General features: G+C 35.7%; 3 protein-coding genes across 9 annotated transcripts in view; 1 reads left to right on the top strand and 2 right to left on the bottom strand.

Annotated features, from left to right (window-relative positions):
- Window positions 1-29,126, top strand: part of ADNP2 (ADNP homeobox 2) — a 40,116-nt gene extending 10,990 nt beyond the window's left edge. For 3 of the 6 annotated variants that reach the window (XM_074273105.1, XM_074273087.1, XM_074273096.1), the window contains exons 2-4: window positions 656-773; window positions 21,548-21,637; window positions 24,300-29,126. In XM_074273105.1, the coding sequence (XP_074129206.1) occupies window positions 666-773; window positions 21,548-21,637; window positions 24,300-27,527 (3,426 nt within the window). In that variant the 5' untranslated portion in view covers window positions 656-665 and the 3' untranslated portion in view covers window positions 27,528-29,126. Of the gene's footprint in view, window positions 1-655; window positions 774-5,075; window positions 5,151-5,791; window positions 8,029-21,547; window positions 21,638-24,299 lie in introns of those variants that run through there. The other 3 variants (XM_074273121.1, XM_074273113.1, XM_074273127.1) reach the window with 3 other exon arrangements.
- Window positions 29,127-38,566: 9,440 nt separating this feature from the next.
- BLOC1S4 (biogenesis of lysosomal organelles complex 1 subunit 4) lies at window positions 38,567-45,881 on the bottom strand. Its single transcript, XM_074273157.1, has 5 exons — window positions 45,414-45,881; window positions 41,719-41,790; window positions 40,966-41,067; window positions 39,664-39,798; window positions 38,567-39,326 (listed from the first exon to the last, which is right to left on the bottom strand). Exons 1-5 carry the CDS (start codon window positions 45,732-45,734, stop codon window positions 39,225-39,227), a joined length of 732 nt encoding a protein of 243 aa, XP_074129258.1. The 5' UTR covers window positions 45,735-45,881; the 3' UTR covers window positions 38,567-39,224.
- Window positions 45,882-71,707: 25,826 nt separating this feature from the next.
- Window positions 71,708-217,378, bottom strand: PARD6G (par-6 family cell polarity regulator gamma). 2 transcript variants are annotated; one of them, XM_074273139.1, is made up of 4 exons: window positions 216,979-217,358; window positions 172,102-172,324; window positions 105,278-105,319; window positions 71,708-73,028 (listed from the first exon to the last, which is right to left on the bottom strand). In XM_074273139.1, exons 1-4 carry the CDS (start codon window positions 217,048-217,050, stop codon window positions 72,172-72,174), a joined length of 1,194 nt encoding a protein of 397 aa, XP_074129240.1. In that variant the 5' UTR covers window positions 217,051-217,358; the 3' UTR covers window positions 71,708-72,171. The 2 variants fall into 2 exon arrangements, with proteins under 2 accessions (XP_074129240.1, XP_074129251.1); XM_074273150.1 differs by lacking the exon at window positions 105,278-105,319 and having other exon boundaries at window positions 216,979-217,378.
- Between the last annotated feature and the right edge of the window lie 70,980 nt (window positions 217,379-288,358).

The raw sequence follows: 288,358 nt of genomic DNA, 5'->3' as shown, positions 1-288,358 counted from the left end.
TCACAGTTTATACTCATTTCCCAGTGTTCCTTTTCTGGATGTAGCTGATTCTGTCCATCATTGATCAATTGGAATTGGATTAGCTTTTTCTCTATGTTGAAGAAGAATATGGACATTTTAAATATATATGATTCTAAATTGCCTGGTTTGGTTGGACTACTTCATAATTCAACAGTGTAGTTATATGCCCATAATCTGACAATTTTTAAAATAAAACTTAAATATAGAAGTCATTTAAAAAACCTTTTAAATATAGTTTTTCTGTTTCAGAATAGACAAAGTACAGCTATTATAACAAAATGTTTATTATGCTATTTATCCAGAGTTCATCCATATTGGAGAATGATTGTAAAAAGCATTACACTTATTACATAAGAATAGTGTAATATATTGTAATTATTTTAAAGTTATTGGGAGTACAAGTAGCAGTTTCTTTATTACTCCTTTCATGTACTTTGTTAATTATTTAACGCATCTTTCTACTCATAACTTTAGATATTATGGCTACAAAGAGAAGTTTTTCTTATTTATCTTTTAAGAAGTTCAGATCACAATAAGCATGTTTTAAAATAATTGCAGAGAAATAAAACCTCTTAGTGATAATGTACTTATCATATTCTTGTTTGTTTGTTTGTTTGTTTTTCTTTTGCTTTAGGAAAGTCACAATGTTTCAAATTCCTGTTGAAAATCTTGATAATATTAGGAAGGTTCGAAAAAAAGTGAAAGGCATTCTTGTGGATATTGGCCTTGACAGCTGCAAGGAATTATTGAAGGTAAGAGGGAACTAGTAATAACTACAGGTTGTTAAATCAAAATAACTTAAATCTTGTCACACTAAATTAAGTTTCGAAGTCAGGGAATCTAATTTTATTGATATTATTTTCCTTAAGAGGAAAAAAACTAAATTTTGTTTTTCAAGATTCAAAATAACTCAGGCATGTTTAGGGAATTTATGGCTTTTGATATGTGTATTACACATCTTCATATAAGAATTTGAAAAGATGTGAAATAAACTGATATCTTAAATTTAGTATAAAGTATAAAGTCTTACTATATATGTAGTCTTATTTCTTTACATATAGTCAACTAAGGAAAGTTTGACTTAGCCTGCTACTTGTCTTGGTTATTGCAGTGAGTTCTTTGTGAAGTAGCCTTGCATATTTGTAGCCATAAATGATATTAAAAATATTATTTCTTAAATAATTTTTTTTTAAGTGATATGAACTTAACTTTATGAAGATAAGGACTTTTGAATGCAGGGAAGTAAATATAGTTCTTTAGTATCCAATTAATAGTAATTATTTACATTAAGTCATTAGCACTTTAAGGATTTGTGATTTCATAAGTGTGATTACTTCACATAAATTATATTTAAATTTTCTCTGATAACTAATTTCCTATAGTCTAATTTTTCAAGCATAGTTGATAAGAATATAAAAACAATAAGTAGTTGATATCTTTAAACCAGCTTGGCTGCTTACATTTCCTAATCTTCATTCCATTTCTGTCTGTTATGTTTTGGAGCTCAATTTTTATTATTGAATGCTGTTGATATTGCTTATACTTTTGGATATTGTAAACTAACACAATTCCCCTGTACCCACATATCAAATTCATATCTCTAATCTAAGGAATGAAGGATCAGTTTCTAGGTTTCTGTTAACAAGGAGAAAAACCTTTGTAAAGATAGTACTATGTTGATTGTTAGAGATGTCATCTATCTAGTAACTCCTATTTAGAAGTAGTAGTGAAATGGGTCATTATTGAATTTCTTTAATGATGTTTCTAAGCCTTTTTTAAAAACTCACTTGTGAGTTTTTTATATTTTATTCATGAATAGCATTATGACAGTTGCTTATTTGATCTTCAGATATAGATAAATGAAATGTTTCTTGTCAAGTAAGGTAGAGAAGTAGCCCATGTAAAGGTAACCACTAACAGAAGATTGATGTTTTTATGGATACTTATGCATATATGTTCATATTTATACATGTATGCATGTTGTATAGTGTTTTCAGGGGCAATACAACTGAATTGTTGTAAACTAAAGACTTGAAATAATTTTTCCCTTACCTGATTTCAATTGTTGGATGAATTTGTAATCTCATTGTAATCTCTTATCAGTACAGATTATAGTCTATCCATAATTTTTTATTCTGTGAGACTTTATTTTTAGTATATCTTTTCATGCATTCTTTATCATAAGCCATTTTGGGGGAGAAAGGGAACCTTCCAAATATATTGATATTTCTTTGCTTCCAATTGAAAGCAAGTGACTGGTTTTCCATCAATTATTGCTACATGTTTTTGCCATATGATGGGCCAATTTTATTGTCCAATTTTTTCTCATCATAGTCTTTATGCTGTTTTTCTTTCATTTTTTGTTGATGATATATTTCAGTCAAATACAGGACTTGAAGTTAGGAGACACCTTAATGCTTATCATATAATGATTGCATTATCATGATGATGGTGTCACCAAGAAGATACTTATCCTTTCTGGATTCTTATTTCCTCAAAGGCAGGAAACTCTTGACTATTTAATTTATGACAGTGGAGAACTGCCATGTTCATGCTCTCCCCTGATAAAAAAGCAAAACCCCAAAAAGAAGAGACCTATGTTTGAATTCTGGCATTGTGATTATGGACAAATCATTAAAGTTTTTGTATTAACTTATAAAAATTACCTCGTAGATTTTGCTATTATTTGGAGGATCAAATGAGATAAATCTGCAAAATAATTTACAAATCTTAAAATGTTACAGAAATATCAGTTAGTTTTTCTTATTGATTTTTGGCCATTTCAGCATTCAAATAACATGACTTCCAAGTAGTATCACTCCCTGAAGAATAAGAAAAGAAATTCAGTAGCTTGTATAAAAATATTTTTTTTCAAAAGTATAGTTTTGTTTTGTTTTTTTTAATATATAGAATGCTTAATGAATTTGTGGGTCATCTTTGCAAAGGGGCCATGCTAATCTTTGGCTAATCTGTCGAAACGAGAGCACTACCATTATAATTTTTAAATTTAAATTACTTTTGTAGTTTTTTGTTGTAGTTTGGAACTGATCCTGTGTTTTTGCAAACTTCACTAAACCCATACATATAAGCTCTAAAAAGAATTACCAAGCTTGAAATGCTTTGAGTATGGATTTAGCAATAAATTATGTATATTTATCATCCAAAAATCATAACATTTAAAGCTAGAAAGGAGCTTAGGCTTCATTTAGCTTAAACCTTGTTTTTACAGATGAGGAAACTGAGGCTTAGAGGTCATAGTGGTCCAAGATCTTGTAAGCAATAAGTAGCAAAGGCATGATTTACAGTCATATTTTTAAGATTTCCAGTCCATTGTTCCTTTAACTATTGTCCTTTAACTTGGAGAGGGTTATCACTAGAAGTTGGTCCTCAAATCTTTCTTTTTGTTTTTGAGTTTCTCTCCTGAGGTGTAGAAAGGCTATTATGATCTTGATCTTGATTGGTGAACCAATTCAACTCTATATTGTCCATTATTCTTGAATCCCTTGCCTCATTGACTTATCTATAGCCACCACACCTTTTTTAAATCCTAAATTCCAGCTTCTTTAGTCCTATTCTTGGAGAAAATCATGAAATGATTTGATTGGTTGATGTAGCATCTGATAGGAACTTGGCCCTTGATGTAGTAAGACGATCCTTCTAGGACCAGTGATGAAGCATGCTGCTCATATCCTAATAGAGAGTGAAATAAGAAACTGATTTTTTGCCACTGCCAGAGCGTGAATTTGCTTTGCTTGACTAGTATTGGTTACATTGGTTTTGTTTTTCTTTTTATCAATTGAGGATGATATTTGGGAGGAAATACAAGACTAGTGATAGTGTTGCCAAAGAAAAGGAAGCATCTGAAGCATTTTTTAAAATGCATAGGGATTAAGAGAAGAAAATTAAGAAGAAAACATCAATAAGCAGAAGACAGCTTTGAAAGTAATACTGATTTTTAAAAGGAGAATATAATAGAAATTTATGGTTTCACATAAGCTTTTTTATGTTCTACTTTTTTTTTTAATAGATTGGAACAATGTCAATTGTATTTAATGTGATTTTTGTTATCCTTAGCATTTTGTGCATGATTTTGTTGTGGACATGATGTTTATATTTCTTTTGGGTCTGCTTTTTCACTCTAAGTTTAAATAAATCTCCCCCAATTTTTTTTTTTTTTTTTTTTTGTAATTCTTCATATTTGCCATTCCTCGTGGTACAGTTAGCTCAGAATATCAAAATGTCATAGTTGGAAGGAATCCTGGAAATCAATTAAACCAACCCATACTTGACTTTAGAAATAACATCTATAGAAAAATGAAGAAGTGACTATTCAACCTTTGCTTAAAGATCTTTAGTGAATGAGAACTTATTACCTCTTGAGGCAGGCAATTTCAGTTTTTAATAGCTAAACATTTGGAAGTTTTAACAAATCTGAATGTATTTCTCTGTAACCTTAATCTAGTTCTACCTTATGAAGAATGTGAAGTGTGGGGCAAACAAAACAAATCTAAACCCTTTGTGTGTGAGGGCCTTTTAGATACTTGAAAACAACTATCATATCTTCTCTCCCCACCCCACCCCTTTAGTCTGCTATTTCCTTTAATGGGAACTTCGTGGACTATTTTCTGTTCTTTGATCTTCTACCTTCTGTTTAAGGAGGGCATCATTACCCATGTCTGGATTGGACATCATGCATCTCTGCTTGTTGAAATTGTTTTACTCCTTCAAGACTGAGTGCTAGTGCCATCTCTCCTATGAAGCTTTTCTTCCTTCAGTTTCTTTTCTCTGTTGAACTGCTTCCATGCACTGAATACATTCTACCACCATTTGCTTATTGCTCTGTATTGACTTGATTTACCTTATTGCATATTCTTTTCTTAGTTCCCTGCTTCCTTGTTTGGTATCACTTTGCTCAAATCTTTCTGTGTTACTTTGAACTATTCATATTTGTTTTTTTCCCTAATACATAGTAATATTCCACTATGGTGATATACCACAGTTCACTCAGTTATTCTCCAATTATTGGGCATGTATTTTGTTTGCACATCTTTCAGGAATACATTTTGTTTTGATACATCATTTCCCAATGAACAACTCCTCCCTCCATAGTGTCTTCTCATAAAAAGCAGGTAAGCATAAAACTTTAACTTAGATTATGATTTATAGTACATGTAACATTTGACTTTTAAATTTAGCATTTCTTAACACAGGAAGTATACTTTAACCATACTCATTTAGAATGAAGATTGGCCAATATATTTGACCTGAATTCATTTGTTTTTTAGAGATATCTTCATTGTTGTTACTGTGCGTTGTGATATTCTTTATCAGTTTATAAAATATTACTATACTTCTGTAATTCTTATTAGTAATTCCTATTAATAATGTTCCATTATATTGATATAGCACTTTTTAAAAGCCATTTTCTAGTTAAAGGTTATTAAAATTACTAATAATCTAGTATGAATATTTTGTGGTTTTTTTTGTTTGTTTGTTTGTTTGTTTTTAATTTTTTGTTTTTGTTTTTGTTATTAACTTTCTTGGGTTAAAACCCAGTAGTAAAGATTACCATTTGAACAGGTATGATAAACTTCATAATTTTTTTTCATTTTTACCTTTACAACATCTCCTAAGTTCTATGCCTCCTCTCTGACATTGATTTATAATTTTGAATAATTTTTTTTATATGTTGACCACTTATTTATTAGGGTTCTTGCTGTGAATTTGTTTCAATTCTTTATTGTATTAGAATTTTGCTGCAAAGATTCCTTTCCAATCCAGAGCTTTTGATTTTAATTGCATTGATTTTGTTCATGCAGAAGATTTAAAATATCACTAAAATTACAATTTTGATCCTCTATTTAGGCACTAGTTTCTTCTCTATCCAAAGGTATAAAAGGTTTCACCTTGTATTCTCTTGTAATTTTTAAATTCATTTAATTTAAAATTTTTTGTAATTATCCTGGCTAAAACTTTTTTCTATCAAATTGCTCTAAAGTTTTCTGAAGGATTTTTATTGAATGAAAAATCTCTCCTGGTAGATTCTGTTAGTTTAGGTAGATATAACATTTTGTAATATTTTTCCTAATTCTATTCAAATTTTTCTTTTATGATATGATTTGGAGTTAAATCTGTATCTCAGTTAAAGTAGTATCATATTGGCATAATTACATCAGGAAAATCTTACTGATTCTTTTCTTTTTTTTTTTTTTTTAACTGATGTTTTGTAATGGAGTTTAAGTCCTGTGCAGGTAAAGTTTCAGACTTTAAATGTTTTTATTTTGGTAATTTCATTGAAATAAAATTTTTATCTTTCTGGTTTATTTTTTAGAAAGAAACAAATGCTAGTAATTTTTGTGAAGCTGTTTTATATCCTGCTACTTGACTGCCTCTATTAATTTTTAATAATTGTCCTCTTTTCCTAAGTTATACTATCTATTAAGGGAATAAAGCTTGGCACAAGAGAAGTGCTACTTAATTTCTTTTTTCTTGTCTTATTGTAGCTAGAATTGAGTATGATGTCAAATATTATTAAAGACATTTGATTGTAAAATCTGAAATTGATGGATAAGTATCCAGCACTCCTCCATTGAAAATGTCAACTCTTAATTTTAGTTAAATATTTTTTATCCATATTCTGGAAAAGTTTTTTCATATTATTCTCTTCAATATTTTTCATGTAAGTGAATGATGTATTTTGTTTATCATTTATCATGATGAATATTTTCCTAATGTTGAAGCAATCTTACATATCTGTAGTATAAATCCAACTTGTTTTAATGAGTATTTTTCTGTGTTGCTACTTTTTGTTGTTTTGATAGTTTTGTAGAAATAATTAATAATCTTCATCTAGCTGTTTTTTTTAAATTCTTCCTTACTTTTGGTTTTAGATTCATCTGCCTCATCAATGGAAATTGAAAGGGTGCTTGCATTATTTTGTAATTAATTAGTGTATTTAAATATTTGATAGACTTTACATGTAAATTTTTCTGCTTGAAGAATTAGTTGGTACTTGATATATGCTTGCTTGGTTTCTCTTTCTGAGTGTTATTTCGAGTCAATATCTTTATTTGTGTTGAGAGCAGTTTTGGTATTGACTACTTATGAAATACTGGCATGTGCCATATTTTTAAAAAAAACACCTGATAACATAATAAAAAAAAATTGTCATTGAAATAATATAGACATTTTGTATGCCACATTTATATCCTTGAGATGTCAAGAAATGTTCCAAGAATCATTTTTATAGTACTTTGGGGTAAATTTACTCTCTTTACTCAAAATTAGGGGACTTGACAAATTTCATAGGTTTAATTATCATCTTCATGCAGATACTATTAAACATACAACCCTAGTTTCTCCTGAGTTCTATATCAACTGACTGTTGGACGTTTGAAACTGTATATTCCATAGACATCTGAAACTTAACATGTCTGAAACAGAACTCACTATCTTCCTTCCCTCAACCTAACTTAACTTCCCTATTTCTGTCAAGTATACTAACATCCTTCTAGTTTACCTCAGTCCACAACCTCTCTGTTACCTTGAATTCCCTGCTCTAATACACTCTGCATTTAATTATTTTCCAGATTTTACTTAAAGCTTTTCATGAAGAATATTAAAGACCATACTTCATCTACCTTTAGATTTCCGGATGCTCTTTCTGTTCCTGTTCCTTTCACAATATCTACCTATTCAAATTCTCTTTTGCCTTAGCACTCTCTAAGCTTTTTTGCTCCATGATTCTGTTGGAAACCCTTGTTTTCTCATCCCTTATTTTTCTCACACCACCTGTGTATTTGTTTCTTACTGAATGAAAATATAATCATTTATTAAGAAGTCTTGAGAGATGTAGGTTTGGGCTAGTCTAAAAATAAAACCTTTGTCTACTTTTAGATGTTGGTGAAGGATTTTAATGGGAAAAGATAAAAGATTGAGGGCACAAAATGATCCCAGAAACCATTTAGTATTGCTGAATCCCTTTGTTCAAACAAAAAACATAAACAGGTATGTAAATAGAGACTTAGGGCATTTTGGTGAATTTCCCAGGATCATAGAGGAGGATTGTTCCTGAATCAATAGTCTGTACCTTCATATGTCATTGTCGGTGATCTTATTGATGTGTTATGGGTGCTCCCTCCAGTGGTGAATATCCCAAGTCATCCACTTTTAATACTGTATCATGTTTTGTTCATATTTCCCTGTAAATCCTCTGGAGAAGATTATTAACTGGGGAATTACTTCCAGATCTTTACGTGGTAACCAATGAGGCACATTGATAGCATTTGTTACTTATCCTTTCCTCTGAAAACATGATTGACCTGTACCCTCACCCACTCTTAATTCTTGATAATTTTATTTACTCAGTAGCTTTGCAGAAATTTGTCTTTTATACTATCCCTTGAATCATTTTAGTATTTCTCTAATAAACACTGTCAGTGATATAGCACTTTATTTCATTAACTTGTTACTTTTTTTAAAAAAAAGTTATTTTGAACTTAAATATAAAAAGACCAAAAAAATATTATTTCCATATATACAACACAACATAAGATTCAATAATTTAAGATCATAAATGTTCATTTCACAGTTTACTTTAAAAAAAAAACCTCAAAACTATGTAATAAATACTTATATCACATACATACATAATACATAGTTTTCTTTATTATTATTATTATTATTATTATTATTATTATTATAACTTTTTATTGACAACATATACCTGGGTAATTTTTTACAACAATATCCCTCGCACTCACTTCTGTTCCGACTTTTCCCCTCTCTCCCTTTGCCCCCTCCTCTAGATAGCAAGCAGTCTTATATATGTTAACTATGTTATAGTATATCCTAGATACAATATATGTGTGCAGAACCGTACACTCTCTTGTTGCACAGGAAGAATTAGATTCAGATGGTAAAAATAGCCTGGGAACAAAAATAAAAATGCAAACAGTTTACACTCATTTCCCAGTGTTCCTTCTCTGGGTGTAGCTGCTTCTGTCTATCATTGATCATATGGAACTGAATTAGATCTTCTCTTTGTCAAAGATATCCATTTCCATCAGAATACATCCTCATACAGTATTGTTCTTGAATTGTATAGTGATCTCTTGGTTCTGCTCATTTCACTCAGCATCAGTTCATGTAAGTCTTTCCATGTCTTTCTGCGTAATATATAGTTTCATCATTTTTAAAAACTTTGTGTTCCAAATTTTTCTCCCTTCATCCCATATCTTCCCCCCTCCCCAAGACAGGAAGCAGCCTAATATATGCAGTTAAGTATGTGCAGTCATTTAAAACATTTTCATATTTGTCACATTGTGCAAGAGAAATCAGACTAAAAGGGGGGGGGGAGGAAGCAATGGAAAGAAGGAAACAAAGAAACGAGGTGAAAATACTATGCTTCAATCCACATTCAGTCTCCATAGTTCTTTCTCTAGATATGGATGGCAATATCCATCCCAAGTCTACTCTTCCATCCTATTCTTGTTTACTGATTATTTGTCTTAAGTATTATATACTAGCAAGTTCCTATGTGCACACTGGGGATGCAGAGTGAGAGGTGGCCTAGATAATCTGGCCTTTCCAGCTCTGAATCCTTTGATCCTATTTTGATTGTTCCCTTTGTCCTTGAGTTGTTATTTTGAGCTGTAAATTATGAGCCTTTTGAGGATGTTCAGGATAGAAGGGTGGCATGCCAGTTAGAACTCTCAATTGACCTAAGTTGATTTTCATCTTTATTTATTTCCACTGTATATTTTGTGAAGCTCACTGAACTAGTATTTTAAGAAATGTGTTGAAAGGTTCTGAAGACCTACAGGTCAAGGAATTTCAAAGAGAAGACAGTACTTAAGCAATGATTGTTGGAATAGGACTTGCTAATTCTATTTCTTCAAAATTGAAGCTAGTCTAAATATTAAAAATATTCAGAGGAACATTTTTCAATTGCCTGACCCCATTGGGACTGGGGATATATTTTGTGATGCCTTGATTGACAGAGCAACCTAGCTCCTCTTTCAATCTATCCATATATTTAATAATACTTTAGCCTCTAATAATTTTTTCCTGTTTTGCTTCTGTTATCTTCCTCCCTTTCTCCTGATTGAGGTCATTTTCATTCTTTGTGGAGTCCTGTGAAAGAATTTGGCTATTATGCTTTTCTCATTTCATCTTGAGGAAGTATAACAGTATTTAATTTCTTTCTAAAATGTTGTCATGATCTACTGGGCTTATTTATCTACAACTATACTTTTTTCCCATTCTTGTGCCTTTTACTCTACTGTATTTGACGGGGTCTACAAATTTAGCAAATGTTCAAAGGCTTAGTATGTACAAGGCACTATGCTAATAAAAACAAAGGATGAGAAAGAAAATAAAAAGGAATCCCTATCTGAGATCTTTATTCCAGTTGATCTCTATCTCTATTTTAAATTTGGCCCTCATAATTAGATCCACAAATTTTCATTGTGAAAACTTTCCATCTCTGGTTCACTGTACTTCTTATAAGCGTCTTGTATCCTAAACGGTGCTCTATATGTACAAATCCTGTTCACGAATGCTTTTTAGTTATTGATCTGCACTTTATTCTGAAGCCCCTATTTACATATCTTCTTAGTGACTGAAAAACATTAATTAAGCTCTTGAGTTTCCAAGTTCAAAATTTTTTAATCTCCAGTAAGGTTTTCTTGTGGTATTGGGAGATGCTCTCTCTCTTTTATATATATATATATATATATATATATGTAATGTGAACTAAGAAAAAAGTATAACTTCATATCTATCATAGGTGATAGACTTGTGGCAAGCTTGCAAGTTACCAAAAAAAATCAGGACTCATCTGTTTTTTCCTTTGGAGAATGTTAGATGTCCTGCCTATAAACAGAAGCTATTAAAAGGCTTTTCTGATTTTTCCCCCAATTGTTACTACTTGCCCCTCCCCACCAAGTCTGTGTAATCTGTAATTAATAGTTTCCTGTCAAATGCTCTGAAGAAAACTTATTTTTTCATCACAGATCATAAAAGAATTTGTTTACCTCAAAAAGATCCTCAAAAAAAAAATCTATATTATAATGTTTTTGAGGGCATAGTCCTGTCTTTCTTATCTTTAGAGCTTTCATAGAGTTTTACTTGCTTATAGTAATAGAATAAACTTTTGTTGAGTGAATGGGATACTTTTGTATATGATACAGGCATTTTGAATGCTTGGTGATGCCATATGAGTTTTGCAGTGTTTCAGCATTTAGAATAAATATTCAATTGAGATTTTCAGTTTATAGGCATCTCTTTATCACATTTAATTTTTCTCTGACAAACCCTATAGAACTTTAACATATTTAATCTGGCTAATTCTTAAGCATTGTGACAAACATTTATATTTCAATTCTATCCAGTTTAGCAAACACTTTATGACATTCCTACTAAGTATCATACATTAGTAAACATTGGATGTTCATAGACAAAGCAAAACATTACCTCTTTTCAAATTTACATTATGTTAAAGGGAGGAAAAACATGTAAATGAACTGTGGTAAGATCACAAATGATTGGAATTATCAAGCTTAACAAAACATTGTGGATTCTCCAGGATGTCTACTTGTGCTTTACATAGTTCTACTTCTGGACCAATTTTAAGAAAGTATGTGATTTTTTGTTTTTATTAGAATATGTCTATGATAGAAGTGTTTATTATAGTATTAAAAGTCTGATGTCCTTGACAACTAGATTAGTTAAATTTACCTTGTATAAAGGTCTCAGAATAAAGATAATTTTGGGCATCTTAAAATTCTCTTAACTGTATATGTAATCATATACATACACATGTCTCTTTATTCTGTATATTCTAGTTATCTGTATGTTCTGTTTCCATAAAGGAGGAGAAGGCAAAACTGTGTTTTCTCTTTTTTATACTTAGCAAAGTGCCTGGCTATACTTAGTATAGTAAATGCTTGTTAGGAGAGTGTCCTAATTTTAAAGATGGGAGGATTGAGGATTTAAAAAAGTAAAGTGACTTGCCCTTTAAATATATTGATAGCGAGATGGAGGAAACTATGTAAAAACAGCAGATTGGTTTTCATTTTATGGTGTTAATTTTATGAACAAGATAATGACAATGGGAAATAATAGAAAAAAAATGACATAATCATTAGTAATGGGTTATATTAGTTTTATATATGGGGTGAAAAGGGTACATTAAAAAGCATTTTGATACATCTTTGATCTCACGAAGATTCCAATCTGTCCAAACCATCTTATTCTGTGAGACCATATTTTATCTTGCCATAAATCCTCTGTAGATCTTTATCAAGATCTCTTGACACTAGGGATACTGTTTTTGAGTTGTATATCAGATATCCTTTGCTTTTGCTTCATGTTCTATCTTTTCTAATCACATTTCTCTGACAATCTCCTTTATATCATTTCTTTCACATTTTTTATTGTTGATGTGGTATGTATTAAAAAAGATAGGTTTTAGAGTTCAGTAGATATTTGGGTTTTGATATTGTCTCTGACACTGATTATTATGGGAATGTGACTGAACTTTTCTAAGGATTTATTTCTTCTTTTGACAGAATTCATATGTAATAACAATTCTGTCACCTCGTCGTGAGGATCAAGCAATAAGAAATAGGGAAGAAATAGGGTTTGGCCATCCTATTTTTTTCTCTACATCTTTCATCTTGTTCAGTAGAGTTTATATAGAAATCATCTTATGACACAATGCTGACTTACCTGCTTTTCTTTTATATTGGATGTTTTGCAGGCTATTGTACAAATGAATGAAGGAAGTAACTGCTTGCTCTAGTTGAATTAACCTATTACAGCCTTAGTATACCTTTCATTAGCAGATGAGATGTCAAGATATATATCTCTTCTTTCCCCCATGCTTTTGGTTTTCCTGCTGATTTCTGTTTTTGGGGGGTGAGGAGGAAATTGTTGCTTGAGTCTTGATGATTTGGTATAATCTGTTAAAAATGTTTTTCATGAGTTTTTCCTCAATTGGGTAATTGTGAGCAATCATTCAATTCCTGTATATTTTATTGGTTGCCTTTTTTATTTTTTTTTTTTTAAATTGGTCACTTCTTATGGGTGGGGGAGGGGATTGTATTTGTAATACAGGAATTTGTTATGTATCCATCCATAAAAGATAATGACCGTGTGATGCATTATTCTGGACATCAGTTTTAAGTTTTCTCTTTTCTTCCACCTACTAAGAGGTAAGAAATATGACAATCATGATACATAAAAAGTCATGCAAAATATATCCACAAGAAAAAATTTAAAAAATATGCTTCAATTTGTTTTGAGTCCAGTTCTCGTTTTAGAGGGAGACAACATTTTTCTCTGAGTTCTTTGGGATTATCATGGATCATTGTATTGATCAAAATAGTTAATGATTTCACATTTGATTATCTTTACTGTATATAGTGTTTCCTAGTTCTGCTTACTTTAGTTTGAGTTCATTAAGTCTTCCTCAGTCTTTCTGAAACCATCCCCTTCACTTATATAACATATAGCACAATAGAATTTCATCAGTCACATACCACTACTTGTTCAACCACACCCCAGTTGATGGGCATCACTCCAACTTCCAATTCTTTTTTTTTTAAATAGCTTTTTATTTTCAAAGTACATGTAAACATACAATATTTAACATTACCCCTTGCAAAACCCTTTTGTTCCAAATTTTTCTCCTTCCCCATTTCCTCACCTCTTACCTTCCTAGACATCAAGTAATCCAATACAGGTTAAACATGCAGTTCAACAGCTATTTACAAAACATTTTTCAACATTGACCCTTGCAAAACCTTATGTTCCAAATTTTTCCCTTCCTCCCCAAACCCCCTCCCCTAGATGTCAGGTAGTCCAATACATGTTAATATATGTCGGTTCTAACATATGCATACATATTTATACAGTTATCTTGCTGCACAAGAAAAATCAGATCTAGAAAGAAAAAACAAGAATGTAAGCAAACAATAATAGAAAGAGTGAAAATGCTGCATTGTGATCCACACTCAGTTCCCATAGTCCTCTCTCTGGGTGTAGATGGCTCTCTTCATTACTGAACAATTGGAACTGGTTTGAGTCATCTCTCTGTTGAAGAGAGCCACATCTATCAGAATTGATCATTGTATAGTCTTGTTGCCATGTATAATGATCTGGTTCTGCTCATTTCACTTAACATCAGTTCATGTAAGTCTATCCATAACACTCTAAAATCATCCTGCTGGTCGTTTCTTACAGAACAATAATATTCCATAACATTCATATGCCATAACTTATTCAGCCATTCTCCATTTGATGGGCATCCACTCAGTTTCCAGTTTCTTGCCACCACAAAAAGCACTGCCACAAACATTTTTGCATTTTGGGGTGCCTTTCCCTCCTTTAAGATCTCTTTGGGATAAGTCCTGTATAAACAGTGCTGGGTCAAAGGGTATGCACAATTTGATAGCTTTTTGAACATAATTTCAAATTGCTCTCCAGAATGGTTGGATCCATTCATAGTTTCACCAACAATGTATCAGTGTCCCGGTTTTCCCATATTCCCTTTAACATTCGTCATCTTTTCCTGTTATCTTAGCCAATCTGAGAAGTGTGTAGTGGTATCTCAGAGTTGTCTTAATTTGTATTTCTCTGATCAATAGTGATTTGGAACACCTTTTCATATGACTAGAAATAGTTTCAATTTCTTCATCAGAAAATTGTTAATATCCTTTGACCATTTATGAATTGGAAAATGGCTTGATTTTTTTTTTTTTTTTTAAATAAATTTGATCATCACATAATCTTGGTGCTGTGTACAGTGTTCTCTTGGTTCTGTTCACTTTACTCATCATCAGTTCATGTAAAGCTCTCCAGGCTTTTCTGAAATCATACTGCTTATAATTTTTTTTTTTTTTTTTTTTTTTTTTTTTTTTTTTTTACAAAACAATAATATTCTGTAATATTCATAAACCATAACTTATTCAGCCATTCTCCTACTGATGGAGCCATCCACTCAGTTTCTATTTTCTTGCCACTACAAAAAAGGACTACCGCAAACATTTTTGCACATGTGGGTCCCTTTCCCTCCTTTAGGAGGGAAGCCCAATAGAAATATTGCTAGATCAAAGGGTATACAGTTTTATAGTCCTTTGGGCAAAGTTCTAAATTGCTCTACAAAATAGTTGGATCAGTTCACACCTCCACTGAGAACAATGTATTATCAACTTGTAGTTCTTTGTTATTACAAACAGAAATATAGGAAATATTTTTACATTCTGCTTTATAGTTCATTCTGGTATTCCTTTCAGTTTTATGCTTGTGGTATATTAGAATATTAGTAGCATTTCCCCTTGATTATTTTAAAGGTTTTACTTTTTGCCTGGCTTTCCATCCATTGCAAAGAAAAAAGCAGGGCCAATTGATCACCTCCCCTTGCTCTGTCATGCTGAATCAGTCTTTTATTTCAGGTGCCCTCATACCTGCCTGCACTGGCCTTCACCTTGTTTTCTTGGGTATACTTTTGAAAAAGTCCTCTGGTTTCGGTCTAGATATCTGGAGGGGCTTTGAGTAGAAATTATGAGCCTGAAATCTTTTATATTAATAGTAGTAGGTACTTTTTTTTTTTTTTTTTTTTTTTTTTTTAATATGATGCTTTGATGGTTCTATTTAAAGAGACTAGGAGGCCATTCTCTTAATTGTTTGGAATGGAAAATTAAGAATATTAAAAAGTTCAGCCTTTATGTGGCTTAGCATTTTTTTACATTCCAAAGATTTTCTACTTTCCTTAAGGGATACTTTTCTTATTTACTTTGGTAAATGAAGTGGGTAAAAGGGAGCAGCATTTACTTTTAATAATTATGTATTTTTTATTGAATTATATGGTTCACAAATGTTTCAATTGATTTTAATCCTGATTAAACTGTTTTTCTAGTTATTCACATTTAAAACATAAAACACAGTTATATCAAATCCTCAATTATAAGAGTTTGTAGTGCTTAGAAACTTAAAAAAAATTTTTTTTTTTAAATTCTTGTATGTTAACTACCTATATGGATGCTCTACTGTGAATGCCTTTCACTTGTGATTTCTTTAATCACATTTGCCTAGGCATTGAGCAGTCCTTTTTTCTTAAGTGATACCTAGTTATGAGGGGGTATATTGAGTGATGGTAGATGATGGGTGGCTGTCAAGATTTACTTGTTAGAAACTATTGATCCTTCACTTATATACAATTATTAAGCAAACTAGCCTAGTAGGTTGTGCACACTGAATTTGATTCCTATATCAATGATTCTTACTTTTCAATGGCTTTGAGGTTTTCTTAGTTACTAAGGTATCTTAGCATTGTTCTTTATTAGAAGCCTTCAAACAAAGATTAAGTAAACAGAGGTACATATTTATTTAGTTTGTTCAACATAACATCCCAGTGAAATCAATGAAATGACTAAGAACTAAAATCATCTAAGACCCTTCATAAATCAAAGAACCTCTCAGTTAACAATATGTCAAGGAATAAACAAATATCCAAGTGCTGAAGCTTATTTATGGAAATGGGAATGGGAGGAAAAAGGGTGTTATGATGTCAGTCCAGGACTAGGTCATTGCCACTACTACCATAATCACAGAAGGATTATTACTAAGAGCCATGAAATTAGAGATGCATGTAGATATGAAAAAAAAAAATTATAGAAGCTATATCACACACTGATGGGTATAAAATTTTAGCACTCCTAAGTACATATCAAAATATGTCCTGATCTTTTTCAGAAAAAGAATTCAAACCTATTAAGTTATTTGGAAGAAAAAAAAAAAAAACAGTTCTAAATTGTAAATGTAAACAGTTATATGGATAGAGCACTGTTTCTGTTGGTGTGAAGAGTACCTGAATTTGAATACTTTTCAGGTTTTTATGTGACTATGTGCCGTTCATCTGTAGAAAGATTAATAAAGGGTTATTATGACGATCAGATGGGATATGTAAAAGTAATATTGAAAACATTAAAGTGCTATGTAAACATTAGCTTTTCTTCATGTATGTGTTAGACAAAATTCTACCAAGAGTGTTGGTTTCTTGATTTTCATTCTAATATTCCTATTAGCCAGTACAGTGCTTATAACAATGCATTTATTTTCTTTTCTGTGGTAAAATATGAAGTTCTAAAATATCCCAGGATGATGGAATGGAATCTTAGAAAAATCTCTGTATCACTCATATTGCTTTGGCTGGATATGTCTGTCATCACAAACTTACCTTCCTAATGAGAATGACACCTTCTGGTCCACGAATAGTCCAATACTATTGAGTATTGTGAGGGGACTATTTAGATATTATCTTCATGGATTATATTGTACTGACACAGCAAATATACACATAAGAGCAGGCCCTACGATACCCAACACAGAAAGGTTATTATTATTTGCTGAATTATGGCCAGTTGTATTCACTGACACTAATAGAGAGGGTGCCTATTTTCAATTTTCAAACAAGATTTACGCCTGCAAATAGTTGGCAGTCTGTCTTCCATCTGTATGTCTTTACATAAACTGTCCACACCTGGAAAGAGCTTTTTCACATAAACCACTTAAAATACTTAGCTTAATTCAGTTGCCATCATATCTTATGTAGCCTTTTTTAAATTTTTACAAATTCCATCCTCTCAAACTGTTACGTGTTCCTAATCAGATATTTAGCAGGGAATGGGAATGGAAATGGATATGGATTATATCTCTTTTGACAAATTCCCCTAGTAAAATATAAGGGGACTGTGTGTGTGTGTGTGTGTGTGTGTGTGTGTGTGTGTGTGTGTGTGTGTGTGACAGATACACAGAGTACAATGGCTTGTATATGTTAGACCCTCAAATTTTAGACCATATCTAATAATGATTGACATTTATATGAACTTTAGGGTTTATGAAACACTATTACCTCATTTGAATTTCATAATCAAATCCTTTGGGTCATTATTTTCAGTTTTATAGATGAAGCATTCAAAAGTGTTGTAGGCAGAGTTCAAATCCAGTTCAAACTGATTTTATATCAACTACTCACTCTACTTTAAATGTCTACTTGCTTTATCTGAAGAACATAACTATTTCTCTTAGTCATAGTGTAGTCAGAACAAAATATATGAGAAAATCTAAATAATTTGTTGTATTCTGCTATATTGTACATTTCAAGGTGTTTATTCATGTTATCTCAAAATAAAAAGGTGTGAATAAAAATACCCACAGTATAATAAGCATACAAATATCTGATTTTTGTTCTCATCCTTCTATAATACCTGGAAATATTTCTTGCAACTTTTGAAGTGATTTGATTTAGTACTATAGTTTTAATAAAAGATATATCCAGATTTTATCACCTTTAATAATTAAATCTTGTATATTGTATAAAGAGACATGAGCTTTGGTATTATTTGTTTAGTCCTTGTTGTCTTACTCAGTTATGAATTGGAGAACAGATAACTGACTATCAAAATTTCTGTATAGGTTGGGGGTTTTCCCCCATGTTAATCTGTTCTTTGGCTTAAACAGTTCTAATTCTTTTGGGTTTAATTCATAAACTTTTTTGGGGGGGGAAGAAGGTTAAGTAACTTGCCAGGTCACACAACTAGGAAGTATTAAGTGTCTGAGGTCAGATTTGAACTAAGTCCTCCTGTCTTCAGCGCTAATACTCTATCCACCGAACCACCTAGCTGCCCCCATAAACTTATTTTTTTAGAAGTATTTATAGTTATCATGACATAACTAATTTCTAAGTCGTAAAGTACAGGATTTTGCAATATTTTAGGAAGTTACTGAAAAGTGAGTGTATTGTGGATAATACCTCTTAGCTGCCTATATATTTTATTTTATTTAGAATTTTTTTTTTCACAGTATATATGTATGAGTAATTTTTTTTCTTATAATATTATCCCTTGTATTCATTTTTCCAAATTATCCCCCCTTCTTTCCATTCCCTCCCCCCGCTGGCAGGCAATCCCATACATTTTACATGTGTTACAATATAACCTAGATACAATATATGTGTGTAAATACCATTTTCTTGTTGCACATTAAGTATTAGATTCCGAAGGTATAAGTAACCTGGGTAGATAGACAGTAGTGCTAACGATTTACATTCACTTCCCAGTATTCCTTCTCTGGGTGTAGCTACCTCTGTCCATCATTGGAAGTGAGTTGGATCTTCTTTATGTTGAAGATTTCCACTTCCATCAGAATACATCCTCATACAGTATTGTTGTTGAAGTGTATAGTGATCTTCTGGTTCTATTCATTTCACTCAGCATCAGTTGATGTAAGTCTCTCCAAGCCTCTCTGTATTTCTCCTGCTGGTCGTTTCTTACAGAACAATAGTATTCCATAACCTTCATATACCATAATTTACCCAACCATTCTCCAATTGATGGGCATCCATTCAACTTCCAGTTTCTAGCTACAACAAAAAGAGCTGCCACAAGCATTTGGGCACATACAGGTCCCTTTCCCTTCTTTAGTATTTCTTTGGGATATAAGCCCAGTAGTAGTACGGCTGGGTCAAAGGGTATGCACAGTTTGATAACTTTTTGGGCATAGTTCCAAATTGCTCTCCAGAATCTGTCTATATATTTTAAAGGTAAAATATGCCATTGTGCCTTCTTTTAGTTGTTTATAAATGTTTGGACTTTTTAAAATCAGAGTTGTAATCTTCATTAGTCCCTATTCCATGGCAAGGGTTATGCTAAGATTGAATAATGTTAATAGTCTACAGATATCTACCTTTAACTTTCTCTAAAATATAGGGTTCAGATTAGATTTTCATGTTGTTGCCTCAGTATTTGTTAGAATACTATAGATAATAAAGCTTGTATAGTATAGAAATGGATCATTTTTAACCTAGTGTTGACTAACCAAAAGTAATAAAAACAGTAAGAAATTTGTGAAAAGTTAGAATCTTAAAATAAAAAATATTGTAAGCCAAGGGATGAGGAAAAGTAGACTAAGTATTTTGAGGGAATCATAAGTTTTACTTATATCAATTAAAGGGAAGCTACAAAATCAGAATACTATTTCATGTGGTATCATTTTTATGAGTCATTTACCTTTTTGCTTATGGTTGTTATACCTTGAATATAAATATTTTAATGTGTTATTTGAAGTTATGGTGACTAAAATTGTTATTAATAGTCTATAAAACCAATTATTTTTGAGATATATCTAGTTTTATACATCCTAGCCAAAGATAAAATTTTGTTCTGGAGGAATCTCCTTCAGGAACAAACTTGAGAAGTCTAGAATAGTGGTTTTTTATTTTAACTTTGCATCTGAGGACTAAAATGAAATAATTCTGATAACTGTATTTCACTGTAATTGGTTTTCTTTATAATCACATACGAATTATCTTATATGTTGAAAAAATTTTCAAAAGGATCTATTGATTTCAGCAGACTGTCTAAAAGATCCATTAAACAAAAAAGATTAAGAACAGCTGGTCTAGAAAAAACATTTAATGTGCTCCTTTGTTTTATAAAAACATAACCTATATCTCATTTTACAACTTCCCCAGGTAGGGGAAGTGACATGCCCAGAATCATACTATTAGTATTCTTAGTAGAGCATGATGTCCTCTTATTTCAGATCCAACATTCTTTCTACTGCACCTCATTTTCAATACAACAAATAATACTTAATTTATATTGTGTTATCTAGGAATGTGATAACACATATAATTGTACTAATGCCTCAAAACATTCTTATTTAGGTTATCTAGAATCATGGTACTAATCAGTTTTCAAGTCTTTAAATATTCATTTTTACAATGAAAATTGTTTTCCTGCTCTGCTCCTATTCATTTCACTCTGCATGAGTTCATACAAATCTATGTAAAACAATCTGGTTCCCCATTTCTTACAATATTGTAGTATTCCATTACATTAATATGCTATACTTTAGTCATTCCCTAGTTGATGACTGTCCTTTTAGTTTTAACATACACATTTCAGCCCTTTTGTTAGAAATAGTTTTATGGTGTTTTATCAATTTTTAAGTAACATGTTGCATGTTCTTTAACATTTTTCTTCATGACTACGGGTCATCATTTTCAATATAAATTTGTGTGATATTCTGAAAGGCTCTTGAGTTAAGTAGAACTGTTCTTCAGTGAAGTCCTAAATACATGTGCTTTTTCAGTTATTCACCTTAATTTTTAATAACTACCTCCTTTCCTACTCATAGAAAGTCAGTTTTATGTTGTCATTTTACCCATTTCTAGAATCTTCTCTCCACTCTTCATACCTCCTTCTTCCCATTTCCAATTATCTGATTTGATGTGGTTTGATGAACCAGATGTTGAGGCTTTTAAAAATTGTGTGTGAATTAGTCTGAGTTGAAGACCTCTATAGGAATACAATATTGCTTTATATTATGAACTTAGAGTTAAGGTCTTTAAAAAAAAAATTTTTTAAAGGTAATCACAACAGAGACAACTAGATAACTGTTGTTATTTTTTTCAGTTTTTGAATTTAGTTAACCTTTTTTTTTCCCCCCCTTTTTAAAGGACCTTAAAGATTATGATCCTGGAGAGAAATATTTTTACAATACATCTTGGGGAGATGTTTCCCCTTGGGAATCTTCAGGAAAAAGAAAGGTATGTATTAGATAGTTGAGTTTAAAACTTTTAAAAGAGAAAGTTAAGTATACACTTATAAGCATAGTTCTGAAGGGTACTTGATATATTCAGAATGTATTTTTGATGAATGAAGAGGTAATAAGGTTTTCCCAGAAAAGAAAAACAATCCGTTTTTGGTATTTGATAATATAGTCTACTCCCACAAAAGTGTCCCAAAAGTTTTAATGCAATTCTAAGCTATTAATCTTTTATTTTTAATATTAAGCTGTTAAGATTTAGAATTGCACCAAGATTTTTAGGACACTAGCTAGTTCTACATAAATTTTGATTACTGATCAAGGGAAAACAATCTTCTGTAAGTAAAATTTTGCAACATGATAATGCCCTGATGCTTTTGCCCTTTATTTTGTGTGTAGCATTAATATTTTAATTTTGGTTGACTTTAATTTCATAGTTTTATTATGCATGTTTTTGGTTCTTCTTTTCTTTATAGTGTTTCATATAAATATATTTTTTTAAATACTTTATAGTTACAAATTTTTATTGTATATTCTCTTTTATTAACATGCCATGCTTTGGTCAGCTATTCCTCAATTCACCAACTGCTCATATTCCACAAAGAACTTAATAAACTCTTCCAAATCAAATCAACATAGCATCTCTGATAGTGGTGACTTGAGTTTGGAGATAGAAAATGGTAAATATAGAGAATTAGGGAAATCCGGTTTGAGGAAGGAAGGAAAGTAAGATAATATGACAGTAGATAGAATGACTAGACTTGAAGGTAGAAAGACCTGGGCTACTTGATAATTTTTAGATGTGTAATTCTGGGAAATTCATTTAATCGTTTGTAATAGGTTTTGATAAAAAGCTAAATCTAAGGTCCTGTAGACCAAGACCACTTATGGATTATATAGAAAATTCATCCTTCTGTATCCTATATAATTTTGTTGAGAAAAGGTTAGAGCAAAGGTTCATATAACATATCCCGGAATTATCTTGATTTTTATCTTGCCATAGAACTTTGATGACTCTGCAAGAGAGTGAGGCCAAAGACTTTAAGCCTACATAACTCTGCATGGCTCAAATCCAGTTGATGCACAAGTCAATGACATTACTCTTATGATGTCATTGACTTCTCCAAGAATGAAAGATTCATGAACAACAGATATGGCAAGCACCAAATAACATAAAGAATAAATGGATAAAAATTCATTTTTAAAGCACATACTTACTATCTGGGAATACCGATATAAGTAGCAAAATAGTACCTGCTCTGTCTTGCTTACAACACAGAGGGGAGACGTGGCAAAGGTTATGGGGAAAAGATCTTGAGTTCTAGAAGTAAAATGGAGACTGGTAAACAGAAGAGGGTGGAGTTGAATAATAGGAATGAATTTTAAAAGTCAGGAAGATCTGAATTCAAATATGGCCTCAGATACTTAAATAGATGGTATCACTATGAACTGTTTCTTGATTCAACTCACAAGTGTTTGTTTATTAATTGCTTGTTATGTTCTAGGTCACTTACTGAAGATTCTGAGGAAAAAAACCTCAAAACTTCTCAGTTTCTACTTATTGCTATTCAACTCTTCCATGTAACAGAATTTATCATGTTCCAGTATATCATATACTGGATATATACTGGAATACTTTTTCACTCTTTCCCTTCCACCGCCCCCCCCAGTTCCCTTACCATTCTCTACTCACCATTCTCTTAGAATTCCAGTGTGTTCTTTCTAAAATGTTTGGGGATTTATTTTGTTGTTGTTGTTGTTGTTTTTGCCAAAAGAGAGTGAAATAGGATTATAATCTGTTTTGGTCACCAATGGTTTTATTAATACAAATTAAAATTGCAGGATCTTTTGGTTTTGTATCAAAAACTGATTAAATTATTTTTTAAAAAAAGTAGTTTTCGTGTACTCTTGCTATGTGAATGGATTTTTTCTGATGATATATTTCTTTGATTTTGATTTTATTAATCAGTGAGGATGTCATGATTGATATAATTCAATCTATCTCTCTCCTATTGCTCATTGGACTAAGATTTTACATTTATAGTACAGAAAAAGTTAATTTTTATATATGGTTTAGACATTGTAATTATTTTTCCTTCCTTCTTTTCTACCACACTTTCACAAATCACTAGAAGAAAAAGAAATATATTACACAAAAGAAATGAGTCATTTTAAAATTTTTTCATGAATTGCCATGACCAAAGAAAAGGCACCCATTAAGTTTCTCTGTCCTAAGGTAATCCTAGGAAAGAAGACCATCTTTTACTGTTGAGCATGGTAGAATCTGTCAGAGATTGTGTTTTGCTGACATGGACTTTGAAAACTCAAGAGTTATCTCTGCCACAATGAGGTTTTGGAGTAGGAGCTTGGTGGAGTAACATTGTAATTAAAATAGAATTTAAAAGGATGTAAAACTTGTAATTATTTGATTTCAATAGTAGTTAATGGTTTAGGTGTTAGATGCAGGTTAAACACAATTTATTTGAAAAGAAAAAAACTATCTTGTCCAATTTGAGTGAGGCCTTTCAAAACTACTTCTAAAAATCTTAAAACTAGAAAATTGGGTTTTTTGGAGGGATTTTGCATTTATGGTATTAAGAGTTAGCTCTAGTCATTTAACATTCTGATTGTTAACACTAAGAGTATTTTTACTTTTTCTACAGAGATATCGAACAAAGCCGTACTGTTGCAGCCTGTGCAAATATTCAACAAAACTACTTTCTTCATTGAAAAATCATTTACATCGTTACCATGAAGATGAAATTGACCAAGAGTTGGTGGTTCCTTGTTCAAAGTGTGTTTTTGCTTCTCAGCCCAAAGTTGTGGAAAAACACTTTCGGATGTTTCATTCTTCTCACCGGAAAATTCAGAATTACCCCATGAATATTTTGGGTGAATCTAAATTATCCAGGAGTGATGTGATAAACTTCACATGCTTAAAATGCCATTTTACAAACACTTTGTACTACAGCATGAAGAAACATGTACTCATAGCACATTTTAATTACTTGATTACCTCCTACTTTGGCATGAGAACTGATGAAATGCCTGAGCAAGTGAAAAATGACAGCACTTCACTTGCCAATATGATTCCATCTTCTGACAAGTACTATTGTAAAAAATGTAACATAGGTGCCAGCAGCCTGGATGCTTTAATGTATCATATTTTGACATCAGATACTCATAGAGATTTGGAAAATAGGCTCAGATCTGTAATTTCAGAGCATATTAAAAAAACAGGACTTCTTAAGCAAATGCACATTGCTCCTAAACTTTCTGCAAATATGGCCATGTCTCCTTTAACTAGCAGCAATGCTCCAGCACTAACAGCTGCTGCTTCCACTTGCATTCAGCTTGCCTTGCCACAAAATAATCAAAACCAAACTCTGGTACAGTCACAGGCGGTAACTGTGGCCTCAAGTGCCTCTGGGACTCTTACCCATAGTGCCCCTGTTGCTTCCCAATCACACGTAACTCTTGTGTCTAGCCCTTTGCCAGTGGGCCAGAACAATATTGCACTTCAGGCATCTGTTCCTCAACCTGTTTTTGTTTCTCATGGCCTCCCACTTAATCAACCTGTGAGTCCTACAGTCCTTCCCTTAAACCAAGCAGTTGGACCTGTCAATAAGTCTGTTGGAGCAGGGGTTCTCCCTATAAACCAAACCATTCACCCAGGACTTTTGCCCCTCAATCAGTCTGTTGGACCTATAAATAGACCTGTTGGACCTGGAGTTCTTCCCATAAATAGACCCATTGCACCTAATGTGCTTCCTGTTAACCAACCTGTTGCATCAGGTGTCATCCAAGGAGTTCCACCAAGGATGATTTCTATGGGTAAGACAGTCTCATCAGGGGTACTCCCTGTAAGTCAGGCAGTCACATCAGGAGTACTCCCTGTGAGCCAGTCAGTCACATCAGGGGTGCTCCCTGTGAGCCAGACAGTCACATCAGGGGTGCTCCCTGTGAGCCAGACAGTCACATCAGGTGTTCTGCCTGTGGGCCAGACGGTAGCATCAGGGGTTCTGCCCATGGGCCAGAAGGTATCGGGGGTACTCCCTGTGAGCCAGGCAGTCCCATCAGGAGTACTCCCTGTGGGCCAGGCAGTCCCATCAGGGGTTCTTCAACTCAATCAGTCTGTTATGCCAGGAGTTCTTCCAGTTAGCCAGGCAGTGCGTCCTGGAGTACTCCATCTCAATCAACCAGTTACACCAGGTGTTCTACCTGTAAATCAGCCAGTCAGACCTAATGTCTCCCAAAATGCCGCTTTCCTAACTGCAGGCTCTATTCTTAGACAGCTAATACCAACAGGGAAACAAGTTAACGGGATACCTACATACACCTTAGCACCAGTTTCAGTTACGTTGCCTGTACCACCTGGTGGTGTAGCAAATGTTACACCACCACAAATGCCAATTCAGCTCATGCAATCTAATGCAGCTACCCAGATATCTCATTCCCCAGCTGGTGCACCTTCTCCTCCCATAGTGGTAAGCACTTCCCAAAATATGATTGTCCAGGCATCTTCATCTACTCCAGAAACAAGCCAACCTGTCAATCTCAAACAAGCTAAACAATGGAAAACTTGCCCAGTTTGCAATGAACTCTTTCCATCTAATGTCTATCAGGTGCACATGGAAGTGGCTCATAAACATAATGGATCAAGATCCAGTGAAAAACTTGAGCCTGAAAAACTTGCAGCATGTGCACCATTTTTAAGATGGATGAAAGAAAAAAGTCTGCGCTGTATCTCTTGTAAATGCTTAATATCAGAGGAAGAACTGATGCATCATTTATTGATGCATGGTTTAGGGTGCTTATTCTGTAAATATACTTTCCATAACATTAGAAGTCTTTCAGATCATAATAGGACTGTGCACCTTGGAAAGAAGAGATTATCTGTGGATTATAGCAACAGAGGTTTCCAGGTAGATAATGATGCTAATGGTGACTTAATATTTCCTCATATTGATTTCATTACCATGTTGCCAAAGGAAGAACTTGGAGAAAGGGAAGTCTATTTGGCAATACTAGCTGGAATGTACTCCAAGACAGTTGTACCGATCTACATTAAAGTGAGACCACAGACTCTTGAGGAACATAGCAATCCTGGAAAACAAGTCAGTACCTGTCCATTTTGCCTTGGTACCTTTGTGACCACAGAAAAATATGAAATACATTTAAAGGAAAGACATCATGTCATGCCAACTGTACATACATTTTTAAAGACTCCTGCTTTCAAGTGCATCCATTGCTGTGGGGTATATACTGGAAAAATGACATTAACTGCAATCACTGTCCATTTGTTACGATGCAGGAGTGCTCCCAAAGTTAGTAGTTCAGATCTTCAGATCCAGCCTGATCTTAGTGAAAAAGAACTGCCATTAGTGAACGGCGAAATACATGATTCTGTTTTTCCTGTCAAGAGAAAACTTCCCGATCTCTGTTCTGGGGCAGAGGACCAAAGGGATAAAGAAGAACCTCTTATCATAGATAATGACATCACTTCTGTTTCTGAAAAAGCAGTGAATGTGCCTTCTAAAAAACAAAAGAATGAAAGCAGGACTGAAGGTCCACTAATAAATGATGATGCTCTTCATATTCTAGCACTAAATCCCCAGAAGTATGAAGACCGTTCATATGAGGAGAAAAAACAGTTCCTTAAAGATTATTTTCATAAGAGGCCATATCCTAGCAAAAAAGAGATAGAACTGTTATCATCCCTTCTCTGGGTGTGGAAAATTGATGTTGCATCCTTTTTTGGGAAAAGAAGATATACCTGCCTAAGAGCAATAAAAAATTACAAACCTTCTGTGCTTTTGGGCTTTGATATGTCAGAACTGAAAAATGTTAAGCACAGATTACACTTTGAGTGTGAAACACAAACCTTATAAAAAAGCTATTTAAGAAATCACAAATAAGCAATCAAACTAGTTTTTAGTGAGGTTTTTTTTTGGGGGGGGAAAGGGTGGAGGGCACTTAGATTTTCTGTTACAGTGTAATGACCTGATGAATTACAGTGGTCTTACCCTGCTTCTCTAGATATTTTGGGGCACACAGTACGAATAGTTCTTATTTTGGTTTTGTGGAGGTCATTCTATTAGTTTTTTCAGTTAAATGTAACTTATGTTTTATATCTGCTTGTTTACCCAGTGGTGTTGAGATAATTAGAAACCAAAACCACATTTTGTTTTGTTCTGGGATTTTTTGTTTTTATTTTTATTTTTTCCATTTTTGCATTCATCCCAGTAGGTAGTTTATCTTTTAGTGGTGAATGGTACAGCAAACTTTTTCTTAGACACAGGAGTACGCGTTAAATAAAAATCCAGTAATGCATATGGCACAGTAATGGTGTGCTATATTAACTTTTGCTAATTTCTCCTTTGTAAAATACTTGCTTGTACTGTTACCTATTTATAATTTTTCAAATGTGCTTACTTTTACATTTTATAGAAATCAAAAAATTTTATTTATGAAGTATGTGCCCAAATCCAAAATTTGGTGTGTAGTATAAGTTGATAAAAGCATCATTATTACCAAAAATGAAGTACTTTTCTCTAGAGAACAGAAACACATTTCAGTATAAGTTTAACTATTTTGACATGTATTACTTTCCATGAAGAGAGATAAGGCAGTACCTTCTTAGTGCCTTTTACTCAGTGAGAAATTTGGACTACCTGAAGAATTTTCCCTGTCCCTTTTAATTTGCTCAGAAACTGTCCAGAAGGGGACAGGGAGTAGTTTGTTTTGTTTTGTTTTTGTTTTCAAGAAAAGGAAATAGGAATCTAGAAGTTTTACCACTTGGTGGTTACTAATTAATATCCAGGTCAGTGTAATAGTGACATGCTGATTCAGTGGATCTAATAGAATTAAACTAAGCCTAATGGCCATCTGTCAGCAATTAGTATGTTAAAATTTAACAGTGAGAACATTTTCTTAACATTGGTAAATGGGAAGGATACAACTGTTTGGGTTAGTATGTCATTGTACTGATGTTTAGTTATGTGATCTTTCTTCTAGTATACTTTGGCTATCATCTAGAATCTTTTACAAAATCTAAAATCATTTAAGTGAACACAGTCCAGTAACAGAGTAGCCAGTCTAGTCATTACGTCTGTTGTGTTGTTTAAATTCTGGGTTGGGGTTAGGGGGGCGGTGAGGGAGAAAACAAACATCTTATATCTTGTTGCTCTTTATTAAAGGGATATAGGGTTTTAAACCCATATGATGGAAAAGTTGGAATGCTCAATGGAAAGCTTGGGTCCTATTATTCAATGGAACTTTTTACATAATATTTTTGGGATAATACTGCATGCAACTGTTACAATGCGTCTTTTGAAGCAATTGTATAATTGGATTGTGATTGTCAATGTACTCTCCTATTGTAAACTTCAAAGAAAAAGCTTGCTGAACTTTTCCCATTTAAAATTTTTTTATAAATTGTTTTCAAAATGTCTATTTTGAATTAAAGCTACGTATTTTCCTATTGAAAATGTTTTTCATTCTTTACATTGTAAACTACCATCCTGACCTTGATGTTATTTCATATGAAGTTTTTATATAGTACTAAATAGCCATTGTGAAAAAGAAGCAAAATCTAAAGGCAGTTGTATAACCCATCAAGCTAATTAGAATTATAGGGAAAAGCTGACAGTTTGCTGATAGCCTAAAAACTAGGTATTATAATGTAGAAAAAATTCATCAAATAGCAAAGAAGAGATGCATTTGTTATTGGGAACAAAAGTGGTCCCTTCTTGAACCAGTATGGAACAATTATATAGTCGGTCCTTTAGAGAATTGAGGGCCCTTGATAACATCTCCCATTTCAGAGCCAAACTCAATTGTCTTGACAAAACAATGTTATTTGCTATGACCTATGATGTTTGCGTCTTGTGCAGTTTTCATTGCTGGTTAGTAGAAATCACTTTTTGACTAATAAGATCTTAAACTATTAGAGCATCTTAATTAAATTTCTATAGTTAATTTTGTATTCTTATATTAAAATTTAACATGTGTGAATTTAAAATTAAGTTTATAATGTATATATGTGATCAATGCTGGTGAACTTGATCTATAAGAAATTAGAAAGCGAGGTTCATGAAGTGGCTTTTACTTTATGCCAAAATAGACCAAAAGAAAAACCCAAATTTGTTATTTCAAAGCAGTGACCAGTGTATCTAGCATCAAGGATAGCCATTTTCAGTTTTTATATATTAAAAAGCATGGTCAGCTAACTTGTCATAAATTAAAACCATATTCAGAACAGGTTATCTAGAATTAAGAGGAAAAAACTCAAGTACTTTGAAAGAAGTGTACTTAAATTTTTATTTAGTGGAAATGGCTGTGTTGAGTATTAGTAAATATAGACCCTTCTAAACAATTTTCCATAAATAGATGTTACAATTTCTTTGGACCTCAGTTTATTTTCCTATAAAACAGCCTACACAGTAGCAGTAATCAACTGTGAATGACATTCTTAGCAATACAAAAGATGTGAGAATCAATCCTTAAGGCTTTATGATGAAAAAAATGCTACTTCTCCCTTATATAAGCTAGAGATGAAATGTTTTAGGCTATTGTTTACCCAATGTTTTGTACAATGCTCTAGTATAATGATCCTAGGTTTTGTATGGTAGAATGTATAATTACTTGAAGAAAGGTATAGATGGTCTATCAAATTTGCAAGTCACAAAATGGGTTAAATAAGGGTTAGCTAGTATTTTGGAGGACAGGATCCAAGAATGTATTGACAGTCATAATAAATATTAGAATATGAGATTTATTTTTTTAAACATTAAGCACTTTCATATATACATGTGTGTATATGTACATATGGCATTGTACAAAACATTGGGTAAACAATAGCCTAAAACATTTCATCTCTAGCTTATATAAGGGAGAAGTAGCATTTTTTTCATCATAAAGCCTTAAGGATTGATTCTCACATCTTTTGTATTGCTAAGAATGTCATTCACAGTTGATTACTGCTACTGTGTAGGCTGTTTTCCCCCAGTTCTGCTCATTTCCATTTTGTATCAGTTCATGTCTGTTCAGTTTTTTCTGAAAGAATCCTGCCCATTTCTTACAGCACAGTAATATTCCATTCCACTCAAATATCACTATCTGTTTAGCCATTCTTCAATTGATGAGTATCTCTTTGCCTACCACAAAAATTGTTATAATCTTGTATAAACAGGTTCTTTTCCCTTAAAAAAAAAAAATTCTTTGGGATACTAACCTAGTTGTGCATTGTTGCATCAGAGTTTGATTGCCCTTTGGGCAGAGTTCCAAATTGTTCCCAGAATGATTGGATCAGTTCAAATGTCCCAATAATGCATTAATGTCCCATTTCTCCCACATCCCATCCAACATAATTTTCCCTTTCTGTCATTAGACAATCTGTAAGTGAGTTGGTTTAGAGCATTTCTTATGCTTAATTTTTTTTTATCTGAAAACTTTATATTCTCTATCATTTGAGGAATGACTTGTATCAAATTTGACCCAATTCTCTACATATTTGAGAAATTAGGCCTTTATAAATCTGATGTTTAAAAAATTTTAGTTATATTTCCCTCCATTCAATTGCCCATTTATCCTTTTTTTCTCTTTCACCCTGACCCTTGTTTTGCTTCTGACAATCACTATCAGCTCTCATTTAGCATTCCTCTCCCCTTACCTAGATTTATTTATCCAAGTATGTCAATGTGTTAATCCCTTTTTGAGCCAATAGTAAGGTGTAGATTCAAGCATTATCTTCTAGTCTCCATTGTAAAAGTTCTTTTATGCTCTTATAGCAATAATTTACCCCATTTTAATCCTCTTCCTCCGGGCACATTCTTGTCTCAATTTGAATATCCTAGTTAAACACATCCATGTTCTTTGTATATAATGCTTCTGTTCTAATGAGAAAATTCTTGGGACTTACAAGTATTCTCTTCCCATTTATTACATGTAATAAATGCAAACACTTTAACCTTATTGAAGCCTTCATTTCTCCTCTTTACCTTTTTATGCTTTCCTTTGACTTGTATTTTTGATCTTTTTATAAGGATTGGTTGAAAGTCTTCCATTAAATATCTTTTTCTTTTCCTTGAAGGACTGTACTCAGTTTTGCTGTATAGGTGATTTTTGATTATCTTGAGTTATAATTCTTTTGTCTTTTAGAATGTCATATTCCAAGTCCTCTAATCCTTTAATGTAGAAGCTGCTAAATCCTATGTAATTCTAATTGGCTCCACAATGTTTGAATTGTTTTATTTGGGGGTGGAGAGGAAGGAGCTGCTTGCAGGATTTTCTTCTTGACTTGGAATTTAGCTATAATATTCCTGGGAGTTTCCATTTTGGGAGTCTCTTTCAGGAAGTGATTGGTGAATTCTTTACATTTTATTTTATACTGTTTCTATAATAATAGGCCAATTTTCCTTGGTAATTTCTTGAAAAGTGGCTTTCAGATAGTCCAAGAATTCTTTCCCTGATCTATTTTCCAGGTGAGTTTTTTTTTTTTTTTCCAATGATCTCTTGTGGAGTTTTTAGTTGTTATTTGCCTAATTCTTTTTTCTAGGAAACAATTTTCTTCAGTAAGCTTTTGTACCTTCTTAATTCTTTTTAAGTAGTTCTTCAATGGATTTTTGTACATCTTTGTCCATGTAGGCAATTGCTTTTTAAGATATTTTCTTCATTACCTCCTTTACCAAGCTATTGACTCTTTTTGTGGTTGAGAATTTTGTTTTTTGGGGTTTGGGTTTCTTTTCATCATTCTCCTTTAACCAATTTTTCATCTACCTCTCTGATTAAAAATTGGGTTTGCATTCATTGTCTTGACTTTTTAAACTTGATGTTAAAGTTGGATTCTGCTCCCTGTTAAAGTTGGAGGAGGCATAGTCCCAAGCTAAGGTGATATGATCTAAGGGAGAGATGTTTACTATTCTTCTGGTTTATGAGCAGCCACAGGCATCTTTTTCTGCCTTAAAACTAAGACCAGGCCCTTGTTCCCCTAAAACTGGATAGTATGCTAGTGTTTCTTCTTGCTCTGGGATGATGACTAGAAACTGCAACCCAGTGCCAGCAAAGGATCCTCTATAATCTTCTGGCTAGCTTTATAATTTCCTTATTCTTTATGGGCAGATAACTCTGGAAGATACTGATTCAGTCACTCCCTACTGCTGGCTTGTGGGATACAACCTGTGCTGGTGTGGCCTGTGCCCTGGACTTTTCCTGCTGACCTGTTATCTTGTTTTGGAAAACTTTGATGTTTAATCCCTTTTGTCATACCTGATATACCTGTTCCTGAGTTAAGAATTACTAATTAATGGTTTGATCATACTTCTTCCTTATAAATCAGTCATTTGATAGTTTGTTACTATTTTGACTTTAAATATTTTATAGTATTATTTCAAATTTAGGAACACATTTTGAGGGAAGATAGATAAAAACTAGTAAATAGCAAGGATAAGTTTTTAAGGTTTGCAAAGCATTTCACAGCATTTCATTTGAATGGGAGAAAAAAAGTTCTGATCTAATTATGATCTATTTTTGTGCAATAAAATACTTTCTTTAACCACTGTGATAAAAGGCACTATACCAAGCTGAACTTCAGATATTTTGATCATAAAACTCATTGATCACCTTCAATTCAAAATGACCAAATCACTTTTTATTCTCTTTTTAGAGAGGTTAAACATAAAAAGTTGTAGAAACTTGAAGGAAAGGGATACTTAACACTTTTGGCCACTATTTAATCAAATGAAAACATGACTGGACTTGGATGAATTAATTCTAGTCTGAACTATGCCAATAATTGAGGCCATAAGAAATTGCTTCTCTTTTTTTTGAGTGGCCGATTCCACAAAAAGTTGCAGACATGTGAAGTGTTTATTATTTGAATATTTTATTACATCTAATAAATACCATGAGCTATTTCCTAAAACAATATTTTGTGGTGCTCAGTAGTAATAGATAATGAAAGGTGGTTAATAATTTGACTTGGAAAAAAAAATCAGTCATCTAATCCCATTTATATACATAATCTTGTCTTATACAAAAATCTTGTCTACAACATCTTTAACAAATGGTCATCCAGCTTTCTTTTGAAAATCTGACAAACATACCACTGCTGAAAGATAGTTTATATACTTTTAAATAGCTCTAAATTTTACTTTCTCTGAGCTCAAATAGGTCTCTCAAAGAACTTGGTAATTTGGAGCCAGCCTTGGCAAAAATATATACTTGTCTCCCTATCCCATAAAACCCTACTTATACTTGTGACATTCTCTTGTCACCTGAACTTAGTTCCCTCAAATAATCCTCATGACAATATAGTGTAGTACGAGTTATTAGATGTAATCAAGGATTGTTGGTGTGTAAGAAAAAGCTAGACACTATAAAATGCTTACCTGGCATTTTTTAGTTCCTTGCCACCTGAAATACATCATACCGTCAGTGCTTGCTTAACATGCAGTACCTCAAACTCAACAAAATACTCCAGATTTTGACTCAGCTTGGAAAGAGTAAAATGGTGATATAATCTTGTTCTGAACCATGTGCAACTTGACAGTGTTCCTAAGGCTTTTCTTGGTATGAGTATTCCCACTGAGGGAATCAACACCCATTTTTAAAAATGCACAAAAGGAGACTAAGCAAATTCAGATGGAAGCACAGGCATGCAGACTTCTTTTTTTAAAGAAAAGGGATGAGAAATGGATATTCAGTCTCATATAAATAAAATCCTTTTTTTATGTATGGAAATATTTATAGTGTTCAAAACTTTAAAAGAAAAAAGACAAGTTCTTTAAAGGTAGCGACCACCTAACATTTTTAATTTACATCTTCAGGCCTGGCATATATGCCATAATTTACTTAGCCATTCCCTAGTTCAAGAAACAATGTTATACACAGAATGATAGTACATAAAAAAAACAGGAAAGGAAGGGAGGGAAAGAAAACATAGAAAGAAAAATCAAAATCTTAACAGTTGGGACTATCCCAAAATTCTGGAACTGTGAAGGAAGAAGGTCCTTGATGCTTCTTAGTCAATAGGAAGATGTATATTAAATTATGAAGGATTGCACTTTCTCAGTTCAACATTAAATTAAGAAGCTAATATAGATCATGGAAGATTAATTGCCAAACCTCACTTTGGGTATGTTTTTCATAGTCTGCTGTGGAAGTTAATTGTTAAAATGAAAACAAAATGTCCTAGTGTCCTTTGATTTTGTTTGCATTTGATGTTTCCTGCATTGTTACTTTGGGACCTTTGGATAAATGGATGTTGTTCTTTAAAAAAAAAAAAAATGTAAACACCTTTCTCCTTTAATTTTTTCCCTTTCAGGATCAGTAAGTTTATTTTGCTTGTATGTTCCCTCCCTGATATTACCCTCTTTCTTAACCTTCCCCTTCATCCCTACTTGTTCATTTGTTCAGCTTCATGTATATTCACACTAAATTTTATTCATCTGAACAGACTTTACCTCTTCATCTTTCCATTTACTCATGCCCTGAAATTAGAAAAGTCAAATTCTACCCTTCCTTTCCCTTCAAACCCTTAAAACAACATCCATTTTCAGGACAGGTTTTTCTTATTTAATCAATACCCTTACAAGACATAGTTTCTTTTCCTGCTGTTAGTACATCATCTTACAACTTTAATTGCTCAAATCAATTTATCTAAGTTTTTTTTTTTCTGGTTCTTGCTTTTGAAGATCAAAGTTCTTACTTAACTGGTTTATCAGGAATGTTTGAAATTTTTCTTTTTGGTTAAAGTCCATTTTCCCCTGTAGGATGTGTAAAGGAAATTAGTTTGTCTTATATTGTCTATTACCTTTTAAAATATTGATGCTTGTTATTTTTCTCTAGATACTTGAGTTTTTTCTCTATTAAAAGAGGAAAGTGTGAATTTTGGCCATGATACTTTGGGCATTTTTCCTTTAAGGGTTCCTTTTAAAAGGATTCAATAGATTTTGTCCTTCACTTTGGCCTCTGCTTATAATAGTTCTGGGCAGTTTTAATTTTAGATTTCTTGAAATGTTTTTGGTTTTCAGGGAATCCAATCTTTTTTAACTCTCTTCTTAACCTGTTTGCCAGATAAGATCACTTGTTCTTTATATAAGTTTCCATTCTTAGCCATTTGATTTTGTTCAAATATTTCTTGCTTTCATAGAATAAATCAGCAAGTTATGGATTTTGGTCTCTTGACCATGAGTTTCTGGCTAATAATTTGATGTACTCAACTAGTTTTTTGACCATTATTTATTTGGTCTGGTACTAATTTAAAAGCTTGTGAGACACCTGAGCAGTCTGCCTCCATTTTAAGCAGGTTTTTTGGCAAGTATAAACTTATATTAATATAGGGACACAACATAGAGTAGGGACCAGGGAATTATATGAATAGTTATAGGGAAGTAGATTTTAAGTATAGGGATAATAAGAGGGCAAGTGGTAAGATGTTAGTGCTAAATATGGCCTGGTTTCTTGGGGCTGAATGGTATACAAAATATGGTCCAGTGCCTGACTATATATAGTGGGTTAGGTGAGATTTTACTGACCTATAAGGGTGGAATGCCAAAGCCAAGTTGCAGTGGATAGAGCACTGGGCCTGAAGGAAGACTATCTTTCCAAGTTCAAGTCTGGCCTCAGACACTTACTAGTGTTGTGACCCCAGATAAGTGTACTTAATCCTGTTTGCTTTAGTTCCTCTGTAAAATGTGCTAAAGGAAGAGGCACATCACTTTGCTAAGAAAACCCCAAATGGTGTCACATAGGGTCTGAAATGATTTAAAACAAGCCAAAGCTGAGGATAGTTTGGGGAAGGCAGAAAAGGAGTGGTGGGAAAATCATGACGTCTAGGTCTGAAGGAAGTTTTTTCCTGCTGGGGAGGGGACTGAGCAACAAATAGCAAGGCATATGGCACAGGCCTTTGTAGGGTAGGTCTGGTTTTCTGGTAGATGCTGATGCAGCTGGAATCTTTAGTTAAGATTTCTTGAAATGCTTTGGCCAGAAAACCTGTTATAGATTAGCCAACTTGGTTACAAGCCTCTCCAAACTTAGCTGATCTTTAGATGAAACAATTCATTTTTCAGAGTGTACTTGAAGTCTTCAGTGCTCAATAGAACTATCTAAACTTGTACTCTTTCAGAACCTAAAGGGCCATAAGTAAACATGTGAGAAACTGAATTCAGACACTAGTGGGAGAACTTGGTATATTTGTTTTTCTGGCACTAGGTCAGTGCTAATTAACTGAGCTTGTAATACAATAAAACACAACATCTCTTTCATTCGGTATACCGTGAAAACCCCATCTTTCTCCATCTATATTTGTATATCTGTTTTTTTAAATCCAGTAACAGGACTTTGCAGTGATCAGAATTTGTCTAACGTGTGTGTGTATACATACTTATATATATATATATATATATATATATATATACACACAATCTCTCATACACACACATATTAGGAGTCCTACAAGGTACTTATGTACTTAGTTCACACCTTTAAAGGAGTTCACTCATTGGTCCACACATTAAATTCACACCTTTAGAGAGCACATAAAAGGACAAGCTCACTGGTAGGAGATAGAGAGCCGGGAAGGAGAGGACTTCCTGGGAGAACTTCAGGGGACTTCAGAGGAGGAGAGGACTTCAGGAGATTCAGGGCCACTAGGATCGTAGTTGTGAACTGACTTCTGGGAGCTCCCCCAAGTCCACTGTAACCCACAATCCCACTCTCAGAGGCGGAGTCTGATTCATTCCCACATCCACCTTCGTGCTGACTGGAGACATGGGGAGGAGGAGAGACTGGCTGGAGACATTCTGACAAGAGCTCAAAGAGAGAGATAGGCCTCTGTTAAAGCTAGCCAGACCCCAGGAAAAGATTCAAGACTTTGAAGGACACAATAAAGGGTTCAGACTCCTGGCTGCATTTTGGGATTATTGAACTGAACTGAAGCCAAGGCTGCCTCCAGAAGCTCTCCCAGAAACCTGCTCCCAAGAGAATGATTACAATTTAGAGAAACAGATCACACACGTATATATACATACACACATATGTATACTAAAAATATAGTATATAGTATATGTATATAGTGAAGAAAGTGTTTCACTTGGAGTTGAAGAGATAGGGATTTGAATCTAATGTTTATTTGAAGTGTGTGACTTTAGATAAGCTATTTAACCGTAGTCTATCCATTTGTAAGAAACAAAAAGAACTGCCAAAATTATTTACTGAGAACAAATGAGGACACGGTGAATAATGGTTAGAATATGAAACAGTAACAAATACTTAGCAAAGTATAAAGTCCTAGTGACTTGTCCTAGTTCTATTAACACCAGAATTATTTACAATTAAAGGAATCTAGAATGGACCCAGGCACCTATTTGTCCTCTTCATTGAAAGGTAGAACAAAGCTCTGAAATGGAAGCTGAAATCTATTATACATAAAAGACTGCATCTTTTTAGCTAATGTAAAGGAGAGCCAACTTATCACAGAATATAACTGGGGAAAAAAAATGACATAGCATAGAACTGGATTTGGGATCAGAAATTGTTACTACTTGTAAGGCCTCAGGCAAGTCACAATATTGCTGTGCCTCATTTTCCTCACCTGTAAGGGAGGTGATCTCATCCAACTCTTCAATTTTAAGAATGCAAAGCTTACTATTTAGGGTGGAGGGCACAAGTTTTTCTTCTTTTACTCATATAAATCTTCCACTTATGATTTTAATTACTTTGAAGTCCAGTGCAAATGTTTCTTGATCAGAGGGATGAGGACCAAACCTCCATAGTCCTTTCTAATGTTTCTATGAACCTTTGACTTAGAAGATTATATGATTTTGCTAAAACATTAGCTAAGAGTAAACGGTACAATTTTCCCCCCACATAAAGCTTTTATGGAAGTTCTTAAAATTTACTATATCCATTGAGAAAATGGAAATCTGTATTCAAGATAAAACAAAATTTCTATTAAAAAGTCTTCTAGGCTTTTGCCCAATAGCACTTCAAGAGAAAAATCTATGCAAATAAGTCTTTGATTTTAATTGAATTTAAATTATAACTCAAACTATGTACACAGTCATTTACAAACAAGATTATAGTGAGCACTATTTCAATATAATTGTCAAAATTAATTACAAGTTAATAGTCTTGCATAGTTTACAATTCAAAATGTATAAAGCTCAAATCATGTTAATTAACAGTTTATTAAAAAAAATAAACTATAGGAAGACTGTCAACCATTAAGAATGATAATAAATAATGCTTTGTAATACTTCAGTAGTTTTTTCTTTAAGACCTTGTGAAGGTAAATATTTAAAAAACATAATACTGTTGACACAAGGATAGTATAAATACAAAAGTAGCAATTTTGATAATTATAAGGAAATATTTACTCATACTCTTCCATTTAAACAAAATTTTAGTTGAGATTTGGAAGACATGGGAAGCTATGCAATCTGCACAAAATGAAAAATATTGTTTTAAAACTGCCTATTGAATATACACATCATGTTAAATACACTAAATATTAATAATAATGATCTTTTCAAGATAAGAACTTCTCCTTTGATATATCTTTTCTTAAGTAGTTGTATTGTACAATATCATGCCTGAGGTCCTTCTTTGCAACAAGGAAAATAGTCTTCTGTCCTGAAAAGGATAGGAGGTTCATAGACAGTTTGCTGTTGCTTTGTGGAATACGACTTCTGGAAATAATTGTAAAAAAGAAAAATTATTCATATCACATATAACAAAAGCTTTTGTCCCACTTGTTTGTTATCCTTCAAATTTCAGATTTAGGTTGCTTTAAAAAAAAAATTATGTGACAGCTTCAAAAACATGTTGCCTTTTCAGCCAGAGGAGTTAGTTACTTAATTCTAAATTTTAAAAATTTCTTCCTATCCATACCTATGATTTCATTGGTTTAAAAAACTAGCTAGTGGTCAAGGAAGCTTCCCAGGTATAAAATTAGGGCTATAATTTAATCTACTGGAGCTTTAAAAAAAAACAGATATAATAAAGACTCTAAAATTAGGAACTTACATTAAGGAAGGATGGCACATTAATTGTGTGCAAAAGTTTCTTTAATGTGTTGGGAAATGTTCCAAGCTCTGCTTCTGCTTTTGTCACCTGCTCTTCCATTCTTGTCACATAATTTCCAATCATTTTAACAAAAGCCTAGGAAAGAAGGAAAAATGTGGGGAATGGGGAGAAACAGAAGACTTTTCAGTATTATCCCTATATGTATGGTTCAAATCTATGGGTGACTACAAATGTTAAAAATGTTATTAACTAGTATAAGCCTACATTAAAGAATACAAATTATCTCCTCCCTGCCATCCTATTTACATAAATGTCTCTATTCAATTTTTCATGTTCATTTGTGTTGAATGACAAAAGAAAAAGGTAAAACAGTTTAATAAGTGGCACTAATAATATCTAATTCATATTTTAAGTTAAACATTTTTGAAAGCTAAAACCTGCTTTTTTAAGACAAAATTCCTTGTCTAATTTTACTTGTACATTTCTCTCTTACAAATATGTACAAAAAAGCCGATTAACAATAAAAATTAGCTTTAATGAAGTCCCAACAAGAACATTAAGTCGCTCAAAAAGTGAGTGAAATTAAACATTGATGACTTTAGAGTTTGTAATTTGACCTTCTATGAATAACCTGATTTTTTATCTCATATCCAATTAAGAAAATTAATCTTCAATATTTTTGAGCTGCAAACTGTTTTCTAGAATCTCTAAAAACTTAGCCACCATGTCATAAAGAACCTAATGAAAAGTAAACCCATTATTTCTCACTGATTTCTTCTGAAAGTAGAAAAGCATCTTATTTATAACTTCCCATCAAATAATCACCATATGTGATTATTCCCATCATTAACTTCTAGGATGTTGTTTTTTCGGACAATACTTATTTTTTAAAAATTATAATACGCTACCTATATTGCTAGTTTATAGGTATTGTCTTAAAGTAACTGTTCTTAGAGTATAAACAACACATATCCTTGATAGGTCTCAGGATAGTGAAGTTTCTAAACACAATGAAATGTCCCTTTGAAGTTTATTACAATTCATTTTACCTATATGTCAGAGTTTGAATATTGATTGATAATACTTATTATTACTGATTGTGTACTGATGCCATACCTTAGCTGAGAACAAGTTGGTGCCAACAAAAAGATAAATGAAAGGTAGTTTTAAAATGAAATACAGAGCTAAATAAATTTTCAATAAAATGCAAGTCTATAAATATAGCAATACACTGTTTCAAAACTTTCAAAAGTTTTTAAAAACTAATTTGTATTATATGTACTTTTAAAAGTCACTACTTACCTCCAATTTGTCAATTTTTCTATATATCTCACTCATTTCAGTGGCTTTGTTGTGAATATGAGGTACACTTTCATTGACTACTTGTGAGGAGTCACTTCGAATCTAAAACAAAATATAAGTAGGTTTTATTTTACCATAAAGAATATTAATTAGAAAAAAATATATAAATATCATTATTAGAATGCATATATATGCTGAATTTCCTTTAATTCAGTTAATCTTGTGATTTCATTAGTAGGATATGCACCACCACTGATACATATTACAATCTGTCTACCTCATACTATGACATTCAAACAGTTTTTCTTAAGGAACACACTTCCAATGTGCTTGTGGATGTATAGAGCCGATAAATTTCATTAGGTCTCCTTATTATATAGGAATCAGTTCAGCGTACACGGTTTGTTATCTATCCCTTGCCTTCTCGATATGGTTAGCCTGCATGTTACTTTCCATTTATATATTTCCTTGATGCCATTTAAAAATCTTAATTTCCCACTCTTTATATGGCACTGTACTAGGTCCTGGCAATACAAAGACAAGAGAGACAATTCTTGCTTTCAAAAGTAGTTTATGTTCCATTGGAGAGAGATCACTTATGAAAACATATAGAGTAACTTTAGTGTGAACACAGCACTTATAGCATTAAACAATGCCTTAAAAAATGGAATGGAAAATGAGTTTCATGGTCATGTAAATACAAGTGCATATTTATTTAAAAGGAACAGCAAAATGAGTTTCATCAAAACATACCATATCTAGCATCCCAACAAATTCATCAACTCTAGTTAGTAAGTCTTCAAGACTCCTGTCTAAAGCTTCTATCTGAAACACAAAAATATAAAGTTTAACCACAATGTTTCAAATTGTCATACATGAGTGTACTGAAGGATCAATAAACTTTGGGGGCAACTTTCTAATCAACAGATTACCAGGATAGAAAATACAGTGAAAATGACTTACTTTTCCATAGATTCTTTGCACTAATTTTTATGTTATCCTAGTTCAAGTGATTTTTACTTTTCATTAATGCGGAGTGCCCTCCACTGAAAGATCACAACTTCCCTATGCCTTAAGTGATTAAAAAAGGAAATTCATCATGTGGTAGCTGATCAATTCTATATTTCATATGGTCAGAAGCAAAAATAATCAGTGTATTCATTTTTTAAAATTTCTCAATTGATATGGTAATTGAGTAGACTTTCAGAATTCCAAAAATATTAAAATCCAAAACCTCACTCACTTGCTTTTTCCTCTCTTGGCTTACAAGCTATGTATCAACTCACAGATGTTGAGACATTATCAATACCACAAAGAGGCAAAAGAATAAAACACAGTTTGTATGGTAGCAAAAGGATAATTAGTTCATAGGTGTAAGAAGGGAGGGCTTAAATCTATGATGTTCACTATACAGCTATAACTAATTAATCTACCTTGGCAATTAGGCAAATTGGACCCTACTTAAGTAAGAAAACGTAAAGTTATGGCCTTTAAAAAAGGTATACTTTAGAGAATAAGAGAGTCTTTGGTAAGCATGGGAAAATTGCATGCATGTAAGATGTGGAGAACAGCTATCTGGCACAGTAGACAGAGCACTGTGTTGGTAATTAGGAAGACTGTCTTCCTGAGTTCAAATCTGGATTCAGACACTTACTGTGTGATTTTGGGCAAGTCACTTAATGCTGTTTACCTCAGTTGTTCATCTATAAAATGAGCTGGAGAAAGAAATGGCAAACCAGTTGGCAAATCTTTGCCAAAAAAAAAAACAAAAAAAAAACCTCTAGAAGTCACAAGAATTTGGACACAACTTGGGGGAAAAAAAAAAGAAACAAATAGATTGTGGCCTAAGAAACACTGAAAGAAAGTAAGACATGGCACAAAAGGAGAAAAGCAGATGAGTAATGAAGGGGACCTGTAAGACTATTTAAGCCTATCTTATAATACATGTAAGATACTCTAAAATAGCATTAACTAGAGATAGATAAGCTGAAATGTTTAAAACCATAATTCAGGATCTGAAACTTATATAGAAGAATAATCAAGAGGAACTACTGCAGGGTTTCTAATAGGCAGGGGAAAAAAAAACACCAAGTAAAAATGGAAAATTACCCTCATAACTGAAGACAGAGCAAATTTTGCTAATATCTAGGCCCAGAGTTACACACTAGAGCAGTGAAAAAAGCAAGCTTATCAAAGTAATTTTTGAAAAATTATCAACAGGGGAGAATAAACAGCTAGCAGATTCTAGAAATTATAGGCTGGTAGTTTTGATGTTGTACTCCTGGAAATTCTAAGAATATAAGTTATGGATGAATTGCTGATATGCAGTGATGAAAGGGATTTCCTCCACTCATGAAATTATGGATCCAGAACAAAAAAATCTTGACCTCAAGCTCCGCAAGTGGATTATTAAAGAGATGGTTGTGAGCATCTAGGAAAAGATGTAATTTCTAAGAAAGACTAGATTTGCTAAGAATAATTGAGTACAAAGAAGCCTGGATTTGAAGTTCAAATCCTAGCTATGTACTGCTTGTGTAATTCTGAGAAAATTGTTATCTCTCTGGGCTATATTATCTCTCTCAGTCTTATCCTTTTCCTTCCCTTTCTCCTCTATGAACATTTTTGTATGTTTGCCTTTGTATCCCTTCAGTTTAGCAATATACCTTCCATAACTGGTCCCTACTAGTTCTAAATTCTATTATCAAATATACTCCATAAGTATCAAGAGAACGTCAGACCTTAGAAAAATTATTCTGGCAGCTATGTGAAAGATGGATTAAAGATGGGGGCAGCTAGGTGGTGCAGTGAATAGAGCACCAGCCCTGAATTCAGGAGGACCGGAGTTCAAATCTGGTCTCAGACACTTAACACTTCCTAGCTGTGTGACTCTGGGCAAGTCACTTAACCCCAGCCTCAGGGGGAAAAACAAAACAAAACAAAAAAAACCAATGGATAATATTTAAAGTTTAAGTGTTAACTTTTCTTTGTAGCAAAAAGTATTAAGTCCCAAAATCACATATCTATGTGTGTGTGTATGTATATATATATATATATATATATATATATATATATATACACACACATATATACATTATATATAAATAAATGCTCAATGAATCACATTTAAAGTAAAAGCAACTTAAGTGACATCTCCTGGCTTCCTCATTTTTCACAGTAGACTGAAGCTCAGAAACTGTTCCAAGGTCAAATTTGTGGTAAAGCTACAAGAATGCAGACTCAAGCCTTACTTTTCTCCAAATCCAGTATTCCTTCCACTAGGCCAATGCTGCCTGAGTTCTCAGAGTTGAGAAATTAACTTTTTTACAAAACACTTGGTGAGGAAGCTAGCTTAACTTAAATGTTAAGGAAAACACAAAACCTTAATTGATCTGTTTGGGGGGTATATTTTATTACACACAATATCCATAACAACACAATAAAATAATACATATGCTCAAAAACAGCTTGTTAAAATACTAAGTACTAACAAAATAGTACTTTTCTAGCCCCTGTGACACCTCACACCTCAATTTTGGTTTCCCTTTTCCATCTCTCCTACTTATTTACTAAAGTTCTGTACAGAAAAATGCAGAGGACATTTAAGCGGGGGATTCAATGGCTCTACAAAACTTAGGCCCGGTCATGGGTACCATTCTTAAATACTGGGAAATGGAAAATTTTTTTATTTTGTCTTTCTTAACAGTGAATTTCCTTCCAATGAATGGGGAGGTGGGACTGGAAGTAGTTCGAAATTGCCAAGTTTATTATACATTACTTCCCATCATGCACTCTGAAGCCCAAAGAAACTGACCTGTTTGCATGTTTAGGCTTTTGCACAGGCTGCCCTCCTTGCCTGACACATACAGGCAATTTAACGCTTTAGTAGCCTAAAACCACCCCAGAACTTTGGGGACACAGGGTTCTTAATAAATGTTTATTACAATTTTTCCCACCTCACCCCTACCTCTTGGAATGCCTACTCGTCTAGAAAGCTCTGCTCAGCTCCTCGATGGGCCTTTACTGATGTGTTCGGCGGCTTGTGTCTCCCACGTCAAACTACTTTGTTTTTGGGGGGGGGGGGGCGATATATATGTATATATCTCCCTCCGCCAAAGAATATCAATGACTCAACCAGCCTTAAGAGCCCATACCCCCACAGGTACGGCTTCCTAGCACAGAGTTAGCACTCAGTAAGTGCAGGAGGCTGGCTGACTGCTTGGCTACGGTACCGGGGTCAGGGAGCGGGGCTCGCAGCTCAGCCGGGGGCGGAGAGCACACTTTATGGCGAAGACATCAGGAAGTAACAAGAAGCGGCCCGAGTCGAGTGAGAGGAGAAGCCGTCCCAGGGACGGCCAGCTAAGTCCATCCGGAGCTCGGGGCGGGAGACAGAGAGTGGGGGAAGTGGGGGAGGCCCGGAGAGGAAGACTTCTCTCCGCAGGCCCGCTCACCTCGGGGCCGCCTCCCTCTCCGGCCGCCGGCAGCAGGTAGGCGGCGTAGCCAGCGGCTGTGCGGCGGAGCAGAGGCAGGTCCGAGCCGGCAGCGTCGCCAGCGACTTCGGGGTCCCGACTGGGCCGCCGCCGCCCGCTGCGCTCGCCGTCCTCTTCGGCCGCCGCCGCCGCCTCCTCTTCCTCCTCCCAGAGCCCGGAGGCGCTACTGTGACTCTGAGAGACATTCCCGCTGTCTCCGCTCCAGGAAGCTCCCGGGGGCTCAAGCTCCTCCTCGGGCGCCAAGCCTTCGCGCGGTCCCAGACCCGCGTGACCCCTCTCCATGGCCCCGCTGCCGGCAGCTCCCGCGATGCTGCTTCTTCCCCCACCGTTCTTTCCCTTCGCCTCCGCCCGCAGTTCCAGTGCGGGCACTCGTGGACGCGCACCCCGGAATCCTCTTCCCCCGCCTCCCTTTATTGGCCACACCCACCTGGCGCTCACACGCGGATCGAGGAATTCTATTCGCCCCTCCCCCAATCGCCCCGCCCTCCATTAGCTGATGCGCATCACGTGCTGGGGAGAGGCCAAAGGGAGGCCTTCGGGAACTAACCTAGACTGGGAGTTTGGACAAATCCGAGGCTATGGATGCTGTACAACCGAGAGAATAATCCACGGAGTGGAGGAATGTTCTAACCGATAAGACACCAGAGAGCTAAAAAATGAGCCCATGTGGACGAGTCTGTAGCAAGAGGTGGAGAGGCGAAGCAGGACATCTCTGTATCCATCTTTCTTTGCCCATCAACACTGACCACAGGGGATGACTGAGAGAGAAATAACACTAATAACGTGAATAACAGCGGTCTGACCTTTTCGTTGGGTACCGCCTCTCTCTGCCGCCTCTGCCACCAGACTCTTTCCTTTATCTGCTGGCCCCCGCTGCCCGGCTCCCTTTCTTTTCTGCTTCGTGCTCCTCCGGGAAAGGCGCGGCACTCACAATCTTCGTCCCGCGGCTAATTCGCGCCCTAATGGATCCCCTCCTCACTGCTGTCCTTCGCAAAGAGAGGACTGGAGGGTAACCAATCCCACCCAATGCCTTCCCTCATACAGGACAGAAACCCGACTCCGTCAGTCCTTGCGTCCGTATTGCATTATTTTCGCTTTTCATTAATTGTATCCCCGACGCTCAGCGGAGTGCCTGGCACATAGTAGGTACTTAATGTTTATTGGACTGGATAACGTTTTAGGCTCATAAAATACTTTTTTCTTCCTAGACTTAAGAGATTATAATGCAACTATTCGTGGGTGAGAAAAGTCTTGTAAAAGGGAAGATCAGCTAGCCAGTGAATGGAAGGACTGAGATTTCCCCTTACGATAGCTGACTCTCAAATTTAGGAAACTTCTAAATTATTTTATTTGGTCCCCACGGTGAAGTTTTGGAAATTTCTATTTTCCCCGCCAAGCATGTTGAGGAGCGCTTGAGTTTAATTAAGTTTTCTGTTGAGTTGATTCAATGCTATGTGTGCAGCATTGTGTCTAGGCCCTGAGGGATTAAGTCTTGAAAAAATGGTACAATCCTTACCTTTATAGTGCTTACAGCTCTTAACAGGTGAGTTAAAATGTATGTAAAATAGTTATGACACAATAGAGAATTCAAATAAAGGTAGAGCTCCTAATAAGGATAGCTTCCCGGAATAGTGGATAGAAGTCTTCTCCTGGGTTCGCATCTTGTCTCAGATACTTAATAGCAGCGCGATCCCTGGGCAGTACTATTTGCCTCAGTACCTCGTATGTAAATGAGCTGGAGAAGAAATTAACAAACCACTGCCAAACCTCAGGCAAGGACTGAACAACATTAGAAATCCTAGTAGTGCTATATAAAAATTTGAGAAATGAGAGAGAACAATTGTATATGCTGAGGTAAAGGGATGTTGAAATATACATCGCCTCTCCAGAGTCTTCCTTCCATTAATTGTAAGATAATAATATTTCCTAACTCCTGACAAAAGCTATTTAAATATTCAATTCTCATGGCTTTCCTTTATCTTTCTCAATGCTTCTATATTTTTTTTTCTCAGATAGAGTTTTTAATATGTATCTGAGGACCTAACTGAGGTCCTTTGACAAAAATTAGAAGAGAACTGATTAACAACTTTTTAGCTATGGCTAAGGCTATTGGGGTAGACTACTATGTAGGAACTCCTTTGTGACTGGCCCAAATACTAAGGAACAGAGGGAGTGGAAAAGGACAGCAAAACACACTCCCAGGTTCAAAATCTAGATGGAGCCAGTTCTGACCTCTCAAAAGTCACTTTGAGGCTAGCACCCAAGGCTAGGAGGCTGACACACTTTGAGATCTAGCACCCAAGGAAGTCTTGATCAGAGAAGAGTTAGAGTGAACAGGGAAAAATCAGAAAGGAAAAAAAAACACCTGAAGATCTTAGGAAGAATAAAACCTCAGAAATCTTCAACATAAGCAAATAAAGCATCAAAGAAAACATTAACAGCAGAAAAAAAAAATATGACTTCCAGATTAGGTAAATTAGTTCAAGCATGTGTAAATAATGCAAAACAAAGGAAAATGATCCAACTTTTGGTTAGAAGGACTATAACACTCTGTTTCTGAATGTTTTGAAAGAAATAAGGATTATAAAAGCAGAATTTGTGGCCTTCACAACAAAAGTAATGGCAAGATAGAAAAACTGCCATCTATGATGACCAAATATCACCAAATAAACACGAGAGGATAGGTTGGGAATGCAAATTTATAAAGGTGAAGGTGAAGTTAGAAGAAAAGAAACAAAAGATACTAACATTAAATAAAATATGCTCACTATACCAGCAAAACATACTGATCCCAAACTCAAGATGTATGGAGACAATATAAGGATTATACATCTTCCAGAAGAATAGGATCAAAAGCATACCATAATGCAAGAAATAAGAGAACTGTCCAGAACTTCTTAATGTAAATGAAATAATATTTGAAAGAATTCACAGATAATCTACAGAAAAAAAAAAATCCAAAGATGCAAACTTGAAAACATGAAATAGTTAAATTTAGCAATTTAATTCAGAAGCAACAAGTTCTTCAAGTAATCAGGAGAAATTGATAAATGGTCAAAGGATATGAACAGACAATTTTCAGATGAAGAAATTAAAACCATTTCTTGTCACATGAAAATGTGCTCCAAATCACTATTGATCAGAGAAATGCAAATTAAGGCAACTCTGAGATACCACTACATACCTCTCAGATTGGCTAAAATAACAGGAAAAGATAATGATGAACGTTGGAGGGGATGTGGGAAAATTGAAACACTAATACATTGTTGATGGAACTGTGAATGGATCCAACCATTCTGGAGAGCAATTTGGAACTATGCTCAAAAATTATCACATTGTGCATACCCTTTGAACCAACAGTGTTTCTGCTGGGCTATTTGTTTTTCCAGATTAATTTTGCTGTAATTTTTTTCTTGCTCTATCAAATAGATAGTAGTTTGATTGGTATGGCACAGAATAAGTTTATACTTTTGTAAATATTCTCCATTTTTATTTACATAATTTACAATTATATTGACATATAATTGGGTAAAATAACTCCTGATAATTGTTTTGCTTTCTTCTTCAGTGGTAGTGAATTCTCCCTTTTCATTTTTTGATACTGATAATTATTTCTTAAAAAAAATAATCAGATCAATCAATGGAATATCGTATCTTATTGTTTCCCCTCTCCCACCCCATAAAACTAGCTCCTAGTTTTATTTATTAGTTCAATAGTTTTCTTTCAATTTTATTAATTTTACCTTTGGTTTTCAGGATTTTCAATTTGATGTTTAATTGCAGATTTTTAAATTGTTCTTTTTCTATTTTTCATTGATTTGCTTTCTCTTTATTTTATTAATATACGGGTTAGAGAGAAATTTTCCTTTAAGTACTACTTTGACTGCATCCTTTAAGTTTTAGTATGTTGTCTCATTATTTTGTTATTCCCTTTAAATTATTGATTGTTTCTGTGATCATTTCTTTGATCATCCCTTTCTTTAGGATTCACTTATTTAGTTTTCAATTAATTTTGTTTGATTTTGCTGAGGCAATTGGGCTTAAGTGACTTGCCCAGGGTCATACAGCTAGGAAGTGTTAAGTGTCTAAGACAAGATTTGAATTCAGGTTCTCCTGACTTCAGGGCTGGTGCTCTGTCCACTGTGCCACCTAGCTGCCCTTCCAATTAATTTTTAATCTATCTTTCCAGTGCCCTATATTGAATGTAATTTTTATTGCATTATCACCTGAAAATAATGCATTTAATATTTCTGCTTTCTTACATTTGATTGTGAAATTTTGTGCTATAATATATGGTCAGTTTTTGTGTAGGTACCATGTGCCACTGAGCAAAAGGCATATTTTTTGGTATCCCTATTCATTATCATATCTAACTTTTCTAAAACTCTATTCACTTTCTTCATTTCTTTCTTATTTTGTGGTTAGATTTATTTAGTTCTTGGAGGGGAAAGTTGAAGATCCACACTACTATAGTTTTATTTTTTGTGTCCTCCTGTAATTAACTTAATTTGTTGTTTAAAAATTTGGATGCTTATATTAGATTTAAACACATATTTCTGCCATGTTTAACATATATTAGACTACTTGACATCTAGGGGAAGGGGTGGGTGAAATGGGGGAAAGTGGAGCACAAGATTTTGCAAGGGCTAATGTTGAAGAATTGCCCGTCATGTTTTGAAAAATAAAAAAGCCTTAAGAAAAAAAAAAAAAAAAAGGAATTTGGATGCTTCACCATTTGGTACATATATGTTCAGTACTGGTATTACTTCATTGTGTATTAAACCTTTTTAGCAAGACGTAGTTTCCTTCCTTATCTTTTAAAATTAAATCTATTTTTGCTTTTGCTTTATCTGAGATGAGGATTGTTGCCCTTGCTTTTTTTTTTTTTTTTACTTTAACAGAATCATAAAAGATTCTGCTTCAGCCCTTTACCTTTACTCTTTGTGTGTCTCTGCTTCAAGCATACTTCCTGTAGATACACTTATTGTGTCTCTGTATTGTAGGATTCTGATTTTTTAATCCACTCTACCATTTGCTTCCTTTTTATAGGTAAGTTCATTCCATTCACATTCACAGGCATGGCTACTACCTATATTTCTATCCATTCTGTTTTTTCTCTTGTTTGTCTTCTCCTTTCACTCTTTCCCTTCTCAGTTTTTTTGCTTCTGACCACTGCCTTCCCCAATCTGCCCTCCCTTCTGTCAGTTCCAGGCCATCTTTATTTAATCTCCTCCACTCCTACTTCCCTACTAGGCAAGATAGATTTTTATAATGAAATAGTTGTGTGTGTGTTATTCCCTTTTTGAACCAATTCCAATGAGAGTAAGATTCAGGCAATGCCTCCTTCTCTCCCTCTTCATTTTCCCCTCCACTATAATAGATCTTTTGTGACTTTTCATATTAAATAGTTTATTCCATTTTATCCTTTCCTTCAGCTCCCAGTTGATCTTTTTAATATCATCCCACCAAAGTCACTATATATATGCATACTCCCTCTATGTATACTCCTAACTGCATTGTTCTTAAGAATTACAAATATTGGGACGATTCTGGAAAGATGGTAGAGTACATCAGTAAATTTCAAACTCTCTAGCTTTTCCACACAAACAAAACAAATTTGTGCCTCAGAACAATATACTGATGAAAAATCAAGAAGATATGGGACAGAACAGGATCCTCTTAGTATAGCCCAAGATGATCAGAAGAAAAATTCCAGGCAAGAGATGCAAACATCTCTCACCAAGGAGAAGATCTGGGGATAGCTGGGTCTGTCTGGAGCCTCATCAGGAACCACAGGAACTTTCACCTCTTGGACTACATGGGGAATGGGGGGTCTGAGTTTTGGAGGACAGAGAGAACTTGGCTAATTGGGAATACCAGGCTGAGCTGCACGACAGAGATGTGGCCTGCACACCCATGAATGCAAAAGTAGGTGGGCAGAGATCTTACTGTTTGCAGGCATTTGTAGGAGAGGAGAGTTTGGGGTTTGGAGTTCTAGGTCAGTGGGGAGAGCTGAAGTGAAGCTTTAGGCACCAGCTCCCCACTCCATAATTAGAGATGCTTACACTAATATTTCTCATTTAAAAAAAAAAAGTGAACTAGCAAAGAACTACTAACCATAGAAACAACATGGGAACAGGGAAGTCCAGGGTTCATCTTCAGAGAAGAATGTTGAAGTAAAAAAAAAAAAAAAAAAAAAAAAAGGGGCAGCTAGGTGGCGCAGTGGATAGAGCACCAGCCCTGAAGTCAGGAGGACCTGAGTTCAAATCTAGTCTCAGACACTTACACTTCCTCGCTGTGTGACCCTAGGCAAGTCACTTAACCCCAGCCTCAGTTTAAAAAAAAAAAAAAAAAAAAAAGCAATGGCTACCCAGAGAGAATTTATAGAACTCAAAAAAGAATTTAAAAATCAAATGAGAGACATTGAGGGAAAACAAAACAAAACAAAATAAGAAAAAGAAAAAAGAAAAGGAGATACAAAGTCTCAAAGATGAAAGTAATTTTTTGAAAATTAGAATTGGGCAAGGGGAAGCTAATAAAGCTATTAGAAACCAAGAAATAACAAAACAATATGAAGAATGAAAAAATAGAACAGAATATGAAGAAAAACAACTGATCTGAAGAACAGATCAAGAAGAAAAACCTAAGAATAATTAGACTATCTTAAAGGTGTAACCAAAAAAAAGAACCTTGATAAAATAATACCAGAAATAATTCAAAAAAAATTTCTTGGTGTGATAAAACACGAAGGAAAAGTAGAAATAGAAAAAAATCCACCAATCACCGCCTCAAAGAGATTCTTTGTGGAAAAAAACATAGGAATGTTATCACCAAATTTCAAAACTCCTCAAAGAGAAAATTCTGTAAGAGACAAGGAAAAAAACATTCAAAATACATTGGAGCTATAATTAGGATTGTACAATATCTATCAGCAGGCACAATAAAAGATCCCAGGTCCTGGAATCATATCTACCAACAATCAAAAAAACTAGCCCTGCAAATAAAAATGTCATATCCAGCAAAATTATCCATAATATTGAATGAAAAAAAATGGACATTCAATGTACTTGCAAACTTTCTATCAAACTCAAAGTCAATAAAAAAATTTAACATATAAGAGCCAATATCAAAGATAAATTTCAAGGAACTTAACATGGATCATATGACTTCAACAACTGGGTAACTTGAGAAAAAAGATTGGGACAGAGTTGAGTATGATAAGACTCTAAAAACCAAAACTGCCTAGAAGAAGGTAAAGTTAGTAATTATATTATACAGATTAGGTATAGAAGAATAGTCATAGAAACATTAGAGGAGGGAGGAGAGCTCATAATTCTGAAAAGCTGCTCACATCAGGAATGGGTTAAATAGGCAACACTACATAAATACCATGAATGGCATAGCACTCTCCACATATATATAAAGAAATAAGGGGGAGGGATGGGCAGTGGGGGAAGCAGAGAGTGTGGGGAAGAAGAGGGGAGCGATTTATGAGTAGGGGAAGGTTAAGTAATAACAAGGCAAATTGAGGAGTAGAATTAAATCAGAAAAGTTAGGAAGGATAAGAGATAACTCAAACTTGAAGATTAAATTAAGAGAAATCTGTATTATATGTTAGCCATACTAACACGGTTTTAGATTCATGTTTTCATGTAGGTAAATGTATATGTACATAGATGTGTATGTATGTGTGTCTTAGTATATGCATGCATGTTGCTCTATGTATGTGTATACATAGTTATGTATATGTGAGTGGGTTTGTGGGTGGGTGTAAATATTTACATATGTATATGTATATAGATTTATGTGTGTTTGAAAGAGTATGTGTGGGGGCAGGGTGTGTGTATGTACATATGTGTATGTATATATCTATATATGTATATAACATCTGTGCCTAACTATATAGTTTGTTTGGGGGAAGTGGAGGGGGGAGATAAAAGGGAAAAAAAAATAAAGAAAAAAAAGTACACAGTAGAAAACAAAAGAATAACCTACAAGGAAGCAAAGAAAAGAGATATTTATGAATATAATTTTTTCTACTATTATATAACCTTTTTAGAATTGGTAATTTATTGTTATATATTTTGAATCATCCCTGATGTTCTGCCGGACATTTGGCAATATTCTGTTTTATTTTGTTTTCCTTTTCTGCTTTTCTTTATTCTATTTTTAAAATAAAATAAATTTTAAAAAAAGAATTACAAATATCCTCTTCCCATATAAGGATATAAGTAGTTTAGCCTTATTGTCTTCCTTATGTTTTCTTTTTTTTTATGCTCCTCCACTCATATTTGTAAATCAAAATTTTTTGTTCAGTTTTAGTGTTTTCAATAAGAATATTTGAAAGTGCTCTATTTCATTGAATGACTCTTTTCCCCCTGCTCAATTCTGCCAGATAGGTGATTCCTGGTTGTAGTCTTAGCTCTTTTGCTTTCTGGAATATCATATTCTATATCCTCTAGTTTTTTAATATAGAAGCTCTTAAATTCTGTGTACTTTTCTGTGTGACTGTATATTTGAATTGTTTCTTTCTGGCTTCTTGCAGTATTTCTCTTTGATCTAGAAATTCTGAAACCTGGCTATAATGTTCTTAAGAATTTTCATTTTGAACAAACCCAAAGACCCAGCTTTTGGGATAAGAATTTACTCTTTGACAAAAACTACTGAGAAAACTGGAAACTAGTATGGCAGAAACTAGTCATTGACCCACAACTAATACCATACACCAAGATAAGGTCGAAATGGGTTCACGGTGATCTAGACATAAAGAATGTTGTTATAAACAAATCAGAAGAACATAGGATAGTTTACCTTTCAGATCTATGGAGGAGGAAGGAATTTGTGACCAAAAAACAACAAAGATCATTACTGATCACAAAATAGATAATTTTGATTATATTAAAAGGGTTTTGTACAAACAAAACTAATACAGACAAGATTAAAAGGGAAACAATAAATTGGGGAAACACTTTTACATTCAAAGGTTCTGATAAAGGCCTCATTTCTAAAATATATAGAGAATTGACTCAAATTTATAATAGTTCAAGGCATTTTCCAATTGATAAATGGCCAAAGTCTATTAGGACAATTTTTAGATGAAGAAATTGAGACTATTTCTAGTCATATGAAAAGGTGCTCCAAATCATTATTGATCAGAGAAATGCAAATTAACATAACTCTGAGATACCACTACACACCTGTCAGATTGGCTGTCAGGAAAAGATAATGACGAATGTTAGAGAGGATGTGGGAAAACTGGAACACTGATAAATTGTTGGTGGAGTTGTGAATGGATCCAACCATTCTGGAGAGCAATTTGGAACTATACTCAAAAAAATTCTCAAATTGTGCATACCCTTTGATCCAGCAGTGCTTCTACTGGGCTTATATCCCAAAGGGATATTGCAGATGCAAAATGTTTGTGGCAGCTTTTTTTATAGTGGCAAGAAACTGGAAACTGAGTGGATGCCCATCAATTGGAGAATGGCTGAATAAATTGTGGTATATGAATGTTATGTAATATTATTGTTCTGTAAGAAATGACCAACAGGATTTCAGAAAGGCCTGGAGAGACTTAAATGAACTGATGCAAAGTGAAATGAGCAGAACCAGGAGATCATTATACACAACAACAACGAGACTATACAACGATCAATTCTAATGGAGGTGGCTCTCTTCAACAATGAGATGATTCAAACCAGTTCTAGTTGTTCAGTAATGAAGAGAATCATCTATACCCAGAGACAGAACTGTGGCAACTAAGTGTGGACCAAAACATAGCATTCTCATTCTCTCTGTTATTGTTTGCTTGCATTTTGTTTTCTTTCACAGTTTTTTTCTTCCTTCTTGATCTGATTTTTATTTTGCAACAAGATAACTGTATAAATATGTATATGTATATTGTATTTAACATATACTTTAACATATTTAACATGTATTGGACTACCTGCCATCTAGGGGAGAGGGTGGGGAGAAGGAGGGGAAAATTTGGAACAGGTTTTACAAGGGTCAAAAAAAACAAAAACAAAAACAATAGTTTGAGAAATTGAGAAAATAAGTATACATGTAGATATGTAGTTATGTATTTTGCAAATGATACAGTTGACTTAAAGAATGCTAAAAATCCAACTAAAATTTAATTAAACAATAACTTTAGTAATGTAGCAGGATAGAAAATATAACTACAAAAGCTTTATTCTAGGTTTTGGGTAATATTGATGAAGATTCAATTTTTGAAATTAAAAAAATACTTTTGCATAAATAAAAATGGGGTAATCAGAATTGGGAAGGAATTGGTTAACTTTGGGAGTGAGGAGGAAACAATTTATGACAAATATAACACAATCAAGAATTTGAAAGTTAACAGGTGTGTTAGCAATCATTTCTTTTGATTCCCTACATGAATGGAATATTCCTTTTGAGATGTCTAACTGTTCATCCAGGCTCTTCTTAAAACAAAGAAGAGATAATTCAAACCCTTTTGAAGTTGCCCATTCTGTATCTTTAAGTGTAAAGAATTTGTTCCTGACTTCAAGCCATCAAACCTATATTTGTTTGCATCTTTTTTTCCCCCCCCTGAGGCTGGGGTTAAGTGACTTGCCCAGGGTCACACAGCTAGGAAGTGTTAAGTGTCTGAGATCACATTTGAACTCGGGTCCTCCTGAATTCAAGGCTGGTGCTCTATCCACTGAGCCACCTAGCTGCCCTCTTTATAATTTCTTGAAGAATGATGTCCAGGTCCTTTCAGATAGTCCAATAATTATTAAATTATCTTTCTTGTATCTATTTTTCAGATTAGTTGTTTTTTTCAGAGATTTTTTAATCTATTTTTTCATTCTTTTGATTTTGTTTCATTCTTTATGTCTCATGGAATCATCAGCTTCCACTTGAACCATCCTAATTTTAAAGAATGATTTTCTTCAGTTAGCTTTTCCCTTTCTCTTTCCATTTGGCCAATTAGGGAATTTTTTTTTTCCAGTAAATTTATGCAAATCTTTATTTATTTATTTATTTTGTATGTGCTTCCTTTATTAAGCGATTGAGTGTTTTTTCCATGATCCTTTTCCATCATTTTTATTTCTTTTCTCAATTTTTATTCTCTTACTTGATTTTTAAAAGTCCTTTTTGTACTTTTCTAGGAATTCTTTTTGGGCTCAAGACAATTTTCATTTTTCTTTGAACTTTAAATGTAAGCATTTTAATATTGTTGTCCTCTTCTGAATTTGTGTTTTTATCTTCTCTGCCACTATAATAATTTTCTATGATAGGTTCTTTGTTTTTTGCTCTTTTTTTTCCAGCCTATTTCATTACTTTTAAAGTTGAACTCATTCCTTCCAAGCTTCTTGTGCTAGGCACTGCAGACCCTGGCTTCTGGCCTGATGTTGTACCTGGGCCATAAGGGACTGGCTGTTCACCTGGTGCTATGATGGGATTGAAGGGATGGAAAGGGATTGGTTGGCCTCTTGCCTGATGCTGCATCAGGGCCCACAGTGTGTATATGTGGGAAGGTGTTATGCTGGGGCTTCAGGGAATCCTGGTACTGTGCCAGGGCCTAAGAGAATCCTGGTTGCTCACCTAGTTTGTGATGGGGCTTTAATGGGAGGGTGGGGGAGACTGGCTTGGTGGTTTGCTGGAGCCTGTGTTGGGGTGGGGTGCTGCTCTGTGCAGCCCTGGTTTGGTGCACTGGGGCTCAGGGTTTCTTGCTGGCTTGCTGAGGTAGACCCTATTTCTAGCTTTCCAGAAACTGCCTGCTGGACTGTACTCCCCTTTTATCTGAGACAAACCTTTTGTGCCAACCTTCCAAATTGTCTTACACTTGGAAATTGTTTTATCCTGTTTTTTGTTGGTTCTCCCTTTCCAGAATTTATTTTGAGGCACTATTTTGTAATGTCTGTAGTTGAATTTAGGAGAGTTTGGGCAGTTTCCTGTTTACTCTGCCATCTTGGCTCCTGGAAGTCTCAATATCCATAGTTTTTGACACTTCCTGGGCCTCTCATGAGGATCAAGTGAAAGCCCAGTCCCTCTTCCCTTGACTTTTATTATACATTTCTCTCTTGGTTCTTCTTTTCCCCATTCCTTCTCTGAGCTTTTGCCAATTCATTTTCTCCCACTGGTTAATTTTGGATATCCCCCAAGGTTTTGTCCTTGGCATCTTTTCCCTTGATTTATTTCATCAACTTTCATGGGCTTAATTATCATCTTTGCTCAGTTGACTTAAAAATCTATGACTTTAACCCTAATTTCTCACCTGAACCCCAGGATACAAATAAATACAAAGTAACTTGGTCATATTGGTGATGTGAGCCTTAACAACGGGGTGGTCCTTATTGAAGGTGGCATTTGAGCTGAACCTTGAAAAGGAGATAAGGGTTTGAAAAAGCAGAGATGAAGAACATCCCAGGCATTGCGGACAGCCTTGCAAAAGCATGTGGGCCAGTTTAACAGGAATGCCCTCTTGCTCTCCTTCTTGCCTAGTTTGTACACTCCCTCTTCATCTCTGACTCATCATAATCCTGACCTTCTTTGAAGGCTCAGCTCAGGTCTTACACTCTCCCATATTCTCCCCGATTCTCCCAATTATTAGTATTCTTTCTTTTCTCAAATGATCTTATATGTAACTATCTCATATCTTTCAGTCTAATATAAGCTCATGGAGGAAAGCAATTTATATTTTATATTTATAAATTTATATTTCTCCTGAACCTGGTTATCCTGTATTAACTCATTATATTAATGAAGTACAAGGGCCAGTTGGGCTCTTTCACATTGTGAATCTTTTTCTTGTTTATTAAGTTATGCTCCTACTTTTTTTCTAAAATTCTATTGCTTACCAGTAATTTCTTACTGTAGATATGTCGAGTTTCAGATATCTGTGGTATATCCCAAAACATCCAGTGTAAATGTAAAGGCCAAAAAAAGATAAAGACTGAGAAAAGCTTCGACAGTTAAGAGTTAATTGATGAACTTAGAGAAAGCAATTTTAATGGGGAAGAGAGGTTGGAAGCCAGTTTGCAAAGGATTGAAGTTTGAGAAATGAAGAAGGGAGGCAAGATGACTTTTTCTAAGAGTTTACCTGAGGAAGGGAAGGAAGATAGAAGATATAGCTATAGTAATTGTTTATTGATCTGTCCAGGCTCTCTATATTGAAATACAATAAAGTGAATAAGTAAAATATCAACTTTTCTACCTAAAAGAAATTGCATTTTAAATAAAGGTAGAATGTGCAGGAAGAAGAGTTTAAACCAAAGGAATATACTTCTATTATAAGAGAATTGAACATATTAGTGAGCCAGTGAGCAGTGGGACGGCTTTAGGTTTGCTTCGTTACTATTTGTGAAAACACACCACTAGGTGGCCACCTATCCCACCCATTCATAAAACAAACCTTTTTTTGTTGTTTTGTTAAATTAATGGAACAAAACTGAGTGATAGAAATTATGATTACTTCGATAATACTGCATTTGGAAGAGGGTTGCCTTTTAGTATATTTTCTTTTTTTTTTTCTTTATGTATTTTAGAAAATTAATGACCCTATTGTTAGACATTTCCTATCTCCTCTGAAATGACTTCAAAGCCTGAGGCAAACTCTATAGCATTATCTTTATAGCTAGGAAATAGTAAACCAAGATGATATTAGCAATAAGACTACTGTAAAATTATGTTTAAAAAGGCAATTTTCATTCTCTTTCTTAAAAAAAAAGTTCTCTCCTAGCCCCCAAATCATTATACAAATAATACAAACAAAATACAAACAGGTAGTAATTATTCTATTATATAGTATTCTTATTATCCAGTGAATTAAATAGGACTTAGTGACCTCAACAAACTTGCAAAATATAACAACAAATTGGATACAGAACCAAAGTCTCAGGCATATATCATAATACTGATCTCCATCTGTAAAAAGAACTTGAACAATTTTTTCCCCCTCAAAACTGTCAGAAACAAGACTAATTTTGAAGGTAATAGGAATTAAAAATAAAAACAAAGATGGATGGAGAACTGGCTTGAAGTCAGGATATCCAGATTCAAGTCCCAGCTATTACATATTAGTTGTATGGACATGGCCAAATCACCTAATTGCCTTAGGTCTCAGTTTGTTCATCTGTACAATAAGGGGCCCCATGTCCTCATCTTTTGATTGGCAGATTCTTGCTAGAACAAACATTTAAAGTAGGCTGTCTAGGTTAACCATCTCTTCATTTTGTTATTCATTGGTTTTCAGTTGTGTCTGATTCTTCATGACTCCATTTAGGATTTTTTCTTTTTTCTTTTTTCTTTCTTTTTTTTTTTTTTTTTTTTTTTTTTTTTGCTGAGGCAATTGGGGTTAAGTGACTTGCCCAGGGTCACACAGCTAGGCAGTGTTAAGTGTCAGAGACCATATTTGAACTCAGGTCCTCCTGAATTCAGGGCTGGCGCTCTATCCACTGCACCACCTAGCTGCCCCCATTTAGGATTTTCTTAGCAAATATACCAAAGTGCTTTGCCATTTCCTTCTTCAGCTCTTTTTACAGGAGAGGAAACTGAGGCAAACAGGGTTAAGTAACTTGCCCAGGTTCACACAGCTATAAAGTGTCCAAGGTCAGATTTGAACTTAGAAAACCATGTCTTCCTGACTCCAGACTCTACATTCTATCTACTTTGCCACCTATCTGCCACCTATTTTGTATTTTTGTATCTCATTTCTCCTCCCCAGCCCCCGATCTTGAATTCTAAGCCTGAGTCCCTGGGCTCTGATAAGTGAGTTTTCTACTTTATCCTGCCAAGAACAAGCTCTCCATCACACTTGCTGGGCCTCTCATGAGGATCAAATGAAAGGCTTTTTCAAATGCTTTGTTAAAATAGTGGGTGGATGGTACTTATAGTATTTTTTTTTTTTTTATCAGTTTTGTGACATTGTCAAGAAAGAAAAAAATAGTGATAGTCTTGAAAGACCTGTTCTTGATGAAATCAAGCTGAATCTTAATATTCATAACATCTGTGTTCAAATACTCATACTTCATTCCTTTAATAAAGTATGTTAGAATTTTGCAAGGAATTTTGCAGTCTTACCAGCTTGAATTTGAAGACTATTCTTTTCTCTTTTTTGATATTAGATATTTGCCCTTCTCAGTGCTAGCTTTCTAATTTTGCCAGTCTTTCACCTATCCACACCAGCAGCTAGACAATCATGTGTGCCAGTACTTTAGTACTCCTGATAGTAGTTTATCTGGGCTTAGGGACTTGATCTCAATGAAGGCAGCTAGGTATTCTCTTACCAAGCTCAGGCTTATCTTGAGGATCAGCTCCCTATTTGAACTTTATTTGTGTAAGAAGAATCCCTTGAAGTCTCCTGGCTCAGGAACCCCACGAACTTCTCAAGTTCAAATGTTAAACTCTTGAAATTACAGCTTGAGTCATAACTAGTTCAGTCCTCTTTTCATAGACCATGAACGAGGTGGGTCCCACTTCTACTTGCGCCTTACCTCTGAAATCTCCATTTTGTTCTGTTTATATCTGTGTATGTGATTGTTTGCTTATTGTCTTTTCCATGAAATTGTAAGATCTTTAATAGCAGGAACCATTTTTGCTTTTCTTTGGATCCCTAGTTCTGGGAACATGGTAGGGAGTTAATAAATTCTTGCTTGCTGATTTGATATATCAGATTGCCAAAGAGGTAGTGGTACAGTGGATAAAATAAAGACCTGGAATCAGGAAGACCTTAGGTCAGGTTGTCCCTCAGACATATATAATCTATGTAACCTAGGAAAAAAAGCATTTCACCTCTACCTGTCTCAGTGTCCTTGTCTGTAAAATGGGGAGAATAGTAGCACCTATCTCCCAGGGTTGTAATAAGGAAAAATGAGATAATATTTGTAAAGTGCTTTGAAAAATTTAAATGACTACATAAATAAGTTGTTAATATTATTATGTAATAAAAGAAACGAATACTGGGCAGAGCCATTATTAAATGTCCTTGCCTCCTCCCTAAACCAAAAGGGGAAAATCTATTATGCCTCCCAAGGTAGTAAGTGGGGGAAAATTTCCAGGGCAAACTTATTCATGAGTAGCACACCATCCCTTATATGTGTCAAACTGACTTTCTCAGAATGCACTCCATGCCTGGCACAGATATCTTCTAGCCCTTGGAGCAGATTGTCAGCTATATTTCTGGGATCCCAGCTCCCTCCTTATGGAGTTGCTCTACAGGTATTATCCCTGGAACCCAAAGAGATTGTGTCAGTAGAAAATGTACCACATCAGATAGTTAGCTGTCTGTTTAGCTTTGTACCCACAAGCAGACCAGGACTGTCTTTTTCATGTGCTTTATCATCTTCCAATGCCAAGTTCTCTCCCCGGGGGCAATTCCTACATCCAGGCACAAGTTCCATAGGATTCTGACTTCTCAGCCTTCTTCCAACAAACACTAGCTACTCCCCAACTCCCACCTTCTCATTCCTATTCCATCTTGGGTATATGGCCATGTGCTGAATCCCCCCACACTCCATAGGCTGGAAAATTTTTTTTTTTTTTTTTTTTTAGCATACCTGTGATTGGTGCTTACATGTTTCTGCCCAATTATTTTTTTGTTGCTTGTTTTTCTTGGATGCTTGTTTGATTAATGATTAAGGTTAGAAGAAAACAATAAACGAGCAGAACAAAAGAAAAGACTCTTACTTTACAGTTTTGCTTACTTACTTTGCCCCAGGTAACTACCTTGCCATGCTGAAAATCTTTCTCTTTAAACAGACAAAACAATACCATGATGATGGCAAGACACAGCCATACTAACAATTATAAGACACATTAATATAGCTTCACGATGTCTAAAACGCTTTTCCTCCTATGAGAGAAGATGTACAATATGATGTTCCCCTTCTAAGATACTCAGGAACCTTCCCGGAATCACCCAGCAGCCTCCACTTCAGGCTTGTGGCTTCCAGTGTGGGATGGCCGAGGGCCTCCCTGCTTAGTGCCCGCAGCTGCCCTGGGCATGGGGAATGACATGAAGGCAGGCCCAAGGGCTCCATTCTGATTAAAACAATTTTTCTGATTCACTAAAGTCATTTTTTTCCCTGAGGGGCTCCCATTCAAAATTCTCTTACTCCTCACATCTCCCCTATGAGGATTTCTTTGTCCTTAGCCCACATACAAACGGAGGCTTCAAGGCCTTGCTCACACACAGCCTGCTGGGGGAGGGGTGGGGAGTCTCTGCCGTCACCCTCAGCTCTCCTCCACCCCCACCCCTTGATTAGAGAAGGTGTTGGGAAGGTAGCTGAATCATCCTGAGCTCACATGTTGGTCCCCACCTCCACTCCTGAAACCCACCACTTCCTCCCAGCTACACTCAGGAACAGAGATGGGAAAGATGGGGAGGGCTCATCTCCCAGCCAGTCTTTTCTGGGAAGGGATGAGAGGTGTGGGATCACTCCTCTCCCTTGGCTAGGTCAGCCCTTCTGCACCTTGGCCATAAGGGTATCCGGACTGGTGGGGAAGGGGACATCTCTGCACCAAATCTCTTCCCTGGAGAGCCTCACCAGCTGGGGAGGGGTTAGGGAATTGAAGGGGGGAGGGAGGGTTGTTTTTTTCACCTAGCTTGACCCAAGGAGCTTTCCCTCTCCATAGCTCTTGGTTGGCTTTCTTTACAGCAGCTCCCTAGGTGGGGCAGGGTACTTTTATCCTTATTTCATAGATGGGAAAACTGGGGTCCAAACAGATGATTCATTCTCCTCCATGCCCCAGTGCTAGTTAGGTGAGGAACCTCAAGGACATCTAGGAACCTGAGGATTCCTCAAGGACAGAGAGACTTTGGAGAATTTTGTCTTTGGAGACCAGTGCTCAGCATAAACCAGGCACTTCATAAATGCTTGTCTGTGAATAGCCTCAAAGATCACCTGGTCCAAACTCTACTGAGATTTCCATTTGAAATCCTACCCTTCATTTAAAGACCACCCTCCCCCACAGTGCCGGAATACCCTAACTCCCAAAGTGATCCATCTGGGACAGCTGGTCCTGCATTCTCCTCCCAGCCTCAGTGACCTCCTGGCTCTTTCCCTGCACCATGTGCTGAATTATTTCATCACTGGCAAAGGCAACCACACCGTTAGATAATCAGAAGTCACTGCAGGATTTTTAAGAGATTTAATCATCAGATTGGACAGGGGAGAGACTCCTCAGGCAGACTCATCAGAAGGTTATTGCAATAATCCAAGTGTGAGCTGATGGGGGCCTGCCCTAGGGAAGTGACAGTGACAGAGGAAGAAGGGGATGTATTTGAGAGATGCTGCAAAGGTGAAATTGGCAAGCCTTAGCAACCGATGGGATGGTTTTGGGGTGTTAATGAGAGGAGGAGTATGAAAGGAAGTGAGGAGTGAAGGATGACACTTAGATCATAAACCTTGTGAATTGCCGATTAATTTATAGAATAATTAATTTGTGGTAATAGGTAGAGGGAAATCTCCTAGAAGGAGACAAAAGGATTAGTTATCCAACTTTGCTTTATTAACAGTGCTCTTTCAAGAGTAGGGCAGCCTTCTTCTCCCCTTCTCTCAGGGGGAGAATTTGAATAGAGGGTCCCTGTGGGTTGATTTGGGACAGGCATTCTCAGGTACTCCCCAGAAAATACCATGATGTTATCAAGGGAAGAGTAATACTTCAGTCAACTTTAATTCGGTACAGAGAATACAAAGGCAGCCCTGATGGAAGTGGAAATAAGCAAAGGTTTAGGGATGGGGTAGTGGAAGGAAGGAAGCAGTGATAGGGAAGAAAATAAAGAATGGGAAGGAAACAAAGTCATTAATATAATCTTGGGATTTTGGAGCATTCTGACAGCACGCACCTGTAGCACGGAGAGGGACAGGAGTTTGGGGTTCTATTTTTATAAAGTTTTGGTGATAGGTAACAGACTAACATATATCTATGCCATGTGCAAGTTAATTCAATAACATATTCACATTTTAAAGCTTATCAGTAACACCTTAGATTTAGTTCATGAGCATAATGCTTTGCTGGTATTTTGCTGGTCTTACTGAGAATGGTGCTTATCTGAGGTTTACAGACTAAGAGTACTAAGCAGAACTGAGGGACTATTATAAGATTTAGCTCCCTTCCCTTAATTTAGCACAGTTTCAGGATGTGGCCTTAATTTATGAGTTTCCAGTGACCTAATTTATAAGATAGATTGTAAGTGACTTATAGGTTTCCCTTTACAATCTTACTTCTTATGCTTATTACCTTATACTAGCTATTTAAAAACTTGCTACATTAATGGGGGTCTGTGGGAGGATGGTCAGAGGGACCAGAACAAGATAGTTTCAACATATTGGGGGACTGAGAGGATAGTGGTGCCTTTGACAATAATAAGGAAGTTTGGAAGTGTTTTAGGTTTAAGGGGAAAGTTGTTTTTGGACATATTGAGTTCAAGCGATCTACTGGGCATCTAGTAGAAATGTTATATCTGTAGCAATTGAGAGAATTTCACCCATTTGTGAGGTAGTAGCTCAGCAGAAAGGTTAAGGCTGGTTTGAGAATCATCAGCTTAGAGATCATAATTAAATTCACAAGATCTAATGAGGTCACCTAGTGAAGCAGTATAGACAGAGAAGAGAAAAGATAGAGCTCTGTAGGATAGCCAGGATTAATTGTTATGACTTGGATGAAGATCCAGAAAAGGAGACTGAAGAGCTGTCACTGATCGGAGCAGGGTCATGAAGACGTTATTAAGAGAGAAAGACTGATCAACAATGTTATAAGAGCTTAAGAAGGATGAAGACTAAGAAAATGTAATTGGATTTGACAATTAAGAAATTATTGTTAACTTTGAATGTTGGTTTAATGTAGAGTTAAGGAGTGAGTGAGAGGAGAGGTGGAGGCATGTTGTAGATAGTCTTTTCAAGGAGTTTAGCCACCAAGGAAGGAGAGATTTAAGTGGTGATGAGGTTAATGGAAGTATCTTGTGATAGTTTTGGGGGGAATGGGGGAGATATGGGTATGTTTATGGACAGTAGGGAAGCAGCCAGTAGACAGGGACAGATGGAAGATAAGTAGGAGTGGATGTTAAGAGAGAGAGGACAGTTGGCTGGAGGAATTGGAATGGAATGGGATCACCTGTGCAGGTAGAAGCAAGCAGTAGGGCTGCCTCTTTGTATGAGACAGGGCTGAAGAAGGAAAGTAGGGATCTGAATGATACGAAATTGAGGAATAAGGGAGAAAAAGGGAGTTCTTGGTGCAAATGTCCTCAGTTTTTTGTTTTTTAAGTAAAAATTCCCAACTGAAAAGGTGGCAGAAGGGGGACCCCTTAGGAGTTTTGAGAAGAGATGAAAAGATTTGAAAGAGTCACTTTGGACAGTGAGAAGTGAGCTAAATAGAAGGATTGTCTAACAATAGTGAAAGCCCAGTTGAGATTATATAACAAATTTCTAGTGGACTCAGTCAGAATGGTTGTGTGATTTTCTCCACCTTTGTTCAGCAGAACCTGTATAGGAGCAAAAGCAGCAGATGGCAAGAGTGACTGGAAGATAGGACCTTGTTTTTGGCACAGTCTGTGATATGTTAAGTTGAAAGATTGAAGAAGATAATGGGGACCTGAATTGGTCCATCAAGATGGTCAAGATGGGGAAAACAGGAGGATATGGCTAGTTCAGGAGCTGGGAGAGAACTAAGGGGTCAAGGGATTGGAGGTTATTGTGTGGATAAAAAGCAGGATTTGCTACTGGAAGGCACCAGGAGAAGTGGGAATCCAATAGAATACATACAGATAAGACAATTTTAGTGTTTAAGAACATGAAGACAGTACAATTGTCAGTGAGGGCAAGATCAAGGGTACAATCATCTTTGATTCAGGTAGAATGAAGGAGTAGGTAGTGGGAAATGATATTCAGGTTGAGGAACTGAGAGGCTATCTGAGGGAGTATTGGTATGTATACCGAGATCCCTTAGTATGAGGGCAGAATTTGAAGAGGAGAGGAAGAATGTAATTCAGATTCTGAACTCATGGAGAAAGGAAGGAGAGGATCCTAGAGATATGTAGTTAGCAGGATTTTGATAGAGTGATACATGTGGATCATATGGACTTCAAAGGAAGAGAGGTTGCCAAATGGTGGTTATAGGAGAACCTGGACGGGGCAATGGGCACCAAGGAGTAATCTAATTTCCCCAAGTCCAATGCTGGAAAGAGTAGCAAGGGAGGATTGCATCACTAAAGAGGAGCGATGTATCCATGAATGGGAGAAAAAGAAAGATTTAAAATAGTTTGCTGTCTACAGTGGAAGGGTTAGATAGCATTTGGATGCGACTTTGGATGGTGGCTTAGGGGAGATGGGTATAAGGAATTCAGTAATAGAGAATGGGGTTTGGATACAGGCATTCAGAATCATTGGGATGTACAGGATATGAGCAGGTGTGAATTTATTTTATTTTTTCCCTGAGGCTGGGGTTAAGTGACTTGCCCAGGGTCACACAGCTAGAAAGTGTTAAGTGTCTGAGAGTAGATTTGAATTCAGGCCCTCCTAATTTCAGGTCTGGTGCTCTATCCATTGTGTCACCTAGCTACCCCAGGAATTTAATTATTAAGCAAAAGTTATCTCTTTCCCCATTTCAGAGGAAGCTGGAGATGGTACAGGAGGTCTGTGTAGTCAGATGGAAGGCGTCCAGGTGTCCTTTTAGATCCTAAGTAAGACTTCTTCACGTATTCCTAGTTTCCAGGCCAGGTCTTTTTCGTCTATACTACAGTGCTACACATAGGCAAATAGAAACAATGGCAGCCTAACATCCATTTTGGTAATCCTGATGATTGAGGAAATTGTCAGCTCATTGCTGCCTTGAGTTTCTTCTCTCTCAGGTAAGTTGATCTAAAAGTTAAATTAGAATTTTTGAACAGATACTGAGAAAAGACAATGGGCTCAGCCTAGAGTCAGGAGTCCTGGACTTCTGCCTCAGATGCTCACTCTGATCCTGGCCAAATATACTTCCTCTTTAAGATGTCACTAATTCTATTACTAAGGCAATTACTTTATAAACATTAGAACATAATGTAAATATTTTTGTTTTGTTTTTTCTCCCTGTGGATGTGATTTCATTTAAGTAATTCTCGGTGTGGAAACTCCAACCAGTGAAAATCAACAAACTTTCTGCCACCTATAGTTTTTTAAAGCACAAATGACTTAAAGGATCATACAGCTATTGGCCACTATGTGATATAGTAGAAAGACTGCTGGCTCTGGAGTCAGAAAGACTCCTTACTGAATTCAAAACTGGCCTTGGATGTTTACTAGCTGTGTGATCCTGAGCACTTAACCCTGCCTCAAGGTTTGCTTCAATTTCCTCCTCTGTAAAATGAACTGAAGGAAATGGCAAACTACTTCAGTATTTCTGCCATGAAAACCCCAAATGAGATCACTAAGAATAGGACATGAGTAAAAATGACTGCATCATACTGTTAAGAGGCTGGACTTGAATGCAGACCTTCCTAAGTACAAGATAGTTCTTTATCTGCTAATTTATGCTGATGCTCAATTTGTTATTGTTATAAGTTATACCTAAGACAATCTGATTTTTAAGACTTCTTTGAGATTCATAAATCCTAGAATCTTAATATGTCCTATTCCAGTCTCCTAACTATATTTAGCCATCTCAGATACACACGGAAAGAAATTTAGTTGAAGGAATTTTAACTAGAGAAGGCTCATGGAAGATATAACTGTCTTTGGATATTTAAAGTCTAGATTTGAATGTGATGGCCTTGTAATATGTTCTGGTTAGACTATATTTGAGTATGAGGAAAGCTGCTGACAAGGATTTTGAGATCATGAGATTAAAAGACTTCTGGGAGAGGCATGATAGTTGTCTTCAAGCATCTGAATGGAAGTCTCATGGAAAAAGGGTTACACTTATTCTGCTTGGCATTCAGAGGGCAGAACCCAGAGAAGAACTAGTGTAGAAAGTAGTCACATTTTTGCTTGAGGGAAAAAAATAAAACTTCATGATATTTAAAATTAATGCAAACCATTATGAGTGGCCACAGAGGTTGTGGGTTTTCCTTTGAGATATTCACACAAAAAACTAGGCAGGATGGCATTCAAGTCTAGACTGAACCAAAGATCTTATAATTCCAATATTCCATGAAAGATCATTTTACCTGATAAATTATCACTTGAGAGAAAGGTACCAGCAAATTGAGGTATTAAGGACTTTCAAGGAATGAAAGGATTTTTTTTGAAAGACCAATAAAGTAATGAAGATAAAGGATTATGAAAAGTATAGATGAGGGGGAAGGCATATATTTTTCTTTAATAAATAAGGCGCTGGAAATTAAAAGAAATTAAAATTTAATTTTTGAATGCAGACTCAGAACTTTAGAGTTAACAGATGTCTTAATACCATCTTCTTCAGCTAGTCCCTTTGGAAGGGGTTGAGCTTGTAGATCACTGAGTAGATCACTATGTGCTTTCAAGTTCTACTGTTCTATAGTTCTGTGATTTTTACCAATGACAAAACTGAGACATGAAGTATCACCAGATGATAACATTGGAAACCAGTGCTGATTCCCAGTTAAATGTCATTTGTATAACATTGTGATACTTCTCATCCTTTTGGCTCTTTTGCCTCCCTTCATTCAAAATGGAGATTATTAGGCATGCAACTCTACTCTACTCTTACCGGTAAACATCAATCAATCAATCAATCAATTAATTAATCAAATTTATTTACTTATTTATTTATTTATTTTTGCTGAGGCTGGGGTTAAGTGACTTGCCCAGGGTCACACCGCTAGGAAGTATTAAGTGTCTGAGACCAAATTTGAACTCAGGTCCTCCTGAATTCAAGGCTGGTGCTCTAACCACTGCGCCACCTAGCTGCCCCCCATTTTAATCATTTAGGCATTTAACTATATTATCAATAATATACTTTAACTTGCCAATGAAAAACACATATAAACAAATTTTAATACATAGGCAAAGGAAAAAAAAAATACTGATTCTTCCACATACAAAAACCAAAACTTTAATAAGTAATACTACAAAGTTTTTTTTTTTGTTTGTTTGTTTGGTTTTTTTTTTTTAAAGAAAATGACAAGTAGCCGAAGGTAGAAAAATACACTTTGTTCTTAAAATTGAAGACATTTCCAACTGAGTTTTCTTTTCCTTTTTAATAGCAATTTTCTGAATTGGACAACAAAAGTAGGCTGATACAAAAAGCTTCTCGACTTTGGCCAAGAGAACAAATTACTAAATGAATCAAGCAAGTCAATAGTGAGCAGTATATTCAGCATGATTGTTAGGGTTCACATGATGAAAACAACAGTTTGCTCAAGTAATATTTGCATTCTGGAAGAGCTTAAAAAAAAAAAAGGGTCCATTGCATTTTTCATTATAATGTATTATATTCATCTTGTTTGAGACTTTTCCCCTAGACCTCTAAAAGTAGGATCATCTTCAGATTTCTATATATTGTGGATCAGAAAAGCTTATTAAAGCTATTTGCATCCCACAGTATAAAAACCAAACCAAAACAAAAACTAGCACAGGTGAAGAGAACCACAACTACCAAAATACACAATTTCTGTCTGACAAATATTTTCCAAAAGAAAAAGATTAATTTTTTCACATAATTCATTCAAAACTCCTCAAGTCAACTGTTTTCCTTCCAATATATAGTATATGCCATACATGAAATATATCTCAAAAACAGTACTTCCTTTGACCAGTAAGTGGTGCTGATCTAAAAGGAATCAGGAAATCAGCAACCTTAGCTTTTTGCGTCTGTTGCAATGTTAAAAAAAATATTTTACACATACATATTTATACAAAAATTTATTTTGGATGAACTTCTCAAAGAATAGATGCTGAATGTGTTCCCCCCCCAATAAAATACATTTCATATAAAATTTAACTAGAGCATTAGGAAGTCTTTAAAATTAGTTAAAATGTAAACACATTCCTGGAAAATGGCCATAAAAACTATGGAATTAGGATTTGCAAGGTAACATCGGTCTTGTTTGTTAAAAAGCAGTATGTTCTATATGACTTGCAAAAACTTATTCAAAAAACATGTATGCATACACATATGCATCCTATAAACATGTTTGCATACAAACATACAAAATGTGCACATGATCATATATGTATATATAAATGGCATCATATAGATAATACATATATTCATATACAAATATATATGAATATATGCATTGCTTCTATATATACATACAGACATATTTACAATATAACAATATATGTATAAATATATGCATATGTATACATAGGCATCTGTTTATATGTATAGATGTAGCATACATATATAATGCTATATTTATACATATATGTATATGTGCACAAACATGTTTATATAATGACATACACTTATAATATATTTACATACATTCTGAAGGCTACTTCTCAACTTTTTGTAGCTATGGAGCAATGGAAGCATTACTGGGATAAGTGCATACCCTTCTCAAAGAACACTACTTTATGACACAGTTATTTGACTATATAAATTCTGATTCATGTATGTGTATACACACATTTTTATGAATATATGTACATGTGCATAGATATATCTACAGATGTACATGCATAGGCAGAAACGTGTGTTTATGCATACACATATGCACATATATACATACACAAATATTTATGCTTCAGAACTTAAATATTGAAATGACTGTTGTCCTCCAAAATAGTCACCTTGGGAGGCCATATACTTATCCCAAGGCACTGGCAATGCTCAGGTATTTTTTAAATTGCCTTCAGACATTGGGAAAAATCAAGTCTATGGGCTCTCTAGATTCTTTCCTCTTTCTTTCTTTTCTTTTCTTCCTTTTTTTTTTCTTTAAATACTTCTTCCTGGTTTATGTGCCTAGTTGTTTTTAGATGTTTACAAAAAAATCAAATCCTTCCTTCAAAAGGGGATTCCAGAATTTTTAAAGTAATGAATAATACTATCACCTACCTTCAAATGTCTATTTTGATATTTACTGTGATGTAATTATACTGATTTATGCAAACAGGAAAGATTGCATTTTTCTTTTTTTAAAAAATAGATATAGTTGTACCTTATAAAGATTCAGATATATCTATAAAAACATTCAGCCTTATTCCTTATATGTAATGTTAATGCATAGATGTACAAACCAAATTCACTTGTAAAACATCTGCAAATAAGGACAGGGGATTTGCCCATGTGCAATGGTCATTAATGATGTTGGCAACTATATCCTTATTTAATATGAGAGGTTGTACTTAAATTCATTGTTCTTTAATACAACAATCAAACAATTTCATATTTCAGAAACTCTAAATAAGGCTTTTATTGCATTTGGATGTGATATAATTGGTTTGCAAATGGCCAGTTTTTGCATGTAAGCATTAATATAAATATAATTTATACGCATTTGCAAAGTCATTATAATTACAGAACACTTCTATTTTCCAACCTATCCCGTGGAAAGAACCGTGCAAAACAGGAAAAGAAAATTGAAGACAAACAAGAAAATATACAGTTGAATTCCTACTTATTTTTAAATGGGGATAGCTACTTTCTGTGTTATTTCTCCCTCAGTGTTTTTTGGTAATGTGACCATTATGCATATAATCAATAAGATTTCTTGCAGTTCTTTTCCTTCCATCTGGTGAGGTTTGAAAAATATAGGTCCTTTTGTCCTGGGTGTGTGTGGTTCTAGTCATCTCTGTTCTGAGTCACTTTCAGATCACAAACACACACAGAGTACACAATGGAACCACTAAAGGGTGATCACTGTCCCATCCTCCTCAATTCCTCCCCTGGGAATGACCAGACTATGACGTGGATCTGATTTTAGGGAACTCAGTAGTTTGTGGAGATTGCCATTGCTTTCTCTACTGGAGCTGTTAAGCGCGAGATCCCTCTGTAGCCTGTGGCCGAAAGTTGTGCCATTGACCCGGGAAAAGCTGCCCGAAGGCAGACTTGGCGTTTTGGAGATATGCTGGGGCTCCAGAGCTCCTTCAATGACAATGTCGGTCTCTTCATCACTCTCCATTTCATCAGGTTGGAAGTTCTGTTCAGCATGGGAAGAAGGCAAGCTATGGTGACTGGCTGTACTGTCTGTTGACTGACCTGAGCTACCAGACATCCGGCTGCTACGAATAATATTGTTCCTTTGGTTGGCTGGTTTAACAGTAATAATGAGATTATGGCTGTTGGCAATCATCATGTCTGTGACCTGGTCAAGGGTTTTGCCGGCCACTTCAATCCCATTCACTTCTAGGACTTCATCATTCACAGCCAGCAGCCCTGTACTCTCAGCAAGGCCTCCAGGGACCATGCGGGAAATGAAGATGCCCGGGACTTTCTCAAGGCCTTGGGACGTCACCCGCACACTGGTCCCATCACGGATGTAAAACCCAAGTGGCTTTTCACACCCGTGCCGGTACAGCCGGACCCTCCTGTGGGTTTCAGGAAGGATGTCCACATCAATGATAGAAGATACCGGTCGGAAGTCATGGGGCATGCTGATGTTGAGGTGAGGACGCCGGCGGAGGTTATCGTTACGAAGGGTAACCAGGACCTTCTTCTTCCTAGTTAATGTGCTGGTCCCAAAGTTACAGTAGTCTACTTCTTCTGAAACAACAAAAAATAATTAAAATCAGCAATGGTCTCCATTCACATAGATCGCATAGTAATAACCCCTGTTTCAGTAATGCTTGATGGTTTATATAGAGCACTAAAAGAAGTAATTCAAGTATTTGAAACTGGGTCTTTTGACTCTTAATCCTTAAGAACTGATACTACTTCACATTTAACAGATTGGCTAACATGACAGAAAAGGAAAATAGCAAATGTTGGAGGAGATGTGGGAAAATTGGGATATCAATTGGTGGAGCTGTGAATGGATCCAATCATTCTGGAGAGTACTTTGGAATTATGCCCAAAAGGCTTTGAAATCATACATACCCCTTTAGCCAACAATATCATTCCTAGGATTATACCCTAGAGAATTTTTTTTAAATGAAGCACTTATATCTAAAACATATTTCTAGCAACTCTTTTTGGAAATTAGTGGGATGCCCATCAATTGAGGAAATGGGCGAGCAAGTTGTGATATATGATTGTGATATGAAAAATAACAAGCAGAATGCTTTCAAAATAAAACAAAACCTGGAAAGACTTAGACAAACTGTTTCAAAATGAAATGAGCAGAATAGCACCATTGTATAACTATTAACTTAGATGACTTAGCTAGTCTCAGTAGTATAATGATCCAAGATAATTCTAAAGGACTCAAGATCAACAATGCTAACCACATCTCAAGAGAAGGAACTGATGCTATCTGAAAGCAGATTGAAGCATATTTTTTTAAAAAAAATTATTTTTCCTAGGTTTTATTTTGTCTGTGTTTTTTCACAACTAATATGTGACTAATATGGAAATGTTTTGTGTGACTGCACATGTATAACCTATAGAGGAAGAGAAGATTTGTGGGTCAAAATTTTTAAAAAGAATGCTAAAATTTTATACGATTTGGAAAATGATTTGGAAAAGATACAAAAGCTACATTGCCTCTTCTTTTTAACTTCATGGTTTTTAAAAATAATCTTGTTCTATTAGAAAATTAATTCTGGGAGCAGAAAAATAGTTTTTGGGGAAAGAAATCTGACATGGATTTGAAATTACAAGCTGGTTTGAATCCTGCTACTAACTGAATCTTGCTCATCTTTGGGACCCCTCAGTAAAATGAGGGGGTTGCACCAGATGCTCTCTTATGGCAACTTTTTTTTCTAACTTTAAGCCCTGTGATCTTGTCTTATTTAGCAACCCAATTCCAGTCACACAGAAATCCATTATATTTATACTTTATAATTATTAACTTATCATTTGCTGTACTTTACTTTTTCTTCATATCAACCAACTTCAAGGCACTGATTTTTGGGAATTTTGAAATCTCTACTCAGTTGCTGCTAAGCAGCCTGCCAGAAAGACCCACATTTAGTTAAATACTTTGCATACTTGCTTCTGTTGGGAGTTCTCTGTTGATCTCTCTCAATGGCATCTGCTTTGTTTGGGTTGGTGAAAGTGTTTTCCAACTGAAAAGCTTGGCTAATTGACAGTTTCTTCTTCTTCCTTCCATTTCCCAAATGCTGGCAATTTTTCTGACATTTCTCTTTATATATGGAACCTTCCTCCTTAGCCTCATCCTCCAAATCTCAACCTTAATGAGGTATCTTGAGAAAGAAAGCCCCTCAAATCTGTAGATACCTAAAAAAATCCTATAGGTATATAGAATCCTAGAACCTTGCCAATTGACCTTGAGGAAATTGACCTACTTTATTTACAACTGTAAAACTCAAAACAACCAATTCACTTTATTGAAAAAATAGATTAGGAGTGGGGATTGTGGCAAAGAACATGAGGGAAATTCAGAAGCTATCAATGGAATATGGTTAAGATATTATTTTTTAAATGGCTATTTATGAAAAAAAAAAAAAAAAAAATTTAAGACTGTCTCTAGGGCCTAGCTGTAGCCAAAAAAGTATACTATCTCTAAACAAGAAGTTATAAACCTTCTGAAATGGCATTAGGAGCACCAGCCACACCCACTGCTTAAACAGCTGCTTTTCATAGGACTTGCTGCCAGACAGAATGCCAAAACTCAGCCAGATAAGACTCTATAAACAAGCTGAATACCTTAGAAAAGCAGGCAACTAGGCTCCTATAGAAACCGTTTAAACTCTTACATTGTCAGTATGTGAGAGCTCTTGACTTCTTATTTCCTTTGGGAATCATGGAACATTCGTTGACAGCTTTGGAAAGTACTTCAAAGACAGAATCACTTCCACTAAGGAGAGCAGCCCTTCAGGCAGCTTGGGAAGGAAGCCAATGACTCATTAAGAGGGATGTGCATTGTCCCTCAGACTTGAAGATCACTATTATGGAATATTAAACCGAAAAGTCCTCCTACCAGTACTAAGGGACTCAACATAGGAGGAGGAGCTCTCAGAGCTAACGCTATGGCCTCCCATACCCTAGGTATAATAGAATTATTGAATTTGAGCTGGAAAGAACCTTAGTGGTTGTACTTGGGCAACTTGATGGAGTCCTTGACCTGCAGTCAGGAAAACCAGAATTCAAATGTGGTCTCACAGACTTACTAGTTGTGTGATCCTGACCAGATCACTTAACCCTTCTTTTTGTCTCAGTTCTCTCATCTATAAAATGAGCTGGAGAAGGAAATAGCAAACCACTCCAGTATATTGGCCAAGAAAACTCCAAATGAGGCCATGGAGAGTCAGACATGACTGAAACAAGTGAACAAACTCATTTCACAGAAGAAAAAACTGAGACCCAAAACAAGTATTATATTAAAAACTTATCTACTTCAGTAGATCCTCTCTCCTAACCTTTCAAAGATGGACAATATTCCCTATAATATAGCCAATTAAAAATGCATTGTTTTAATATATGTAATATATGTGGTTTATCTGGAAAAGATGATCATGCAGAACATATCCAACTCCACCTATTCTAGCCTGTTAAAATCTTGTTGATTCCTATAATCTCTTTGTTGTATATTTCCCTTATGTATTGCTATAATCATGCCATAATCTCTAGGCTTAAATACAAATGCCTTAGCCTAGAATTTAAGGCTATCCAAAATCTGCTTCAACCTACCCTTCCAACTTTACTTCCAGCCAATTGAGAATACATTTGCCTTAGGTCACCCTGTTCTTTTCTTCTTCCTTGTAATCTTATAGACTGTAGTTAATTGATTTGTCCAAGTTCACACGACTAACTAGAGTATCCTGAAGTACTTGGCAGAGGTACTTAATAAATGAATGAATGAATGAATAGATGGATAGAAGAGCTGTGTTATTTTTACATTGAGCTAACTTAGAGGAAAAAATTGGCTATAAACAGGAGCCCAGACCCATTTACATTTTCAAAATTTGAATTCCAGTGATGATTGTTATTAAAGGCTTTTAGTGTCTATGCTAAAAATTAAAAGCAAAAGTTTGACCAGAGTTTTCTTGTTTTCTCTTGAGGGTATTTTACCCATCACAATGAGATTCTGGGGATTAATGTAATTACTTATTTGATTTTGAGCCCGGATTTCCCTATTTGGAATTTCAAACCACTTTTAGAATAGTTTGCTGTATACAAATAAACAAGAATCCAAGCCAGACTACAGTCAGTCACAACATCTTGGCAGCCCATTCTTGGCAGGGCAATCACAGACAGAAGACAAGAAAAGGTTATTAACAAGAACTGTAAATATTCCCCAGAGTAGACAAGTTTTTCTAGCACTTGTGACAGTTCTTTGAATGAACTCTTCCTGGATGTGAGAATTGGGACTGGCTATGAAGGGAATTCTGTAGCTCTGATCATGAGAACAGGAATCCCATCTTTCTCCAAAACCCTGGGCTGATAAACACCTGATGATAATTACACTATGGGAAAAAAGAGCTGGAAGGCAGTTATCCAGCTGGCTTGAGCTGGACAATGGAATATCTTACACCATCTCTCACATAAGTAAGCAGTCCTTGGCAAACGGGAAAACAGAAGACTCTCATGACTTATTACCACAGAAGGCTTTTGAGTAGAGTGGTGAATGAGGCTGAAGAATGAGTTTTTTAAACAATGAAAAAAGCCCTGATCAAAACATTACCAAACCTATATTTTACTAATTTATTCTATTTATATGTATTACTTTAAAATTTACTATTTTAATCTTTCTTTCTTTCTTACCCTAGCCAGCTCCCTCCCAACTGCTCCAAAGCCTAAAAAGCCTACAACTTATAAAACTACCTAAATTGTTACCTCTACAAAAGCCCTGCTCTGATGGATAGTGCCAGTGGTGCAGAAGAGCCTAGCAGTGTATAGTAAGCTAGAAAGAAATTGAATATGATTCTTATGACAGAGAGTATGTGCTCTAGAAACACCAGCCTAGCTTGGCATTGAAAACTGTATCGGCAGTACATTGTCCAATGGTGATGAATTCTTTGGCCCAGTAATATATTGCACCAATTCCATCATATCCCCTCCTAGGGCACGATTCTACCAAAGCCAAGTGTATCAATCTGAATTCTTGTGCCTTTCTGATGTTATTGTTCGCAAAACCCATAATATTAGAAAATTAGAAAGCAGTCATCTTTGTAGAAATTTGGATTCTTGAATGGTAGTGACATCAAACCACACACTTAATTAGTGATTTTATTTTATTTGTTGTTGTTATTATTTTTCCCTCCTGAGGCTGGGGTTAAGTGACTTGCCCAGGGTCACACAGCTAGGAAGCATTAAGTGTCTGAGACCAGATTTGGTCCTCCTGAATTCAGGGCTGGTGCTCTATCCACTGCGCCACCTAGCTGCCCCAACAGACATTTATCTATATCTTCTATAATTAAAGCACTATTTTGGGCAATGAAGATGCAAAATTGATATAAGAACCAGCTCATGTTCTCACAGAGTGTACAAGTTAAGTCCATGGAAAATCCTAGGATAAATAGGAAGACATATATTTGGGTGGTGGGGAATGTGAGTGCAGGTTGGGGGGGGGGGAGGAGATTAGACTTCACAGATGACATGGTACCTGACTTGGGCCTCAAATGAATGGAAGAAGAGATGCCAAAGTAATGTTTGTTGATTGACTGATTCCAGTCATGGGAGATGAAGTAAAAAAAGGTCCAGAAATGAGAGAGAACATTAAATAGAATGTAGAAAAAGAGGGAAAGAATGAGAAAAGATATAAAAAGTGAGCCAAAGAGGGGAAATTTAGAAGAGGAGAGGAATAAGCATCTATATAGCACCTACATCTGCTAGTCATTGTAGTAAAAGCTTTTATTTTACAAATATCTCATTTAATCTCATAATAACTCTGAGAAATAAGTAGTGTTATTATTTATAATTGAGGAACCTGAGGCAAACAGAGGAGCCCTGGATCACAAACTCATTAAATGTCCAAGACTGGATCTGAACTCAGGTTTTCCTGATTTCAGACCCAAAATTCTGTCCACTATGCCAAATAGCTACATGAAGTTATTGAAGATCTTCATGTTTCTCAGAAAATGATCTTGAACATCTTAAGATAATTGAGGTTTTCTTTTGGGTTACATTTTTTTTTATGTGCCTATAAGGACAGTTCTGGAACCAAAGGAAGAATTGAGTAATTTATTTGTTTATTCATTTGTAGAGGAAGGGATTTTATTTCCCTTACTCCAGCTCACATTATGTAGTCAAGGAATCTTGCTTAACTTTTGCCAGGTATGATGGCACACACCTGTAATGACAGAAGCTGAGTCTGGCAATCTCTTGAGCTCAGGGGTCTGACCTGCAATAAGCTATGCCAATAACATTTCTCTGCAAAGTTCAGCATTGAAATGGTAAACTTCAAGAACAGGAGAGCATCAGGTTAAGTAAAGAGGGGTGAACCAGCTCATCTTGGAAACTTAGAAGTCAAAGGATCCAGACCAATCAACAGGGTTTCTTTAGCACAGATATTTTAAAACTGTTCTAACTTTAATTTCTACTTAGGTCTTCAAAAGCTGTTTTCTCTGCCACATCAGAAGTTTGGGTAGATTCTTTGTTATGAAGTATTTCTTTTTTTTTCTTTTAGCTAAGGCAATTAGGTTAAGTGACTTGCCCAAGGTCACATAGCTGGATATTATGAAGTATTTCTAACCTCCTAATATGCTTTGCTAAAAATAAGATGTGTCTTATTCTTTTAAGTACTTTCCAAACTAATTTTGTCACCATCTGGATGTGTAAACAAATGCCATCCTTTTTCATTTGTGTTTATCCTTCTGAAACCATGACATAGGGAGAGACCACAGTGTAATGACACCATATGGCCAAGTCAGCTCTAACAAAAATATACTGAATTAATCATTCGTTTCTGTTCCCATATAATGGACATGCATGCGTGCATGCCAAAACAAAACTTTCAACTTTTGTGTAATCTTTCAGAAAACCTGGATTACTGACTTCATTGCATATTGTCCCTGTCAGGTTCTTTTGGAAAGGCTAAGATGAGCCAGATTCTGAAACTTTTTCAGACTTTATTAACATGAGGAAGAACTGTTCTAAGCTCTTGAGTCACAGTTCTACAACCAGTCTTTTAGAAAGAATCATGGTTCTACTTGTAGAAGAATGGAAGAGTACAAAACAGGTTCTAACATTCCTAGGTAACATGAAGGCTTGATGTTGTGTTCCAACAGTGAAGATGGCTGAAAGGACCTTCCAATTCAGTTAATAATCATGAAGCAAATAGTGAACAGGTTTTAATATTCAAACAATTTATAACCTCATACAAACAGCACATGGAAAACTCCATGTTTTCATTGTATTTCCTCATCTTTTTTGGTAAAGAATTTAGGTTGCAAAACTTTGCTTGCATCATTAAAACTGATTTCTCCCCATTAATATTAACAAGTTATTTAAAATTATGAAGCCTAACATTTAAGTGTCCTTATTGATGAAAGTAGGAAGTAGAGTACAGGGGAAAGAATATTGATGCTGGAGTTAATGGATTAATTCCTATCTCTAACTTTGTGCAAAACTGGGCATCAGTTTCCTCACCTAGGCTAGAGAGGTAGATTGGATGGTCTCTGAGATGCCTTTAGTTCTAGTTTTGATACTCCATATTAGTATTTAAACATCTTAAGTCATCAATTTGCATAATTATATCCATGATGAACAAATTAATAAGAAGATTTTACATTGTTATTTATTGTGAAAGCAGTTCATAGAAGTACATTCTATTCAGAATTTTAAAGTTCTAAATCCTTTAAGAGATTAATCAATAACACTTCCATTTTGAATAAGATCCCTGGAAAGTAAATTTTTTTAAAACCAGTCACCATACCCCACACCAATACCAAGTACTGATCAATCAAGAAAGCTAATTGTAAATAAAAAGACACTCTATATCTGATGTTATCAGAAGTCAAAATGTAACTGGAAGAAGAACTAAATTAACTCATAATTACTGCCAATTCAGTTATAAATAACTATTAATTGAAAATGACATAACACTTTAAAGGTTTCAGAATGATTTATAATGAATGGAGATGCAAAATGCCAAATGTTAAATAATTTTGAAATCATATATTTTTGATTAATATTCATCAATGACCATGATCTCCCTAGTTTTTAAAACATACCTTATACATATAAAAGATATCTCGAGGTGGGACTGGGGATCGAATTTTCCTTAGGATGACCATTTTACCTGAATCACAACTCCCCCTTCTTCCCCCAATACTTATAAGGACAACATCGTTTGGTTAAATTAAAAAAAATTTGTCTGCAAACTGAAATGGGATCTTGTCTTAGAGAAGGAAGAAAACTTGGGTGATCATTTCCTTCCAGCCCCTAGTTTTACAGAGAAATGACTTGCCTAAGAGAGCATACAGCAAATAGCAGCGGGAGAAGGTTGAACTAACACTGAGCCCAACATGCATTCTGCAGGAGAGGTAGTGGGAATTTCAAAGTATAAAGATCAAATGCTTTGTATTTATGATTTTCACCCAACAAAGAAGGGGAGGAGGAGGAAGAGAAAAAGGAGGAGGAAGAAAGGCAATGCTATTTAAGCAGGGGTAAATTGATCCAGGTCAGAAATAGATCAGCATAAAGCTTCCATGCTGATCATCAGTAGGATTGGCCTGTAAAAGAAAGGCTACATTCAGAGTGAGATAAAGAGACCTTAGCTGCCAAAAAGACAAACAAAAAAGAGATATTTGGATGGATAAATAGATAAGTACTTGAATGAATGAATAAACACATAAGTAACTTTTAAGAAATAAAAGAGAACCAAATGGATAGAATTTATTATAGGAATGAAACCATTCCTTCTAGGTTAGGATAGTTGGTGAAGAAGGTAGGACTTGAAAAATAAATAAAATCTGGACAGACAGAAAGATAGAAGATGCTAGGAAGGGAAAAAACCTATAACCCCAAAGAGTTTTCAATCTCTCAATGCAGATGAACCCTTATAATCTTCTTTAACTTTTACCAGCCGCTGTACAATAGAAAACAATCCTTCCTTTCCAGGTAGAGAGGGAGGTACCTGGCAGGGCTCTCAAGCAAGTCCTGGGGCATATTAAGGAGTGCCATTGATAGAGCCCTAAAAGGAGGTAACATCCTGTCCTCCTCCTCAGAGACTGCCACTGTCACTGGCCTTTAATGCTGGGTCAGCTAATTCTGAGAGAAGGGAACAAGGTGAAGAGAACATGCAGGTTATTCTCAAGTAAGAAGAGGAAAGGGCCATTTCATAACTTGTTGGCCACTCAGATCTTTGTATTCTGACATGCAGGAGAGTGCTTATATGTTATAAGAGCTTAATATTTGTGGAATGAATGATGAATGATTAAATATCTCATTTGTCTACATATAGTCACCCTTCCTCTGATGAGATTTTTTTTTTAAGGGAAAATTTGTTTTGGAAGAAAAATATAGAATTATTAAAGTACACATATAGAAAGAATTAAGTTGTTGTTGTTTTTTAAAGAACTCCAGGAATTCCCAAATAAGTGTAATGGTTTTATGCTGAAAAAAAATTACTAAACAAGGAGGTATCTCAAATAATAACTCACAGCTAGTTTAAGACCAAAGTCATCATTCAAACCCAGGTATTTGTCTGTCCTAACCAATAATCAATTATAAACTGCTTTCTCCTCTCATGTAAGAGGTTAACACAAATTTTTTTTCCCCTGTATTGTGAGCTAAGAATGGTTTTTACAGTTTAAAATAAAGCTTTGTTTTATAAAATATAAAACTCACACAGGCTGCATTTGACTTATAGACCATAGTTTGCAAACCATTGTATTATGTATTCTACTTTGAAACCTAGTGATAAAAAAAGAAAGAAAGAAAGAAACCTAGTGCTAAAATGAGAGGGGGAAAATTTGTATCTTTCCAGATGAAGAAATAAGGAAATAAGATAGCATCTAATCTCATCCGGCCTTCACCCATGGAAGCTGAAATACTTGGTACTGGCCCTATTATTTATCAGCACATGATGCTGGGGTTTCTCATCCTATTTTCTTTCCATTCTCCATGAGTTATGGCAAAGTATAATGAGTGAACCAGCATTTTCCACTCTTTTTTCCGTTGTGGAAAAGTTGTTGGGGGGAAAAAAATAATGTTTCAATTTTTGAAACAACTACCTTTTTTTGTTTGTTTGTTTGTTTCTATGATTGTGATTGAATGGAGCTCTCAGGGATAAATGTCATCTATACCAACATAGATCAGTTCTTCTGCAATCTAGTCTTAGAAAGGTACCTGGGCACTTTCCTAAAGTGAAGTGATTTGTCCAGAAAAACAGAATCACTGTTACTTGGCACAGAGGTAGGCCCTAGTCTTCCTGAATCTTAGGCCTACTCTCTATTTACGAGGCCTTCCTTTTTCTTTAAACAAACTCAATTATGCCACTTAGCATATCTTATTTAACATTTTCACTAAAATAAAGACTATCTTTCTCCTTTTCCCTCCACTTCAAGATTCAACCACAAGAGATGGAGAAATAAGAGCAGGATAGAGGAAACTTTTTTTTTTTTTTGGGGGGGGGAGGGTAAATTTAAAGTTAATTTCATAACATATTATTTATTTTAAAAGATTTGGGTTAGGACAAAAGTAAATTAGAATCAGAAATTCTAATTCTTTCCACTGTTGGCTCTGGAATCAGGAAGACCCAAGTTCAAACCAGGGCTCAAATACTTACTAGCTGTGTGACTCTGGGCAATTCACTTAACCCTTATATGTAAAATGAGTTACAAGCAACTCCAGTATCTTGGCCAAGAAAATCCCAAATGCAATCACAAAGAATTTTTATCTATTATATTTCTTTTTCATGACATCCTTTTATATAATGGTATTCAATTAGCCAGGTTCTTCTAATTATAATAAAAACAAAGGGATAATCCTTTAGTTTTTAAAGATTCTAATAGGTTTTACTTCATGAAAATATACTTATTTCCTAAAGACCTTTTCACAATAGTGTCAATTGCCAAGGGTAGGGTTTTTTTTTTTTTTTTTTGGTTGTTGTTGTTTTTTTAAACCAAAGCCACATTTTTGATCTACTATATTTTTATAAGCAAAAGTCAACAGTTAAGGGAGAAGAAATGTTTTTGAAGCCAAACATGTCCACCCACCCACTAGCCACACCCTGCTTAACATTTTCACTAAAATAGAATGCATTTTTCTCCTTTTCTTTCCACATCAAGATTTCATCTATAAGACATGGAGGAACAAAAACACCAGTAGAGATAAAATGGTTAATAATATTTGTGAATCAAAAATATCTTGTTAAATAATCCCCAAAGATCATGATGGGGAGCTCATATATGTGTGTTTTAAAAAGGTTTTAAACTATTTTACCTCTTCTAACTTCGAGCAAGGGTTTTTGCCCTCTCACTGGAGTGAAAAGGGGTGTGAAACCTGTATAACCAGTCTCTTTCACATTTTCTGAGTGACATCTCCCTTGGCACAAGAACCTGAGGAACCAGACTTCTACAAATGGAGAAAACTTAAAATGAGTTAGGAAGTGTAATTCTCTGAAAGCTTCCCTCTTTCTGTCACTTCTGGGGCCTGGGAGAAGAGAGAAGCTGGAGGAAGGGGGCCGAGTACAAGGAATTTGGCTACTTGCTTTAATCCAAATCAACAGACATTTATCAAATGCCTAATATATATGATTGTGCAAGGAATTGTGCTTGAGACACTAGGGAAGTAAATACAAAACAAAACTGATCCTGTCACCTAGAAATTATTCTCACCTCAAAAAAATGCAAAAAAATATAACTGGTAGAACCCAATATCATGACTTGGATGATGATGGGACAATGCACTTACCCCTCTCCATTGGAAGTCTGTTTCTTCCTCCAGTTAGATCCTTACCACAACAAATGCCCTTGTTTCCTTTTTAAAGAGTAAGTAGTAAGTTGTTGTTCTTGGATTTTTTTTGGGGGGGTGGGGTATATACTACATTCTCCCTTTATTTTTCAGGATTCTCTAAGTCATGATTCATTGCCAAAATAGTTCCTTTTTAAAGCACCAAACACATGCTTTGCATATATGCACCAAGGTAAAATATGTTCCAATCCCTATACCTTCAAGGATCCATAATTTTTTGCTATGTTTTCCTCCCCTATGTAGAGGTAACTATTTTACATTTTAGTTTATATTAGGTGATAGCCTGCATTAGTGATATTGCTTCCTCTCCAAGTCCCACTCCCCCATAAAACATCCCCATCCAACCCCATGTTCAGATATTTAGTGATGACTTTAGTCAATAGGCAGGAATTCTGTCATTAGTAAACTTATCAGAGCTATCACTCCACTAATATGGCCCCAGTGAACCCAGTGTCATTTCCCCATTACCGTAAGCCATAAGTAGAAATTTATGAATTATGTACTTTTTATTGATTTCAGAATGCAGCGAATAGTATGAATGCATAGTGCTTTCAATAATCCACTTTACACAAATATTTTCCTAGCAAAACTATTGTGGATGATCTCAGAGGAATTGAAAGTCTAGTGGGTCAAAAAGGCAATGGGTTTTGCAGCTTATTAGCAATGATGGCTAAATATTTATTATCCAGGACACATATGACAATGAAAGAATTGAGTAAATAATGTAATAAGAATGAGAGATGATATAGAATATTTTGAGTATCATTTTGATACCCTGGAATTTTTTGGTAATAAAACTGTTTTATAAATAGTATAAAACTAGTACTTCTCACTGATCCATGCAGATATAAGAACACTTTTACAAATTATAGTTACAAACAATCTGAATGCACCTTACTTTGGAATTCTCTATAAAAAGTGCCCATGCTACATATAGTCTTTAACCAGGAATGTCCGTATCACACATCTTACCCACAGTGAGCTGTGGAGGAATGGTGGAGGTGTGAAGACATACTCCATACTGTCTTTTGGGAACCTAAAGATCATGTTTCCTTTTAGTGAGGAAACCCAAAATGAGGTTAGTCAGTTTGTCAGGGCTCTGAAATTTTCACTTGTTCAAAAAGGAAACATCTTGACAACCTCTGTATACAGGTCCCCTGAATGTCACACACACTGTGTCTATGAGTTTTTGTTTAAAAAAATCAGGAAAAATAAAAAAAGTAGAACCATCCTATGAATCATATAAATCGCCCGCTTGTCGGGGCAAGTTGCATTTAAACAATCTGGAGAGGATTGACAGGAGGAGAATTCAGTAATTTCCGGAGTAGGGTTATCACAGCTGGACACTGGATTCAAAATATGAAATAGCCAGCACCTCCTGATTCTTTTCCCAGCTAACATGGGAAATTATGGAAACTATGGACAAATAACACTATTAATATTCCCTAAACCTAATCGCTTACCTTGTGCACCCTTCCAGTAAACATGATTATTCTCAACTCTTTGTCCCCTGTTTTTTTCAAATGCCTGAGAAAACTTCAAACTTTTATCCCAGGTTGGTTCTTTTGACTATTTTAATGAAATCATAATTCCCTGTACTCCGCACCCCCCAGGAAAAGAAAAGTGACTTAACCATATAATAATGTTAGCCAAGAACTCCCTGCACATACTCATTACCAGCATGCAGCCTATGAACACGGCATTGTTAGCTCCACACATCGTGGGATGGTGTTGGAGACGAGACTGGTCACATTGTGCAAAGTCAGCCTTATTCCTTTCACAATGGGAGCTTTTTGTGATAGGGCTGATTTCTAAAAGGAAAGCTTCATAAATGATAGAACCAAGTAAGCAAGTTAACTGAACTCAGATTCAACTCTGCCAAGCTTAAATAATGAAAACAAATGGAGTGAGATTGGTAGTTTGGCTTGTAGCACATGGGCCTAGATGGTCCCATAACCTGCAGGAACTGATTCTTACCCACCACCAATGAATGACTCGTTAATATTTAGTTTTCATGCTTACTTTAAGGCCTAGGATTGTATAGGCAGGACTGATTTAAATAACTTAATGTCACCTTAGCTAACAGTTACACTTTCTGAGAAGAAGGTTGTCATATTTTCCACAGAGGATGAAAAATGATGTAGGTAACCAAGGGTCTGGAATTAATCGGATGAAAACACGTTAATAAGTTTATTTAAGTGGCAGGCAGACTTCCCCTCAAGATTTTCCCTCCTGTGGCTAAAATTACTTGAACCCATCAAGATTTTATTTTGCTCTTTCCTTGACAGAACTGAAGGATAAAAAAAAAAAAAAAAAAAAAAAAACACAACAACACATGCTTTGCCAATGTACCTATCATTATGAAGTGTTTTCTCATATTCTTACAAATTCACAACTATAACTCTCTAACTCGAGGCATATATCTTTTGGGTTCTCAGAAGACCTTAAAATTTTTTTTGACTCTCCATAACTCACTTCAGATTGGATCATTCAGATGGTCAATAAACATTAAGCACCTATAATGTGCAAGGCATTGATATCTTAGGGAGCTGAGGAAGATCACCTATTACTACTTCTAGGAGGTATTAGGGACCAACTCTCAGAGACCAAGTCATGAATATAGAAGTTAGTCAGGAGCATAGGGAACAATTATGAATGGGGTATGAATAATCATAATTAGAGTGCTGAGAATTTTTCTTTCTTCATACTTACTGTTTTACCATGGGGGCCACAGATTAGGTAGCTAGTGTGACTGGCTGTTTATGGATATTTCAGTTTACTTTGAGGTTGGACTCTGCCAAAATCCACTCCAACTCCTTGCTGGGATGTGGAGGTGATCTTGGCCTTTCAAAGGCTACAGAGGCAGAACACAAGCTCTGACAGGTCCGCAGCTGTGTATCTGTCATTAACATACTGTGGCCAAAGATAATGATCTTTGGACTGGAAAGGATGGCACAAAAAATGACTAATAGGATAGTTAAAACTCTTGATAAGGAGGGAGGTAATAAGAGATCACTCAACTGCCCCTGCTGAATTCAAATTTCTCCATGTACTTAAAGAACAGGAGATGTACCTTACACAGAAGAAAATTAAATGGTCTAATTTTCCAAAAGTGAATATATTAAGTGCATAATCTATAGGCCATTGACCTTGATTTTTATTTTCTTGAAAAAATTCTTAAACAAAGAAACAGTTTGTGATCATTTATATAAGGAAGAACATGGCTTTAACAAGAATGGATCTGTAGACTTCATTTTCCTTGTCCATAAAATAAGGGACTTAGACTAGCTCTAAAGCCATGGTTCTTTATCCAAAAGATGATTTTACCTAAAGTGTCAGGGTCTACGTTTTTGATTTGCAACCAAATGATTGATCCATTGGGACTGAGTTGCCTCTGCTAGGGAAATCTGTAGGTTGTTGGAATGTTTTAAGTATTTGAATGCTTTAAAAATAGATTAACTCAAAACTCATAGGAGTGGGGGAATATAATCTTAAAGATGAAATCCTGATCATCACTTCATGATGACCTTTTTCTTCTCTGACTAGTCCTAAGTGATGTATGTGTTATTCTTAGTTATGTTAAACTGAATCACATTGCAACATCTCTAGCCATTTTTTTCCTTGGGGCAAAATATCCAGAATCAAAATACAGTAAGGTTCAAAGACACAGGAAGTGTCTTTAAGACTTTAAGACTAGAAATTCACATATTTTCTTTAACTTGGCTTAACTGCTTTGAAAGAGAGATCTAAGCTATGGGAGATATCAAAAAAACTTAGGAAATACCAAAACTATTTGTTTTCTGGAGTTATCTTAAATTATCTTCTCTGTACCAGGAACCAAGTGGCTCATTTTGGCTTCAAAAGTTTTTTTAGCTAGAGCACAAGCATCAAAGCATATTATCTTAAATGTACAAGTGACTTCATGCTCCCATTTCTTTCCCAGGAAGTTGCTTACCTTGCTCTGGTTAGATATCAAATGAACCTAATTTACATCACCACTAATAGAAAACTACAACAGAAAAATATAGTCGCTAGTAAGGAAAATCTTGCACAAAGGCACCATGATTATATTAAGACTCTGTTACAAGTAGGAATAGTCAAAGAGTTATCAAACTGTGTACCCTTTGATCCAGCAGTATTTTTACTGGGCTTGTATCCCAGAGATCTTAAAGGAGAGAAAGGGACCCACATATGGCAGCCCTTTTTGTAGAGGCAAGAAACTGGAAACTGAGTGGATGCCCATTAGTTGAAGAATGACTGAATAAATTATGGCATATGAATGTTATGGAATATTATTGTTCTATAAGAAACGAGCAACAGAATAATTTCAGAGACTTGGAAAGACTTACATGAAGTGATGCTAAGTGATATGAGCAGAACCAAGAGATCTTTATATATACCAACAATAAGATTATACTATGATCAATTTTGATGGACATGACTCTTTCCAACAAAGAGATGATTCAGACCAGTTTTCTTGAGGCTGGGGTTAAGTGACTTGCCCAGGGTCACACAGCTAGGAAGTGTTAAGTGTCTGAGACCAGATTTGAACTCGGGTCCTCCTGAATTCAAGGCTGGTGCTCTATCCACTGCACCACCTAGCTGCCGGGATTCAGACCAGTTTCAATGCTGAAGAGAGCCATCCATATCCAGAGATAACATTTTCATTCTTTCTGTTGTTGTTTGCTTGCACTTTATTTTTTCTCATTTTTTTATTTAATTTTTCTTGTGCAGCAAAATAATTGTATAACTAAATATGTATATACTGGATTAAAAAAAAAAAACAAAAGAAACAGGAATAGTATTGGAGGAACCACAGACTAGACAACCTCTGGTCCGGGGATCTGACAATGTTTAGTCCAAAAGGTTTCATTTTTGGTTCTACCAATTTTGCTCAGGAGTACAGGATATTGCATTCCTGGCAAATGATTGCCATCCAAACAATCTGAAGGCTCTTCCAGCCATCCCATCTTGGGATGTTTAATAGAATCACTAGAGAGTAAAAAGGGGTTGGATTTTGCTATCTCATGACCTTTCCTAATTTATTTCTTTTCACTGTCCATAGTATTTTATGTAGTCATTTTAATTTTACAAACAAAAAGGTCTAACTGATTTATTATAATACTAATAGCTTCTTCTATTAAAGTTTTTGGCTATTTCTCTAAGGCTTACAATAATTAAGAAAACCTTTAAATAAAGATTGCTTTAAATCCAGCAGCTATCATTCCATTAACTTCTGTGAAATGATGAAGATTTTCATTCTTCAATAATGAAGAAATTTTGAAGCTCTTGGCGATAGGGCGATGGGAAGAGAGAGAATGTTTTCCTTCGTCATTTCAAAGACCAAAAGAAAAAAATGAAATGGGGGGAGGGGGGAATAGGAAGAAAGAGTGATATGGGCAAATTTCTAATATATTTAATATAACTTTACTTATAACCCTTTACTATTCTTAAAGTTAACTTGAAAATAATTTTCAACTTGACTTGATAATAAAAGTATTTGGTATGTAAGTATATTTCATTATAATTATTTTTATACAGTTACTTTTAAATGTCTAATTTTGTTTTACATCAAGCTACATGCTGCCAAATTTCAAGGAATCTAGTATTGGGGCAGAAATTTATGAGACTTTATATAGCTATCAAAATTATAGTATACAAAACTATATGCTGAATAATTATAATGACTAAAAAGATAAAGAAGCACTTCCTTTCTGGAGAGAGATGGAAGACCAAGATGTGTTAACATGAAAAGTTAAAGTTCTATGTCTTTTTTCTTTTCTTTTTTTAAACCAGGGAAGATTCATTTGTGGGAAGAAGGAAGGAATATTTGGGGAGATATTGTTAGGGAAGTAGCTGTAATGATTGACCTACAAAAGACATCAATAAATTTTAAAAAAAAATTAAGTTATGTCTTGTAGGTATCAAATAACTATATAAAGCACTTCTTTTTCAGAAAAGAAGCTGGGGAGGGGAGTGCCTAAGCTCACTGAATAAAACTTTTGCCATAAGAAATTTTGATCTAATCAGATATCATTTTCTGATCCAACATTTCCCAGTTTGATAAAAAACTAGCACAAGAATAATATTACAGTGATATTTTCTCCTTTAAATATTAAACCATGTATGCAACAATTTTATGTTTTACATAAGAGTGTACTGTAATAAAAAGAGACTGAAGTTCCTGTATTTTGTCCTAAAAACTATTGCCCCACTCCCAGAGGTGGGATCTATCAATGAGTATTGTGATGGATTGGGGAAACTATTCTATTTGGAATCACAGAATGAGGGTTCAAATTCCAATTTTATTATTTGCTACAGGTGTGACTCTGAGTAAATAACTTAAGTTAACCTCTATACACTTCAGTTTCTCTAGATATAACATGAGAGTATTTGATTTGCTCTGTTCTATCCTATATTATGATCACAGCAGATTGAGATTTGTTTCCATTTAACATATTCAGATGTTTATGCTGTTTCTGTAACTTTAATTTGTATCAGCTTCAAAAGGAATTCATTGCAGATGGGGTCCTCCACTTATCCTACTAGATCTTGGATGACAAGCAAACCTCATCCCATTCAGTCCTAAGCAGTGAATTTATTTCTGATCTTAAAATCCAAAGGTAACTAACAATTCTTACATTTCTGTCTCTGAATCATGGTTCTGTGAGATATACAGAAGTACAAATTGACGATTTTTTCTTTCTTCTTATTCTGCATCTGACGGAACAATGTTTAAATTGTTCTATTGATGTGGTATATAAATATTATGGAATATTATTGTTCTGTAAGAAATGACCAGCAGGATGATTTCAGAAAGGCCTCAAGAGACTTACATGAACTGATGCTGAGTGAAATGAGCAGGACCAGGAGATCATTGTACACTTCAACAATACTATATGATAATCAATTCTGATGGGCGTGGCCCTCTTCAACAATGAGATGAACCAAACCAGTTCCAATAGAGCAGTAATGAACGGAACCAGTTACACCCATAGAAAGAACTCTGGGAGATGACTATGAACCACTACATAGAATTCCCAATCCCTCTATTTTTGTCCTCCTGCATTTTTGATTTCCTTCACAGGCTAATTGTTACACTATTTCAAAGTCCAATTCTTTTTGTACAGCAAAATAACTGTATGGACATGTGTGTGTGTGTGTGTGTGTGTGTGTGTATAGTATTTCACTTATATTTTAACATATTTAACATGTATTGGTCAACCTGCTATCTGGGGGAAGGGGTGGGGGGAAGGAGGGGAACAGTTGCAACAAAAGGTTTTGCAATTGTCAATGCTGAAAAATTACCCATGCATATATCTTGTAAATAAAAAAATCACAACAAATAAATAGTTCTATTGAACCATTAAAGAATAGTTCATTTTATGTGGTCCATTTTCAGGGACTTATCATCTATATCTTTCTTTGAAAATATTTGCTTTTGCCTTAAAAAATGAGAACATATACAAGTCAACTTTTAGGCCAATGACAGAGTGAATTAATGGCTAACCTTAAGTGACTTGTTAATTCTGTGGGAATTGCCAGATTATTTGTTCGATGCTCCCAGAATATTATGGAATGAAAGGCAACAGTAAATTTACCTTATTACCTTTTTTAAGTTTATGTTTTTTGTTTATCATGGTTGCCAATTCCTTCCCCATTATGAAATATGTCAAATATGTAAACACACTTGGAGCTACAAAGATTGAGGTTGGATATTCATATCACAGAGTAGTCATACACTTGAATATGGTCCAGTAAAGACTGCTGATGGAACCTCAAATGACAAATAACCATGACGTGATATTCAATAATAGATCTGACCAAACACTGGTAGTAGACTCATTACTTTGGTATCAGGATGCTCTTTCTAGTGCTGCAGTTTTTGGTATTAAAGCAACTCCTACCCTGGGTATCACTCTCCAAGCCTCGGTCCTCTCTCTATTCTTGGTGATCTCAGTGACACCATTTAGCTGAATGAGCATTTCTGCGTATATTAATTCTAAAATTCATATAGATAGCTATGTCTTTTCCCCTAACTCCAATCCTACCCTCCCTGTTATAGACATCTGTAATTCAGTTATGTTCAAATTAAACTCATCATTTCCCTCCTAACTCTCTCTTCCTCCATCTTATTCCATATTCTCCATTACCTTTCTGGTGAGGGTACCATCTTCCTTATCCTATTGTTCATGCTTTTAACCTCAGAGACAAGTTCTTTCCGACTCACCCTAAACCCCATATCCAATTATCTATCACACTCTACTTCCACAACAACTTTCATCCATGATCCCTCAACTTATCTTCTCCTTTATTCCTATCACCACCTCCCTGACCTATTGTAATAACCCATTAAGTCAGCTAGCTTTGGTCCCTATTCTTTCCAATGCATTCTTCACAGAAGCCATTAGCAAACAATTAAATTATATATACTTACAACTGAATGCCTTATATAAAAATTTCAAAATAATCTTTCTAGGCACAGATGTAACATGTCATTTTCCTGCTCAAAAGCAACCTGTGGTTCCCCATTGCTTTAGGTATTACTAAATTCCTTAACATGATATTTAAAGGTCACCACAATCTAATTCCAGTCTAATTTTCCAAACTTATTTCATATTTCTCTTTGGACTATGCTAGGCCATCTCTGGCATTCAATCAATCCCCCTGCCTAGAATGCACTTGCTCTTCAATTCTGTCTTTCAAGGTCTACTGTTGAGCAAGATTATATACATTTAGGGAACAGGAATTAGGATGGTGAAAAGACCACAAAGAGAAGGATCAAATGAAGGAAGAGAGGTTATTTTTTTCCTGAAAATAATACCGAATTTCTAGACCTAAAAGAGAAGAGAAAGGAACAGGTAGCTTTGATCAAATGTCTGAAGTTCTCACATAGAAAAGGACAGCACTAAAAACAGAGGATGAAATTTGGCTCAACATAGAGAAAACTTTTCCTAACAATTAGAGTTGTGTAATTATAGTAGTACTACTACTAGTAATAGTAGAAGTGCATCTTCCTTCCCTGGAAGTTAAGTAGAGGAAACATGGTAGAAATATTTCTTATTCCATTGTCCTTTTTACCAGGTGACCTCTTAAGTCTAGATTATGTTTGGAGTTATTTTTAAAGTTTTTTTGTTTGTTTGTTTTTTTAATGAAACCTGTGGTATAGGGAAATTCCCATAAGAAAGCTCCCCTCCATCAATGTAGATCAGCATCTGCTCTGCAATTTATACTCTTAGTAGAGGTTGCCTAGAGCACAAAAAAGTTAAACCAACTAATTCGACCAGAGCTACATAGCAAGTATATGTTAGACACAAACAGTGGTGAACTAGACCTGACTTGTTTATACTGGCTCTACAAAAGTTGATTGTTACATTTTAATTAAATAGAATTTAAATTTTCAGGAATTTTCCAAGTTGATTGGTAAGAAGCTATTAGTAAAGAATTAAATTATATAAACCTACAATTGAATGCATTATATAAAAATTGATACTCAGTTCCTAATTATTTACTACTATCTATATGTTTGAGGTTATTTACTATTATGTAGTAATTATACTGTCTAATGTACAGCTATCTTCCTATCCCCAAGTTCAGTGTTGTTATTTATAGCTTGGACTATTCAGACCACAGAAACTGAAAAATCATATGAATCAAGGCTTGTTTTGGTGGTTTTTCGGTTTCAAAGTTGTAGAGAAAATGCTAACAATGCAGAGAAAACTTAAAATGTATCATGTCTGTTACATTGTGAATAGCACAAAAATTGTAGAAATAGTGTTCCAGTATTTGGAAACCATTTAGAAAAAAACTGATTTAGAAAAAAAGATGTTCACCTCATTGACAAATGAACCCATATCTTCCTCCAGCTCTCTATCCTGTGTCATGTTCCTTTCATTTAAGTATTAACCTTTGAATTTAAGCTTTATCAGCAGCTCTTTATCAAGTCTCTAGGTTAGAATTCATTCTTCCACTCAAGTTCTACCCATGATAATAACTAGATTAATATCAGACATAAAGACAATAAATTTAGAGGGAATAGAGTGGATTGGGATGCAACTCTATTTGAGGTGACTCTGGGTTCTGACAGGTTTTGGTGGGATGGTCCAAATCTGGACATGGAAAAGTTTGATTACAGAAAATCTTAGACCGCGGCCTAAGAGTAAGTCATTAGGAGAGCTTAACTACAAGGAGCCATCCAGGTTAGCAAGATTTTTAACCACAACAATTCTCTCTCTTTTTTTTCTTTCTGAGGCTGGGGTTAAGTGACTTGCCCAGGGTCATACAGCTAGGAAGTGTTAAGTGTCTGAGACCAGATTTGAACTTGGGTCCTCCTTTATTCAGGGCTGGTGCTCTATCCACTGCACCACCTAGCTGCCCCACCACAACAATTCTCAAACCCCTTCTCCTAAATTTCAAAATAGTTGAGATCTGTTTTGTGGGAGTTGGTCCTTATATTAATCACTTGAAGTATTAACTGAAGGTTTTCATTATTTTATTTGAATTCTACTATTTTAAACCGACATTAGATAGTAATCAGAGATTAGGACCTCTAGTGTTTAAGTAATAAAATGAGTTTTGCATGTGTAGGTGCTTATTTCTGGGAGAGCCATGAAGATGGGATTGTCTTTCTTTCTGGAGAGAAGTATCCATAAATTAAGTTGGGTAGTGGAAAATCAGTTAATGATGTAGAAGCTGTGGAGCTAGATTGAACATGGAACATAGAGTCAGGAAGACCTAAATTCAAATGTACCACTTACTAGCTGAGTGACCCAGGACAAGTTACTTAATCCTGTTTGCCTCAGTTTCCCAATTTGTAAAATGAATTAGAGAAGGAGATAGCAAACCACTCTTTGACAAGAAAATCCCAAATGGGGTCATAAAGAGCTGGACATAACTAAACAACAAAAATAAAGAACCAGTAGAGGGCAAAAGTGTCTTGATCCCAGGAAGCAAAGACTATTTGAAAACAGAGAACTTGAGATTTTGAATTAAGACCCCTTAAAAAAAATTAGATTAGTTGTAAGATAATTGTAAAACTCTGAAACTAAAAAAATAAAACAAAATGACTTTTAATTTCATTTTGGAAGAATTTTAAAAATAAATCAGATATAATATGAAAAAAGTGCTAGTCAGTGGAAAGAATGAAATCTGAACATTAGTTTCCTACTGAGTGCCAGGCAAGCAAAACAAATATGGCAAAAGTCAAAAATCTTCCCTACCCTGAACATGCAAAGGAGTTGGATCAAAGCCCAGCTTTGCTGTTTCTTCGTATATAACTTGGAGAAGTCATTTTGCCTGTTTCCTGATCTGTAAAATAGGGTTATGGGACTACATCACCTTTAATGTCCCTTCATCCTCTGTGCTAAACGCCAAAATGTTCCGGAGCAGCATCTGCCTGAAATGCTACTTAAAATTCTATTTGATCTCCATTGTCTCATAAACAGAGATTAAAAATGTCTTCCACATTTATTTTAATGAAGATTTATTCAAATACTAGGTCTTAGTAAATGCCAAATCCATTTGGAGTCAAGAGTTTTGTGAGAAAACATCTTTTCTAAAATGAGTTTCTTTTATTCTAAATAGCTTTCTTCCTTTCCCTACTATTTGCAAAATCTGAAATCTTGTACCACCAGGGAAAAGTTTTAGAAGGAACAGCTGGGGAAAGAATGCCTAGTTTGAGCCTAAATTCAGCCATCTGTGATGCTTTTCAACACCTGGTGTCTACAGACATAAAGAGGTAGTTCACTAGAGCAGGGCTATTTCAGATGTTCAAAAGAGAAAGGAATCATCCAAAAAAAGCGAGTGAATTGTGCTCATGCGTCATTATTCCATGTAAATTCTAGAAATCAGCTAATAATGGTACAAGTGAGGCTGAAAATGAGGTCTGAATGACTGCATGTAGATGTAGGTAAGGAAGGAGCATTTAAAAAGATGGCATGTGATTAGAAGGCGGCACAGTGGAAATGGAACTCAATAACAGAGTTAAGTCAGAGAAGAAGTTCTAGATCAAAATATTTTTGCTGAATTCTTGAAGGGAATGGGATTTAGCTTTAGGTTGACAACTTTCTTCCTGGAATATTCCTGTTTTAATCTTGAGGCCTTTAGCCACAACTAGAACCATAACTAGCATTCAACTGAATGGGACTTTTTGCCCCAAGATGCTGACCCTGGCAAAGTTATATCTGGAAAATCTTCTTCCCATCCCTTCGGTTCTGCTGCCTAAGCAACAGGTGCAGCTGCTACACCCAAGGCCTCTCTTTCTGGGGCTGCCTAAGCACTATCCCCACCTTGGCCTTTGCTCAAGTGTTTTTGATCCAAAATGTCTAAAATATCCTTTTAAAAAAAATCTAATTACAGTTATAGCCATGAAACAAGTGCAATTAAATTATGTGGTACAAGATAAATGGAAAAGACAATGGTAGGAGAGCAAAACAAAGCACTTTGCCCATCTACATTCTGATTAAGGATTACATATTTCTGACTCTTTTTTCCTTCTGGCTCCGACCATAAACAATTTTCATCTTTCCCTACTTGCGCATGCATAGAACATCAATCAGACCCTTAAGGGGCCTCAGAAAATGACTTATCTCAAAATTCTCAAAGCTAATAAGTGACAAGCCAGAACTTAAACCCTAGGGTTTTAAATTTTAAGTAAAATGGTGTCATTTAAGAAAAAAAATTGATACTTTTTTGGTTTTGTATCACCTTTTCACTTTTCTTCCTCCTTTTCATTATTTCTTCTAAAAGAGCCATTCATTATACCCAGAGATCCATCCATTAGAACAAAGAAGAATAGAGGGGTTAAAAGCAGCACAATAAAACCAATATATCAAGCATAATTGAGGGTATAGGTAATATTCCATGCCCCCACCTCTGCTTTGGACTTATTTAACTCTTCTTTAGGGCCAAGCTTCCATTAGTTCTTCATCTCTCCTTTATGTGTAGTAGTGGTGGTGGCAGCAGTAATAGTCTGTAACTTTTCTAACTAACTTATTTCTCTCCACCATTTGGAGTATCTTCTCCTCCTCTCTTTTAAGCTTTCTTTTATATTTTACCTTTCCATTAAATCACAAATTCCTTGAAGGCAGGGGCTGTCTGGTTTGGCTAGGTTTGTTATTTTGGCTTTTTTTGATTTGTATCTCCATCACTTAGCAGTGTCTGATATAAAGAATGTACTTAATGTATATTTGGTGATTTTGACTAATCATTGTGTTGGTTGCTTTTCTGATTCACTTCTTTTTTTTCTGTATCAGTTAATACCACTCTTCCCATGTTTTTTCTGAAATCATTGTATTTCTTTAATTGACAATAATATTGTTAAATGTTATGTTTCATAATTTAGTTAGCAGTTCCTCAATTCTACTTTGGCAGCACTATGAAATATTTTGGAAGAAATTTTTTTGGGGGAATCCTTTATATATATATATATATATATATATATATATATATATATTCTTATCAGTGGGAATCAAAGAACATGACCATTTTATTCAAATTGCATAGCAGAAGTTTTGGACCAACTGATACCCCAATCTCATCAACATTCAACTTTGTCGATTTGCTGAATATTTGGTGAAATTTCAGGGTTGATTTGATTTGTATTAGTGATATGGAACAATCTTTCACAATGTTGCAGTGTTTTTCTTTTAAGGGCTTTTCATATCTGTTGGCTACTTATCCCTTAAGGGAATCCCATATCTTTTTCAGAAAAAATGCTTTCTAACTATGCCCCCCTCATCTTAGCTCTTGGTCTTATACAGGTTGTCTCCAAAGTATCAGTGCAGTTTTAAACTTTATATCTGTATATCTTTGTTAATTCTCTACATCTGACTTGTCAGAATCAGAGTGATTTTTAAAAGAAAAAATATTCCTATACTAGCACTATTCTTTTGTTAGCTTTTCCCAACCTCTTCTGCCCATTTCCTACTTTTTTTTTTCCTTTTCCACTAAAGAGTCTTGATCAGGAAAATCATTCTTTAAGTAAAACTAAATGAAATCAAATATTAATTATGACAACCAAGGAATGTTTCAGATTCCTGGCCATCTCTACCCAGAGTTAAGGCAGCTTTGAAATAGGATTTCCTGAAAAGCTTTCTATCATAAGCCCTTATTTAAGTCAGTATTTAAGTCAATGATAACTTTGGCTTTAACTTTGGCTACTTTGCAAGTGGGTGTGGTATAATGGAAACGAGGGCTAGACAAGAAGTGAATAAAGAGATGAGAGAAAGGAATTTAGATTTTTGTACCCATTGACAGGGGAAGCAGTACTGTCTTACAACTTATAATTCTGGAAATGAATTAACTTGTTTTCTAGACATAGAAACTGACCTTCAGAAAAGTGAAGTACTTTGCTCAGTAACATGAACCTCTATGAGACATTATTGCACACTACTTTTGTACTTAAGAAAGCCCATGGGGACCTCTGCAGAAAGTCTTGGCAATGAGATGTGTGATTTAACTTTGCAATGATCATATAATGATACCAAATTCATCATGGTTTGTGGTGCCCAGCAAGAGAGAATTACAGAACTGACTCTCCTTGGATATAAATATATTATTATAACCTCCTGGTTTGAATGAACCTCTACTAGAATATCCTTCTTTGCTCCAACAAAAGCAAATAATTTTTAAACTTTAGTCACAAATTCTTTTATTTTATAGTACACACATAGGACTAGATAGGGAGGAATCCTGATGTCTCTGTGTCTATAAATATGATATACATTTCTCTTACTTTTAGCCAAAAGAACTTGTGTCCATGTGAGCTTCAGGACATTAGGGACCTCTTGGCTTGGCCATTTTAGCCCTGTCAATTATATTTTTGTATTTAGGGGGCTCTTGATATTTGTATTTGTATACACCTAGGGAATAGAAATTAATGAAAATAGAGCCAAAGCACAGTAGAAAGAGTAAATTGATTTTAAAAGCAAAGCATCTGGGTTCACATCCTGGTTCATCATTTACTTCCTGTGTGATGTTGAGTAAATCACATAAACTCTGGTCTTCAGACTCCTAAATTGTAAAATTTAAATTTCCTTCATTCCCAAATTTTAACCAACAGTCAGGAAGAGGATAGGAAGGAATAATGAAAATAAGGGAAGAATGCACTCAAATCAACCCTGTAAATAGTCACTTCTTAACAGAGTATACTAGTTCCTTACTTCCTATGGGAATTTAGAATATGTAATAATTTCCCTCCTAAAGAATATATGTAATACCCTTTGATACAACAGTGTTTCTTATATCCCAAAGAGATTTTTTTTTAAAATTAAAGCTATTTATTTACAAAGCATGGGTAATTTTTCCAACATTGACCCTTGCAAAACCTTTTGTTTCTTTACCCCCATCCCCTTCCCCTAGCTGGCAGATAGTCCAATACATGTTAAATGTTGAAATACATGTTGAATTCAATTTATGTATACATATTTATACAGTTATCTTGCTGCACAAAAAAAAAAAAATCAGATCAAGAAGGCAGGAAAAAGAAAACTGACAAATAAAACAAAATGCAAGCAAATAACAGAGTGAGTGAGAATGCTATGTTGGTTCCATACTGTTCCCACGGTTCACTCTCTAGCTGTAGATGGCTCTCTTGAATCATCTCATTGTTTAAGAGAGCCATGTTCATCAGAACTGATCATTGTTTAGTCTTGTTGTTGCCATGTATAATGATCTCCTGATTCTGCTCATTTCACTTAGCTAATGCTAAGTTCATCTAAGTTTCTCCAGGCCTCTCTGAAATCATTCTGCTGATTGTTTCTTACAGAACAATAATATTCTATAACATTCATATACTATAATTTATTCAGCCATTCTCCAATTGATGGGCATCCACTCATTTTCCAGTTTCTTCCCATATCCCCTCCAACATTCATCATTATCTTTTCCTGTCATCTTGGCTAATCCAACAAGTGTGTCTGATCAAAAGTGATTTGGAGCACATTTTCATGTGGCTTTAAATAGTTTAAATTTCTTCATCTGAAAATTATCTGTTCATATACTTTGACCATTTATCAATTAGAGAATGGCTTGAATTATTATAAATTTGAGTCAATTCTCTATATATTTTAGAAGTGAAGCCTTTATCAAATCTTTTGAATGTAAAAATGTTTTCCCAGTTTATTGCTTCCTTTCTAATCTTGTCTGCATTAATTTTGTTTGCATAAAACCTTTTTAACTTAATATATTCAAAATTATCTATTTTGTGATCAATAATGATCTCTAGTTCTTTTTTGGTCATAAATTTCTTCCTTCCCCACAGATCTATACTATGTTCTTCTACTATGTTTATAATATCATTCTTTATGTCTAGATCATGAACCCATTTCAACCTTATCTTGGTGTGGGTCTATGCCTAGTTTCTGCCATACTCGTTTCCAATTTTCCCAGCAGCTTTTGTCAAATAGTGAGTTCTCATCCCAAAAGCTGGGGTCTTTGGGTTTGTCAAGCACTAGATTACTATAGTCATTGACTATCCAAAGAAATCTTAAAGGAGGGAAAGGGACCCACATGTGCAAAAATGTTTGTGGCAGCTCTTTTTGTTGTGGCAAGAAATTGGAAACTGAGTGGATGCCCATCAATTGGATCAAATTGGAGAATGGCTGGATAAGTTATGGTATATGAATGTTATGGAATATTATTGTTCTATAAGAAATGATCAGCAGGAGGTTTTTAGAGAGGCATGAACTGATGTTAAATGAAATGAGCAAAATCAGGAGATCATTGTACATGGCAACAGCAAGATTATACAATTATCAATTCTGATGGACATATCTCTTTTCAACACTGAGATGATTTAGGCATCAGCTACACCCAGAGAAGGAACACTGGGAAATGAGTATAAACTGTTTGCATTTTTTGTTTTTCTCCCCAGGTTATTTTTACCTTTGGAATCCAATTCTTCCTTTACAACAACAACAACAGCAACAAAATTCGGTTCTGCACATATATATTGTACCTAGGATATACTATAACATATTTAATATGTATGGGAATGCCTGCCATCTAGGGGAGGGGGTGGAGGGGAAAAATTAGGAACAGAAGGGAGTACAAGGGATAATGCTGTGTTAAAAAAAATTACCTATGCATATGTACTGTGAAAAATGTTATAATTATAAAATTAATAAAAAATAAATTAAAAAAAAAGAGAGAGATGATTCAGGAAAAGAATCTTGTGATCAAGAGAGCCATCTACACCCAGAGAGAGGATTGTAAGAACTGGGTGTGGATCACAACATAGCATTTTCACTTTGTGCTATTGTTTGTTTGCATTTTCCCCCTTTTGATCTGATTTTTTTTGTGCAACATAATAAGTGTGAGTGTGTGTGTGTAGGATTTAACACATATATTTTAACATGTTTAACATATATTGGATTACTTGCTATAAAATGGATTACCATCTAAGGGAGGGGGGAACATTTGGAACAAAGTTTTGCAAAGGTGAATTTGAAAAATTATCCAAGCATATGTTTTGAAAATAAAAAGCTTTAATAAAAAAATTATATGTAAGCAATTTAAGCTGCAAAAGTGGACAAGAGGAAACATTTTAGCACCCTGAAACTCTCTTGCTCTCTCCCCCCTACTCCCTCTTCTCCTTTTCCCTCCCCCTTCACATTATTGGGTCTGACTATTCCTGATTCTGCAGACCATGCTATCCGGAGGTTTGTTTGGCAAAGATACTGAAGTGGTTTTCCATTTCCTTAAGGATTAAGGCAAACATTGGTTAAATAACTTGACAAAGGTCACACAGCTAGGATCTGACAGCAGATTTGAATTCAGGTTTTCCTGAATTCAAACCCAGTACTTTATTTAATCAACGAGCAATCTAGTTGCCTAATAATATTATCCTCATTTTCCCCCCTATGTATCCAAATTAGAGTTGTAGGAAGGGAAAAGTTATCAGTCCTTGGAATTATGACCAGTACTAACATTTAAGAGTAGGAGAGCTTATCTGTTCCTCTATTCCATTTCTCTAACAACAGCCCCATACCCTTAAAATTTCACCCTAAATGCCAAAAACCTTTCCTTCCAATCCTATCTATCCCCCTCCCAAACAAAACAAAACCCTCCAATCTGCCTCAGTCCCTTAGTCAATAACTTGATTCCCTCAGTGTTACTAGGAGGATAAATCCCTGCTTCCAAAACAATACAAGGAAAAAATTGGTATTGAATTATTCGTGTGTTCATTTCTGTATTAGAAAATCAAAACACCATTGTACACGACTGGGATGCACTGAATACAAAAAAGACGCAAGCTAGACCTGCTCAACCTCATTTACAATCCACTTTAGCCAGGCTGCTGTGAGGAAAAGCATGACATAAACTATAAAGTGCTATCGGTATAAATGGGACTTGTGATCTTTTCATAAGCATCCTTCATTTCCCCTCTGAAGATGTCACAAACACAAAAGGAAGACCAGAAATCTTCACGTAATATTACTTTAATCCTGTCAGATCAACATGCCCATGTTAAAACACCTCTTCCAGCCTCGGCTTGTTCAACAATAATTAAGACCCAATATCTTCCCTCCACGCACTTCAACAAACATGCAGAGACACATACTAAATATTTCAGTACTACAGCAATTTGGCCAAAAAAACAAGTCTAATCAAGGTTTTTTTTTTTTTTTTTAAGAGACCGGAAATGTCAACAATTTAAAAGCCTACCACTAACTAGAAAAACAAAACACATCCTATATTGGAAACAAACAAACAAACAAACAAACAAGAATACACTGGCCATTTTATTTCCCTTTCCACCAAAACCTCCAGCAAATTTCAATCTTTTCCCAAAACTTCCTTCCCCCTTTGCCCTACATCTTCTTACCCCCCCACCTCATGGCCCTACCCCTAAACACAGAATCAGTGTTTTGATAAAAATAAATTGAGACACTGAGTAATAGCTAGTGTCTGAGGCCAGATTTAAATTCAGGTCTTCCTGACTTCAGACCTGGTGCTCTATCTATATAGATATATATAACTATAGGCCTACTTGCCTACAATGTGATGATTCTAGGTGTAATAACCCAGAAATTTATTAAGATCTGTGTTTAGTAACGTTTGCATAAGCATCCTTCATCTCCCCTCTGAAGCCAGGATGTCACAAACACAAAAGGAAGATCAGAAACCTTCACATAATATTACAAAGTTATTTTGAAAACTCTGGATATTTTCAAATAAACAAATACTCGATTCCAACTAGGTAAAAAGCATAATTAAAACACATTCCCTGCCCTCAAGAAGCTAACTCTCTCATTGTAAGGAGTAAAACAAAAGCACATATACAATATTTTACTTTATTATTGTATTATATATTATTATATACTTTTATTATTTTTATTTTTAATCTATTTTACTTATGTGGTAGCTACATGGTACAGTAGATAGATCATCAGGCCTAGTGAGATGTGAAGAACTGAGTTGTAATTTGACCTCAGACTTTTAGAAGTTATATGAGTCCAGGCAAGTCACTACTTGCCTCAGTTTCCTTCTCTGTAAAATGATCTGGAGAAGGAAATGGCAAATTACTCCAGTATCTTTGCCAAGAAAACCCCAAATGGAGCTATGAAGAGTTGAACAGGACTGAAATGGTCTAAACAATAATTTTGTGATGCTTTTTGTCTTTATCATAGCCAATTCCCACCTACCTCCAAACTGAATCATGTGTTAATTATTTCAAAGGGAAAAAGAAAGAATATGTATTTGGAATTCCTTCTAGACTGACCAGGATTGTCTACGTGGCTTATTGTGAAGCAGCCCAGCTGTTTGCTGCTGGAGTTCTCACTCTGATTAAGCAGAAGGACTGTAGGAGAGAGTTACTGAATAGCTGTGTGGGGACAGCTGCATTCTGAAGGCTGGAGCCTTCATGTTCCTCCCACTTTTCTCCTTCATATCCTTCTTTGTATAATAATATAAACATGATAGTTTGAAGACGAAAATTATTTCTTAAGTGCAAAGTGTTAATCGACATCTTCTGGACTGCATGTTCAAGAAACATTGGAAGTTATTCCTCACATTTCACTTGGTGCTACATAAACCCACTTTCCTCATTCTATAAGGTTCTTGTTAGTATTTGTTATCATCATTGAGGCTTTATTTAAATACATAATGTATAAGCAGTGTAGCTTAGTAGATTTAAACTCCTAAGTTGAGTCAGGATTCTCTCTGCATGAAAATGACAGTTCATATTTATAGAAAAACTTTTTTTTTTTTTTTGGGGGGGGGGGGGAGGAGGTAATCAAGGAGTCAGAAAGTTGTTAAGTGTCTGAGGCTGAGTCCTCCTGACTCCAGTGCTGGTGTGCTATCCATCACACCTATAGAGAGCTTAAGGGATGAGTGAGTTTGTCTCAGAGTAAGAAGACCTGTGTTCAGGTCCTGATTCTGACATATACTAGCTGTGTGATCCTTCTGTTATTTAATCTCTCTATGCTCTAGGCAGTTTTCTAAGCAAATTTTTCTAAGTTTCAAAGAACATGCTAACTCACATGAAAAGACAGAGTTTCTTCAAATGAGAGTCTCTATATGACATAATGATATAATCGCAGTTCCAGGTCTGCTCCCAGAATGTTTACAAAATGCTTTCTTTACAACAAACCTTAGGGCTGATTATAATTATGACAACTCTTTTCTCACTATTGGAGAACAGTTTCCTGCCAAATGTTTCTTTTCTGAGGTTTTCTAAAAGGTAAGGGGTTCCCACCTTTGGAAAGCAACTTTTAACATGTTGCTGGTCCATGCCACGGGTAATAGAAAACCAATGAAGGTTTTTAGAGGGCCTCTGAGTTCCTTCAAAAGTCTTAGAGTTCAAGACTATTTTATAAAGAGGCTTCTAACGTGAATGTGTATGATTTCTCAAGAGTTTAAGAGGCAGTTAGGAAGCTACTACTTCCAATAATCCTGCAGTGAGAAAAAGAGTGAATTTGGTTTAAGATCATGTGAATGGAAAGAAGAGAAGAGAGTGAACCCCTACTTACCTAACCAACATGGGATAGGGGGAGGTAATGAAGAACAGCCACCTTTAAAGGAGACAAAAAGAGTTTAGAAAAATAGGAGGAAAATAATGATAATTCAATGTTAAAGAATCACAATACAGGGTAGTATTCCATGGTTTCAAATGCTGCAAATATTAAGGAAAATTTGACTGAGAAAGGGCCACTAAGTTTCCTTCATCTGGGGAAAAACAAAACAAAACAAAACAAAAAACTTGTAGATGAGAGTTCATAATTTACTGTGACAATTTCAGTATGGACCAATTTTTTTCTATTTTTGGTTTGTACACAATTCAATCAAGCAAATTAAGCAAAGACATTAAATATATGATTGCAAAATCAACTACCTCATTTAAAACACCAAATCAGGGAATAGGTCTTCAGTAGTACATTTGGGACAAAGGAATGGTTATAACAAAAGGATTCTTTGCTTAATAAGAATCTTATATTTTCTCTTAATATGAATGCTTAAAATTCCACATTCAATTAAGTTATTATATCTTACCCTCTGCTCAAAATATTCTAGACCCATGATGTATATACTACCTCTCCCTACCATATATTAAAAATCTAATATCAATTCAATAATGATTTATTGGCTAGAAGGGGAAAAGGAAACAAAGTCACCCTAATTTCTTGGTTAAACCTCAGGAAATCTGACTTCCTGAGAATTCATTTTAAAGCTACACAGACACAAGTCTTTGGAGAATGAAACTGAGGGTATATGTAGCATGTCTCAATTTCAAGGAGAAAACGATGAAGAGAAGTAGGTTAGTAAGTTACTCCTATGAACATCTTAAAGGCTGGATCAGCAGTTAGAGAATCACTGTAATTAAACTTAAAAAGTAGTGAGGTTATGTAAACTATTAGCACTACTGTCTATCTACCCAGGTTACTTATACCTTCGGAATCCAATACTTAACGTGAAACAAGAAAATTGGATTTACATACATATATTGTATCTAGGTTATACTGTAACACATGTAAAATGTATGAGATTGCCTGTCATCTAGGGGAGGGAGTAGAGGGAGAGAGGGGAAAATTTGGAAAAATGAATACAAGGGATAATGTTATAAAAAAATTACTCATGCATATATACTGTCAAAAAAAATTTATAATTATAAAATTGATAAAAAATAAAATAAAATTAAAAAAGAAAAAAAAAAGAAAAAAAAGAAAAAAGTAGTGAGGTTCTGTCTTCAGGAGGTAATAGTGAAAGTGAAATGATTATGCTGTCAGAGTTGACAAGATTTGGCAACTGAATGGATAGAAGAAGTCAAAGATGATGGCAAAAAACAGAAGAGGAAACAAAATGAGTATAAAATTTAATAGGACATTAAGATAAAAGTGATGATTTGGTAATTAGAAATACAGATCTTGGTGTGGTTGCTTTAATTTGCATTTTTCTAATTATAAGTGATTTATAATAATTTTTAGGCAGAAACTTGAAACTCTTTCTTGAGCACTGTCTTTTCATATCCTTTAGCTATTTATCAATTGGGAATGGCTTCTAATATCATATTTTCACTTGAATATCTTTCCATCAGCAAAGGCCCCACAAATTTAAAGCAATCTCCTCTTCTTGAATTCCCTATTTCTGTCAATGATATCATCATTTTCCTTATTTCTAGCCTAACTCTCTCATTTTAGAGGTAAGAAATAAGGCTTAGGAAATCCAGAGAGGAAATCCAATTCTCTTCATTTTGATGTATGAGCCATTCCACAGACAGTCTCATCAAAATCTAGGTTTATTTCTGCATACAAGCCAGCTTCTTTTCAAAGTGTTTTGTTGTTGCTTCCTGAATGAAGTTTCCAATCTCTATGATAGAAGAATGAACTAAATCTTGAGCTTTCACTAGCCAGAGTGGTAACATAGTGATCAATATTTGTGGAATCAGAATAGATGCAGGGACTCTCCAAAGAATGGAATATAAAATACAAAAACATGAATGAGCAAGCCCACTTGGGGAAGACCTACTCTTTTTTTAGGAGCAACCACATTGCCAATTAGGATGGGATGGAGACTGTATTCTGGCCTGGGGGCAATGGCACGCTAAAACTCATGGGTGAATGAGCTTAAATTCTTACTCCAAATCAGCCCAAAGAAACACAAAGCGGAACAAGGTACTTACATCCAAGACAAACCTGCAGACAAGTTTGGCAGCTCAAGTTCTTATTCCAAGAGACTAGAAGCTACTTTCCACAAGCTGGAGCAAAGACTTTCAGAAGAATCTTAACCAAACATAATCCCTTTTCCTGAGTCCCTATGATGAGAGTTGACAATCAGAAGCCTGAGTTGGGCTACCTTGAGTACATTTCCTCATCATAGTTATTTTGTTTACTGCTATATATGACTTGAGCTGAGGTGGATCATCAGAGATATTTTTCTAGCTGCAGTGGAGAATATTTCTCCTCTCCATTCCTCCCACTCCCCAATCAAAGGAAATCACTGATTTTTTTTTTTTTTAAATCCTCATGAAAGATTAGGTCAAAATAATTGACATTTATCTTGTGTGTTAAACCAGTCATCAGTTGGAAATTTCTGTATCTAAAGTAAATTCAGCCAAGGTAGGGATGTATAAATCCTACACTACATATTTACTTTGATGCTGCACATATATGTACATGTACTTGTTTCTTTCATTAGAATGTAAGCTTCTTGCATGCTATTGTTTTGTAACTTTCAGTCATGTCCGGCTCTTTGGGGTTTTCTTGAAAAAGACTCATTTCGGGGCAGCTAGGTGGTGCAATGGATAAGAATACCAGCCCTGAAGTCAGGAGGACCGGAGTTCAAATATGGCCTCAGACACTTAACACTTCCTAGTTGTGTGACTCTGGGCAAGTCACTTAACTCCAACTGCCTTCCTTCTCCGATTTACAGATGAGAAAATTTAGGCAAACAAGTTAAGTGACTTGTCCAGGGTCACACAACCAGATTTTTTTTTTTTTTTTTAATTCAGGAAGGTAAATCAGGTACAGGGCTCTATCCTACCTTACTCGGATACTAGGGATCCAAAGTCAAACCTACTCTTGAAGAGTTTACATTCTATTGCCCAAGTATCGGAGGTCAAGTCAGGAAGATGAATCTTGAGTCCAGGTCTGATACTCTATCCACAATTCACCTAGCTGCAATTCTTACATGTATGTCCCACTTATGTCTTCAGAATCTAGCATAGTGTCTAGGTACTTAATAAAAACTTATTAATTGACTGATATTTATCCAAATACCAAACTATTTAATCCCTAATCAAACACTGGGAAGAGATTTATCAGTGATAACAGGGCTACACTAAAAAACAAAATCTACAGTTAAAAGAAAGCTAGTGTAACATCTTTCAAAGAGGTAAGATAGTAAAGAGATGCTGAATACATGCTTCTTGATGGATTGAATCTGATGATTCAATTCTAATGAAATAATAAATTATGGAAGGGCATACATCTGACCTTCCACAATTTAGTGAAATGCAATCAAGGAACCATTTTTCCATAATTCCAGCTTTGCCACTAAGTGGCTATGTTAACTTAAGAAAGTATGTATGTTTTCCTTACTTTTACCAGAAAGTTCTATGAGCCTCAATTTATATAACCATAAAATGAAAGTTTTTAACCTTGTTTAATAAGGTTTCTCCCTTCCGATCTTGGGAGGGATCTAGACCATCTTATTCCTGATATTCTGCATAGAATAACATACAAGAGGCAGCTCATAAATAATAATTCACCTTCTTTACTTAGCTGTTCTTACTAGGGCCAGTAATAAGCATGAAAAGAAAGTCATGGGATTGGGGATAAGAAATAGATTATTTTTCACAAATACCATATAGAAATCCTAAATGTAGGAAAACTGGAATGTTTTATATCTTTTGAATTTGGTAGAAAGAAGGGAATGATAACTTTTATCAGCTTATCAAGAAGAAAGACATGGCTATTTAGGGAAAGTAAAGAGAACACACACATGTTTTTTCCTGGGTTTATTTTGAGAGAAAAGCTCATTAGTGGCATTACCAGTCATTGACCCTTCTCCTCCCTTTGACTTCAAAATATATTCTTTCAAAATAAACCTTCTTTTATGAGAGATTTCAGAGGGATTGGGGAGCTTAGGGTGCCTAATAATAAGCTTGCTTTCACCAGAAAAAAAGTATAAAGTAGTAGTTTGTATCTAAGTGGTGTTTTTTTGGTAATTCTTAAACAATATTTTATTTCCACTAATATAGGAGGCAAAGAATAGGGTTGCATACTTATTTTTTGGATTCTGCCTTTGGCAAAGTTGGACTAAAATGTGGCAGAACCCAAGCAATGCTTATATAAAGAATGGTGGTTTTTCTCCAGGAAGAAAAGAGATTGGCATGGAAAAGAAATAGGAGCCTTAATGCTGACACAGGAGATGGAACACAGAGTGGGAGAAGATAGTGGAGGGATCTATAAGAAGCAGAGAGAAAGATGAAGGGAAAGGGAGAGAGAGTTTCAGAAAGAGGAGAGACCATGCACAAGCAAAAGAATTAAGTGTAAAAAATTTAAATATTTAAGCAAGAAAGTCAGTCCTTGGGGCAGCTAGTAGATAAAAATTCTGGGCTAGGAGTCAGGAGCATTTGAGTTCAAATCAGAACTCATATACTTACTAGCTGTATGATCCTGAGCTTAACCTGAAAAGCACCTCTGTCCTTCAACCTACCCATCAAGAAAAATTCAGTCTTTGTTTTAATTCTGATTCTCTTGTCATGATATATCCCTATTTCATGTCTTCCTTGAGAAATCTTTTTATCTTTCAACTTTTTCCTCTTCTATCAAAAAGAATCCATCAACAAACATGTATTATGTAAGACACTGTGCTAAGAGGGATACAAAGAGAGATATTGAGATAGTCACCCTAAGCCTTGTGAACATCCTATCTTGCTATACCTCTAAGGCTTGCCTATTTGTCCAAAGCACTCCAGAACTCTTACTTGATATAAAAATACTAAGTGCACCCCCTTAAGAGATTATGAATGTTTTGATAGCCCTTCCTCTGGCCTAGCCATGGAACACAAAATCCTATTCTTTCAAAGAAAACTATATTTAAATGTATTTGTTCTCAGAGAATGAATTACTTTTCATGACTGAATTTTCCAGATAACCCATACAGATTATCTTGGATGAATCTGTCTACAAAGTAACTCACCCACTATCTAGACTATATTACTACTTGTTATAGTATCCAGATTTTTGATTTTATAATTTATGTGGAACTCCCTAGTAGGGAAACTTTGTTTACAGATGCAGGTCAGCAACCCTTTTACAACTCCTAGATTGCGAAATTTTCAGGGATTAGGTGATATGCCCAAAGTCACAGAGCCATGTTGTCCATTTTCTTCCCAAGTATAGAAGGATTTTTAATTCACTGGGACATATTATCTTACAAAATATTACTTAACCTTTTTGAGTCAGCATCTTATTAGGAACATATGCTGAGCTACAATCTAGGGAGAACACTTTACACTCCCCCTTCTCTCCCCCGCAACTGCTACAGTATGCAGCCCTCTCTGTACCATGCTTTTGCTTTTGGAATTTTGACATGGGATTTTCAGATTTGCTTGCTCTCTTGCCTCTAGTGATCTCCTCCTACTTTTGCTCCATCTAGTGCACGATGGGCTGGGAAACATGATTGCTAAACTGCCAGAATTATATACTACAAAGTTAGGTGATGTGAAATATAAATATAGATGTAGAACTGTAAATTTGTCAATTGCACAGATTTTGGGACATCTATTTGACTTATGGGTCTTTTTCCATATATTTCTCAGTTTTTTTCTATTTTCCACATTCCCAGATTAATGAGGTATGATTGCTTCCATTGCTTAACATAGAAGTTATTATCTGATATAGATTTCTGGTACTGACCTATTAATAGTTACTATTCACCCTTCAAGATCTTTTCTTCAATCTATTTACTAAGAGATAGGGGAAAAAATGAAGTAAATGCCAGAGATGTGACTATCCATTAGAGAAAGCTTTTTTGGAGAGACTCTGGGACCACAGAAAGCCACTGTGAATTTCTGCCACTCTGATTCTTCCTAAGTGGTTTTGAGCTCATAGAGAGAGACTAGAATATGTACAAAACAGTAGGTTAAAATCTCCCCAAAAGATAAGACAGGGCTTCCTGACGATTTGTGTGGAAAACTTGTAGTCCTACACATTTCTAAATTAAGAATTGAGGAACCCCTACATCCTTCTTTCTTCAGGTGTAAACAATAGTTATCGGACACACCTCAAATAAACTGATTAAAAAAAAAAAAAAGATATCAGATTGATATAAAATGAACTGAGTGACCTGCTTTTAAAAATTAGATAATACTATCTTATATGTGTGTGATATTTTATACACACACATATGGATATATACATGTACATATAAACATGTGTTCATATGTAGCTTATATAGATTTAAATGAGTGCTTGGATAACTAGAGTCTTTGATCTCTGATTAAATTTGACATATAGAATTTAAAAATAATTCACCTAATACAATGATTGAAGATAATTCCAAAAAATTCATGATGAAAAATGCTATCCATTTTCAGAGAAAGAAATGATGAAGGCTGAATGCAAAATGAAGCATAGTTTTTTTTTTTTAAACTTTTTCTTATAGTTTTTGGTATGTTTTCTTTTGCAGCATGACTAACATAGAAATATGTTTTGCGTGACTGTACATGTACAGCCTCTATCAAACTGCTTACTATAGCTGAGAGGGAGGTGTAGGAAAAGGAAGGGATAAAACTTAAAATTTTTTAAAATGGTTTTTAAAATTAATTTAAATTTTAAAAAACTGTATATGTAATTGGGGAAAACAATAATATTAAATAAATGTAAAGCAAAAAGAAGCCTTGTTAACTTGGTAATGAATGATAATAATGCCAACATAATACTAGCCACTTGCATGATCTTTCACAGTTAACCAAATATTATACCACATGACCTTCACTCACAGAAGTTCTGCAAAGTAGGTAGGGTACATTAGCTATATTTTAGAGATGAGGAAACTGAAGCTGAGAGGATAAATACTTGCAGAAGTTCATATCAGCTAGTAAATAAATGCTGAGTGGGTCTTTTATCTTAATCCCAAATCCTTTATTTATTTATTTTATTCTTAGTACTTATTTATTTTGATTGGGTCACCCCTCAATGAGAGAGTTAGCAAATAGAGATTTGTTTTAACAAGAAAAAAATCTTTAAAATTGTACTATTCTTAATCAGCCAGCAACACATATTAATTGTACATGTATATATATAGGGCAGTGTATTATTGGGGATTAATAAAATATAAACTGGAAGTTTTACTTAATGTTTATAGTTACTTTAAAGATTTTTTGGCAAGTCTATAAACTTTAAACAATGAAACCCTGCAACCAGCCGTGAAATTCTTTCCACCTTCTCCTAGATAGGACTATGTGCTGAAGTTTGGGGCAGACTATTTTGCTAATATCAAGTTGTATTTAACTTCAGCATTTTTCAAGATTCAGTAAAGTAAGTAAACCACAAATAAGTCAGTTGGAGTCAAGGTCTTCTTTACCTTGTATAGTAGGATTTATTTTTTAATCAATTACTGGATATAAGATTCAATTCTGGGTCTCAACCAAATGGTAAGACAAGAGAGAGGGGAGCCTACAAACCAGTACCCTCCCATTTTGTGCGCTACTAATCAAGGCAAAGGGAACTTGAGCAATCAAGTGGAACCCTCTATTTCCAACTTTTTCCTGTTCTCTCTCTCTCTCTCTCTCTCTCTCTCTCTCTCTCTCTCTCTCTCTCTCTCTCTCTCTCTCTCTCTCTCTCTCTCTCTCTCACACACACACACACACACACACACACAGTCAATCTGGGCCATCACCAAATGCCTTGAATTTTGTCTTGCTCTTGGACTTTGATGACTAGAAGGCCCAAAGTCTGATTCAAATCCATTCATTGGCAAGCCCAATCCTCTCCAACACCTAGTATAGTACCTAGAACATTTTGTGTGGGAGATGGAGAGAGGAAGAAAGTATACACTTTTCTCCATTGATTCAGATCTGCAATTGGCTCTATAACTTTAAAGCATAGCCTGGGGCACTGAGAAATTCAGTACCTTAGTCTCCTACTTTCAGGACTTTCAGGACATTTGGTTTTTCCTTTCCAAAACTCTCATCCACACCACACTGTTGTCTCTAGGTGTTAATGAGTGCTTAATAAATATTGGTTAGATCAAACCGAAGTACTTTTGCCTTTTAATTCATAGACTTGTTAAGTCCCAAGGAGGGCTCTTATGTGCAGATAAGCATTCTTAGGCCAAGTCTAAAAACTAAAACAATACATAATTGTATTTGATCACAAAATTTGGCTGTACATTAGTGATAGTGTCATTCCCTCCTCTCTCAAATAAAAAAAAATGCTCTAAGACTTTTGGGCACTATATCTATACATACACACTTATACAACATTTTTTAAGGGAAGGCAGTCTCATGGTATGCATAAATATACCCTTATAACTGCTTACTTATATAGCATTTTTTAAGGTTTAGAAATGCCTTCCAGCTTATATACAGTACAAATGTCATTACACATTCAACAACGCAAATGTGGTCTGTGCTAACACAGCAATTTACAATTTGAGCTTTATGGGTGGCAGACTTTAAAGCATGTGTTTCTCCTTTACTATAGTATAGGGGATAGATTATCCAGTTCTGAGGGAGGCAAATTGTCACTAGACCCTCAAAGTTGGAAGAAACGAGAGATCATCGCATCTAATCTCTCACTCTTAGTATCCATAAAGAAACATTGCCAGGAAAGTGACTTGTTCACAGTCACACAGAAGCAGTATCTATTATACCCTGGTAAATGAGGGAAGGAGTAGCATCAAAGAAGGTCTTACAGAAAAGGGCAAAGAAAGAAGAAAAGAATGAAAAAAGCCAAAGAGGAATCAGTGAAGTTCTTGCAATTTACTCAGCAGAGAAACTGACTCATTTTTAAATTTCACATATAACTAACGTTTTCACTTTGTTCTTATATCGGAAGATTTTAAAATATTTGATGGAAATATCTCAGTGGGACTCAGTATTTTAATTAATACTAATTAATCTGTCACTAACTCTGGTGTTCAAATTTGGTCCTCAGAGTAAGCAAGTGGGCTTTTCCCCCCCTTAGACTTAGCTTTAAGATATGTTCCCAACAGCTATAAAGCAAGAATCAATCAATAGCTTAATACAGGGGGGAAAAAAAAAAACAAAAAAACCCACAAGGTTGAATTCTAATTGCATGTATTGAACAACTACAGAAAAAGTAACTAAAAAAAAAAAAAAAAAAAAAAAAACTAAAAGTCAATATGACTGTGGGCTAGGAGCTCCAAAACTACAAAGTTGTATTTGATCACAAAAGGTGTATGTTAGTGGTATGTCATTTCCTCCTCTCTCAAATATAAAAAAATGCACTAAGACTTTTGGGACATATGGTATTTATACATACACACTTATATTTAAAAATGCCATCCTCACAATAGCTTGTATAAAATGCAAATGTTATTACTCCCATTTTACAAACAGGGACAATAAAATTCAAAAAAGATTCTGACACATCCAAGATCACATAACTAATTTAGTATTAGAGTCAGGATTTAACCCTAGTGTTCTTCCTATGATGTATATCATTTGAATAAAACAATTTATTGGTTTGGAATTGAAGAATTTACCATAGGGGCCTTTGGAAATTAGGTAATTAAATTTACTCCTCCCCCCTACCCCCATTTTTTTTTGTCAGACATCCATCACAGGAAACAAAGGCTAGCTATTTATTATGTGAATAGCACGCGGCTCAAACAAATCAGAACTAACTAAGCAAGGCAGAGTCATAGGTGATGAGCAATTTGCTTTTGGGGAACATGATTTTTCAGATCTCAAGGGAGGAGGGGGAAATATGGTGAGATCTGAGGAGTCAGGGGAGGAACCAGGGAGGAGTTAAAGAAGGTCAGGGAGGGATCAAGGAGGAGCCAGGTGGAAGTCACTTGCCTGACCAGATCTCAAAACTGTTTAAAGATATATTAATCAAAATCTCTCAGACAGGATGAAATGGTTTAAAAGTTACAGCCTTACATCAATAAGATCATAATATAAAACTGGACCACCAAGTCCAAAGCCCTTACTGACAGATGAATAAACTGAGACACAGAAATACTAAATGATCCAGCCTAGTGAGTATCTAAGATAGGATTTGAACTCAAGTCTTTCTGTCTTCAAGGCAAGTGTAAGCTCTAGTACTACAACCCAGCCAGATCCTCTTATTACAGGAAAATTCTGTAAGAAGCTAATTCATTTTTTCCTTCCAAATGCATAAAACTAGAAAATGCAAAGAATTTCTTCCAGTTTTAAATCCCATGAGCCTAAAATCCATTGGTAGTATCTTATACACTTATAGTACCTACACTAAAGTAACAAGGCAAAGCTCAGACAAAATCAAAATTACTATGACTTTCCATTCCAGAAAGCTTCCGTGCTACTTTTTCCAATTTGACAATTTTTATTATACTTCTCCATCTGAAATAAATGAGACAGCTGAAAGAAAAACAAGGTCATAAATGAAGGTACCAGAAGTGGAAATGTGGAGGAGAAATATAAAATAGATTTGAGAGATCATAATAGTGCAATTGATGTATATCAATCATAATCGACAAACATATCCTCCTTAGAAAACCATCAGAAGCAGAAGAAAGAGGAAGAGAACAAAGAGAAGGAAACAGAGAAGGAGAAGAGGAAGAAGAACAAGAAGGAAAAGGAAGGAGGAAGAGAAGAAGAATGAACTGAGTAAAGGAGGAGTCTTTCTTGTTTAGAAAGCATTTTATGGGGCAGTTAGGTGGCACAGTGGATAGAGCACCAGCCTTGAAGTCAGGAGGACCCAAGTTCAAATCTGATCTCAGACACTTAACACTTCTTAGCTGTGTGACCCTGGACAAGTCACTTAATCCCAGCCTCAGAAAAAAAAGAAAAAAAGCATTTTACACACTTAATGTCATTTAGCCCTCATAAAGAACACTGAGATAAGTACTATCATTTTATTCTTTATAGATGAGGAATGGAATGAACTGCTCTGCATTTCATAGCTAAGTGAACTCCAGATTAGATTCTCAACCCACTAGGCCACTTGGATAATCATAGCTCCCAAGACTTAATAAGAGGTTAAATATCTTGTCCAACAGTTAGCTAAAGGTAGCATAAGTAGTGGAACCCAGGTCTCCTGCCCAAACCAAAGGCTTTCCTATCCATCCTATCCCATGACTTGCTTAAACTACACAAAGATTGGGGGCTCCTCCTTGATAGCTTCAGGAGACCTGGGAAAAAATATTATCAAAATCTTTGGGGATTCGGTTCTGCACATATATATTGTACCTAGGATATACTATAAGATATTTAATATGTATGGGAATGCCTGCCATCTAGGGGAGGGGGTGGAGGGAAGGAGGGGAAAAACTCAGAACAGAAGGGAGTACAAGGGATAATGTTGTAAAAAAAAAAATTTTTAATTACCTATGCATATGTACTATCAAAGAAAATGTTATAATGATAAAAATTAATAAAAAAAAAAACCAAAAAACTCCATCCCCCCAAAATGACATTCCATTAAAATACCTTGAATAACCAGGAAAAAAAAAAATCTTTGGGGACATTGCAGAAGAACAAATGTGTTTTTCCTTTAGCAAAACCATCACTAAATAGCATCCATTTGTCAAATCAGACAGTTACTGCTTCTCACAACGTTAGCTGTTTCATGGGGAAAGTACAGTCAAAATGAGATTTTCCTTTAGGAATAAATGAGTACTTAATGAATACAGATTTATGATTAATGAACCAGGCTTATTTTAGAACATTATTTCTTTTCCTAGTTCACTCTCCAGATTTCAACCACTATTAACATCTTCAGATATCAACAACAGGGGAAACATTTAAGTAATTTTCTGACTTTACTAGGGAACTGTGGAGAAGAAAAGAAATGGGGAAAAAAAAAAAAAAAAAAAAAGCTTTTGACTGAAAAATATTGACTTTCTAAATTTATGGCTTCCCAACCCATTAGGAGCCTCAAGCTATAATAGCTAACCAAACCTCTCTGGGTGCTATAGAAAGTTTTTGAAAAACTCTTTTCTGTTTGTTTATTTGTTTTCACTTTTTCTGAATCAGCTTCAGACGTTGAGTTAGAAACACTTCTAAAAGGAAAAAAATCTCTACTTGAAAAACATACAACTTCACTTTTTCTATCAATTGTAATCAATTTCCCAAGATTTTGCTTCAGATTTCATGAGAGACATATTATTATTCTTGTCAAGAACCTGGACTATACTTTTTTCTCCTTTAATTCTGTCTTCCTCTTTGCCCCTTCAGATAGACTCAGCAGTTAGACATAGGTCTTGCCTAACAGATCCAGAGTTTCCCAATAAGTTTTAGTCCATTGTTCTTCGGGATATAATTAAACAGGTAAACAAGTTGTAAGAATCACTGTTAAGTCGTACCTCAAAAAACTTCTGAGTACTACTCCAAACTGGATTTGATGTTTCCCTGATGTCACTGATGTGACATCAAACAATCCAGAGAACAACTTACCTATAGAATGGCAAATCATCATTCATGTCCTTCCTGCATCTGAAAGGGGGTCATTCTAAGTCTTTCTTCCTTTCACTCCCCTGCTATAGAGTCAAGGGTTAGCCAACCATCAACTCTTGTTCTTTACTATGTCTTTCCTCTCCTTGATTTTTTTTCTAATGGTACCTCTGAATGATTGACAAGGCAGCAGAGTCCCAAGATTCAAGATTTTAAAACCCTCTGTAAACATTAGGAGTTATTACAATAAATCTTTGCCCAGTAACATGCTTCAACCACATCCCTTGTCACATCCAGGCTCCCTCTGTATCCCACACCTGAGAAAAAGTATGTTTTTATCTTTGGCTATTTCTAGTAATACTTCCACTCCCCGATCCACATTAACTTTCATGGAAAGAGCAGGTATTGGCCCTTACAATCAGCTACCTGCAAATACACAGTGGAAAACATTCTCTTTTTCTTTTTCTGTGAGCGATATACCTCTCTACTTTGCTGTCCTACCATTCATCCCCACAGACCGTAAAGTAGGAAAGGACTTATTTCCCTCCTACCTGTATGCCTCCAAACCTAAGAGAGAGAGAGAGAGAGAGAGAGAGATTTAGGCATCGGTCATATGTGTGTGTGTGTGTGTGTGTGTGTGTATGTATGTATGTGTGAAAATGGGTGTGCTAGATATACATTATGTATGTATATAATTACACATATGTACATATATTATATATCTATTGTATATATTACAATACATATTTCTGTGTGTAATACATTTAATGTCTACTCTAGACCCTTTGTGGTACCATGTAGCTAGTTAGTTCCTCTTTCAAGGAGAGAATAAAAGAGAAAACAAGTAGGGAAAGAGGGAAGGAGATCTGAACATCTTGCTCCTGGAAAGTTAAGCAAGTTTTACCGACAATAGATCAGCACAGTATCTGCCTGCCAGACTCAATAATTACCAGGCATTAGGCAGGAGCAGCTTTGAGCCTAACACTACAACCACCAGCTTCATCCATTTTGATGGTGAGGATGACTGGGCTTAAAACTTGTTTTAGATTAACCTAAATCCCGCTGCTCAAGAGAGCCAGAGTGCTTCCAACATAAGACTGTATTGGATGGTTTCTCTTTCTTCAATAGGCTAATGGTTAATCCTTCTCCAGGACACAGGAAATGCTCATTCATTAGGCTCTCTGGGCTTGCCTGTATCCAGAATTACCAGCTTCTGAGAATAGGACAAAAACCCTGGTATCAATAAGCAAATACTCTAGGAGCTTCCCGTTTCTATAGTCAGTTTCCCAAGTGATACACTGTGTCTTTAAAGGAATAAGGAAGTCTTGGAAGAAATACTGAAGCACTTTTGTTGTTGTTGTGAGCGGGTGTGCTTTTTAAATTACAATTAGAGGGGAACATTTTTCTTCAGTAATCCCCACAAACTGAAATCCCTCAGGTGTGTCTCCAGTAAAGCAAGCCTCAGACACATGGCAAGACCATGAAAGGATGAAATCATTCCCTCACAACTGAACGGCACATGCCCCAAAAGTGCAGGGACATGCTTTCCCTCCCACTCAAACCATTTCAGAGAAAACCCTGACGTGTGCAGGAGCTGCAGTTGGTGAGCACCTGTGGTGGCTGGTGAGCTCCCATAGAAGACTGATGGTTGGGGAGTGGAGTTTGAAGGGCCCCGAAAGAGAAAAACAATCCTCTTTAAGGATTCATGTTCCAAAATTCCCTCATCTTTAGTCCATATCAACTCTAAGTAAGTGTTACAATACTTGGCTTTAGTTGCATAGGAATATAAAGGAGTGTGCTGGAAAATGTTAACAACCAGCTCTCCAAAAAAAACACCAAAATTTTTAAGCTTAATATACATTATTATAATTTCTTCTTTGCATTCTCAAGTCTAGGAAATCAACAAATTAAGTTGCTTTGATTTTTAGTTTAGCAATTTCATATTTACCAAAGATTTGAACTGATAATTTAACAATTCTCTCCCTCTCTCTGGTATGAGCCAGCTCAAGCAAATCACTGAATGTATAAGATATAAAGATGAGAGAAAGGATGGTATAGTTAATAGGCCTAAATTTGAGTCCAGGCTATGATCACTGGCCTTCCTTTCCCCCTCTGCAAAATGAGGAAGTTAATACCTTAACAGGGTTATTTTAAGGAAGGACCTTTGCATAATGTATTTATGCATAATGCATAAAGATTACAGAATTGAATTATAATTATATGTATTATTATTGGGGAGCCACAATTTGGATAATTCGGAAAAACCACATAATGCAAAATCATTCATATTTGGTTTTTAACAATACGTATTGATTCAAATTCAACAAATGGACAAATGATATGGATAAGTTAGGACAGCTAGATGGTACAATGGATAAAGTGCCAAACCTGGAGTCAGGAATTCTCATCTCTCCGAGTTCAAATCTGGCATCAGACACAAACTGAATGAATCTGGGCAAGCCATTTAGCTGTTTGCCTCAGTTTCTCATCTTTAAAATAAACTGGATTAATAAATGACAAAATGCACAATCTCTGCCACTGAAACCCCAAAAGGGGTCACAAAGAATCAAGCATGATTGAAACAACAAGAAGTTTTTGTCATGAGGTAATATTTGTAAAACATTTTGCAAATCTTAAACTGCTACATAAAGGCTAACAATTATTATGGCTTCTGCACAAACAAAAACAATACATTTAAGATTAGAAAGGAAATAGTTAATTAGGAAAAAATATTTGCAGCCATACTCTCTGATAAAGTCTATTATCCAAGATGTATAAGGAACTGATTTAAATACATAAGAAAGAAAAGCATTCTCCAATAGATAAATGGTCAAAAGATATGAATAAGATATTTGTCCCAAGGAAAAAATCTAAGCTATGAACAGCCATATAAAAAATGATTCCATTAATTAACAACAACAATAATGAAAATTAAAACAACTTTGAAATCTTACTATCAGAGGAAAAAGACAATGTTTATTATAAGAGGTATGGAAGAAGAGTCATGCTAATAAACTAGGTGAGAGGGTTAATGATAAAAATGTTTCTTCCTTTCCCCTCCCAAAAAAATGAGAAAAAAGATTTTAAAAATTTTAGAATATTCAAGAAGAAAGACACAAATGGAACAGATTTGAAACTCACATATTGAATTTATGTCCTTTTAGAAAAAATTTTAAATCAATGAAAAAATACAATTAAAAATTCTTTTCAAATTCAAGCTAAACTCTTCTGTTATTCAGTATATGTAAAATGTTCATGCTTGATGATGTTATGTAGTGAAACAATTTTTTAAATCATAAAGAATCAGAGGACTTGAGCTCAAATTTTGTCTGTTGATACATAAGCCTAAATTTAGCATTTTCAAATTGAAAGGTCAGGAATAGTAAAGGATGGGAAATCAGAGAAGGCTCTTGAATTTCAGTGTTTGAAGTTATAAGAATTTGCTATCCTTAAAAAAATAAAAATTAAAACAACAACAACAACAACAACAACAACAAACTGCATTGAAGATCTAGATCCTGGATACATTAGTTAGCTATTCCCTTTCCCACTTCATGCTAAGGATGTATAGCACCACCCCTCAGAATAATGTGAAACACAAGTCTAAGCAAAGTTGTCTTTTCCCTCATCAGATGGAGTCTTTAGGGGGGACTCATTCAAGCTCCAGCTTGGCCAGAGACTCAACTGGAAGTATTGAGTAAGTAAGAGTTGGTGGTAATGTCATAAGTAAAGCAGGCAATGATAACATCAGAGTCTAGGACCTGATCCACAACAGTGTAGTGATAAATGACAGTGTGTAATTAAAAGTGGATGGGACTGCCAACTGTGACTTATCCATGCTAATAGAAGGGAGAAAAACATAAATAAATAAAATTCTTTAATAACCTAGAAGCACTAGTAAAGCTACCACCCAAGTGTATCCCCTATGGTGATGAAGATCTCCAGGAGAATTTTCTCTCCTTCCACCATAATTGTTAAGGCTCTTCTTAGGGAGGGGAGAGAGGTCATCTCCATTTTGTTTGAGGTCCAAAATTTAAACATCAACAACCATAACCCCTAAGTCTCTTGTATGATCAGAGTTTCTGTTAGATTTGCAATGATAGATCTATAAGATGAATAGGTTAGATTAAGATGATCTCAAATACCCTTGTAACTCTAACATTTTATGATTCTTGGAGCCCAGATTTTTTTTTTTCTTTTAAAGATTTTGTTGCTGTTATTCTATACTTAAGAAATATCAACCATGAAATTTACATAGGCTTAACATCTTAGGGAGGAGGGAAAGAAATATGAAGTTCAAAATCTTATAAAAAATTGTTCAAATTATCTTTACATGGAATTGGAATAAAATAAAATGCTAGTTGGAAATTAGAAAACAAACTTCCAAATGCATGGAAGATGAGAAAAGATTGTACATGAAATCACAAATCTTACATACAGGTTGAATTTTTTTTTGAAAGAACATAATAAATTCAACATGTTAGTTTCAAAGCCATCTCACTTGTTTCTTTTTTAACTTTCTTCTGTCCTGTTCTATACATTTTTGCATTCCCTTCTTTTTTCCTCTTCTTTTTTGGGGGGAGTGGGTTGTGTTGTTCTATCATTAGTCCCTACTCCTGCCTTTCTCCCAAGACACCCCCCACTCTTGTGACAAATAAACATAATGAAGCAAAATAAACACACAAATCAGCCATGGCCAATCTCAACTGACCCTCTATCAGGTGATAAATAACATGGTATAATAAGTATTAGTGGTTTAAATCTTGAAAATGTTGATATTTTACTTTAAAGAAAGATAAGAGAAACTTAGTGTAATTTGCTGCAATACCCTTCATTGACCTGCCTTGAAATTAATCAAGTACTGTAAAAAATGGTTTATTTAGCATATCTAGCATGATGGCAATCTAAAACTATAAATTACTTGAAACCCAGTTGAAATAAATATTTGCCTAAGCACCCACTATGAGGGGCTGTAGCTCAAAGGATAAAGATACTATTCCTTGCCTTTCTGGAGCTCATAACTTCAGAGGTCAATTTGCCATGTATGTGGTTAGGTATGATACAGAATAATGCACAATCAGCATAAGAAGAAATGCTATGAAAAAAATAGTTTCTTCCTCCCAGGGACAAGGCAAGGGGGAGGGGAGAGAACAAGAGACATCTTGATGGCATTTGAGGTGGGTAAGGAAAAAAGTTTATTTGAAATTTTCAATAATGATAATCCTGAGGTATTATAAAATCTTGAAGTACCTTCTAAATCATAAAGATAAGAAGAAGGAAGGAAGGAAATCTAATGGAATTTTAGTGTTGAATATTTAACTAGACTCAAATTCTTTTTAAAACTGGAGACCTATATTTTCCACAGGATGATTATGATTATTACTATTAAGATAAACAACTCACATTTTTATAGAATTTTCTGGTTTGCGCTTTTCTTACAAGAGATCTGTGAGGTTGTTATTACAATTAGTATTATTATCCTCATTTACAGCTGGAGAAAATTGAGCTTTGCAGAGATTAAGTGATTTACCCCGGTCATACATGTAATAAATGTAAGAGCTCTGATTTTAACTACAGGACTTCTTGCTTTCAAAGTCAAATGAGTATAACAATAAATCCTATTTTGAATCCTATGCCGATGTAGACGGTTTTTATCAGAACCAGTGAAGAAAGAAATGCTAAGTAGTTGCTGTGTATTCATCTTTTTCTATGCTCCCAATAAAAACAGCCTGCTTTCTAAGACTGAAAACAGGTAGGGGAGGAGGAAGTTATTCTTGCATGTTTTTTCTTAGCCTGTGGTTCATCAAGGGAACCCAAGTTCAAAATAAAATACACTTGTTCTTTGATTTATTAAGATGATTCTCTTTAAAATGTTCTAATGTATATTCAAAAAGAATAATCTGGAATCAGCATAGCTATGAGAACAAGGATTTATAGTTTGTAGAAGAGATTATTAGAAAAGGAAAATCCAAAATTAATTCAATTTAATTTCAAAAACCTTTATTAAAAGCCTATTATGGCCAAAGATTAAAATGTAACATATCTTATCCACAAAGGGGAGACAAGACAGGGGCACAAATAAGCAACAATCTAAGAGTAATTGAGGAGAAGGGGGCATTAATAACTTGGCAGAATTAAATATGGCTTCATGGAAGAGAAGGCACATGAAATAAGCCTTGAGGAAAGACAAGGATTCTGAAAAGAGATGATGCATTCTAGGTTTAGGGAAGAAGGGCCTAGGGAAATGAATGAAAGCAGGAAAGAGTATACATTTGGAGAGCAGATAGAGGTCTAGTTTGGCTGGAGTATAGAATTTGTAATCTCCGAAAAAAGACTAGAAAGGTAAGCAGGAGACAGGCTGTGAAGGGCCTTAAATACTAGGTTAAAGAGTTTTTATTTTGTGTTAGAAGCAAAGAATGAGGAGCTATTGGAGACTTGAGCTGATATGGTCAGATCTCTGCCTTTGGGTGATTATTTTGGCAGCTATTTGGAAGATAGATTTTTTTTAAATTAATTTTTATAATTATAACATTTTTGACAGTACATATGCGTAGGTAATTTTTTTTTTTTACACAACATTATCCCTTGTACTCCTTTCTGTTCCGAATTTTCCCCCTTCTTCCCTCCACCCTCTCCCCTAGATGGCAGGCATTCTCATACTGGGTACAATATATATGTGCAGAACCGAATTTTGTTGTTGTTGTTGTTGCAAAGGAAGAATTGTATTCGGATGGAAGATAGATTAAGAGGATGGAGAGTCTGAAAGTAAGGAAATGAATTGATATTAGCAAGAAATCAGGGGAGAGAAAAGAATAGTGTGGATGAAGACAAGGGAATGAATGAAAGAATTGAAACATCTTAATAAAAAGAAAGAAGACTCAAATACATGACTCTGAGATGGTGAACCTGTGTGACTAAAAAGATGATAGAAATGTAAACAGAAATAGGAAAATTTGAAAGAGAAAAAAATTTCAGTGGAGAAGCATACTAAGTTTTATTTTGGACAATTAACCCATAATCTGCAAGGTGTCTAAGTGGATAAGAACTGGGCACTCATTTTCACGAGTTCACATCTGGGACTTGGACACTTCCTAGATGTCTGACCCTAGGAAAGTTACTTTAACCTTATTTGCCTCAGTTTCCTCATCTGTAAAATGGAAATGGCAAACCATTTAAATATCTTTATCAAGAAAACTACCAAATGGGATTACTAACCTGAAACAACAACTAAATGGGAGATGCAGGTAATATCGGCATATGATTTATGATGCTTAACCAGAATTTTCACAGTATTTACTTCATGGACTAAATGTAGATCTCATCAATCAATTTCAGTTTTCAAATACAGGATGTTGAGCTGTAAAGAATCTTAGAGATCAACTCTTCTCATTTTAATATAGTCCAAGGACACTTGGGTAGAGTGAGAAATGGAACCCCCAGAAGTAGAAAGACTTCATTCTTTCTACTGCAGGGCCAGGTGTATGGAAGTAGGTGTGGGGAAGGAGGAGTTCACAATATATCATCTGATTTCCTTTTTCCTGATTTGCTCATACCCCCATCAATATGACACACTGGTAGCAACAAGCCACCTATTAAAATGGTCCTGTGTTCTGGTAATGAGTTATAGCTCACTAGTCAATATATGACCTGCAGTTACTGGTTCATATGTAATAACTTGAGGAACCAAGGATGCTCAAGGGCAAAAAGTACAATCAGCCTATGAAAGGGAATACTTTAAAGCCAAACACATGACTGAAATGGGGGGTGGGGGTGGGAAGAAGCATACATAAAACCTCCTGGTATTTTAACACTTACCTGAGGGAGAAGAAAAATTGGGGTATACCATACAGCTGGGGGTAAATAAATACAAGTAGACTGCAACACATAACTGCCTTCAAAGAAATCGACCCTGGATGTACCCTGCCTCAACTGGAGCACATTTCTGTTCAATGAAACACTTCCACTTGAAAGGTACTCTCCAAAGCTCGAGTTCCGCTGCCCCTTTTAAGGTCCTGTTTTTCAACATCATGACCACACCTCTCAAGAGTTCTGCCTTTGCTTCTGGCACTTAATGAATGTTAATTACCCATAGAACTTGTTAATACAAGGCAAGCATGGGGGTCTGTAATGAATCCTAGGAGGTAGGTTCACTGTACAACCTAGGCCACAAGCCATACAACCAACCACAATTCCAAGAGGGCATCCATCTTTCAAGCACTTTGCGTATATATCAAAAAGATCTCAGGCAAATCTGGTCAGCAGGATTCCTCTGAGACAGCCCACTATGAAAACAGGCTCATCTTGCATAATTTCTACAGAACAGCACTAGGACTTGCATCTTCAGCTTCCAAAAGAACTTAATTCAATGGTAGGATCAAAGAATAACAAAAGAAAGCTAACTTCATTATGTTGAGAAGTGGCAGGTAAAAGTGGGGGATAGTGTCAAACTCTTCAATAAAAGAAAGAAAAAAGCAAGAAAAGAGAAAGGGGGAAGATGGAAAACAGAAAAAAGAAAAGTAAAATATGAGTGAGGGAAAATAATAGAAGGAAAACGAGAACATAAGGAGGAAAGGAAAAAGTCAGGGAAAAAACGAGAGGGATAAAAGAAGAAAAGGAGAAAGGAAGAAAAAAAGGAGGAAAGGAGGGAGGGTGGGAGCAAGAGTGGGGAGGAAGGGAGAAAGATTCAAACCAGTTGTTCAATGACTCCAGCTTTACATCACTCATTTCATTTTATCAGCCTCTTCATTCCCTGCTCCCCTCAAAATCCCATATGTAAAAGTAACATTAAAGATCTGGATTAAAGCCAAAAGGGGAACAGAGATGGGAATTACTGTTTGCAGGCTATCATTACCTCTGCCCCACTGTGCCTAGGTATTTAAGTATGTGAGATCACTTCTTGGTGATACAATCTCCCACAATCCTTATGTCTGAAAAATGAGTGTGAAGAGAGTGGGCCCTTTGACTCTAGTCCTTCATGCTTTGGGGAGTTTCCCAGGAGCAAGGGCCAGGCAGCAGTGGGTGGTGACAGACAGGCACTTGGTACAAGCGGAAACTTGTAGGAGCAGGATGGGGATTCTTTGATGGGGCCACAGTATACCAGAGCTGCTGTGTGGTATGACTTTGGGGGTAGAGGGGATTGTGTTTTGTTTGATTTTTTTGAGGGGCTGAGAACAGTGGCTAGCAAAGCAGTATAAAAGTACTTCCTCAGTATCCTCATCCAGATCCTGGGTTCACTGCTGCTACAATAAACTGCCATGTGAATGCCTTAAGGGGCATTCCAAAATTGGTACCTGTTTCTAAACATCTGCTCGGCCTTGTTCACCCAAAGGGCCTGCTCACAAACAGTTGTGAATAAGACTGATAATATTTGTAAGAGTTTTATTAAAAGTAAGTATAGGCTCTATTTCAAGGGCATCCAATCAAGTTATTTAAATTTAAGGCTTGAGCCTAATTGTATGAAAGGGCACCTAGACTTCAACATCTCCATTACTCATATATTAATCAATCAACAAGTACATATTAAGTACTTGCTATATGCCAGGAATTAAATTCTGAAGGTACCAAAAAAACCAAACCAAAACAAACAAAAAGCTCATGAAGGAAAACAACCTAAATAAATCTATTACATTTAAATATATTTATTAAATTTAAATATAATGGGGGCAAATTTATACACACACACATACATTACACATAAATACATAAATAAATCAGTATGTTTTTATAGATGGAATGGAATAAATAAATGGGAGGTAATCTGACTAGTGAAGCTTTTAGCAGTTGGTAGCACCAAAAAAGACATAGTAGAGAAAATGGCATGTGAACTAAAAACCAAATACCTTTCTAGCCTCTCTTTTATTATAGTTAAGCCAAAACCTACACACCTGGACTACACTTAAAATATTTATTCTCATCTGATAACAAACTTAACCTGTTAAAAACACAAATCTAGGGGGAGAAAATTTAAATGCCCATATGCAGTCTATATTTTACAATACAAATGTCAGTGTGATATTGAAAAGTATGGTTAGGTAAACTTGAAAGAAATAATGTAATAGCAATTCTCCCGAGGATCAAAGAGTAACTTTTAGAATTGGATATCATTGAGTCAGAGAAAACATGAATTATGGGCCATTAAAAAAACAACCTACCAAACTAAAAATAATTTCTGGGCTAGGTTAAGATATAGTTGTAGTCTGTAACGGGTAAACAGTAAGGAAGCTATGCTGGATAACTCTTTCCCAAGAAGACTTTACTTTGTAATGGATAAAGATATTAAAAAGCTACACAAACTACAGAAACTGGTCTTGTTAAGAAATGCAAAAGCTACCTCAGACTGAAAGAGGAATTGAGCCTAGGATCCTTGCATTGATTGGGAATAAATCATGACCTAGAATAAGAGATACAGATATACAAAAAAGATATATACAAATAGAGATAAAGATATCTATAAATACATTTCTGATCAGACTTGGGATCAAAGTTGTAGATGTGGAAGGCCATTTTACAGGTAAGGAAACTTGAGACAGAGGATCACACAGCTACCAAGGCAGAAAGTTAGCTTTTCTAACTCCAAACCTAGCTTGTTGTTCATGATACCACTCTTCAGGCAGAGGCTGAACCTACTAGAGATACTGGGGAGATACTGCTTTATTGAGGTATGCACATAACGAGATGATTATGGTCCTTTCAAATCTGAAATTCTCTTGATCTATGATTCTTGAATTAATAAAACCAGTCAACTTTCTAATATTCTTATCTATCTGGGGACAGAGATTCCTAATCAACTAGTTAATCTGTATTTATTAAGCACTAAGTATATGACTAATTCTGGGCAGCTAGATGGTATAGTGAATAAAGTGCTGGGCCTGAAATCAGGAAGTCTTCCTGAGTTCAAATATGGCCTCAGACACTTATTAGCGGTGAAATACTAGACAAGCCACTTAACCCTGTTTGCCTCAGTTTCCTCATCTGTAAAATGGGCTTTAGAATGATATGGCAAACCACTCCAGTATTTTTGCCAAGACAACTCTAAATGGAGATATAGAAGAGAGAGATATGACTAAAACAACTCAATAACAATAATAAAATGCCTTTTGTACCATGCTAAGCTTTGGGCATAACAAAAAGGCAAGAGACAATATTTGCTATCAAAAAACTTATGAGGGAGACAAAAAACATACATACATATATATGTGTGTGTATGTATATATATATATATATATATATATATATATATATATATATATATATATATATATATATGAAGCAACCTGTATACAAGACAAATAGGAAATAATCAGAGGAAAGGAATTAGAATTAAGAAGCATTGAGGAAGACTTGCTATAGAAGAACTAAAAGAAAACTAGTGAGGTCACCAAAAAGGAGAACATACTGCTTTAGGGCATTCAATCCAAAAGGTTCTCTACAGAAATAGGCAACAGAAACTATTGTTAGACTGTTAGACATAGTCCATGAGACTTAACTACTTCCAGAGCCAGATGGCCCTAGAGGACTGGGATTTGCTGCAGTGTAGTGGAAAATTCAGCTTTGAGGATGGATGGTCTTGATCTGGACAGAATATATAAAAAGGGCATTTTTGTTAAAGATGCTGACTCTCAGTAATTTAGACCTTGTTCACCAGTATACCTTACCAACTATGGGTGCCTTTGTGACATGTTCAATCATGGACCCCTCTAGCAGTCTTGTGAAACCAGGTTTCTTAAAATATTTTTAAAACCATTAAATAAATTACATAATATTACAAAGTAAATGAGGGTGTTCAAGAACCCCCTAACTAAGAACAATTCTATCTTCCAATGTAGGGGCAAAAACAGTGACTGGGCTATACTATCAAAGATCTGAGTTTGAGCCCTAGCTTTGCTACATCTTAATTGTGTGATCTCCAGATAATCAATTACTCAGTTTCCTCATCTATTTATTAGATTGGATGAGATAGAAAATATTAATTATAATAATAAGAACTTACATTTATTACTTGAATATCCTCAAAGAAAAGTTGTAGGCAGAAAGACAGTGAGACTTGTTGATAAGAAATGCCTGGATTGACTTCTAAATCCAAAAGTGGATACCCCTGACATTTAAGGAATTAAATTTTCATACTGAAAATTTAAATAATTGAGTTAAATGAGATGACTCTAGAGTACTCCTGGTCCCAAGTGACCATTTTTACAAATTGTTTCATAATTTTAAAAAATCACAAGATGATAGAGTAGGGAAAAAAAAAAAAAAAAAAAAAAAAGAAGTTAAAAAGAATAAAGAGTGGCTGTGGGCAGATGAATACCAAGTTGTTCTTACCTTTCTTACCCCATACCTGACCCCACCCTATCTGAGTCTGGGGGATGCCATGTTAGGTATTTCATAACTCAAGGCAGAGTCATACGCAAAGAGGAGTAGGTCACCCATGCAACTTCCTGGAGTAAGCCTTCTTTCCTTGCCATATGACTTCACTTAAAAAAATATTGCATGAGTCATGGTCTTATCACAAATCCCAGAGCCAAAGGATGAAACATCAAGAACCAGAATCAATACTCAACAGTGCTCCACAGTAGCTAGGGTCCAGTGCCACAGGCCATTGACACTTTTCTAGAGAGCAACTGGTGAGGAAATTATGTCTCATGTGTTTTCTATTTGTCCTTCATTCTCAAAGAGAACCATGACATCAGGGACATGATGCTATGCCATGTATTATGTGTTATGTATAATGTATTAAACCTGTTTGTTTACATGCCATATTTCCCCATGTGACTTAAGTTCCTTGAGAGTAGAAGTTGGGTCATGGTTCTTAGTACAAATGAGATATCTAATGTCTGTCCAAAGAATATATGATTCACAACTTTAAAACCAATTCTGAAATTAAGTAAGGAAGCCCATGTAATTTCAAAATGACAGGTTGAAAAGATACTGGCTTTTTCCTTCTAGAGCATTTTAGGAAACCTGCATTTAAATTCTGATATTGTTGCATTATCTTTCTTCCTCACAACTCCTGAATAACTTAAAATTTTCTATTTTCTTTAGATAACAGAGAATAACATCACCTTTACCAACTATGAAAGCTGTCTTGATGTTTTTCTGGGTCCACTTTTCACAAAAATACCTGTTATCCCATTTGAGCAGGTAAATGGCCCCAAATCTGGAAGACTTATTTTCCTGAGTTTAAATGCACTCTCAGACAGTTACTACTTATCCAATCCTGGGCAAGTCATTTAACCCAGGTTACCTCAATTTGCTCACTGTATTATAAAGTGAGCTAGAAAATAAATGACAAGTCACCCCAGTATCTTTGCCAAGAAAATCCCAAATGGAGTCCAGAAGGGTCAAAATAACTGAACAATGAAATCCATTTAGTCCAATAAATAACCTGGCTCTTGAGAGTGATACTGGGGAGATATGATGGTTTTTCCTCAATGTCGACTTTGAAAAGACCCAAAATCCTGGCTCCTCTTCACCAACTAGGGCCTTACATTTGCAAAATGGAAATAACAATATCACTTGCTTTATAGGACTGGGGGAAATCAGTGACAAGATAATGTAAATAAAACACTTTCCTTAAAATAGTTGGTATTATAGATGGCAATGTATTATTATTATTATTTTACAACAATCTAATGTACAGTTAGCATGCAAACTCTTGCTAATTCTATGGCCTTCTACACTCCCCCAAGTTCTTTATAAAAATAGGATCATTAGCAGCATTTTCCACCCTCACCTTTCCAAGTTATGAAAGATGACTCATAATCATAGCATTTTTATAATCTGAACAGCCTGATCCCTCTGTGAATGGGTTTATGACAGAATATACAAAACAAATGATCATAAAAACACATGTCACATAATCAAAAGAGGAGGGAGTAGAATAAGCATTTATTAGGCACCTACCATAATAAGCCGGGGAGCTAGGTAATGCAGCAGATAGGGTACAGGGCCTAAAGTCATAAGGACTCATCTTCCTGAGTTCAAATGTGGCCTCAGACACTTAATCCTCTTTACCTCAGTTTCCACATATGTACTGGAGGAGGAAAGGGCAGTGTCTTTGCCAAGAGAACTCCAAATGGGAGTTGCAAAAAACTGGGCACAAATAAAAATACTACCACCATCAACAACGACACGACAGACTCTTTACTAAGATCTCTACAAGTATTATTTCATTTGAACATCACAATAACTACTGTGTTGTAGGAGATATTACATCCCCACTTTTTAGTTGAACACAAGTCAGTTAAATGAGTTGGCCAGGACCCCAAAATGGCTAAGGCTAGATTTAACTCAGATCTTTCTGATTCTAGGCCCCACACTCTATCGATTTTGCCATTTTGTTGTGGCCACAAATTGTAATTCCTGGTGACTGACTACCAATTCCAAAAAATTCTGGACAAGTTGACTAGTTCTTGTGAGTGACTCCCCCTATTCCTTTAAATAAACACTGCCTAGTCACCACCCACAAAGAAATTCAAGAGCACCACCAAATGGTTCGTGAGATTTGCTTCTAATTCTATTGCTCTGTTTCAACTTTTGTGTTCATCTCTGCTATGAATCACAAGGAATTCCTTTGTGGAGGTTGAAACCAGTCATTTGTTTCTGCAAGCATTCCTCTGAGTTTTCATAGACCTTCTACTCTCTTGGCCACTAGAGATGGTTTTATCAAGGTCAGCCTTTACAATATATATGGGGAAGAGGGCTGTAGTACCAGAGAGAGGGGAAGCAGGAGTGAGGAATCATCCACTCAATTCAGGATGCATTAAAGGCATATGGGAAGTTAGAATCTTCCAAGTCAAAATCTCTGAGGAAAATACCCTTGCCATCACAAGACAGAGTAAAAGAGCTAAGTGGCGTGGAATTCAACTATCCAAGTGCAAATCACTCCTTTTAAAAGAAATGGTTCTTCTACAATGATTTGCAGATTCTTAACTTCTAACTTATATTTATGGCTATTTAAAGTGGTCCTTTTTTTCTTTGCAAACCAAAGAAATAAAAATATTCTCCCACCCAAGCAGCCATTCTCATCTATCACAGAAGGAAGACAGCAATACTAAATCACACACAACTTTATGCAAGGCTCACATACTCTAGTGCCTCTTCCTTTAAAATCCTGCTACTTCTCAGCCCACCCCAGAAGCATTCATTCACATTCTGTCCACTACATACAAATATCATTGCTAATAATATCCCATCCCCAATCTTTGATTTTAGCATTCTTGCCTGATAGGTATTAATTTGTTTGATAAGCAACTATCAAAAATAACTCAAAATCTCCATTTGGGAGGTGGAATTCACTTTTACAAGTAGGACACTCCCTTCTTCCAAAGCCAAGTGTAGAGTTTTATCAAGTCAGAGAAACTGCAGATTTCTGATTAGAGTGGAGAATTAGCACCAGGAAGAAATTCCATTAAGTTTCTGCCAGTTATTTGGAAAGACAACTGTGGTAGCTAGAGAAACTGGGATTAGAAGTTAGTTTGTTGGGAGTTTCCCATTTCCAGACTGTTGAAATAGCTGTACCCCAGACCTGAAATGTATATATTTACTTCTGAGAAGTTTCCTTGAAGACCTAGTTCAAGGACCATTTTCTACCTTTTCTGATTTTCCAGTCTTCTAGTATCTTTTCCTTCAAATTATCTCACCTTGATTTTGTATGAATCTATGGTTTCCCTTTGCAGGTGGTGATAGGTACTCCATTCTTATAAGCTGGAATATTGGCTGCATAAGTTATGGCATATGAAAGTAATGAAATACTATTGCTCTATAAAAAATGATGAACATCATGATTTTAGAAAAACCTAGAAAGATTTACATTGAACTGATGCTGAGTGAAGCAAGCATTAACCAGGAAAACATTGTATGCAATACACAAGATTTTGCAATGATCAGCTATGATAGATTTGGTTGTCTCAGCAATTCAATGATCCAAGGCAATCTTAATAAACTTTGGGTGGAAAATATCCGCATCCAGAGTGAGCGACCTATGGAGATTGAATATGGATCAATACTTACTATTTTCACCTTTTTTGTTTCAGTTTTTTCCTTTTGTTCTGATGTTTTCTCTCCCAACATAATTCACATTAAAAAACCCCCACAATATATAATAAAGTGCTCAGTATATGTATATATGTAAAAGCTGACTGTTAAACATCTGTCTACCTACCCCTGAACATTAAGCCCCTAAAAGAAAGGAATCACTTAATTCCTGCTTTTGTATACCCTGTACTTAATACAGTGCTAAACATCAAATAGTTGCAGTTAATTAATTTTGATTGGTGTTGGTTAATTTTTGATAGCTCCAATTTTGCCTCTGATAATTTTATGTGATGGAAAAGGGATAGATCCCGTTACCTCTTTGGGCACCCTGGTTTTTGGTGCTTTAGAATTTGTAATATGTAAAGACAGTGATCACAAATAACTTACTGATTACTTTCACAAAAGCTCTCTGGTTTTATCTTAATTACAAATATTACATCATGAACAAATGTTCATGGCAAAATGTGCCATTGTAGAGAGCGTATAGAATTCATTATTCCCAGATTTTTTACTCTTCTCCAGGTAGCTCTTAGCCATTCATATTGAATCCTGCTCAGTAGAGCTCTGACAAGGTTGCCATTATCTTCCAATAAAGAAATGTTGGGATGGGGACAGAAAGAGTGAGAATTACAGGGTCAGCAGATTAAAGGAGCAACAATTAGAGAAGTTCTCTAATAAAGTTAATCCTGAAGTTAAATTCTGCTTTTTCATTTTCAATTCGAGGCAGAAGGAAAGACAGACAAAACAAACCTGTTAATTACTGTTAGTTTTAATGATACTTCATATACACATGAACTCTTTCTTCTTCCAAGCTTCTAGTAATTTGCAAACATTATCTCATTACTCCTAATAGCACCTTTTTTCAGGTAGGCAGTTGACAAGTAAAATTATCTCCATTTGTAGATGGAAGACAATGCAATACAGAGAAGTCAAAAGGATGTATATATAAATTTAGTACAATGTGTACCCCAAGATGATCTTCTCCCACTGTGTCTCTATGTCGTGTATGTTAACAGAGGGGGAAGAAGAAGGAAAAATTGAATACTAGGTCACTGTTTGGATTCTGATGGTGCAAATTGAATGTAAATAGCAATTGTTTGTTTACAGGACTAGGGAGAAATCAGTGACAAGATAATGTAAATAAAGCACTTTCCTTACTTAACACAGTAGATAATAATAAATAGATATTATAATATAATATATTATAATAATAAAGTAGATATTAGAGGTGGTAATCTATTTTTTTAAATGAAAACCTAATATACATTTAGCATGCAAACGCTGTAAATTTCTGGCCAGAATTGTCTACTCCCAGACTTTTTTTTTTTTTTTTTTTGGGGGGGGGGGGTGGAGACAGGAGGAGAAATAGGTAAAAAAGGCCATTTTTTGCCTTTTTTTCTGGCTTAGCCACTGAATGGGCATTACCTCAGACAAACTAAGACCAGGGAAAAAATCTTAAGGTCAAGGTCTCCTATTGTATCCAGTCAGTCTGCTCTATATCTTGCCACTGGACCCAGATGGCTCCAGAGGAGAAACTAAGACTGATGACTTTGCACAGCCCTCCTGCACTTCAATCCAATTCATTTGTAAGAAATGGTATCATCTAATGACAAATGTTGGAGGGGATGTGGGGAAATTGGGACACTGGTACATTGCTGGTGGAGTTGTGAAAGAATCCAGCCATTCTGGAGAGCAATCTGGAATTATGCCCAGGAGGTTGTCAAGCTGTGCATACCCTTTGACCCAGCAGCGCTACTACTGGGATTATATCCCAAAGAAATACTAAAGAGCGGAAAGAGACATATATGTGCCAAAATGTTTGTGGCAGCTCTTTTTGTTGTAGCTAGAAACTGGAAGATGAATGGATGTCCATCAGTTGGAGAATGATTGGGTAAATTGTGGTATATGAAGGTTATGGAATATTATTGCTCGGTAAGAAATGACCAGCAGGAGGAATACAGAGAGGCCTGGAGAGACTTAAATCAACTGATGCTGAGTGAAATGAGCAGAACCAGAAGATCACTGTACACTTCAACAACAATACTGTATGAGGATGTATTCTGATGGAAGTGGAAATCTTCAACATAAAGAAGAGCCAACTCACTTCCAGTTGATCAATGATGGACAGAGGTAGCTACACCCAGAGAAGAAACACAGGAAGGGGAATGTAAATTGTTAGCACTAATATCTGTCTGCCCAGGTTGCATGTACCTTCGGATTCTAATGTTTATTGTGCAACAAGAAAATGATATTCACACACATGTATTGTACCTAGACTATATTGTAACACATGTAAAATGTATGGTATTGCCTGTCGTCGGGGGGAGGGAATAGAGGGAGGGGGGGTAATTTGGAAAAATGAATACAAGGGATAATATTATAAAATATATATATATATATATATATATATATATATATATATATATATATATATATAATAAAAAAAAAAAAAAGAAATGGTATCATCTCTCTAACATCAAGGTCCACTAGGAGAAAAAGGGACAAACAAAAATGGGAATTCCCCAATTTGAAATAAAGCTAGTTCTATATAACTGCTAATGAAAATGGACACAATGATCAAAGCCAAAGTAAGATCAGATTGCAATTTCTTTGCCACAACAGAAGTGGGAGGCTTATGAACTGGGAAGAAATAAAAAAATGAAAACCTATTAGATTCAACCAGAATTTTTCTTTTTTCTTTTCCTTTTTTTTTTTTTTTTTTTTTTTTTTGGTCTTTTTCTTACATGCTAGACACAGTAGCACAACTAATTGATTCCTGCTTAGATTAGGAGTAGGGAAAGGATAAGTATCTACTAAGATATTCAATATAAACAATCCATAGTGAAGCTCCAAAAGTGCTCATAAAAACAACTAAACAATTTCATCTTCACAAAGCTAGTTACAGGTCACTTTCCAAGCTCTAATTCCTAAGATAGAATTCTTGAGGATTTTAGCCTTACGCAAAGAAGTAACAGCAATTATTTATACAGTGCTTACTACTGCTAAGCACTATCTTGGGAGGAAACTGAGACAAATAGCTTAAGTGATTTGCCCAGAGTCAAATATTTGTGACTCCATTTGAATTCAGGTCTTCCTAACTCCAGATTTAGTGATCTATCCGCTGAGCCACCTAATTTGTTTTTGATTCAATATTAGAGAAGAATATTGTGTGCTAAAAAGCTTCTGCTAATCAATATAACCTCTCATGTTGAGGATTAAGTGTACAGGTGGAAATGATGCAAAGAAGAGAAAAATGAATTTTGCTTTTATATAAAATGATTTTAATATCATTCTGGTATATATATATATATATATATATATATATATACATATATATATATATATATATATATATATATACACACAAATTTCACATTTAATACTTATGAGAGGAAAATATGCCTGACATCATAATTTCCTCAGATGACCAAACTCTAATCATATTATGAGGATCACCAGGTTTTGGCAACTTTGTCCCAAAGAAAGTAGTTTATTAGCATTTGTGGAAGCATCAAGGTGGAAGGAACTGATATTTAGAACTATAGTCAGAAATTTGGGGTTAAATCTTGCTAAGTGATAAGCAAATCACTTAAACTAAGTTTCTGAGCCTTCATCTGAAAAAAGAGACTTAACAAAAGTTAAAATTAACAAGTGGGTATGAAATGATCCACTGTAACTTGGCCTACTTTGGAGTACTATAGGGGATATCCCAAAACTCTATTAAACCACTAAAAGATTTTGGTAGCACACTTTTATTTTTCTCATTCAAATCTTATTTTTAGTAGAGTTCAGATAGAAACAGTCTCTGGATAGGTTGCTATCATTTCTTTCAAAATTACTATTCAGGGTATTATTGGACAGGTACAGTATAATTGTATTTTCTAATTGAATCCTGTTTATGCTCACTGAAAGCATCCATAACTCTAGAAGCAGACCAAATGTTGGAGATTTCAACCTGTTTACTCTTGGTTTTAGTTTTTTCATTTAGAGTTTTTTAGATTTTTAGTATTTATTAATTAATTTAATCCCTTTAAAATATGAATTCTTATTGTCTGTGATGAACAAAAGGAAAAATCAAGAACAAACACAAAAAACCTTTTTTAGATATGTTTTTTCCTGTGGAGGAGGAGTTAGGTTGGTTATTTGTCATGCATAAATCATGAATAACTCACTTTCCATCATAAACAAATTCAACCTTCCAGTGCAAGTTCACTTTGCAGATAAATAACACCCTTTGAATATACATAAAGTAGGATCAAACAAGTCCGCCATTCCAAAAGGAGTTGTTAGATAACTACAGAGGAGCCTGGGGGGGGGGGGGGGGGATTTTATTTCTAACCCATTAAGAAATGACTTCCAAATTATTTTGAATGAAAGCAATAATGTGAAAGACCATTTATCCTTTAGCTGGAGTTTACCATATATACCACTAGTGTGGGGCCTGATTATTCTTAAAAATTATTTGCCTTGAAACATATTAGAAATTCTTTTTTTTGTTGAGGCAGTTGGATTAAGTGACTTGCCCAGGATCAAACAGCTAGAAAGTAGTAAGTATCTGAGGTCATATTTGAACTCATGTCCTCCTGACTTCAGGGCTGGTGTTCTATCCACTGAGCCTGGCTGCCCTCAGAAAAATTCATAATGCATTTCAAGTGATCCTATATCTCAAAGCCATTGAATACTCCTTCCTGACTTCAACGTGGTACTCTCACATTTGCAAATAGAACAAAGGCTTAGGTTTCTTCTTTCAAATACTATGTTTCACAAGAAGCTGCGGATCTCAAATCTAGATAGTAAAAACAAAAACAAACAAAAACAACAAACAGGAAATTTCTTATTCTCTAAAAGTTATACTGATCTTCAAAGAGATAGGAAAGATGGCACAGGACAGGGACATCTTCCAATTCTCACAAACCTTCTGATCCATAGAATTACTTTAAAAAAAGGTGGAGAAAAAACTAGATGTATTTGCCATACTTAGCCTTGGTAAACTTCCCCTTATGGTTGTGAGGACAGACTCTCTGACAAATATCAAACCATTTAGGTTCCCATCATACACACACCAAAAAAAGCTCTTTGGATGTCTCTATCAGAAAAGCCCTTTGACCATGGCGACAATTTTGTTGACAGATCTCCCAGGGCCCAAGAGCATCACACTGGATTGACTATTGGCACATTGGTTTCCTCATGCTGGGACCTGCCTGAACTTCAATATGAAAATAATGTGGGGTCCTCCCCCAAACCTCAATATGTACACTAACCTGGAGGACCTGGCTGGTATGAAGACAAGTATTTAGCCAATGTGGACCTCACAGCCACTTGCCACAAATAAGTTGTCTGTCATTAGCTAACAACCCTTCCACCTGTTCCTCCCTCTACATTCTACCTCAGGAAAGGCAGTTCCCTCCCTAAGGCAAAATCGAACCACTAAAAAAATGTCCCTCTGTAATGAGTCTGGCTAAATGTCAATCATCCAGGAGTTGCCAAATCCACCTCAGGTGATTAAGGTCACAGAGGGACAAACTGAAAATGCTGAAGTAGCAGAAGAGATAAGCTATCCTTTGGGGAAACTACTATACTATCATCCATCCTTCTCTGCCCCAATACCATGCCTGGAATGTTCTCCCTCCCAAGTCAAAATCTTTGAAATCACTGGGCAAGACTCAAGTGCCATCTCCTCCAGGAGGCCATCCTCCTCCCCCAAAATGCCATCATTGCAATATTAAATACCACCTACTCTGCATTTTTATTCTATGTACTGTCTCATCAATTATTCTTTAATTTTGAGTCACTCAACAGGGTCCAAGTGTCTACTGATAATAGAAGCATAAAAAAAATGCTTCAAGGATAATTATCTAAGGCCCTGTCTCCCTTTCTGTCTCTTATGAACATCAGGATGATAATCTCACTTGTGCAACAGGAATGGCAATGAAACAAATCATCCAGGGCAATGAGCAAAGCAATGATTTGGGAGCTGACTATCCCGGGTTTCCCCATAGCAAGGAAGCTTCGGAAATGAAATGTTCTTGTGGAATCCATGAAGCAACCACAGCTCCGGACACATTTATAATTCCCAAGACACCTCCCCATCCCTGAATACCATGAAGGTTTCTAACCAATCAGGAACTGACCATCTCTGCCAGAATTTTATCACAGAAGAATGGTACTTCTTACTGATAAATCCCATTAGGACCCTTTCATTGTTCTTGTTCAATGTTAGTAACCCCCTCTGAACTACACTGATCTATTCTAACAGTTTTTTTAAACCCTCTGGTTCTAGCCAAGAAGTTGATTGACCCTGGTTTCATTGCCCCATGAGATATAAACACATCTATTTTTAGAACACTAAAAAAATACTTCCTAAATCTAAGCAATATAACAGAGACCACTCAATATCTCCTTTCCTCATAAAGTCCAAATGACTCCTTTTTGTATTAGGCTGTGCACAGCCAGTGGGGTCCTACCCCCAGCCCAATTTAGCTCCAAGTGCTTGATTGATGTGATTCACCCTGAATTTACCTAACATGACTATGATTACCCAAGAAGGTGATTGAACTGAAAGAGCAGTAACCTCAGAGTTAAAAGACTCAGGTTCAAATCTTTGAACAAGGCACAAGGTTTGCTAACTTTTTCACCATGAACGTTTCCAACCTCAATTTCCCTATCTCTAAAATGTAGATAATACTGGAGTGATTTACCTCATAAAATTATTGTATGGAAAGTGATTTGTAAAATGCTCTCAATGTAGTTTATTATGGTGATTTATCAGAAAAGTTAAGTCAACAAATATTTATTGTCAGCCTTCAACATTTAAGTTTCTATCACATTCAAATGTAAATCTTAATTAAATGAATAAAACCAGATATTTTTTTTCCCTTTAAGACAAATTTTCCTGAAGTATAATTCTGGGATTTTTTTCCTTTCTCTGTTCCTCTTTCAGAAGGCCCAGTAGAGATTTTGGTAGCTCTAGACTACAGATAAGAGGGAACTTTTCAGAAATAAAAACCTGAAATTCTGCATGATAGTTCGCAACTTCTGGCTTAGAACAATCATAACTCAGAAGATAAAGTGATTATAGGTAGGCTGGGAGCTCATAGAGATGAGAAGAATTATAAAACAATCACCCCAAACCAGTGAAACTTCAGGGTGTGGGTGTTGAGTAACCCGATTGTCCCAGGAATGAATATTGTTGACCAGAGAGTAAAATTGTTTCCATTTCTAACCTTGAAAGGACAATTTTAAATACAAAGCCTGACTTTAGGAGTATTAAGAGTAATGTTAAACCAAATATAGGTTTAATTCTGGTCAAATTAACTTTTCAGATCATCTCCTCCTCCCATTTTCCCCTCCCCCCACTTCTTTCCACAGTCTTGTTAAAATTCTATAATATGAGGAAGGGGAAAAGAACTGAAGTCACTAACCCATTACAAGATGTAGTATACTAATAGCTTATACATGTAGAGTCTCTTTAGGGTAGCATTCTAGGTAAGGGAAATTCTTTTATTTTCAAGTAATTTACTTCTTCAATAATTCCTGAATTTAGGATTTCATTAGTGTGGATGGTTAAGTAGTGTCTACACTAATGCAAACTTCTGCAACTCACTAGCTGGTTGATGGATCAATGTTATACAACTAGAGGATCTTCAAAAGCCACTTAGTTCCAAACTTTTTGTTTTAAGAGGTTAGGTATTGAGTTATAGGTGGGTTAAGTGACTTGCTCATCATTATCTAAGTAGTGAAATGACCCTTGAAAATTCCTATGGCTGAAAAATTCATCACCAACCTGTTAAAGGGCATCCTTAAACTGATCAAAGCTGGTTCTAAAAAGGTATATCCATCAAGCCTTTCTAGCTTGGTAGGACTCAGTAGAGCTTACCCTCTTCTACAAGTCTTTGGAAACCTTTCCCATGCTATGATGAGACTAAAGTTCTAAAGGAAGAACTAAGGAAGGTTTTTAAGGAAAAAATACTTAGATAGTGTTAAAGGCATCCTTTGGCTTCAGGAAGGAGCCCCTTTTAAAGCTAGCAAATACAAGGGAAAAAAAAAAAAAAAAGCTTCTCTGTAGACAAGACACCAAAAGACATCAGGGAAGAAAAAAGAATGTGATATTAGCAAACTCCTTACCTTCCTTCAATATAACAGAACATAAGGACAATTTAATTTTCAAGCTTAGCGGCTAGACCAAGATTTAAACCAATCAAGCCAGTAAGCATAGTGCAGCACAAGGCAACCTCAGCATTAGTTGTGTTCATATTTCCCCTCAGAGACAATTTTTTAAAAGTCTAACTACCACCCTGTCCCTAGGGCTGCCTCTTCCAAGTTAAACTTCCTGCTACTGCTTAGATTTAAAGCCCTCATCACTCCCATGGATCTGTGGAGAAGGAAAGAATCCCAGAATGATGGGAAATGGGAAAGGGCTGCCTCCACTCCCATCCTCTGATCCTCCCTTTCTTCCCCTATCCCAATTTGGCTCCAACAGTTTGACTGTTGTGATCCAGTCTGTATTTACATGACAGGACAGCGGTTACCCAAGAAGACAACTGTAATTGAAACAACTGAAAATAACCATTGGCAGGGAACCCCCATATTTAGAGCAGACCACCTTCAGCAATTCTCATGGACAAGATTCAACAATACAAACTTAGCCAACCCACCAGAAAGAGAGGATTATTTTTCTTCATCTCCTCCCTCAACTTTTCTTTGCAAAAAAAAAAAAAAAAACACAAAACCAAAACCCCAAAAAACAAAAAACTGAATGAAGGTACCCAATGAGAGTTTTCAACATTCACCCTCTGATAGCTGGCACTGAATTACTGTTACAGATTCATAATGATTGAGTTGCCAGCATCAAGCCTCATAACATATTCTTCCCCACAAGGCAAGTTAATTCATATTGCTTTTCTTATTAGCTGAATCTAGGAAAACTGGAGCTGAAGGGTTATTGCAAATAGCATCCAAGGAGAAAAACTAGCAGGACCAGTCATTGGATCTCACAGTTAACAACAACAACAACAACAACAAAAATATCAAAGGAAAAAATTCTTATGGAAACATTTCAATTTTTTTTCCAAGGCCATACAGAAGGCCACTAACTTTAGCCATTTTCAAGTACATTACTAACATAAGATCCTGAAAGTCATTATAATTTTTTTTATCTTTTTCCACATATTGTAGTTGGACATTTTTCAACTACGAGTAAATGATGAACAGCAGGTAAATGTTTTAGTGAATAGAGACCAGTAGTTAGGAAGATTCATTTTTCTGATTTCACTTGTGAACTCATGCACTTACTAGTTTTTATGACTCTAGGGGTGTCACTTAACCCTGTTTGCCTCAGTTTCTTCAACTGTAAAATTAGTTGCAGAAGGAATATTAAATTACTCTAGCATCTCTGCCCAGAAAATCACAAATATGATCATGAAGAATTGAACACAATTGTATCCACTAATGAATGACAGGGACAGCTAGATGTCTCAGTGGATAGAACAGAGGCCCAGATGATTGACAATGGGAAAATCATTTAAACCCTGTCCTGGCCTGGAGTTCAAATCCAACCTCAGATACTCACAAGCTGTGTGATCCTAATCAAATCACTTAACCTGTTTGCCTTAATCCACTGGAAAATGAAATAGTAAAACACTTCAGTACCTTTGGACAATGTAGTCTTATAGGTCATTGGACAACAAGAAAATGATAACACTTAAGTTGGGAACTTCACACCTTGACAAAAATTTGCAACAGGCATCCAGTTAAATCATTTGCCCATCCTATAACATGAATACTTAAGGTAGTTGTTCTTAATCTGGGTCATACACACTTCCAAAGGGTTCACAGATTTCAAAATTTTGGGAAACCTGTAAACTTGGTTATAAGAAAAAAAAATTACAACTTTATTTTCACTATCTGTTATCTGAAATTTTATCATTTCTTTTTCATTATGAATGTCCTCCACAAAATGCTATTTAGAGAAAGGACTTAGACTTCACTGGAGTCCCCAAGAAATAATCCATGATCCAAAAAAGTCAGCAAAACTCTTGAATACCTAAGCTTAATAAGCACCAAGTACTGTGCTAAGCAGTAGATATGCAAACAAAACAAAGCAAAACATATACACAGTCCCTGTTCTTGGGGGAACTCAGTACAATAAGGACATACTATGCACAAAAATGATGTACAAATAAAATATAGATAGTAGAAAATGAAGATCATCAGTAAAGAGAAAATACTAGCATTAAGGGGGATTAAGAAAGTCTTCCTGTGAGATTTTTAGCTAAAAGTTAAAAGAAGCTAAGGATGTCAGGAAACAGAGGTAAAGAGAGATTCCAGGCTAGAATCCCTATCAAAAGCAGGGAATGAGTCATTCCCAGATATAGACTAGTTTTAGATGATTAGGGACTCAGCCCAAATAAGATGTAAAATAACAGAAATTTTTTAAAGTTAATGTTTAAAAATAGGTAGTACTTAGAATAGTTCAAATTGGACCATTTCTGGGGCAAATTCTGACAAGTTTCTTACCAGAAATTTGGTTCAATTTGAAGGAAAAAAATTTCCTGGGGGCAGTATGGACGTCCTCCAATAACATCGATTTTAATCCTCTGCAATTTATTAAAGAGATTATAGGATTTTGAATCTCCCTCATTTTATAAATGAAGAAATTAAGGCGTGGGCAGGTCAAAAGATTTGCTTAAGATTCACTTAAGAAATTCATTGGTTTCCCTGCAGGATTTGCAGATTTGGTTGTCCAATCTATTTTGGGGTTCAATTTGTGATTTTATTTAAATCCGTACTTATGTATTATAGGATTGTTAAGCACACTGCAATGGATTGGAAGCTACATGAAGTTGGATTCAGGTAGTCTGGGTTCAAATCCCAATGCTACTATTTACTACTTATACAAATTGCTTTCTCTCTTGGGACCTTGGTTTTATCATCTCTAAAAATGAGGTGGTTGCATCTAATAAACTCTAATTAAAATAGCACCTGAAGTACAAAGCCACCTTGAAGATGCTGTCTCACTTTTAGTATTATACCTATAGAGTGAAGCAAGTCCCACAGATATTCTTATCTATATTTTATAGAGAAAAAAACTGAAGCTAAGAAAGGTCAAGCAACCTTCTTTCTCCTGGCTGTGATCCCAAAAAGAACTCCAATGTAAATTAGTAAGTCAGTGTAGTTTTAACTTAAGCCTTATCAATAATCAAAAGGAAGCTAATTGCTGCAGAGTTGTACTTAGGTGTTTACTTAAGCTCCCAAAGGGAATAATGTTTTCATTGAAAACTAGTGATTCATAGAAATTAATCAATTGAATAAATTTACTTCACATTTATACAAATATTACTATACAAGTAAAAAAAATTACATTAAGAATTTTTGAGAGCAAGAAACATTCAAATGAACCACTTAAAACAATAGGAAACATTTTATCAAAAAATAAAAAGAAAACATTTTAATTTAATATGATAGCTAGTTAAAGGAGAGAGGAGAATAAAAGTGGCCACAGAAACAGTTTCCCTCAGGCTCTGCCAGGCCCCAAAATACCTACAACCTCTTCCACTTCTGAACACACTAATAGTCACTAAGAACTATAAAGTTATAATCTGTAGCTCAAAATCGCAGGTGTCTGTCCCTTTCAGCTACCCAAATCCCAGATATTAGGTTTGTCAAAGAGGAATTAAAAGAGCCAGAGAAGAACAGGATGAGAAAGTGAGTCTTAAATCCCTACAGGACCTCTTTCTATTAGGTTCATCACATGCACCTATGTCCTTCCTAGCAGGCCAGAATGCCATGCATTAAGAGCCAGCATCAGTCTACCATGTCCCAATGCTTGTAAAGCACTTCCAAGTTCATGCTTCTGCTATGAATATTGCCTCAATGCCTTCTCCTTTTCTATAAACGCTATCTCAGAATGGAGCACTGACTGAGATGAGGAAAACCCTCTGTAAGGAAGGCATGGGGGTCCAGAACTTGCTGCTGGAACAACTCTCTGACATGTGGAAGATTTATTGGTCACATAGTTGGGATAAAAAGCAGGATTCAAAGACCTAGACCCAAGTAGAACCCCTGCCAAGTACATGATGAGTGTGACTATTAGCAATTCACTTATGGCTGTAAGCCTCAGCTTCCTCATCTATAAAGTGGGGATAATAACAGCAGCTTGCACTTACATAACCCTTAAGGCTTACAAACTGTTTCACAAATACATTACCTCATTTGATCCTCACAACAACCCTGGGAAAAGAACCAGAGGGATTAACATATACCCTTTAAATCAGGGTGGAGAAACTCTGACCCCCCAGGCTTAATGCCAGCTTTTTTTATTATTGTTGTTGTCATTATATTATAAAAGTGACTCCCATATTTAGCATTTATCAGACAGCACCTTAGCTATGAGGTAAGCAGTACAAATAATAATATCCCTCACTCGCAGCGCTATAGCTGAAAGCCATTATGATTATCCCAATAAAAATTATAAGTAAGAATAATTAGTATCATAATAGCTAACAGTTACATAGTGCTTTAAGACTTACAAAGCACTTTATAAATATTATCTTATTGATCCTCACAACCTCACAGATATTATTATTCCTATTTACAGATGAGGAAACTGAGGCAGAAAGTGAAGTGATTTGCTCAGGGTCACATGGTTGACAAATATCTGGATTTGAACGCAGTCTTCCTGACTCCAGACCAAGGGCTCTAGCCATCTAGATATCTCATCCCTGACCCAAAGAATACCCAGATTTTATCTAGTTCTTTTTTTCTCCCAGTGTCAGAAAAGAATCTCCAATGAAAATTCCCATGCCGGTCTTGAGTTCTGTGGCCAACAGCACCTTGCTAAATAGGATAGATTCCAGTTTCTAATGTGTCAGCCTGATATCCTGCAATGCACAGAAATACTAAGGAATAAATGGAATCATGATTTCAGAGGGAGGTATTTTATTAACAGCACACGCTAAAGTTTGGAGTGGGAGGCAACTTACTGCTTCACTTTTATTCTGTTCCACTTTGAAAACAGAAGGAAAAAACCCAGAAATAATTAGCAGAGTGGAAGTAGTCAGGATCTGAGTAGGCTATTCTTCCTTCAAGATCACCCTCCATATACCTAAAACCATCAACCAAAAGATGATCTCTGAAATTAACCTAAAGTTATCAATACCATTTATAAACAGCATGAAATCAGTCAGAGCAGCAACTACCTATCTACCAGTGGTAAGTGACTCTTCTTCAACTCTTCTTCTGATTCAACTTCTGATTAGGACTGCTAAACTTGGATTGCATGTTTTTCCAGCAAGTTCTAAATAAATAAATGAGAAATTCATCCTATCATCTTTTGCAAGAAGCATGAGGTTGTACAGTATGCTAACTTAGCCTGGATTGGTGTGAGCTTCCTCCAAGAGACTAAGGGATGTGGAAATGATAGCAGATGGCTATCCTAAAGAGTCCTAAAGAGGACTTTTGTTCCCACAAAACCATATGTTCTTTTTATGGAGTAACTCCAGTGATCCTTATAGATCTTCCTAACAAGAGATTAGCAAATGAGTTTAAAGTATTGATTTAATGCTTTAAAGTTTGTAAAATGCTTTGTACAAATTAATTTAACAATTGCAGCTGTCCCAAAGTGGAATGTGCTGCCTCACAAGTTGGCAGCCTCTTCACCCCCACTACTGAAGTCTTCAAATAAAAAGGGTATGTGGCAGAGGGAATTAATTTTAGGTACAAATTAGATTTAATGGCCAATGAGGATCTTTCCAACACTAATATTTATGCCTTCATTTATATTGGAACATTAGAAGAGCTGAAGACAGTTTCTTTTTTTTCAAAATAGCATATTATAAACTTAAAAACAGTCATCAATGTTGGGGCAGCTAGGTGGCGCAGTGGATAGAGCACCAGCCCTGAATTCAGGAGGACCTGAGTTCAAATCTGGTCTCAGACACTTAACACTTCCTAGCTGTGTGACCCTGGGCAAGTCACTTAACCCCAGCCTCAGGGGGGAGGGGGGGAAGTCATTAATACAATCAATTAAACATGATTTGCACTATTTATAAATGAATGAATTTCAGGGCACAAGCTATCATAACCATGTTTCCTATTACTCCCCTCTAAAACTCAATCAGGATTCTTTATTTATCCATTTATTTATTCATTCACTTTTTCTCTTTTATGGTCATAATTAATATGACCTCTGGCCTTCTGGTTCTGATTTTTTCATCTTGCACCATTTCATAGAAGGCCTTTCCAGAATTCTTTATATTCTTATTGCTTGTTGATGTTAATTACATTAGGACATTCTGTTAAATATTCTGCAATTTATTTAACCATTCCCCTATGGTTGTGAAGTTAGATTGATTCCAGATTTCATTTTGTTTTGTTTTGTTTTTTAATTATAAATCATGCTGCCATAAACGTCTTTGAAAGATAACTTTTGGTTTTTTTTTACTAATACTCTCAGGGTACACTAAGCAATGGAATTAATTAATCATTGGGGCAATGGGTATGATTATTTTGTGCAACTTTTACTACGTACTGACAGATTGCTAGAGATGGTTTCTTAATTCCCATGCTCCTCAGCAGAAAGGAACCACATCATTGGCAACTGTTTTCAGTCTCCTGAATAATTTCATGAAACCACCCACACTTATGAGGTGTAGCTTCAATACATACCATAATATCAATGATGTGTACAGGATATGCATGACTGGATCCCTAGCCAAGATCTGCAAAGCATACCTATAGTCATATACATATACTCCTAACCCAATCATCTCCACTCCCAGGAAATTGTCTATTGTTCTCCAGTCACCCCAGACAACTTCCATCCTGGGGCCCTTTTCACCTCACTGGTGATTCCCTTCAATTATCATTTTTAGCAGGACTCCAGTCATACCATACTCCCACCTTTACTGTGTCAGGCTTCTATTCATCAGTTGCATTGCCAGGGGGAAGTTACCTTCCTCTCCCACTTTCCACTACTCTTAATATGTATTGTCTTCCCCCCATTAAAATGTAAGCTCCTTGAAGTTTGGGGTTTGTCTTGTATTGCTTTTATATGTATCACCAGCATTTAGCAAAATGCCTAAAACATAAAAAACATTTAATAAATGTATTTGTCCATCTAGCTAGCTAGATTTGCTTCTTAGTACCTGCAGAGTATGTGTTCATCTTCCTCATATTCATTATTACCTCTGAGGTAGGAAATCTGAGTTAATAATAACAGAAGGGTGAAAAGAAAAATAGAGAAGTAACTATAAGGAATTCAATTTACTTCAACAGCAGTTGCGACTGTAGTTCTCTGAGATAATGCCAGTGTAATTAAGAGCCACGAAGGCACTGTGCAGTACTTAGGGAAACAAAACAGGAGCAAAGATGCTCCCCTGGAGACAAATTTTTGTGTAAAACTTGCCATAGTACCAGAAGCAGAACTTAGATATTCCTAGAAACTTCTAAAAATTTCCCAAAAGATATTCAAAAAGACAGAAGACAGTGCTTGCTAAAGAAAAAGGAAACTGAAGATAAGTACAAAGTGAAATTCAAGAATCCCAGGACACCAAAGCACCTTGGCTTTGCTTTCCCCACCCCCCCCACCAGGTTCTGAATACTTTCCAAAAAACAAAGGGAAATGTTCTGACCTTTCTACTAGAGATGTGACCAAAAAAAAATCAATAACAAGGACTCTCACCGAGAAAGGCTTGTTAAACTGAAGGAAAAATGTGAAAAGGATATTACTACAGAGGGAGTTCAAGGAGAGTGGGGAGAGGGAGGAGGTAGATGTCCCAGGCTAAGAAGAACAAGGTGAAGATGAGAAAGATGATGGGGACAAAAGACAAATATGTTTGTTTTTTGTTACATTCAGCTTGCTTATATTAAGTGCTTAATAAAAACTAATGGACTGATTTCTTTGCCTATAAAACAAATACTTAATGGCCAGGGGTTCTCAAACTACTGAGGGTTGGGTTATGGCAAATGGGCAGGGGCGGAGACAGAGTGTGAACTTTTGTTTTCACTATAGTCCGGCCCTCCCACAGTCTGAGGGACAGTGAACTGGCCCCTATTTTAAAAATTTGAGAACCACTAAATTTTAACCCATATCTGTAGCAAAGTTCATTTCTTTTAAAGAAAAAGTAAAATGTAAGACTAGGTTTTATTTTTCAACTATATGGAATCTTTTTAGAAGGGTATAATTAACATGTCACCCTACATTTATTATGATAACCTTGTCTTTCAATGTCATTTTCAATACTCAAAAAACTCTCCCTAATATACTGAGCTTTGTAATTTGGCTTGGATAGTCATGTCAATGCACAATATGAATTAGTTATTATGGGGATGTAAGTCATTTTCATTTTGTTCTTTGATAGTTGCTCTGTTAACTGAATGTCAGTTTGTTACTTGCAAAAAGAACCCAATTTGAGAACAGTCACACGTTGCATGCTCAAGGAAAGAACACAATTGAAATTGCATTATTTGCCATTGCCTGAGGTCCTAACTTTGTGTTCTGTCTTTATCATTACCTTACGTATGTGTATAAAATTTTATGTATATGCACGTCATATATGAATGTGTATGTGTAATGTATGTGAAAGAATGTATGTGAAAAAATTTTATTGTCTCTAATCAATCATAGAATTTGGGGCCAGAAAAGATCTTGGAGATCATCTATTCTAATCCAAACTCCTTAATTTACAGAGGAAAAAATTAAGGCAAATGATGGTGTGGGAAAATTCTAGTGAAAGCCAATGAATTAGACAAGCAATTGCTTTACATTCAGTAGACAGGCTATATAACAAGTATGGAACAAAATCATGAAGGTAGCTGGAAGCACCAACAGGTCACCACCTGGCCATTTCCCACCTGTAGCAAAACTGTGTAAGCCAACACCTCCCCCTGGGAAGTCTGTCCTACAGCAATCATTCAACCCAGCACTCACAAACAAGAGGATGGTTGACCCCTCTCTCTTTCTCAGCTAGCACAAGCAGAAAGTTTCTTTTACAAACAATGTTGGGTTTGGACAGCCAAATGGTTTTCTTTCTTCAGTATTTGCTGCTGAAAGCACTTTCACTGTGTCCCAATCCTCCAACACATGATCCCAAAACAACTGTGCAAATTGGTTTCTCTCCTCCCAGTCCTCCAAAACAACTGTTCAAATCGGTTTCCCTCCTCCCATTTCCCTCCTCCTTCTCTTCTCCCCCAAAAGCCACATTACCAAAAACTGGAAGAGGCGTGAATATTAAAATGCTGACTTCGAAAATGCCTACTTAGGAGGGCTTCTCAGGTCCTACTCCTCCCCACCCAGTTTTTTTGGATGAGCTGTAATGACCTAGAGGAAGCCTTTTTACTGACCTGGAGGCAATGGGAAAGGACTCATTGCTCAAAACACACTCAATGCCAACAACAGCAGCTTGACAGATTGAGAACCCCCATCTGTTTCCCCAGAGCATTTCGGTAAAAACACATTAATTCTATGCCACAGAACTGCAGTCCCTTACTCGGACTACTCTGAACCTATCTTCTCCACATAAATGTACTTGACACACATTTCCTTTGAAACAGGAGATTTTTCTCCTACCAATAAAAACTACAGCAGCAGTACAATTTTAAAGATTGAACTTTTAAGTTATAGCAAAACCAAGTTAATAGAAAATAAACATGTGAAGTAAAATAAATATTCATTTTAACATATTTTAGAGCAGCATATGCACTCATTTCAAATTACCTTATACAGAGATCTATGAGTTTTGTTTGTAGTGCTGACAAAAAGTCAATTCCTAAACCACACAACCTAAAAACTGGCCAAATGAACAATATCCATCCAAACTTGCTAATCATTTTAAACAATGTATAGGTAGGGTTTTCAATGTTCAAAGTCACTGTTTTATACAAATGATTTGTTGAAATTCAATCCTAACCCAAAAATGTCAACAGGGAGTTCTCAAAGACACTGAAAGAAGTCAGAAAAGCTCAATTTGAGAACCAAGAGGTTGACTCACAGTAAAGAGGGAAAGGTGCTGAATTTAGAGAAATCAGAGAATAAGAGTTCAAATCCCACTCTACCATTAAGCTTCTGCATTATCCTGTTTCCACACTAGAAGACCTCTACCATTCTTTACAATTCTAAATCTTAATAACATACTTGATCTGTAAATAAATGGTTACATCATTTCTAGATGGTCTGAGGTCCCTTTTACCTGTAATGATCCAAAGCATTGAACTAAACTTGGGCCTTTTCTCCCTGAATGTATTCCATGTCAAAGAAATCAGTTCTGTTTTGTAGTTTTGCAGTTGGACAACCACTTGTATCAATATACAGGGTTTATTTTTAATTATCCAATAATGACCAGAATAAGTGTCAACAATTCTCTTAATATTTGTGCTATTCTAGATTAGACTGTTCAGCAATGTTCCAAAGACTTGTGAACCTAAATTCATACTGAGTAGTATATTCTGCCTGAGAAGTGATTGATGAGTGAAATGTTTCCATCAATTATCTCATACTTGCCATCTCCTAGCAAGCTGTCAACAAAGTACTTTCACAGATTATTAACTATAGGGGAGGAACTGTAGGATCATGACCTTTAAGGTCCAATGAACCAAAGTGGCATAAAGATTCCCATTACTTGCCTGTTGATATTTTATTGTTGATGCTGGCACTGGTGTTGGTAGTGGTGGTTAAGGGAGGCTCAAAAATAAGACAGGGAAAAAGTATAGGACAAAGTAAGATATATATAAAATTATTTGTGGTGGTTCTTTCTATATTTCAAAAAACTGGAAACAATGTTGATGTCCATCAATTAGAGAATGATTAAATCAATAGCATATAAATGTAATAGTATTACTGTGCTATAAAAAATTGGTGAAAGGCACAAATTCAGAGGAACCTGGAAAGACTTATATGAATTAATGCAGATTGAATTGGGCAGAACCAGAACCATTTATATAACATTAATGATGTAAAGGACCTTTCAAAGAATCTAACCAGTGACCAAACATAACACCATGAAGAAACCTCTTCCCACAGTTGCAGAATGAGAGCCACATAGTCAGAAACTCAGTGTATGCATTTGTCTGGGTTGGCTATACTTCTTTGTAATAAAGAATGGCTTTTCTTTAGGGAGAGAGAGAAAGGGGAAGGAGAGTGGGTGGATAATGATAGTGATTTAAAAAAAAAAATCAATAAAACAGTTAAAAAATATACAGAAAAGAGCAAAAGTTCAGAAGAGAATAAAAAGAAGCAAAGAAAATAGCGTTCTGTGGTTTGTTTGTTTTTTTAATTAATGTGTTCAATTGAATGCACATTTAAAAATAGCATCATATACAAGTTCACAGTTCATATACATTTCTATTTTTTCCCTTTACTTCTTTGTATATTATAATGGTCATATTAAAGTTCATTTTCTTTTAGGTGTTACAAAGAAAAAAAAAAAAAAAAAAAAAAAAAAAAGTTGTGTGTAGAGGAACAAATTGTATTTTTCCAAGAGCTATTTTTAAAGCTTTTATTAACTTTTCATTTGTAGAATTATCAAACTTATATATGCAAATTTATTTGGGTTATCATTTGTAGAATTGCAAATGCTTAGCGCTTTTCATCCAGAATAAGAACCCCCACCTTCAAATGGAAAATTACCATTAAGCTTCTGCTTAAATGAATGTCCCCATATTTCATTTCAGAAAACTAACCCATTCTAAAAATCCTCTTTATGGAGCTAAGAAAAAACACCATTCTGTGAAGATTACCCGATGGTTGCTGACAACCTCCCTGAGTCACTGCTGAAAAAATGCCCTAACATGTTCTGAACGGGCACCAAGCTTCTGGGTGGTGCTTTTTTCCAAAGACATTTAACTTGAACATTCTCACCACTTGTAATCAAAATATCTGGAGGAGTGTCTCCCCAAATGCTGAAGGTAACTTTCACATTGGAGCTAAATGCCAAGGAGGATAATTGCTTAACCACGCCTCCAATTTAAGTGCCATAAGCGTGCTATTTGATTGAATTTGCCAGTGAATGATTAATTCTTATCATTTATATTGGTTTAGAGTGTGAAGTTAGAGAGGGGTATAGCCTACCATGTTCCAGGCACTTTGAATTTCATAAATACTTCATTTGAAACAACCCATGTAATATCATTTAACAATGAAACTGGGACAGAGTTTAAGTGATTTGCCCAGACCCACTCAGCCAGTAAGTATCTGTGGCTGAATTTGAATTTAGTGCTTAGATTCTGGTTCTCTGTTCACAGCCTCACCAACAGAGTATGGTAGGGGGTGGGAGTGGGGAGGGAAGCAATGTTGAGTAACACAGCATGGAACAATTGCCCAAAGATTCACCCTGTAAGTCAAGCACACCTAATTCTAATGGAGGCAAAGAGGGAAAACATAGGCACCAAAAGTAATAAGTATTTATTAGACAGTGCCTTTTAAGAACTCAAAACATCCATCGTCTTGATTTTAGATGTGCAATTTACAAATGTAGGTTTGACAATCCGCAGGTGTGTATGTTCATGGGTAAATAATTAACTGTTTTTAAATAGTTTTGACTTGAACTCACTAACAAGAGCTTGGAAATAAAATATTCAAAAATATTGAATTTAAGCTCTTCTGCCCTAATTTTCTCCCTATCTTTGGGTTAAGTGGCTATGAGTTTATGAAGACTCTTGGGATCCAGATGGAATGTGCCACAGATGAAGTCAGTTGTGCTTTACTATGACCTCCATTCTGTATCATTTTCCAACAGCAGAATGGAAATTATAGTAATGTAGATCAGACACAGGAAAAAAATCTAATAAAAAAGGGTAAATCAATATCGTGTTTATATCTATTGCAAAGAGAAAAAAAGTTCAGGGTGGAAATTTCTCCCATTTAGGATTTCTAATCAGTTCAGGCCACATCCCAGACTAACATTCTCTCTATAATCATTATTGCCTTCAACACTAAGCCAAACTTGCATCCCTTTCCTTCCTCCATGTAATTTTCTAATGTTAACGGTTCGTTCCAGAGTGGAGGAGAATTTGGTATGGACTCTACATTTCAGTCGCTTTTAACAAAGATCTGCACAAAAAGCCAGGGCATGCTTGTCAGCTCTGCTGATGAGCTGGAGTTGAGAAGGGTGGCTAATAACCATGGCTAACAGAAACAGGATCCCCAAAGATTCAGAGGAGCTGGGAAAATAGGATGACTCTAACCAAATGAAACATGAGAGTGGAAGATATTTTGCCCCTTTCATATTTGAGGGGTTTGATCGTCGAGTGTGACACACAGATAGGAATCTGTTTAAAGTTTGAAATTGAGCAGGGGAAAAATTCTCAACAAATATAAAAAAATATAAAAAAGAGGAGATAAGATTGGTCAACAAGCATTTGGTAAGAACCTACTAAGTGTGAGGCATTGCACTAAATACAAGGGATACAAAATGCGTTGGGAGGAGGGAAGGAATAACATGTAAACAAGTATGTGCAAATAAGATACAGCCCCTAGAGTTTATTGAATTGGGGGAGTGGGGTAGGGAGAGATTGGGGAAAAGAAAGAGAAGAATAAGGAGAAAGGATAACTTCTACACTAAAGAGATTATATAAATGCCGTACTTTTAATATAAATATATAACATTTATATATTTAATATTGATAAGCAGTACTTATTTCATCTTTGCTATGTTCAAACAGTTTGGATGAACCCCATGTCAAGATTTCTATAAGATTCTTTCACGCCCCACCCCATTCTCTTCCAGTCATTTTGGAATTTCCCTTGGGGGAGGTGAGGGGAAGAAGAGGGACAAGGAAAGGACTGTCCTGATTGGTGACTGGGCAGATTTGACACTATTCACCCAACCATCTTGCAATCTGCACAGCTACCATGTATGTATTCCTCCTCTACTTCCTACTACTTTCTATAGGAGCCATAACCAAATTAATACTAACACCTTTTTCTGGAAAGAGTGTGAAAACCCAGTGCCCTATGGCACCAGTCACCAGTGACCTGGGTTCTCTGGTCACCTTTTTATATCTGTTTTTCCCTAATTAGATAAGAGTCCCTTGAGGGCAGATACTGTCATTTCTGTATTTAGATCCTTTGCATAATTGATTCATCCACTGGCTAGGAGATAAACTACAATAAGCTCTCTTTGGACTTTGGAATTCTATGATTCTATAGAGCAAATGCAATATGAAATCATAACTACTGTCATTTTCCAGTTGTGTCCCATTCCCTGTGACCCCTTGGAGAGTATTCTTGGCAAGTAACTTGGAGTGGTTTGTCATTTTCTTCTCCAGCTCATTTTACAGATGAGAAAACTGAGGCAGACAGGGTTAAGTGCCCAGGCTCACGCTCCTAATAAATGTCTGAGGTCAAAAACTCAAGAAGATGAATTTTCCTGATTCTAAGCCCAGAAATCTATGTGGCATTGAGTTTGTGCCTGTGGGATTAAATTTCCAATTAAAATCTTTCTTAAGCTTATATTTCTTAATTTTAGGATTGGTGATAGAATGCTAGACATGGCTTGGATTTGATATACAGTTTACAATAAGGAGCCAAAGGAATTTTGGATGGAGAACTCATATTCTGACAGTAGAAGATAGGTTGGCCAGAAACTGAGGAGGCATCTCTTTACATAATTCAAGAGCGAATTCTGAAGGTTGGGCCTAAAGTAGAATGGTAGTCATGGAAACAAAAATGAAGTAACAAATCCAAGAGCTAGTTTAGAGGATGAACAAATACTTGAAGACTGACTAGATTTGGGGTAGAAAACTGATAAAGAAAAGAATGTTTTTTTAAAACCCTCAAGGGAGAATCAAGGATGCTCCATATCAGGCAGTGGCACACTGCCTACAAGTGACATGGTCTATGGCTTGTACATTTTTAAAAAACGAAATTTAACAAAATACAACTATATTCATATGGCTGCTTTTACACAAGGGCAGAATTGAGTAGCTGTGACATAAACCATACATGGTGCTCTTACTGCTTCATGCTGCTGTTTGACATACTACCAAATCTCAGGGAAGCAGTTATTACTCAACAGCATTGAGTGCCCCCTGTATTTTTACTCTTGGCTGGCAAAGCCTAAGTATTTATCACTCGGTCCTTTATAGAAAAGGCTTGCTGAATCATTGGAGAGGAAGGGGGAAGGGAGAAGGGAGACAGAGAGACAGAGACAGAGACAGACAGAGAAACAGAGATGGGGGAAGGCGGGGCTAGAATTTTAGTTGAGTGCTAATTGTACTATATGATGTATGGGTATAACATCTGTAGCTGAGTTTCTAAGTAACTAATTTAAAGTATAGTCATTAAAATCAGGGAGAAATAAAACATTAACTCCCTGACTATGATCAGTCCCTAGTATCTAAGCTGATCTAGTCCCTCAGGGGATAGTTTTATAGTTCAATAACAGCACATTTGCAGGTGCTTTAAGCTAAAGGTAAAACAATGATTTTGCATCATAGCCACTATCCCATTTCAAACACAAATATGGTTGCTTGTGAGTAGTTTGGTCTTCTGGGGAAAGGATGCTTCCATTTCTAATCTATATCATTTTATATTACATTTATTTAAAAAAATAAAATAAAGATGGGTAGAGGGAAAGGTGCAAAGCTGCATCAGATTCCATGAACTTTAAGGATAATGTTGAGATATTTAAAGCTTGAACTCTGCCCTTGGTCATTCATGAGGATGGAAGAATATTAGACAACCCTTTATAATTCAGACAACTAAGCTCTCCGAAGAGTCCAGGCTTTGCTTGACCTCTCATGGAACTGCATATTCAATGTCCCGTAGACACCCAAATCTGTTAGAATTGGCCTGAATCACCTCATTGTTGAAAAAAGTCAAATCCAATATAGTTGATCATCACATAGCCTTGTTACTGTGCACAATGCTCTGGGTACTACTTGTTAGCATCAGTTCAAACACATGACATTTCAGTCACCATTGCCTAGCACCATTGTCATTAGAGAATGGAGATGACCAGAGCCCAGGACTGGGAATCTTAATCCAGCCCTCACAGAGAATTAGTACACATATGAAAAGGAAGAATGAGGAAGAATGAGGAGGTGCGAGGAGAGTAGTGTTTTGCTTTGAAGAGAATCCCTATATAGTCACTTCAATGCAAAATGACTGAGCACCTCATTTTGTAAAAGGATTCCATTGATGATTACTATAAGCAAGACATCTGCCTTATTGACCTGCTCAACCACTGGAGGTTAAGTGGCTAAGATGAAGTATAGGCCCATCAATGTGAAGTATGTATTTGTGCATGTGGAAATCAATTCCACAAAGGTTAAGTGCCTCCTGTGAACTTTAAAGAAAGCATTGATAAACTGGAGAACATTCAGAAGAGAAATAAGAGGACTGTGAACGGCCTTGAGATTATTGTCATATGAAGATCAGTTGGAAGAAACTGGAGATGGATAGTCTAAGCCGAGAAGAGAGGACTAAGGGGAGAGGGAAAAGAATAGGCAAGGGCATCATAATTGTCTTTCAGTATATGAAATGGCATCTAGGCAGATAAATGAATGAATTATTGAGCAATAAATAAGAGATTTAAAATAAAATACATACTTTAAAAAATAATTTAGCTATAATTTCCCCTTTTGCAAATGTACTTTTAATACAGATCACTGTGAATGGATATCATACTTAATTTGAAAAAAATACTTTCATTTTATTTCTTAAAAATACTTGAATTCAAATGCAGTATCACACACTAGCTGTATGATGAAGTCTTTTAACCTATTTTCTTCAGTTTCCTCATGTATAAAATGGGGGTAATAGCACCTACCTCTTAGAGGCTGTTGTAAGAATCAAATGAGGCAATATTTGGGGTATTTTGAAAGTTGTTTAATTTTAATTATTTTAATATTTACAATGTCTTTTTAAATTTAATTTTAATTTTTTTGGGTTACTTTTTAAATCCCAAATTATCTCCAACTCTCCACTCAGCACTAAATAACTGTGTGTGTGTGTGTGTGTGTGTGTGTGTATAAAACCATACTATGCATACTTCTATTTATCAATTCTTTCTCTGGAGGTAGATAGCATCTTCCTCCATAGGTCCTTTGTAATTAATTTGAGTATTTTTAATATTCATCCATTAATAGTTGTTTTTTGGACAATACTGATACTAACGTATGTAATTATTGCATACAACATTTTCTTGGTTCTGCTCAATTCATTCTTCATTATTTCATCCAAGACTTTCCATGTTGTTCTAAAATCAACCTATTCACCATTTCTTACATCATAGTATTCTAGAAATAATACTTGTTAAAGCACTTTGCAAACCTGAAAGTGCCTCATAAATGTGTCTTCAAGGAAAAGTGAGAGGGGGGCAGCTAGGTGGCGCAGTGCATAGAGCACCAGCCTTGAATTCAGGAGGACCAGAGTTCAAATCTGGCCTCAGACACGTAACACTTCCTAGCTTTGTGACCCTGGGCAAGTCATGTAACCCCAGACTCAAGGAAAGGTGAGAGGGACCCATTAAAAACCTAAGAAGGGATAAAGAGCCTTTTCATCTGGGGTAATCAGAAGGAAGCAAATCCTGCAGAATCACACTGGGGGGAATGATATAGTTGGAAGCCAACACAAGGAGCATCTCCTTAGAAAGAACTTTAGAAATGAGTGTCCAAAAGCCAACCAAACTGTGATTTAGCAATGCTCCTATTAGATCTGTGTACCAGAGATCATCAAAAAAGGTAGTAGCAAAAAAATTGGAAACTGAAGGGATGCCCATCACTTTGGGAAATAGCTGCATAAATTGGGTTATATAGATGGATTTCAGAAAACCCTGGAAAGATATGAATTCATGCAAAGTGAAGTGAGCAGAACCAGAAGGACATTGTACACAGTAACAGCAACATTTTACTATGCTCAACACGAATGACTTAGCTCTACAAAGAAATACAATGTCACTCTAAAACCAAATAAAAAATGGTGAACTCTGAATGCAGATCAAAATATATTATTTTTCACTATGTGTGTGGTGTGTGGTGTGTGTGTGTGAGGGGGAGGGGGTTTTCCTTCTTTCACAACTGTGAAATATGGAAATACATTTTACATGATTATACATATATAACCTATGTCAAACTGCTTACCATTTTAGGAAAAGGGGAGAGAAGAAAGCAAGAAAAACTTGGAACTCACAATCTTGTAAAAATGAATGCTAAAAATTACTGTTACAATTAATTGGGGGGGAGAAGAAATAAAATACTATTTAAAAAGAAAAGAAATGGTTTATATCAATTCAAAGATGCAGGAGAGGACAGGAAAAGATTGGGAAGTAGTTAGTTGAGAAATGTAGTGTTTGGGAAGCAGTATATGAAATTAGAACTGAAAAGGAAGGAAAATAAGACCTTAAATGCCAAGGATGAGGAGTTTTATTCAGACAAGTGAATTATAAAGAGGAGCCTCTTTAGCTTTGCCTGAGATGGAAAAGCAGACTTGAACACTTAAGACCCTTAAATAAATGAACATTATCAAGCAAGTTGTCTACACCTTGCTTCTGTCAATCAGCAAGCATTGATAAAGTGCTCAAGTGTACAAGACACTGTGCTGAGCTGTGGGGACACACAGAAAGGCAAATACAAAAACAAAACTCTGCCCTTAAGGAGTATAAAGGAGGAGACAACATGAAATAACTTGGACCTGAAAAGTTATATACCAAGTACATGAAAGCAAAAGCAACAGTCCTTGCAGCAGCCAAATCTGCTTGCATAGCTGTCCAAGACATCAACCACATAGTCCATGAGAATCTCTCTCAAAATAAAGTCTTTAACAAAACTGGGAGGGGAAAAAAAAAAATCATTCAACAGACAATCCATGACACCTGGGCAGACCAGATAGGTCCTGCCCCTCTTCATTAGAGCATTAAAATACCAGTAATGCTCTAGTGAAGGAAGCCTGGCAGCTTGTCCCTCTGAATGCTGCACATTCCAAATGGTAAAGCCATTACCACACAGGGATGGGTGAAGTGTTTACAGAAGTAGGGCTATTCCAGATTGCTGAAGAATCTTTGGTTGGGCAGGAACCTTCTCTGTTGAAAAGAAGGCCAATTATGCTTAATCTACCACCCACCCTGGGAATTTAGAAATATAGCTCTGTCTTACTATCTGCAAAAGAAGCCTTCTTTTTGTTTAAAAAAGATTTTGTTTCAAAGACAAGTCCTCCTGCCGAGCAGAGGCTCCCTGACAAATAATCACTGCTGCTGGGGGATTATCTCCTTAAACATAAAAGGAAAAAAAAAAAAAAAAAACAAACCAGGCCACAGTGCTTGACCATCAGGTCTGGCTTTCTTTGCCATTACCTTTCAAAACCGTAAATCCAAAAGATTAGCTGACTGAAAAAAAGAATTTCAAAGTAAAACTTGGATAGTCAATTTTACATCACTGAAAATTCTCTGCTGTACAGTACTTTGGTTAGCATTTAATAAAAATTACTGGGATGGGAGAGCAATAACAGTCTGTGGTGGCCTGTAGGTAAGAGGTCAAAGTCTCAGAGGAGGAGCCTCTCACTGAATTGTATTCTTGTGATTTTTCAGTGGGCACAGAGACATTGTCAGTGAGTGTGACAAATCAGTTGGATAGGCTTGAAATTCCTGTTTAAGAAAGTAAATGCCTCTCAGGTTGACTTTGAAGTCAAAATTATTTTTTAAAATGAATTTATGTTGAGCTTTTATTTTCCATCACATACATTTCCCACTAATTTCCCTTCCTAGGGACCAATCCTACATAACAACAATAATAATAACAACAACAAAACAAGGGTGGGGGAGGAAGGGGGAAGAAAGAGTAAAACTAATCAATATATTGAAAAAGTTTATCATTTTCTGGACAGTTCCCCACTCATAATCCTTCATTTCTGCAAAAGGGAAAGATGTGTCCCCTCATGTCTTTTCTTTGGAGGAAAAACTTTTCTAATTTCATAGCATGCAGTTTTGACTGAATGTTAATTTTTTTTGTTATTTAAATTGCTGTAGTCATCGTCTATATTATTTTCCTGATTCTACCCATTTCACTTTTCAACAGTTCAAGTCTTCTCATATTTTTTTATTCATTTCTTACTGCCCACCAATATACAATTACATCAATATACAAAACTTGATTACCTTTTCCTTAGTTGATGAACTTTATTTCAGTTCTTTGCTATCACGAAAAGTACAATGATAAATATTTTTATAAATATTGGACCTTTTTTTCCTATTATCAAATAACCTCATTGGGTTCCATCCCTGGTAGTGGACTCTCCAGTTCAAAGGGTATAGACATTTATTTTAGTCAGTTCATTTGTATAATTCCAATCTGCTTTCCAGAATGGCTAAAATCCCATCAACAATCCATCTCTCTATTTGTTCATAGTGTAAGGGCATTCATTCTCTTAGGTTGGGGAGGGAGTGTTATTTTGTCTTTATTTTTACCTTGAGGTTGAATTCTTATCTTTTGGGGGCTTTAATATTAAAAGCCAGGATGGGAATTATGCTAACCTGTAGGAATTTAACTTGTATGGTTCTTGAGTTCAGAAATGTGCATCACGAGCAGGGGTGGGTCTTTTATAAGTCATCATAGAAAGAATGTTTTCCAGTTTGACTTTTCTTTGTGCAATTCTGTAAATACTTTGGGGTTTTTATTTTTCTTTTTTTTTTGAAAGTAGACAAAAATCTGTTTTGTGGGTTTGTTTTTTCCAAAACATTGCAAAATTACCTGTTTATTTACTTGCAAAATAAATTTCTTTGATAAGAAGCAAAAAAAAAAAAAAAAAAAAAAAAACAATCCATCTCTCCAAAGCCCCTCCAAAATTATTATTTCCATCTTTTGCTATCTTTACCAATTTGTTGGGTATGAAATAAAATAAAGGTTATTTTGATATGAATTTTTCTGCTAACATTCATTTGATTAAATGTTTGCAATTCTTTCAAAGAATTGTTTGCTGATACCCTGTGATCACTTACCTGTTATAGACAAAAAAATCAAAAGTATTTTCAGAACTAAGAAATGGCCGCAAAGAGCACAGTTGAAAAACATTTCCTTGTTTCTTGACTTAGGAAGAATAAAGTCAAAGTCAATTTTTTTTAACCATAATGAGACTCCTCTTCAAAAGCTATGTGTAAATATAGGGTATCCCAAAAAGTCTTAAACTGTACTAATACTTTCAAAAGTGTGTACACACGTCCACCTAAAAGAGCTCAAGCACGATTAAAAATCCTGCTTCGGAAGAGATCTATGAGAGACCTCAAAGACTACTTACTAAGGATACCATTTTATACTAATCTCCAAAAAAAAACCCAGAGAGGACCTTTGCAGGCAGCTTCTGAGGGATCTAACAGGCTGTTTCTTTGTTGTTGTTCTTATGTTCTGCTGAACTAGATCAGCATATTTTCTCTCTCCTTATCCTCCCACCACCTCCAGCTCTTGCTCCCACTGCAGGGGTGATCTCCGCTCAGAGCATTTTGTTCTACTCTCCCAGTTCCCACGGTACATAATTTAATTTTTTAATTCTAAAAAACCCATAAAAACCCCTTAGAACAAACACACACACACACAAAGAGTTTCCATACAATTTGGCAATTAAAGAAGCAATATTCTGGGATAAGGAAGACTTTCTAGCATGGTTGAAGGTGCTCAAAACATCAGACACAGAATGAGAGAGGACTTTAAAGGTAATCTAAGCCACATAGTGTTGGTCCCTACCAGAATAAATCACAACTGGGAAATATTTAACAAAATAAATATTTTTGTTCTTCGATCCTTTTCACTCTGTCTCTTCTTAATACCACTTTTCTAGTTTTCCTGGCAAAAATATTGGAATGGTCTGCCATTTCCTTCTTCAGCTTATTTTACAGATGAGGAAACTGAGGCAAATGGATTCAGTTCAAGGTCACATAATATGAAGCCATATATGAATCCAGGTATTCCTGACTACCCTGTAAGTTACCTAGGTGCCCTAATAAAAGACTTGTACTGTCTATATCACAGCATCCTGAAAGGATTTTTATACCTTAATGCTTTATAAAATGTGAGCTATTATCATTATCATCCCATAAACCTCCATCTTCTCTTAACAGACTCAAGTATGATGTCACCATGGTACAGGGTTACAGAAAAATAAACATAATAAAGGCAAAGAAAGAGGAAAAATAAAGGCAGACAGAAAAGAAGCAGGGAGTTGGAGGGAAATATATATATTTTTTCACTACATAGCTTTAAATTGGGTTACCTGTTAAGAAGCAGACTATGAATCATGTTCCTTCTTGATTCTGAGAAGAAATGATAAAACACTTCCTATTGGTAGAGAGTAACCAATGCCATTATTCACTTCCACAATTTAGTTAGCCTGCTTTCCTCAATACCAGCACTACCAGCACCACCAGTACCATCTATGTACCAATTTAATGGTTCATTTTATCAGTTTGGTTTTAACTATTTTCTTTGTTATAAGGTGGGGTTCAAAGGGGATAGAATTGGGGAATTATTGTGGCATAAAAATAAATATAAAAAATTAAAATAATAAATTTGGCATAAAAATTAAAAAGTAAAGAGACTCAAATATAGGCAGAATTTTTTCTACTAATAGTTTTTTATTTTTCAAAACACATGCAAAGATAGTTTTCAACACTTGCCCTTGCAAAACCTTGAGTTCTAATTTTTTTTCCCCTCTTCCCTTCCTTAGACAGCAATTAATTTAATATAGGTCAAATATTAGCAATTCTTCTAAACATTTCCACATTTATTATGCTGTGGGGGCACACACAAAGCAGATCAAAAGGGAAAAAACAAGCAAGCAAGCAGCAACAACAACAAAAAGATGAAAATACTATGTTGTGATCCACACTTAGTCTCCATTGTCCTCTTTCTGGATATAGATACATCTCTAACCAAGTTTATTGGAATAGGCCTAAATCACCTCATTGTTGAAAAGTCAAGTCCAACATAATTGATCATCACATAATCTTGTTACTATGTACAATGCTCTTGATTCTACTCACTTCACTTAGCATCAGTTTATGTAAGTCTCTCCAGGCCTCTCTGAAGTCATCCTGTTGATCATTTCTTACAGAACAATAATATTCCATTACATTCATATACCACAATTCATTCAGCCATTCTCCAACTGATGGACATCCACTCAGTTTCCAATTCCTTTATAAGTAGGATTTTAAACATCAAACCTAACGCATTAAAACTTCTCCTTTTAGAACAAAGTATAATCATTATATCTTGTGTGTTAGAGAATTCTGAAATCTCTTCCTTTCATCTAATAAGTCACTAAACTGAGTCAGAGGTGACTTTCTTTTAAGGTCACATGATGTGTAGAATTATAGGTTTCTCAAGGGCAGAAGCATTTTTTCCCTGGTCTTTCCAGCCTTGGGCCCAACTCTACATAAATCCTTCGAACAAGATTATTAAATGTTTAGATTAGAAAGAATGCCAAAATTCCAATAGACTTGTGATGGAAAGAACCATTTGCATCCAAACAGAGAGCTAGAGACTAAATGTAGATCAAAGCTTAGAATTTTCACCTTTCATTATTGTTGTTTGCTTGTTTGGGGTTTTTTTCTCTCATTTTTTTTCCTCATTTTTTCTTGTGCAGTATAATGAATATGGAACTAAGTTTAGAAGAATTGCACATGTTTAACATATATCAGATTATTTGCTGCCTAAGGAAAGAAGGAGGAAAGAGATGGGAAGAAAAATTTTAAAACACAAGGTTTTGCAAAGGTAAATATTGAAAACTACCTTTGCATGTGTTTGGAAAAAATAAAATACTATTTAAAAAGAAAGAATGCCAAACAGAAGGAACATAGGTTGGAATCCTTCCTCAGGGATCAGAAAAATTCTAATTTTTCTGAAGCTCAGTTTGTTTATCTAGAATGACGATAATAGTACCTATTTCATAGGGTTGTTGAGTGCATTAAATAAAAATATGTATGTACAACACTTTACAAACCTTATACACACGAAGTAGTGATGGTGATGATGATGATGTTAGACTAACTAAATTGTGGAAATGAATAGTGGCTCCTTCCAAATCCAAGTCTGAGGTTTTTTTTAACCTTCATTTTCACATTATGGAAGCCAAAGAATGTAAAAATACCAAAACAAAGCAATAGCTAAATATGTGTGAAATATTTTATGTAGCACATAAAAGAAAAAACAATAATTTAAAGTTCTTACTAAACTAAAAATTACTCAGTACAATTAAAGCCTCAAGAGAAGGATTGTATTCAATGGATAAACATAGAAAAGAAAATATCTTGAATTAAAGAGAGCTTGTTCTTCCCTCTACTTCTTAACCTGGAACTAAACAGGAGAACTAGTAGATGAAAATGCCTCACTGACACATAATTAAACTTTGTGGTCTTACATCTGTACTGTTTTTTTTGGCACATGGAGTATTTATTAGATAGAAAAAAAATAAATTTGGAGTTACTGTTTGTTCTTCCTGTTTAGTGTGCTAAAAATAGAAAGATTTAATAAATATCTTTCACAATGACCAAGTCTTGGTTCTTCTTTCTCCTGCCTGAAGCAGGGGTCATCTTCCAAAAATATTGCTCCATCATCCCAGAGAAGGAGGGGCCAAAGGAAAAGTCTGGGATTTCACAATTCAAGTGAGATACTAGTGTAGCTTCTCTCATTTGGGGAAGGATAGGGGGGACACAGAAGGGGAAATGAATGCCTCTCAGTTCTAATTTGAATTACATTTTTAAAAAGTAATGGAAATGCATAGCAAAGCATTATTTATGCCGCCTAAGAACAAGGTGATATAATGAGAACCAAAATCAAACTTCTTTTGGAGACAAGAAATGATGGGGAAAGAGAAGCAGTTTTGCTTTTATATATGTTAGATTTTTTAATGGAAATTTGAAACCAAAATGACAAATGTCTTAATGACAGCATCCTCAACCAAATTCACATATCCAAGAGTTATAAATCAGGTTCCTCAAAAATCAGGACAGAGAACTCAGCAGCTGTGAGTCAAGATGTCCTTAAATAAGGAGGTACCCCCAACTGCAACACACTACCGTAACCAAGTGGGGTCACTCCCAGATTCCACAAATTTAGGAATATGAGACCTATGCCTTGCTCATAGCCACCAGAGATTAACAGATCAAAGGAGGACTAAGGATAACAATGGGAAGGGAAAAGAGTGATGACACCATTCTGGTTTCATGTTGAAAACTGAAAGGATAAAAAGTCCTAACTCCCAAATGTATAGTTTACGGTGTTATTATGAGAGCAATAACACAATGGGAATAAGTAGGAAAAACAATAGAATTCAGGATTTTCCTGCAAATGTTTTTGAAAAAGGATGACTAAAAACAACAACATATTTCTAATCCAAAACTAATACATTCCCAATTACAAACACAGATCCAAAGCTTCCTGTATTCATCTCAGCTTTAGTAAAAATGAAAACAGTCTGCCAGGCATTTAGGTTAGGTCAGGTCTTTTTAAAGAAGCAAAAAGACAAAATAAAAGCTCCTTCTCCAGAATCTGATATACATAGTAGAGTGGAGTGTGTGTGTGTGTGTGTGTGTGTGTGTGTGTGTGTGTGTGTGTGTGTGTGTATGTGGTGTGTGTAAAATATAGTTTAGATTGATTCATCTATATAGGAACTTCTTGGTATGGTACCTACCTTGGTCTGTGTAGACAGTCATGCTACAATCTGTAATAATTTAGGGTCTTACTGTTGGCAGGCAGTTTGATAAATTAAGTGATTTTCCCAGGTCATAGAACAAAGCTTATACCTGTGGCAGTGTTTGAATCCTGGTTTTTCCTATAAGACTAACCTTCTATACACCATGGCATGATGTATATTTATAATAATGATATTTATATTCTTATATATTATATTCCATTATATCAAATATCCTATCATATTCTGATTTTCCAATTTTTCTTATTATTAAAAATGTAGTAATAGATCAAATATGACATATTCTGATATGTTAAATTTGAGGATAGCGCAAGAAAAATCCAGAGGCTCCATGAGTTATAATAAAAATTATAAAGATGAGAAATACTGATGTGTTTTGAACTTGCCATTTTCCATACATTAAACAGTTCCAGGAAAATTCAGAGAAAAAAATCATTAGTATCCTGTTTTCCATGCCTTTGGTATCTCTTTAGCAGAGCTAAAGTTTGGAATCCTATACCTGGGAATCTAGTATTCTCATCCCCACTCTCCCAGACACATTAATCCTCCAGTTGCTACTAATCAGCAGCCCATACTGAATCAGGAAGAACAGAATTCAAATCTGATTCAGTCACTTATTAGTTTTGAGGCCCTACACAAGTCATTTAACTCCTCTTAGCTTCAGCTTCCTCATCTGTTAAATGGGGACAATAACAACAACTTCTCTGGGTTATCTTGATGATGAAATGAGTTAATATATGTAAAGTGTTCTGCAAATCCACTATAGAAATGCCAGCTATTATAAACATTATCATCGTGAAGCTAACATTCCCATCTGCAACTGTTACTCACTGGGGAGATCTTAGGAGTCTGACACGAAGCCAGCGTTCTGTTATCCAGTGCTCTGGCTAATTCCTGCTTTTGACTGTTTTATTGCTCATTAACACCTGCACTACAAGGTGGGGCAGGAAGAGGAGAGGACAGACCAAATCTGCTGATTCTGTAGCTCCAGTAGCAAGGGTGGTTAAAATAATAGTTTAAAAAGAGAGCTCTGAGGATCTTTTGTAGATTCCTGTTTATCAATGCTTTTTGTTGTCCTTGAAGAACTGAGAATGAAGCTGCAAGTGTGAACAAGGATCAGAAGATCTGAACTTGAATCCCAGTTATGCCATGTGACTTTGAACAAGTTCATTTAACATCAAAGGTTTAGAATTTAGAGCCCACAGGAATCCTAGACATAATCTAGTCCAAGGCCCTCACTTTACAGTGAGGAAAGACCCAGAAAAATTGGGCTTTTTATCCCCAGTTACACAGAAAATAAGCAAAAGAGATGGAATTTGAACTCCAGATTACTGACTTCAACTTAAGCACGCCCATTTCCATTGTACCACATTGCCAGTTTCATTTGTCTGAACGTCAGTTCCCAGAGAACTAGATGCCCACTGAGATTCCTCCCAGCTTTGATGTTCTGTAATTCTTCATTCGTTAACAGAATATTTAAACTCATCATAAGCAACAGATCTGTGATATCAGAGAACCTATCTTAAATGAATTAGTCATAACCAAAGCAAGACTATGTCTTCTCCCTCTTTCCTCCACCCATCAATCGTGGGAAACATCAAAGCCTTCCTTTACAACAATCCTGTGGAGAAGACAGTACAATTACTGTTACCCCATTTTACAGACGGGGAAACTGAGGCTTCCTCCTGTGACTAGCACAGTCATACAAATAACATATCAAAACCAGAATTCCTTCATTCAGAATTATATGGGACAGGACCTCTGTGGTCATCTAGTCCCTTATCTGGAAAGAAATCGTAACCAAGTCTTTTGGAAGACCTCTGATAAGGAAGCAGTATCACTTCCCAAGGGAGCCCATTCCACTTATAAATAACTCTTTTTTTTTTTAAGAAAAGGGCAGCTAAGTGGCCCAGGAGATACCTAAAGCTGGAGTCAGGAAAAGTGCTCTGAGTTCAAATCTGGCCTCAGGCACTTATTTGCTGTGTGACTCTGGGTAAATCACTTAACCATGTGCCTCAGTTCCTTTTTTGTAAAAAGAGATGGAGAAGGAAAGGACAAATTTCATTATCTTTGCCAAGAAAACCCCAAATGCGATTACAAAGTAAAATAATTGAACAATCACATTAAAAAAAATTTAGGAAGTTTTCCCTGATATCAAGCCTAAGGTGTTCTGATTCCTGGTCCTAATGACTCCATGAAATTCTCTTGGTTGATCTGCAACTATATAAGTTCTAGTCTGGAGTCTAGAATAGTAAAGACTCATGTCAACCATTTGAATTATTCCTGGGATTTGCTTGACACCCAACACAATTCCTCACAAACTGAAAACTTCACACTCTATATGAGATAAAGAAGTCCAGGTATATTCAGAGAGGTATGGAGCATCTCAGATGTTTCACTTATTAGGAGATCATATTTTTTACCACTTTGGCTGTTTCTGGAACACAACCCAGTCAAGCAAGATGAAAAAAAGGCCTCTGAACAAGCAACACAGATGTAGCAACTATATACTTCAAAGTTGCTATATTCTACTTAGACCTCATTTAAAAGCTATTTATTACTTTATCTTCAGTTCTAATAAAATGAAGAGTATCTAACTCATAGAAAGAACAATAAAGTAAAATATAATAGAAATGCTGCTGAAAGCAGATAAACCTATAGCTGACAGGCCCAAATGAAGGAGACTAAACTCTATAACATCAGACAAAAGAACTGAAAAAAAAATAATGTTAAGTCATTTGGTAAAAAAACAAACATCTCTATAGCTCACAGGGATGTCTCTGTATTATAGGACAGTCCAGATCCAAGTCATTATAAAGGCTAAATTTTAGTAGCTTAACAGTACAGTATTTCTCAAAGTATGGTCTGGAGATCTCTGGGGGTCCATGAGATCAAAATTATTTTCAGAATACTAAGACATTTTACTTTCTAAAACAGCAAATAGAAATGGATCTAATGAGCAGAAATAAAAGCTCTTAGGGGGATGGGGCTTAATAATGTAAAAGAATAAAGGGGGCCTGGGACCAGAAAGTTTGAAAACTGCTAGCATAGTATATGGAGAATTATCACTGGAGCCAGGAAAACCTGAATTCAAGCCATATTTCTGACAAATACTGGCCATAGGACAATTAGTAATTTTTCTAACTTCTTGGTGGTCTTGACCCCATGGTATCAAAGTCAAAATGGGCAGCTAGGTAGCACAATGGATAGTGTCAAGCCTGGAATCAGGAAGGCTCATCATAGTAGCACTATGACCTTCAGCAAGTCACTTAACCCTGTTTAACCTCAGTTTCCTCATCTGTAAAATGAGTTGGAGAAGGGAGTGGTAAAGAAATCTAACATTTTTGTCAAGAAAACCCCAAAAGGGATCACAAAGAGTTGGATATGACTGAACATATCAAACTCAAAATAGAAATAGGGGGTGAATAAATTGCACACATGGATCTCTGCCAGCTACATGTTAACTTAGAAAACCACACACATTTAAGGGTTCTTTTTGTATTAATATATCAACATGTTAACATCAGATAGGAATTTCATTTTAATCTGGCACAGCCCAGACTAGGGAGTATAGTGGGCAATGTATCTGACCCCAGTGTTACAAACAACTTTCTAAGCCTTTAAGTAGCAAAGAAGGTACTGACCTACATTGGTAAACTGAATGAGCTGCTATTATGGGAGCTCCTACATCAATGTCCCTTCCTGATCCTTGACTACCTCCTATGCTTTAAGAAAGCAGGGAGGTCTATAACATACTTTAGAAATAGTTGCATCCAAAATGAATTTTTTTAAAAGGAGCAATCTTTATTTACTTAGAAATAAATTAGGAAGAACTTCATTTCTCAAAAATGCCATGTAAATAAGGTATTATCATACCTACTTCTTACCAAAATGCAAACACAGGGTTAGATCAAGTTTTTCCTCAGAGCACAGTTTTTTTTAGCAGGAATACTATTTTGCTAAAAAGAGATCATTTTCAATTCACAAAAAGGAAAAACCCAAGTATGCTACCAAGAAGGAACTAGCAAAAGGCTCCAAGATGAGTCAGTTGTAGGGCATACAGGAACATCAACCTCGTTTTAACCACGAACCTCCATTAATAATTATTTTAAGTATAATGGTATTATGTTGTTACTTATAATCACGCTAGGCTTCAATTCAAAATTAACCAAAGTTATAATTTAGAGCTAACATTTTTTTCCAACTCTGAAAAAATATGATGGAAAATATATGCTGCTGTTCTTCAGTTACATTTAAGGTGCTGACTGATGTCTTTTCTTTACTGAATTCATTTGCTTCCAATTAAGAACTAAAAAAATCATTATTACTTATCTCTCCCCAGGAACTCAGAACTCTTCTCCAAAACACAAAAATTACAACCCTATTTGAAACGGAATCCTTTTCAAATCCTCCAGCAAACTAATTAAATGCCATAGCACATGATCTTAATTTCTACAGCTTCCAGTTTTCAAAAACTTTAACAATAGAACAGAAAAGGCAACATGAAACCTTGAGAACATGGAGAAAATAGAAGACATGATAAAAGAGTGAAAATTTTATGATACCTTGTCTTTGAATGAAGACTCTGAGCAATGGATTTGCACTTGAGACAGCCTTGAAGAAATTGTCATCATTATTGATGGGCAGTAGGTCACCGTGCACATCAGCATACCCAATCATCACGTCCATGTTCGAGATGTGATGGATGTGAAGGATAAGCTTGTAGAAGTCTTCAAACTTTCCAGGTTTGTAACGGTCCAAAGAAAATCTTCGAAACTCAGCCCCAAACTACAATGGGAAAAAAAAAAAAAAAATTGAGGAAAAAAAAAAAAAAGCTAATAAGTAAATAGACATGTGAAGGCAAGGGAATAAGCATTTGTATACCATCTACTTTGGGCCAGGCACTGTGCTAAGTCTACAAATATTATCCCATTTGATCTTCACAATTCTGCAAGATGGGTAGTGTTAAAATCCCCATTTTATAGGTGGGGAAACTGAAGAAGACATAAGTTAGGTGGCTTGACCAAGATCCAGCAGCTGGTTAGTGTCTGAAGTCACATTTAACCTCAGGTTTCCTTGATTCCAGGTGTAGCACTCTATGCTCTGCACCACCCAGCTGCCATCTGGTTTGGCTTGCTATTGTCTTCTGACTTTCAGAACTACAAAAAAATCATGGAGAGAATCCATGTTCTTAGGGCACAGCTACCTATTCAAGAGACAGTACATTACTAACATGCACTTAGAAGCAAGTTAAAATGATGGTGAATTTATTGGCATATTAGTAATTTGCTACACGAAATGTTGCTCTTTCCCTTCCTAATTAGGCTGGTCTAGCACTGAAAGTCACAAGGGCTAATTGCCATACACTGACCCCAGAGCATCCTTTTGGCTGGGTGGTATTCACTGACAGATGCTGGGATTGTCTTGAATAGCATCCAATTATTGCAGCATAAGTAGTCACTTAGTGCCATACTTTAAGGATATGGAAGCTACCTACTTGTAGCTCTAGAGCCGGAGTAAGGAAGAAACAGTTTCAAACCCAACCTCAAACAATTACCTAGCCAGATAAGTGTAGGCAAGTTAGTTAACCTCCCTAAGCCTCAGTCTCCTTACCTGTAAAATGGAGATAATAATAGCATTTTCCAGGATTATTATAAGAATAAAATGAGAATTTTTAAAGGCTTTGAAAACCTTAAAGTACTATTTAAATGCTAACAATATTATTATTGTTTTTATCATTAGGGGTCTTCCATAGATGCAATACCTCTATCAACAGGCATTACAATTCCTTTAGAAGGCAAGTGATAGTTCAGAAGCACCTTTTCTGCCACTAACATGGTAATGAATTTCTTCAATCTTAACTAGCTTATCATTATTCCTTACACATAGCAAAAGTACTACATAAATGTTTGTTGACAGATTAGTCCTCAAAACATACATACAATCACAAGACCTGGCCAGGAAGACTTTCTAGATTGGCTAGTACATCTTTCTAGAAACCAGGGTCTCTTTTCTTTGCAAAGGTATGGTCGTCAAATATTGCAAATACTGTCACAATCAGATTTTGTATTGTCTTGTTTTGCTAAAATGGGTTGTTGGGATTTTTTTTTAAATAAGGACATATGGGAAGGATTTTCTTCAGAGGAAAAGGAGATGTAAAAAGGAAAGATAATTTTAAAGAAGCCAGGATGACTTCCCTACCAAGATAAGGTATTTAAGTGGAATTTCAGTCGGTTTCATAACAAACCATAAAAATAGCAATAACCTACATTTTTATAATAATGCATTGCAAAACACACTCATATATATGTAAAATATATTCATGAAATGTCAGCCAATCCCTGCTTTTAGAAATGAGGAAACTGTAAATAAAAGCAATGTATCTAATGGAGATGTATGTTAGTCTCTATGATCCATGTTGGCCAAAGGTAATTTAACTGGTTTAAAATCTTTTATTCTTAGTTCCACCAGCTAACCTAAAGGAAGCTATCCCATTTGAATGGGGCAACAGAAGGCTTCCAGCCAAACTCTAGCACTAATAAAACTCATCTTAGGTAAAGTTTTCAACACAACAGATGTTACTGTTGGCTGCCCTATGTTTAGGAAATGTCCCCAAAAGAAATCAAGGAAACAGACAGCTAAATCAGCAGGATCCAGTTTTGGAATTATTTAAGAGCAGTTCCTGGTATAGACCATCTAGAATGAGAAATATATCAGGTCACAACCAGAAGCTTCAATCCAGCTGCCCAAAGAGCTGATCAAGCTGGAAAAGCAACAAGAAACAATTGCTGGCCCAACTAACTCTTTTTTCTGATTCCTGCTAACAAGACACTTCTGGAAACTATGTACCAAATGTTCCATATGATGTGGTGATTGTTTTTCCAATTTTTTGTCAACAATAAAGTTTATAGTTTTAAAAAAATCCAACTTTCTTGAAAAATAGCACACCAAGATGTCAAAGATACCGTTGAGAAACAGTGAGAGACAGGGAGGCTTATGTGAAGGACATTATCTTCAGATTACATGGCAAGAGAGGTAGTTATTTCTACTATTAATTTCCACCAGGAAATTAAGAAAGAATCAAACCTGAGTGCTGGAATTGTTGGGGTTCAAATCTGGTCTCTGACATATACTAGCTGTGGAATCCTGGGCAAGTCACCACTCAGAGCTTCTAAATGACTTATAAGGCTATAAACTATAAAATCAGTGGAGTAAATTTCCATCCCAGGAATGTGTTCTTTTTCAGTCATTTTTGACTCTTTGTGATCTAATAGACCATACTGTTCCTGGGATTTTCTTAGCAAAAATATTGGAGTGGTTTGCTGTGTTCATATCTAGTTAAGGCAAACATAAGTTAGTGAGCTGCCCAGTGTCATACAATTAGGAAGTGTCCAAAACTGGTCACACAGCTAGGTAGCAAAGTAGATAAGAACACTGGGTTTGAAATCAGGAAGACTCAGATACTTAAAGCTGCATGACCCTGGACAAGTCACTTCATCCTGTTTGCCTCAATTTCTTCATCTATAAAATGAACCAGAAAAGGAAATGGTAAACCACTCCAGTATCTTTGCCAAGAATACCCCAAAAATGTGGTCATCTTGAATCTTTGAATCTTCAAGATTGAAAGATTCAGACATGGCTGAAAAAGGACTGAACAACATAAAGTTCTATCTCCTGAACCATCTAGCTGCCTCTAGTTATTATTATTAATAATCATTATTAATAATAATAACATTCAGAATAACTAGAACTTTACAAAGTGCTTTTCATGTTATCTCATTTGATGTCCACATAAGTAAAATCATAGGTTTATGTTAAAAATGTTATTGTGATAGCAATAACTGGAAAGCAGTGGTCAGGAATAGTAGAATTCAGAATATAAACTGGAACTATTTAGTGGTTTCTTTTTTTTTCTTGAATATAGCAATTCCAGTGCTTCATACACAGTGAGCACCTAATAAATGTTTATTCATTTGAACAATACCAAATGATATGAGCATGGAGGTGGGTAGAAGACACTCTTTTATAAAATAACTGAGGAGTTCAGCTTTCCATAAATATCCAAAATGCCATAGAAGAAGAAGGGGAAAACAGAAATCACAGAGCAGAAGCCACAGTTATTCCTCACCATACAGCAAATTGGAATAAAGAATGAAGGCTAAAAGGAAGCCATTCTCATCTAATTCCTCCAGAGAAAACACAGGATGTGACACCTCAACCAATCTAACAGGTGGAGCAAGCTTTTCTGGCCCCTGGTTTGTCCTCCAGTGTTTGTGGGATAATTGGTAAGGAGGGCAGAGGGCAGGCACTCACTGAACAGGGCAGAACTTGTACTTACCCCTCTCTATATTCTCTCAGATCCCTTCTGCTTGTCTGTTCCTCCAATCTTCCTCCTTCCACTCCCGCCCCCAATCAAACCATTTTAGCTTAAGAGACTGTTCCTTCCTCATTGCTACCCAAAATAATGTTGCTCTTTTGAATGTCAAGCACAGCAAATATTCTATTTCCTGTCTTCCACTTCAGTACACCCCCAGTTATTTATGTGAATCCAACTCTCATTTAGTAGTCACCTCATTAACCTAGAAAAAAATCTTTTCCACCAATAAGAGATTATCATTATTCCGTATTTTCATTTTAAACATTAAAAAGGATATATTTTTTGAATGCTTCCTTCTCCAAGTCCTAACTTGTTTCTCTAAAAATGGCAGGGACTCTATTTAAACTTACCATCGTCATATGAATCTGCCCTGTGGGGAATCTCAACTACTCCTATTCCAGGCCTGTGTGGTTCTAGCAACTAGAAAGTCTTTTAATAGACTCATACTATGTCAAAAATTGAAGACAAACTACTCCAAACTCTCCATTTAATAAATCAAGGTGTCACAGACTATTAATGATGGGCCTAAACTAGAATCCAGTGCCATTTCAGAGTCTTTACTATTCAATCTGCCTTTCTTCCTTTAAAAATGGGCTGTTGAAACATTTTTTAAAATGTTGAGAAGAGAAAAAAGTTCAGAAGGAGATAAGCAGGATAGGTTTAAAAGTATGTTGAATTTAGTATGTGTATTTTTAAAAGAATGATTTTTTATTTTGGAGTTGCTCAATATCAGAATAAAACAAATTTTAAAGAAAAAAAAAGAGGTGCATCTTAAGCATCCACCGTAAAATCTAAGTATTGGGACACAGGTAAGATTGTAAAAGATAAAGAGTGCTGAATTCGGGTGCAAATGTCAATTTGAATTCTTATCTGTGGGACCTTATTTGCTCCTCAGTAAAATAAGAACATTGGATTTAATGAGTTCTAAAGTACCATCTAGTTCTAAATCTATAATCCTATGATTAGGTCTCCTCTAAAGTCTCTTTCTGTAATCCTATCATCTAAAATCATCCCAGACTAAGCAAGATGTTCTGGGATCTGAATTAGTAAATCCAGCAACCACTCCCTTCCCCACCCCCAATCAATCTTAGTTGGGTACACTCCCACTAACACTTGGCCTTTTCATCTACTCCCAGAGTTTATCATCTCCACTCAGATGATTCCCACATTCTTTCTTATCTCTAATCAAGACCTGAGTCTCAAATTTTCAGATATCACCTAATAAGGAACTTGTCCTATGATTGTACTATCCACACCTCAAACTCAAAACTGAGCTCACAATCTGAGCCTCCCCATTTCTTTACTGCTCCAGTACTATTATCTTACCAAGGACCAAAGGCTCCAAACTTTAGAATATTTTTTGGCCCGTTCCTCTCTTCCCACAACCTGTCACCAAGTTATACTGTTGTCACTTCTCTATCTCCGACATCTGTTCTCTTCTGAGTTCCTACTGGCACCACTCTGGCTTAGGCCCTCATTATCACCCATCTAAATTATCATAATAACATCCTAACATCTTCCTGCTTCTACTCCAGTAGCTTTCCCCAAATCTTTTATACCATTGCTAGAATTTTTGTTATGACTTTTTTTCATGTTGTGTATGCCTTTACTATTTTTTTAATGGCTTTAAAATATATATTTAGAGTGTTCCTATTGCAAGTCAGACTTGTGTTTTTAGTGTTCAATGCTCTCTATCATCTTGTCCCACCCTATCTTAGTTCATATTGCTCCTACCCATTCAATCTGACTCTAACCAAACTGGTCTGAACAATCCCCACCCCACTCCAACATATCCTGTACTTCCCTCTACATTTTTGCTCCAGCTGTTCCTGTGCCTGGAATGTTCTTTCTTCCCTCTCTACCTACTCTATAAACTCTTATGGCTCCCTATTATTTTCAGGATCAGTCAGTCACCAAATATTTATTAAGTAGCTATATATCACAAATTGTTAAGCATTGGGGACATGAAAAAGGAAGTCCCTGTCCCAGCAGAGCTCACAATTTAATGGAAGAGACAATAAACAAATATAGTTATCCCTTCTATATCCATTTTCCCCATTGTAGTTTCAATTAATAAAGGATCAACATAAAAAAATTAAATCTGAATTTTTGATAAGTTTTTGTGGAAGCTACAAACAACATGTAAATGCTAGCAAATGACACAGAAGATTTAAAAACTCAGAAGTGCAATTTTGCAGAAATGCAATATTATACAACATAAATATATTCACATATATGTATTATTATTATTATTATTATACAATATCAACCCAAATTTTACAATAAGGTCATTTGAACCCTCCATAAAAGATGAAAAAATTCAGACTTCTTTTTTGGGAGAGAAAATTTTACATGATTTTCCAGATCATGGAACCTCCACAGTGTGGAAGGAATAACTATATTAAAAAGCTATATACAAGATAATAAGAAAATACTTATGAGATCGAGGTAACTGTTGGTGGAAGGAGAGGGAAGAGACAAAAATGTTAATAGGGAAAGGCATTGGAATTAAGATTAAGAATGAGGTATGCTCTTTTTTGGCATTTAAGGTTCTACCAACCTATTTTATTCCTTTGAACCCCTTACACCATCCTATTTGCTGTTCTTTGAATACATTGTCTCCTATCTTTAATCATTTATCCTGGCTGATCCCCCATGCCTGTAGTGCTCTCCATTCTCACATTCACATCTCAGCTTTCCTGGCTTTTTGAGACTTAACTCAAATCCCACTTTCCATAGAAGGTCTTTCTTTATCTCCATTTTAGAGATGAGGAAACCAAAGGTGGAAGAGATGGGTCTGGGTTCATCCTCCCAGGAACTTCTAGCTAACTTCCCTGCTTACACTCTCCTGCACTCATTAAAGCCCCAATAATGGCAGGATATAATATTTTCATCCATCCCCTTTTTATCTCTATGTATGAGTTCCCAAATTAGGAAAGACTTCCTCATTTCTCTTTTCCCTGGCACCCACAATTGACAAGTATTTGTTGAACTCTCACTCTTTCAATATTTCTACATATCTCCTATGTCTGCAGTCCCTCCCTAAGCTTTGAGTGAGATAGGTGAAGCTTTCAAGAAGTCTATGAGATTAAGCCTAAATTATGTGATCCTATTCCTAGAGCCCTAAGATCAGGTCTTGGGCCCAGGTTGCAGAAGGTCACATGATCCCTAGGCCTAGAGATCTTTAAAGACCAACACCCTAAGTAAGTGAGAGGAAGTGATGTGACCCAAAGGAAGAAGACAACATTGGTCAATGATAGTTACTTCCTTTTGTTTATCCAATGACAAGGCTTTTGCTATATAACCTTTTATCACTTACTGTGGGCCAGGTCAACAAGCACATGTTGGGAGTTAAGATGTCTCCCAAGTATGCTTGGATCTCTCCCTGCAGGGAATAAATAAACGCTCTCTCTTTGTACCTGAAGATGTCTCTGATTAATTAATTTCAGGAAGGGGATCTAGTACCCATTCCACACAGTTTTCTATTACCCTTAGAATAAAATGCAAACTTCTCTGGAAGCCCTTCACAATCTGCCTCCCATCTATCTTTCCATTACTTCCAAAAAATGCATTTTGCGGTCTGGTCAATATTTGCTGTATTTCAGGCAAGATATTATAATTAACTATTCCATGCTTTTGGCCAGTATTTGAAATTCATTTCTTGGTTAACTCTATTATTCCTTCTATGGCAAAGTATCATTTCTGTCCCTTTCTCCCTATCTCTAATCTTTAACCTTCCTCTTAACTTTAATCTCCAGATTTCTGCTATCAGATGAATTTCATCCCTTGGATGTTTCATTTCATCTTAAAACTTAAAACTTTACAAAATGGAACTTTTACTTCCTATACATTCGTTTCTCTTCTAAATGCCTCCAGTTCTAGTTCTAGTTGATAAAGTAATCCTTCCAGTCACTCAGGTTTGAACCAAACCCTTAATTCTTTCACATCTCTCAATCACCATATCCAACCAGTTGCCAAGTCTTGTAGAACTTAATTCCACAGCATCTTTGGAATCTTTGCCCTTCAACTCCAACAGTCACTAATTTATGCATGACCTAATCACTTCTTCCTTGTATACCCACTAATTGGTTTCCTTGACTTCAGTCTCCTCTCTCTAATCAGTGGTCCACAGAACTGCCCAGTAGATATTCCCAAAATACAGAATTGACCATTTTACCCTCCCAGACCCAAAAAACCTTTAATTGATCACTATTGCCCCTAGGATAAAATTCAAGAAAAATCTTTAATCTGGAATTTAAAGCTCTTATGGTTCCCACCTATCCTTCCAGTTTTATTTCATGATACTCCCTTCATATTCACATATACCTTCTCCCTTCTCTCTCTTCCCTTCCTTTTTAAGTCAAACTGGCCTATTAGCTGTTCCTATAAATGGCATTGTAGATATCCTACACAAGTAATCATCCAGATATGAAATGAACTCCTTCCTCACAATGTTTCTAGAATATCTTTGTTGTTCAGTCATTCAGTATCTCTTTCTGACCCTCTGGACCTTTGTATATGGTGTTTTCTTCACAAAGATACTTGAATGGTTTGTCATTTTCTTTTTCAGTGTGTTCCCATTTTACTGATGTGGAATTAAGCAACTTGCCCAGAGTCACATAGCTAGTGCCTGAGGCTGGACTTGAACTCAGATCTTTCTAGTTCAAAATCTTGTACCCTATCTTAGGCACCACTCAGTTGCTTTCGAGAATATCTAGCTTCCTTCAAATTACAGCTCTGGTACCATGTCTGTCCTGATTTTTCCAGTAATTAGTACTTTTCTTACTGAAAAGTATTCTTCGTATTGTCAATAACATTTTACAGATTAAAAAAACCCCAAAAACCAAAAACAAAAACAAAAAACAAGACTAGAGAACTGATTTAAATAGCTCTTTTCATTTTTTTAAATGCTTTTATCTCATCTCATTTGATCCTCACAACAACTTTGAAATCATTTCTATTTTAGATAAGAATGTTACAGACACAAAGAAATTAAACTAACTTGCTCAGAGCCACATGAATGAGAATTTTAGGACTTGGTAGAGAGCTTGGGTCATTTTTCACTTTTATGCCCTTATGCATAAAAGAAGTGTCTTGCACACATTTAGGACTTCTTGAATTTGTTCAAAATATTTCCACCTTACACATTTATCCCATCTCAACTCAAGTTGAAGGTTTCATGTTCATGTTCTATCTATATCAATTTTTAGTGGTACTTACATTTATGAGATGCTATTATTCTCTTCTCATGGAAAAAGTTCCTGGTTTCTACAATCCATCCAACCCTTCCTCCTTCCAAGAAAAAACCTATCAAGTTTTATCTTAAACTTATAATGATTATTAAAACTTTCAAAGCTGTATGGTTATACAGTATACTTTATATTGTTTATATGCTGAACCTGATTTATATCATTCCAGAGCTATTCTAGCAGTGCAGCAGAAATGTAAACCACTTTTGGAGACTAGTAACCATTAAAAAAAAAAAAAATAAAATAAAATAACTTCACTAATATTCATGATTTATTTGCTTTTCCCTTCCCTCACATTGTCATCAACCACTTGAGTCAATTCAATTTTCTCTTTCTCTTATCTACAAGTTAATCAATTTATTTAATGAAGGCCAAATTATTTATATATATATATATATATATATATATATATATATATATATATATATATATATATATATATATACAAAAATCTGCGTCACCTTGTTTAACCTGTGCCTTCTATTAACTAAAGAAACCATGAATGACAAAGTTTAAGTCTTGAACTTCTCTGTGTGTGTGTGTGTATGTGTGTGTGCGCGCACTCATGTGCGCGCAATTAACACCATCCCAAAAAGAGATATGAAGAATGAAAAGGTAATCATTTTATCATAATTCATAGCCAAGAAAAAATAAAAATCTTCAGGTAGAGGAATTCACCTTTGGCATTTTGAGTTGTCTTCTTTACTATTCTCAAGTCTTATTCATCTATAAAAATAGATGTGAAAACAAAATGAAGCGATCATTGTTCTTACCCCATAATCACAAAAGGGTTCCTATAGATATTTTGACAAATATCAGAATAAAAATAACTAGGACAAAAAAGAAATGCCCAGCACCACATTCTATGTCATAGAGTTGGGAATGTGGGGGGAGAGAAGGGGCCACTGGCTAAAGTATTCCCTCCATCAGATCCCTAGCTGGCTCTGAGGCTGGGTCAGAGGTATAACTCTAAGTGGAATTATCTTCCAGTTTATAGGTTAAATGACTCCTACTTGGCTGCCAGAGAATTAGGAAGGGATTTAGGGAAGGCAGCCTGGAAGAGGATGCCAAGTAATACTCTTTCCCTTGATGCCTGGCTGATGGGATGGTATATGCTAGTTTGTGGTAGGGTTCCAAAGCCAGGGCCGATGGGGTTTGGCAAGTATAGGAGTCAGCAGTAGGCAGCCTTCCACAACCAAACTCCACCCCAGCAGGAAAGTTGTTTCTAAGACCACCTGTGGTCTTTCAGTTTAACCATAAAGCTAAGATCCAGAAGAACAGAACAGAAAACTAGCACGAGGCCTCAATGCCTTTAACCAAATGTTACATGATCCTCAAAAAAAAAAAAAAATAATCTCCAATAGATTACAGATTGAGTAGGTGCAGGGAGAAGCAAGGAGAGCAAGCAGAGGTGGACAGGAAAAAAAGAGAAAAGAGGAGAGACTGAGAAAGTGGGGAGGGGGGAGAGACACTGAAAGGGAGAGACATACATAGAGATAAATACAAATAAACTGAGACATGGATCCAAGGCAAATACAATTATAAGAATAACTCCAGAAGCCACAAAGAACAATTCCTTATTTACTTATTAGCCACAGACATAAACTGGAAACAAAATGACAATCCATGTGGTGCCTCTAGATGGGTTTCACAATGAATCAGTCTCTTGCACATAGTAGGCACTCAAAGAATATTTACAAATAGGACGGTGGTTTAAAAAGTAGATGTGGCAAAGTAGTGTCTCTTACACTTCCTCTAATAAACTCATGCATCTCTCAGCTCAGAAGGGGCAAAGTCTTAGAATTTACAGGGACAAAGGCTGTATTTTTTTCAGATTACATTGTTAAATGACAATCTCTTAATTAAGAAGTCAAAGGCTGTATCTTTTGAAGATTACATTGTTAAATGACAATTCCCTAATTAAAAATAAAAAAAGACAACAAGGTTGATATGGTCTTAACCACAACCGCAAACACTGGAAGTGATGGCAACTCTAGCAGGACCTTTCCTCATTATAAACAAAAGGGATTCATTTAGACCAGTAGATTACAGTAGCAAGTGAAACAAAGTTTACCTTCTTACTCACTGATTGAATAGAGGGTGGAAAGATATCAGCATGGAATAGAGAAAATAAGAATATAAGCCCTTTTGTTCTATTGACTAAAGAATTAGTCACAAAGGTTCTTTCCAGACAAGTCAAACAATTTCTTTTTTCATTATCAACTTAAGCATTTTTTTAAAATAACAAATGATTTTAATTAAATAACATTATTTTAAAACAGAACATTTCCCCCCATAAAGTTTGAGCATTTCTATGAAGATCTACACTCATAGATTAGAGAGAGATCTTCTTAGAAAGTATGTGTGACCTATCAACACATGGGGCAGCTAAGTAGTGAAATGAATATCACACTAGGCCTTCCGGAGTTCAAATCTGGCCTCTGACACCAAGTTGTGTTTGCCTCACTGTCCTTATCTGTCAAATGAGTGGAGAAATGGCAAACCGCTCCAAAATCTTTGCCAAAAGCCCCAAATGGGTCTCGAAGAATAGGACACAACTAAAATGACTGAATAACAAATAAATGTTAATAAATCTAAACACTTTAATATACAAACAGAAAGAGGGTTGTGTTAAAAACCGGAGTTCTATTAGAGTATACATTGCTTTTTTAAAAATGTTAAACTTAACAAGATTGTAACTAAAACTGCTCTGCTTTTGAAATGCTCCATATTTTAAGTTCTGCTGATGCTCTTTTCTTTCTTTTTTTTTTTTTGGGGGGGGGATCACCCTCTTACCCCACCCCAAATAGAAGTCCACCCTTGTTAATCAAAAGTATACTCCAAGAGACTTAAAAGAGAGGTTCTTAATTTTTGGTGTGGCTTATTCCACTCTCCAATCTGCAGTTCAGCCTGGTTTCAATGACATGTCCCTCCCAGGATAAACTGATTACTTTTAATCTCAGAGATTGTGTGACCCTGGGCAAGTCATCTGTAAAGGGCTACAACTGAGCAGATGCAAGGTAACCTAGCACTTGAGGCTAATCACCAATTGGACAATTCTCTATTAACATGTTTGGAAGATGACCCTACTTAACTATTCTGTGCTGGCTGGATTGGTGGGTGTGGACAAAGAAGGGGAAGTGAGATCAGTGTGTGGAGTAGGAGGAGGAGATTCATTCTTTGGCAGTAGAGAGAGAGAGAGAGGAAGGAGGTGGTGAAATTCCTATATCTAATCCCCAGAGAAGGGACCCAAAAGACCAAGAATAAGGACTTTTGCTTATCCTGACTTCAGCTGATTCTAAGATATTCAGGTTCACAACAGTCACTGTTTGCCTCAGTTTCCTCATTTGTAAAACGAGTTGGAGAAAGAAATGGCAAGCCACTTCAATATCTTTTCCAAGAAAACCAAATGAACAACAAAAGAGGGCAGAAATCTAACTTCCAGATCACTCCACTCTTTATGGGCAGCTCTGCTTAGTGCCTGAGCCAGATACCCCAGTGTCTTCTCTTCCTCCCTTCCCCCATCTTTTTTTTTTTTTTCAGTTTCCTTTTGTGTGTAGTCTCCAGTTAGATTGTAAACTCCTTGAGGGCAAGCACATCATGCCACCCAGCCAAAACAGTAAGTATTTTATAAATATTTATTGTATATCATATACATTTTTTGCCAGGCTGATGAAGCTACCAGAATAACTTCTGTTGCCTATGTTTGTAATTCAAAGAAATACTAAGTTTCTGTTACAAGTTAGTGAAAAGAACCAAATTTGTTGCATGCAAATTGAGACTTCCTGAAATCCATATATGAGAGCTCAGGGACTTCCACACTTTTCTCTATACCAGCTTGTCCCCTTCAATAGCATCAGTAGAAAACCAATTACAATCTGGCTTTCTCCTGAAGAAGTCACATGTTCTGACCCTCTCCCAAAAGCAGCATGCTCCTCCTCTCTGCACTGGTCTTCTGGAAAACCAAAGATGGAACACCAAATTCTCCAAAACCAGGTCAAGAGTCAACCCATTTCTTACTTCCTCAAGAGGTATCCAAATCTTGTTCTCTGTCACTCACTGAATCATCAATCTTTGAAAATTCATTCCTTGAACAGAACCAAGAAATCATTATACACTTCAACAACAGATCTGTATGAAGATGTATTCTGATGGAAGTGGATATCTTCAACATAGAGAAGATTTAATTCAGTTCCAGTAGATCAATAATGGACAGAATCAGCTACACCCAGAGAAGGAACACTGGGAATTTAGTGTAAACTGTTTGCACTGTTGTCTTTCTTCCCAGGTTACTTTTACCTTCTGAATCCAATTCTTCTTGGTCAACAAGAAATTCAGTTCTGCACACATATATTGTATCTAAGATATACTATAACACATTTAACATGTATGGGATTGCCTGTCATCTAAGGGAGGGGGTGGAGGAAAGGAGGAGAAAATTTGGAAGGGAAGTGAGTACAAGGGATAATGTTGTTAAAAAATTATCCATGCATATGTACTGTAAAAAAAATTTTAATTATAAAATTAATTTTAAAAAAAGAAAGAAAAAATAAGTCATTCCTCTCTTAGGGATTGAAAGCCCAGTTGCAGCCTGTCTCTCCTAGTTGAATATACATTAATCCCCTGACAAACTTCAACTCAATTGACCCAACTTTTATCTATAAAGAATATGCCACTTCACTTCCATAGCTTTACACAGCTTGATTTCCAGGCTTCAAATAATGTTTTTCCTCCACATTTTGGAACCCCTATCTACCTCTTATAAGAACTTTTTCCTAATTCCTCCTGGGTCCTCTCCCATGGCCTCTTTACAAAAAAAAAAAAAAAAAGCTAGAGTGATTTGCCATTTTCTTTTTCAATTTTCTTTCCAGATGAGGAAACTGAGTCAAACAGAGTTAAGAGATTTGCCTAGACTCACATAGCTATTAAGTATCTGAAGCTAGATTTGCATTCGGGTCCTCCCAACTGTAGGGCTGGCACTATTCCATCTAGCTGGCATAATAAGTGCTTAATAAATTCCTTTTGACTGAATTCTCCTGTCTCTTAAGCATAGGTCACACACACACACACACACACACACACACACAATAATGTCCTTAGTTCTTTCTTTCCCTCCAATTTTGTCCTTTAATAATCTCACAATCTCTCATGATTACAAATTCCGAATTCCATGAAGAGGACTCCAAAATCTCTGAATCTAGCCCTAGTCTTTTCCTCAAGCTCCAATTCAAAACCCAATAGATAGTTTTGTTTGAATTGTTTGTTTGGATAGCTCCATCTGGTTGTCCCACCTGTACCTCAAATTAACATGAGGTGGAATTAATCATATTTCTTAACTTTTGCTTCCTCATTTTTGACAGCATCAAATGACAAACATTTGACATCAACTCAGTTATGCAGAATGCTAGTCCTCTTTGATTCCTCATCCTCATTTTCCAAGTCCAATCTACCAAGTTCTGTTACTCCTACTACTCATGTCAAACTTATTCCCTCCTCTCCATTTAGGAGAGGTAAACTCTCAGGGTAACCATGACCCTTACAGGAGTAAGAGCCCCCTCTGGCCTTCCTACTTCCAATGAGTTTCTCTTCTCTTTCTAACAGACTTCACAGATCTATCAAAGCAATCTCAGCAATCTTCCTTATATAAGGGTCTGACCATGTTATTCCAAAAACCTTCAGTGGCTCCCTGTTGCCTATAGGAAAGGCAGCATTTAATAAAATGAATTTATTAAAAACACCATGTTATCAAATATTTGTTTTCATAAAGGGAAGGGGCTTAGCAGTCTGGCATATGGCAGGCACTGTATAAATGTTCATTTCTTTTCTTCTCCTTCCTTCTCTAGGACCATTTGTAAAATGAGTAGGTTGGACCTGATCTAAAGTTTCTCCTATCTTTAAAAGCTACGATCTTATCATAAATCAGTTAGTGTTATGAAAGACAGATTTTTTTTAAGAGGGAGAAGAAAGATGACAATACTCCCCAAACTAATCTATTTATTTAGTGCTATACCAATCAAACTCCCAAGAAACTATTTCAATGACCTAGAAAAAATAACAACAAAATTCATATGGAAGAATAAAAGGTCGAGAATTGCAAGGGACCTAATGAAAAAAAACTCAGAGGAAGGTGGTCTAAGTGTACCTGATCTAAAGCTATATTATATAGCAGCAGTGACCAAAAACATTTGGTATTGGCTAAGAAATAGACCAGTCGATCAGTGGAACAGATTAGATACAAAGGACAAAAAAGGGTACATCTATAGCAATCTAATCTTTGACAAACCCAAAGATACCAAAATTAGGGATAAAAATTCAGTATTTGGAAAAAACTGTTGGGAAAACTGGAAATTAATATGGCAGAAATTAGATATGGATCCACACTTAACACCATATACCAAGATAAGATCAAAATGGGTCCATGATTTAGGCATAAAGAATGAAATCATAAACAGATTAGAGGAACAGAGGATAGTCTACCTCTCAGACCTGTGGAGGAGGAAGGAATTTATGACCAGAGGAGAACTAGAGATCATTATTGATCACAAAATAGAAGATTTTGATTATATCAAACTAAAAAGTTTCTGTACAAATAATACTAATGCAAACAAGATTAGAAGGGAAGTAACAAATTGGGAAAATATTTTTAAAAGCAAAGGTTCTGACAAAGGTCTCATTTCCAAAATATATAGAGAACTGACCCTAATTTATAAGAAACCGAACCATTCTCCAATTGATAAATGGTCAAAGGATATGAACAGACAATTCTCAGATGAAGAAATTGAAACTATATCCACTCACATGAAAGAGTGTTCCAAATCACTACTGATCAGAGAAATGCAAGTTAAGACAACTCTGAGATACCACTACACACCTGTCAGATTGGCTAAGATGACAGGAACAAATAATGATGAATGTTGGAGGGGATGTGGGAAAACTGGGACACTGATACATTGCTGGTGGAGTTGTGAAAGAATCCAGCCATTCTGGAGAGCAATTTGGAACTATGCCCAAAAAGTTATCAAACTGTGCGTACCCTTTGACCCAGCAGTGCTACTACTGGGCTTATATCCCAAAGAAATACTAAAGAGCGGAAAGAGACATATATGTGCCAAAATGTTTGTGGCAGCTCTTTTTGTTGTAGCTAGAAACTGGAAGATGAATGGATGTCCATCAATTGGAGAATGGTTGGGTAAATTGTGGTATATGAAGGTTATGGAATATTATGGCTCTGTAAGAAATGACCAGCAGGAGGAATATAGAGAGGCCTGGAGAGACTTAAATCAACTGATGCTGAGTGAAATGAGCAGAACCAGAAGATCACTATACACTTCAACAACAATACTGTATGAGGATGTATTCTGATGGAAGTGGAAATCTTCAACATAAAGAAGATCCAACTCACTTCCAGTTGATCAATGATGGACAGAGGTAGCTACACCCAGAGAAGAAACACTGGGAAGTGAATGTAAATTGTTAGCACTAATATCTGTCTGCCCAGGTTACATGTACCTTCGGAATCTAATGCTTATTGTGCAACAAGAAAATGGTATTTACACAAATGTATTGTATCTAGGTTATATTGTAACACATGTAAAATGTATGGGATTGCCTGTCATCGAGGGGAGGGAGTAGAGGGGGGGATAATTTGGAAAAATGAATACAAGGGATAATATTATAAAAAAATATATAATAAAAAATTATTTACAAAAAAAAAAAAAAAAAAGAGGGAGAAGAGAAAGGGAGAACACATTTGGTGAAACCAAATAGGAGTTCATTTTAAAACTTCAGGCATGAGATGAAGGGAGTCTAAATTAACATGGTGGCTCATAGCATAAATGCTAAGGAAATGACAGATATTTCTAAGGAAATAAGAAAACAGCCAGATTCTAGAATAGAAAGATATAGAATAGTACCATTTCTAAATGTCTCCCTGAATAGAGCATTCTCCTCTTTCAATATTTCCAAGACAAATTCTTAAATATTTACTTTTAATTTAAAGTGAAGAATTCAGAATTATAGTGCCACTTCATTGTTTAAAGTGTTTTTAAACAAATCTAATGGAGTATTTGGTAACAAATGTAATTTATTATTTCTTTTGGTTTTTAAAAAGTCAGCAGAAAAATATGTTTTTAGATCTATGCTATGTAATAGTGTGATTATGGTTGAATTCAAAAGGCACCTTTTAAAATCTCCAGGTTAAAGTATATGTTTGTGGAGTGGTTAAAATAAACTGACATAATAAGACCAGAGTGATAATCAACAGGTTTTTATATGCAACCTATAAAAACAAAAACAACCCTAAATAGCCAGCTCTCTGTTTTTTCTATATAACTCAAAGCAATGAAAACTCTAGACATATGAATTAACTTTTACTTTGGCCTATCTCCAATTCAGTCCTTGATTTTGAACCATACCATAAGAAATGCAAAGAAATCACTTTACAACCCATGTGTGTGTGTGTGTGCGCATGCGTGTGCATGTGCATGCACACATGCATACCACAAACTACCAGAAATAAGCGGTAGACACTTCATAATTAGTTTATGGAATTATAGAGAACCCAGGATACCAAGGTGAAGCATCTGATACATTTGGAGGAAATCTGGTATGGCCAAATACCAACCTAGTCACCACGTGGCAGCTTCTTCTTTGACTTAATTACTTGTGCTATTTTAATATGCTGAGTTCTATTCTTTCTATGATACTAAAATACTTCAGGTATCAACACTGCCCTCAAAATTTGATGCCTAAGAGCAAAACCCTGACTGTTCTACCTTAGTTATGGGCTCTTTCCTTAAGAGTAGTTAGTCTTCCAAGTCAATCCCAATAAAGTTTGAACAGAAAACACCATCTGCATCCAGAAAAATATTTATGGAGACTGAATATAAATCAATACATGCTATGTTCACTTCTGGGGTTTTTTTTCCTCCTCTCTCATGGTTTTTCTATTTTGTTCTGATTTTTCTTTCCCAACATGATTCATAAAGCAAAGAATAATAAAATAAAATTTAATTTTAAAAAGTTCAATCCAAGTCCTTCTTTTACACAAAAGAGTAAACAAGTTCAGATTTTAAGGGATTTGTTCATGGACACATAAACAGTAGTGATCTAATATGAAAGAATAGATTCCTCCCCTGCCCCATCCCCATTTCTTGATCAAGATTCCCTTCTCTAAATCAAAGCTTTTTAAACTGTAGGTCACATAATAATGTGGGGATCGCAAAACCTATTTATTATCAGTAAATGTTTGACTTGTACACCTTTTTTATACAGCTACATACCCAAGGTCATGTAAAAATTTCTTGGACAAAAAGATCTCCAATGGAAAGTTTAAGCTCTACTCTAAATCACAAGCATAGCACCTTAAATTGTGATTATATCTATATAGTGATAAGGCTTCAAGACTTGGGAAGTCTAATACAGTATCATTCTAGATGATACTTTAGAGATATATGGTTGCTCACTTAACTACATGTCTGCTTGGCACATTGATGGTTGTCAGAGGACCAAAATGACATCTTAAAGTTGCATTGTGTCTGACTGACTGATCAGACCAACAAGATTGGAATGCTCTACCATAGATTGAGCACAAAAACTCCACATATGGGGTGGATTTGTCCTTCTCATGTTTCTTTTGAGCCACTTCAATTTTGCACAGCACCTCTTCTGATGAAGGCACACATGCTGAGCAATTCTGGGACAGTGTCTCCTCCCAAGTCACAATATCAATTCCAAAGTTCTTCAGAGAGACGTTGAGAATGTCCTTGTATAGTTTCTTCATCTCTATGTGAGCACTTGCCTTGTGTGAATACTCTATAAAATAAAAGGTGCATGATCAAGCTAAGCTGATAAATATCTGTTGACTGATTGATCTTTCTACTTCTTAAGCAGTTTTCACACCTCCTACTTCCCTAGACAACTCTGCTTAAACTTGTAATGCTGCTGAGAAAGAGATTTAGAAGCAAAAACCATAGTAGGAGAGGCAAATGAGTAGTAAGAAGTTCCAAAGAAACTCAGAATAGGACACTTAGTGAGAGAAGCAGAGCTTTATAATTTGCTGTCCCTTTTCCTTCCCACCACTACCCTACCACACATTCGTAGAGACTGATTTTTGTCTATTTCTTGGGCATTTGAGGAGAGCCAATCAAACTCTAGCTCAAGCCAATTAACCCAAGAGTTCAGAATTGCCATGGGCCTTCTCCCAAGGATCTCCTGGCTGAAGAGCTACATGAAACATCACTGGTCAGACAAGGGCCTAGACTCCTCTGTTCTCTGGGGATTTAAGAGGAATTGAAGCTAGAAATAAAGTTTTGTTAAGTATTGCGCCACAACATAATTTTTGCTATATTTTCTCAGCTTCTATTATGCCCTTTAGCACAAAGGGCTGAAACAATTGATTTTAGATCATATAAATCTTACCTCATCAGTGGTGTGTACATGGGGGATTGATTTGAATCAAATGACTTTACAATCCAAATGAGTCCTATTTTCTTTATAGCAGCATTCTATTTATACTCTGGATGTAATTAATGCCAACTTAGGAACATCCAAGAGGCTATTGTGACCTTCTACACTAATCACTTCTAAAGCTATATTTTAAAACAATAAAAGATAAAATGGAGAAACAGAAAAGTACCAGATAAATTATTCTGACTACAACTGCCTTCCAAGCTGATTCAATTCAATTGTACAGGACTAAATCCCTTACTTAAGAGACTTAGAGCACACAGTGCCATACATTTATCCTTAAGCCTCCTAAAAAAATACTTTTCTGATATTCAAAGAAAGCAATGCTGATTTCTACTGTTCCCTGGGTTTCTCTAGATCCATTTCCACCAAGCGAATTTAATATCCCTTCCAGCTCTAGATCTTTCAAATCTCATGGAATAACCCATCCTTTAACACCCCAATAAAATTTCACCTTTTCCACAAAACCTCTAATTATCACTAATGGCAAGATCTCTCTTCTCTTAGCCCACCTTCTATAGCTCACAAAACATTTTGCTTGCACCAATCTTCTACAAATTCAGGTGACAGTTTTGGTTATAACATAATTCTCCATTATAATGTAAGCTCCAGGAGGGTAAGGGCTATCACATCCATTCAGCATCTAACATAGAACCCTATAGATAATAGTAGGTGCTTAATCAATAATGATTAAAATCACCTACCCAGTTCTTAAGTATTTAATCAGTGTTGAGCACTGTCCTTGGTACTGTGGAGATATTGTAAAAACACAACTAAAGCAAAATGTTAGTCCTTCCCACAAGAAGTTAGCTGGGAACTTTATTGGGGGAAGAATAGCACAAAAATCCCTACCAAGAGAATATCATTAGCAAGGCAAAGCATAAGCAAGTAAGTACAATCCAGTGCCTCAAATGGAACTCCCTAGAGACACTAAAGTCAAGGATATGGAGTTTAGGTTACAATGGAAAATGGTCAGGAAGCCAAAACAAAATATGACCTACACTCTCATTCATTACTCCTTCTCCTCTTGTACATTTTTTTAAAATGAAAGAATGTACTCTCTTCTTCAAACCCACAAAAGTCCTTATGCTAAAGCACCCAGATGTAAAAGGAATGAAAAGAGACAAATATCCAAAAGGATGCTTGCTGCCAGCTTGGACTGAGGAGACAGAGGAAGCCACAGATCAAGGATTTAGAGGTGGAAAGAGCCTTAGTGGTCATGTGGTCCAACTCCTTCATTTCTGAAATGTGGAAACTGAGACTCAGGCAGGTTAAAGGGTTTGCCTTCCCATGTAGTGAATGGCAGAGCCAGTTTCTCTGATTCTAGCTTGAGAGATGGCAGGTTTGCAAAGTTAGGAAGGGGGAATGGACACAGGGACAATGGGGGTGAGGGGAGATTGAGATGAAATTGATATCTTCTCTGTAGCAGAGAGCATGAAAGTTTGTGGTTTTTGTTGACATTCATAATGATAGCAGCCAATATTTATCTAGCAATTGTAGGTTTTTAAAACACTATATTTTCTTATTTGATCACAGATCCTTTAAAGTATAAATGCTTGTGCATGTCATATCTTCTGACTAATCAACAAGTTTTGCAGGGACCAATACTTATCTTTACTTTGAATCTTATTCCTCCCATAGCAGACAACTCTATCCTCCAAAGAGTACTTTTTCACTGGATTATTTGGGGTTGGTTATGGTTGCCATTTCTACACTACTCTTGTTCTAATCCTTCTAATCCTATCCCTTCTCCAATGATTATCAGAGGCTGGCAGACCTAGTGATTGAACCTGTGACACAAACACTGCTAAGAAATAAATATAATCTAAAGACAAACTGTCTCCTGCTGCCAGTTTACTTTTGGTTATGCAGACCCTATCCCATTCAATGGTACAGGGCTGGTACAAAAGCTTAAAGGGTTAAATGAAGTGGAGGTTTGGTATTCCTACTCAATTTCTACACCTCCTGTACCCAGCACCCCCCTTCAGATGCTTCGAGTCTCTGTCACCAAATTGCCACCATAGCACTGGGATTCACATGAATAAATTAAAAAACCATTTATTAAGCACCTATTTTGTGCCAGACACTGTTCTAAGTGCAGGGGCTACAACTACGTGAAAATGTGACAGGACCTACCTTCAAGGAACTTATATGTTTTTGGAAGGATACAGGATATCTTCATAAATAAGTGAGAGGATAGGGACTGACATTTAATTGGCATATTCTCTGAAACTTTGACTCTTAGAAGAGGAATGAAAGATTAAGTGACCTAATAGTCACACAGGCAAGTGTGAGCCAGGTCACACTTGAGCCTCCTATTTCCAAGTCTAGCTCCCTATTCCCTATGCCAGTATATACAAAATAGATTACAAGGGGATTGGGAGGGAGGAGATATTAGTGCAGGAATTAAGAAAGGCCCCTTAAAACATGTGTGTTTAAGATCACCCTTCTGGGGAGATAGAAAATCCAAACAACAAACTCTGAGGAGAGCTTTCCAAATACAGTAAAATACCTTGTCAAAGGTATGGAGGTAAAGATGAAATGTCTATCTAGATAGAACATGGAATAATGTGGAGTAATATGGAATCAGCCTGGAAAGGTAGGCTAAAGATTGATTGTGAATGGTTTTAAATGCTTATCTTAGAGGCAAAAATAATAAAAAGCTGAAGCTTTTTTTTAACAGGATCAGGATTTAGGAAATGGTAGCAATTCATGAGTTCTTTTCCAGAAAAAAAAAAAAATTGAGGAAAACCTGGGAACTGCAGCCTTAAAACTTCAGAGATTTAAGGGCATAATCTCATCCAACTAAATCATATTCTAATATTGAATCTTTTAAAAGAGTATAAACCAGTTTCCCAACTCAAGTACTTTTCTTCATGGAAGTCTCTCTTTTACTGGACTTATTTTAAAAGTCAAAAATGGAATAATTAATTGAATACTCAAAAATTCACTCACCAAATGGTAAAGCCAAGGGAACCTAACCAAGAGTATATTCAGGAAAGTCCTATAGGCAACCTGTCCCTTTGTAGCATTCAAATACATCACTCTGGGGACAGATCACAATGGGCATGAATGAGGAATTCTCTCATTTTTGAAGGGGGGAAAAAATAAGTTTCTTACATCACAGTTGTTTCTTACATCCTTCCCATGTAAAAATGATAGTTATTCAAGGCTTTCAGAAAAGTTTTTCATTTTTTAATAACTGAGACAGTAATATAGGTAATAGAATTCCCATTTTATAGATGAGGAAAATTGAGGATCAGTAATTAAGTGATATGTCCTTGGTCACTGCTACTAAGTTTGATAGACAGTATCTTCAGCCAGATCTCCCAGTCCTGTATTTGTTCCTTTCTACTGCCTGTCATTTAAAGACTTCTAGGAGTATATCTTAATCCTGACCGTCTTTAAAAGGAGACTGGCTTCTCTTGGGTTCTCAGACTTGAAGTAAGTGAAAATATTCCAATAATGAGATTAGTCCAAAAGAGCAGCTTAAAGAAGTAGTAGTAAGTTTTTCATCTGCAGTCTTCATTAGGTGCTGTATTAGAAAAAAGTAGGGCAGACTCCTATTCAAACATTAGTCAAGCTTAAATGATCTTTGAGTCCTTCCCATCGCGGAAAGTTTACAAGTATATTGAAAAACTAGCAATCAATTCTTCATCAATTATTACCTCCTCGATCTTCAATATCTCCCTTTATATTCTGTCACATAAATCTATTCAAACCTTTCTTTTTAACCAATGAAAACTCTTCTGCAGGTCCACAAACTATTGTCTGCTCTCCAGTCTTCCCTTCATCAGTAAACTTCTTGAAAGAATCAGTCTAAATATTATTGCCATCCAGTTGTTATATCAAACCTTTGTATTCAGAGGACCACAAATAGAGAACTGGAAAGAAGCCAACTATTCCCAACTTTTTCAAGTGATGAAATTAAGCCCCAAAATTAAGTGACCAGTCCAAGATGGCTATAAATGTCAGAAGCAGGATTTGAATTTAATCCTTGAACCTGTTGATGCTTTTCTCACTCTCATATAAAGACACACATACATATGTGTATAGATGTGTAGATATTGTGGCATACACCCACATGCAAATACACACATAGAAGATATGAAAAGGTTTCACAAGAGGAAATATAAGCTATCAAATAAACCTATGAAAGAATGCTTACCATCACTAATAAGACAGAAAGTTAACACAATTAAAGAGATTTCATCTATCTCACCCTAAGATGACAAAAGACAAAAATGATGGAAAATAAATGTTGGAAAGGCTGTCAAAAAACAGGCACACTGATTCACTGTTGATAGGGATAAGAACTGGTTTGTCCATTGTGGGAAATAGTTTAGAATTACCCTGTACTAAAAAAGATTGCTAAGTTTTACATGATCTCTGACCCAGTAATATCACTATGAGTCATAAACCCTAAGAAGGTCAAAAGTAGATGAGAAAGTTCCCATAAATAAAAAAATAATTATAGCAAAACTTTTTTGCAATGTCAAATAACTGGAAGGAAAGTAGGTGTCCATCAATTAGGAAATTGCTGAACAAATTGTTAGGTGAATGCAATGGAATATTATTACACCAATAAGAAATAATTTAAAGAACTCAGAGAAATTTGAAAAGATATCTAAATTGAAGCAGAACAAAGTAAGTAGAATAATTTACACAATGACTATAAAGTAAGAAGGCAGCTAGGTAGTGTATTGGATAGGACCCTGAGCCTAGAGTCTGGAATATTCATCTATCTGAGTTCAAAACAAGCCTCAGACACTTACTAGCTATGTAACTCTGAGTAAATTATCCTTGTTTGCCTCAGTTTTCTTATCTGTAAATATGAGCTAGAAACAGAAATGGCAAACTACCCAGTATTAGTGCAAGGAAACCTCAAATAGGGTTACAAAGAATCAGACATATTGTAATAATAATGCAAAAGAAATATTGTAAAGGAAAGCAATAATATTACGAGACTTCAGAATTCAAATCCCTGCAGTGATCAATCTTTTTGTTCAGAAGACTTCATGAAAATATGTCTCTTGACAGTCAACAGAGAGGGAGTAAATGATGTGCAATGATTCTTTAAAAGACTACCAATAAAACATTTTTTTAAATGGAATGCCCTTTTATACTAACTTAACCCAAAGAAATCCTATCTGGCCTTATTCTAATTTATGTTGTAGACCCCTTACTAGGTCATATGTAAGTTACATATGTATGTATAGAGACATAGATAGAACAATAGACAGACCAATAGATAAAGAGATGTATTTATTTATCTATCGTTAGCCAGTACATGTCTTATATCATAGTTCCTAGCATAGCACTGCTATGGTGGCTACCCAGTAAGTATCTTTGGAATGAATGGAAGGATCCGTGTGCAAAGTCAGGATTACAATGTTACTATGGAACTAAAAGCATCTCTTCCCTGTATGCTAGGAAGTCGCTCAACTCAGAAAGATTCTGGGTTTTTAGTTATATCTTGAGTCTAAGTACAGTAGGAGGGGACTCTGAGGCCTTGATGACTAGGATTTGACATTATACAGTGGTCTGTCCTCTTGTCGCTAAGGATCCTTGGCTATGCACTCGATAACTTGAGAAGATTCCCTCTAGGGCCATACTTTTTGTCTATTAGCAACCAAAAGATATGAACTCTGTGTACATGACACCTTCTAGATAGACTAAATACCTATCATACTTGCCAGTATTGCCCAGGTCAGGCAATGTTCTTTAATTCTGACCTTCCTGGTACTTGTCTTAGGCCTGCATCTTGTCCATATACCTATCAATTAATCATGTGACAAAATCCAAAGGGAGAATTTTATTCATAATATCAGAGAAACACTTGTAGAACTCCTTCAGAGAGAATTTAAGTTATTTAAGCAACAAAGGTGGGAGATTTCATTCTTCAACACAACTAAATTGATAACCCACATATTTAAAGTAGAATGGGACAAAGTCTTTTGGATGCTAGGTCAAAATAAAAAAGAACAAAAGACTAAAATAGAAAAAGTTCTCCCTTCTTTCTGAGGTGAAATGCCCATTCTAATTCTTCAGAGAGCTAACCAGAAATCTATTTCTATAGTTTCTTTACCTTGATTAACAATCCAACCAAGGGACAGCTAGGTGGCACAGTGGATAGAGCACCAGCCCTGAATTCAGGAGGACCGGAGTTCAAATCTGGTCTCAGACACTTAACACTTCCTAGCTATATAACCCTGGGCAAGTTACTTAACTCCAGCCTCAGAATACAAAAAAACAAATTAAAAAAAAAAAAAATTCAACCAGAAACTTTCCATATCTTAGGCTGAATTGGAGTTTAAAGAATAATTTAGGAAAGCTTGAACACAGTTGAATAAATATATTAACTGGTAATCATTCTCACTGAACCATACTATTTCAAAGGTAAAAGGAGTCTTAGAGGGTAAATAGTCTCCTCACAAACCACAGAAGAATTAGAAGGGTACTTAAGGACTTCCTCCTTTGAGGAACCCAAGGCCCAGGGTGATAGTGGCTTGTTTGCACAGAGTCATGTAATGGGCAAGACCACAGACAATAGTCAGTTATCCCATAACTTCCCCAACCTAAAAACCTGCCAAAATGGAATTACACAACAACTATATGGCAATGAAAGCTTAATTACAAGATAGGATAAAAACACTGCATGAACTTCATGAAATGACATCAGAGAACTTAAATACTTAAGTTTTAAGAGTTTAAATATTCCTCAGCTCACCGCACAGTCAGTGCAAATAACTTGATAGGTTTGTTTCAGGATTTGACTGGAGACCATGCCTCCATAATAGTGACTTACTGTGAAAATCCTCCCTCAGTTCTCAACCCCAAAAAGTTAAAGGACATTGGCATTGATTCTGCCCCCATCACACACAAAAAGGAGTACATCAAAGAAGTGAAACCTTTAGGACTTAAGGTGAGATGAGTGGAAGGGAATCTTATCACAGAACTTGCCTTCCATGCAAAATAGAAAGCGAACAAGAAAACCAAATCTAGTTTCCAAATAGAGTTTGTTCTGGACGGGGCATCAGTAGGACCCTTAAATCTCTCAGCCTCAGAGATTCAAGCAGGGAAAAAAAATGGTGTTTGACTCAGCAATGAAAGGGGAAGAGGCCAATGAATAAGGAGAGAAAAATTACTGAGACTTTAAAAGACAGTCTAAAAGGCAAACATGCCCAATAAAGAATGACTGGCTACAAGTCTAATTCCCAAACAAAAAAATAAGAAAGGAAATAGAAAAGGAGGGAGAGAGGGAAGAAGGAAGGAAAGAGAAGAGAGAGACAGAGAGAGGCAGGAAGGAAAAGGTAGGAAGGAAGGAAAGGAAAAGAAAATCACTATAAATATTTTAAAACGTCATATCACATTGAACTAAAACAAACTGGAATAGGGAAAGACTATTCTTTATCTTATTGAAGAGGCAGGAAAGTGGTATGATATAGCAAATGAGCCTGGAGTTAGGAAGACTCAGGTTCAAATCCAATCTCAGACAATAACTATGTGACCCTGGGCCAAGTCACATAACAGATTTGCCTCAGTTTCCTCAAATGTAAAATGGGGATAATAGCAGCACTTTCCTGAAGGGTTATTATGAGGCTATTATTGTGAGATAAAGAGGATATGGTTTAATACCATAGCAATGGAAATGGAAAAGACAGAACCACATTGAGAGACTGTGGATGTAAAAATGGATGGGACATATTGTATGTGAAAGGTAAAGGAAAGTCAAGGGAAAAAAAAGTTGACCTGAGGTTTCAAATCTGGATAAGAAAATGGTGGGTCCCATTAATTGACACAGGGAAAGGAGAAGCTACAAGTTTAAGTAGAAAGATGAAAAAAGAATAGTTTGGAACATAACTTAAGATATACCCACTCAATTATCCAGGATGAAGAATTGGAAGGAATTTCAAAGACCAATTAGTACAATCTGTACCTAAACAAGAATCTATCCTCTGCAAATGTATCCAACAAGTGGTCAACCAAAATTTTTTGAATACAACTATTGATGGGGATCTCACTACTTCTGAAAATCTAGTCTATGTTTGGATACCTCTAGTCATTAGAAAGTTTGGGTTTGTTGTTGTTTGTTAATATCAAACCTAACTTTGCATGTTCCAAGTTCCATTATCTGAGATAAGCAGAAGGAATCTAATTTCTCCTCTATTACTTGAACACAATTAGCATGCGCCTCCTCTCTCCTACTCTTTCCTTTTCCAGGCTAAATGTACCCAGTTTCTTCCCCAATCCCATCTGGAACTTGAGAGGTGAGATATGGATTTGGGTGACAACACTGTAGTAGTGATAAAGTGGTGGGGAGGAAATATGGATGAAAAGGGCGAGAGATGAAGTTCTAAAGTTCTAAAGACAGAACCTTAAGGGAGGACTACATTAAAGGAATAAAAAAGAGGAATAATGAAAGATAACCATTCCTTTAAAAAAGCCTTTTTCATTTTGGTTGGCACCAAGGGCTAGGGTGGTTTATAATATTACTTTCATTTTTAAAAAATGCTTTGGTGTAAGAAAATCAGGGTGAACTTGGGGAAGAGATGAGAGTTTCCTAATACAGAATAAAGGCATTTTAGTCTAATGTGGGTTTTCCGTATTCTTAATTCAAGGCCAGATAGGTCCAACTCATCCATAAAGATAAAAAGTGATTACCTGCCATGGTGGGGGGGAGGGGGGAGGGAGTGGAGGGAGGGAGGGGATAATTTGGAAAAATAAATGAATAAATGAATAAATAAATAAATAAATGAATAAATAAAGATAAAAAGTTTTACCAATAGTACTGAAGTCTACATGTAGAAAACAATGTGCTGTGTTACTCCTCCTCCTCCTAAGACCAAGCTGACAGCCAAGTGCTTACAGAATCAGCGCATGCTGGTCCCTCAGATAATTTGTAACCTACAGCCACACCAGCTTGAATTCTTCATTTACTGATATTTTCAAATGGAGATTCATCCCATATCAAAGATAATAGCTTAAGGGAGCATTTATATCTGAATTGAAGATGAGGAAAGGGTTCATAATATACATTGCAAGACTACTACCCTAAGCAAAGTCTTTTAATAGGCATAAATCTGAAATTTTCATCTGTCCAACTATAAAAATTAAGCATTTTATTGGGGGGGTATCTGAAACATTTTTTGACCAAAAAGGAAAAGTTTCTGGTTTAAGAGAACTGGGCTGAGTTCCACAAATTGCAGATTACTATTACCAGGGTCAAGTTTTTTTTAGTATTACCAGGATCAACTAAATGAAATACAGATTCATCTCATTTTACAAAATAGTCTTGTTTTTAAAAGTCATAAACAAAATTCTTTATTTTTAAAATTTTAAATATTTCTTTGATCTTTTTGTCTTCCTACCACAGAAATCTTGCCTAACAATGTATATAATAGTGTGTTCTACTAGCTTATCTCTCTGATATGGAGAGGAGGTAGGGTTCTTTATCTGTTTTCCAAAGTCTTCACTGTTTTTTCCAATACTCGATGTTCTCGTTCCTTTTAGTGAATTCTAGTTCATTTATAACACTGTAATCAATGTATATTTTATTCATTTGCTTCTGCTAATTTCACTGTGCCACAAGTCATACAGATTTGTGCCATGTTCTCTGAATTCCTTGTAGTCATCATTTCTTGTTAATTAAAATTCTATTATATTCATATATCAGAGCATCCTTTTTTTTTTTTAGCAACTTCCTAATTGTTTTCAATTCTTTGATACCACAAGAACTATTATAAATGTACATTTGTGTGCATGTGTGTATATATGTTCATTGGATCTCTATTTCTGTCTATTGTCCTTAGGGAATGTCTCACAATGTGACTTATGGGTCAAAAGGTATGGACAGCATAGTCTTTTTTTTTTTTTAAATTTCAAAATTACAAAGGGAAACAGAACAAGTGGACTTCACAAATCTACTAACTGAGAAGGCATCATCAGTTTCTTTGTCAAAATATGGAATGAACTTCCTCAAAAAGTAATGGATTGCTCCTCCTTGGAAATCTTCAAACAGTAGCTACATGACCAACAGTGGATATTTTTTAATAGGAATTGAACTAGATTTGTAATAAGATGAGGTAAAATTTCAAAGCTGTTTTTGATTTGTTTTCCTCTTACTATTCAAATTTTGCTGTACATCTTCATATGATCACTTAGAGTTTGCAATTTTTTTAAACTGTTCATATCTTTTGACGATTTATCTATTGGGGAATAGTTCTTGGTATTTTGTCTGTCAGTACTATATGGATATTAGATATTCCCACTCTACCATTTCCTTTCTCATTCTGACAATTTATTTTATTTGTGCAGAAAATTTTTTTATATTTTATGATCAGAATTGTTCATCTCTGATATTTTATTCTATATTTCATTTATAATTCCCATTCATCATTGTGAAAGGCACCTGATTTTGGTACCTCCTAATTTTTATATATGTTATTTTTATATTTACTTCATAAAAAAAGAAGTAATTGATTTTATTGTGATGGAGATGACTGAGAGACCATAATGTATAAGAATGTCAAATACTTTTTCTAGACAAAAATTACAATTTCCTGTTAAAATATTTTTTAAATTAAAAAGTGAGTTGTAAAATAAGGATGTCAAGTACCTAGGATTATTTTCATTTTGAAAACAAGTCATTTAACTGAACAGAGCACACTAGACTGGGGAGCAACCTTGCCCACATAGCAAAAGAATATGCAACTATTTGTTGCTCAAAACAAATATGATGACTCACATTCTACTTAGTGCTTTCAGGGTTTACAGCCCTATTCAGAAGCAGTATGTTCCCTCACCCCAATTTACAGATTAGGAAATTGAGGCTGTAAAAGTTTGAAATAGCTTCAAGTCAATGAACATTATATGCAAGGCATTGGGAGCATAAGGATAAAAGTGACTTTCAGAAGGGATCATAGCACAGTGGGTAAGTTATTAACTTTAGATTCAGGAAACAGGTTTAAATTCAACATTTGATGTTTACCAAGTATGTAAATGTTGTGTAATCTCTCTGGGCCTCATCTATAAAATGAAAGGTTTAGACATTAGTGCCTACCATCTAAGAGGTAATTAATAAATGATCATTTACTTGGCTGACAAGAATTTCTTAAATGCTTCCACTGTGCAAAACACTGACAATACAAAGTAAGATGAAGGAGAGGGAGAAAAGAAATGGTTTCTGACTTCAGGGAATCTACAATCTACCAGTATTTTTTTTCCCCAATGGTTTCCCAATTCCACAGGAAATTAGTACAGGTATTCAAAATGTTTACCAAAAAAAAAAAAAAAAAAAAAAAAGTTACTTCTTAAAACCAACAATGGATTCCTCCTTTCTCCTAAGCCTTATTCTTGACACAACAGGTTCTTGGTTCCCAAATACTTAGAGCTGAGGAACCATTCTCCAAAAAGGAGACAGTATTTTATTTAATCTTGGGGAAACCCTGACTTAGGCTCCATATCCTAGCATTCTGTGAAAGGTTCAGACTTTTAGAAATGGCTGAGCTAACTAGGGGAAGACTAAAATTTAACATTAAATGAAAAGTTTTCCAGAACACTCTTAAAGGAACTAAGAAGTTCTGTCAGAGTTTTTAGATAATGTGCTCTTTTGCATGACTTCATGTATAAAATCTATAGCAAAGTGCTTATCTTCTTAAAAAGGGAGAAGGGAGGAAGAAAATTTGGAACACAAAAATCATTTTTTAAACATATCAAATTGTTTTCAGTTAGAATTGAGAAAAAATAAAATAAAAAACATTATTATTTTTTTAAATCAGTGGAAATGAGCTTGAGCTGAGAGTTGAAGGATAAATGGGATTTCAACAGGCAAAGGGGGTATGCGTGGGAAAATGGTGTGTGAAAGGATGGCATTGTTTCAAATCTGTTCTGGGAGGTAGAGGTCAGACCAACTTGACTGAAGAGAAAGGTTTATATAGAAAGAAAGCTGAAAAGTTAGGGTGGAACCAAGTTGTGGAGGGCCTCAAATGGCAAACTAAGGAATTTGGACTTGATCCTCTAGACACTGAAGATTTTGTTGGGGAATGATGAAAGTAATATGCATGATAAATTGAAGTTGGTAGAGTCTAGGAACTTTGAGGCCATTTATGGAGATTCTTCAATAATCCTGAGATGGTAACAATGAATTATCTATCCTGCCCCAACCTCTCTGCTGACCTCCAATCTCAATCAATCTCCAACTGCCTTTCAGACATCTTGACCTAGACTCCAATAGACATCGTAAACTAAATGTGTACAAAACTGAATTCTATCTTTTCCCCTATACTCTCCCTCCCTCCTTCCCTTCCCTGTTACTGTATCATTATCTTCCCAGGCCTTCAGACTCACAACCTAGGAGTCAAGCTTGTCTCCCCACTATCTGTCACCGCACCCCACGTCCAATCTGTTGCCAAGATCTGTTTATTTCATCTTTGCAACATCTCTTCAATACACCCTCTTCTCTCCTCAGGTGCAGGCCCTCATCACCTCACGCGGAAACTGTGGCAGTATCCTGCTGTTGAGTTTGTCTGCCTCAATCTTCTCTTCCCAATTTTGATTCATCCTCTGCTCCAAAGATTTTCCTAAAGCACAGTCTGACTATGTCACTCCCCTACTCCACAAACTCTAATGGCTCCAGGATACAATACAAAATCTTGTGCTTGGGATTTATAACTCTACAAACCTACTTCCCCTTCTCCACCTCCAGGATGTTCTGAGAAAAACAGTCTTTCACCTCAAGGCATTTTGTCTGGTTGGACTAGTCGGCTCTCTCTTCAACTCCACCTAGACTTCTCTGGCTTCCTTTAAGTACACTCTAAAATTCTTTCTTTTACAATAAGCCTTTCCCAACCCCTCTTAATTCTTGTGCTTTCTCTCTGCTCTAAATTTCCTATTTATCCTGTATATAGCTTATTTAAGTATTTGTTTGCAAGTTGTTTCCCTCATTTAGATAGTGATCTCTTTGAGGGCAGGGACCCCAGATTATTTTTGTATTTTCACTACTTAGCACATAGTAAGCATTTGTTAAATGTTTATTGATAGTAGTGAAGGAGAAGAATGGATGTGAAAGCATAAAGGAAAACTTAAGAGAAAAGCCTAGGTGAGTGATTTGCATTTGGATACCATGTAAGGTGAATCAAAGATAAATCACTCATTAACAAACTTCCATGTAACAAGATACATGGATAATCAGAGAGCCTGAAGAGACTGGCTAGGTTATAGGACTTGGAAAAGGCAGTCTACAAATTCAATTAAGTTCACAAGCAAGGATATGGAACTACCAACCCCAATGATCTCTAAAAACAGGATTGACAACCTGCAACCTGTTCTAGACAGCTTAGGTGTGGAACATGCCTGGAGGCAGTTGGTTGGCCCAGATGACCCCTTAGACATGCTCTTTCTATAATTCTGCACTATGAGAAACTGAAGAATTCTATCAGAGCAACAGTAGTAGCTACATTAACAAGGATTAAAGCAATTATTTTATTTAAATTTCTCTAAAAATATTCACAAAAGCTTCTAGATCAATTAACAAGCATGTCTAAAATGTCTAAAATGTGATGGTTATTTACTTGTATTCCCCTCTTCCTACTGAAAGCAGAAAATGTCTTTTAGAAGATCTTAAAGGGACCTCAAATATTATCTATTCTAGGACACCTTAATTTAAGAAAAAACTGATAACTATATAACTGGTTTACTTTGTAATCTTATATAGTCTATTTTATGCATTTAAAATCTGAGAAGGGGTCCTATTGATTTTATAAACCTGCCAACAGGCTCCATGACACACACAAAAAAAGTTAAGAAGCTCAGATCTAATATACCCCTTTATTTTATGAAAGGAAAATCTTACAAATCTGGAAAACTGGCCAGGTGGTCAATACAAGAGCCGGAATTCAAACTCAGATACATGGATTCAGACTCCAAATTGCATGCTCTGGCCTCTAATCCCTAATTATTTTCTGAATTCAAAAAATTAAAAAAACAGATTGAGAGAAGACAAAACAAAAAAAGGTGGAAGGAAGGGAGAAGCCACTGGACAAAAGAAAAGACTGGATTCCCCCCCCAAAAAAAGGAGTTGCCTCCTCTAGAAGGGATGAAGCTAAGAAAATTGATGTATCTGACTTTTCATGAGTTTGATATTAGTTCAAACTGGCAGTTCCAAATATTATAATAGAATACTTCTATTTAAGCTGATTGTATCCCCCTTATTTTAAACTAGTTACTAGACAAATTTTATCTTTTTTTTTAAAGAGATATTAAATTATCTAGGGTGCAGAAATTGTTTCTGCAATTTTTCTTTAAGAACCACATTCCAGAGGGCAGGGAGCAGAACCAGAACAATTTATACAATAACCACAACAGTGTAAAGACAAACAACTTTGAAAGACTTAAGAATTTTAAATCAACCAAGGATTCTAGAGGAATCATGATGACGCATGTTATCTACCTTCTAACAGAGAGGGGATGGACTAGGGTGCAGATTAAGACATGTCTTTCTTGGACATGGCTTGCCTCTGCATATTTGTTATAAAAGTTGTGATCTTATTTTTTTTCCTTTTCCCCTTTTTTCTTGGGGGGGGGTTGCAAGATGAGCAAAAAAAATAGAATTTTATTGATTAAAAAAATAAAAATTGCCTTATTTACTGTTTCTTGTATTCTAGTACTTCTATGTACTTGTAGGGTGGATGGACTAAACAGATGAGAGAGAGGGAGAGAGACAAAAAGATACAGAGACAGAGAGAATGAAATAGACCCACTGGAGATTAGCTTCTAGAAACCATATATGGTAAGGGCTTACCCAGAGGAGAAAAGATATTCTACCCTGTTACCAAAACAACCTAGGAGATTCACCCATTCCAGATGTTGGAGATTAGGTAAGAGTAACTAGACTGCAAGTCTGGTGATGATGATAGGTCTTACCAGATGCATATACTCCTGGCTGGTGGCTTTAAATATATTCCCAATTGTGGATGTGGGTAAGATCTTTAATTTGGGGACATAAGATTTCTTTCCTTCTCTTCCCCCCTCACCTTTAATTGTAGGATAAAAGAAGATTTTTAAAAGAAGGAAAAAGAAAAAAAAGAGCACTATTTTGAATTGTTGAAGTTCACATTCATGGCCAAATTTGTTTTCCATCCTTAATATTCCTTAAAGTTATTAGTATTTTCAATATATATATATATATATATATATATATATTTTTTTTTTTTTTTTTTTTTTTTTTTTTTTGCTGAGGCAATTGGGGTTAAATGACTTGCCCAGGGTCACACAGCTAGGAAGTATTAAGTGTCTGAAACAAAATTTGAACTCAGGCCCTCCTGGCTTCAGGGCTGATGTTTCTATCCACTGCACCGCCTAAGTCACCACTATATTCCCTATTAAGCTCAAAGCAGAGGACTAACCTATTGAATTGTTACTATATCTGAGAAATTAGCATAAGTGTCTTTTTGTTATCTTTCTTATTTAAAGAGGTCTAAAATGAAGTCATAATGTTGGGTCTTGGCACAGTATGGTTTCTCAGACCAATACAATCTTGGAACTCTACCATAGAGCACAAAGAGAGTTCATGTATACATTTAAGAAGGAGAGGGCTCCAAATTTGTTCATCTCACATTTCTTTTGAGCCACAATTCTGCTTGCTCATAAGGGCACAGCACCTTTTGATACCTGTGTAGTGATGGTCTTTGCCAGTGTCTCCTGTCTCATAATCAAATACCAAAGTTCTCCAGAGAGACCTTGAAAATATCTTCTGACCTCTTTGTGAAAATTTACCTTGTGCAAATTCTTTGTAAAATAGTCTTTTTAAGCACATGAATATTTGGTATTGGAATCCAGTGCAAGCAGAACTTACTATTCAAGGTATTAGGAAACATAAAACTTAGAATCAGGGGTTCTCAAACTTCAGCCTGCAGAGGAAGTTTATGTGGCCTGCAGGGTTATGGCAAATGGGCTGAGGGGTGGAGACAGTGTGAGTTTTTGTTTTTACTATAGTACAGCCCTCCAACAGTCTGAGAGACAGTGAACTGGCCCCTTATTTAAAAACTTTGAGGACGACTGGCAGATAAACCACAATCCCAGCTCTCCTGGAGATTTAATAAGAGGAAAGGCCTTTGAGCTAATTTAGCAGTATATTAGGGACATTTATGGAATCAGAAATCAAATCCTTATCAAACATAACATTGGATTTGGAACTTAGAAAAGATTTGGTTCATCCTACTCATCTTTTAGATGAAGAAAAAAACTTCTAGTTGTGACTCTCAGCATGTCCATTTCTGTAAGACTGTTTATGGGTAGGCTTCTCACTTTTTTGTTGGTTCTGACTTATTCCTTAAGTTAGACAAATAACATTCAAATTTTGTTCAACTCCTCTTTAGTGTGGAAACACCAGACAAAACAGTAAAAACTCACTGGGAAGATTACACATTGAAGAATAGCTAGTCTTCAGCTTCTCTTTATACAAGAACCTCCTATGGCAACATCCAAAAATCACTTATCTTTCTCCAAAGACTAAACAAGTCATTCCCAATGCCAAAGCAACCTTAACATAAGCTATCTTCTGGAGTCACTTAAGGGACTCAAGTCCGGACAAATTGAGAGAGCTCTCTTATTTCATGCAGGAAATCTGGCTCTCTTTCTCAAATCTTAATTTTTAAGTTCATGGTTATAGGATCAAAGTATTCTAGCAGAAAGGGACCAGGCATCTAGTCTAGTACATTCATTTTAAAAGAGGAAATTGCAGCACAGAAGTTGGTGTTAATACTTTTAGGAGTGCAATCAACAGCTCAGCCCATCAACCTGGGTTGGATGTTAACAGTAATTGATATGATGATACTAGCAACAGCTTATATGTTTATAATGTACTATGGTAAAGCCCTTTTCCAGATAGTTCCTCTAATACAACCCAAAGCAAACTTTCAAGGACTTGATACAGATCAAGAAAAGCAAATGTTTCAGAATATTGCATATATAAATGGGGGGATGTATGTATTAGGAAAGATCTAAGAGGTAAAAAAAACCCAAAAGATTCAACAAGAAAATTTAAAAAGTTTAGCAAGAGAGAGCTGTCCCTCCCAAAGATATCATAAAGGAGGGGAAAGGACCCACATGTACAAAAATGTTTTTACCAGCTCTTTTTGTGGATGCAAAGAATTGGAAAAGAAGTGAATGCTCATCAATTGGGGAATGCCTGAACAAATGGTGGTACATGAAGATAATGGAATGTAATTGTTCTATAAAAAATGAACAAACTGATTTTAGAAAGACCTGGAAAGATTTATATTAGCTAATGCTGAGGGAAACAAACAGAACCAGGAATACATTGTATACAATAACAGCAAGAATGTTCGATGATCAACTATGAAAAACTTGATTCTTCTCAGTTAGCCAAAGGAATCCCAATAAACTATGAACAGAAAACGACATTTGAAACCAAAGAACTAAGGAAACTTGAGTAAATCAATACATGCTATGTTCACTTCTTTTTTCTGTTGTTTTTTTTTAATCTCTCATGGTTTTTGCTTTCTTCTGATTTTTTTCTAACATTATTCATTAAACAATATGTATTAAAATAAATAAACTAAAAAAGGGAGCTCTGTTCCACTTTTCAACTTCTCTGCTAAACTCTAAAAGTGATTCAGCAGAAGAAATCAATAGGCTATTTACAGCCTCTACAATAATATAAAAAATGCTCTAAATCACTTCTTTTTTTTTTTTCTCTGAGGCTGGAGTTAAGTGACTTTCCCAGAGTCACTCAGCTAGGAAGTGTTAAGTGTCTGACAGCACATTTGAACTTAGGTCCTCCTGAATTCAGGGCTGGTGCTCTATCTACTGCACCACCTAGCTGCCCCTTAAATCACTTTTGATTAGAAAAATGCAAATTAAAACAGAAAAGGAAAATAAATATTTGAGGGGATGTGAGAAAATCCGGACATTAATTAATTTTTGGTAGAGTTGTGAACTGATCCAACCATTCTGGAGATTAATTTGGAACTATATCCAAAGGGCTATAAAATTTCATACCCTTTGACCCAGCAATAATGCTAATGATACTGTATTCCAAAGGGACCAAAAAAAAAAAAAAAAAAAAAAAACCAGCAAAGAATCTATTTGTACAAAAATATTTATAGCAATTCTTTTTGTAGTGGCAAATAATTGGAAATTGAAGAGATGCCCATCAAATGGGGAATGACTGAATTATATGATTGTGATAGAATGTTATTATGCTATAAGAAATTATAGGCAGAATGGTTTCAGAAAAACTTAAGACTTAAAAGAATTGACAAAAAAGTCAGGAGATCATTGTACACATTAAGAGCAATGTTGTATGATGATCAATTTTGAGTGACTTAATTATTCTTAGCAATAAAATAATACAAGAAAATTCCAAGGAATTAGTGATGAAAAACATTATCCCATCTACAGAGAAAGAACTGATAAGCTCTGAAAGCAGATCAAAGCAAATTTTTACTTTCTTTTTTTTTCTTTTTTTTTTTTTTTTTTTTTGGTTTACAACATGTCTAATATGGAAATGCTTTGCATAATTTATACCAAAGTGCTTGCCTTCTCAAGAAGGGGAAAGGGAAAGGAGGGAAGGAATTTGGAGCTCAAAAATTATAAAAAATAAGTATTAAAAGTTATTTACATGTAATTGAAGAAAAAAAGAAAATCATTCTTTTAAAAAAATGGAGAAATGAAATCTCTACTTTTGGCTCTAGTAAACTCTCAATCATAGGTTCATAGATTTAGAACTAAAAGGGATTTTGGCATAATTTAGTCCTGTTCTCTAATTTTATAAGGTCAGGAAATTGAAATCCAAAGTCAAACGACTTTTTACTCAAATAAACAGCATTGACTCCTAATCCAGAATGCTTAACTCAAGAAGCTCCATCATCATGATGAGCAGATTTGACCACACATAGCTGATAGAGCCCTAGACTGGAAGTTACCATGTTCAAATATTGCCATAGACACTTCCTTGCTATTGTGACCTTAAGCAAATCATTTAACTTCTCTGTGTCAATTTTCTCAGTTGTGAAACTGGGATAATAGCATCCACCTCATAGGGTTCTTGGGAAGATCAAATGAGAAAACATCTAAGTGCACTGCAAACTTAAGTTCTATTTAAATGCTAACTATTATTATTGAGCAATGAGGTGGACCAGTGAATAAAGTTCAGGGCCTGGAGTTAGGAAGACCTGAATTCAAATCAGTTTTGATATACTTATTGGCTGTGTAATCCTGGGCAAGTTATCTAATCCAGTTTACCTCAATTTTCTCACCTTTTATGAAGTGAGTTGGAGAAGAAAATGGCAAGCCACTTCAGTATCTTTGTAAAGAAAACCCCAAAAGAGTCAGACACAACTGAAAAATGACTAAACAACACTGTAGTAATAATAAGTAGTAGCAGTAATGGAAGCCACCGAAGGCAAGATAAGCAAGACACAGCATTCTGAGGATCATAGGGGAAAGAATACTCTTTCAGCCTAGATGATGGGCCCCACCAAGTTACCTGATAAGATTCTTGTCTAGATGCTACTTCCCAAATCAAATAACAAAAACTCTGTGTGTGTGTGTGTGTGTGTGTGTGTGTGTGTGTGTGTGTGTGTGAGAGAGAGAGAGCGAGAGAGAGAGAGAGCGAGAGAGAGAGAGAGAGAGAGAGAGAGAGAGAAAGAGAGAGAGAGAGAGAGAGAGAGACAGACAGACAGACAGACAGACACATACAGGCCAAAATGTTAAAAGGGGTGTAGTTTACACTTGCAAGTGAGTCTAACCATGTTGGGACAGTTCTGAACCAGCCCTTAATGATGCAAGGAAAGCCACTACCTGATGGAAAAGAGCTGTTTACTCAATCACCATTCCAAGAGAAGACATGAGACACAATGTGGAAGGGATGTGTGGAGAACTGTACTGCTGCCAAAAACCAGAGTTCAAAAGATAAAGAAATTTCAAATACCAAGATATAAAACACTTCAATGAAATTGTTAACATTCTCCTGTCCCTGTCCCTTCAAGTCATCTGCTCAGTCTCAGTCCTGAAATATGATATACAGTGTACCACTGACCCATTTTCAGAGAATACAATCCAAATCCTTCAGAAGAATATTTCAAGGGGGGAAAAGTCAATTGTTCATTCAAAGCATTTGGAAAAAAGCACACCAACACCTATCAAGTTGATTCAGACTTTCTTTGTATCTAGACAGACAGTACCCCAAATAAGTAGCTTTGTTGGCAAAGTGACAAGAACAGAATGGGGATGCAAGAGGTTTGTTTGTTTTTTTTTCAAGATAGGGGAGAATGGCAATACTTGAGCCTAGTAATGCACAAGTGATCTGATTAACACTTGGTACTGGAAGTAGTATCTACTGTTAGTGAACAGCCAATGATGATTCTGGAATGATATAGGGAAGCTAACAGACTCCCCAGTCTGTATACAGGATGGCAAAGGCTATAGCCTTTAAAATCACCTCGGTTCAAATTCTGATTATGATACCTACGAGCTATGTGAATATAAGGCAAGTCAGACAACTACCTGGGAGGTAGGAAAAGGTCCATTTAAAATTGAAAAAATACTCTATGAGCACCTCATGTCACAGAAACAGGCTTTGTATGCTGTAAAGTACTATATAAGCATAAATATTATTTAAATGACTGTATTTGGGTTTTCAAAAAACATTCTTTACAAACACTTTTAGTTTTAAGAAACAGAATTGAAACCAACCAACAGGCATGTACCAGGGACTCTGAAATGCCATTAACAAGAAACTATAAGTATAGAAAAATCAGAGTTAAAAATAAGTTTTTTTCAATTATTATACTCATACACCAACATGTTCTTCTTGCATTAGAATGCAAGAACTTGTGAACTGAAATTGTTTTATTCATTGTGTGTGTGTGTGTGTGTGTGTGTGTGTGTGTGTGTGTGTGTATAGGACCCAGCAGTCTCTAGCACATAAGAAAATGATAATTGCTGGTAAGACTTTGGATTGCAAATTCAGTCACTATCCCTCTTCCACCTCTTGGAAGTATCTAAAATTCAAGCCTGTTCAGAGTTATGTGAAGGATGATCATAAACAATACGGTTTAAAATCATTTAGTTTCTTTAAGGCCGGTGAATGGATGTTGACTTCTCAGGGAAGACAAGGGACCTGAGCAAGAAGTTTTCTAACCTATTAGAAGTAAATGAAAAGGCTTGGTTTTTTTGCTCATCCCCAAAACAAGTAATCTGCAGTACTCCCTGAAAGCTGAGGCAAAAAGGAACAGAAAGTATAAAGAGTAAAATCATACTTCTCCACTTTTTTTACTCTATTAAATGTATTATAGTTCCTTAGGTTCAGCACCAAGACCATCTACTGATATGTATCTATATCTGAATATTACTTGATTATACATACAATCATATGTGTATTAGTGAAAAACAGTCTCTACCTTCAATCCCACCTTCCCACATCATCCAGTAATCTATCTTTAAGAAGATTTTACATAAACTCACAGGAAGATGAAGGTATGTTCTATAAACAGCCAGCAAATATTTACCAACTAGTTTTTAGCTATTTCTTTTCCCTGGTCTATCCCCTGGGTGCCTCCTGTTTTTCCATCTTTCAAGGTTTAGAGATGAGTACTACATTCAAATTTGGACTCTTGGGTTCCAGTGATAGAAGAAATCTTTACAAGTCATCTAGTCCTGTCCTGTCACAGCTGAGGAAAATGCTGATAGTAAGCAGGTGTGTTGTGATTTCAATCCAGATTCTCTGATTCCAAATCCACTTATATCACACGCCCTTCTTGTATGCAGACTTGAGAGACCTCCTATGTGAAAAGTTTGCTTTTCAGTCCCTTTGGTCATATCACAAAGAGTGTGACCATATTTCGGGGTTTCTTTGCAAAGAGACTAAAATGGTTTGTCACTCCTCCAGCTCATTTTACAGATAAGAAAACTGAGGAAAACTGAGTTAACATGATTTGCCCATGGTAATACAGCTAATGAGTGTCTGAAATCATATTTGAACTCAGAAAGATGTCTTACCGATTTCAGGCCTAGCACTCTATCTAGTCTCCCTGGAGAAGCTAAAAAAGGCACTGACTGGATTCAAAGCACTTGGGTTCAATTTCTGTATCTTATGTTTACAACCTGTATGACCTTGGGTAAATCAATTAACCTTTAATTTCATTTTCTTTACCTATGAAATAGTAGAATTAGACAGGATGGCCTTTGAGGTCCACTTCCAACTCTGAATTTCTGATCTTAAATCTAAACTTTTTTAGGCATCTACTTAAGGGAGGAGTGGGTGATATAAAGGGGAAAAGGAATGTTACACATATATAAGAAACTATAATACAAATACTTAAGAGTTGAGCAGCTAGGTAGCAAAGTGGATAGAAAGCAAAGTCTGAAATCCGGAAGATTGTGTCACTCTGAGCAACTCACTTTACCCTGTTAGCCTCAGTTTCCTTATCTGAAAAATGAGCTGGTAATGGAAATAGCAAATTAGTATCTTCAATATCTTTGCCAGAAAAAAAAAATCCTAAAAAGGGTTACAAGTCACATATGACTGAAACAATTGAACAATAACAATCTAAGAGAGTTGCAAAGTGCTAGCAGAAAAGATGGGAGGCAAAAGGATGGAGAGAAGATAGGGAACAGGAAGGAATGAAGGCATTACAAATATAAGAAGGTGAAGTACACATATAGGAACAAGAAGTCCACTTTGGATAGCTCACAGAGAAAATAAAAAGCAATAAGTATGAAATAAGGCTGGAAAGATAGCTTGGTGTCAGGTTTGGAAGATCTCAGATGCCAGCCTTACAAGTTTCAGCATGTAAACTACTCAGTAACTAAGAGGAAGACAGCATGGGGTTTGATCAGAGTAGTAATCTGAACAGCTCTATGTATTAGAAAGAATGGCTCGAAATGGGATGGAAGTTAAAAAAGGAAAACCTGCTAAGCTATTGCAACAGTTCAGGCTGGTAATAATGAAGACCTGTCTCAGTTAGTAAGAATAGAGAAGGGTTAAATGTAAGAGATAGGAATGAAGCACAATCGATAAGAGCTGGTAACTGAGAGGCAAAGGAGAGTAAGTAGAAGATAACAGCAGGATTTCTAAGATGGGAGTCTAGGTGAACAGTGGCATCTGTGACAAAAACAGTGACATCAGAAGGTTTAGAGGAAAGATAAACAGCTGTTTTAGACCCAGTGAGTTCCAGGTGCTGGCAAGAAAACCTGCTAGAGACTTCCTGTGTTTCTAGAGTAGGATAGAGAAGTGAGGGCTGATTGGAGAGTTCTGTCATCTGTAAAGAAGTGAGAGTTGAAGCCCGCTTTTCAAGAGATGGGGCAAATCATTCCAACCCTTCTCTTCTTAGTAATAAAGCCTCAGCTTTCAGGGAGTACTGCACATTACTTGTTTTGGGGATGACCAAAAAAACAAGCCTTTTCATTTACTTCTAATGGGTTAGAAGACTTCTTGCTCAGGTCCCTTGTCTTCCCTGAGAAGTCAGCATCCATTCACCGACCTTCAAGAAACTAAAAGATTTTAAACCGTATTGTTTATGATCCTTCACATAACTGAACAGGCTTGAATTCTATTTAGATACTTCCAAGAGGTGGAAGAGGGATAGTGACTGAATTTGCAATTCTAGGAAGCATAGATTGCTTTAAAGGAGGCTTAGAGAAGACTGCATCCAGCTTCCTCCAGAAGATCTTGCTTCTACAGTAGAAGGAAAGAGAATGTAGTGCCTGTTGCTGAATGTAGAACGTTTGTCTACCTCCTGCAGTTCCCGATTTCGGGAGCCGGGCCCAGGCAACAATCTCGCCCTCTGAAGACGTGAACTGAACGGTGGGGGTGGGGTGGGTTCTAGACTATCGAATCTAGATCCAGCTCAAACACTACCAAAACCAGAAGGGCTGGTCTCGGACATCCCACTCTTCCATCCCTTGGGGTCCCCTGTAGACCTTCTGTTGTCTGAGCTTTGCGAACCCCGGCAGCTCCAAACTGTAAAGCCCTGCCGGGTTTACAATCCCGCGGGCTCCCCACGGCTTCAACAGCTTCGGCGGGTTTCCAGGAACAACAGAGAAGATGAGGACAACAGAGAAGATGAGTGCAAAGACGCAGAGGAGCAAACCTTCAGTGTTCCTCACCGCCTTCCCTTAACCGCCCCCCCCCCAATTTCCCCACCCCTAGTGAGCCTCCGGGTCCGGACGAGCCCGACACAGATAAAGACCCGACACAGACTAGCGTGTCTGCAATTGAAAGCAAGGGAAGGAAAGAGAATCTTCCCCCACCGGAGAGAAAATTCAGCAGATCATATCAGATGATCACACACACACACACACACACACACACACACACACACACACACACAAACACGCGCACACACACATATACACACCACACAAACAAGTTTAAACACGCTCCCAGAAGCGAACGAGTTGGGCTCAGTGCAGGCAGGCGAGACTGACTCACTGGTTAGGATCCGCCAGAAGCCTTCACTAAACTGCCCCAACCAGGGGCGCAAACAGCTAACTGGGGGTGAGAGGAAAGAGAGGAAAACAGGGAGTAAGGAGGGCAGACATGTGAGGGGATAGAGAGAGAGGGGAAAATGAAAGGGTGTCTGGATTCCTTCTCTTTGGAAATATTTCTGCCCCTGAAGCTTGTTAAGAGGAGGTCCTTCCCGCCCCCTGCCCCCCAATTTTCCATTCCATAGATCATAATCCCCAATGAGCTTTAAGACTGTCAGCCCAACCCCCCCCCCAAATGTGGTTAGCCCAAGAAACGTCGCCCTCCTCTCTAGCCTCCTTCCAGTCTAGGATAGCTTCTCAGTCCGACTAAACAAAAGAGCAAATTTAAATTGAGTAGGTCGGGAGCAGTAACATTTTTTCCATAGTTTCCCTACATTACCGACGCGCTTAGATCTAACGGGCATCTCCCCCCCCCCCCCCCGGTTGGAAACCCAAGCTTTTAGCTCAACAAGACAGACAGCGGACAGACGGAATCTGCTACCCCGGCTGACCACAACGTAGCTGCTGGAATCCGAGAACCGCGAACCCCAAACACAAGAACACTGCAACAAAACTTCTCCCTCACTGTCTGGGTTGCAGAGGGGGTCCCTCAGTCCCCATCGGTTGCAGGAGACGTCGTACATTCCTCGGATTCCCCAGCACAAGCCGGAGAAAGGTGGACCTGTTACTCGATCTCAGAAACATCAAAAGAGCGCAAAAAAGTTGTCACTAATCATTCTTTCGCCTCCCACTTTCCTAAAGTCACAAAACGTGAAAGAATCTCCATTCATTTTCAGGAGAGAAAGGCGGAGGGAGGGCTGGATCGGGACTGGGGGCTGCCATTCAGCCTGGCTTACCTTACTCTTGACTTCCACCGCGTTGCAATCGAAAAACCGCAGACTCTGAGATTTATTAAAACTCCGATTCATTTTTTCGGTCCCGGTTATCTCTGTTCTTCGCCCTTGCTCAACAAGGGCTGCAAAAAGCTGATCCGTCTGTGGGAAAGCGCCCCCCTCCCCCTGCCTGCGGCTGGCCCCCAGACTAGAGGCGATTTTTCTCTCGGTTTGGAGCGCCGCAGCCGCGAGAGAAGCCTCTACTTTGCTCCAGCGTTCTAACTGGAACGCCCGCCTCAGTCTCTCGGCTCTCCCCGGGCTTCAGTAGGTAAAAATCGCCCGAACAGGGCTCACAGCGCTCCGTGACTCAATGGGAAGAGAAGCTCGGAGGGAAGACGCCTGCACGTATTGCTCCGCCTCCCTGGAGAACCCGCCCCCTTTCTCTCCTCCCCTTCATCATTCCATTTCCCTGGAGCCTGGAAGCGGCTGCTGCGGCTGCTGCCGGGGCCGGTGCAGGCTCCTCGCCGGCAGAGGACGCGCTCTGTTGTCAGCAATTCAGTGGCGAAATTCCTGAAGCCGAGGCAAAGCCACACAAAGCTCTGGAAACTGCAAACCGGGTTTTCTAGCCAGAGAAATTTGCACCACACCGTGAAACACCTATCGTGGCCAAGCTCCCTGGCTTTAGCGACCCCGAGAGATCCAAGTGTCTACTCGGCTTTTGTTGCCTTGCATCGACCGTCTAGAGATTTTGTTTGTTGGTTGGGGTGGGTTTTGTTTCTGGTTGGTTTTAGTTTTTAGTTTAGTTTGGTTTTGTTTTTGCTGCTCCCTTGGGTAATTTTTTTGAGCGAAGCATAGCAATGAAAACCACAAGGGAAAAAAAAAAAAAAAAAGAAAAATGCATTCCTTATTTAAGAATTTCTTAAACTTGTAAATTCAAGAATAGATAAAATCACGAGGGGCAGGGTCAGGGTGGGAGGGGGAGCGGAATATCTTTGGATGATCTACAGAAATGTCATTGTCCCTTTCTGGCTCAGGCCCTGAATACTAAATAAATTCCATTCACGAAGTTTTTAGTTTTTCAAAAGCCTCCTCGAGGATGGATTACAGTAAGAGTTTACCTCTGTCCAGCTCCCAGCCTCAATCTACTTGTGGGGGAGGGGGCGAAGAATCTGATCTATCTATATATGCGGGGATAGTGAGCCTGGGAACAACTAGGGGATACAGTGTTAGAGCCTTGGGCCTGGAATTAGGAAGACCTGACCTAAAATTCAGCCTCAGACACTCGATGTCACTTAGCCCTGTTTGCCTTAGTTTCTTCATCTGTAAAATGAGGTGGAGAAGGAAGCAGCAAATACTAACATTTACGTGGAGATTTAAGGTTTGTAAAAAAACACGGTACATGTTCCGTGTTTTAATCCTAATAATAACTGATCCTATTTTAGAGATGAAACAATCAAGAACTTGGTCAGGGTCACACAGCTAGTAAAGATCTAAGGCAGAAATTAAACTCAGGTCTTCCTGCCTTCTTTGCCACCTACTCATCTGCCTACCTAGCTGAGTTCAGGGGCCGCGTATTTCATGAATTCTTTCCATCTCTCCTTCTTAGGCAGAAGCATGCTAATAAATATTTAACACCTGACTTTCAAAAGAAATGTACTTGTGATGTACTTTTTTTTTTTTTTCCCCTGAGGTAATTGGGATTAAGTGACTTGCCCAGGGTCACACGGTTAGGAAGTGTTAAGTATCTGAGACCAGATTTTGACCTCAGGACCTCCTGACTTCAGGGCTGGTGCTTTATCCATTGTGTCATCTAGCTGCCCCTATGTACTTTTAAGGTTAATCTCCTTTATTAACATTTTCTTCATCATAAAGCCTTCTCTGAAATCTCCATAAAGCCTTCCATAACCTTCATGGTGTCCATCCTGGAATTTATCACAGTTAGTCCTTAGACAAAAAAACATGCTCATTATTCTCCGAACTTTATTATGGGTTTTATTATGCCTAGAAATCCTTCTGCTTTCCAATTTTTTTCATCAACTTTGTCTAGGCAATTACAAAAAATAAGTAAATCAAGCCCTGATGTGTGACATTTGCAGATTTCCAAGATGGTTTCCTCTGAGGGTTAGACTCCGGCACACCTCTGAATCCTCCTACTCTAGTTTCTCCACATTGATTTATTTCTGTACTTGTAACCTTCAGTAACATTCTAGTTCCTTGAGCATAAGGGTTATTTCCTTTTCCTTCTTAAAGGTGTAAGGGATGTTCAGAGAGGATTAGCATCTCTGGTATGAAGGATTGATTATCAAGCCCTTTTAAGGGCTGCTCATCCACCTTTGGTTTCCACCCATCACCCAACTCTCATTTGTGGCTCTGAGAACTGAAAACATTCAGAGCAGCCACAGAGCAGCAAAATCTACTTGGCAAACAGACTAAATTTAGTTAAGGATAACCAATATTAAACCCGTTGGTGAGTTTGGGGCTGTCTACCCTCAGCATGTGAAGATTTCCCTGGTGGAATGGACAGATGAGAACAATTTATCTTAAAGGCCATAAAGGTGACTGAAGCAGATACTATGGAATACTTAGACTTGGTCAGACACTGAAGATACCAAGATCATCTACTAGGTATCCCTAGCCATCCAAGAGAGGAGAGCTCTCCTACCACTCAATATCCTACTTTCTTATGCATCCTTCACTGGCCCCTCCATTTTTTGTGTCTCTAATCAAGGGCAAAGACAGCTTGGGCAAACAAGCAGAGCAACTGCATTCCAGCCTCTTTCTTTGGTTTCATTTATTTTGGCTGCCAAGATTACCCACTGCATTCTGGGTCATTGAGTTATCTTGCCTTTTGTCTTGCCACTGGGCTTTGATGAGTCTGGAAGAGAGAAAGAGGCAGATGACTTTGGGTAACTTTGCCTCACTTAAATTCAGTTCAGTACAAGTCAAAACATCACCCCATGATGTCATTGGTTCTCTAAAACAAAGGAAAAACAACATTCTCAAAGCCCAGAGTTTAGTTGAATTGGCCTCCAATTGACACTGACCTGGAAGGCGACAGTAGAAATCATCGAGTCAAACCTTTTTGTTTAAAGATGAAGAGAAATGAAGCCTCTGAGAAGCATAATGATGTGGCCAAAGATACACAGCTAGTAAATAGCCACACTGAGGCTTTGACCCAAATATTTCATTTCAAGTCTAGACCTCTTTCCACCTTATCATTATAGAAATCCTCAAATTAAAAAGATGAAGTCCAACTAGGTGAACTTCAGTAATAAACTTGTAGGTCCAGTTAGTCAATAAGTATTTATTAAGTGCCTACTACCTGTCAGATATAGTGCTAAGTACAGTATATACAAAGAAAAGTGATTCCTCCCTACCCACCCACCCAGGATTTTAGGATTTGGGAGAGATGAGACTTAGAGACTTTTCTGAAATCTCCACCACTAAATTAATAAAAGCTCAGGCCTGGGGCAATACTGGGATATAACTGTAAATATAAATGTTAGTGATAATATATTTGTTTTTTAAACAAAGGAAAAATGACACTATTTCTTCAATACATTGCTAACATTTGTAATTTTTTCCCCCCAAAGAAGAACCATCTTCCATGGATAAAGCTCACAAAACCACCCAAATCTTCATGATAGCCATCCTGGAATTATCAGGGTTAGTCCTTAGACAAAAGACATGCCCATTACTCTCCAAACTCTATTATGCCTAGAAATCCTTCTGCTTTCCAGTTTCCCAAAAAGTGTTGTGTTCTTCTATTAAGTATAAGCTCTTTAAGGGAAAGAACTATCTTTCAGCAGGTAATGCTATTCTCAACAATAACCATAGAGCCTGGCAAGGACTAACTCACTAATTCTAAAATGCTTTCCTCAAAATAACTTTGTTTTTGTGTGTGTGTCGTGTGTGTGTGTGTGTGTGTGTGTGTGTTATACTTATTTATTTATTTTTATTAATTTTTATAATTATAAAATTTTTGACAGTATATATGCATGAGTAATTTTTTTATAACATTATCCCTTGTATTCATTTTCCCAAATTTTCCCCTCCCTCCCCTAGATGACAGGCAATCCCAAACATTTTACATGTGTTACAGTATAACCTAGATACAGTATATGTGTGTAAATCCAATTTTCTTGTTGCACATTAAGTATTGGATTCCGAAGGTATAAATAACCTGGGTAGATAGACAGTAGTGCTAACAGTTTATATTCACTTCCCAGTGTTCCTTCTCTGGGTGTAGCTGTTTCTGTCCATCATTGATCAACTGGAAGTGAGTTGGATCTTCTTTATGTTGAAGATATCCACTTTCATCAGAATACATCCTCATATAGTATTGTTGTTGAAGTGAATAATGATATCCTGGCTCTGCTCATTTCACTCAGCATCAGCTCATGCAAGTCTCTCCAAACCTTTCTGAATTCATCCTGCTGGTCAAAATTACTTTGTAAAGTAAGAAGTACACATATTGTTTTAGGATCATAGATTTAGAGCTAGCAGATACTTTAAGAGATTACATCCAATCCCCTATTTGAGAGAGACAGAGACATAGGCAGAGACAGATTGACACATGGAGATGTTGTTCAATTATTCAGTCATTCAAGGTTTTGCAAAAGTGAATGTTGAAACTTATCTTTGCATGTATTTGTAAAAACAAAATTAGAAAAAGAAAATTGTTCAGTCAAAGTCAACTCTTCCCATGGATTATAGCACACTAGGACCTTCTGTCCTTCATTATCTCTTTAAGTTTGTCCAAGTTCATATTCATTGTTTCCATGCTTTCAATCTTTCCCAACATCAAGGTCTTTTCAAATGAGTACCCTCTTATTACATTATCAAAGTATTTAAACTTCATCTTTAGTATATGACCTTCCAATGAATAGCCTGAATTAATTTCTTTAAGTACTGTTTTATATAATCTCTCCAAGAGACTCTTCTCCAGCACTGCAATTTGAAAGCACCTTTATTTATAGTCCAATTCTCATAACTATACATTGCTTCTGAAAAACAAAACAAAACAAAACATGGCCTTGACTGTAGGAACCTTTGATGACAAGGTAATATCTCTGCTTTTTAGAGAGAACATTTATTGTTTATTATCTTCCAGACCCTTTTCTAAGCACTGAGAATAAAAGTACTTCAAGAAGCTTACATTCTAACTGAGGATACTTTAAAGAAGGGTGATTGTTGGATTTGAAAGCTCAGCCATCAAATCCCAGGGATCTAGAGACAGAGTCAATGGTACCTACTATGTGCCTGACAAGCACTGGGGCACAAAAAAAATACAAAAAGCACTGCAAAAAAAAAAAAAAAAAATCCCTTTCAAGAAAGACTCACAATCCCATGGAGTCAACAAGCAAATACATACAGAAAAGTTGTATGCAGGATAAATTTTTGTTGTTGTTTAGTCATTTCAATGTTATTTGACTCTTTAAGACTCTTTTGGTGTTTTGGTATTTGGCAAAGATAGAGAAATGGTTTGCCATTTCCATCTCCAGTTTATTTTACAATGAGCAAACTGAGGCCAACTAGATTAAGTGACTTGCCTAGGGTCATACAGTAATTAAGGCTGGATTTGAACTCAGGTATTTCTGACTCCAATCTCTATCCACCTACCTGATCCAAGGGATAATAAGAAATAATTAAACCAGGTAAGGCATTAGAGTTGGGATAATGAAAAAGCTTATCTGAAGTAATTGAAATCTAAAGGAAGCAAAGGATTCCAACAACTAGAGGTGAGGAAGGAGAATATTCCAGGCAATAACAGACAGAGAAAATGTCCAGAATGGAGAGACAGTGTCTTAGTTTGGGGAATGGTCAGAATCATTGATGTTAGTGAAAAAATGAGGAAGATAAAGGCAATGTGGTATAGAGAAATAAGGAAACTTAAGCCCACAAATGTTAAATTACTTGCCCAGCATCCCACAGAGTATCAGGATTTCATTCCATGTCTTACTGACTCCAGGCAGCTCAGTGTTATAGTGGATAGAGTCTGGAGTTGGAAGACTTGACTTCAAATCCAGTCTCAGACACTCACTAGCTGTGTGACCTGGGACAAGTCACTTAACTGTTTGCCTTAGTTTTCTTATCTGTAAAATAAGCTGCAAAAGGAAATGGCAAACCACTCCAGTATCTTTGCCAAGAAAACCCCACGAGGTTCTACAAAGACTTGACTAAAACAATTCAACAGCAGATGAAGACCTTTTAAACATGGATTATAAATCAAGGGGAGAAATCTATCAAAGCAGATTATAGAAGCTCTATTTCTGAAAGACTTGAAAACAGTCTGGATTCTCATGTCTTCCTTCAGGGTTACAAATGTATTCCTGACTGAAGGTCGAGAGGCTTTGAATGGGGGACTGTAACACTTTGTTCTTCTGGGATCTAAGAAGCTACAAAGAGTCTGCAACACTCCTTTGGCTCTCGAGCAAACGCAGCCTGGTATTGTTATGTAACTTTTCAAGTGTGTGTATTGTTTTCCCAGCCAGATTGCTAACGCTCTGAAGATAGATAAGGACTATAGCATAAACTTGCCTGTGTCTCCTCTCCTCTCCCCTAGCACCTACTACAGGGCTACACACAAGGGAAGCAATTGATTCAATATTAATAGGTCCCTACTATATGCTAAGCACTAAAGATTTAGATCATAAAGGTTGAAACAACCCCTATTCTAAGAAATTTTATATTCATTTTTTTTTTTTGGAAACAATTTGAGTTAAGTAACTTGTCCAGGGTCACATAGCTAGTAATGAGGCCACATTTGAATTCCTGTCCTCCTGGCTCCAAGACCCGTGCTCTATCCACCATGCCACTTTTAAATTCTATTAAGGGGACAATATATATTTATCTAAGTACATAGGGATAAAGACTGGTTCTATGATTTTTCAGTTGTAAAAACTTCCTCTACTAATGCAGGTCTGTACCTTGTTTCTCTTTAAATTATCTTCAAATTCTACTCCTAGACAGTTATCTAGAGATTGCTTCCTAGACTTTTTTCTACTCTCAATCCCCTTCCCTTTACATGAAAATGAAAATTTTTTTTCATTAAACTTTTACATGAAAAATACATGAAAACATAGTTTTCAACATTCACTCTTGCAAAACTGTGTTCCATATTTTTCTCCCTCCTTCCCCACATTCCCTCTCCCCTAGACAACAAGTAATCTAATATAGATTAAACATGTGCAATTCTTCTAAACTTATTTCCACATTTATCATGCTGCATACATACACAATAAAAATCAAATCAAAAAGAAAAAAAAAATGAGAGAGAGAAACAAGCAAGTTTAAAAACAACAAAAAAGGTGAAAACATTATGTTGTGGTCCACATTCAATTCCCACAGTCCTCTCTCTGGATGCAGTTGGCTCTCTCCATCACAAATGTATTAGAAAGGACTGGAATCACCTCATTGTTTCAACCCCTTTTTGACCCAGAAATTTTTATGTGATTCCAGCTGTATGTATATGTGTGTGCATGCATATATACATGTATGTATATATTTATGTCTTTATGCACAAACATGCATATATAAAGGCATATAAATCAAACATTTACTAATAATAAATCATAAAGAAATTCATTTTTTATTTATTTAAATTTTTCCCCAGTTACATTCAAAACAATTTTTTCACAATCTTTTTTTTTTTTTGAGTTCTAGCTTCTCTCCCTTATCCCCACCCACAATTAAGAAACCACATTGAAGTTATGCAAAACATTCTATAAAAGTCAAGTGGTGGAAGAAAACATAGATCTGCCACTCTAATAAAAATAAAAACCCACAAGAAAAATTAAGTTTAAAAGGAGAGAGACAGAGAGAGAGACAGAGAGAGAGAGAGAGAGAGAGAGAGAGAGAGAGAGAGAGAGAGAGAGAGAGAGAGAGAGAGAGAGAGAGAGAAAGAATTCTTCAATCTGTATTCAGACACAATCAGTTCCTTCTCTGGGTATGGATAGGAATTTTCATAAATCCTTCAGAGCAGTTATGGATAATTGTACTACTGTGAATAGCAAAATTATTTACAGCTAGTCATCCCAGAACAAAAAAACTTATTTTAAAATAATTCTTTGGTATACATATAATTTTATCATTTGCTAAAAAACAAAAACAAATGTGCTTGTTTATTTTTACATAAAGAATCAAATCTTGGCAGAAGTCTTTGTTGCCAAAATTTTTATCACCTCCACATTAAGTTTCATAATTCCATATCAAGTCACAACCCTCAGTTTAGGAAGCTTTGGCCTAGAATACTGGACGTTGCAGTGACTTGACTAAGGTCACCTTGCCAGTATCTATGCTAGTGTCAGATGTGAGGTTTAATGAGCTATTTAGATGGCACAGTGCATAGAGCACTGACCCTGGAATCAGGAAGACTTGAGTTCAAATATTACCTCAGAAACATAGTACTTCTAGCTATATGACCGTGGGCTAGTTATTTAACCCAAATTGCCTCAAAAAAAAAAAAAAATCCATGCTTAAACACCCCTGGCTTCCTGGTTTTAAGGACAGCTCTTTAGCTTCTAACCCATTCTTCCTCTCCATCTATGTGTATGTTCATATAAACCCATTCAGGTTATCCCAAAAGTCATAGTGCAGTTTTAAGCTTTGATATCTCAATGCTGTCAGTTTAGTTAGTTTTAAGATATTGAAAATGCATTAAGACTTTTGGTATATTCTAAATGTGAAAAGAATAATTATGAAATAAATACATGATAATTATAGAAGAGGGAGGACACTAACAATTGGGAGAATCTAAAAAGACTTCCTGTAGAATATAGTAGCTAAAGACTTACATGAAGACACTTCCTAGCTACGTGACCTTGGGCAAAATTATTTAACCTCTCTGTCCCTCAGTTTTCTCATCTGTAAAATGGGGATCATAACATCACCTATCCCCTAAGTTGTAAGAATTAGTTGAAATCACATATATAAAATATTCTTAAAATGTTCTATAAACTCTTTAAATATTGTTCTTTAGATAATTACTTCAATATTTCAAAAGATATGTGATTTCACCCCTATAGATAGTCTTTCCAGCGACACAGATAACAAGCCTCCCATATTTTGGCAAGGAGGTCTTGGGTTCAAATCTGAACTCTGTCACACACATTTATTTGACCTGAGACAATCTTTTGGAGTCCAAGTTTCCACTTCTCTATGAGAGACTTGAACAGTCTCTAAGATTTCTTAGAAATGTTAACTAAGAGAACTACAGCAAAGCATTTCCCTCCCCCATATTTTCTCTAGAGCAAAGACCCCAGCAGCCAGCTCTACTTGTACTGCCTCAGGCAAGGAATGGTATATAATTAAGTGACCAAATTCCAGTTCAACAAAACATCTTAACTCTCTTTGAGCCAGGATGCAGCTTCATCCTAAGTATTGCTTCTCTTCTTTATTTGGTCTCTTTTCTCCCCACAACTGAAAAGTTAGTTATTTTTTAAATGATTTTTAAAAAAATATCTTTTGTTGTTATCTTGCCTACATTTCTCAATGTGGGTCTCTCCTCTATAGCTTATTTCCCCTCCTACAAACCATTTCTTATAACAACAACAAAAACCACACACACACACACACACACACAAAAAAAAAAAACCCATCTGTTCAACAAAACTAACCAATAGATTGAAAAAGCCTGGTGTTATATACAATGCTCTATACCTATAGTCTTCCAATTCAGCAAAGGAGGGAAGGAGATACTTTTTCCTATCACAAGGAAAATTCTTGATGATTGGATCAGGTAATTTTGAAAATATATAGTCTAGGGCAAAACTAGAAGCAAAAAAATATCTTTCATTAGGCATCTTTAAGGTTTAATAATAGATTCAAGTCAATTAAAAAAGAATTTTAAAAAGGCATCTAACATTTGCTGAATATTACCTTAGGAAAATGTTGTCATTGTTTTTCATCCTTCATTTTTGAAGAGGACCAATGACATCATGGGGTGATATCTTAACTTGCTTATGAATTTGATTTAAATGAAGCAGAGACACACAAATCTCAGCCTTATTCTTCCAGAGTTACCAAAGTCCAGTAGCAAGACAAAAGTCAAAGCTAATAGCAATAGGCCAGGATGCAGTGGATGACCTTAGAGGCTTCTATGTCTGATCAAGCTATAAGTGTTCCTCATTGCCTGCTTCAACCACCTCCATCACCATTGGAACAAATTTTTGTCTGTCCATCATTTCCACATGGGGAAATCTTCACATACTTGGTTACCCCATCCCCCTAACTCTGATAAATTTGAGGTTTACTAAGTAGTCTCAAACTGATTTAGTCCATTTGTTGAGATTTTTGGAGTGTGTACATGCTATAGTTTCTTGAAGCTACAGGTGAGAGTTAAGTGACAAGTAGACACCAGAGATGAATGAGCAACTCTAAAAAAAAAAAAAAAAAAAAAAAGCCAGAGTCTTCACACCAGAGGTGCAAGTTCTCCCTGAACACCCCATGCACCCCATATTAGGAAAACACAAAGTTAGAAAAGGCAATCACAGAAATTGCAATCTTTCAGGGAAATATGGCATGCATGTATCAATAACTATAATACACAATAAATACATGAAAGAGGCACAAGCAAAGTATTATGTATTAGATAATGGAGGAAATGTCATTGTCTCTAAGTATATCAAGGAAGGCTTCCTAGAGGAGATAAAATTTGTCTTAAGCTTTAAAGGACTGGGGAAAAGGTGTGGCTTGTGGAGCAGTGTAAGCAAATGCATTGAAGAAAGAATAGAGGATGTGAAGAAATGAAAAATATTCCAATTCATTTGAAGTATAGAGCTTGCCAAAGGAAAGAGTATGAAATAACCCTGGAGAAGTAGAGTGATATTATAACCTGGAAGATCTTGTTAGCTTCCAGGAATAGGACCTACTTGTGATTGAAAGCAGTTAAAAAGCCTGAAGGATAATCTGCCTGGGTGGGAAAGAATGAAATCCAAAAGTGTAAGCAGTGTTGCACCAGAAGCAGATCAAAATAAGTAACCAAAGACCCTCACAAGACTAGTCCACAGAGCCTAAATCTTTCAAAGCAAATTTTCATTTGGATCAGGAAAATAACCTGGGGAGAAGACAAGACCTAGAGGCTGCAGATTTTTATCAAACAAAATCTTTGTCTGGGAAATTATCCTCTTAAGAGCAGCGCAATGCCAGCCATGCCCACTTTTTCTTTCATTAGCATTAATGCCACAGAAGGAGGAAGAGATCCCATAAATATCAGATTTTGCCAAACTAGAGACAGATTACTAGATGGAGAAAAGCACAGAGACTTGACCTACCTTGGCTTTTTTTTTTTTTTTTTTTTTTTTTTTTAATCTCTGCTCTTCTTCCCAGTCTACATTTATCTAGTATTGTAGGAGGCCCAAGACTCCTTGGGAAGACAAGCTAATCATGCCAGGGCATGTTAAGTATTTTCTCCACTCTTCTGCTGCTAACTAGGCTATGCAGAGTGTTTCCAGTTAAATTAAAGTGAAGGAGAATCATCTGAGTTACTAGGCAGACTGTTTTTGTACAGAGCCAGCCCAGCTGTGGGCATGAAGCCCTATGTAAGGAGTGAGTCCTGTTCAAGTCTCAGCTAGTCTTTCCCAGCCAGGACCCTTTAATTGTGCAATTAGGACAGATATGCTAAAAAGTTAGCCTTAGAGTCAAAACAGCCTAGGGTTCAGATCTAGCCTCTGACACTTATTAACTGTGTGACCCTGAACTACTCATTTGACCTCTCAAAATCACTTAACCTTAACCTATAGAGTTGCCCAAAATAACTCTATAAGGCTTTGATCTATATCAGTAGGTGTTTCCTTACTTGGGTGTTTCCTATATTAATGATATCATGTCTGCCCTCCCCCTCTACTCAAAAGGCTAGTCAAATGATTGATAGAGCCTTAGAGATAAGACTAAGTATCAAAAATACAATATGTTTTGGCAATATGATAAGCCTAAAGCAAGGTTTCTTATCCTGGCATTGGCAGGCTTAAAAAAAAAAAAAAAATCTAACATTTTGATACCTGCATTTCAAAATAATTAGTTTCTTTTAAAATTCTATATATTTATTTTACACATTTGAAAACATTATCATGAAGAGGGGTCCATAGGTTTCAACAGAGTGCCAAAGAAGTTCATGAAACAAATAAAAAAATTAAGAGACTTAATTCTCTTAATTTAAAGAGACTTAATTCTCTTTTCCAGGGTCACATAGGTAGTAAGGCCAGAACTGAGATTTGAACCTAGATCCTTTTTTTTTTTTAAATTAGAGCTTTTTATTTTCAAAATACATGCAAAGATTATTTTCAACATTTACCCTTGTAAAATTTTATGTTCAAAATGTTTCTCCCTCCCTTTACCTGCCTCCTCCCCTAGACAGCAAGCAATCCAATATGTGTTAAATGTGCAATTCTTCTATGCATATTTCCACAAATATGCTACACAAGAAAAATCAGATCAAAAAGGGGGAAAAAAAAGATGAAAAGGAAAGAAGAAAAAAGTAAGCAAATATCAACAAAAATAGGTGAAAATGCTATGTTGTGATTCACATTCAGTCCCCATAGTTCTTTCTCTGAGTACAGATGTCTCTTTTCATCACAAAACCATTGGAACTGGCTTGAATTACCTTGCTGTTGAAAAGAGCCACATCCATTAGAACTGATCATTGTATAAACTTGTTACCATGTACAAGATTCTCCAGGTTCTACCCACTTCACTCAGAATCAATTCATGTCTTAGTGGGTCTCTCTGAAATCATCATTTCTTATAGAACAATAATATTCAATTATATTCATATACCATATTCAGCCATTCCCCAACTAACTAATGGACATCCACTCAGTTTCCAGTTTCTTGCCACTACAAAAAAGACTGCCACAAACATTTTTGCATATGTGGGACCTTTTTCCTTTTTTATGATCTCTTTGGGATACAGGCCCAACAGAGACACTGCATAGATATTTCCAAATTGCTCTACAGAATGTGAACTCAGGTCCTTTGCAAATGTAAGGTTTTTTTCTTCTCTTATGCTAAAAAGAAGGGAGGTATCTAGTGGAATGACCCAGAGGATGCTATTCTTTTTGAAATTTTTATCAATAACTTGGTTAAAGATTTATCTTCATTTATTCAGTCATTCAACAAACCATAAGCAAGGTACTACATTAGGTGCTTGAGATAGAGACACAAAAATCAAAATAATCCCTGAACTTACACAGGTAAGCAAATATAAGGAAATTTGAGAAGGGAAAGAGCTTTAAGAGTTGATAAGCTAAGTTTAGAAAAAAATCAAGTGTACTAAGCATCTCTCTTTTGGCAGATGATGTCTTTTTGCCTCTTTTTGTATCCTTAGCATTTAGTACAGTCCCTGAAGCGTAGGAGGTTTATTGAATGAATTGAACTGAATGAAAGTGGAGATGTAGAAAGAGCTTATTCCAGGCATCAGTGATAACATGTACAAAGGTACCAAGACAGGAGATGAACTGTCATGTTTAGGGAAATAATAGCAATTTATATTGAACTGGCAGTCCACTGAAACCCTCAGATCCTCAGATTAGGGAACTAAGAGCTATTCTAGTTACTTATCTTCCATCCCAATTTGGAAAGGTTTTTGCACTTTTGTTTTTGGTTTTATCCAAGTTTGTTTTTATATTAATCCCTATCAAATTTCATTTTATATTTTATTTTGTCCCTTATATTTTATTGTGGGATAGTTAGGTAGTACAATAGATAAGAGTGCTGGGCCACAAGTCAGGAAGATCTTCCTGAGTTCAAATACAGATACTAGTGGTGACCTGAGCAAATATCTTTACCCCTATTTGTTCTAGTTTCCTCATATGTAAAATGGGCTGGAGAAGGGAATGGCAAACCACTTCAATATCTTTGCCGAATAAACTCCAAATGAGGTCACAAAGAATCTGAAATGACTGAAAAAAAAATTATATATTATATTACAGTTAATGCTTTATTTGAACATATTAATGTATTTTTAGAGCCTGTTTATCACCCAATTTATTAGATATGTCTATCAAATCTATACCATTTGAAAATTTTATAAGTATGCCATCTATGGCTTTATCTAAGGCATTGATTTTTTTTTTTTTAATTGGGTGTGGAGGGAAGGACCAAATGATAGATCTCTGAGGCACTCTACTAGAGACCCATCTCCAGATTTGCATCAATTAATGATTATTCTTTGGAAACAGTCAATCAAGCAGTTGTAATTATACCTAAGTGAACTATCATTTGGCTGATATTTCTTTATCTAATCTACAAGGATTTCATGAAACTTTATCTAGTGCTTTGTTAAATCTAGGTAAAATAGAACTACTCTTTCCCCCAGATCTACCAGGCTAATAACCCTGTTTAAAAAAAAAAAAGAAATGAAGTTAGTCTGTTATTACTGAAGTCATTATGGCTTTTTATGATCACTGCTTCCGTTTTTAGATGTTCACTAATTATTCTTTTAACAATATATCTTAGGGTTTTGATAAAAGTGAAAACAAATTAACTGGCTTATAATAGTTTTCCTTTTGTTTGTTTGCTTTTTTTTAATGTAATTTTTCAGTAACAGCAACATTATGCTATGATCAACCATGACTGAATTAGTTCTTCTCAGGAATAGACAATTCCATAAGATTCGTGATTGAAAATGTTATTCACATCCAGAGAAAGAAGTGATGTAATCTGAATTTTTAAAATGTTATTTTTTTCCTTTGCAAATAGTAATTTTTTTTTTGCAAACTTTCTTTTTTCACAACATAACTAGTATGGAAATAGGTTCTACATGATTGGACATATATAATCTATATCAAATTGCTTACCATCTTAGGGAGGGAGATGGAAAGAAGGAGGGAGGGAGAACATTTGGAATGCAAAATTTTATTTAAAAATATTTAAAATTGTCTTTAAATGTAATTAGAAAAAAACAAAATACTATTTAAAAGGAGAAAAAAGAAATTATAAAAAAAAAAAGAAAGAAAATTGTGACTTCTGTCCTCTCTAATCTTACAAAACCTTTCCCATTGTCCATGATCTTTCAGAAATGACTAATAGTAGCTTAGAAATCACAATAGATATGGGGAGAGATTAAAGATGGGCAAAAAAGGAAAAATGGAGCAGTTTTTCTTTTTCTTCTTCTTCTTTTTTTCTCCCCCCTGAGGCTGGGGTTAAGTGACTTGCCCAGGGTCACACAGCTAGGAAGTGTTAAGTGTCTGAGATCACATTTGAACTCCGCTCCTCCTGAATTCAAGGCTGGTGTTCTATCCACCTCACCACCTAGCTGCCCCTTAGTTTTTCTTCTTGACAAGATGGAAAAGAAAGGGCATATGCAGCAGTGTTAGCCTGATTACCCCCTTAACATAAAGAAAGTATCTTTCTTTGAGAATAGAGCAAAGAAGGAGACATTAGGGGAGGACAAAGAAAGGTTTTGAGATACAGAGATAGGAAATAAAAGAATTTATGATAACATCAATTTTTTTCAGTAAAATTGAAATAAAAGTTATCTATTGAGAGACAGATTCCAGAATTGAAAGGAACTTTTTAAATTAAATAATGTAACTCATCTCTGAACAGGAATGTCTTCTGTAAAATTCTTGACAAATGGCTATATAGCCTCTACATGAAGATCTCTAATATTGGAGAACTCACTGTCACCTAAGTCAACTCACTGAATACTTCCAAGTGTGGGGAATTTTTCCCTCACAATGATCCAAAATCTGTTTCATTGTAACTTGCACTAATGGCTTGTGGTTTTGTTCTCAGAGATCATGTAGAAAAAGTCTGAACTTAATTGGAACAGCTTTTTGATGATTTGAAGACATCATATTCCCCTTTAACTTCTTCTAGGTTATCTTGGGTTCCTTCTCCAAGTGATCAAATTTGTCAGGTCCTACAATACAGTCCTTTATACTTTAGGTGTGCTATACTCAAGGAAGAAGCCAAAATTCCAATAGATTTGTGATAGAAAGTGCCATCCACATCCAGGGAGAGAACTTAAGAGACTGAATGTGGATCAAAGCATAGTATTTTTACCTTTTTATTATTGTTGCTTGTTTCTTTGTTTGTTTTAATTCTCATGTGTTTTCCTCCTTTTATTCTGATTTTTCTTGCACAGCATGATGAATATGGAACTATATTTAGAAGAATTGCACATGTTTAACCTCTATTCAATTGCTTGCTATCTTGGGGAGGGGAGAGGGGTGAAGAAGGGAAGAAAATTTTGAAAGACAAGTTTTTGAAAAGTTATTGAAAATTTACACATATATTTGGAAAAATCAAATACTATTATTTTTTTTTAAACAAAGAATGACCCTCAGTCCCTCCCTTATTCTAGATGCTATGCTTTAATGTTACCTATAAGGGCATTGACTAGTTAGCTACCATGTTACAAAGCTGACTCAAAATGAGCTTTCAAACCTTTAACTTTGTGTTTTGTAACTAGGTTTTACTCATCTTATACTGGGTCAGTTAATTTTTAAATTTTTTTTTGCTTTTATCTCTACATTTCATCTTCTTAACATTATTCTGGAATGTCAAATTTTCTTTAGATCTCAGTTCTCTTATTCATTGTGTGAGATAATCTATCCCAGTTTTGTGTCAGCAGCAAATTGATAAGCATGCTAACTATGCCTTCTTCTTGATAAAAACATTAAGCAGAACAGGGTCCAGGAAAAACCCCGAAGAGACATACTTAGAGAAATCTCTCCAGTTAGTTAAATAATTGCTTTCTAGGTATACTCATTCAAACATTTTCATATTCACCACACCATACTAATAGTTATCTCATTTCTCACTATTTTATCCAAAGGGATATTATGAGAATTTTTGCCAAATATTTTTCTGACATTCTGATATATATACTGATCTCTTAATCTAATAAGAATGCCAAAAAAAAAAAAAAAAAAAAGGAACCACCTTAGCCTGGAATTATAAGGTTTTTTTCTTTCTTTTTTTCCAGTCAATCAAAGTTAAGTAACTTGCCCAGATGCACACAGCTGGTGTATGAGGCTGAATTTGCTGTCAGTGCCTCGACTCCAGGGCTGGTGCTTTATCTACTGCACTACCTAGCTGCCCTGATGTTGAGGTCTTGATAAAATGATGATGGCTGGCAGGGAGAGACCATTGGATATTAGACTGAATGAATATGAGCAGGGTTTTATGCCCTCTTCCTGTGGTGCCTCAACGGGTAAAAAATTGATGTGGAAAAGATGGATAGTAGAGGTGATCCAGGGTTGGAAATTAACCAGACAGGAATAGTATAAGGACAAAGAAGCAAGATTTAAGACTGGTGAATAAAATTTCTTAAATTAGTTATCTAGAACAAAGCTTCTTAAATTGTGGGTGGAGACCCCATGTGAGGTCATGTAAATGAATTTGGGGATTATAAAAAATTGCCAATAATAAAAGAAATCAACTATTCAGTCAAGATTTAATTATTTATATAAAAATAAACAACTATATCCACTTTATTAGTATTCAGATTTGCTTTTGCCTTTAATACCTGGCAAAATTATATGTATACTGAGGAATTGTTTTAAAATAAAATTCTTTGTAATTTATTATCAAACATTGTAAATGTTTGATTTGCATACTTATTTTATATACTTATATACCCAGGATCATGTAAAAATTTCTCTGGCAAAAAGGGACTTCTAATGGAAAATGTTTAAGAAACCCTAATCTAAAAGACTAAAAGGAACTAACATTTAGAGAATCATAGAATGTTACAGCTAGAAGGAACCAGAGATCTAATCTAATAATTCTTTTTCTGGACTAAGGTCCAGAAGGATGATGTGATTTAAATGAAGTTATACATTCAAGTCCTTTCTCCTACATTCTATTATCTTTTATCTATTCAACAAAGACTTGCTAAATGACTTGGTGTCCTTGATTTAAGAAGAGGACCAAAATGACATCGCTATGTTAGAGTTGATTTAAAGTGTTCAGCTGTGGCTGATCAGACCAATGTGAGCTCAGACACAACTTATCTGAGTAAATACATTTGGGATAACTTCTCTAATTTTGCACATTTCTCATTTCCTTTGGGCTAATTCAATTCCACTTTGCTCATACAGCACAGCACCTTCTCTAATGAGAGCATGCCATGTTGGGTGGTCCTGTGCCAGTGTCTCCCAGTATCTTGCCAGTATAAGCAACATATGGTGATAGATGCTGGGAAAACAGCAAAAATGGAAAAACAATTCTCAATCTTCAAATGGATGGTGAGGCTACAACTGCAAAAAAGTAAATAAGTACTGTATAGGACTTACTATACAAGGACTTACAACAAGGTGTTAACTCAGTGGAATTGATGAGATGATGGTTCTTTTGTATACATATACTTAGTACTTAGTATGGTGATGTAATAATTCTCTAGTTCACACATACATAGTGTGCTGTAATGATGTAATCATACCAAAGTATTTTAGGGCTGAGAAGGATTAGAAATGAGATTCCATTTTTGACCATCCTCCTGCCTCCTGCACTCCTTCACTAAAGACCAAGGCTGGTCCCCAGATCCTCCAGAAAGCTAGCCAGAACATTATAAAGTATAAGATATTTTGATAAGAGGAAGAACACTAACAGCTAGAGAGATTTGGAAATGCTTCTAATAGGAGGTGATACATGAGAGGCAGCTCTCTGGAGGCAGCTAAAAGGGTTGATAGGGCATTTAGGTGTCACACTAGAATGTAGGATCTAGAGTCTGGAAGACTCATCTTCCTGAGTTCAAATCTGATCTCAGACACTTACTAGCTGTATGACCCTGGACAAGTCACTTAATCATGCTTACCTCAGATTCTTCATCTATTAAATGAGCTAGAGAAGGAAATGACAAATCACTGTAGAATCTTTGTTGAGAAACTCAAATGGGATTACAGAAAGTCAGACATGACTGAAATGATTGAACAGCAATAAAGGCATGAAGTATGTTTTATTCATTTCCATTACATTCTGCAAACATTTATTAAGTATCAATTGTATTCAAGACACTGATATACAGAGCAGCCAATGGACTCATGAAGAGTCAGATATGACTAAATGACAAAACAACAAGGATTCAAAGACACAGAGATTGAGGAAGGATTGCTTTCTAGGTATGAAGGCAAACCTATGAATAAGCATGGGGATAGGAGAATAGAATGACAAGTTTAGAACTGAAAGATAAATAGAAAACACAATTGTTAATTCCTTTTTCTTCTCTGTGTATATCAGTTAACATTTATCTCTTTACCTATTGTATTAGGCCTTTAATCTTTTCTTTTAGAATATTTGGTCAGAATTGGGATTTGTTGGGAGGAAGGGGAATCGTGGAGTTTGGGGTATGAATTCTGTCTCTCCCCCACAAAGGGCACAGTTCAGAATTTCAGGTACTGATATGTGACTCTGCTCCTTTACTACCTGAATCTTTATTCTGGTTAAGCTAGTCTCTCTTCTTTTTCTCCTTCAGTTGCATTCATTGCTGTCAGTAGAGTAAATACCTGCTTAGAAGCATTAGGGTTCACTTCACTTTGCTTCTCTCTTTCTGGATATTCTTTATTTCTTCCCTCAAAAGCTTTTTTCTGGGGGCAGCTAGATGGCCCAATGGATAGAGCACTGACCCTGAAGTCAGGAGAACTTGAGTTCAACTCAGGCCTCAGACACTTAATACTTCCTAGCTAAGTGACTTTGGGCAAGTCACTTAACCCCAATTGCCTCAGGAAAAAAAAAAAGATATGATCTGCACCCAAAGGGCTATATATTTATGCATATCTTTTGATCTAACAATACCACTAATAGGCATGAATTCCAAAAGAGATTTTAAAAAAAGAAAAAGGACCTATAAAAAATATTTGTGACAGTTTTCTTTCAGGATAAAAATAAGGGAAATTGAGAGGATGACCATCAATTGGGGAATGGTTGAATAAATAGTATGTAATTGTCCTGGAATATTATTATTATATGGGAAATAATGAGCAGGATACTTTCAGAAAAACAAAACAAAACAAAACAAAAAACCAAAAAATCCTGGATAGTTCTCCATGAACTCAAGTGAAATGAAATGTATTATGTACAAAGAAATAGCAGTGTTCTGGGATAACCAGCTGTAAATGACTTTGCTATTCTCAGCAGTACAATGATCCATAACTACTCTGAAGGACTTATGATGAAAAATCCTATCCACACCCAGAGAAGAAACTGATTGTATCTGTATATAGATTGAATCACTCTCTCTGCATCTGTTTCTGTGTCTGTTTCTGTCTCTCTCTCACTTTATTTTTCTTGAGGTTTTTTCCTTTATTAGGGTAGGAGATTTATATTTTCTTTAACAACATGACTTTCATGGAAATGTTATGCATAACTTCACATGTAGTTTCTTAATGGAGGTTGAGGGTGGGGATAAGAGAGAGAATCTGGAACTCAAAAGTTTTAAAAAACAAATATAAAAAATTGTTTTAAATATAACTAGGGAAAATATTAAATAAATAAGAAAAGTTTTAAAAAAAATTTTAATTACATATAGTTAAAAAAAAAAAAAGAAATGATTGGTGAGTTTGGTGAGTTCGCTTGAATGGAATCTTTAAATGTCTTCCCAGTTGTGCTCATCCTCTTAGTTATGATTGCCTTTCAAGAAAGGTTGTATGATATAATGCAGAGAGAGTCAGACACAACTGGTAGGCTATATAAAGTCCACAACACTCCTGAATGTGGAACCAGATTAAGATGTAATTAGTAATTATTTAGTAATATAAATATAACCTGGGACCCAAAGTCTGTTGACACGGGACTTTTTTTTCATAGGTGAAGATAAATGTCTCATATTTGAGAGATGAGGGTTGCACCTGGTGAAAGCAGAATAATAATAATAATAATAATAATAATAATAGCTAACATTTATATAATTACTACTAGATCCTGGGCTAAGCACTTCACAAATATCTCATTTGATCTTCACAACAATCCTAGAAAATAGATATTATTATCATCCTCATTTATAGAGATGAGGAAACTGAGATTAGGTGATTTGCCCAGACCACAGAGCTAGTAAAGTATCTGAGGCCAGATTTAAACTCAGGTGTTCCTAACTCCAGGCCCAGAATTCTATCCATTGAGCCACCTACCTACATCTAATTATCTTACCTCACCATTTGAGTCCTCTGTTCATTTACTTCATTCAGCTCTTATTTCTTATGGCACTCTCCTCATAAGTTGTTGGAATGAATATACTTCAAAATCCTAAATATCTTTAAAAGTATAAGTTATTAAAAATCATTTTTGTTATTCTGTACTTGAGAAGAATCAGTTTTATTCATCTCTCCCTCCCACAGGTCCCCCCCCCAATTTTAAAAAACAAACCCATCCTTGTGACAAGTAAACATTAACATGAGCTCTTACTATGCCTATTATTATGATCATTTCTTTTTCTTCATTTGTGCTTTTTCCCTTTTTCTTATTAACCCACCTTGCTGTAGTTTTTTCATTTTTATACATTTTCCCTTAATTTTTCCCCTACAAAAAAGATATCCTTTTCTTCAAATCTGTTCAACAATTTGTTTTTACTTTAAATAGGTTCTGCCATATCCTCCCCAAAACAAAGAGAGTTTCAAGGTATTTAAACTAGCCTTGATCATCTGGAGGAGAATAAAGAGACACTGAATGGTCTGTCTGTCCATGTAGTCTCTGCGCTTGTTGCTACTTGTTCTTTTTCCTTACCTCTCTTCTGAAAAATGATGTCAGGTCGAAAAGGATCCAGCAAGAAACTGGATTGTGACTGACTTTTCATCATCCCTTTTGGAGTTTTCTTGGCAAAGATACCACAGTGGTTTGCCCTTTATTTCTCCAGCTCATTTCACAGATGAGGAAACTTAAGGCAAATAGACATTCACTAGCTTTGTGACTTGTACAGAATCACATAGCTAGTGAATGCCTGAGGCCAGATTTGAGCTCATGAAGAGGAGTATTCTTGCACTTTATGCATTGTACCAACACTTAGCTGCCACAGATAGATATTATAGTGGATGGAGAGCTGCCCTTGAAATCAGAAAGTCTGAATTTAAATCCTGTCTCCCACATCTATTAATTGTATAACCCTAGACAAGTCATGTACTATGTCTCCCTCAGTTGCTTCATTTGCAAAAACAAGCCTTTATAACATGTGGGTCTCTTATCAGGATCAAATAAGATAACATGTATGAAAGAAATGTAAACACCTTCAAATATTACCTCTTATTGCTTTATAAAGCCAACTAAGTCCCAAACTGTAGAATGGGAATTGGGTCTTATTTTGCATCTTAGATGGCTGTGGTATTGAATCTTGGGTCAGAAAGGGCCAGGGGCTGGGGTCAAGTGATTTTAGGGACCCTCTACCAAACCTGAGCTTGAGAATCTGGGTTAGAGCAACAGTGGGTGAGTTCCTTCCCTCTTATGAATAGAGAGAATCTGAATGTTTCTCTCCCTTCCTTCCCATGTAATACTCCTTTTATTGGGCTAGGTTCCTTGGATTGTTAAACAGAAGAGAGTTAGGCTATTAAGCTGGTGTTCAAAAGTTTGATTAACTGAACCCGCCTTTGAACTTTTTAATGAAAAATAAACAAACTCTCCTTTTTCTAATAATTACTACACTATGCTCCCACACACATTTCAGTAACCAAAGTTCCTAACCTTTTGCTCCTGTAAGAAACTGATCTTGCAGATGCCTGTGGAACATGTCAAATGTGCAAAATCTTTGTTGACTTATTTTGCCTTCAGATCCTTGAGTCTAGTAATAAAGGATAGGAGACACAGGAATCTCTCAAGTGTCTGTCCTGTGAAAGCAGGCAGTACTCAGTTCTAATTTTGGCGCCTTCTCTAGATTTTCTTGACATTTCAAAAATATGGCATATATATATATATATATGTGTGTGTGTGTGTGTGTGTGTATGTGTGTGTGTATACACACACACACATACGTAGAGCTATCTTTAAAAGACATCTTTCTAAAGTTGTATTAAGAAAAAATAGCCTTAGTCCTTCCTTGCTTTGGAAAAATCTATTCTGGTTTAAAAATTTCAGTGGAATCAGAGAGTCTGGACTAAATATGGGGTCTGCCTCTTGCTATTTGTGGGCCTCAATTTCTCAGTTTTCTAATCTGCAAAATGATAAGTTTGGACTACATGACTTCTAAGGTCCCTTCTAACTCTTAGTCTATAATCTTGAGTTAATTTCTTTGGAAAAGTCAAAATGGGGAAGGAGAAAAATGTTCCATTGATTCTCATGGTATCATTTACTCTCTCTTCTTAGCCTTTACTGATTGGCTATAGAAATTCATAAATAAAACTTTTAGTTTGAATATAATAATTAGGATATTAATTTTGATGGTTTAAAAAATTGAATTATTAAAAGTTTAGAATATGGTATAGTAAAAAATGAGACATTAGGCAGGTTCTGATCCTGACTGTGCTGCTAATTTGCTATGTGACCTCAGTTGAGTTATTTCACTTCTTATTTTTAAAAATGGGATCAATTGGAAAATTCCATTCACATCCAGAGGGAGAACTATGGAGACTGAATGTAGATTGAAGAACACTATTTTCACCCTTTTTTTTTCTTTGTAGTTTTTCCTCTTCACTCTGATTTTTCTCTCAACATAGCTCATATGGAAATATGTAAAAAATGAATATATATGTATAACCTATTTTTTTTTTTAATTTTCAAAAATAGGATCAATAATTACACTGTGGTTCAGTGGAGAGGTTCAGTTACACTGGGTTCAAATCTTACTCTGAAGTTTATTACTTGTGTGATTCCTGTGTTTTGACCTGTGTAACCTCCAGGGCCTAAAATCTATTAAAATAAGAATATTAATCTTATCCAGAGCCTCTGAGTTGACCTTTACCTCTAGATCTATGATTCTATGATATCTACTCTATCTGACAATACAAAGATCAAATAAGATATCCTACCTAAAGAAAGGGCAGCTAGGTGATACGATGGGCTTGGAATCAGGAATACTTATCTTTGAGAGTTCAAATACAGCCTCAAACACTTATTATTTGTGTGACCTGGGCAAGTCACCTAACCCTGTTTGTCTCAGTTTCCTCATTTGTAATAGGAGTTGGAAAAAGAAATGGGTAACCACTCCTGTATCTTTGACAAAACAAACAAACAAACCCAAATGGGTTTGGACAGCAATAACTTCTTTTTTTCCCCTAGTAAATTTATTTATTTTTAATACACATTATTTTATGAATCATGTTGGGGGAAAAAAAAATCAGAGCAAAAGGGAAAAACCATGAAAATTAGAAAAAAGTGAACATAGTATAAGTTGATTTACATTCAGTTTCTTTAGTTCTTTTTCTGGATGCAGATGGCATTTTCTGTCCAAGGTCTATTGGGATTGCTTCGGAACACCAATAACTCCTATTAGAGATTCTTAAGCACTAAGCTTTTTAAAACTTAGAACAAAGACATTCCTGGCTAAGTAGCTGGTACCCTTAGGCTTAAGTGTCTTTTCTTTGGACTCAACATATCACTATGCTTGGGGGATGGGACAAGGGCTGGACTTTGTAGACCAACTTCACTGGTTGAACTCTAGCCAATTGTATTCTCTACCCCACCCCCAATCCCAAGATAATAGTGACTAGCACTAATGAAACTAAAGTTTATTTGATCATCTTAATGTATGAGTTTCAGTTTCCTTTTCTGCAAAATGAGGTGGTTGGATAAACAACCTTTTAGCTCTGGATCTCAGATCCTTTTTAATCCATGGCAAAGACCTGAAAGGTCAGGAGATTTTGGAGCTTGATATGTGTGATCATGACTTTGGTCTCTAACTTGAGAATGAGGATAGAATTGGAAAACTCTGGGATATGCTACATATATATGTTGTGATTCACACTCAGCCCCCACAGTCTTCTCTCTGGGTACAGTTGGCTCACTGTTGAAGAGCCATGTCCATCAGAATTGATCATCATATAGAAGGTGATATTATTATCCCCATTTTCTGGATGAGGAAACTGAGGTCAAGTTACTTTAAAGCTGGATTTGGACTCAGCTCTTCCTGTGTTCAGGCCAAAAGCTCTACCCACTGTGCCATTTAAGCACCAATGACAGGGAGCTCTTCTGATTGAAGTTGCCTCCAAGATAATTGATGACAGATTCTGTCAGGGAAGTTCTCCCCACTCCTTGTCTCCATCCATATAGTCTATAAAAAGGTAGCCATAAAGCTGCTCATCTCTTTTCTGCCCCACACCCTTCTTTTCCCTGGCAATTCTAGATTAGAAGACAGCAAGGATGGGAGAGGGGAAAGTATTTTTTCTGTTTCCATCCTCCTTTAAAGGACTGGTGATGTGCAGGAGAATCGCATGAAGAATATATACTCAAACAAAATTCCTGGCATTCTTCTTTTACCTTTCTTTTTCTTTTTCTGGGCATAACTCAGATACCAACTAATGATCCTGAGATTGGATATTTCAAGCTTGGAAATTACCTATTTAATTAAGGTAAGGAAGCATCTGGGTGGCACAGCAGTTAAAGGTCTAGTTTTGTAGACAAAAAGACTTGATTTTTGAATCCTGGCCCAGGTACTTAACTACATATATGTCAAGTCATTTTTTTTTTGTTCTCAATCTCAGTTCCCTCATCTATAAAATGGGAATAATTATGTCACTTATCTTATTGTGCTGTTTTGAGGATCAAATGAGTTAACATGGAGAGTATTTTGCAAACTTTTAAGTGCTATGTAAAAGGTAGCTTTTCTTATCATCATCATCATTATCATGATAAGTAACAATATTGAGTTTTAGGGGTCCTAAGTTTGAGACTTTGGGAACTGGAGTTCTGAGGGAGAGGATTTTCTTGATAGCGAATTTTTATAGCATATAAAGAAAAGCTCTCCTGAAATTCTAACTTTTGTTGCTGTTACTGCTCAGTCATGTCTGACTCTTTATGACACAATCTGGGGTTATCTTGGTAAAGATACTGGAGTGATGTCATTTCCTTCTCCAGCTCATTTTTACAGATGAGAAGACTGAGACAAACAGAGTTAAATGAGTTGTCCAGAGTCATACAAGCAATAAGTGTCTGAGACCAGATTTGAACTCAGAAAGATAAATCTTCCCTGCCTCCTGGCCTGGCTCTCTATCACCATACTATCTAGTTGCCCTAATTCTATCTTTAGAGAATATTCCTACTCATGAGCCTTTCCTCTCACCTCCAACTATGTCTGGTGTAGAATGGCTAAAGGTAGAATTCTTCCAAGTGAAAGTTCATTTCTAAATAGCCCATTTTTAAATTGTTTTGACAGCACCTACAATGCTTAACAAGTTAGAAAGTAAGAAATGTTGCATGAACAACCAAATAACTGAAAACAAACATGAAATATGTTGGGACAAAATTTAACAATTCATGTCTGGCTTGGGGAATTTAATCCATACAGTGGGTGCAAAAAGCAAAACCACAAATATGAAGCCTCCTGTAGAAGAGAGAGAAAAAGTTGATGCTGAGAAGTGAGGAATAGCATCTCTCCTCCACACTTAGACACAAAACAAATTACAATGATTAGAGAAACTGAAATGGAAGATAGACAATGTTAAATTTTGTCTACAAAATATCACAAATCTGACAGATAATAGAAAATAATATCTGAATCAATGAAATGCTCCATCATGAGGCAGTTCATGGTAGTAAACTGTCCACAATGTCATTTTGAAATTAGAGTTGGAAGAGATTAAAAAAACAAAAAAAACAAATAATCCTCCCCATACCAATCTTGACCACACCTTTCAACTTTCCTTTCCCTCCTTCTCTTCTTAATGTTAGTCACTGTCTTTGGATTTGGGGGTAAGGGGTAAGGGGAGGGGACAGGGTGGAGAAGAAAGAAGAACGAGAAGTGGATCATAGATTTAGGACTGGCAGGACATTATTGTTTTCTTCATCTTTCATTCTCAAAGAGGACCAATGATATCATTAGGGTGATGTAATGTTCTCTTCTTTAAGTCATAATAATTCTCTTGGAGTAGGTTTCTTGGGGAGCTTCTGGAAGCAGCCTTAGTTTCAGTTCAGTTTAATCACTCCAAATGCAGCCAGGAGTTAAAGTCCAGATCCTTTTTTGTGTCCTTCAAATATTGTCTCTTCCAAAATCTTATCTCCTTCATTTGGGGCTCAGCTAGTGTTCTGGAGGCCTTCCTCTCTCCTTGGTTCCCGAGAGCTTTTGTCCAAATGTCTCCAGCCAGCACAAAGATAGAAGTGGGAATGAATCTCTACTCTGAATCTCCTAGCATGGGACTGTGGGTTTCTGTCTTGTGAATCTCCTGGAAGTCAATCTTAGTTGTGATTCTCCTTCCAGTGGACTTGTTCTTTTATATGCTCTCTAAAGGTGTGAAGTCTAATGTGTCAACCAATGATGGAACTCCTTTAAAAGTGTGAACTAAGTACATTAGCTTGACTCAAGTTCTGGCCCATAACATCTCCTTGTAGGATCAGATCAATCATACTGAATTAGATAATTATTGTCTCAATTCATTCCAGTGACTTAGCACCTTGTAAGAATCCTAACAGAGTGATATCTTGGTTTTCTTGTGAATTCAATTTAAGTGAGGTAGAACTGTGCAGTCATCAGGCTTACTCTCTCTTCCAGAGTCATTAAACTCCAGTGATAGGACATTAGACAACTTCGTCATTTTATAGTTAAGGAAATAGGATCAGAGAGGTTAAATGATTTCTTCGTAGTCACACAGTCAGTAAGGATGCTTACTCACTCAAAATATCATGTTATTTACTATATCACCATGAAAATAAGATGCAGTCTCTTGAAAAAAATGCTAGAGCAATTCAAGTTGGGTTAGAGAAAATTAGACTATCACAAAATCACAGAATTTTATTTTTTAATGTCTTAAAAATAAATAAAAAAGAAAAGATACATGAGTTTTATATTTCCATTGTCTTCCATGAAAATCTGGGGATAATTATGTCTCATTTTATAAAGTTTTTTTTTTTTTTTTTAAAGAATCTTAAGAATATTGCACTTTGAAAAAGGCCAAACTTAGGAAATAGCAGTTCATGTATCACTTAGCAAGGATATTTCTCTGTGCCTCATGACAGTTCTTATAGTATGTGCTGATTTATTGTCTCATAACCATGAATAGATCTGAGTGCATGATTGATTTTATTGTTTCATCTGTGAGAGAATACAATGCCAGGGTGATATGACAAGAAAGGCAAGCCAGATCCATCATATCTTATAGAAAATGTTTTCTTTAACCTTAAGGCAAATCCAGTTAGGATAAGGCAGTAGATATTACATTCAAAGTCTGTGATTTGATTAAATAGGCTATATACTGGATAGAGTACAGGGTCAGGAATTAGAAAGACCTGAGTTCAAATTTCATCACTATGGGCAAGTTGCTTAAGCTGTCAATCAATAAACATTTATTAAGCAACTATTATGTACTAGATATTGTACTATGATCTGGAAATGCAAAAAGGAGGCTAATAGTCCCTACTCTCAAGAAGTTCACTATCTAATGGGGATACAACAAGCAAACAGATATGAATAAACAATCTTTATAAAAGATATATGGGAAATAACTAACAGAGCAATAGCACTGGAATTAAGAAGGGTTGAGAAAGTCTTCCTGTAGAAGATAGGATTTTAGCTATGATTTAAAGGAAGTCATGGGAGTTATTAAATAGAGCTAAGTAGAACAATGCAACATGGAGGATAGCAACCAGAGAAAATGCCCAGAACTGAGAGATTCAGTGTCATGTTTGATGGGTTGAGGAAAATAGAGCAAAAAGTAAGGTAATAAGAAGACTGAAAATAGGAGGGAGTGGTGGCTAGCAGTAGATTTTAAAGGGTTGTGAATGCCTAACAATATTTTTGTGTGTTTAATCCTGGAGGCAATAGGGAACCATTGGAGTATATTGAGTAAATGTGTGTGCATGTGTGTGTGCGCACATGTGCCATATTCAGTTTTTTGTGCTTTAGGAAAATCACTCTGGTGGCTGAATATAAGATGTATTGTTGTAGGGAAGCTTGAGGCAGGCAGATTCACCTACAGGGTTTTACAGCATTCCAAGTATGAGTTATAAAGGACTGAAACTTTGAAAAGGTGTACTTGAATCAGACAATGGAGCAGTTAAGGCTAATTACCTATTTGATATAAGACAATGACTCTTTTAGCATATGTTTGGGAAAATGGCTCTTCTCACAGTTGATTTTGGCTTAATGTTTGATGTTAAAATAATTGTAGGCAATTAGAGTTTGGGGTTACAGAGGCCAGAGACTCACTTGGGGGCAGGATGAGGAAGAGAAAGGTGGAGATTATGGACTCCAGAATCAAGAAGAGATCTTTGGCAAAACTTCTGGCAGTTTGTCTGCTTTTCCCCCTAAAGACCAAGGCTTTTATTTATCTTGATTCTGGCTGCTCCTGAAGCCTCCAGGGAGATATCCCCAGTTTTACATGAGGTGATAAGGTTTTGTACCTGAGAAGGAAAGGGTGATTATTAGAGAGATGTTGCAATGGTGAGATTGAAAGGCAACAGATCAGATATGGGGAGGAGGGCTGAAAGTTAGTGATGAGTCAAGGATGATATTTAGATTATAAGTTTGAGGGTCTTAGAGGATGGCGTTGTCCTCTAGTGAAAAAGGGAAATTAGGGGCAGGTGTGGGAGGGGGAGAATTTAACAAGAAATATAATAAGTTCAGTTAGATGTCTGCTGGACATCCTATTGGAGATGTTTGAAGGACAATAAGATTGGATAGCACAGAGCCAAGATGGTAAAGAGTAGGCATGTCTCTATGTGATTTCCTCTGAGCTTCCCTCAAATTAACAGCAGATTAAGCCTCTGAACTGGTTTTGGAGTGACAGAATCCACAAATATTTGGAGTACAACAAATTTCTAGAAGAAGATACTTTGGAAGGACTTCAGAAAAGGTCTGTTTCAACTGGGCAGGGGGAGAGGCTGCTGAGCCCAGGCCATAGCACAGGGCATCTGGGGCAGAGATCTGGGCTGGAGAGCCAGGGCATTGCTGCATCTACAATGGGGAACTGTGAGACTCTTAGGCTATTCTGTCCTTGTTGCAAGCCGATAGTTCAGCAGATTTGCTGTAAGACACCCAAAAGCAAATATAAAAGACAAATTGTGAGCCACTGAGTTCTGGAAGAACATGGGGACCTGGCAATATTTACCCAGCACAGCAAGGCAGTTAGCAGAACTACCCCAGGGCAAACTAAAGCAGTTTGTCATCCCTTTGCCTTAAGAGCAGAACTTAATCCTTTAAAAAAATGAGCCAAAAAAACCCCAAAGGAACTCTGACTATAGACAGCTTTTATGGAGAAAGAAAAGAACAGACCTAAAATCTTGAGGATTCTAAAGGTAAATCAGCTCCAGAGTTGGTCCCCATTTTACAAAGCTCTCTTGGAAAAAATTCAAAAAGGATTTTAAAAGAGAGTTAGAATAAAAAATGTGGAAAGGACATGAGATCTCTACAAGAGGGAATGGAAAAGGAAGACTAGAAATTATCTGAAGAAAACTCTTTAAGAATAGACTTGATGAAATGGAAAAAACATATAACTTCTTACAAAATAGATATGAAAAAGAAACCAGTTTGTTGGATGACAAAATCTGTGAAAAGGGGAAAAAAATGCAAGGAAGAAAACACTTCATATAAAAGTTCAATTGGCCAAATGCAAAAGGAGATTAAAAAGCTAACTGAAGAAAATAATTCACTAAAAATTATAATTGAACAAATGGAAGTGAATGAATCAATAAGACTTCAAGAATCAGTCAAACAAAACCAAAAAAAGAAAAAAAGAAAAAGAAAAAAAATAGAAGAAAATTTAAAATACCCCATTGGAAAAACAATTGACCTGGAAAATAGATCTCGGAGAGACAATCTAAGAATTATTGGACTTCCTGAAAACTGTAAGATTGGAGGTCAATAGAGTATATAGGGCAAGACAGGTATATTTGGGAACCATCAGCATACGGATGGTAATTATATTCATGAGAATTGATGAGATCATCAACTGAATATATAGAGGGAAAAGAGAAGAAGGTTTTGTGAAACAGGTTAGAGGATGTGATCTGTGGAAAGATCCAGAAAAGGAGAATGAAGAGAAGGTCAGATAAGTAGGAGGAAAAAATAATAGAGTGCTGTCCAGAAAAGCTAGAGAGGGGAAAGTTTCAAGGAGAGAGTGATCAAAAATATCAAAAGCTGCAGGATATTGTAGAATAATGAGAGTTGAAAGCAGGCAATCAAATTTGGTGACTGAGAGATTATTGGTAACTTTATAGAGAATAGTTTCAGTGGAATGATAATATCAGAGTCAATTGTGAAAGATTAAGAAGAAAGTGAGAGAAGAGAAAAAGAAGGTACCTATTATTAACAGCCTTTTCAAGTTTAGCCACAAGGGGCAGAAGAGAAATAGGATTTTAACAAGGGTCAGTTCCTCAATTAATGTGATTAATAATGAAACCTACCTCCCAGGCTTGTTGAGACAATCAAATGAGATAATATTTGTAAATTCCTTAGCATAGTGTCTGGCACATAGTAGATGCCCTAATTAAATACTTATTTAGTCTTTTCCTTGCTTGAACAATAGACCCTTCTCTCCTAATTCTATACACATAATTATGAATGGCAAAGCTTATTTCATCTTGGTCTCTCTAGCCTAACCCTTCCTAGTATCTTGCCTAGCTTTCTTAGTCTTCCTTCCACTGTCCTGACATAAATACCCTTCCCAGGATATCATATCCTAACCATCTCAATTTCATTGAATAACTTTATTTATTCTTTCCTCATAGATCACTGCATGTGCAGAAACATTGTTTCTTTGGAAATATTGTCCCATGCAATGTTGTTTCAATTAATGAAGAGTTTTTTTTTTTCCTCCTTTTCTTCAGAACTTATTTAAGATATCATACTGGGGATGCCATTAACAATAATGACATAAGACATATTATGAAATAATATTTTGTGACATCAAATGACACAATCAAATCTTAAACCTGAAATCCATGAACCTTACTTGACTTTTCAACAGTACCTTCCCCATCTGCCAAGAATGTTATGCTGCTCTTTGTCACTTTGTGAGATAAATATATAATCAGTTGAATGAAACATTGTGATGATAAGCATGTATTCAGATAGTAGTGTAGTGTTATAAACGTAAAACAAACATGAATTGAGACCACCTAGCAATGATAGGATCCACAAATTCAGAGAAGGAGATCACTGCCAACTGGAGTTAGTTGAAAGCTTTTAGAAAATGTCTAAGGGCTTTAATAATTCTACAGAGCAAATAGCATTGGTCCAGAATAATTAAGGTTTGGCAGAATGTTCAGGGCTTTAATAGGTCCTGAAAGCACTGGTTGCCATAGAGATAAAAAAAAAGTATAAATAATATAAATAAAGATAGTAAATAGTATATACTAAATATAATAAAATGACATAGTTTAAAATATATTTTAAAGATATAAGAAAGTTTAAGTCTTTTTCCTTTTTGTATTTTTAATTTTAAAAGTTTTATTGATTTGTTTCATTTTTACATTATAAGCATTTACAATAGATTTTGCTGATCTAGTGAGAGATCTTTTGTAACAAAGTAAAATAGCTAAATAAAACTAATAATACAGAGACTTCATGTGAAAATACATGGGATGTTTCATATCTGTTAATACATCTCTATTGAAGAGAACTTAAGATGATGGGAGGGTTTAGAGGAAAGATAATGAGTTTGGTTTTGGACATTCTGTAATTCACATGTCCACAAGACATAGAGTTCAAGATATCCAATAGGCAAATGAAAATTTAAAATTTAATTGAAAATTCTCTTTCCCTCTCTTTCCATTTTTCTATTAACATCAATACATATAACAAGATCACTCCCAGGCCTTCTGTCTAATTCAACTCTTTCTTTGATCACTGATATTATAGGATTTAGAGAGAGCATATGTATCTCCCTACATTAGAATATAAACATTTTTATCCTCATTTAGTCCCTTACTATTGTTGTTTATCTTTTATATTCTCTTATCTCATGTGTTTGAACTTCAAAATTTCGATGTAGTTCTGCTATGTTATCAGAAATGTTTGGAAGTCCTCCATCTCATTATAGATCAATTTCTCTCCCACCTCCCATCCCTATAGAATTATATTCAGTTTTGCTAGGTAAATTATTCTTGGCTATAATCCTATATCCTGTGCCTTTTAGAATATCATATTCCAAATTCTCTCTCTTTCATAACTGTAGGAAGGAAGGAAGGAAATAAGCATTTGTTACATGTGCAGGGCTTTTAAATATTATCTCATTCTCTTTTTACAATAACCTTGGTAAGTAGGAGTCATTATTATCTATCTTTTAATAGTTGAGGGAACTAAGGTAGGAAGAAGTTAAAGGACATACTCACCGCCATATAGCTAGTAAGTGACTGAACCAAAGATTTCCTGATTCCAGGCCCAGTGCTCTTTCTACTGTGTCACTTAGCTGTCTCTATCATGGTGGCTGACACATTGTGTGTGATCCTACCTGTGGCTCCGTGGTACTTGAATTCTTTCTTTCTAGCCACTTGGAATATTTTTTCTTTGCCTTGAAAGAACTAAATTTTGGCTCCAATGTTTCTGGGAGTTTTAATTTTGAGGTATCCTCAGAAAGTGATATGGGGACTCTTTCAGTTTCTACTTTGCCTTTCAGATCTAAGATATCTGTGTAGTTCTCTTTTAAAGATTGCTTGAAATAGGATATTTAGACTCTTTTTTGGAGTCATGATTTCTAAGTAGTCTAATGATTCTTAAATTTTTTTTTTCTTGTTCTGTTTTCCAGGTCAATTGTTTTAGCTGATACTTTACATCTTTTCTAATTTTTTTTTTTAGAGTCATTTGACTTTATTCTAGTATTTATAGTAGCCTCACAGAACCAGTGACTTCTATTTGGTCCATTCTAATTTTCAGAAAGTTTGTTACTTGTTATCTCTTGTGCCAAACTTTTAATTCGTTCTCTGATTCTTTTGTAGCTCTCATTCCTTTCCCAATTTTTTCCTGTAGTGTTTTCTTTTCATTTCTTTTCAATTTTTTATTTCTTTAACTATTTCCAAAATACATTAAATTTTTAAAAAGTTCACTTTTGAGTACCAAATTATCTTCTTCCCTTCTACCTTTCTCTTGCCCCTTGAGATGGCAAGCAATATCTCATTTAACTTATACGGATATCATTCAATTCCTGGAAAAAAAAAATAATCCCCAAACAACCTTCTCTTTTAGGAATTCTAGTCGAGTTTGTGTTTAAGTTGTGTTTTTATTTGAAGCTTTGCTTGTGTATATTTTGAAATCACTTTCATCTGTATTTCTATCTTGAGTCATGATCCCTTATCACCTTAAAATCTTTTTTTTTTTTTTTTCCCTGAGGCTGGGGTTAACTGACTTGCCCAGGATCACACAGCTAGGAAGTGTTAAGTGTCTGAGACCAGATTTGAACTCGGGTTCTCCTGAATTCAAGGCTGGTGCTCTATTCACTTCACCACCTAGCTGCCCCACCTTAAAATTTTTTAATGATGGGATTCTTTTTTTTTCCTCTTCCTCATTATCCTAGTCTACTTCTTGACTTTAAATTTGATATTTGGCTGGGCTCTGTACATTGCTGGAGGGAAGATCTGGCCTAGTTCTATTGCTGCTTTCTTGGGGACATCAAGCATTGTGGTTTTCTAATATCTCAGGGACTGCTCAGATTAGGGATTTATAAACTTTCAGTGCTCCCAAAATGCTCTGATCAAGGGCAAAGTCTGATTGCTGCTCCCTGGTCTAAGCTCAGCATTTCACCTATATTTGGAGTTGAGGAACAGCAGATTGCTTTTGTATGCATCAATAGTCAGCCAGGTGGAAAGCTTGGATACCTCAGAGGAACAACACTGTAGGCTTCCCACTAGTCTGGGATCATTCCTCTGTAGTCTTTAGACTGGGCCAGAAACTAGATTTGAAGTCCTAGTCTGCTCTTGGGGTCTGAGAGATATGATTGTTGCTTACCTCTGAATTTGATCCCTTTATACATTATCATGCAGATTATTTCCTCAGTCTGACCTTAATCTGTGATTCGGAATCTAGCTACTGAGTAAGAGAACTGCCAATTGGTGCCCATTCTTGTGCTTTATACAAATTTAGCCCTTCTGTGCTAGATTTATGACCCCTAGTTGCCTAGTACATAGCCTTTCCTCATGCTGTAATACTCCTTATAGTGCTTTGTTGGCCAAATTGGATCTCACATATCTACACATCTCTATTTCCCCGTGTCAATATGGGCTGGAATAATGATTCACTGTGGCTTTTTTTTTTTTTCCTTGAATTTTCCTATTAGAATTATGTCTGGTACATTTTCTAAATTTATTTGGAGTTTTTTAGGAAGAAAATTGAGGGGGGAGGAATTCTATAATTTGTTATTCTGCCATTTTGGCTCTGTCCTTCCAAAATATATTTCTATAAATTATGTAAATATTATTTATAAAATAGAATATGAATCTCCTTAATAAATTCCTATCTCCAATATGTTATCATAATATGGAAGTAATTTTGTGCCTTTGAGGGCTAAGTCAATGGAACATAAGCTTTGTCAGTCCATACTAAACTTGGAAGGTTTTGATTATGGCCCATCAACAGATTGCATCTGCCCAATTTTGAAGAGGCTCATTTTTAAGCTGACTGCAAGGTGACAATTTTTTGCTTGTAGTAAAACTTTAAAATTATGTATCAAGTTATAGAAAAGCTGGGATCTGCATTAATGATGATGGTTGTGATGGTGGTAAGGTGTAGAGGCCAGCACATACCAAAGGCATCCTGAATTCCTTGAATGATTCAATTCAATGAGTTAATTACCTTTATTTTTTCAAAAAATTTTTTCTATTTTTTTATTAATTAAATCTGTTTATTTACAAAACCTGTGCATGGATAATTTTTTAACACTGAGCCTTGCAAAACTTTCTGTTTCAAATTTTTGCCTCCTTCCCCTACCCACTCCCCTAGATGGCAGGTAGTCTAATACATGTTAAATATATGTTAAATCCAATATATGTATACATATTTATATAGTTATCTTGTTGCACAAGAAAAATCAGATCTAGAAAGGAAAAAAAAAAAAAACCTGAGAAGGAAAATAAAATGCAAGCAAACATCAACATAATGATCAAAGAGTGAAAATGCTATATTGTGATCCCCACTCAGTTCCCACAAGCCTTTCTCTGGGTGCATGTGGCTTTTTTCATCACTGAACAATTGGAACTGGTTTGAATCATCTCATTGTTGAAGAGAGTCATATCCATCAGAATTGATCATCGTGTAGTCTTATGGTTGCCATGTATAATGATCTCCTGATTCTGCTCATTTTACTTAGCATCAGTTCATGTAAGTCTCTCCAGGTCTCTCTGAAATAATTTCTTACAGAACAATAATATTCCATTACATTCATACACCATAATTTATTTAGCCATTATCCAATTGATGGGCATCCATTCAGTTTCCAATTTCTAGCCACTACAAAAAGGGCTGCCACAAACATTTTTGCACATGTGGGTCCCTTTCTCTCCTTTAAGATTTGTTGGGATGTAAGCCCAGTAGAAATACTGCTGGATCAAAGTGTATGCACAGTTTGATAACTTTTTGAGCCTAATTCCAAATTGCTTTCCAAAATTGTTGGATCTGTTCATAGTTCCACTAACAATGTATCAGTGTCCCAGCTTTCCCACATCCTCTTCAACATTTGCCATTATCTTTTCCTGCCATCTTAGATAATCTGAGAGGTATGTAGCATTATCTCAGAGTTGTTTTAATTTGCATTTCTCTGGTGAATAGTGATTTGGAGCACCTTTTCATATGACTAGAAATAGTATCAACTTCTTCATCTGAAAATTGTTTATATCCTTTGACCATTTATCAATTGGAGAATGGCTTGAATTCCTATAAATTTAAGTTAATTATATATTTCAGAAATGAAGCCTTTATCAGAACTTTTGAATGTAAAAATGTTTTCCCAGTTTATTACTTCCCTTCTAATTTTGTCTGCATTAATTTTATTTATAAAAAACCTTTTAACTTAATATAATCATAATTATCTATTTTGTGATCAAAAATAATCTCTAGTTCTTCTTTGGTAACAAATTCCTTCCTCCTCCATATATCTAGAAACAGAATAGTTGATCAATAGAATAGGTTAAGTTCACAGGACAAAATAATCAATGACTATAGTAATCTAGTGTTCGACAAACCCAAAGACCCCAGCTTTTGGGATAAAAATTCACTATTTGACAAAAACTGCTAGGAAAAATTGGAAACTAGTATAGCAGAAACTAGGCATTGGCCTACACTAACACTGTATACCAAGATAAAGTCAAAATGGGTTCATGATCTAGACATAAAGAATGATATTATAAACAAATTAAAAGAACATAGGCTAGTTTGCCTCTCAGAGTTAATCATTTTTAAATGATGTACATTTATGTATCTGTCTGTCTACCCAACTATGTATCTAAATACATATTGACATATTTCTGTGTGTATTTATTTATTTCTCTATCAAATTTCTGCTTAATTAAATCAGCTAAACTTTCATATTTGTTTACTGATAATGTTGGAAACTAGACAACAAATATCCTCACTATTGATTGTAACAATTTCCAATATTGACTGGGTACTATCTAAGGAGTTTTGGGAAGACAAACACTCAAAACAGCTCCACAATCGAATATTAAGGGCACACAGCTATATAACAAAAATATACATTAAAAACAGAGCAAAAAGAAACAAAGAATCTATGAGGAGGAATGCAAATTAATACATTATATATATAGATATATATATCTATATATATCATGAGAGTCACAAATATATATTTAAATGGTTGTCTTTGATGTTTTCCTTCTAATTACATACAACTCAAACCAGAAATTTGAGAGGAGTGGGAAATGAAGAGTGATGGATCATGGGAGCATATGAATACTGAACAATCATTATACAGGCATACTTCAGAGATATTGAGGGTTTGATTCCAGACCATCACAATAAAATGAATATTGCAATAAAGCGAGTCACATGAATTTTTTTGGTTTCCCAGTACATATAAAAGTTCATGTTTATCTTATACTGGAGTCTGTTAAGTGTGTATTAGTCTAAATATGTCTAAAATAGTGAACATGTCTTAATTTTAAATTATTTTATTATTTTAAAATTGCTTACCATCATCTGAGTCTTCAGCAAATTGCAATCTTTTTGTTGGTGGAGGATCTTGCCTCAATGTTGATGGCTACTCACTGATAAGGTGGTGGCTACTGAAGGCTAGCAATTTTTAAAAATAAGGTGACGATGAAGTTTGTTGTATTGACTTTTGCTTTCATTTGAACACTTAGAGGCCTTTATAGGATTATTAAATGGCCTAATTTCAATATTGTTGATCAAGATTGTCCCAATCATGGAACAGATAGGGAGAGAGGGACAAAGATATGACTGGTTGGTAGAGCAGTCAGAATGTACACTGCATTTATCAACAAATTTTGCAAGTGTGATTTGTGGTACCCCCAAATAACTACAATAATAGCCTCAAAGATAATTGATTACACATCACTGTATCATACATACATATACCCTAAATGTATATATACACACATACACATATAATGAAAATATTTGAAAATTGTGAAAATTACCAAAATGTAACACAGAAATGTGATGTGAGCACATGTTGTTAGAAAAATGGCACCCATACATTCTTGTTTGACCCAGGTTGCTATAAACTCTCAATTTGTAAAAAATGAAATTTTCAAAGTTCAATAAAGCACAATAAAACAAGGTATACCTGTACATAGTATTTTTCATGAGTCCAAGACAGAGACTTATTTAAGAGGAGACAAATAGAGATTCAATGACTTGTCCATAATCACAAAACTCTGAATGCTAGTCACACAGCCAACAGTGACTAAATTAGATAGACAACAGATTGATCATTAGCATTCTCCCCTTCTTTTAGCAATTCTTGGCTGTGCAAAGGAAAATACCTGATTAGAAGGAAATTACTTACAAATAACCAAAAAATATTTTGCACACTAGGAATTTATTTTCCTTTTAAATTTCAGGTGAGTAACTTAAGGGGAAGCAAAACCACACTGAGGAAATAGCACTGGATTTGAAGCCAGTTCTGTAATTTACTATTAGTGGGATTTTGAGTGAATGACTTCCCTTCTGCAAATATAACTTTTTTTTTAACCGCATCTGTAAAATTAGAGTTGGACTAGATAATAGTTCTAAATCTATGATAATTTAGATCTTGAGAACCTTTGATGTCCATAGGAATACAAAGTGTTCTCAAAATCTTAGTGCAGTTGTAGGCTTTACTAGCTTACAACTACACTAAGACTTCTGAGACCCTGTATTTACTAGCTATCTTCTGCTTATCTTCTTTGAGCCTAAGGCAATTCTGTAGGACATTATTAAATCTTGGACTGGTTGTTTTTTGCTATTGATAGAAATCAATATTTGAATAGAAATTCTCTACTAGGATACAATCAAATGTTTTCTTACAGGCTTTCTCTTCCTATGACACTGAAATTTTTTATTGGCTATATTGGTAAGAAAAAAAAAGTAGGGAATTGTAGGAGGCTGCAACAGCCTCCTAATTGGATTCCCTATTAACTTCTAACTTCTCTTTCTAATTTATCCTTCATACAATTGCCAAAATCATCTTTTTAAAGCATAGGTCTGACTATGTCACTTCAAGAGATCTTATATCTAATAGAATAAAGTACAAAGTCACTTAAAATATGGGTCCAAGTTAAGTTCCAATGTTACTTGCTTCCCCAGAGTTGGCAATTCATCACCCATTGCCATAGGTGATTGAGTGGAAGTAAATTGGATGATACCAGTTGTTACCTTTTATAATCCTTAGCCCATAATAAGCAACTAATATTTTCTTTTTTTATTAATTTTTATAATTATAAATTTTTTTGACATTACATATGCATGAGTAATTTTTTTTATAACATTATCCCTTGTATTCATTTTTCCAAATTTTCCCCTTCCTCCCTTTACTCCCTCCCCCAGATGACAGGCAATCCCATACATGTTTAAATGTGTTACAGTATAACCTAGATTCAATATATGTGTGTAAATACCATTTTCTTATTGCACATTAAGTATTGGATTCCGAAGGTATAAGTAACCTGGGCAGACAGACATTAGTGCTAACAATTTATATTCACTTCCCAGTGTTCCTTCTCTGGGTGTAGTTGTTTCTGTCCATCATTGATCAACTAGAAGTGAGTTGGATCTTCTTTATGTTGAAGATATCCACTTCCATCAGAATACATCTCCATACAGTATTGTTGTTGAAGTGTATAGTGATCTTCTGGTTCTGCTCATTTCACTCAGCAACAGTTCATCAGTTCTCTCCAAACCTTTCTGAATTCATCCTGCTGGTCATTTCTTACAGAGCAATAATATTCCATAACATTCATATACCATAATTTACCCAACCATTCTCCAATTGATGGACATCCATTCATTTTCCAGTTTCTAGACACTACAAAAAGGGCTGCCACAAACATTTTGACACATACAGGTCCCTTTCCCCTCTTTAGTATTTCTTTGGGATATAAGCCCATAGCAGCACTGCTGGATCAAAGAGTATGCACATTTTGATAACTTTTTGGGCATAGTTCCAAATTGCTCTCCAGAATAGTTAGATTCTTTCACAACTCCACCAACAAGTGTCCCAGTTTTCCCACATCCCCTCCAACATTCATCATTATTTGTTCCTGTCATCTTAGCCAATCTGACAGGTGTGTAGTGGTATCACTGATCAGTAGTGATTTGGAACACTCTTTCATATGAGTGGATATAGTTTCAATTTCATCATCTGAGAATTGTCTGTTCATATCCTTTGACCATTTATCAATTGGAGAATGGTTTGATTTCTTATAAATTAGGGTCAGTTCTCTATATATTTTGGAAATGAGACCTTTATCAGAACCTTTAACTGTAAAAATATTTTCCCAGTTTGTTACTTCCCTTCTAATCTTGTTTGCATTAGTATTGTTTGTACAGAAACTTTTTAGTTTGATGTAATCAAAATCTTCTATTTTGTGATCAATAATGATCTCTAATTCTCCTCTGGTCACAAATTCCTTCCTCCTCCATGGGTCTGAGAGGTAGACTATCCTCTATTCCTCTAATCTATTTATGATCTCATTCTTTATGCCTAAATCATGGACCCATTTTGATCTTATCTTGGTATATGGTGTTAAATGTGGATCCATATCTAATTTCTGCCATACTAATTTCCAGCAACTAATATTTTCAATAGAAGTTATGTATATCTGGCATTTCTTTGGTATAAGGTAATCCTATTACCTCTGCTGGACAAGGAAATGGCAAACTGCTTCAGTATCTTTGCTTAAAAAAAAAAAAAAATCCATGAACAGTATTGTCCATGGAGTGACAAAGAATTGACTACAGTTTCAAAACTACTCTTATCAATTCAGGCCAGCATCTTTTATGTAATTTACAGAAACCCTAAGAGGACAGATGACTTGTTCAGTATCACACAATATGTTTCAGAAGCAGAACTAAAACAAGAGTCTTCCTGATTTCATTCTTCAATTATTACTCTCTGGCCCATTTAATGTAATCCTTCATCTTGAGAGGTTATTTAGCTCTGCAACACTGGGTAAGTCACTGAACTTCTCTTAGCCTCAGTTTCCTCATCTGTAAATTAAGGTAGTTATGAGGATTAAGCCCTTGTCAGAGAGGGATTTGTCTTGGTGAAATCCTATTGCACACTGAGAGTTTCAGTGACTAAGCATCTCCACACAGCTAAATTCCAAGTTTTCCTGTCTCTAAGCCCAGCCTTCTATCAAATATCCCACAATTCACCATATAAAGCAATGTGTAAATCTCAAAGCTACATATCAGCTTTTAATATTCTGGAAAGACAGCAGTCCATTTAACTAGAAAAACCTGCTGGCAGTGGGGTCTGTATTTCAAATCCAGGGGGATTAGGGCTAGGGTTAGGAAAGAGCAGAGAATAAGCATTTATAAAAGTCAATTATTGTTCAGTCTTTTCAGTTATATCTCACTCTTCATGACCCCATTTGGAGTTTTCTTGGCAAAGACAGTGGAGTGGTTTACCATTTCCTTTTCCAGCTCATTTTACAGATGAGCAAACTGAAGAAAATAGGGTATATTACTGTGCTATATAAGCTTTACAAATATTACCTTATTTGATTTTCACAAACTCTTCAAGGGAGATGCTACTATTCTCATTTTCATTTTACAGTTGAGAAAACAGAAATAAACAGAGGTTAAGCGAATTGTCCAGAGTCACCTGGCCAGCAAGATCTGATAGAGGATTTGAACTCAGGTCTTTCTAACTCCAGACCCAGAGCTCTAACCACTGGACACCTAGATATCCAATTAGTGCAAATAATGAATTCCTGGAACTAATCTAATTATTCAAACTCAAGCTGCATTTTAGAACAAATGACCATATTCTACATAACTATAACATCAAATAGTATAAATATAAGCATATCCTATCACTTCAGGGGATTAATTCATCATTCAGTCATTATGATAGATGAGGATGGGATGAGGATAAAGAAAAGTAAATGAGCTTGTGTAAATTAGGACCGACAGGACACAGATTGATAGTTCAATGGAGCTGTTATTTCAACCCTCAAATCCCCTTCCAAGCCTCACTGTCTGTGGTGCGATTCAACCACAAAGAAACATTCCATTTGGTTGAACATTCAACTTTGGTGAAAGTCAGGAGGCTCAGCAACTTGTGGTCAAATCCTTTATTTCTTACAATGAGAATATTGGTTGAGATGCCATGAGTGGAATATTGTGCTTAAAGGAACTATTCACCAACCAATAAAAAAGTTGTTGATGTTCTGCAAATTACAGAAACTGGTATTTCTTAAGCCAGTAAAAAGGTTTCAGAGTGTCATAGGAAGAGAAAGACTGCAGAAAACAATTTGATTATATTCAAGTAGTAAATGCTTTCTATCAATAGCAGAAAATAATTATCTATGATTTATGTAATATCCTAGGAAGTTGCCTCAGGCTCTAGCTAAATGTATTTCTGTCTTTCAAAATATTAAGAGCTGATATGCAACTTTGAGATTTACATATTGCTTTACATGATGAGTTGTGGGGTATTTGATAAAAGGCTTAGTCTTGGAGGCAGGAATATTTGGGATCTAGCTATGTAAAGATAGCTTAGTCACTGAAACTCTCAGGACATAGTAAATATTTGAGGTGATGTTTGAATTTATTAAAATAACGTGTTTCTTACTTCAGTTCTAGGACTTTATCCATTACTTCATGATGCTTCACATTAGGAAAAAAAAAAATACTACTCTCCATTCACATGGTCAATATCCAGTTTCTGGCTTTTGACTGGACTACTGCAACAGCCTCCTAATTGGACTCCCTTCCAACTTCCAACCTCTTCTCTTTCCAATTTATCCTTCATACAGTTACCAAAATAATCTTTTGAAAGCATAGGTCTGACTATGTCATTTCCCTATTCAAGAACTTTCAAGAAACCCTATGTCTAATAGGATAAAGTACAGTCACTTAAAATATGGGTCCAAACTAAATTCCGGTATTACTTACTTTCCCAAAATTGGCAATCCATCATCCATTGCCATGCCTTAGAATGTACTTTCTTCTCATCTTTGGTTTTTAGAATTCCTAGCTTCCTTCATGGTTTAATTTATGTCTAATTTTTTTTTTCCTGAGGCAATTGGGGTTAAGTGACTTGCCCAGAGTCACACAGCTAAGAAGGATTAAATGTCTGATATTCCTGATCTTCTTAGCAATTAGTACACTCTCTTGTCTCATCAAATCATTGTGTTGAGTCATTTCTCTCTGTAACCCTATTAGGAGTTTTCTTGGCAAAGATGCTGGAGTGGTTTACCATTTCCTTCTCCAATTCATTTTATAAATGAGGAAACTGAGGCAAACAAGGTTAAATGACTTGCCCAGAATCACAACTAAGTCTGAAGCTGGATTGGAATTCAGATCATAATGACTCCACAGCAGTATTCTCTGTACTGCACCATCTAGTGGCTTGCCCTTCTCCTCAAATAATCCTTTATCAATTTATCTTTCTTTTAGGTGTGTCCAGCAAGTATAACTTGAGGTCCTCTAGGGCAGGGATTTTTGTTTGTTTTCTCTCAATCTCTAGTCCCTAGAACAAAACTTTGTTTGCAGGCTAAATGCTTAAACAAATACTTGTTAATTTGATTGGATTGAGTTTAAAACTTTTTGGGGCAGTGCCTGAAAAGTGATAATTTAAAAAAAACTCCAAAGTACTTTCTTTCTTTCTTTCCTGACTTGGGCTGGTTCTGACCCACCAGAGGCACACTAAGTGCTCTAAATGCATGGGGTACCCACTTATTTCAGAGGATCATTATATTAATGCTAAATATCTGATAGGCATTTCAGAACTCCAGAATCCACTAGCCCCAGCCTCTAGTACCAGGAATTATCAGTGTTCCACCACTTTTCTTTCATGTGCTGATACTAAAGAAAAAGAAAAAAAAAAAAAAGGAAATAAATTAGTTTTCTATAAATGGAATCAAAGCACAAACAAGATTCAGTTAATTTTTAACTTAAAGAAAATTATGTAAAGCCATTAATTATCTAACGACCTTGGTACAGCCCTGACATGGTCTTTCAGAAGCACTCAGCAGGAAACTGCTATCTAGGAGACTTTTCTGGAGAGTGTTTTGTGATAATCTGGCATCTAGAACCTCTCCTAAAGAGTCCTGGGACTTCAGCATGGTATTCTGTCTCTGTAAGGAGGGTCAGGGTCAGATGCCTCTCTGTGCCTCTTTGCCATAGAGCCAATTCCATCTCCCTCTATTGAAGAGAATAATAACTGACATTTTTGTGGTGTTTTGTGGTTAACAAGCCCTTTACATATATTATGTCATTTGAACTCCCCAACCACCCTGTGTAATTGGCACTACTTGGATAATTATCTGCATTTTTACAAGTGAGGAAACTGAGGCTGAATAAAAGCATGTCATTTGCCTTTGATTACATTGTTGGTGAAAGTCCAACTCAGGTGTCAAGATGTCACCTCCCTAATGCCATTGGCCTTCTTTGAGAACTAAGGACAAACTATGCCACAGTAAGGATTAGAAATCAGAATATGAACACAAGTGTTTTCTGTACTCAATTCCAGCCCTCTTTCTACTGTCCCACATGTTGAGGTTTTTTAAAAGATTGTTTCTGCAGTAGCAATAGGACTTAAGTCTATCTCATCTGAAACTCATTACAACCCTGTGAATTAAGTTGTATTACTTAATCACTTAATAATAAATATATTATAAATATTGTATTATATGTTATGTAATATATATGATTATAATAATATATTATAAATATATCTATATATACTATAATGATGTATAATAAATAAATAATAAATTACTTAATAATAACAATTGTTATTATCCCCATTTTCCAGATCAGGAAACTGAGGCTTAAAGACAAGAAAAACCTTGCTCATATTTTGACTCCAAATCTAGTGCTCTTCCTACTATATCTCAGCTACCTCTCAACTCTGACAAAAGAAGGAAATAATTCATATTTAGGTAAGAATGGATTACTCAGCTGAAAACCACTCCAATTAAATGATTGTAATGTATATTCTATAAAGGCAGCACTATATATATATATTTTCCTTTTTCCTTTTTGAGTCTTTATATTCCTAGTATATAGGAAAATGCCTGGCACTTAGCAGATGTTTAATAAATGCTTTTGGGGTTGGATTAGATAGGAATTATGCCATTTGTGTCCTGGTTTCTTAAGGGACTTTCATCTTAAGAAGCAATAAGGTTTGTGATGAGACAATTGGAAAGGGGTGTGTGTGTGTGTGTGTGTGTGTGTGTGTGTGTGTGTGTGTGTGTGTGTGTGTGTGTGTGAATGGTTTGGTGGCTCCAACTGCCGATGGGAAAGGAACCAAAGGAAGAGGAAGACAACATCTTCACTGGCTATAAGTTACCTGCAACATGCTCCCATAAATTTCATAAAGTTGGAGTTGAAGGATACCCCTGGACACCATTGCTAAAAGTTTTTCCTTCTCTTTCTCCTCTTCTCCTTCCTGTCTTCCCTCTACTCTGTTTGAAAGAAAGAAAGAAAGAAAGAAAGAAAGAAAGAAAGAAAGAAAGAAAGAAAGAAAGAAAGAAAGAAAGAAAGAAGAAGGAAGGAAGGAAGGAAGGAAGGAAGGAAGGAAGGAAGGAAGGAAGGAAGGAAGGAAGGAAGGAAGGAAGGAAGGAAGGAAGGAAGGAAGGAAGGAAGGAAGGAAGGAAGGAAGGAAGGAAGGAAGGAAGAAAGGAAGGAAGGAAGGAAGAAAGGAAGAAAGAAAGAAAGAAAGAAAGAAAGAAAGAAAGAAAGAAAGAAAGAAAGAAAGAAAGAAAGAAAGAAAGAAAGAAAGAAAGAAAGAAAGAAAGAAAGAAAGAAAGAAAGAAAGAAAGAAAGAAAGAAAGAAAGAAAGAAAGAAAGAAAGAAAGAAAGAAAGAAAGAAAGAAAGGAGGGAGGGAGGGAGGGAGGGAGGGAGGAAGGAAGGAAGGAAGGAAGGAAGGAAGGAAGGAAGAAAGGAAGAAAGGAAGAAAGGAAGAAAAGCTAACATGCATAGTGTTGGGAAGGTATCATTTTAGGAATGTCAATTTGCAGTTGCTAAATTTAGGCGAAACTTATGCCTTGGCAGCAATGTCCCAAGGGTCATGGATAGGAGGAAAAGCTGTTGTTTCATTTTTTGAAGACCATCCCTTACTATCCAGGGAAGCATACTTGCTGAAAGCACATTGTCTCTTTTTTTTATAACCCTTATAAAAATGTGGATTGTCTTAGGTGATCAATTCTGTTTAGGGTAGCACATCTATAACCCATTGTTTAGTACAGCTTAGAAATCTTGTTGGACATATGCCTTCTTATTAAAAGAATCCATTTTAGTATGAATTAGGTCCCAAGCCTCTAAATTTATAAAGACAGGCTTTTTTCCTCTTCTGGTGGAACATCTGTTCCTGATGTATTCTCCTTGTGAAAATAAACAGTCTTTCAGATATGTTTTCATTTGGATGATATGAAAGCATTACTGTATTCTTTGTATTAGAGTGCCATTTCCTTTGTAATGCCTTTGGATATCTTTCTGGAGAGGGTTGGGGAGGAGGAAGGGGAGAATGGCAGTTTAAGCAAATATAAAGTATAATGAAGCTTTTATACAAACATTACTGACTTAAGGTCTATCTCTTGCTTCTTTCCTCTTTTTTTGCTGGTCACCAATTCAAAACCTGATAATTTTTCTCTTTCTAAGATGCAGTCTTAAGAGTGGGGAGCTCATCCCTGGGCTAATTGGTGAGCCAGTTCATTTGTCTGACTTTGCCTCCAAAGCCCTTTAGAAGCCACACATCGTTACCCAGAACATAAGAATTTGCCTGCATTCCAGAATCATGTGGGAATCATTGTTCCCATCTGCTCCCCAGCATCTCCTACAAATGTGGTTCTGCATGAAGCCCACTGGACTGCCTGGAAGCAGTCCAAGCTGAGGTTACAATGTCTTTTAAAGAAGCCCCACGGAGTTGGACTTTGAGGTCTAGCTTATTAGCTCAGAGTAGCTACATGTCCTCACATAGGAAGCTGATGGGGAGCCAGCCAAGCATAATCTTAGAGTTCTTAGATTTTAATACAAAAAAGGCCTGAAGGGCTTATTCAAATTGCAAACAAAATAGAGGCCTAGAATATAAAACACAATGGCACTTGTCCCTAGGATCACTTTCAGCTTAGAATGAAGTCTTTGGATCAGCGTTTAAAACAGAGAGAGGGGGGAAAAATCATTTGGAAAATGTTTTCACTGACTTCTTGAAAAATATATGGACATGATTTCCTAGGAGATAAGTGCAGTCAGCTGTCAGCAGTATAGCTAGTTCCTGGCATAGTATATGTCCCAGCTACTTTTTCCAAGGTACTTCAGTCTTTGAAAGGAATTGCACAATTTGCTGGATTTTCCATGAGAATAAAGGTCTTCCAGTTTCTACCCCAACCTCAGGTTCCTTGATCCCTTTTCCTCATGTCTGCCTCAGAAGTTTCCTACTACAGAAAGAGGACAATATAAAGGAGATTAAACTGATGAGATCAAATCAATGCATTCAAACTTGCCATATTCAGTTCACCCTGCCAGTGATGTAGGCTAGACCAATAACCCCCAAGAGGTACATTTGGTGTAGAGCCATGGTCCCCAAAGTAGGATCAAAGCACCTTCTGGAGTCTTCTGCATGAACTCCAGCTCTAATTAATTAAAAGGATTGGAAGATGGACTGCATTCCACCTTCTCCAAGCAATCTGTTTGCAGAGATTGTCTCCAACTCAATGGTATCACTCCATCCACGATTATATCTGTAGCTGGCTTCTCATGGCTGTAAAAGCTCCAAATCTCTCCTGATTTCTATAATATGGCTTTGGATCTTCAAAATAGATACAGAAGGTATGTAGCTGCTTTTGAGAACCCCTCTTGCTGTCAATGTATCCAACCCTCTCTCCTCATGGAGAGGATAAATGGTCTTCAGTGGGCCAGTCTTTGAAATCCAGAAGAGTAGTTAGAGAATAAAATTCACATCCATTCCCTTTTTTCAATTTCATAAGGGATAGAGTGAATCTCTTTCATAAGGATAAACAGATATGCATAAGTTGCAATCTACGTGCAATGTACATCAATAAAGATCTCTTATTATCTTTCTCCCCAAACCCATTCTTTTTTAGAATTTCTTTCCCTCTGCCTTTTGGGAACATCACTATACTTGCAACCTCCCAGCTTCTCCACCTTTTTATCCTTTACTCCTCACTCAACAGAAACTATTTTCTTCAAAGTTACCAAAGATTTTTTTAAATTTAGTTTTTTTCTTTTCTTTTTAGTTCTGAATTCTCTCTTTTTCTTTCTTCCATTGAGAAGAAAAACAAAACTCATTAAAATGTGTATTGTCATGCAAAATAAATTCATGAATTAACTATATTTCAAAAAAAAAGAAAGGAGGAAAGAAAGAGAAAAGGAAGAAAGAGTAGAAAATATGTTTGCATCATTACTTTGAGTTCATCAGCTGTTCATCTGGAGGCAGATAGTAGAATTCTTCATGAGTTCTTTGGAACTGTGGTTTGTCAACAAATTATTTCTTAATTGATAAATCAGATTTTTAAAAAAGTTCTCATTTATTCTTCCCTTTCTGCAATATTTGATGCTGTTAATTGTCATTTTTTTCTACCCTTTCCTTTCTGATTTGCAGAAAATGATATAGACCATCTATAACACCTTGAATATGTACATGTAAAAAACTTGGAAACAGAATTTTCTAATTTGTTTAAAAATATTCCAAGCAAATATTAGTATGTTTTGAGAGTACTTGTTAAAAATATAAAAATGCAACACTTTATGAAAGGTTTGTAAACACAACTGACATTAGAGAAGATGGAAATGTTCAAGCTGAATCTCAAACAAAATTTTTGCATAATTGGTGGATGGGAGTAAAAAATGGGTAACCTGATTTACTAATTGCAGTCTCTGATGTATTCTTTGATTTGGATAGATCTGGTTTTGTGTAAGAAGAATTTTTTCAGCTATGACAACCATTGAAACCCAGTATGGAAATTAGTTAAACTTAGAATCAGAACTTTGAATCATTGTGTCATAAAGTGTTAAAACATCCAAAGAACTTCCAAAAATAATGAAGCCTAATCAGTCCCATTGCTCTCACTAAAATATCATTTTGAATAATACTATTTTTAGTGAAAGCAAAAATTTTTTGTGCTATTAATAAATGAAATAAAATGTAAAAAATATCCTTGCTACCATTTTGGTCACTTCTCTCCCTTAGACCATTATGGAAATAGCCCTAGTGCCCTGAACCCAATAGTCTCTGGGTTTCTGCTTCTGCTTAGGTTCTATAGTTATCAATATCTGTTAATAGAATAATTCCCATTGGTGATAGAATAAGACTTTGTAATAGTAGTGCTATCTAGGCACTGACCCTTCTTCTAGCCTAGTCTTCACAGCCACTGTTCAAGGGAACAACTCCTGTGATTACAGCCATCCCCATGAACTGCCAACCAACTGCCAGTGACAGGGAAGACAAGTCAATTTAGATGAAACAACAAGGTACCCCAAGGAGAAAGAGAGGAGAAGGTACGTATCAAGTGAATCAATCTATTGCCCCCATTTTAATCTCTACGTTTCCTCAGATCTCAGGAGACAGACTCTGCTCTTCAAAGTCCATAAAATGGCAGATTGGTCCTCCAGATCACTTTCTTTAACCCCAACAGTAATTATCCAAGGAAACATCTCTTGTGAAAAAGCAATAACCTCCTCAACAGCCACAGCTATTGAATAGAAAAGAAAATTCTCACTATCAAAGACCTTGGCATTGTCAAATGGTTCAACAAAGTATCTGCTTTGCTTCTCTACCCTGAGACCGTGGTCATTTCCTCTGATTTGTAGACCTGTTGTCTCCCTTTTGTCCAGAGTAAGTACAAATGCTTTTTCATTCATTCAGCATATCTTTATTTTAATCTCTGCATAATTTATGCTATGTACATTTATCAGTACTATAGTATATTAATATAATTTGTAGAAATATATGTAGATAATGTGCTCAAAACTGTTAATAAGCATGTGTGTTCAAAAGTGGAGACTAGGCTGGAAGTCATTCCATCTCTCATATTCACTATGTAGAAGGATAGAGGACCACACCTATAGTTTCATATGTAGAGGGAAGTTCTAGGTGAGGACATTCCCTCCACCAATGAAGATCAGCATCTTCTCTGTAGCATAGTCTCAGAGAGTTGCCTGAGGCCACTGAGTGACTTAGTGACATATTCAAGGTCAAACATTCAGTCTGTGCCAGAGGTGAGACTTGAACTCAGGTCTTACTGAACCTAAGGGCATCTTTTCATGGGCAAAACATTTAATCCCTCAGAATCTTAGAATAATACCTACCTTACGGGGTTGCTGTGAGCATCAAATGAGCTAACATGTAAAGTATATTACAAACCTTAAAGTGCTATATACAGTTGTTATTATTGTTGTTGTTAATCAAACAGTATGTTTTCAACTTTGGGGGATGGGGGAGGAAGTTTCCTGGAGAACTCTGCTATTAACCATAAGATGCAAGGTCTATAATAATGCTAAGATGAAAAAAAAAGCCTGTTAATTCTCAGGGCAACTATTGTTTATTCATTTTATATTTATAAATATGTTTGTTTATTTATAATAGCTTTTAATTTTTTAAAATACACGCAAAGATAATTTTCAACATTCACCCTTGCAAAATCTTGTGTTCCATACTCTTCTCCCTTCCTCCCTATCTCCCCCCTCTCCTAGACAGCAAGAAATCCAATATAGGTCGAATGGGTGATTCTTCTAAACATATTTCCACATTTATCATGCTACACAAGAAAAATCAGATCAAAAAGGGGGAAAATGAAAGGAAAAAAAACAAACAAGCAAGCAAACAACAGCAACAAAAAAAGGTGAAAATACTATGTTGTGATCCACATTCAGTCCCCATAGTTCTCTCTCTAGATAGAGCAACTATTTTTAGTCAACCAAATTGACCTATAAAGATAGAGAATCTTTATATCTACACTGTACATGATTTGACTTCTCTTTTACCCAATATACATTCAAATTACTTAACAAAAACTCACAAATAAGCCATCTGAGATCATAATAGTAGCTTACATTTTTATAGCATTTTAAAAATTTACAAAGAATTTTCTTTACCTACTTGTGAGTTAGGCAATGCAAATATTATATCCATTTTATAGGTGAGAAAACAGGCTCAGAGAGATTAAGTCGAAGAGCTATCACATAGTTAATAAATGTTAGAAACAAGTTTCAAATTCAAATCTCTTTTGACTTCAAGATCAACATCCTTTCTTCCAATGACTCTCTGATAAATAATCATTCATATATGCTAATAACTGTTATAATTGGAAGATTTTAGAAATTCAATTCAACCCAGTATTCATTAAAGAATTATTATTTAATAGTTACTATAGTGTTTTGGGGAGAGATACAAAGATGGAACAAGACATTTGGTCAAGCTAGGTGGTAGAGTGAATGGAACATTAGACCTGGAAGAAAAACTCATCTTCCTAAATTCAAATCTAAGTTGTGGCAAGTCATTTAACTTTTGACTCATTTTCCTCAACTATAAAATGAGTTGGAGAAAAAAATGGCAAACCACTTTGCCAATAAAAGCCCAATTGGGTTCATAGAGATTTGGACGAGACTGAAGAACAATCATTAAAAACTTCATGAAATTTCTAATTTCCTGGGGAAAAGGAGAAGAGATGGTTGGATAAAACTAGTATGTACATACATAATTATAATGCAAAGTATAAGATGAAAAGTACCTATCCAAACAGAGTAGTATTAAGGCTTTGGTAGCATTTCTTGTTCAGGAAATATGTTAAGGATCAGATGACATCAGAAGAAATGGGAAGGATTTCATAAGATGGAACTGTGGAGATTATTCAGGTTTTCCAGAGAGAGGATGAACCTTTTGGATAAAGATTTAAGGGCATATAATCAGATCAGATACAAAACATTGTAACTATACTTTTTTGGGGGGGAATGATCAGACTACCTGCAAAGTAGCAGTATAAAATGAGTCTTAAATGAAAGGCTAAGGAGTTTATGTGTTATTCAGTAAACAATGGTCAGATCCTGGAATCTCAGAATGGTTAACAAAAGAATAAGCAACTACATTACATGAGATTGGTATGTTTGGTCTAGAGAAGGCTCTCTTCAAGCACTTGAAGTTTTGTCATTTGCCAGAGAGGTCACCTACCTCTGGACCTCTTTTACTGCTTGTATCTGTACTTTCTCTGGTGTTCCACACTCTCTGTGGTTATTAAAGTGTGATTATGGCCCCATTTTCCACTGTCATCATGGCCTTTTCTTGCAAGTACCCAAAGAATTTGGTGTGCCTGCCCCCATTTCACAGTTTCATAAATGAATTATCAATTCACTAGGACTAAGGCATTTGAGCAAGGGAGTCACTTGGCTGGATCTATGCCTAAAATTATTTTTTTAATTTGGCAAAGTGATGAAGTATGAATTATATTGGGATTCTCCAGACTAATGATTCCCAACCTTTTGGAGTTCAGTAACATTTTAAAATAAATTAAATATCAATTCAATATCAATCAATCAAATAAAATTTGATATTTTGTTATTCACAATAGCATTTATGTTCATTTGAAAGGCAATAATACATTATGTGTTCAAGATATTAGGATTAGGGATTTAGAATTAGAAGGAAACTTACAGGTTATAAAGTCCAACCCTCATTTTATAAATGAGGAAATGAGGCTCAGAAAGATTAAATGATCTGCTTCAGATCTCACAGTAATAAGTAGCAGGAGCTGGAACTGGAACTCACACCAGTGCTCCTTCTACTCTTTCAAGCCCCATCTCTTCAAATATTGGCTGTCCTCTTATGGTAGTATCATCTATCTAATGAAATCTTTGCTCATCATTCAAATAAAAAATACCCAAATTCCATCTATGATATTGATCCATTTAAAATTAAACTTTATTATAAAAAATTTTTATATCATTTGTTTATATTTCCAAATGTATCCATTCCCCCTCCTCTATCCAGAGCTGTCTTTTATAATAGAGTACCGAAAGGTAAGTCAGTTCAACAAAATATCTCATCCAAGTCTGATATTTTATGCAACTTTTCACATCAATCATCCTGACACCTATGCTAAGAGGGGAGAAAATATATTGTGTGTGTGTGTGTGTGTGTGTGTGTGTGTGTGTGTGTGTAAGACAATTTGTGACCCAATGGAAAGAGTGTTAGACTAGGTGTTAACAAGAACCGACTTGAAATCCTGCCTTAGACATTTACTAGCTTTGTGACCCTGGGCAAGCCACTTCACTTTTGTCACTCTCAGTTTCCTCAGTTGTGGATAATAAAAGCAGTTACCTCCCAGGGTTGTTGTGAGAATCAAATGAGATTACACAGGTGTGAAACACTTTTCAGATCTTAAAGTATTATATATTTGTATGTTACCATCATCATCATTATAGATATTTTGCTCTTTGGTTTGACATGTTGTCGGAAATTCCCACTTTAATTTTTGGGGACAAAAATGGTTAAACTATTATTGTGTGCTAGACTAGTAAGATAGTAAAAACGGGGAAAAAGAAATGGGCAGCCCAATTGATGCCCTGCTAAGTATACTAGGGGAATAACTCCTCTGTGGAAGGTTTACAGAAAGATGAGGGCAAGAGTCATGACATTCACTACAGGAAGAATACTGCTAACAATGAGTTCCATTTAAGGTCTAAATATGGGTTGGTTTGGCCAACTTGTTAGCTTTTCAATGAATTTTTTCTTCATTTCTCTGTTACACCCCATCATTTATTTAAGCTATGTTCTACCTGGCAGTTACCTGCTTTCTCCTTAGGTCCAATTAACCTTTCCTGGCAACTCTCAGTTACTAGTTTAAAATAGAATTTTAAAATATTTTCATGGATGTTGATAAAAAACATTATAACACCATTACAGTCTTTGAAAGATGGCTGGCCCATCTGTCCTGTTCTTGCTTATTAATATTGGGAGGAGCTGCCCTCAGGCTGAAGGGCCTGGCTGCATTTGAAGTTCTGTGATTCTGCTTTGGGGAAACTCAGCCAAGTTCTTCCTTCTCTTTTGATTATCTTGTTTTTGCCATCTTGTTGGTCATGGATGCTGATTATCCAACAAATTATAATTATGCTACCACTGCAAAGCTCAATAGGTTGGTCTTCCTGTCCACCAAGGAAAATAAAACTAAGATAGAAAAGCATTCCCTCTGCCCCCAATTCAAAAGCTAAGAATTTTTCAATAATTTCCCATGCATTTCTGTGTGTGGAATCACTCTGTGGTTGATTAGTTGGTTAGTTTGTTTGCTTGCTTTTTAAAAAATAATTATACCATTTAAAATAATTATCTGTTTTAATAACTAATTTTTATTCTAGTGCTAACCAATTCCATTACAGCAATCCAGTCATTCTTGCTGGCCTGGCATCTATTGGTCACTAATCTTGTTTGCCTCAGTTTCCTGATCTATAAAATGAGCTAGAGAAGGAAATAACAAACCACTAGGGTCTATACCAAGATGATGCATATGAGTGCATATGGGTAAACCAACATATGGCTGCCATGATAGCTTCTCTGCCATATTTGAAGTCACCCAGTATGTACTAGTAAATGTAACATATCAACATCAAAGAATGATCCATCGCAACATCATTTCATAGATAGTGGGCATGGAGTAACATATCTGGTGCTTCCCTCTGGGCAAGGCATGTGCACGTGAGTCAGCCTCGTCTACCCAATGGCATAATTTATCAGGATGGAGGAACCAAAATAAACATCCACTTTGTTAAAATGTTGTGGTAAATCCTTTGGGTTGGTGCAGTATCTGTGACCTAGAGAAGAGCCATTTTAAGGAAGTCAGCTAACTTTGCTAAAATCTAGGTAGAATTTACTCTGAATCTCTTCTGGGCAGGCTAACCTTTCTAACAGAAGACTAAGAACTCCAGCAGGGACTCTCCCACTCCTTTGTAAAGACATCTCAATTCCAGCAGTTCCCATCCAATCCCTCTCAGGAAGCGCTACTTATGAACAAAACTTTTGTCTTCAGTATCTCCTCCCTTCCCTTCTGACCTTTTGGATTTTGTTGTTCATTTATGTCCAATTTTTTGAATGTTTCCATTTTCTTGGCAAAGACACTGGACTGGTTTGCTATTTTCTTCTCCAGCTCATTTTACAGATGAGGAAACTGAGGTAGAAAGGGTTAAATGACTTATCCAGGGTCATGTAGCAAGTTTTTTTAGCCCAGATTTGAACTCATGAAGATGAGTTTTCCTCCTTCCAGGTCTGGCACTTCATCCACTGTGCTACATTGTCTCCCTTTTGAATCTTTTCTCTTAAAAGTCCTCAAGGCAGAAAAGCTAGGTGGTGCAGTGGATAGAGTACCAGCCCTGAAGTCAGGAGGACCTGAGTTCAAATCTGTTCTCAGATACTCAACACTTCCTAGATGTGTGACCCTGGGCAAGTCACTTAGCCCCAATTGCCTCAGCAAAAAGGAAAAAAAAAAAAAAGTCCTCAAGGCACTTAATTCAACTTGTATCCTTTAGCTACCCTGTTCTTACTTTCTCTCATACTTAGACCATATCTCTGGGTCAGACTCCTTAGTTAAATGTTTCCTCCCCATTCTCAAGTAAAGCTTTATTTTTTCTATGTCTCATTCCTCTGATTTGTACTTTTTGCCTGTAGTTAGTGATTTATCATTTTTTTTTTTTATGGTGACATGATTGCATTCAATCATATCATTTTGCTTATGAATGTTTTCCTTCTCATCCCTACTTCCTGGCTTCTTTTAGAATTCAGCTTACATCCTACCTCCTGAGAAAAGCCTTTCCTGTTCCTGCCTGCCTGCCCCCTTTCCCCAAAGTGGCTTCTCTGTGCCCCTCACCCAACCCCTTGAGCAAAATTGTCAAGTATGGCAGGCTGGAATCATTCTAAATCAAGTTGGCCCTTGTGCATGTGAAAAGGGGAAAAATGACAACTATGGCCTTTGTTCGGTGCCAGCAGACTAAAAAGGGCTGTGACACTATTATTCCAACTACATACACTGATAAGTCCCCCAGAGAAATATTAACAGAACCTGAGCTCTGAGATATTTGTATTCGCTTGTGTAAATCCTTTGACTAAATCCAATGAAACTCCATTCAGTTTCCAGCTGCAGACATCTCCTAGCTGTTTGGAGGGTTATTCAGTTGTTTTCAGTAATATCAACTCTTTGTGACTTATTTTGGGGTTTTCTTGACACAGATCCTAGAATGGCTTGCTATTCCTTCTGTTGCTCATTTTACAGATCAGGAAACTGAGGCAAATGGGATTATAGACTTGTCTAGGGTCACACATGTCTAATTTGACTCAGGTTTTCCTGTCTCCAGACTCTTGTCATTGTGCCATGTAACTGGCACTATGTTTTAAATGTGTGTGTGTGTGTGTGTGTGTGTGTGTGTGTGTGTGTGTGTGTGTGTAGCATTCACTATGAATTGCTTCTTTTTGTTCCTTTTAACATTTTCTGTGTGCCCCCCTTAATCTTCTCCAAAATTATCTCTTTGGTGGTATTTAGCCTTTTAATTTTTTTTCCACTTTCCTCTTCTTCCGCTTTCCTCCATTTCCTCTTTTCCTCTGAAAGGAGCCCTCTTTTAGGCATCCCAGTCTGTTTCTATGCCCATTGTATTCTGCAGTTAACTTGATATTCTTAACTGGCAGCTATTACTGCGTTGATGGCTGTCATCAGTGCAGAAAGCAGCTAAGCTTTGGGATTAATGACTGTGTCAGAACTCTTTTACCCAGCCCCTTTCTCCCCCTCTCCCCTCACACACTTAGCTCCTTGTCCTTGGCATTGAGTCGCCACTTTCCTTTGGAGATTTTTATAAAGTTGGAACCCTTGAAGGCATATATTTGAAAATGCCCCGCTGTGAGGCTCAATCGGACTTTGTGGGGAAAGACAAAGAAGAGAGAAGATATTACTCTTTACTTAAAGGGTTTTACAATCTAAGCTCCTTACTTAGTCATGGGGAAAATGGGATAAATCATGTGTGTTACAGTGTCATCCAGCAGCACTGGTTGGAATGTCAGTTCTGATCCTGCTTATGTGACCTTTCACTTCTGATGCCTCAGTTTCCTCATGTATATAAGGAATGGGTTGGACTAAATGACTTCTGATATAATTTTTTGCTCTAACTATGAAACCGTGTAAAAATAAATGTAAGCATTCATATAGATACTGATATAGTGATTCATGAAGAGTGTGTATTGTTTTTAAAATATGGTTAATTTGAAACTTTGCCCAAAGGACAATTAAACTGTGCATGCCCTTTGATCCAGCAGTATTGCTACATTGCTAATGAGATCACAAAAAAGGGAAAAGAACCCACATGTACAAAAATATTTATAACAGCCCTTTTAGGGGTGGCAAAGAATTGGACATCAATTGGGAGATGGCTGAACAAGTTGTGATATGTGATTATAATGGAATACGATTGTGTGATAAGAATTAATTTCAGATTTCAGAAAAGCCTGGAAAGACACAGGAACTGATGGTGAGTGAAATTAGCAGAACCAGAAGTGTATTGCAGAGTAACAACAACATTATGTAATGATCAACTATGATAGACTTAGCTCTTCTCAGCAATACAGGGATCCAAGACAATTTCAAAAAACTCATGATGGAAAATGCTTCCACATCCAGAAAGAACTAGGGATCAGATGCTTATCAAAGCTTAGTATTTTCACTTTTTTGTTGTTGTTTTTTTAATGTTTTTGTGTGTATGGGGTGGGTTGTGGCTTTTCCCTTTTGTTCTGTTTCTTGCACAATATGAATAATGTGGAAATATGTTTACATGATAGCACATGTAGAAACTACTAATTGTTTGCTTTCTTGGGGAGGACAGAGGAGGTAGAGAGAGGGAGAAAAAATCTGAAATTCAGAATCTTATAAAAAAGGAATTTTAAAAGTTATTACATGTAGTGGGAAAAAATAAAATACTATTTGCAAAAAACAAAATATGGATGCTAAGCAGAGATATATCTTTGCATTGGGATCAATTGCCACAATTTCTCAAATACATAATTTCCTTGTGATCTCATATGACTTTGAACCCTGAAACACCAAGATGACAGAAGATTTATAATTACAGGCAACTCAAAGGACAATGGAAGATGTTGGGTGGATGAATGAGGCTATTACTTTGCATGCCAAAAATTACATATTTATATATCCATGTAAAAGCAGTGTTTCTCAACCTACAGTGGAATAATTAAATATATTTTACTCTGAAGAGCAATAAAAGATCATAAACATCTAATGTATATGTATTATATTTTCAATACCCAAATAAACGAAATCTTTTTTATGAATTCATTTGGACATTAAAATAAAACACAAATCTACATCAAGAAATTATATTTAAATATTAAGTGATGCATGCATAATATAATTAAATATAATTAATACAAAGAACAAACATAGTTAAAACTAGTCAGTGTGATAATAGGTTGTTGTTCACTAACTTTTCTGTCCTTGGATTCAAAACGACAACATAGAACAGGATGAAATACCAATTGATTTCCTTGTTTTGTTTTGATTATAGTCAAAATGATTAATAGCAGATCAAAAAGCAATTTAAAATAAAATCTTGCATTTTTAAAAACTAATAAATGCATTTTGAAAAAATATTAGCAATTGCTTCCCTGATATTAAAAAAAGTTTAAAAATATAATGTTTAATTTAAATATTAAAAAAATAAACTTATTTGATAATTTTGAATCTTTTATCTTAAAAAAACTTTGCTGGTCTAATGCTTTTAATTAATAACCTATTCTCATGAATGATACTTTTGACGAGCTCTTCTTGATCCAGACCAAACAATGAGCCTGGGTGGTCAGGTGGTAGGCTGTTGGATCTGGGATTAGAAGGCTCACCTTCCTGAGTTAAAATCTGGCCTCAGACACTGTGTAACTCTGGATAAATCATTTAACCTTGTTTGCCTCATTTTCTTCATCTATAAAATGAACTACAGAAGGAAATGGCACCATTCCAATATCTTATCAAGAAAATCCCAAATAGGGGCGGAGCCAAGATGGCGGAGAAGATACACATGAATTTGTAAGCTCCCTTCTTCCCTCATTACCAATTAGTTAAATCAGCCTCAAAAATAACGCTGGACTGATAGAAACCATGAGGATTGAAGCATGACTTACCAGCCGAAGAGAATCTGGAATTTCAACAGAAAAGGTCAGTTCCGAGGGGAGGAAAAAAAAAAAAAAAAAAAGACCAGCACAGACAGGGTTAGGTGCTAGCACACTGTGTGGATGGGGCTGGGGAGAACTCTGAGATCAGAGAAGCCATTGAGATAGAGGAATCTGGCACAGGCTGTTACCTCTTCTCTGCTTATAAAACAGCAGTTCAGAAGAGAAATCAAGCCACTTTAAAATATAAAGCCAGATTCTAGAACCACCCCAATCCGGAAATGACCTAACAGATCTCGGCAAGTCTATGCAGTTGCTTTCTGCTGTCCGGCCTTCACCTTGGGGTAGTTAAGAGCCTGAACAGCGGGGACACAACCTGAGGCAATATCTAATCCACATAGTGTGGGGCTCAGCCTAAGGCAGTGGAATTCTAGCAGCCTCGGAATTCTCAGAGAAGCGGAACCTCTGTATCAGGTTCCGCGGTTTCTGGGCAGACACTTCCATTTTGAGCGCAGGGGCTTTTCCCATCAGCTGCTGATATCGAAGCCCCATGGGACGCATTGGCTGGGCTTTGTGTCGCCTTTACTGTTCAGTCTTAAACCTCAGGGAAGTCGCAAGGACACACAGCAGCGTCCTTCACTGGGCAACCCTCACAGCGCAGCCACAGCCATACTAATCACCTCTGAGGCACTTCCAGGGAGGAGGGAGAGGAACTCTCCCAGAGCTCTCTCTTAGCTCAGGCACAGGGTTGTTGCATTCTACCCCCAGTCTGGGAGGAAGCTGGTAAATAAATAAATAAAGTTCTTACCCCAAGGGCAAACCCCAACAGATTTTAACAATGAGTAAGAAGCTGAAGAGAACAATTGATACCTTCTACACAGAGAAAGAGCGGGTATCCACCCCGAGGAACTTAACAGCAGAGAGTCAGCAGATAACACTCTAAAGGGGAATGATACCTGCCCCCCATCCCATAACTCTCTCCTAGAAGAGACTATTAAAAAGTTAAGAGAGTTTGAAGAAAAATGGGGAAAGGAAAGAGAAGCTATGATAGAGAATAACAACGACACGAAATTTGAGTTGGAAAAAATAAAGAATTTACAGGAGGTGCAGGGAAACAAAATTTGTGAATTAGAAAAGGTTAAAAAATCACAGGAAAGTAGGATTTCTGAATTGGAAAAGATAAGAAAATTCTCAAGAAAGTAGAATTTCTGAATTGGAAAAAGAAAATAACTCATTAAAAAAAATTAGTGAAAAGAAAATCACAAATAGAGTCAAGAAGAGCTGGACATAACTGAACAATGACAAATGACTAGCAGGTTATGCCTCATAATAATAATAGCAATAACAATAATAGTTATTTATATGACGTTTTGAGATTTTCAAAGCACTTTATAATTACTATCTCATTTGATACTTACAATAGCCCTTGGGAGGTATATGCTATTATTAGAGATAAGGAAACTGAGACTTAGGTATATTAAGTGACTTGCCCAGGTTCACACAGTTAGTTTCCTCAACTAGATAATCAAATTCTGTTTCATCAAAGATGGTTAAATCTGAAATATTTGGTTCATTGCAATTTGTGTGATCAATACCAAAAATTTTCTTTGAATTATTCCCTCTCATTTAAAATTGATGATTAGAAAAATACATGGAAGAATCTAATCATTGAAATAACTTGCCCTATGCTTCTAAAAATGAATTTCTCCCACTGCCTGGTCTCTGGTAATTGTAAACAGAAATGAAATCTAGGGTACATGTGTGGATGTGGACAACCCCCCTCCAGGTATGTGACTTCTACTTACTTCTATCCAAGAAATTAATTGAGGGTTACAGTTTGCTCATATTGACCACATTAAATTAGGGTATAATTCCTCTTGTTTATGGATGGGAAGTACTTTAAAATAATTTATAGGCTTTAAGAAGTAAGAACTTTTGACAATAAAATTTTGTGGATGGGCAAACATTTGCCACCAATTGGTGGATCTATGACCAGATCTATGTCCAGAAATGCAGCCAAAAAAAAAAAAAAAGTTTCATAGAGCATATTTATGATTGAAAGAAGATGTGAACTAATTGGATATGGAGAATGAAAGACAATAGACATCTCTAGGGTACATCTGTAGCACTGCAGAAGATGACATCTAGAGAGTTGGGTTGATTTTCAGTAGAAGATTTATAGAGAGAATATATGTAAGAATTGTGTAAAGAGAAAAAGCATAGAGGATTCGAATCTGTGTTATATAGGTGCATTCATACTGAGAAGATTGAAGATTTTTCAATCTCCCTTTCTTCTTTCCATATCTCCATGAACATGTATATACATATATGTATGAAAAATGACATAACAAATGATTCATAGAAACATATAGATTATATTCTTAAAATAATTCTATATATTATTATAGTTTATAGATTATATAAATGTACATGTGTATGAAAAATAATCATTCATATATTATATTATATTAAAACAATCTTAGAGATTATATAAATGCACATGTAGCCACACAGTTGGGTTTGGTGCCTCCTCCTATGTATAGGGAGACATGATTTTCTTTTGTGTTATAAGTGTTTGGAGGAAACGGAACTAACCAAGATTAAGCTATAACTGTCCAAGTCTGGGGTGGATTTACTTCCCTCCCAAGAGTGACTGGGGGAAGTCTTTCATCCTGACCCCCTTCCCCCATACACACATATACTTCCTCTCCTGAAGTATCAGATACCTAGATTTCAAATATCTGATGTGTAATAGATATAATTCTAAGCCAATAGCCCTCTTGAAGATAAGGAGATGAAAAGCATCCCTCCTTTCTATTCTCTGCAAAGATGGAATTTTGTCTCCCTGTATGGGAAATTTTCATATCTATCTATAAATCCATGCCACATATGGGCCACTTGGACTATCTTGAGGCATTTGGGGTTAAGTGACTTGCCCAGGGTCACACAGTTAGGTAGCTTTAAGTGTCTGAGGCCAGATTTGAACTCAGGTCTTCCTGACTTCAAGGCTGGTGCTCTATCCATTGCGCCATCTAGCTGCCCCTATTTGGACTATCTTAAAACTATTTTCACATATACACAGAAATATGTGAATTATAGAGGAGCTCATTAATGAAAAGACTTTTAAATAATGAACATAGTTCCTTGCCATTCTAGAACTGTTTGGAATCGTGGGCTACATAATCAAGGATAAATAAGGACATTTCTGGGTATATTTATATCAATACATATTTGTAGTGATGTGCAGTGGTGATAAATATTTAACAACTGGCTCTCAAAAAATTTGCAGTACACTTTTAAGTTTAATCTTGTTATTGACCATTTTTCCTCTGCTTTTTAAAATCTAAACATTCAATAAAACAATATATTGAGCCCTCTATTTGTAGGGTTTTTTCCCTGAGATATAAATTTTCTTTTTTCTTTTTTTTTTTTTTTGCTGAGGCAATGGGGGTTAAGTGACTTGCCCAGGGTCACGTAGCTGGAAAGTGTTAAGTATCTGAGGACAGATTTGAACTCAGGTCCTCCTGATTTCAGGGCTGGTCCATCCATTGCACCACCTAGCTGCCCTCTGAGTATAAATTTTCAACAATCTGCTCTCAAAGGTTGGTATGAGCTGGCTATAGTACACATGCATACACACATTGATTATTAGGTCAACAGGAGTTATAAGTACCAATTATTCTGAGATAGCTTCATAGAGGAAATGAGTTTTGAGGGATTAATGTGTATGAGTTGGGACAATGACGTATGCAAAGATTCAAAGCCAGGAATGAGTGAGTCTTGAATGGAAATGTTAAGCAAAAAAAAATTTTTGACCATAGTAGAAAATACTCTACATTAAAAGGAATGTGATATAACTTGGAATGGTGAAGGGAATCAATAAGTGGGAGTATTTAAAAATAATAAGTTTATAAGACTTTAAAAATATTTAGCATATAAGCAGCAGAGAACATAGAAAAATAGTGATCAAAAAGATTTCCATTTAGATATCATCTAGGACAGATAGTAATAAATGGTAACTAAAACTATTTGAATGGATAACAACAACAATAGCTATTATTTATGTAGTACTTTAAGGTTTGTAAAATACTTTACACCTATTATCTCATTTGATACAAAAATTCTCTGAGGTAGTTATTATTATTGTGGACCCCATTTTGCAGATGAAGAAACTGAAGCTGAGAAGAAGTTAAATGACTTTCCCAATGTTACAGAGATTATAAATGTCCAAGTTAGGATTAGAACTCAGATCTTTCTGAATCCAGGTCCAACACTCTATCCACTACACTCAACTATCTCTCTATTACTACACTTTAAGTATTGCAAAGACCTTTGCAAAGGACTTTAAATACTTATTTATTGAGTCTCTGTTAATGGTAGGTGCTAGTATAATTCCTCTTTTACAGTTGTATGAATAAAGGATAAGTGAATTTATGTGACTTGCCCAGGGTCATATATCTTGTGCGTATCTGAGGTAAGATCTGAACTATTATTTTCCTGACTCTTAAGTCTAGACACCCTGCCTTCATGGAGGTACAAAAAGAGGGAAAAGGGGAATAGTTAGATGGCACAGTGGACAGATCACTGGCCCCAAGGTCAGGAGAACCTGATTTCAAATTTGACCTCAGATATTTAACACTTCCTAACTGTGTGATTCTGGGCAAGTCACTTAACCCCACTTGCCCATTCCCTTCCCCCAAAAAATAGTAAAAAAGGAAAAGAACAGGGAGGCATTATTATATGGTAGAAAGTTCAATATTTAGAGGCAGAGATCCTGAGTTTGAATCTTAGCTCTGTCATTTACCACTTGTGTTTGTTTTGGCAAATTAAAAAACCTCTTAGGATTTCAGTTGGCAAATCTGTAAAATAAGAGAATTGTTATCCTTGACCGTTAGGGTCTGTTATATCTCTAAATAGGTGATCCTATGCTCCTGTCAAGAGAAGCACAGGACTGAACTTTGTAAAACTCCAAATAGGGCAAAGAAGAGATAAAACATGATAGAACAGGATGAATAGGCATTGGAGAATCTGTGGAGAACTTGAGCAGAATATTTTGGGTTGTCTCAAGCTTCTAATGACCACGATTTCTTTTCTCAGTGGAGCAATCTACCCCTGCTTTACCAAAAGGTCTCAATATGACAAATACTCATAGGCACCTTCAGCAAAAAATATATTCTTCCAATCCTCTTATAAAAATAAGCGACTTGCAGCCCTTAATATGTGGTGGTCAAAGAATAGGATAGGAACAAAACAAATGCAAGCTCTGGACACAGATTTAAAAATAAACACAGACCCATGACTTTGGTTCCAAATCTGACTTTCCAGAGAAGAGAAAGGTACCATTTAAGTTTGTCTGTCTGATTTCTTGATGCTGATTACTTGAGGCAAGGCAAAATATTCATTAGAGGCTGGATCCTTATAATTTAAAACTATGATGTCCTCATTACTCCATCTAAGACTATGAGATGTTTTTATGACAGACCCTAAGTGTCTCACTTCTTTACAACAATTATAAGAAAATACTTTGCAAACACTAGAACAATTTGGGAATTTAAAATAGATTTGCTGAAGGATTAAAATTATTTATTTTCACCAGCTATTCTCAGGCTTTTCAGTATCGAAGCAATGCTACATTTGAAAACTTGGATTTATTCATCCCAATCCAACTGGTTATTTAGTCTCTTAGTATCTTGTTGCTCCATTTACACTAAGTTAATATGTACCTGTTTTATATTACTCTAAAACTGTTCTTAAGTCATTCCCATGTATGTATAGTCTGTTTGCTCAGATAAAATTGTAGAGTTTTCAGAAGGATAAATACAATAGGAGCTGACCTTGGTGGAGTTGACTATGCTCTCAAGGGCATTTACTACTATGAGGAAAATAAGTTCTGGAATTTGGCTTCAAGTCAGGACAGTGGCCCTTTAAGTAGCAAAAGATTCCTCAGTGCTACTGTCCTAGGACAAATTGTTCATAGATCTCTAACTCCAGGGAGTTCCCTTGGTGTGAGTCAAGATATTCTTGGTATCCTACCTAACTGCACACTTCATTTCTTCCCTATCAGTAGACATCCTCTTGACTGCAATCAAGAGAAGAAACTCGTTGTAGGGTCTTCCTCTCCCAGATTGATTTTTTTGAGAAGGCAAAGTAAGATATCTTTTGCCTCAATTCTTACTTAAGTTTTAACCACTGAATGGGTGTTGCCTCAGACAAACTGAGATCTGGGAAAGACCTTAGCAAAGGTCAAGGTCTCCCACTGCATCTGGGGTCATTACCAGTTGTTCTGATCTATGTCTTGCCATTAGATTCTGATGATTCTGGAAAAGAGAGTGAGACTGATGAATTTGCATAGTTAAATCCAATTCATTTTAAGGCAAGATCTCCTCCTGATGTGATTGGTCCTCCTCAAAAATGAAGGATGAACAACAATTTTTCCCCACTGAAAGAAATGTTGACTGAATGATGCTTCAGGTACTGAAGGAAATTTTCAATTTTCTTTTTAAATGCAATATGTAATGAATGAATGAAAAAGCACTTATTAAATGTTTGTTACATGCCAAACAATCAACAACAACAAGCACAATGCTAAGCTTTAGAGGAATAAAGACACAACTTTGTTCTCAAAGACCTTACATTGAAATGGAGGAGACAACTTATATTAACAGTACATAGAAGATACATAAAAGAATAGATGGAAATTAACCTTGAAGAAAATGTGAGAGGGAAGAAGGGAAAAAAAAAGAAATTTAGACAATAACTTTATCATGTATTTAAAAGGAATAGCAAGTTGTACATAGCAGATTTGCAGTTTCATGTGTAATCATCTTTTTTTTGTTGTTGTTATTCTACCTTATGGAAATGCTTTATTCCATAAATTAAAAATAAAATAAATACATTTTTTAAAAAGTGAAGAAGATTTGAGCTAGAGTACTGGTATATGAGTAGAAAAAAGAGGATGTACATGGGAGTTGTTGTAGAGGTAAAGTTGAAAAGATTTGGCAATTGATTGATATGTGGGCTGAGGGACTCTTAAAGAATTAAAGATGAAACCCAAATTATATGGTTCCACCTTCAGCAGTAATAAAGGAGTGTGGAAGTGGATTTGGGGCAAAGATGAATTTTATTCAAGCTTTCTCTAGGGATGTAGTCAACTTCTTGTTTATTTGCCATGACCTTCAGGGTGGGCATCTTGGGGCACTCTATCCCTCCCAGGCAGTCCTTGATTATGGTATGTGGGATTAAGTTAGGGAGAAAGTGAGATTGGAATGCATAATTTGCATAAAACTTTGGGGACATCTAGGTATATAGTAGATAGAATGCAGGGCCTGGAGTTATAACAAAAATCTACAATAACTTAACCTAGCCATTGCATTATAGATTAAAAACTAGAAGGGACCTAAAAAAATAGAGGCCATCCTAGTCAACCCATCATTTGTAGATAAGGAAACTGAGGCCAAGAGAGATAAATATACTTTCAAACTGTAATAAATATGTTTTCTTTTTAGGTCATACAAAGTTAGGAAAGAGATAAATATCTTATTAGGAAATGAGACAAGAGATATATTTGGAGAATTTCCCAGAACTTAAATTCTAGTTGGAAGCAAATGAGTCAACTTGTGATAAATTTATGAAATGATTATGTTAATGATTTTATTTTGACCATAGTGATAAAAAACATTCAGAGTATTTCAGAAGAAAGGAAAGAAACATTTATTAAGCTCTTACTATGTACCAGATACTAAGTATTTATTTAATTTTATCCCCAGAACAGTCCTGGGAGGTAGGTACTATTATTGGCCCCATTTTATAGCTGACAAAACTGAGGCAAACCAGGTTTAAGTGACTTGCCCAGAGTCACACAGCTAGTAAACATCTAAGTCTGGATTCGAATTCAGGTTTTCTTGACTCCAGGTCCTGCATTTATCCACTCCATCACCTAGATTCTTTGAGTAGAGAGATAGATTAGCCTTGGCAAGAGAAGAGCAACTTCTTCAGAGACTGGATGAGATGAGAATAGTGCATTGTCTAGAGAGGTTCTGAAATAAAAGCCAGAAAAAGAAATTAGGGGGAATATGGCCTTGATAGCCTCAGTGATGTAGCCTTTGAGAAGGAGTAGGATGAGTGGCAAAAAGGGCTTGAGGAAAGAGAATTTCTGAAAGAGTTTCTGTGGGGAAAATCGTACTAGAGAAGTTGCTCAATGAGGCTGACTTCCTGGATCAAGTTGGAACCAGAATCAAGGAACAACACAGAAAGTCCTGGAGGAGCCAACCCAGACTTTGCGCTTCATTAGGACCAGACCCAATCTGAGTCAGATTCTGACCTTTTCAGGGACAGTCTTACCAGGTGAGGGCAACATAAGTGAAAGACAATTATTGTAATAATGAATTTGAACAGGCATTTATATCTTCACATTCTTCATCTCAATGGTCTCCTTAATTGTTGGTGTACAATTTCTACCTTGTATTTCCTTTTTTGATTATAAATTGTATTCCTCTAGCAGAATGTGAAAGTTTTTTTTTTAAATTAGGAAAGAGTATTATATTTTGTCAAGTGCCTTCTATGCATCTACTGTGATAATCATATGATTTTTGTTAATTTTATTATTGATTTAATTTTGTTATGCTGATAGTTTTCCTGATATTGAACCAGCCTTGTATTCCTGGGCATAAATCCCACTTGGTCATAGTGTATTATTCTGCTGATAAATTGCTGTAATCTCTTTGCTAATATTTTATTTAAGATTTTTTATATGCATATTAACTTTTTAAATACACATTTCTTTACAAATCATGTTGAGAGAGAAAAATCAAAACAAAAGGGAAAAAATAAAAAAAAGAAAAAAGAAGTGAACATAACATCTGTTGATTTATATTCAATCTCTATAGTTCTCTTTCTGGATTCAGATGGTGTTTTTTGTCCATAGTTTATTGGGTTTGCCTTAACATATTTAAGACTTTTGCATCAAAATTCATTAGGGAAATTGGTCTATAATTTTCTTTCTCGGTTTTGATTTCTCCTGGTTTAAGTATCAACTCCATATTTGTGTCATAAAAAGAATTTGTTAATACTCCTTCTTTACCTACTTTTTCAAAAAGTTTATATGGTATTAGAATTAATTGTTTAAATGTTTGGTACAATTCATTTGTGAATTTATTCTAGCCCTGGAGATTTTTCTTAGGGAGTTTTTTGATAGCTTGTTAAATTGCTTTTTTCTAAAATAAGGTTAAGTATTTTATATCCTCTTCTATTAATCTGGGAAATTTATATTTTTATAAGTAGAATGTAAACTTTTTGAAGTTAAAGACTCTTTTTTTGGGCTTTCATCTTTGTATATCAGATGACTAGCACAGTTGAGTCTTAATAAATGTTTGTTGATTTGAAGCTTTCCAATGCTCCTGATAGTAAGTGTTCTCTGCAGAACACTTTGACTTTAGATTTTAGCTGTGGCTTTTGTTTTTTTCATTTCTGCCTCAGTTTTTTGGATATTGGTGTTGCTAAGACTTTCTAGTTCCCAATTTGGCCTGGTCTCTGGTTTATTATATTCACTTGTATCCTGATTTGTACTCTGCCCCCCTTTCCCTCAGTTCTTGTAATTTTCCTAATCACTGGTATTATATCTACTTTCCTGTGGAATAATGGACACTCCTCTAACCTCACAATGCTGGTATCTTGTTTTTCCAAAACCTAATATGGGCTGAGAAAATAATTGCAAAATAATAAAGGGAGTACAACGTTCATGTGAAATGTGTCAGAACGGATACACAGTGCAGGAGTTGGGCAAGGTTACAACTACTTTAAGAAGTCTCAGGTAGTTCAGTCTTGTTCAAAAGCCAAATGCTTGACATTTTTTCCTCTGACCAAGATGAGTCAAGTCTGATGAATTTGTGGCACCTTTAACCATATATCTGCACTGTCTCCCTCTTGCATACTTCCTATTTCCCTTGTATTCCTCAAACAAGCAAAAAGAATTCACTAAGTAAAGGGGTAAAGACTCCTGAATATCTCCTCTCTCTTTCTCCCCAAATTCCATTAGAGATGTCTTTTAGGAAAAACAAAACAAAACAAAACACTACAATTTAAAAGTTTTCCAAAGGCCTAGTAAAATAACTTAAATGGAAGAAATAACCTAAATGAATATCTTGTAAATGCCTCAAAATTCAAAATTAAGACTGTCAATCAAGAGCAGTGATATTCTGCCATCAATTCAAGATACAATGTATTCTATAAACATGACGACTCTCACCTTGAGCCCTGTAAGATCATGGGAACCTTGAGTGTTCTTTACAGGAAGATCCTGTTAAATGGAAACTGTCAAAGGTATTATTTAAATTTATTATGATGACTAGTCTCTGTGCTTTGTAGAAACAATGGAGAAATGGATAGAAGAGAATTTTAAAATGTTATTTTAATAACATTTCTTAGGCAATGATTCTTTAAAAGCTACTCTACTGAGGAAAATAGATATAATCTTCTCATTTAAAAAATATGACTTAAAAACTGAGGATCATAGGATTTAGAGCTGGAAGTAATCTTCAAAATCATTTAGCCCAACCCTTTCATTTTACATATGAGAAGACTGAGCCTGTAGGAGCCATTTCTTTTGGCTGTCTTCCATGCTTGGAATATTCTCCTTTTTCTTTTCTGCTTCTTCAAATCTTAGTTAATATACAACCTTTTAAAGGAATCTTTCTCCAATTCTTCTTAATGCTTTCTCTATTGATTATTTCTAATTTATTCTGTCTATAGATTATTTGTACATAGTTGCTTATATGTTGTCTCCATCATTAGTCTGTGAGAACTTTAAGAGCAGAGACTGTCTTTTTGCTTTTGCATTCCCAGGGTTTAGTGTGGTATCTGGCATATAGTAGGTGCTTAATAAATGATGACTGCCTGCCTGCCTGACTCTCCAAACTCACTGGGTTTCAGATAAGTGCACCATCCCACATTACAACTATCCCTAACATGACAGGAATTAGAGGGCACTCCCTCAATTTGGAAAACCTTAATAAATTTTTTTGGCCCTCCTTTCATGCCAGAGAAGAAGTCTGCATTTTTTTTTTCTTTTTCTTTTATGGAATGTTTACAATTCCTTATTGTAAATGTGGGCTAAGTATTTGGTCATAGGCTCTGTTTGTCTTAGGCTTCCATGAAACTCCTCCCTAATTCCCATTTAATTTCTTATGCTAATCCTGTGATATACTGAATTGAGATAGGAAAAGTCCAGATGTGGAAGGGATAAATGTACTTCTTTTCTCTGGAGGTTTTCCTAGTAGAGTATCAGCAACAGCTTTTATGTTGGTTGGACATAACCCCCTTTTATCTGACCAGTTTGAAAATTGAACTGCAGAGGATAGCTGCTGCCTGGTCTCCAAGGTGCTGAGTGTGTGCTCTCTTTTTGTGGGACCAGCCTTTCTTTCCCAGTTACATTCAGGTCTATAACTTCCCATCCTGTGAAACCTCTTAGGATAACAGAGCAGGAAGAAGGGGAAGGGAAAGGAAAAGGTAATGGAGAAATTGCCTATTCCTTCACCTGCTGGTTCCTCTGCATCCTGCTGAGCTCCAGATGTTCCTGCCCACCTTTATTAGCCCTACCCTTCTCCTCCCACATGGAATA

Source organism: Sminthopsis crassicaudata, chromosome 1 (assembly GCF_048593235.1).
Source record: "Sminthopsis crassicaudata isolate SCR6 chromosome 1, ASM4859323v1, whole genome shotgun sequence".
In the NCBI taxonomy this organism is placed as follows: domain Eukaryota; kingdom Metazoa; phylum Chordata; class Mammalia; order Dasyuromorphia; family Dasyuridae; genus Sminthopsis; species Sminthopsis crassicaudata.
The sequence above is the reverse complement of the archived record's forward strand: the minus strand, read 5'-3'. Positions and strand labels throughout refer to the sequence as shown.

Bases quoted from the DNA above. Each gene is read 5' to 3' on its own strand.
- BLOC1S4 (XM_074273157.1), bottom strand. From the start codon at position 45,734: ATGGAGAGGGGTCACGCGGGTCTGGGACCGCGCGAAGGCTTGGCGCCC. The intron at 39,799-40,965 runs GTAAGTAGTGAC...CTTCTTTCCTAG, and splicing joins GAAAAATTGACAAATTGGAG to GCTTTTGTTAAAATGATTGG. The intron at 39,327-39,663 runs GTAAGTTCCTAA...AATTATTTCCAG, and splicing joins ATGTGCCATCCTTCCTTAAT to AAGTCGTATTCCACAAAGCA.
- PARD6G (XM_074273139.1), bottom strand. From the start codon at position 217,050: ATGAATCGGAGTTTTAATAAATCTCAGAGTCTGCGGTTTTTCGATTGC. The intron at 105,320-172,101 runs GTATCATAAAAT...TCTCCTTTAAAG, and splicing joins AGTCTTCATTCAAAGACAAG to GTGGCTGTTCTTCATTACCT. The intron at 73,029-105,277 runs GTAAGTAGGGGT...TTGTTGTTTCAG, and splicing joins CCCTATCCCATGTTGGTTAG to AAGAAGTAGACTACTGTAAC.